Source organism: Leucoraja erinacea, chromosome 12 (genome assembly GCF_028641065.1).
Source record: "Leucoraja erinacea ecotype New England chromosome 12, Leri_hhj_1, whole genome shotgun sequence".
NCBI lineage: Eukaryota > Metazoa > Chordata > Chondrichthyes > Rajiformes > Rajidae > Leucoraja > Leucoraja erinaceus.
The window spans coordinates 19,559,298-19,847,655 of record NC_073388.1 but is presented as its reverse complement, the minus strand read 5'-3'; the positions used below and the strand labels follow the sequence as shown (position 1 = coordinate 19,847,655).

At 41.5% G+C, this 288,358-nt stretch overlaps 1 protein-coding gene across 4 annotated transcripts; it reads right to left on the bottom strand.

Moving 5' to 3' along the window:
* Positions 1 to 93,314: 93,314 nt before the first annotated feature.
* LOC129702126 (probable E3 ubiquitin-protein ligase MID2) lies at positions 93,315 to 281,767 on the bottom strand. Of its 4 annotated transcripts, none has more exons than XM_055643718.1 (10): positions 281,503 to 281,767; positions 186,885 to 187,486; positions 132,248 to 132,343; positions 124,681 to 124,788; positions 122,550 to 122,698; positions 118,733 to 118,860; positions 116,698 to 116,841; positions 109,663 to 109,824; positions 94,484 to 94,691; positions 93,315 to 93,814 (listed from the first exon to the last, which is right to left on the bottom strand). In XM_055643718.1, the coding sequence occupies exons 2-10, from the start codon at positions 187,428 to 187,430 to the stop codon at positions 93,409 to 93,411; spliced, it is 1,947 nt and encodes a 648-aa protein (XP_055499693.1). In that variant the 5' UTR covers positions 187,431 to 187,486; positions 281,503 to 281,767; the 3' UTR covers positions 93,315 to 93,408. The 4 variants fall into 4 exon arrangements, with proteins under 4 accessions (XP_055499693.1, XP_055499690.1, XP_055499691.1 ...); XM_055643715.1 differs by having other exon boundaries at positions 186,771 to 187,486; positions 281,503 to 281,761; XM_055643716.1 differs by lacking the exon at positions 281,503 to 281,767 and adding an exon at positions 209,817 to 210,111 and having other exon boundaries at positions 186,771 to 187,486.
* Between the last annotated feature and the right edge of the window lie 6,591 nt (positions 281,768 to 288,358).

Below are 288,358 nucleotides of genomic sequence, written 5' to 3'. Positions count from 1 at the left end.
TCAACCATCTCTACAGCAACTCATTTGATGAGGACAGGGTTGCATTTAGCCCTCTGTTACCTAAGGTTGAACAACCAACTCTTTTGTCTTGCTGAGATTAAGGGCTAGATTACTGCCTAAACAATGTGACACAAGGTTCTTGATCTCTTTCGTATATTCTTCTTAGGCCCCCTTCGGTCATGGCTGACCATGGGTGTCTCCAGGGTTGGAGGATGCCTGTGCATGACATTGTTTTACATGGGGAGACTGGTGCACAGACAACCACCACACAATCCTTGACAGTTCTCGATCAAGATCCAGTGGCATGGAGTCCAAGACGACCGGAGACCTTTTCTGCTGCAGCCTTCACCCGCCTTCCCAGCCGTTGTGACGCTCCACTAAGGTCAGCCATCATCCTCCGCCTGTTCCACCGTTGGGGCCTTGGTTGGATTGCTCTTTGTCAGAGTCCTCCCCCTCGACCTTACCACCATGGGTGGCCCTACCAGGAGCATAGTTCCAGGCGATATCGCTCTCAGGATCTCAGGACCACACAAGCTTCTCCACCACGACAAGGTGACAATCCACAGGGTACTTCATCTCATTTCGTATACTTCATCTCATAATTGTTGAAGATCTGGCTAACAGCAGTGGTAACATAAGCAAACTTAACGATCGAGTTGACAGTGTACTTGGCCACACAATCATGGGTGCACTGGGAATAGAGCAGGAAGCAGATGTGTGGATGGATGGCCTTGTGGAATCATCATTATGTTGAGTGCATCTAGACGGCACTGCTCCTCTTGCCTTGCCTGAATAAATTTCACCTTCTCTCCCTTTATTCACCTTTTGAAAGAAGGTTTTGCATTCTCCAGCTTGTGTCCACGGATTGTGCAGAGGGAAACACATCATCACCGTCCCTGGTAGATGTGCCCTGAGGGTTGTCTTCAGGGCTGTGGAGAAATCTGATATTCTTCTTCGGCATACCGATTGTCCACACGGTGACATATCACGTTGCAGTGCACCTGGTTTGTTGGGTTTCTATGGAAGCAATTAAATATGTGTAAGGGATTATCCTTCATCTCCAAGGTGCCAGTTGGTAATTTTGGTTTGAAGGCATTGAGGTCATGGAGGATGAAGTGATGCAAGAAATGTCTGTGGAATCTCTTGCACACTGGTAGAGTCGCTGTCTTACGACGCCAGTGACCCAGGTTCGATCCTGACCGCGTATGGCGTCCATGTGGAGTTTGTACATTCTCCCTACGACTGCATGGGTTTCCGCTGGGTGCTCCGGTTACCTCCCAAAAAGGTGTGGGTTTGTAGGTTAATTGGACTCTGTAAAATTGCCCCTAGTGTGTAGGGAGTGAATGCGAAATTGGAAAACAAAATTAGTGTGAACGGGCGATCGATGGTCAGCATGAAATTGATGGGTCTAAAGTCCTTTCCAAGCTGTATCTCTAAACTAAACTCCAAACTTGCCTGTAGGTTGTTTTGTGTTTGCCCACCAACTGCACGATGAGAGACGTCAATGACCATTTTCTCACCCAGTGAAGCTGTGTTGCTCTGCTTCCTTCTCTGGTGATAGTCATCACTGCTGCACAGCACGCTATCATAACACCAGACTTCTGTGCTTGTGTATGCTGCAGGACACCTCCAGCTTTGCCAAAACACCTGAAGCACTTTATCACCATTCAAATAGCTGTCTCGATTATTCATACGGTGTAAGCTGGTGGTGTGTAGTTTCATAGCTTTGTTCCTGCATCACTACTCAGTATTCCTCATGGATATCATCAGTCATGGCTTAAGAGATCATCTCTCGTTTGCCAGCAGCTAGCAGGTAGTTTTGCTTCTGTGCTAATACATCAGGCAATGTGCAATGCTGTTGATGATGGCATTGTGGCTCTGATCAGAGAATCTGCATGGATATTTGTCCTGACGCACACCAGCTGATTATTTAGAAAGTGGAAGTGTTTGTGCTTTACAAACACCCTGAGGCCATCTGAGTGTCTTGATTTATGCATCCATGCCATCAACATTTCCTTCTACTCGCAAGAAGCCAGTCAGAGCTGGAAACCCAAGTGCCCATTCATCTGACTGACTAAGTTGATCTTTGGCACAAATGATAAGATTATTTTTCCTGGCCAACAACTCATTAAATTACCACCTTAAGATAGTTGCCCAGAAAATTGCAGATTTTGGAATCTTGAACCAAACACAAAGTGTTTTGTTTTGTTTAGTTTAGAGATACAGCACAGACACAGGCCCTGTGACCCACTGAGCAATCCCCGCAAATTAACGCTATGCTGCACACACTGGGGACAATTTACAACTATACCAAGCCAATTAAACTACATCTTTGGAGTGTGAGAGGAAACAGGAGATCCCAGAGGAAATATACACAAGTCACGGGGAGAATGTACAAACTCCGTACAGACAGCACCCGTAGTCAGGATTGAACCCGGGTCTCCAGCACTGCGCTGCAACTCTACTGCTGCGCCACCATGCCACCCTCTGGATGAACTCAGTGGGTCAGGCAGTATCTGGGGAACGAATAGACAGGCAACGTTTTCGGTCGGGAGCCTTCTGCAGGCAATTGTGTGCCAAGGTTAATTCAACACTTTTTGCAATGGAGTTCCATTGATGCTATTTTAATAAGGATTCAGGGAGAGAAGCCTTCATTTGCGTTGATAAAATTAATCCTTTCACCTCTGAAATCAATATAATTGCACTTGATTTAGCAGTATGACAACTGAACCCATCCATCAATCAATGCTATCCTGGATTCGGACCTTAAACAATGCCATTGTAAAAGTGCTTCAACTTGCACATTTAAAAATCATTTCATTTTACATCCTTCAGTTTCAGACAAATGGGTAAGTTTAAGAGTTATGATGTCTGTGAGAAATAGGTAGAGACAAATGATTGACAGATAAAAGTAAAATATAAAAAGCTGAAACAGCAAGCAATTAAATCAGTGGGAGCACAGTCACTTGGATAAATTACATCAATATAACACCAGATTAAAATGAAGAAAATGTAACTTAATGGTGGCAGAAATATTTCTGGCCAATTGTGCAGACTTGAATACATGGCTTCCCATTAAACTCTGCCAACAAGGAGATTATTACTGAGAGGAGCTATGAATCTGGAGCTTGAGTTTAAGTCTCTGCATCAAAAACTAGCTTTGATGTCAAGATCAGCTTGACATTTTATTCATATTACTGGCGAGGAATCATTAATGCACGATCAAGCATCTGAGGCATGTTCATAAATGTATGTCAGAAATTAAACAGATTGATTCATTCCAGGGTACAATGATTACTTGATTAAACAGCCATCTGTAGAGCTTTGCATGTAATCTTCTTAAAGTGACTGCACTAATTTTACCAAAAACATGGACCTCGGAATTCATTTCTGCCTTCAGTGCAGAAACAGGCCATTCAGCCCAAAATATTTATGCTCCATTTGAGCCTCCCTTTGTAATTTCTCATCTAAATCTCGCAGCATAACTCTCCATTCCCTTTTCCCTCCTGTACTTGCCTAAAAACAGAACATGATGGAAGTGATAAAATATTTCCATGCCCTGGATGCAGAGAGAACATTTTCAGCTGAGCAAGAGTGTAACCATGTCGTATCAATATTGATGGTCACCAAGATATCCAACAGGAATTTAAAAAATATAGTTACCCCAAAATTGGTGCTCATCACTCACCACAGTGAGTGATGAAGCAAATGATATAAATGCACTAGAGATCAGGTCACTTGGCAGATCAGGCAGCATCACAGTGGAACACTGTAGAGTTTTTGCCTAGCAGCATCAGAGATCCGGATTTGATCCTGACTACAGGTGCTGTCCGTAAGGAGTTTGTACGTTCTCCCTGTGACTGCGTAGTGATCTCTGGGTGCTCCGGTTTCCTCTCAACGTCTAAAGATGTACAGGTTTGAACGTTAATTGGCTTTGGTAAAACATGTAAATTGTCCCTAGTCTGCAGGATGAAGCTAGTGTACTGGGATCGCTGGTCGGCGTGGACTTGGTGGGCCGAAGGACCTGTTTCCGCCCTGTATCTCTAAAATAAAGTAAAGTGAACGTTTCAGGTCTGCAACCCACTGACAGTGTCGTTTTTATTTCAGATTCCTGCATTTACAGGCTTATTGATTTTTATTTGATCCTTATATGCTCGTTGAGTCTGATCTCCAGTGCATTTATATAATTTGCTTCACTACTCTCAGTGGTGGCATTTTCCACAGTCTCACCATTCTTTGGGTAATGATGTATCTTTTGAATTCCCTGTTGGATTTCTTGGTGACTATTGATATTGATGCAACTTGGTTATGCTTTTGCTCAGCTGAAAATATTCTCTCTGCATCTAGGACATGAAAATATTTTATCACTTTACAGACTTGCTTGGGTGAAACCCCAGCTGTCTTTCCTCAAGTGTGTGGGATGACACAACCATTACAATACTGGGCTTGATGCTGCAAAACGTTGAGGCCCAAGGCTTTTGGGGCTACTATATATACTTTGCGCAGCTTCCTTCGTGTGTTATGGTGAGTCCAGGACTGGTTCCGCAGTTTGAGAGAGGGCTTTTGGTCAGTTGGGACTTTGTGTGACTGGTGAGATGGCAGATGGCTAGAGATAATGCCATCTTGTGGCACATTTCAAGTTTGGGCCTTGAGGAGTGGGGAAGGGAGATGTTTGTGCAAGATCCTGACCAGGAAGGATTATCAGGAGGTCATCGCATGCGGATAGACATAGTGCGGGCTGAATGAGGTGGTATTCCAATCGCTTGCTTGGGGCCTTCTTCAGGAAGTCCTGTTTAAGTAGTGCTGGCACCAGAGTGGAAACATTGGCATCCAGTGATGGGTGATCCTCAAAACAATATGACATAATTTCCTGGATGATGTGGGAAACAACGTCAAGAGGTGTGCAGCTGAAACAGAAATCGTTCAATATGAGCAAAAGTGTAGTTATGACTGCATTTTGCTTTGGAATTGAATGATTTTGAGACATATAACACTGACAAAAACAGCACTGCATGCCTGAATCAGTCATCAACATGTTTTGCATGATTAACCAAAGGTTCTGCGTGATTTTGTTTTTCTAAAATGGACCACTTCTCCCTCCATTTTGCTGAGCATTAGAGTGCCAATTCCTCCTTATTTCAATAGCATGGAGCTCCAAAACCAAACTTCAACTCATTTACATTTAATAATGAGAACTGGTGTGACTAAACCTCCTGTCACTGCAGCAGTGCAATGGGAATACACGTCCCTTCCTTTCTATTATTCAGATTTCGCAATCCTGATTTCAAAGACAAATGCTAATCCAGGAATATCCCTTCGTGAATTGCGTTTAAATGCTTAGTGCACAAATGTAGTTAGTCCATTATTATATTTAACTTAAAAGGGATTATGTTTGAAAACCACTCACTTTGATGTGAAATCTTTTTTTTCTTCAGGATTTTTGTTTTGCATTTTCTGCACTACCCAATGATTGAATAAATGAATCAAAGACATTCAAGGTGCCATTTGTATCTAGGCTTCAGAGGCAAAACAATTTAACCATGCTGTTGTCCAAACAGAAAAAGTATTGTTCTAATGGTTTCACTGTCATGATAATTCAACTGTGCCACAAGGGATGTTACAACAGAAGCAAAAGATAAACAAGATTAATCATCCCAAAGGGCAATGCGAGAATGTGGCAGTTTGGATTTCTACTCAAAAGTAGGGCAATCAATTTCACTGCAGTCAATTCTGCTGCAGCTTAGTATCTTATTCACTGAAATTATTCCCTTTGAGATTCTTATGAAACGTTAGACAATGTTCTTCCTATCAGATGTGAATAACGTCTTCAATGCCTATAATGTACTGTAGCTGCTTTGAAGTCCTCTTGCATCTTGGTAAGAAGTGTAAGGAGTTAAAGTGATGATTGCCAAATGTTTTCCCACATAAAGTTACGCTGGATATTTTGCCTGTAGCCATCTGTGTGTTCTTACATGTTTCATGGGCGGGAGAAGGGGAGAGATAGCTAGACCATGTGGGAATGCTGAGGGATGAGTTAGGTGCATGGAATGAGATATTATGTCTATAAACAATGCATTTTATTGAGAAGTGATATCTTCGAATTGTTCTCGATCTCTTATCCGGTTCCAGCAGTAAACAGTTATTTTTTTTATTGGCAATGATAGCTTTTGTTCAAAAATATTTCAGGGCATCTGGACACAATGACGTTAGTACCAGGATGACATACACATGAATGATTTGCATCTTAATCTATATTCTAGTCAACAAAGCAATTAGTAAATTTATTTTAATTTGTTTACTAATTTATCTTCTTATCTTCCAACTGAACCTATTCATGCAACCAAACCTAACTCAATATATATAACTCAATTGTTGATTTCTCAATGTTGGCTACAGGGCCTGCCCCACTTGGGCATCATTGCACGCATGTCATGCATTACGCGCGCATGGTGCATGGTGGCGTAGGTAGTGACATGCCGGTGCCACCCCAGTATTTTGGGATTCACAAAATCTTTGCGCGCCACCAAAAATAGGACATAGCGCAACAAGATCGACACAAGGAGCATGTTCATGAATATATGTTTACGTGCTCCATGTAAATGGAAGTTTTTACTATTCATTTTCACTTTAATAATTAATTATCATCACAGAGAAACAAAGAAAGATTACAAAAGGTTGTGAGATTTCAGAAACATGAATACAATGCACCCTTGCATTATGGCAGCTTGAGTAATGGAAATTCATCCTCACAAAATTCACAAATCACTGCCATAGAATTTGAGATGAGCCATAAAAAAAATCACTCTTATGGAACATGAGAAAAATATAAATAAATAACACAAATTGTGTACAGAGAACTGAACTGGTTTACCAAGAAGGCCACAGGGTTTGGGCGGGAAACTGAAAAGGCAATCTCTTCTTTTGATATTTGTGCAATGATACTTTGCCAAACAATGTTACACCATTTCAAGTTAAAACAATAACACTTTCTCTCATGCACACTATATCATCAGGATTCCCTTGATTAAAACCAGACCAAGTGCTGGAGTGACTCAACGGGTCAGACAGCATCTCTGGAGACCATGAATAGGTGACATTTTGGGTCAGAATCCTTCTTCAACTTTTTGGTGGTGGTGGGGGGGAGAGAAAGCTGGAAGAGAGAAGGAGCAGGGCAAGACTTGGCAAGTGACAGGTGGGTGCAGGTGAGGGGTGGGTGGTTGATAGGCAGATGGTTGGACAAAGGCCAGAGATGGAAAGACAAATGATAAGGATAGAAGAGTTGTGAATTGTGCAGCCAGAGGAAGGAATGTATAGGAAAGAACTGCAGATGGTGGTTTAAATCGAAGGTAGATACAAAATGCTGGAGTTACTCAGCGGGACAGGCAGCATCTCTGGAGGGAAGGAATGGGTGACGTTTTGGGTCGAGACTCTTCTTCAGACTGATGTCAGGGGAGTGGCCGGGACAGAGATGGAATGTAGTCGGAGACAGTAAGACTGGTGCGAGAACTGGGAAGAGGGAGGGGTAGAGAGAGAGGGAAAGCAAGGGCTATTTGAAGTTGGAGAAGTCAATGTTCATACCGCTGGGGGTAAGCTATCCAAGCGGAATATGAGGGGCTGTTCCTCCAATTTGCACTGGGCCTCACTGACAATGAAGGAGGCCCAGGACAGGAAGGTCATATTGGGAATGGGAGGGGGAGTTAGAGTGCTGAGCAACTGGGAGATCAGGTAGGTTAAGGCGGATTGTGCGGCGGTGTTCAGCGGAACGATCGCCGAGCCTGCATTTGGTCTCTTCAATGTACAGATATACAGAAGGAATGTAGGTGGAAGGGAAGGCAGAGGGAAAGGCAACACTTTCTGAATCAGCCTGAAGAAGGATCTTGACCCAAAATGTCACCTGACCATTTTCTCCTGAGATGCAGCCTGACCTGCTGAGCTACTCCAGCACTGTGTTTTTTCCAGCACTGTGTCTTTTTTGTAAATCGGCATCTGCAGTTCTTTGTTTCCGCACAGGACTCTGGAATAGTCGGGATTATGAAAATGAAATAATAACAAGTAACTGGGCAACATTTAATAATAATAATAATAAAAATAGTATATTTTATTGTCATTGCACATCAGTGCAACGAGATTTGGTATGCAGCTTCCAACCGATGTCAAAAAAATAAATAAATAAACTGTTCGACATGACCATTCGAGGGAGACAGTCCAGGGGGGTGGGGGGGGGGGGCACTCATCAGGGCCGGTTCAGAGCCGCTATAGCTCTGGGAATGAAGCTGTTTCTGAGTCTGGAGGTTCGGGCGTAGAAGGCCTTGTAACGTCTGCTGGAGGGAAGTAGTTCGAACAGTCCATTACAAGGGTGTGAGGAGTCTTTATGGATGCTGACGGCCTTCCTGAGGCACCATGTGTGGTAGATGCCCTCCAAGGCTGGTAGCTCTGTCCCAATGATCCTCTGCGCTTTGTGGACGACGCGCTGAAGAGCTCTCCTCTCCGCCTCCGTGCAGCTGAGATACCACACAGAGATGCCATACGTTAATATGCTCTCTGTGGTGCAGCGGTAGAAGGTTGTCAGCAGCTGTTGGGGCAGACCAGTCTTTTTTAATGTCCTCAGGAAGAACAGTCATTGCTGTGCCTTCTTGACCAGCGCAGCGGTGTTGGTGGACCATGTGAGGTCCTCTGAAATGTGAGTGCCCAGAAACTTAAAGCTGGACACTCTCTCCACACTTTCCCCGTAGATGGAGATTGGGGCGTATTCTCCATTATGGGACCTCCTGAAGTCAATAATCAGCTCCTTGGTCTTGGAGGTGTTTAGTGACAAGTTGTTACGTGCGCACCAGTCCGCCAGGTTCTGCACCTCCGCTCTGTATTTTGTTTCATCACCGTTGGTGATCAGCCCAATCACTGTTGTGTCGTCTGCAAACTTCACGATGGTGTTGGTGTCGAATGCAGGAACACAGTCGTGTGTGAAGAGGGAGTAGAGCATGGGGCTTAGTACACAGCCCTGTGGTGTGCCAGTACTCAGGGTGATAGTGGAGGACAGGTGCGGGCCCAGTCTCACTGCCTGCGGTCTCTCCGTCAGATAGTTCAGGATCCAATCGCATATCGGCGAGCTGAGGCCTAGCTGGTGGAGTTTGGTGGTGAGCTTGGTGGGGATGACCGTATTGAATGCGGAGCTATAGTCAATGAAGATCATCCTCATTGAAGAGCATTTAATAACAAAGCTGCAAGAATAAATAGTAATATTTACAAGTTTTACTAAATTCAATTATCTAAAGTCTCAGTAACTGCTTTGAGCTATGTTTCCCATGTTAACATTAACTGGTTAATTCAATTGTTTTGAACTTTGAGGCCCAGTAATTCCTACGTCATTTTCCTCCAGTGGTTTCATTAATCCTACAATTGTGACAATGTCCAAAATATCAAGAGTAGATGACAGAACAAAGCAGGGAAATATGCAAAAGTAAATCTGCATTGATTTTGATACTGGATTCATTAGTGGCCCTTCCATTAAATTATTTTACCACTGGTGATAAATGTAACATTAGTCAGTAGCCTGATTTTAATCCTCAACAATGAGGATATTCATTAACTAATATACCTATTCTAGATAAAGAAAATTAAAGATCTTAAGAACCCAAGGTGCCTTTTTACTGCTCTTAATCATTATTGCATGACACATTATGGAAGGTGTATCTGTATCAGTGAATGATTACAGCTTTATGTTTAATTAAATGTCCTCAGCAATCAAATGGATAAATGGATGAAATATTCCTATCCCCTTAAAGGGGAAACAGTTCTGACCAATTACTAAAATAATATTTGCTTGCACCGTCTCACGATATTTCCAGTTTAATATTGTGCTCAACATAAATAGAAAATGGTGCAATATTTGTGCAACAGTCAGGATGCAAACTAAAGCAGTCTTTGCAGATTGTCAGTGGGAATATGAGTGGATGGAAGGATGAAGATGGATCCTCAGAATTATGACATCAGTGTAAAGCTTATCTAATAACCGGTGACAGCAAACAAGAGTGTCAGGATTGAAGATGTCTATTCACACTAATAAAAGATGGGGTGCTGCACTGAGATGAGCGTTGGGACAAATGATACTCATAATTTGTATTGATGATCCATGACTTGGAGAAGGAAATCAGAAGACAGAATTTGAGACAACACCACGTTTTGAAAGTGTAGTTAGTTTAAAAAAGGTAAAGGGAAATGGATTTCAAAATAACTCAGTATTAGCTGGACTGCTTTGATGGAATGAATAAGGAGGTCTGGTGCAGTTGTGCTAATGATATCCTGATATTAATTCTGTGGCACACAGTGAGCAGGGTTCCCATTTGTACACAAGGGACCCAGAAGGAAGTGCAGCAGATTTGGCAGTTTTTCAAACTGAGCAGCCTCATTAAAACTTCACTTTAGGGGTTTCCACACAATAATTAGCATCAACGTGGAGTTAAATAAATGAATCTCAACTGCAGCCTTGAAAAGTGCACTCCAAAATGTGAATTTTAATGAGTGGGGGGGGGGGGGGGGGGGGGGGGGGGGGGGTGAAGGATAAGAGTCGAAGCTTTGTTCCTTTCTGTAAAGTCTGTTGGGGACTGTGCAGTGTGGAAGGAAATGCTGTTCCTCAGCAAAGAGCAGAGGGCTTGCAGTAGGGCTGCTGCAGGCAACGGGGAAAGTCTTTAGACTTTAGATCTTAGAGATACAGCGTGAAAACAAGTCCATCGGCCCACCGAGCCTGCGCTGATCAGCAATCACCCCATGCACTGGCATTATCCTACACACAATTTTGCCAAGCCAGTTAACCTTCAATCCTGTACGTCTTTGGAGTGTGGGAGGGAACCGGAGAAAACCCACAAAGTCACAGGAAGAACGTACAAACTCCATATAGACAGCACCGGTAGTCAGGATTGAACCTGGGACTCTGGCACTGTAGGATAGCAAATTTACCCGTGCACCAGCAGCAGCAAGGGTGAAGTGCTCCTGGAGTCATTGCAGGGGTGATGTCCTGGTGTCCTGGTGAATGATTCCTGGTGTCACCCTCAATCAGTCTGATCAAGCCTACGTCATCTTATCAGATGTTCCAACCATATAACTTTACAGGCACTTTCACCCTGACACAATGGCCTAACGATTACCCTCACCAAACGTACTCTATCCATGAAAAAAAACATGAAAAATCCGTGGCGCTGTGTTAACTGAAAGCTGTGTGTCGTTGTTGCTCCATTTGTGCTACAAGCATTGACAAGTTAACATCCTCACTCTCCCGAGGTGGGCAATGTGTAGCCAGCAGGATACGTCCAGCTTGGGAGACCAGGGTGGTAACCTCCACACCCACAACCTACTCCCAAACCACATCATTTTTCCATATGAATATTCAATCCCAAAAATCTGAATGGATTAAGGAGCGTACAAGTCCACAGATCACAATAATTAGTCATCCTGTAGGTTTAAGGAATAATAAGGAACAGAATTAAATCCTGGAAAAACAGAACAGGGAAGCTGAGATGTTTATGAACTGAATCAAGCTAGCTCTGCCATAGGTCTAAGATGAGCAGGAAGAATAATTTGGTATAACATCACTCTGCCTCGACTGACATAGGAACGACATTTGAATGAGAATTCTCCACCTAGTGTTCAGGAAGCAGAAAATTCAGTTATTAATTTAACTAATTTTTCAAAATGTTTTGAATTATTTAACACAAATTCTAATTGCAATAATTTAATCATTTCAATTTAAAAAATAATTTCAATCAATTTTAATGATTTTTTTTCAGAGATTTAAAAACTCCAGTAAATCCACACAAATTTGGATTTCAAGGCGAATTCCGCAACAAGCTGAGCTTCTTATCGAAGATTATTGAGGCTTCAGTAGGTAGGGTCTCAGCAAGGCATTAACTGAAGTGTTATTACTGATCACCTTCCTGTTCCTCACCTTCCTGTTCCTCACCATCTTATTTCAGAGTGTGAAGCCCAGGATTATTGGACCATACAAATGCAGTGGTTAGTACTGGGGTCAGGTAATTGTGGGTAAAATGAGCACACCATGCTTTGTTCAGGCCTTTTTCACCCAGAGTTGTGAATCTGTGGAATTCTCTGCCAATTCACTGGATGTATTCAAGAGAGAGCTAGATTTAGCTCTTAGGGCTAACGGAATCAAGGGATGTGGGGAAAAAGCAGGAACAGGGTACCGATTCTAGATAATCAGCCATGATCATATTGAATGACGGGGCTAGCTCGAAGGGCCGAATGGCTTACTCCTGCACCTACATTCTATGTTTGACTATTATCATTATTATTCCACTATTATTGTTTTTTGTTAGTATGCATATGTGTATGTATATACTCAATGCATACTCAAAAAAACCCCCAATAATAGTGCAATACAGGTGCACAACCTTTTATCCGAAAGCCTTGGGACCAGACACTTTTCGTAATTCAGAATTTGTCGGTCTTCGGAATGGACATTTTTTAGCGTAGATTTTAATGGCTGGCTAAATGGTAGCGTGCTCGGCTCATATCCGCAAGGTCGCGAGTTTGCGCCTTGATCCCGGCAGTTACTCGGTCGCGAGTTTGAGTCTTCAATGTAGTTTTTTTCTTGCAGAATAAATGTTTGTATGAAATGCAGTGTAGGAGAGGTGTACTGACTGTGTGGGCAGAACTTTGGAAGTGATTGCCCACCAGTCTAAAAAACCGCTGTGTCTCCCTGTCCCTGGGATAGTAGGGGGCGATCAAACAGCACAATACCCCCCTCCCCCTCCAACTCCAGAGGAATCCTCTCCGCGATGGGCCGCTACGGCGACAAGTGGCAGTTTGCCCACAGCCCGAGCTGCGCCACCCCAAGAACACCTTGCACACCATCAGCTTCTGCCCCTACGTGTTCCCCTGGAGTTGGAGCGGGGCTGGGCTGGAGTTGCTGCTGGCTGTGGGTCTCTGGGATCTCCATGCTTGCAGTGGGCCTGGGGGTCGCTGTCCCGTTGGTCCTGACGTCTCCGGCCACCCCCCTGGACTGGAGCTGAGACTGGGAACTGTACTGCCCTTGCCCCCTCCCTCTGCAACTGCAAACAACCCCACTCTCCTGCAAGGGCGGTACAGTTCCCGGAGGATAGCAGGTGGCCGGAGACGTCAGGACCAACAGGAACCCGCTCCCCGATGGGCCCCTACGACGCCCCGAGCTGCGCCCCGTCATCCGCAACCCAGGTTCCTCTGTAGTTGGAGCGGGGCTGGGCTGGGCTGCTGTTGGCTGTGGGTCTCTGGGTTCTCCGTGCTTGCGGTGTGCCTGGTGGTCAACATCCAATTGGTCCCGACGTCTCTGGTGACTGTACTGTATGCTGCCATCGCCGACGTGAAGACAGTTCAAAGCCCCCGCGCCGGTGCATTGAGCGGGGAGCTGGAGAGGGGAGGGAAGGGGTCACACACATGGCCGGGAAGCAGAGGGGTGTAGGTGGGGTGAAATTGAAGGGAGCGACAATCTGCTGCTGCCTGCACGCTGAGTTGGGAAGTTCCCACGCAAGACTCATGATACACTGTGTATCGTGAGTCTACCGTGGGAACGTTTTAACTCAGCTGGCAGGTAGCAGCATATTGTCAATTATTAACCCTCCCGCGCAATATACCCTCACCTTCTCTTTTATGAATGGGGATTTAGTTCCCCTTTCTTCGAGGACCGACCGGAGGTTCCGCTGTCACCTCTGCGGGCCGCCCTCGGTGAACGTTTTCAAGGACCTTTCTTCAAGGACCGAAAAAATGTCGCTATTCGGAGGTTTTCGTTATTTGGATCTTCGGATAAAAGGTTGTGCACCTGTAATAATAATGTCAAACATAGAAAAAACCCATTAATAGTGCAATAATAATATATATAAATATGTATGAGTATGTGTATATATATACACACACTGAACTTTTTTCTCTCTCTCTCGTTTATCATATTATTTCCAGTGTACTATGTTTATATGTTCTGTTGTGCTGCAGCAAGTAAGATTTTCATTGTTCCCTCTGAGAAACATGACTAGAGCCAGGATTTTGCCATAAATGCCATGTGCCTTTTCATGCCTTTTTTTTTGATGATTTCACCAAGATAATGCCTTTTTCACGATTGAGTGCCTAAATCAGCCTTTTTTTGCTGTTTTGTTTAAAGGTGGTGCTATTTTCTCTAGTTGTACCGTGATTACAATGACATTTTCTATGTTAACACGTTAATATTAATGTTATTATTAACTGTGTTAACATAATATAAGTTACAAGAAAATCTCCACTTCCGGGGCAAAACCGGTTCATTCGTTGCTGCCGCTGGACGCTGGTTCAGCCTTCTCCAAGATCTATTTATTGCTTCCAATTTTGCAAACTTCCCACAAGCTACCACTTCCCTTGAGGAACGTGGCAAAACATTAGTGAACAACTTGCAGGTTTTTCTACAAAGTAACTGACGATATTCGTAAAGTTACTGGCGATGTAGGTAAAGACATACAAGGAAAATGTGAGAGGGTGATTTTAGTTAACAAAGATCTTGAAGAAATACAAAACATAGATAAAGTTCTCAAAGGTAGTTGTGATGCACAAGATATCAACATGAATATAGAGCATGTAGCTTGTTTCGGGTATGCACCAGTGACCTCAGCTGAGGGAGAAAGATGTTTTTCACAACTGAACCATATTCTGTCTAATAGACAGCATAGTTTAACACCAGATAATTTGAAAAAAATGCTAGTAATTATGTGCAACCAGGCAACTTTGGTCATTTAATGTAGTATACCTTTATATTATAATTTTTAACCATATTTTGGTGGTGGAAATGCATGCCTTTTTATTGTCAATAAATGCCGTTTTCGTGCCTTTTTTGTAATTTTATTATGCCTTTTTGCTGCCTATTTCAGAGTTTTTTAGTGCCTAAACATCCTGGCTCTACATATGACAATAAAACACTCTTGACTCTTATATCATGAAACAAAGAACTGTGGAATCTAGAATATAGCAAAGATAGACACAATGTCTATAACATCAGGCCTGGCTGGAATAAGTATGTAGCTGAGTATAGAAACATAGAAACATAGAAATTAGGTGCAGGAGTAGGCCATTCGGCCCTTCGAGCCTGCACCGCCATTCAATATGATCATGGCTGATCATCCAACTCAGTATCCCGTACCTGCCTTCTCTCCATACCCCCTGATCCCCTTAGCCACAAGGGCCACATCTAACTCCCTCTTAAATATAGCCAATGAACTGGCCTCAACTACCCTCTGTGGCAGAGAGTTCCAGAGATTCACCACTCTCTGTGTGAAAAAAGTTCTTCTCATCTCGGTTTTAAAGGATTTCCCCTTTATCCTTAAGCTGTGACCCCTTGTCCTGGACTTCCCTAACATCGGGAACAATCTTCCTGCATCTAGCCTGTCCAACCCCTTAAGAATTTTGTAAGTTTCTATAAGACTGAAGCCCATGAAGCCACCAAATCATGGGCTATGGCAGGTAGACCCAGACAGGGGCCTGTGTTTGAGCACAAGAAGCTCACTAATGTAAGGTATAAGTATGCTGTTGGCTTCATCTGTAGAAATGAGCAAGCTATGAGGGCTGATTCCATGGCTAAGAAGCTGCTAAGTAACAATGCTACAGATTTTTGGAAGAAAGTGAGAGCTCTTAGCAGTTGCAAAACATCTCTACCATGCACTGTAGATGGAATCTCCGGAACAGCTAATATCGCGGAGTTATGGCGACAACATTATAGCACTTTATTCAACTGTGTCCAAGGTGACTTGTATAGGGTGGACAATATTGAGAGTAATGACTCGATGGCGATTATGTCACATGAGGTGTATCATGCCATGAACAAGCTGTCCAACAACAAAGCAAGTGGCTTGGATCATGTCTCTGCTGAACATCTTAAGTATGCGAGTATGAGGATAGCTATTTGTTTTACTGGCTTTATGATTCATGGCTTGTTACCAGACTCAATGTTGTCTGGCCTGTTAGTGCCAGTCAGTAAGGACAAAGCTGGTAAAGTAGGCAGCCTAAATAATTACAGGCCCATAGCTTTAGCCAGCATATTGTCAAAAGTTTTAGAAAGAGTTCTGCTGGATACAATAAATGTGTTTGTTAACTCCACAGATAACCAGTTTGGCTTTAAAGCTAAACATGGCACTGACTTATGCATATATGCCCTAAAGGAGATTGTAAACAAATATAGAGGCAAAAACTCTTCAATCCTTATGCGTTTTATTGATGCTTCCAAAGCCTTTGACCGTGTTAAGCACAGAAAGCTGTTTGGTAAAATGAGTCAAAGAGGGGTGCCTAAATACATTGTTAGAATTCTGGCCTACTGGTATGCCCACCAGACTATGCAAATAAAATGGGGCAAAAGGGTCTCAGCCCCATTTGGGGTTAGCAATGGTGTTAGACAAGGGGGAATTTTGTCCCCAGTCCTTTTTAATCTATATATTGATGATCTGTCTAAACAATTGAAAGCCTGTAACACTGGGTGCGTGATTGGTAATATTTTAGTGAACCATATTATGTATGCAGATGATCTTGTGGTCTTTAGTCCATCTAGCGCTGGTCTCCAGCAGCTCCTTACTATATGTTCTGTGTATGGTGTGGAACATGACATTAAATATAATGCTAGTAAGAGTGCTGTTATGGTCTGTAGAACCAAAGAGGATAAATGTCTAAATGATCCTGATTTTAAATTGTCTGACAACAATCTTAGTGTCTGTAATAAGGTAAAATATCTAGGGCATATTATTACAGAACAAATGACAGATGATGAGGATATTTATAGGCATCGACGCATGCTGTATGTACAGGCGAATATTCTCTTGCGTAAATTTGGTGCGTGTGCAGATGTGGTGAAGATGTCGCTATTTAGAGCATATTGCACACCACTCTACACTGCGCACCTGTGGTCGAACTATGGAAAGACAAGTATGCCGAGACTAAAGGTGGCATATAACGATGCCATGAGAACACTGCTAAGGCAACCTAGATGGTGTAGTGCCAGTAATATGTTTGTGGCTGCAGGAGTCAGTACTTTAGAAGCTATCCTGACACCACATGTATAAATTCATTTGCAGGATAAATGACTAAAAATGTGCTTATTGTGGCCTTGACAAACATAAGGGTTAGCACTACACGCTACGAATCCCAGTTGTGGAGACACTGGTATCGTTGTCTCGTTGAAGGACATTGATCATCTTTTAACCTGGATTTTTAACTTATGTATTGTGTTTTAAAAAAATAAATAAATTATGATGTTTTTATGTGATATACCAAGATTTTATGTGTTTTATGATATTTGATATGCAATGCATTTTTAATGTAATGTTGCCCCTTGTCTGGACCTTGAGTCCGTAATAAAGTTTATTATTATTATTAATGCGCTGGACTAACTCAGCGGTCAGGCGGCATCTCTGGAAAGAAAGGATAGGTGACATTTCAGTTTGGTTTCCTGACCTGAAAATTTGCCTACCCTTTCTGTCCAGAGATGCTTCTTGACCCACTGAGTAATTCCAGCACTTTGTGTCTAACTTTGCTTAAATCATACCTGGGGAGTACATAGCTTTGCATGGACCTCTAGATGGTAGGTGAATGTTGAGGAAATAGTGAATATACAAAGACATCTAAAAAAATCCTGAGATTCTGCCTGACCTGTTGAGTTACTCCAGCAATATGTGTCTCCTAAAGTATTGCTGTTCACTAAAGTGCATGCAAAGGAAGTTCTCCCTGAATGCTCCTGGTAGATGGTCTTCACCCTCCCTTTGTTCCCTTGTTTGAAAGATTGCCTTGCTCTACACACCATCTAACTCTTTTCATCTACTCTACCAGTGGAATTGTCACCAGCGCACCTAGGTTCATGAGCAACAATATTCCCTTTCACGTTGAAAGTAAGACAACTCAATTCCATCATCACAACTGCTCCGTGTGAGTAACAAAACTCATGTAATCATTTATTGTCTTACTGCTGACTTAAAAGCACGCAACAAAAGCTTTTCACTTTACCTCGCTACACGTGACAATAAACTAAACTGAACTGAAACTGCCATATGGTGTCAAAACCTGTAACCTACTCGATATAATACTTCCTCTATCAATCCTTAACAAATGTGTACATAGTTGATCCTCTTAAAAGTGTAGATGGGAATGCACCATGTTTTTATGTAAATAAAGCTGTATGTGTGGAGTTTGTACATTGTTCCTGCGACCTGAGTGAACTTTCTCCGGGATCTCCAGTTTCCTCCACACTCCAAAGACGTACAGGTTTGTAGGTTAATTGGCTTGGTATAATTGAACATTGTCTCTAGTGTGTGTTAGATAGTGTACAGGGAACGCTGGTTGGTGCGGACTCAGTGGGCCATGTATCTCTAAACTAAACTAAAAAAAGGCACGTAACAAATCGTTGTTGAATTCCAACAATTACTGTAGTTACCTTATCTTCAGACTTCCAGAAGGTCCATGTCTCACATGCTATGCCCAGTCACAATATGATCTGAATCGCATTATTAACTTGGCATCCATGGTGCACAACCAATTGGTGTTTTGAAACTGAATTTTTACACCTATCATGTTAAGAATTCAGTTGGACGATCTGTGCAGTTTGTTGCAAATTCTGTTTCCAGCAAAGCTGTAAAGAGTTCTTCTGGAATATTTAAAAAAATTTTGCTTGAATTGTGGAAGAGAAAACCTTAATTTCCTATGTGGTCAAAATTCCACAAATAATCTGCCAGACTACTGCATTAACATTGTCGGGAGCTGCCAGAACTGAGTGTAAACTCAGCTGGGTCCCAGATACACTGAGACTCAGCTGTCGGATATGACTTCCTGAGTGCTTTTGTGGGTACACAGCTTTCTGTATTAACATTTCTGAGTTGATAATTCCCATATCACATATGCATGACAATCATCACTGACAATTATGGATAGGATGCGTTCTTGCTTCATTAAAAAAATAACTGAATAATATTTTGGTAAATAGAATTTTGAATTATTTCAAAAGCTATTTTAATCTGTTATGGACAATAATTTATGTTTTTCAATTTCAGTGATATTTTCGAGCTGTTATGATGATTTTCTTTGATCTACAAACTCTGATTAAATTCTAGTATCAACACAGCAAGTAAGGTAAGCTTTAGAGAATATCTATTGTATAACCCTTGGAGTACATAAGCAAACAAAAAATACAGTTTCCTTAACATAGTTAGTTCTAGATTTCCATATATACTTGGCATTAACTACAGCCTGCCCTCCATTGGATGTGCTGAGGGAAATCATTCTTTAATCAGTCATGTATTTACAAATACATCTACTAAATGAAAGACTGAATATGTTGTACGTTAAAAAATCAGGAAATGCTGAACAGGTCAGGTGAGGCCCGTGGAGGAAAGCCCGAGTTAACATTTCAGGTCAATAAGCTGAAGGAAAGTCCAAGTACAGTGGATGCACAAACCCATGTAAAATTCAAACTCACTTGTTCATTTGTCACTTCTGCAAGGTCAGGCAACCTATAATTTATTGGAATAAAAAGGGAAACGGCTGGAAAAGACTCAGCAGATGTGGTAGCATCTGTGGAAGGAGAGACATTTAACAATTCAGGTGTGGGACCCTGCAATCTTAACTGTTTCACCTTCCACAAAACTGAGAAAGCGAGAAACAGGATGGCTGAGGCCGCAATGAAGGTGCCCAAGTATTAGTTGTGATGGGTGGAACAAAGGGAATTTTTCTGAGAGGGAATTGCAGAGGCAGTTCATATAAGATCTGTATAATGTTTAAGAAGGAACTACAGATGCTGGAAAATCAAAGGTACACAAAAATGCTGGAGAAACTCAGCGGGTGCAGCAGCATCTATGGAGCGAAGGAGATAGGCAACGTTTTGGGCCGAAACCCTTCTTCGGCCCAAAACTGGATGGCGAGCAAACATGTCCAGTTCCTATATAACCAGAAATAAAGAGCGAGTTATCCAAAGTTGAAGAATTCAATATTGGGTCTTTCAGGCTGCAATGTGTGCAGACAGAAGATGAGATGTTGTTCCTTGAGCTTGCATCAGGCCTCATTATAATAGTGCAGGCCACAAATGAAGAGGTCAGAGTGGGAGAGGGATGGGGAATTTAGGTGGCAAGCAAACAAACACTCAAGGGTTACTCTTACGGATTAAGCACAGATGCTCCATAATTTACGAAGCAATTTTAGTACATGTAAATGTATGCATTGTGTAGTAAGGGATGGCATAGTGGGTCAGTAATAGAGTTGCTGCCTTACAAGAGACACAGATTTAAACCTGACTACGGGTGCTGGCTCTACGGAGTTTATATGTTCTCCCTGTGACGTGTGGGTTCCCGGTGCTCTGGTGGCATGTGATTACAAGGCAACAAAATAAAGGAGCAGCATGCAAGCCAAGGCATTCAATGAAAATAATACCAAAAAAATAGAAAAAATAGAATTTATCTTCACAGAATATGTTCACAGTGCACAAATCCATATTGTTGAAGCCAGTGAGAAAAAATGAGTTTTGACTTTCATAGCACTCACCCTGCCTGCAGCAATGACAGAAAGCCAACAGGCTGATTCCATTCCTTTTATCTATATTTCTAAATTCAGACTAAGTATTGATGAAATACTTAGCGCATTACAGTTGTCAATAAATAGAATAACCAGTGGTTAGAACTGATTATACTAATTGTGAAGAAATATATACTAGTGAAGAAAGCTAATGGCATATTGGCCTTCATAACAAGAGGAGTTAATTATAGGAGCAAATAGGTCTTTCTGCAGTTGTACAGGGCCCTAGTGAAACCACGCCTGGAGTATTGCATGCAGTTTTGGTCTCCAAATTTGAGGAAGGACATTCTTGCTATTGAGGGAGTTCAGCGTAGGTTCACGAGTTTAATTCCCGGGATGACAGGATGTTGATAGAATGGAGCAGATGAGCTTGTATACTCAGGAATTTAGAAGGATGAGGGGGGTTCTTATTGAAACATATAAGATCATTATGGGATTGGACACGCTAGAGGCAGGAAACATGTTCCCGATGTTGGGAGGGTGAGGGAGGGAGGGGGGGCCGAGAACCAGGGCCGCAGTTTAAGAATAAGGGGTAGACCATTGGAGATGAGGAAAAACTTTTTCACCCAGAGAGTTGTGAATCTGTGGCACTCTCTGCCTCAGAAGGCCGTGGAGGCCAATTCTCTGGATGCTTTCAAGAGAGAGTTAGATAGAGCTCTTAAAGATAGCGGAATCAGAGGATATAGTGAGCATGAATGGGGTACTGAATGTGGATGATCAGCCATAATCACTGTGAATGGCAGCGCTGGCTTGAAGGGCTGGATGGCCTACTCCTGCACCTATTGTGATTGTCTATTGTCTATTGATCAGTGTCAATCAGTAATGATGGACTTGATGGACTTGAAAAGATGGTGCTTTAAGATTGTGCTGAGCCAAACCATTGGAAAAATATTCCAATATATTCTAGGAAATATGTGAATATTAACAATCACAACACCCAATCCTTGACAAGCCATATGCTGTAAGCCTTGACCTGCCTCATATGTCTACAGAAAAAGCTTTGAACTGACATATTAAATTAGGCAAATATCCCAAATGAGATGAAATTATGCTTTTCAGGCATCAATAATAAAACAATGTGTTAAATGGCAATGCAGAACTGTGATACCATGTATGTTGAGATGCCAATTTGTTGAAAAACTTTAATTAAAATTCTAGTATTGTGAGCGTAGAGGCACTGGCCAGAAGTTCTGTGCATTGATCTAGATTAGATAAAGATCTTGGAGGGCAGGTGATGATGATTCTTTATTGTCACATGTACCTAGCTAGGCACAGTCAAATTCTTTGTTTTTGGGCACAAAGTACACAAAAAGAGTTGCCACAAATCTGCCAACAAAGTTACAAAAAGTAACTAATGTTGGTCCCTTCTTTGTCTCCCTTTGTTCTTGGCAGTTCCCCCATGACGGGTCCCCCTTTGTCCTTGGTCAAGTGTACCATGTGTCAACATTGTTAAGCCAAACCAGCAAAGACACCTATAAACATTTGGAAATCGCTAACGTCCTTTCCAAATAATTTATATTGATAGTACTTAAAGAACAGTCGGCAGTGGATCGAGGTGAAATTTTTTGTGCTACTAAAGTTAAAGCTACTCTTGTGAGGACAGTTGCATTCCAACTAGGACCCGGACCTGGTTCAACAACGACAAGCCCTGGTTTACTGCAGAACTCTGACAGTCTAAACAGGAGCGGGGATGCAGACCTCTACAGGCAGGCAATGTACAAGCTGAGAAGAGGAATCAGAGCTGCCAAGGAAAGGTACTCGGAGAAGTTGAGGATCAAGTTCTCAGCTAGTGACTCTTCTTCAGTTTGGAAGGGCTTGCAAGAACTCATCAGCTACAAGAGGAAAGCCTCCCACTCTTTGGACAATCGTCAGCTGACCATCGACCTGAATGGGTTCTACTGTAGGTTTGACAAGCAGAAATGTAACCCCTCCCCAACCAACACAGACAGATCCCAGTCTGCAAAGACTGGACCCTTCTACACCCATTCCTCCTCAATCACCACTTCATAATAACTTAAAGCCTTAAAGCAAGACTTAAGCACTTAAAGCACTCCTCTCCACTCACAGTATAGATGAAATGACTGAACTTAATATTACCTCCACTAACCACTCCCATCTCCAATCACTACTTAATATCGCTCTCTAGCCTGACTGACCACAAAAGAGAGCTGCGCCACAGTATCTTGTCACACTAACACCCCCCCCATGCTGCACAACTGTTCTCACTTCTTCATCATCAACAATGGACCCGTTGGCTGAAAACCGCTTTGATGACGAGCTGGGCAAGCTGCCCTACAACCGCAACGTCGAGCCAGTGGTCAAGACAGAAAAGCTGGAAATCTCCAGGACCGAACAATGTTTCCTCCTCTACTCCCAAGCTCTGTGCCGAACAACTGGCACCGGTCTACACAGACATTTTCAACCAGTCCCTACAAAGTCTCCACTATTGTCCCTGTACCCAAAAAGCCAAGGATTACTGGTCTTTATGACTACAGTAATATGACCTGTCGCACTGACCTCTGTAGTCATGAAGACCCTTGAAAGGCTTGTGCTGGCCAAGCTGAAAAATATCACAATCCCCTTGCTGGACCCTCTGCGGTTTGCATACCGGGCCAATAGATCTGTGGATGACACAGTTAACTTGGGCCTGCACTTCATCCTCCAGCACCTAGACCGCCAGGAGACATATGCAAGGATTTTGTTTGTTGATTTTAGCTCTGCATTCCACACCATTGTGCCAGAGCTACTACACTCCAAACGTTCCAAGTTGACTGTGCCTGAACCCCTCTGTCGGTGGATCACCAGCTTCCTGACAGACAGGAAGCAGCATGTGAGGTTGGGAAAGCACATCTCGGTCTCGCAGACCTTCAGCATAGGAGCACCGCAAGGCTGCGTGCTCAACTCTCTCCTCTACTCTCTCTACAACAATGACTGCACCTGTTAAGATTTCAGATGACACAACCTGGATTGGACTGATCCAGGATGGGGAGGAATCTGCCTACGGGCAGGAAGTGACACCGCTGGCGTCCCTCTGCAGAGTCCCTGTTCTCTCTACATTATCTGCCCCTCCAGCTACCTTTGTATCATCTGTAAAGTTCAGATGCGTTCACATTGATCTTAATTTTTACGAGTTATTGCCATGTCAGGGCAGTTGGGGGGTTATGGGTGAGTGGTGGAATATTGCATTGGGGGACCAGGCCTCCCATGTGACAGGGATCCAACGGGTCCCATGGTCTAGTTATAGATAAAGGACTCCCATAATGCACAGGGAGAGTGAGCAGCATTGTGTCATTGTTGTTACGATATAAGGTAACTTTAAATGAAGCATGAGGAAGATTAACAGCAGTGTATCTCAATGTCTAGCAAATCTTTTTACATTCTTGCCAAGAAATGGAAAGAGAACTGTCGTATAAAATATTCCACCTGTGTTACTTTCTCAGTTTTAAGTCCTTAGACATATTGGATCAGCCCTGGAATTAGTTCACAAATGAATAAGTGACTAGATGAATATCATTAAGGAGAAGTGAAAAGGCATAGAATAGAACTGGAAGGGTAAAATCAAAATGGAATGAAACCAAATTGAAAAGCATGTATTCATAAGGTCACAGACTGGTTCTAAATAAGACTTGGTGATTTATAATGGACAAATGTGAATATCCAGATCTTTTCATGGGATTCTTCACCTTTAGTGCATTGGGTCCCTAATCGTAAAACTGGCATTCGTGTAAGTGAACAATTGCAGAACAAATTGCAAGTACAGAAAACTTTTCATCAAAATGAAGGAATAATAATGAATCAATCGTATCTTCTTGCCTTGTGAGTCTTTTTCGCTGCTCGTAACGTTTCCTGACATAAAGGGAATAGCAATTCATTACCGCACAATGTTGAGGGCAGAATGGGATAAGTTTTCACACTCATCTCCCACCAAATGCGTGTCACAAAACATAAACATCACCAAGATTGCAGTCTTCATCAAGATTACTCACAGCTTTCCGAGATTAACTCTCATACCCATGCCACAAGAATAAATTAAAGACTTAAGATGCATTTTTACAATTGGTTTAACTCCTACATTAATTAACTCCAAATCTTTTGTTTTATTGATACGTTTAATGCATATTTTGCCTTTTAACTAACTAGAAATATAGAGCAGAATTAAAATGATTGGCTAGGTGCGGGAATCAACTTAAATTTGTGTGGCACTTCATAATTATTAATCAAGGCTCACCTTTGTGCTGAATGTGAAGGTTACTAATCACAACAGATGTCTCAGTTTTGCAGTCCATCTGTGTTTCTACTTTTATGTTAAATGTGAAAAACTTGACTGAAGTTAAAACAGTGTTCATTCAATTATTCCAATGGCAATCTTCCAAGGTCAGTTTCACATCTCTGGAATATAAATAAATGGCAATAAGCGTCTTTATTTGGTTGGTCAAACTCTCCAATATATGAAATTGATAATTTATGACATTAATTTCAGGACAGGAAATATAACTGGCTGACTACTCTTGTGATTTTTCATAGATAAAAAAAAACAAAGTAAGAATTGCATTTCTGTATACTTGTGGTCAGTTGCAATAGGGCTTGCAAATCATCTTCAAGATGACTCCCCACTATAACGGAATGATCGCTATGGCAAGGAATGCAATTGCAAAACAGATCTTTTCTGGTGTCAGGCCAAAAGAACATGGGATTCCACAGCTGGAATGCCATTGTGTAATATTCCAAACACACAACATCTCTGTGGAGCTCCGTGTTCGGGACAAATGAATTATGTCTGGTTTCTTGGATTGTGAAAGGACATGCATCAGGTTAATATAACAACAACCAGAAAATGCTGGAAATACTCAATGTTTGTGGAGAGAAACAGAGTTAATATTTCATGTCAACGAGTCAAGTAAGAACATAATCATGATTATTCTCCGCAAATATTCAACAAAAAGATATTTTGAATGGATATTTGAAGAATGGTCTTCTGAAGAAGGGTCTTGACCCGAAACGTTGCCTATTCCTTCTCTCCATAGATGCTGCCTCACCCGCCGAGTTTCTCCAGCATTTTTTGTCTACCAACCAAAAGATAATATCTATTTCAACTAGAATTTAGATTTAACTGTTAAATGGAAGTCACAAACTAATCAAATATTACAAAGTAAATAAGTAAGGAACAAAATGTGTCAATATAAGGCTTAAAAATCATATGGCTCATAAAATTGGTGTAAATGTAAACTATAAAATAGTTCTGAATGTTGTGCAATGTTCCTTCAACATTATTGACGTCAGGGATTTTGTGGGTGACTTTACAAAGGGCAGAAGCTCCATGTATCCTTTACGTGCAACCACACTGATGGACAGCCCAGGGATGTTGTTGGGTGTAAATATTGCTGCATGTTCCTTGGTTCAATCGGAATTTACCAGGAAGTCACACTGCTGAGTGAGAAGATTCATACTGATCTTGATATAGGTATAAAATGATTTCAATAGGCATGGCCGTGAAAAATTGGGAAATGGATACCTAAAAAAAAGTCGATTGAATTGATTGAAAGACAGAGCATGGAAACGGGCCCTCAGCCAACTGAGTCTACGCCGACCAGCGATCAGCGATCAGCTGTTCACACTGTTCACACTGGTTCTATGTTAGCCCACTTTCACATCCACTTCCTTCACACTGGGGACAATTTGCAGAGGCCAACTTATCTACCAAGCCATACACCCTTGGTTTGTGGGAGGAAACAGGAGCACCCGAAGGAAACCGACATAGACTGTACCTGAGGTCAGGATCGAACCAGGGTCCCTGGCACAGTAAAGCAGCATCTCTAACTGTTGCTCCACTGTGCCACTCCATGTTCTTCCCTTTCTTCTTTCTTGTGCTCATTATTGGCGCGAGGTGCATTAATCGTGACAGCAGGACTAAACTGGAGTGCAATGCTGGTTTTGATGCATGAACTTGCTCAGATGTGAATTGGAATGAGATTCTGCTTTTCATTCCAGCCACTGTCAAGTCAGGGTGTGCTTCTGAATTAAGGTGGCATTTGCTCCAAATTCAAAGGCACATGTCCTACTATTTCAAAATTTTCCATCAAAGAAAATGGCATATCCAGTACAAAAGAGAGTGGCAAACATTATTCAGTAATGCAAAATAGATAGAAATCTCACTATCACTTGTAGGTTTCCATGCAACGTCAATGGCCCTTTTATAGAGTGCTTTAATAATTGGAATTAAATGAATAGAACCAAATCTAATGCATATTTCAAAACATTACTTTCAGTGAGTTAAATTGATGAAGCTTGTGATTAACGGCAGATGATCATTCCATCCTTTCCTCCTTTGTCCAGGCTCAGCATATCTAGTCCTTATAAATCCTTAGTACTGGTAATTGTATGACTTGTTTGCAAGCAGCAGTTAAAAACGATGTATGGAGAAGATGTATAACTTTTCATTTTCACCTCGACATACACTGTGATAAAGTTGCTTGCAAGCAGATGACCTAGGGCTGTTGAGCGTGACTGCTATCTGACCTATTTGCCTTTGTGCTTTACACTTAATGTTATTACATTTAGTAAATCAATAAAATCAATAGCTCCGAATTTAATTTGGCTGGAAGAGGTTCAGCTCTTAGCTACATTTACATTGCTGCTTCTGTACGTATTACACAGTGGTCACTAGCTCTGGCTTACAACAGAAAAAGCAATGATTTGCCCTTTGATTTGCTGGTGCTTTGACTTTCTACTGCAATAGGTTGTTTAATAATAAAATACTGTTTTTTTTTTACACAATGCCTCTTTTATTCTGCCAATTACTTACCATAGAGAGAATTTCAGATTTCAGTTCATTTGTCTTAGGAACGTTGTAAGCAGTAAATAGGGCGAACTTAGGAAAGGTGAAGCGGAGCCTATACTTACAGTGTGTATCCAGCTGATAACATTGTTGGCCTGCACAGCCGTTTGCCCAGGGGTGGGCCATCATGGGATGGACGCAGGAGAGAGAAAAATCAATTGAACAGCTTGCTTAAATAGTTGGGGGCTGGGTGGTGCGAACTCATTCAACCTTTACATCAGAAAAATACTTTTTACATTGATTTGGAGAATGAATAATTAATTAGCCTATGAGACAACGATCAGAAGTTGACTATTTTTAGTCAAAGTTTTTAGAAAACCCTGTTGTAAGCATAATCCTGATTTAGTGATATGAGTGCATTAGACATTTGGTTGTTGGGATTCAAAACTAGATCCAGTTAAGATTTATTGCTTGCATTACCACTTAATAAGGTATTGATGGAAATTCAACCACTCTTGCCTTGTTTGAAGAAGCATAAAGTTAATGCTTTTTCAAACAAGGCAATCTCTGGAAATTACAGTGAACAATGTCATTATATATCAAATTTCTCTGTTACTTTAATAAACCTATTTCAAAATGATGCTGGCTTCTATTAACCTCAACATAGAAATAAAATACAGTTGCTATTAATGTTCTGTGTATTTATATGAAAACATATCCGTTTTTATTTCTGCTATTAACATCCAGATATTAAATCCAATTTACATCCATTACATCACTTAAAGGTATTGCATGACCATTAATTGAGGAGTGTTTACTAGTTTTCGTGGTGTAATGACTTTCATCTGGGATGGGGAACTGATCCTTCCAATTAATATTTAGCTGTGACACAGTGCATAATGCAATCAGTAAATTTAACACCATTTTCAAGATTGTGTCGTGAAAGAAAATCCCTAAAGATTTTATGTACATAAAGAGGAAAAACCAGAGAGAGGGTGGGACCTCTCAGGAATCAAAGCGGCCAAGTCCGCATTGAGCCACAAGAGATGGGCAAGTCCTCAATGAGTATTTCTCCTCTGTATTTACCTTGGCGAAATACAGGAGGACCAAGAAACTTTGGGCAGTCAATGGAAGTGTCTTGAGAGAAGTCAGTATTATGGTTGAAGAGGTGCTGAAGGTCTTGATGCATATGAAGGTAGACAAATCTCCTGGTCCGAATCAGATATATCTGAGGACACTGTGGGAAACTAGGGAGGAAAGTGTGCGAGCCCAGAATGAAATTAAATCGGCATTAAATGCCTGGGTCGGCATTAAACACAGGTGAGGTATCGGAAGACTGGAGGGTGGCAAATGTTGTACCTCTATTTAGGAAGGGCTGCAGGAAAAGAGCTGGAAACTACAGGCCAGTGAACTTAACATCTGTAGTTGGAAAGGTAGGTGAATTGCAGTGGGTCTAGGTCATTACTAAAGGGGCTGTCCCACTGTACGAGCTAATCCAAGAGTTCTCCCGAGTTTCCTCTGATTTGAACTTGGAGAATTACGGTAATAACCGCTCATAGGTACTCGGGGCTCTCGTGGGCATTTATCAACGTTGAAAAATCTTCACGAGCTTACCGCCTTTCCCGAGTACCATCCGTAAACGTTACGAGCCGCTAAGAGACGTCCCGAGCTCTGACGTACCCGCTACATACATTCTACATGCTTACCACGAGTTTGATTTTTTTTTAAAACTCGGGAGAACTCTTGAATTAGCTCGTACTGTGGGAGGCTTTGACTAATATGTGTCCTAACCAACCACACAAAGCACTTCATCACCATGGGCATTAATGCCACCGGTTGCTAGTCATTGAGGCATGTAATCTCATACTTCTTGGGCACCAGCAACCAGATGTCTATTATGAACCATGCTCATAATCGATTACCATCTAATACTCATCTGAGAATGACACATAGTGATGAAGTAACTGAGCAGTTCAGGCAGCACCTCTGGAGAACATGGATAGGTGACGTTTTGGGTCAAGACCCTTCTTCAGGCTCATTTCTGAAGAACATGGATAGGTGACATTTCGAGTCAAGATCCTTCTTCAGACTCATTTCTGAAGAAGGGTTTCGACCCAAAGCATCACCTATCCATGTTCTCCAGAGACGCTACCTGACATGCTGGGCTACTCCAGCACTTTGTGTCCTTTTGCGTATTAAGCAGCTTCTTCATGTTTCTACAATACTCATCAGAGTCTATACCTAGTAAACTACAAGATATAAGTAGTGATGATGGATGTAAGTAGTGATCTCCACTATAGTAAATTCTTGGGTAATACACAGAGATGGAGAACCAAAACAGAGATCTCTAACTTGCTTTCCTAGTCTCTTGAAGTAACAGAAGGAAGAAAAGAATATCCCCAAAGCTCTCAGAAGCAACCACATGATAATGGTCGTGTGCCTGGGATTTAATAGAGAATTTGTGTTTGTAAAACATACGGTCATAAGTGATAGGAGAAGAATTAGGCCATTCGGCCCATCAAGTCTATTCTGCCATTCAATCATGGCTGATCTACCTATCCCTTCTAACTCCATACTCGTGCCTTCTCCCCATAACCCCTGACACCCATATTATCTCTGCCTTAAAATTATCCATTGATGCCCTCCTGTGGATGGCCTTCTGTGGCAAAGAATTCCACAGGTTCACCACCCTCAACTTAATAAATGCATTCTCATCGCCCTCCTAAAGGAATGTCTTTTAATTCTGAGGCTATGACCTCTAGTCCCAGACTCTCACCCTAGTGGAAACATCCACTTCCTTATCTATACACCGCCCACTCCCCTGACATCAGTCTGAAGAAGGGTCTTGACCTGAAACGTCATCCATTCCTTATCTCCAGATGTGTTGCCAGACCCGCTGAGTTACTCCAGCATTTTGTGTCTCTCCACATCCACATTTAGCCTTTCACTAATCTGTAAGTTTCAATGAGGCACCCCCTCATCCTTGTAAATTCCAGCGAGTACAAGCCCAGTGCCATCAAATGCTCATCATATGTTAATCCACTCATTCCTGGGATCGTTCTTGTAAACAACCTCTGGCCCTCTCCACAACCAGCACATCCATCCTCAGATATGGTGCCCAAAATTGCTCACAATATTGCAAATGCAGCCTGACTAGTGCCTTATGGAACCATCAGACACAGAATGAAAGGGAAAGTTACAGTCTTCAAGTGCTGTGGGTACCTGTCATAACTTCAGGTACTATATTGCACTGACTGTGCAAATACATGTCAAAATTTCATGTGACTTACTCAAATTCTTTTATTATTTATGCAGCTGTAAATGATATTTCTGAAAGAATGATTAGCGAGCAAAGTCTATGAATAAAAAAAGCAGTAGCTAAGTTACTCAATACCTCAAAAACTTTCAAATCATTTAAGCATCTTTTCTGTAATGATGGAAAGTGATGAATCACTATCATAATAAAGCAGAAACTAAAGCAATCAAATCATTCAAAATGGTTTTCCTAAAGCCTAGGCCACCTTTTAGATTTTCATATATTCAAATATTCATGGTATGTCCATTCCTCAAATTAAGTAAGATTGTCAAAGTAAGAAAATTTGAGAAAATTATGGCATATAAATTTAATGGTGCATAAGAGTGTGAGATAGAATGGTGTTGTGCAGGAACCTGGATCATCTCGTTATGGAGCCATTAATATGTGATTGTTGTGCATATCGCTCATGTGAGGACCTGGACACTTAGAAGATGGCGATTGCAATGATTAGTGTCTGCATGTAATTGTAATTGTAATTGTAATTGATTTTTATTAGCCAAGTGTGAAAACAAAACAAGTATGTACAGTAAATCATACGAGGAATTTGATTTGCCATACATTCATACCAAAAAAGCAAGAAAACACGCAACCACATAAAAATTTAACATAAACGTCCATCACAGCAGCTCCTCACATTCCTCACTGTGATGGAAGGCAATAAAGTCTTAGCTTCTCTCCACCTTTTTCTCCCGCGGTTGGGGGAGTCGAACTATCCCCCATCGGGGAGATCGAAACTCCCGCAGCCGACGATCGATGGTCCCGTGATCGCGGCGGTCGAAACTGCAACTTTTATTTTATATTTGTGTACCAATTCTTATTTAGAAATTACATAGAGATGGGGAAAAATAAAAAGAATAAAATAAAAACATTTTTTTGTATCCATTTTTTCCTTCAACGGGAAAACTGAAATATAGTCCTATTTCATATAAACAGGATATGCAACAGCCTACCAGTTCTCTAATTTCACTGTACCTTAATTGGTACATGTGACAATTAAATTGAATCTTGAATCTTCTAAACAATTAACATGTGCAAAAACTAAGATATTAATGTAAGTTCTTATGGGCCTGTCCCACTTAGGCGATTTTTCAGGCGACTGTCGGCAACTGTGAAGTTGCCAGCAGACGTCTGAAAAACAGGCAACTGGAACGGCGACTGTCAGTGATACACACACACATCGCTTCCTTCACCAGTCCGTTTTGCAGGCGGAGGACAGGGCAAGCAGGAGGAGCGCTGTCTGAGTGAAATTCACACGGTGCAAAGCCAAGGTGATACAGACACACCGCGATGAACAGGAAGGTTGGCGCTGTAATTAAAACGGCTAAATCACAGTGTATGGTAAGTCCTTTAAAGGAGGGAGAAGGAGGGAGAAGGAGGGAAAAGTAGTGGAGACAACTTTTAAGAAGCCAAGCAACTTTTAAGAAGCCAGAGGTACACAGCTGTGAAGCTCGGCGGACATTAACATTAACATCGGTTATCCTTCGTTCTGAAAACTACTGCTTATGTTTTTTTTTCCCAATGAGACAATGAAATTCACCGATCAACACCGGCTACAACCCACCAGAACCTATGAGAACCTTCGACCTCCTGGCGACCCAACTACGGCACGAGAATTCTTGTTACTCTCCATGGCGGCTTCATTCTAGTCGCCGTTAATTTTTCAACATCACGACCATGAAGGCGACTCCCTGGCAACCACCCGCGAACATGTGGCAACCATGTGGCGACTGCACAGTCTCTTGCAGTTGCCTAAAAAGTCGCCTAAGTGGGACAGGCCCATTACTCATTTTGGGTAAATGACCTTTAGTTTAGTTTTGTTTCGTTTAGGCTAGGTACGGGGCGGGAACAGGCCCTTCGGCCCACCGGGTCGGCATCAACCAGCGATCACCGCACACTAACACTATCCTACACACACTAGTGACAATTTACATTTATACCAAGCCAATTAACCTACAAACCTGGATGTCTCTGGAGTGTGGGAGCAAACCGAAGATCTCGGTGAAAACCCATGCAGGTCACTCCGTACAGACAAGTACTCGTAGTCTGGATCAAACCTGGGTCTCCCGCTCTGTAAGGCAGCAACTCTACCGCTACCCTACCGCTGCGCCCTTCTGTGCACCAAGTTCATTGTATTGTATTTATTGGGGAAAACCCGGCCATAAAAAATCCTATTAATTTCCAAACCCTCGTGTTTCCTTCATCCAGAGTTGATCTAATCTTTACCTTGTGTTTATTTCTCTTCCCCAGGAGATTAAATGAGTTAGATAGGGTATAAATCTTGAATGTAACCAAGATTTAAAACATATCAGCACATTACTTCTTCTACCAGGCAGAGCATTAAATTCTATATTCTGTCTTCAAAATCCATACAATCCATAATTCATTTCAACTTTCACCTTGGAGGTTTATTTAAAACAAAACTTTGGCTTGCACATTGACAGGTCAAGACTTCTTTATATATTGTATTCATAGATTGCCCCAGCCCTAAATACATCTATTACAGTATACACTTTATATTTTGGTGTCAAAAAATGAATTATAATTCCATGCTGTGTCTATCCAGATTATTTTTTTACACCTGTGTCCCAGTGGGAATACAAACAGAAACCTTCGCAGTGATGGAAATAAATAATGATAACTTCAGAGTGAATGAATTAGCAGAACCTGCGAAAGCAAGTAGCAAATAAATCCATCTGCAGTTTGTTTCTCACAGTGCGGAGAAGGCCATAATAAGAATGCAATGCGTTAAATTGGAAGAAATACATGTAAGTCACAGCTTCACCTGGATGGGATGTTCGGGTACCTGGACAACAGGAATGGTGAAGATAAGAGGGTAGGGTTTGTATTCCCTGTCAGTGTATGGGGAGGACTAGTAAGAAGGGAACTTTGGACGGTGAAGATGGTGGAGATGATTAGAGAAATCAATATTCATATCGCTGGGTTGTAAGCTGCCCAAGCGAAATATGAGATACTGTTCCTCCAATATGCGTGTCACTCTGACAGTGGAGGAGGCCTCACTCTGACAGTGGAGGAGGCCTCACTCTGAGAGAGGGGGTGCCATCGAGTATAGCTTCCTTGCCTGCAGCTGTTCGTCCTTTCACCCTTTTAAAACATTTTTTGTGTGGTAACAGTTTTGTCTTGGAGGTCTTCTGGTCTTTTTATTTGGGGGATGGGGGGGAGGGGGGGAACTTTTTCTCAGTCCCTACCTGTTGGAGATGCGTCTTTCCTCCGAGCCGCATCTTCGCTCTCTCCTCGTGGCCTACCAACTGGATTGGAGTGGCGTTTCCTGCCGGGACCGGCCAGAACTTCAGCTTCGGCAGCGGCGTAGAGCTGAAGCACCATCGCGGAGCGGGCAATGCCTTACTCGGGTCGCCGTGTGGCAAGCTCTGGAATGCTGAAACCGCCGACTCCAATATCGCGGAGCTGTGGTCGCGGAGCGTCCATCTGTGGGCGGCGCTGACTTTAAACACCACGTGGCCTGGGATCTTTCGCTGAGATCACCAGCATTGGAGCTCGACCAGCGCAGCCTGTGGACTTCGGGAGCCGCGGTCTCTGGCAGCAAGCGGCCGATCCAGACACTCCAGGCCGTTGAGAGTGTTCTTCCGACGCCGGAGCTCCATCAACCGGCGAGAGGGCCTGAAACATCGGGCCACCGTCTCGGTGACTGCGGAGGCCTCAAATAGGCCCCTACCATGGGTGAACATAGAGGAAGAGGACTGGACTTTGCTGCCTTCCCTCACAGTGGGAACCATTGTGGGGGGATGATTTTATGCCTAATGTTAAATTCTCTAATGTTGTGTTTTATTTTTATTGGTGTGCCGCAATGGCAACTCAAATTTCACTACACCAATTGGTGTATGTGGCAATAAATGTCCTTTGTCCTTTGTCCTTTGCCAAGGACAGAACGGAAAACAATATGATACAATACAATAGAACTTTATTTATCCCAGGAAGGAAATAGATCTGCCAACAATCATAAAACAAAATACATGAAACATGAAATTAAAGTGACGAGTGGAAATGATTGGGGATGTGCAAAGATTGGGGAGGGGGGAGGAGAGTCAGTCTACCCAACAACAGAAGGGGGAGGAGTTGTACAGTTTGGGAGTCAAACTATTCGGCAAAAGAGAATGAAAACAATATGCAGAATTGACTGTTACAGCTGCAGTGGAAGTCATGTAGCGTGGAAGCACGTCCTTTGGCCCAACTTTCCCATCTAGCCCAACATTGCCCCATCTAAACTAGTCCCACCTGCCTGCTTTTGGCCATTATCCCTCTAAATCAACCCTATTAATGTACCTGTCAAAATGTTTCTTAAATATTGTCTTAGTACCAGCCTCAACTACCTCCTCCAGCAGCTTGTTCCATACACCCACCACCCTTTGTGTGAAAAAGTTACCTCTCTGTTTCCCATTAAATCTTTGCCCCCTCACTTTAAACCTAAGTCCTCAGGTTCTCGATTCCCCTACTCTGGGCAAAAGACTGTGCGTTTACCCGATCTATTCATCTCATGTGAAAGTGTGTATAGAAAAAATGCAAGGCTGTAACAAAGTAAATTGGAACCCCGGGTATCCATTCTTAGCAAATGAAAGATCCATTCTAAAGTCTGATAATATCAAGGAAGAACCTTAAATCTGTTTGTAGAAGATACAAAATTAAGCTTTTGCATCTTCTGTCCAATGGGAGAAGTGAGAAGAGAGAATGCTCTCATGTTGAGTGGACCTTGATCATGTTGGCTTCTTCTCCGAGGTAGCGTGAGGTGTAGATGGAGTCGATGGGGGGGGGGGGGGGGGGGGGGGGGGGGGGGGGGGGGGGGGTGGGGGCAGGGGAAACTGTTTTTTGTGATGGTCTGTGCTGCAGCCACAACACTCTGCAGTCTCTTATGATCTACCGATGAGCAATTGGCAAACCATGCTGTGATGCTTCCCAGTAGGATGGTTTCTATGGAGCATCTGTAGAAATTGGTAAGAATCATTGGGGACATACCCAATTTCCTTAGTCTTCTGGGGACATAGAGGTGTTGGCGTGCTTTCTTGGCTATACCTGGTTGGACCAGGTCAAATTGTTGGTGATACTTACACTTAAGAGCTTGAAGCTCCTGACCTGCTCCACTTCAGCACCATTGCTGCAGAATGGAGTAAGTAAACCGCCAAGCTTCCTGAAGTTGATGAGCAGCTTATTTATTTTGCTGACACTGATGGAAACGTTGTAGTCTTGACGTCATGCTACTAAGCTCGCTATCTCCTTCCTGTATTCCGTCTTGTCATTGTTTGAGATCTGGGTCATTATGGTGGTATCACTTGCAAACTTATAAACGGTGTAAGTTCATAATTTGGCCACATGGTCGTGAGTATAAAGGGACTATAGGAAGGGGGTGGGAATGCAGCTAGGTGAAGCACTGAAGTTGAGAATTATCTTGGAGCATGTTTTTGTCCCCTATCCTTACTGATTACTGACTTTGGTCAGGAAATGACAGATCCAATTGTAGAGGGGAATGGTGAATCCTAGGTCGAGGAGTTTGGAGATGAGTTCAGTTGTAATTATGCTGTTAACGGCAGAGCAATAGTCGATAAATAATAGACTCATTAAGCACAAATTGCATTCCTAGAAAAGATGCCATGTATAAGATTCAAGATTCAAGATTCAATTTAATTGTCACGTGTACCAATTAAGGTACAGTGAAATTTGAGTAACCATACAGCCATACTAAGTAAAAAGCAAGTAAAATAAACACACTGTGGGGCGTAGGTCCCGAAATGAAAGCGAGAAGCCAGGAATTTCGGGAGGTACCTTTTAATATGTCCTTCCAGGTAGCAGGAAAGTCCACGAGAGAGAGATGGCACCCAAACCCTTGCCTTTAATCCCTCTGGTTAAGGGCCGCCTCTGGACTGAACCATTCCCATGCCGAGGGGTTTGACAATTGGGATGGCCCGACCCCTGGGAGCAGCCACAACTGGTGTCAGAAACAGGCCCTTTGGCCCACTGAGTCCACACTGACCCTAGTGACACCTGTGCTATCTTATGCACGAGGGACAATTTACAATTTTACCAAAGCTAATTAACCTACAAACCTGTACATTTTTGGAGTCTGGGAGGAAGCTGGAGCACCCGGAGAAAACCCACGCAGTCACAGAAAGAGCATACAAACTTTGTACAGACAGCACCCGTAGTCAAGATCAAACCCGGGTTTCTGGCGCTGCAAGGCAGCAACTCTACCACTGTGCCACTGTGCCGCTCCAGTGCTGATGCAGGCTTCAATGCTTCAATGAGGTCATACTTCAGTGTGGGAGTAAGGTGTCGTTTGAAGGTCGTGAATGAGCAGTAGAATTTAGCTCAAGAGGTACCAAAGTGCCTGTTGCACGCAGTTTCATGGCACTGTGCACTCCAGCATATTCCATACATGTGCTTCTCGTGCATTTGGAGAACCCAGAAGAAATTTCTGAGAGTGTGTGGCAAACATACAAAATGTTCCATTAAATTTTGTAGTTTGCATTTTCATGAAGTTAAGTTTCACGGCACATACATACATCATGCGAAGTGACAAAAATGCTTTTCGACAGGAGATTTAACATGATGAGAAGACACATCTAAATAAATCGATTGTGACCTGCAACAGACATGGATCATGATGAAACTTTGTAATTCCCCAGCTCATCTTCAATGATTAGTAAAGTTAAGCAATATTATTTGGGCTTGTTACATGGCAAATGATCCTGATTAGAACCTGAGGTTACCCACTCAGGGGATGGTGGAACATTATGCTTGGCTGGAGTAGATAATCAAACTGAATGCTGTTTCCAATCAGTTCCAGGATTTTAAAAGATTTGACTTGTAAAATTATAAACACAAGTATCTGCAAATGCTGGCTTACAAAAAACACACAAAACATTGGAGAAACTCGACAGGTTAGGGAGGATATGGACAGGCGATGCTTCTGGATGCAAAAAATATGAAATCTGCAGTGTCTCGACCCGAAACGTCACCCATTCCTTCGTTCCAGAGATGCTGCCTATCCTGCTGAGTTCCTCCAGCATTTTGTGTCTATCTTTGATTTAAACCAGTGTTTGCAGTTCAAGAGTCGAGAGTGTTTTATTGTCATATGTCCCAGATAGAACAATGAAATTCTTACTTGCTGCAGCACAACAGAGTATGTCATCATAATAAATAATATGATTTTGATGATTTTTTTGTCGCCGCAGGCAGGCGCCTTATGTTCTTTCCTACATTTGAAGTCTTGAAGCTGGTCGCTCTTCAAACATTTCTTCATATCAGACTAGCATATACTAGGTCAAAAGCAGAAGCTACAAAACGAAGTCTGTCATCTCATTCCACATTAGCCACTTGTTCAAAACAAGATTTCAGATCTCTTGCATACCATGCTGCAGCAGAGTACAATGAAAGACTTGTCACACATCATTTTCTCCATGAAATGTTTCCCAATGCGGATTCATCTGTTAATGTTGAAAGATTAAAAAACGCTATGTGATTGAGTGTGAGGGTGTGTCTGCTCTTTTAAACTGAATTCTTCTCATGCTGATTGTGTGGAGTAATGGCAGGGGAAAGGGTCATATCCTCCAGGAGCAGACAAGATTAGATACAAAATCTTTCTCATCTCAAGAGAATGCTGATGCAATATTTCTCATGGAGTGGCTCCTTGATGTTTTTCTAGCTATCACTAATTGACCAGGTCCAAATGAAAACATGTATTTGAAATAGTAGATGAAGCTGGCCTCTCTCTGCACTGCAAAATAAGCTTATTACAAATCAGTCAGCCCTACGCACTGTATCCAATTTTCTTTTCAATTGATCTCAATGGCATCAAATGACTTTAAATCCCGAATAAAGAACGACCTTTCTGAAAAATATTTTTTCTTTAATGAGGATTACACTGTAATATTATTACATTTGCTCTCGTGTCTGCAGCCCGTTCTGCAATGATGTTTCTGCCATGTTAATCATCCTGAATTTCATTATGCATCTTTAAGCATTTTCCCAATGTAACCATCTAACATTGAAAAATACAGAAATCAAGAGAAACAGAGAAGTATAAAATGTTGGCATGAATCCTGTCAAATCCCCCTTCCCTCTTCTTGTTTTTGTGTGATGCAGATGACATATCAATAATTGTGTAATTGTAGAATAATCCAGATAAAGGTCTCATTGCCAAAGGCAATTTATTTTTAATCCCAGTATACAGCAGATTTATTACAGACGTGTATGCTTTTTTCCTTTAAGGCTTGCAATGCCAACTTTATTTACTGAGCCACATTTCACACAGTAGTTAATCTAATAGGCCTCCAAGGGCCGATTTTTTTGTTGTTGCTCATCTATGGCTAAGCCAGAATCACAATGCAAGTATCCAGTTTATTAACCGTATCGGCCTGCCTTGGTTCTCTTGTCTCTGCTGATTCTGTCTAAAGCTTGGGTGAGGGTTATTCTTTTTGATATCCCTTGAAACTGGCATCTAAGGAAAACAAACAGCCTTGATCTAAAGTTATGTAGAGATTTCTGGTTCAAAGAATTTGATGGGCTGTTTTAAAATGTACATCCAATAGCATCTCCCAAGGAAGCAAACATTAATCTGTGTAAAATGAAGCTCGATGCAGCCTGATTCCCACAGCAGAAACATTTTTAACAGTGCAAAAAGGTTCATCAGTCCATGTGAGTGTAAAGGACACGGAGGCTTCACCTGGTGAGCTTTTTAGAGTGCTTCTCTAGAGGAAGTGAATGTCTTGTAGTGTTTAGCACCATTCATAGATTTCTTTCTAAGTACTCTCGGGGCAAGGCTCTTTAGTTAAAAATAAATAGAAGTTCCTCTGTGGGTTTTTTTTTGCAAATGTCTGGCATTCAATTTGAATGCAGGTGCACCAGATTCCCAGTGCTCTGTCTTTTTCCAAGAAAGAAAATTTCCAATGGGACTGTCATTGATCCACCCTTGCCTTGGCAGAGAGAGAGATATGGACTTGGCTGGTTGTGATTAAATACCCAACTATTATAGCCAGGTGACTAAAAATCAAGAATTGATCAAATCAAGAAATCAAGATTTGTTCAACCTAAGAATGCAAAACACAATCAATTGGAAATATAATGTATTTACTGCACAATAAGTACTTCAAGGTATTTTCTACTTTCCTTAGAGCGTAACAATTTATGGTTTAATAAAATTGAGATGGAAATGACAGAAATCGGTGCTCCAAATTGGTGCTCCATGAAACCTACAATTTAGTACCACATCAAGTAGAGAATCAGTGCTTCAGCAATCCACCTCATTATTTTCTGAATACCACAAATTGGGCGATGGCCAAGGTGAAATTCTGTGGGAAGCATAGGTTTGTAGAAGATTTTTTGATATTTGTGGTTTCATATAATATTCTGCTTTATGTTGCAATTCATGCATGAGTACTTGAAATGCGGATGATGAAGTATGACTATAGCAAGCTATTTGTCCGCAGTAATTAAATTGAATTGAAAGATAGGGATTATAAATAGGCCCTTCAGCCCACTGAGTCCATGCCAACCATCGATCATCCGTTCACATTAGTTATTAGTTCCCACTTTTTCATCCCCCCCCTACACCCTGGGGCAAATTAACCTACAAACCCGCACATCTTCAGGATGTGCAATGAAACCGGAGCACCCGGAGGAACACCAGGGAGAACGTGCATACTTTACACAGACAGCACTCAAGGTTCAGGATCGAACCAGGTCTTTGGTGCTGTGAGGCATCAGCTCCACCAACTGGGCCTCTGCGTCACCCCTTATATGGAAAGTTATAGCTGATTGCCCAACTCGTTGAGGATGGCACAGTGGTGCAGCGATAGAGTTGCAGCCTTACAGCACCAGACACCCAGGTTTGATTCTGACTATGGGTACTGTTTGTACAGCGTTTGTACGTTCTCCCTGTGACTGCGTGGGTTTCTCCTGGGTGCTCTGGTTTTCCCCCACACTCCAAAGACGAACAGGTTTGTAGGTTAATTGGCTTCTGTAAAATTGTAAAGTGTCCCTAGTGTGTGTAGGATGGTGGTAGTGTAGGCGGTGATCGCTGGACGGCGCAGACTCGGTGGACCGAAGGACTTGTTTCCTTCCATGCTGTATCTCTAAAGGCTAAACTACTGGGACCAGAAATGGCAGTGTCCGCATGTGTAAAATATGCAAAACAAAATTCACTGTGAAGTCGCATGAGAGAAGAGAGAGAGAGAGAGAGAGAGAGAGAGAGAGAGAGATAATACTTTTTCTCACAGAGAGTCGTGAGTCTGTAAAATTCTCTGCCTCAGAGGGCGGTGGAGGCAGGTTCTCTAGATGCTTTCAAGAGAGAACTAGATAGGGCTCTTAAAAATAGCGGAGTCAGGGGATATGGGGAGAAGGCAGGAACGGGGTGCTGATTGGGGATGATCAGCCATGATCACATTGAATGGTGGTGCTGGCTCGAAGGGCCAAATGGCCTGCTCCTGCACCTATTGTCTATTGTCTATTGTCTATTGTCTATTGAATGTGTGACAAATAAAGCATTATTGACTATTGACTACAGTGAAAAAAATGTATGAAGATAAAAAAAGATTGTCCTTTAAATAGCATAACATCCTGTCCTATTTCATTTTTTATTGCATGGAGTAGGGGTGATATATTGAAAACCATGTACTGTCAACATCTTAGGACTGGCAGTATTGTTGTCCTGTGATGCTTGGTCATGAGATAACCAGCAGAGCGAGATGTTCGTTGGCCCGCTGCAGACTGGCCCGCTGCAGACTGGCCCACTGCAGACTGGCCCGCTGCAGACTGGCCCACTGCAGACTGGCCCCACTGCAGACTGGCCCCACTGCAGACTGGCCCCACTGCAGACTGGCCCCACTGCAGACTGGCCCGCTGCAGACTGGCCCGCTGCAGACTGGCCCGCTGCAGACTGGCCCGCTGCAGATTGGCCCGCTGCAGACTGGACAGGTGCAGACTGGCCCCGCTGCAGAGTGGCCCGCTGCAGACTGGCCCAGTGCAGACTGGCCCGCTGCAGAATGGCCCACTGCAGACTGGCCCGCTGCAGACTGGCCCGCTGCAGACTGGCCCGCTGCAGACTGGCCCACTGCAGACTGGCCCCGCTGCAGACTGGCCCACTGCAGACTGGCCCCACTGCAGACTGGCCTGCTGCAGACTGGCCCACTGCAGACTGGCCCGCTGCAGACTGGCCCCACTGCAGACTGGCCCGCTGCAGACTGGCCCCGCTGCAGACTGGCCCCGCTGCAGACTGGCCCACTGCAGACTGGCCCCACTGCAGACTGGCCCACTGCAGACTGGCCCCACTGCAGACTGGCCCCACTGCAGACTGGCCCGCTGCAGACTGGCCCGCTGCAGATTGGCCCGCTGCAGACTGGACAGGTGCAGACTGGCCCGCTGCAGATTGGCCCCGCTGCAGACTGGACAGGTGCAGAGTGGCCCGCTGCAGACTGGCCCAGTGCAGACTGGCCCACTGCAGACTGGCCCGCTGCAGACTGGCCCCACTGCAGCCCACTGCAGACCCCACTGCAGACTGGCCCACTGCAGACTGCAGGAGTACGTGCTGAGGGACGCGCTAAAGCTTCTTCTTTTTTAAATCAAAAATATTTATTCAAATATTAAAATAATATATACAGTGCAGTAAAAAACAAAACAGAACCCACCTCCATAATACACAACAAACGATAAATTATTGTACAACTATCTTTCACTCCTTGTCAAGGAAGCATTTAACCCCCCGCGGTGCCCAGTGGTCCCGGAAATCCCCCAGGGCACCCGTGGACAGCGTGTAGTCCCTCTCTAACACCACTCGGGCACGGATGTGACACCAGAAAAGGGACAGGCAACGGCTTGGATGCAGCCTTCTTCCGCCTGGCGCCGTGACACGGAGATGGCCAGCTTGGCCAGGACCAGGAGCAACCCAACCAGGATATCCTCGGCCCTACCCTCTCCCCTACACACAGGGTGTCCGAAGATGAGGATGGTCGATGAAGATGAGAAGTGCAGCCAGAAGGCAAGGAGTAGCCCCTTTAGATAATGGAACAGGGGCTGCAACCTCACACACTCCATATACACGTTGTACACAGATTCTTCCAGCCCGCAGAAGTGGCAGGCGGCTGGCGAGTCTGTGAACTGCGAGAGAAACAGGTTGCAAGGGACTCCTCGGTGCAGTACCCTCCACCCCTGGTCCCCAATGTAGAGGGGGAGAACCCCTGCACAGAGGTACCCCACCGGGGGGCCCCCTCACGACCGGAAGGCAACACCGACTGCGTCCGGACGTGGACCAGGGCGAGGAAGTGCAGGGTGTGGAGGAGGAGCCTGTACAGGACACGCCTCACTGCGTCTTGGAGCGAGATGAAGGGTGTTGAGGGAAGGTGGCTCAAGTTGTGTGGCACCGGCTCCCGGGAAGGATTACGGCACCTGGGTCCGACGAATACTTCCAGCTGAGCGGAGGTTTGCTCAACCGCAAGTACTCCATACGTTTGAGAACCCCCCGACACCCGGTGGGGAGGGACAAAGGCCGGCTGCTCTCACGCCCGGTCCGTCACCCTCCACTGGCGGGGGAGGGGGGGGAGGGGGGGCGGTCGACAGCAACCAGGTTCCAGTCTCTCAACCAGACCCGGTAGAAGCCGGGCATCATTAGCAGGATGGCACAGCTGACGCCCACCATTGGGATGCACGTACTGCCTTGAAGGCCGCGGCCCCGTTGTAAAAAGTGCGTCGCCAGCACGTGCCATCTGGGAAGACGCCCTGAGTACAGGTATCTCTGCAGGATCCTGAGGCGGAGAGCCGCCAACTGGATGTGAATCCACACCAGCGACTGACCGCCCTCCTCGATCGGGAGACTCAGGACCGCTGCAGAGACCCAGTGCTTTCCATTGCCCCACAAGAAGTCCACCATCTTCTTTTGGATGACCCCAACAAAGGTTGCTGATGGGACCAATGTGAACAATCTCTACTAGAGCAGGGAGACCAGGAGTTGGTTAATGACCAACACCCTGCCCCGGTAGGAAAGCACTCTGCGCATCCTCTGCTGGTCGACGGGCTCGGTGACCTTGGGGATCACGTCATCGGCACGTGTCCGAGAGGACCACCATGCACAGTCTAGGGTCCTTCCGCTGCTGGACATGGGGGGCAGGGTGTGGTGGAGACCCCCTCAAAATAAGGGAACGATTTCACGCCAGTTCGGGTAAAATGTATTGAATGTACGTACAACCTCCGAGAATGTCGGATGGAGTTTTTTATACGATACATGTATTTTTTTTATTTATTACCTGAATAAAGTCTATTTTGAATTTTTTTTAAAGCTGTAGACTTTCTATGTCCTGATAACAACATGAAAGGGCCCAGACATTGGATATTATAAAATAATCTACTCTCATCTTGGTGCCATCCTGTTGTGAAGCTAAAGGTGATGAATTGTCTCTCTCTCTCTCCCCTTGGGCTGTCAGAGTTCTGTCAAGTCTATGTCTGAATTAGTCTGTGACTGATGCTGTAGAAATTTCCTGTGGTCGCTGAAATTATCCTTGTTTATTTAAGCTGAATATGGTTGTCACTGGGAGAGATATGTAGCCTGATGAAAATGACTTGAGGTCCTTGTGCAGAAAGTTACACGACTGTACAAGTGTGTATTTGCTGGCATGCAATTTATAACTGCATAGCTCCTAAGATAAATCCACCTGGGCCTGTATTTCCTGTGTATGCCCTGAGACAAACACATCCTCCCTGATTGATATTTGCCTCCCTTATTCCTTCCTGTGTTACATTTCCTCTGTGATAACGGCACTCCGTTTGTACGGCTATTGGAAATAGCAGTGCCATTCCCGAGAAGCTGTGACTGTGGGGGAGAAGGTTTTAAAGACCGCTGATGTTCTGATAATCTCAGCAGAAAATATAAGCATTCATGGTCAGAAACCGAGCAGAAAGCTTCCAAACGTGGTGCTGGGATGTAGAATTAATTCTTTAAATTTTCCAGATGCTGTTAGCTCTCCAGCCTCTGCATTGATCCTCTGATCCTGACAGCTGTTGTACCTCTTCTAACCCTGACTAATGTAGCCGGGGTGCTTCAGTGGTGTGAACTTAGGAAAGTCGCAGCTGCCGTGCCACTGTCTCCCACGCTGACATATGGAAATACGGCCAGTGGGGACGTGGCAGGCAGATTGCGGGGTGAGAAGAAGACCGTATGCAACTCAGAGGAAGTCGTAATTCCACAAAACACCCAGAAGTGATTTATTTTAGACTAAATATGTACCAGTGTTCCTTGGTAACTCCCAGTGGGCTGAAATCAATAAGCCCTTTACCCCAATTCGCCACACTCCTTAATGTTGTAAACAGTCGGGACTAAGAACAATTAGGTTATACATCATAATACTGCAACTAGAAATCTAGCTGCTGGCAGCAGAATATACCATACTGCCACTTTGCATCATCTTTCTTCTATTTTTAAGCATTGGCTCATTAGAGGTATTCAGGCATAAATAGATCTTTTTTTTTCCACATTCAAAAGTCCAGACTTCAATATGCCAAAGAGATAGCTTGTTATTAGCAGATATCCTGATCTTCCACGATGTTACCAATGAAGAGTCAATAATGAGTATAGTTTTACAATGCAATGGGGTCGGAGGGCAGGGAACATTTGGATCACAACATACAGATGTGGTTTAGTTCTGCTTTGGAGACTGTATGATCTGCCCATGTTGTGTCATTTCTTCTCCCACATATAAGGACCATCAATGCTAGTTTGAACTTCTATCTTTGGATAAATGGCAAATGGCATCCCACTAAACTCCCAATTCAATGAATTTGTTTCCATCCCATCTCTATACCATGGCTCTTATATTCTGTAGCTCTACGTCGGCCATTCCATCCCACATTCCATATAGGCTGCTGCCTCAGGCCCAATGGTGTCAGTGCCTCATTCCCCCATGGAATTCTATCACTTTTTTATCCATTAAGACCATTGAAGAGTTTCATAAAACTTATTCAGCTAAACATAGGGGTGGGAGATTGCAACCTTCACGTGGTCCATCCTGCTTCGATGAATGCAATCAACCTAGCGTGCACAAACAGAAGATCAAACAGAACAAGCTGTCTTACAACTTTAGGCTGTGCGCTGCTGACGCCTACGATGGCGGCCATGGTGTACTGCTCCTTAGCACCAAGGCAAATTCCTTGTATGTGAATACTTGGCCAATAAACTTAAACTTACTTAACTTAAATGTACTTACTTAATTGTGGAGTAAGCACAAAAGTAGGAATTATGAACTAATAGGTGCCAAGTTCATGCTGGCATTACAGGGCACTTACCGTACTGATTATTTACTGTACTCATGTTGAGCCACATATATTTTATCATTGGCGATGGACACAGCTGACTGGTAAAATAGCAGCATTGATTTTTTCTGGAGGCTACTGGACTAAAAATGAATTCTTCCAATGAAGGCAGGAGACAAGTATCCCAGCATGACAATCTCATGCTTCAAATATGCTTAATGCAGACAATTATTGCAAGTCACCATGGCCTGATAAAAATAAAACCAGAAAAATCTTTTGCACATTTTTGCATGTATAATATGCATATTCTGCAATGCCCATTATGTAATGAACTAAGTGCTACATTGTCCATCTCGTGCCCCCACCACAAATTCCTGAACAGGCATTTCTAATAATCTTGCAAAACTCCAATAAATGATGGGCTCAACAGTCATGTAAGGTGCAGGGAGACTGCTACTTTTAATTTGTCATCTCAATGTTTATTTTAACGTGCATTGTCCTGAGACAGACCTCCCTTTACACAGCTGAGAGAACATGTTGCATATTTACAAGGAATCAATACAGACAGAAGATAGGGCTCCAAATATGTTTTGTGATTATTTGATTCACCATTTTAAAGCATTCACATCGATTTTCCTTTGCCAGAAACATAGTGTTTTGCATTGATTCCAGCACGTCATGGAAATTGGTTTTACTAAACATGATCTTAGAAAACAAAATCAGCATTCAGTTAGGCTTACAAACAAACTGTCGGAGGAACTCTGTGTGTCTGGCAGCATCTATGGAAGGCTTCAGGTTGGAAACCTACATCCAGTCTGAAGAAGAGTCCAGACCAACCTATCAGACTGAAGAAGAGTCTCGACACAAAACGTCACCCATTCCTTTTCTCCAGAGATGCTCCCTGTCCTGCTGAGTTACTCCAGCATTTTGTGTCTATCTTCTGAAATGTCTTTTGTTCATTTACCTCTACAGATGCTGCCTGACCCATTAAATTCCACCAGCATTTGGGTTTGTGCTCAAGATTCCAACATCTGCAGTCTCTTGTGTCTTTATGCTTTAGTTTAGTTTAGTTTATTGTCATTTGCACATTAAAAGCTTTTGTTGCGTGCTAACCACAGTGGAAAGACTGTACATGATTATGATGGACACAACCACAGTGTACAGATACATGATCAAGGAATAACATTTAGGGCAAGATTAAGTCCAGTAAAAACCAATTAAATATAGTCCAAGCATCTCCAATCAGGTAGATAGTAGTTCAGGACTCTCAGGTTGTTGATTCTTCTTCCCACCTGATGACAATTGTGAAGAAACTATCCCTGGATCTGCTGTATGCATTGTCACACTTCTGCACCTCTTGCCTTATGGGAAAGAAGTGAAGAGGATGTGTGCAGGGTGAGGCTCATCCTTGAACATGTTAGTGACCTTGCCAAGGCAGCATGAAGTGTAAATAGAGTCAATGGAATGGAGGTTGGTTTATGTGATGGTCTGGGCTGCGTCCACAATTCACTGCAATTTCTTGCGGTCTTGGATGGAGCTGTTTCCAAACCAATCATGTTTTCGATTCCTCTTAAATCTCCATTTATTGTTTGGACTATCCTCAGCGAATTTACTCACCCTCAATGCCACTGGCATTCTGCCAATTATTGTGTAGTGGTCAAGCACTGAAAAAATACGTTATTCTACAAATGCTGTACTCATCAGCTTTCAGCCTGCATGGTCCATGAATCATTTTGTTCACTATTCCTGTGGGCATTCCCTTCCTTGAATGCTAAACATGTCTTGTGTTGGCATTAATGCCAAGAATTCCCAGCAAGATTTTGTGAAATTGCACAAAAGTATGTTTAAAGGCAGAACATTGGTGATGTAAACACAGAATCGTATGCTTAAATAGAACCTCTATGGTTCTATGGGAGGCTGAAAGAAATGCTCCCCACTGTCTCCATCAATACCTTGCTGTTTGATGGGAAGCAGGCAGATAATGAAGTACTTATTCCACGGCAGCCACAGAATTACTACGTTAAAACTGCCATGGAGGTAAGAATGGGATTCGGTTATCTCCTGACTGTAGAGGGAGTACAGAGAAAGTTCACCAGACTGATTCCTGGGATGTCAGCACATTCATATGAAGAAAGACTGGATAGACTTGGCTTGTACTCGCTAGAATTTAGGAGATTGAGGGGGGATCTTATAGAAACTTACAAAATTCTTAAGGGGTTGGACAGGCTAGATGCAGGAAGATTGTTCCCGATGTTGGGGAAGTCCAGAACAAGGGGTCACAGTTTGAAGATAGAGGGGAAATCCTTTAGGACCGAGATGAGAAAAACATTTTTCACACAGAGAGTGGTGAATCTCTGGAACTCTCTGCCACAGAAGGTAGTTGAGGCCAGTTCATTGGCTATATTTAAGAGGGAGTTAGATGTGGCCCTTGTGGCTAAAGGGATCAGGGGGTATGGAGAGAAGGCAGGTACAGGATACAGAGTTGGATGATCAGCCATGATCATATTGAATGGCGGTGCAGGCTCGAAGGGCTGAATGGCCAACTCCTGCACCTATTTTTCTATGTTTCTATGACTGACTGGGCACATACCTCTCACTATGGTCTACTTCGATCCACTCATATAGAACATTCTGTCCCATGTCTCAGTCTGCGCCTGGATTCAAGGAACCAATGGCTCCGCCAATGGATCAGTGTGATATGGAGGCAAAAAGGCTGTGAGTCTTGAATGAGCAACCATCGCTTATCTTCATTATCCTGATCATTAGGAACTGAGGCTGGCAGAAATATCTAAGCAAGGCATTGGCACTGCATTGCAAATCCCTTGCCATCTCAATGCAGACCCGTGAGCAACCATCCGCAAAGTTTTATGTGAGTATTGAGCAAAGATCTTAGGTTGCACCTCAAGGATTCAATCTAAGTAGTGGGGAAAACATCGGTGGGGTGGTGGTGAAAGGCCACCGAGAATGATGGTGGGAACTGGCAGCTGAGAAGGAAGGGGGACCCGGCAGGGGGCCGCCGACAACGTAGTGGGCCACACCGGCCACATGCGGCAGCGGGCCAGAAATGTGACAACTTGTGTACTGCCTTGGTGAGGTTCTGCTGTATGAATTTACTGGGTTGTATGCAAAACAAAGCGTTTTACTGTACCTAGGTACATCTGACAATACTGTATCATTGAAACATTGAATAAAGTATCATTGAATCATTGAATTATTGATGCCAAGGAAATGTCAGACATGCATAAGAGGATCATGCACAGAGTGACCAGGTCAACTCCCAACGGCTTTGAGATCATCTGGAACTGATCTCTCACTGAATGTACCTCATGTAAAACTACTTTTGTGCGTGATCCATGGAATAAAGTGCAAATGGATGCAATTTTCTGGTGATTGCGTCAATTTTATAGGATGGAGCCAGCAGATGGTAACATTACAAAAGGTAAATAAAAAATCAGAAAACCTTTAACAAATGCACAGCAACTGAACTCATGAATATTTTTTGGCAAAGCTGAATGAACACAGGGCTAAGAAATGTCAGATTAAATTGAAGGGAAAGGGAATCTTGCCTGCAAGGACACGCAAAGGAACAGCCCAGCACCTAGCTCCTGGTTCCGTTTAGTTTATTGTCATGTGTACTGATGGTTTGATGGTTGCTGAGATCATGATGGTCTGCGTGAGATGTCTGTGAGGAAAGTTGACTTCATGCCACAATATGGTCCAATGGAATAGCAATGCAGTGCATCTGCCATAAATAACAGTTCTGTTTCATGCCAAGCAGGCAATTACTCACTTGAATGCACCATCCCACTGTTACACAGGTACCTGTAGGTTTCTTCCAAGCACATGTGATGGCTATTTATCTCACTCTTGGTCCAAAGATGAAAAAACCTACAGGACATTCCTCCGTGGTTTTATCCCATTCTGGAATATTTTAGATTTTGTTTACCCTCTCAAGATTAAATTATATTCGAGCTATATAATACCCTCTCTCTCTCTCTGTCTCTCTTTCTATATTTCTTGCTTTGCTTACCTTTTTTTCTCCTATTAAATTAAAAATAAGAAGTTGTACATGAAATGTAATATCTTATTTACATAGAAACATAGAAACATAGAAATTAGGTGCAGGAGTAGGCCATTCGGCCCTTCGAGCCTGCACCGCCATTCAATATGATCATGGTTGATCATCCAACTCAGTATCCCGTACCTGCCCTCTCTATACCCCCTGATCCCCTTAGCCACAAGGGCCACATCTAACTCCCTCTTAAATATAGCCAATGAACTGGCCTCAACTACCCTCTGTGGCAGAGAGTTCCAGAGACTCACCACTCTCTGTGTGAAAAAAGTTCTTCTAATCTCGGTTTTAAAGGATTTCCCCCTTATCCTTAAGCTGTGACCCCTTGTCCTGGACTTCTCCAACATTGGGAACAATCTTCCTGCATCTAGCCTGTCCAACCCCTTAAGAATTTTGTAAGTTTCTATAAGATCCCCTCTCAATCTCCTAAATAATTTTCTATAAGAAAAGTTTCTATAAGATCCCCTCTCAATCTCCTAATAATTACGTCATATATTATTGTACATCACTTCTAATAAAAATATATATTTTAAAAAAGATTAAATTATATTTAAGTGTGCGCCACGGTGGCACAGAGGTAGAGTTGCTGCCTTTCCACGGCAGACCCGATTCAATCCTGACTTTGGGTGGCGTCTGTACCAACTTTGTAAGTTCTGCCTGTGACCTGCGCAGGTTTTCTCCAGGAGCTCCGGTTTCCTCACACACTCTAAAGACATACTGGTTTGTGGGCCAATTGGCTTGGTAAAATACTAAAGAATTGCCTCTGGTGTGTGTGGGATAGTGTTAATGTGCGGAGATTGCTGGTCGGTGTAGACTCGGTAGGCCAAAGGGCCTGTTTCCGCACTGTATCCCTAAAGTAAACTATACTAAAAAACCTAAAAAAATGTAATATACTGCTACAAAAATGTTAAATTTGTCCTGCAACCAGATGGGCCAATTAATGAGATAACAAAACATAAAGTCAACACAAAACTGGACAGATTGCTTTATATTTCTCTTGACAGCAGCAGGAGATGATTTCTTTAAACCCATCCCACAGGGACGTGGGAAGGGTGCGAACATAACAGGTGCAATTTGCCAATTAGAAATCTTATAGGTGCTAAAACTGCACCGTGGGTCACCCTAATGCTATTTGTGAGAGTTGGGTAAAGTTTAAAATCTTCATTTGTAAAGATTACAGAACAAGCTGGCCAGGATTCAATGGCCTGTGTGATGCGTAGGAAGGAGTGTCTCGACCCGAAACGTCACCCATTCCTTCTCTCCGGAGATGCTTCCTGTCCCGCTGAGTTACTCCAGCTTTTTGTGTCTATCTTCCATGTGTGATGCCTGTGTTGAAATTTAAAGCATCAGTTTCACTGTTACATTCTCTCTTGATTTGTTGCAAGTTCTTGAGCAGCTGGCATTCAACCTTGCATTTGCGGTGTCCATAGCTAAATTCTAAATAGACCATAGACAATATGTGCAGGAGTAGGCCATTCGGCCCTTCGAGCCAGCACCGCCATTCAATGTGATCATGGCTGATTATCCACAATCAGTACATCGTTCACAAATGGAACATATCATTAAAAAAACTATACTTTGCTATCTACAGGGGAGTGTTGCTTTGGAATGAAATTAAAGAGAAGTGGGTGCTCACAAAGAGGATAGAAAGACTTAGACAAACTGGTAAAGAACAAGTAAGTGAAATAAGAAAAGGAGTGTTGTCTATGAGTGCTTCATTCAGAAATAGTTGGGGAAAGCTACAAAATAGGTAAGTGCCTACTATGTTCTGTGTGCTGAAACAAAGCAAGAATTTGATTGTCCTATCAGAGACACATGACAATAAACTGACTTGAACTTGAACTTGAACTTGAAATGCCCATGTGTAGAAAGGAACTGCAGATGCTGGTTTACACCAAAGATAGATACTAAATGCTGGAGTAACTCAGCGGGTCAGGCAGCATCTCTGGAGAAAAGGAATAGGTGACGTTTCAGGTCGAGACCCTTCTTCAGACTGACAGTCAAGGGAGAGGGAAACTAGAGGTATGAAAAGCTTCAGAACAAAGCAGAACAAATCAGTGCCAGTTCTGATTTGTTCTCAACCTTTTCATACCTCTGGTTTCCCTCTCCTCTGACTTAGTCTGAAGAAAGGTCTTGACTTGAAACGTCACCAGATCCTTTTCTCCAAGTACGTGCCCATGGCTGGTCTCCTTGCTCTAGTGAGCTGAAGGAAAAGCAGATGAAGTCCTCTCACTCAACTTAAGGTCTGGAATTGATGACCTCCTAATCAGAAGTGAGCAGCAGGCTGTATGATGACGCAGAGCTTAGCAGCAGCAGCTTGGAATGATTCTGAAGCTCAGAAACGTAAGTGTAATTGTGACCCAGACTTCTGGTTGCTAAGTGATTCATGCACTCAGCTGAGGATATATTGGAGGTAACAGAGAGTCTTAGCTCAGAGTGTGGACTTTAGAAAGAATCTAATTTGAATTTTGTCCATTAAGTGCCATAGTTTCAGTGGGAACTGAGGGAGTGACATTGGTTGTTCCCTGAAGAAATAAGAACTGTTCTTTTTCAGAATAGTGACATTGTAATCTGACGAGAAATGAATTTGGCATGTTGCCCTGCTGTTGACATCATTTGGGAGAGTATAATGCTGGAAGTAAGAAGCTAGGGCAAGTAAAACTCCTGCCAATAAGTCATTAATTAAATTTCCTGATGGTTGCTGAAACAGAAATGTGTGCAAAATCGGTATTAAGGGATTGGTTAAGCCAATTTTCAACTGCACAGCAATAGTTGTGGGAAGTAATTTCTGAGCCTGAGTTATTCAGTTTCAGAGTCACTCGGATTGCACGTTTTTTTTTCAGCATTTTATGAGTAGTTAAAAGATTCAAACTACTTGCTGTAAACTGTCCACTGCTTAAAAGAATACACCTGTTCTGCACTGGTGTTGGAGTGTAACAAGGGGGAAAAAAGTGATGAAACGTATAGAATAAGAGATGGTCAATGGGGTGGGTGGTGGGGAAGTGAACTGAAACCAGAAGCAAAACTATTGAGGAGTTATGATAAACCGCAGTCTCAATTATATTGTTGTCTATTACTTTCGGTTCTTTAATATAGATAGACGCAGATTGAAAATATTGAAAACTGTTAAAATATTAATTTTGCTCTGTGAAAGTGTGAACACCATATCAACAAAGGTGCAAGAATTCACTAGTGTTCCAACGTTCAATCCGTGATAACTGAATTTTGCTGTTCCATTCAAATGTAAATTAGATGCAATTACTGAAGCAAAGATGTACAATGCAATGCATTACATTCACCAACGAACAATTGAATGAAGTGCATGTTTCATTTCAGTGGAAAGGAAAATCAATGTGACGGTTACTCTGCAACACAATGCCAAAACCTTCTGAAAGTTTTTGACCTTGGATACTACTTGCCAAACAGATAAACTTAAGCAGGAATTCTAAAGGAGCTTTGTCTAATCTGAAAAAAAATGTAATAAAATTATTTTAAGAATTAAAGGCGTTTTTTGGCGAGACAGGCAGGTTGAGTAAAACGGTCTTTATCTGCAAACAACAAACAAATGGAATGCTCGAAAACCTTGTGCTGGGTCAGCCAAATATATAATAGCTCCTGCTACTCTGGAGGAGCACTGTCGACTGAGAAGAAAAGCCCACGAAAACCAAAGATCCTAGAGGAGCAAGATAGATCACTCCTCCGAAATCCAATAGGCTGACGTGTAGTACGTGATGGAATGTCACGGCCACCATTTGTTTATGCCTCCCGCTGTGCACTACGCTCTATCGTCTGGTGTCATCAGTGTTGTAGGTAACAGTGCTTCTCTATAATCTTTGACGAAAACTCACCTGCGATCACGTGATGGCGCCAGCCAATAATGATGGTTCGCACTTCCACAAGCCACCACTAGGTGCCGCTACAGGACCCCCCCCCCCCCCCCCCCCCTAGAACCCGAGGTAAGGAACTAAGTGGGAGGCCGAATGAGGCGCCCGGACTGAGTGGAAACGAAAGGAACAGGCACAACCGACGGTACAGGTGAAACTAGTGGAACAGAGCTAGCAGTCGGCAAAGTCACAGGGAAAACGGGCACAACGGGTGCAACCAGAACAGCCAGCGGCAGACCTCTATGCCGGGGTTGAGCCACCACCACCAGGCTATCGATATCCAGGTGGGCGGGCTTGAGGCGAGCCACCAAAATGATTTCCTCCCAACCACCGACATCCAAGAGAAAAGTCGCGAGGCCGGGGCGCAACACCCGGAAAGGACCTTCATAAATCCGCTGCAGCGGAGTCCGGTGCAAGTCCCTGCGGATAAACACAAACAAACAGTCCTTAAGCTCTGGCAGCACATATAAAGGAGCAACCCCATGCCGAGAGGTTGGAATGGGAGCCAGGCCACCCACTTTCTCCCGGAGGTTCGCCAACACAGATGAAGTGGGCTCCTGTAACCCCTGAGCCGCAGGAAGGAAATCCCCAGGCACCTGCAGCGGGGAGCAGTACACGAGCTCAGTGGACGATGTGTCCGTGCCGATCCTCAGCAACATCCAAGGCAACTGGTCCACCCAGTCTGTGCCTTCAGCGCCAATTAAAATGTCGATGGAAGCGCTCCACAAACCCATGGGCCTGAGGGTGATAGACGGTGGTGTGATGCAGCTGCGCCACAAACAGCTGTGCCAAAGCCGACCACAAAGCCGAGGTTTTCTGAGCCCCCCGGTCAGTGGAGATGTCCGCAAGCACACCAAAACGAGCAATCCAGCGTGCCACGGGAGCCTGAAAACAAGACGCGGTGGAGGTGTCAGCGAGTGGAACTGCCTCTGGCCACCTTGTGAAGCGATCCACGATGGTAAGCAGGTGGGTGGCACCGCGAGACGTCGGCAGCGGACCCACCAAATCGACATGGATATGCTGGAAATGGCAGGGGGAACCACGAAATCCTGAAGTGGCGCGCGCACATGCCGCTGGACTTTTGACGTCTGACAGGGAATACAGGCCTTGGCCCAGGACACAACCTGTTTACGGAGGCCCAGCCAGGCAAACTTGTCCGCCACCAACGCAGAAGTCGCCCGGATGAAAGGATGGGCCAGACCGTGGACAGCGTCGGAAACACGCAGCTGCTAACACACGGGGACGATAGGGTGGGTCTTCCGGTGGACACGTCGGAGTGGAACCGACACACCTGCCGGACCGAACGGGACATTAGCCAATATTAACCCCGAGGTGTAAATAAGCTCTTTCTCTGCTTCCTCCCAGTCTAGTTTGGTCAATAAACCACTGATTCAAGCACTGGAACAATTAAACCTTATTTTTAGAAAGCACAACAAATCACCCTCTACAATACCTAAACCATTGCAGGTTCGATCCTTGTATCTGACTGGCCAAGCCCATTAGCCTCACGCAAGCAGAAACACTCCAAAAGGTCACGCAGTCCAAAGGGCTCTTCCAGAAGATCGACCACGGACCACGTGGTGGCTGCCGTTTATAGGACCCCGAACCTTGAGGGGCCGGACTACAGAGCGGTGTTATATTTACAATCCAATCAAGTATAACAAATTACAATAATACATTACTGACAGGTACACAGGTCAATTACAGAATCTTCTTATATTGTTGCAGGTGAAGCTTCTGGAAGGGGCTAACAGAACCTTGAATATGCAACATTTACCCTGGGATTCAGACAAACCCGACAGGGTTTAACATTTCAACCAATCAACACTTAACAGGGTAACTGTCTCGCAACATTATTTACAATATATACAAGGCTTTTGCAGAGAACCAATTAACCTCATGCATTTTACATTTCCTATGATGTTCTTTGCAGAAATCCCATCCAAGTGTCAACTGACAATGCGACATTGATCTGGGCCACAGACTTGCTGGCACCATCAGAAGCTTGTCTCATTTCTACAGAGAACACCAGACTTGACCAAAATGGTCTAGCAATACATAAGACCTTATTAAAGTGTGAGTACTATGGCTGCTTGATTTCAGCCAGGATTAACATTCCTCTGTTTTATCAAAGATGATAACCATCATTTATGATAACCAAAGATACATTGGTTACTGGTACATTTTCAAACAACTCAACAACAAAATGATGGTGTTTCTTCTCAGAATCTCATCAAACTTCCTGAGTTTTTGTGGGTGTGGCTTCTTGATTCCTGTCTGATGAATCTTCACCTCCCGAGTTTTCATGGGCGCGAAACTCTTCCCTCTGTATTGTCATTCCCTCTGTACTTGATCCATGGTTGAACCTATAATTCCTAAGAGAACTTGGGATGAAGTAAGTTACACTCCATACTTTCACTGATGCTTTCCCATCCATTCCTATCATTCACTATTAACCAAAAGCTATTTTCTTTATACTATTCCTACACTATGATATAATCTTTCCCATACTATGATCAACACTAACAAGTAATCGGTTATCTCGGCAGTCACATGGTGGTTTCCAATGTACCTCTAATGAAGGTTTCTCATATGAATTTCAGCTGGGTTCAGTCCAGATTTCCCTACAAGCATGACTTATTCAAACCAACCATGGGGAATGTTTCAATTCAGCCATATTCACTCAGCCTTTAATTTACTGGTTTGAATTTCAGAGTCTTCCTTACCCTTTTTCTAATCCACAGCATGCGGTCGATAACACAATTCAATCCAATTTCTGTGGAATTCCCAACTGTTTAATTTCATCAATTAATTTCCAGATCCACCGATCAAATACATCGGCTCTGACAACAAGTACCCACTCCCCTGGTACTTCTAATTCAATGCCACTGCTATCTTCTCCAGTAACTCTTCTCTAGGCGGTTAGCCTTGACTCCTTGAAGGGAAGCTTTGTCCTTGCACTTCCTCATTCCCTATTATTTTTACATCATCTCTTACGTTCTCTGAAATGTCATCTAATTCATATTCTATAATACCGGATCTTTGCCAATATCTGTTCTTTCCTCCATACTGTTATCAATCCTTCCCATCTGTGGCTGTCTGTCTGAGGGTGAGATGATCAAAAGTTAATTTCAAAATTTCAAAATACTCCTAAGCCATATCCCATAACCCATTTCCAAATCTCAAACTTCAAAGTCCTTCCAATACATCACCACACAATTTAGAGATCTAATTCAGAATTTTGTCAATTCACTCCTAACAGCTAAATTTAGGTGCAAAGTAGGTGGCCCCAAACCACAGAGGAATATTCATTCCCAGGTTTTCTTCTTTTAATTTTTGAGTTGGAGCTTGCCTCAATGATCTTTAGAGGCTGTATAATTCTTGAATTCTCGAGACTTGTTCTTCCTTTTCACTGGTGTCAATTATTATGTTATGTTAGTACAGTTTGGCACTAGGGTATGTGTGAGATCATCATCTAAATTTGTAGGGATAGGAATACCGAGGAGCAGCCTTCTTTATCTGTTGGCCTTTCTAGATGGTAGATGTTAAAGGGACGGGGCAGGATCACTTCTTTCTTTCTGTTTGTTTCTGTCTCCGGGGAGCTGCCTGGATAGAATGATGATTACACATCCTACCTGAGCTGTGCCTTCTACCCGTTCTAATGCCCCTGTCCCACTTAGGAAACCTGAACAGAAACCTCTGGAGACTTTGCGCCCCACCCAAGGTTTCTGTGCGGTTCCCGGAGGTTCCCGGAGGCTTTTGCCAGTCTCCCTACCTGCTTCCACTACCTGCAACCTCCAGCAACCACCTGCAACCTCTGGGAACCGCACGGAAACCTTGGGTGGGGCGCAAAGTCTCCAGAGGTTTCCGTTCAGGTTTCCTAAGTGGGACAGGGGCATTAAGGGTCCACATACTCTTTTTACCTCACTCCCCAGATAACGGCATTTTGTAGGTAATACTGTCCTGTAGACATAACAACTTGACAAAAATTATTAAATGATTTCACAATTAATCCTACTCCTTACTCCTACACTTCCTGTGCAATATATTCTTTTTTTCCCTTCACTAGCGCCAATTTATGTTTCTTTGCGTTATCTTCTGACACCTGCTACTTTGACTCCTCTTTTCGTTTCCTTATTAATTTTGCTCCTTTTTATCAATTGGCTGTTCTCGATCCTGATTCAATACAGAATTGCTACCTTCTCTGTTCAAGAAGGAACTGCAGATGCTGGAAAATCGAAGGTACACAAAAATGCTGGAGAAACTCAGCGGATGCAGCAGCATCTATGAAGGGAAGGAAATAGGTAACGTTTCTGGCCAAAACCCTTCTACAGACTTCAGGGTCTGAAGAAGGGTTTCGGCCCGAAATGTTACCTATTTCCTTCGCTCCATAGATGCTGCTGCACCCGCTGAGTTTCTCCAGCATTTTTGTGTACCTTTGCTACCTTCTCTCCTTTTTTTACGCCCCTCCAGGTATTGGCAAAGGTTTCTTTTCATTCCAATTCTGATTCTTACTATTTTCTCTTGGACCATCCCAGTGTTATGAGGAGGGTATTTTATCTTCTCAGAATCATTTCTGTTTTTCTGAGGCAGGGGTCAGGTTACTCCATTTGCACTCTGGACTACTGGCAGATCAGGATTATAAAAATGGATTCGGGTGCGAGAAGGGTGCATGACCTCCCACCACATGATCCTCTGGCCAGCGTCCTCTCCTTCAATCTTCAAGGTCCCAGGTATCCCTATATCCCCTAGGTATCCACCGACTTCTGGGACCTTGTGTCCCTTTTTTTTTACCCCTTCCTCCTCTCTGATCTCTTATGGGGCAAGCTCTGCTCCAATGCCCCCTCTCTCCGCAGACATAACACTGGTCTGGCCCAACAGTCCTGCAACCTTTCCCGTAAAATTGGGGATGATTTGGCTCTCGAATAGGCATGTCCCTAGGGAAGTCTGGAGGGATCCAAGCCTCATCTTTTTTGGATCTGATTTCAAGTCTTTGTATTAAGTTTATGGGTTCCTGGAAGGATCTAATAAGTGTGGCAAAGATGTTTTTTTCCCTATCCCATTCTTTCGTTACCCCCTCCATTAAGGCTTTAGGAGTAGGGTATCCCAATATTGACAGAAATGTACTATATTCCTGTGGGGTAATAAGTCTCTGCACTGCCTCCCATAAACCTCACTTCCTAGCTCTTTTTCATCCTTAACATCTCAAGTCTCAGAGGAAATTTGTCACACATTAATTTAATCGGGCTTTCAGAAGATATTGTTTGGTCCGTCTTGAGATTATTTCCCATGATCCCCTTTACAATAAAACAATACAGCTACAGAGAATTCTCTAACTCACCAACACAATATAGTTCCTGACTCACTCCTAACAATTCACACCTATTCAATAGTTTGCTCCTCCCTTTCCGTCTCCAAGGCTATCTCGATCTCTCTTAGACAATAGCTAACATCTCCCAAATGGCAGTTGGATATCCTTGCGAGACTGCTGGTGCGAGGGCGCAACCCACAGTTCGTCGGCCCGTTCAGCGAGCTTCAGGGGGTCGGTGAAATCTGACCCAGCGAGGAGCAGGCGGATGTCGTTGGGCATCTGCTCGAGGAAGGCCTGTGCAAACAGCAGACAGGGCTGATGACCATCCATCAGTGCGAGCATCTCGCTCACCAACGCAGATGGTTTACGACTGCCGAGGCCTTCCATATGCAAAAGGCGGGCCGTGCGATCACTGCGACTGAGCCCGAAAGTGCGGAACAGCAGCGCCTTGAGGCCCTCGTACTTGCCGAACGTGGGTGGATTCTGCAGGGAAGGCAGAATCAAGTGGCAGTCTCTTGACTGAGCGCCCCGACCATGTAAAAGTATCATGTGGCGTCCACGACGATATTGCAGAGCTTGAATTGGGCCTCAATGTGGGTGAACCACACGTGAGGCTGTACCTCCCAAAAAACGGGCAGTTTCAGCTGGGCGGGCTGGCGTCGTGGTTTTCGGCGGCGTTCATGATGCGGATCCGAAATACGATTGGAGCGGCGCAGTCACCACTTTGGCGAGACAGGCAGGTTGAGTAAAACGATTTAAATTTGGAAACAACAAACAAATAGAATACTCGAAAACCGCGTGCTGGGTCAACCATATATATAATAGTTCCTGCTACTCGGGAGGAGCTCTGTCGACTGAGGAGAAAAGCCCTCGAAAACACACCCGTGATCACGTGATGGCGCCAGCCAATAACGAGGGTTCACACTTCCCCAAGCCACCACTAGGTGCCGCTACAGGTTCATGAAAATCAAATATGTGGCGTCACAGTGTGTGGAGGATTGGTTTGAAAGGACGATGTCCATTTTCCTACTATGCATTCTGACTCCTACTCATTCATTCAGGTTTCTAAACAGTTGTGACTGCTGTCATTTACTTTCTTTCAGGCCACCCCTGAGCCACTCTCATTGTGTTCAACAGCTCTGAGGAATCCACTAGCCTCGTCTACCATGCACCTGCCCACTCATCCAACTTATCTAAATCATATTGGTATCCTCCTCACTGGTCACATTCCCTCAGCTATGTGTCATCTGCATGGTGGGGCATAGATGGAGGGAGGGACTGCGATGGATGAGTTTTTCTAGGCAACAGCTTTGAGGTTATAACTGAGACCAGGGAGCTGCAAGTTCAATGTTCCAGTCCCATTGACAGCTCAGCTCTCATCCAGCACCTCAACACGAATTTAATGGCCCAGCAAATAATCCTTTCTTTTTTTCCATAATTAAAACAAAACCATGAGCAAAAGGAAATATATTAACATGACCAATTATTAATAAGGAAGGAACCGGCCAAGGAATTCAGGAAGTGGGGTGTTGTACATACCCTAGTTTACATCATCGGTGCTGAAGTAATGATCAAGAGCTTCATGTAGCAATGTTACAAAATTTTGAGATTTAAAAAATCAAGTCTGCAATTTATCCCATCAGATAAAGCATAACAATAAGTTTAATTTGACACCTAATTCACTTTCATATCTCAAGTAATAAAAAAGTTATGGCCATTTTCATACTCGGAAATTAGCATTTTGTTCCCTATTGATTTTCTATGTACATAACAAAAAAGCTGTGATCGAGGACAGTCAAAAGCCCATAACCTTCTTAAAAATTAAGAGAACTGAATGAAATTTTCAGTTATCATAGATTGAACCATTCTGAAACAAATGTAAAATAATCTTACTTGGATGACCTGAAATTAAAGCATATAATTAGTTAGTTACCCAATTGTAGCTAATTTCAAACTTCAATTACTAGATCTAAACATCTATCAATTTCTTAAAAAATGATTAACATTTTTAAATAGCCTAAGTGTCCAAATAATATTCACAAATAATTCACAATAAAACATGATTTTTAAATCTCATTTACATCAATTTATAGGCCAAATGGAAGGAATTTAGTGTTCAATTGCTGTAAATTAAAGTCAATTTAAATCGGCTTTCTAGTGGGTTCCTGGGAACGTGCTGCTTTAGAACATTCACATTGTGCTGGATTTGTGCCCCCAAATGCCCAGAAAAATACTGCGGGATATAAAGAGCCCAAAATGAACTATTCGCTATAGAAAACTTTATATACAGGGTTCTTAAGAAGCCCCTTTTAATGTAAAAATAAGGTACATACCTTTAATTGTTTGCTTTATAAAACCCGGGGGCTGCGAGAGGTTGCGGGCTGAGAGAGTGATTTTTAAACTACTATAACTATTATACAAGGCCATAAAAACTAATAATACCATTTGCGACGGGGTCTTCCAGCGATTTTCCGTTAATGATTTACTAGGCTGAACATTTTCGATTGCAACAGCCTAGTAAAAATCGTGTTTTAAACCCGCCCCCTCTAAACAGCGCCAGAATCGCGCACACGGGGTGGGGCAGATACTCAGACACGATTCAGGTAGGTTTTGTAACATACCTACTTCATGTTCCTTGGTGTAAATATCACCACTAATTTGTCCTTGTCCAGCTACATTGCTGCTACATCCTGGCGAGCACACCAACGTCTCTGTTTTCTCAGAAGACAAAGAATTGTTGGCATATCTCCAATGACATAATAATTTGTAGAAATATATTATAAAAGCCTCGTGTTGGGATGCATCACTGCTTGGTTCGGCAACTGCTCTGCCCAAGACCGCAAGAAATTTGAGTTGTGGACGCAGCCCAGTCCACCTTGCAAACCAGCCTTCTGCCTGCTCTCCCCACCCATCAGTTCCATCTACACTCCACGCTGCCATGTGAAAGCAGCCTAGATAATCAAGGACAATTCATTCCCCCTTCACCCCTCTCCCTGTGGGCAGTAGATACAAAATCATGAATCCGTGTACCACCAGATTCACGACCAGCTTCTTCCCCGCGGTTATCAGACTCTTGAGTGGACCTTTGATATGCTTGGTATGTATTCCTGATCTTACAATCTGCCCCATTGTGGCCCTTGGACATTGTAAAATCTGCACTCTCTCTGTATTCTGCATTATATTTCCTAAAGGGCCTGTCCCACATGGCCGTTATTTGCGCCTCATTTACCCATCATATGTACGTGGGGTATGCTTGGGTGACGCATGCATTGCACATTGTGAGGCGTGGAATCGCATGCGGTGGCGTGCGGTATCGCGCGCCGTCCAGGATTTCGTAGTGTAACAAAATCCTCGCTCGCCACCTGCGTGATGTATCATGTACGCACGCTGACCCATTGGCTACGCACGATGACGCATTGGCGTCGCGCACTTGCGCCCCGACATCTCACGTGTATCGCGCGCCGCAGGTATTCTAATGACGTCACGAGCACCAGACGGCTCTGCTGACGCGTGATTTGCGAGCGATGTCGCGCTCCACGACGTGTCGACCTATTTTACATATGACACGTAAATGAGGCGCAAATTATGGCCAAGTGGGATTATGGCCCTTCACTCTTTTTGCACCACCTTGTTGTTCTCATTATGCAAAACAAAGCTTCTCGCTCTCTCAGCACACATGACAATGAAAAGCAAATCTCAATACCAATACCAATATTAGAAATGTTCGCTAATATCCCTCTTTTGAGAATTACAGGTTGGTTAGTAAAAAGGCAGGCCTAATCTTTAAGGGTGGTTAACATTGCAAAGACAACACTAATGTAGTCCACAAAAAATATTTTTGCTGTGCAAATGCCAGAGTGCATCCCAAATCCTTATTTCTCTGGCCTCTGTCTCAAACGCTTTATTTAACCTCGCCATTCATTTGCATGCATGTTATTTGCTTGACATCGTGACTGAGCTTCTTTACTATGCTGACATCCTACATTAACTTGTTATTTAATTTACTTGTTCTGCCATTATGTGCCAGAACAGCACTTATCTATAATCAACCACAAATTGGTTCAAGCATTCATCTTATGTGTAATCTTCAATTATCTCCAAGATTTATTAGAGCGTAAGATTAAACTAACTTCACAATTTTAGTGCTATGTTTGGCATTTATTTTAGTCTAAATATTGAAGCTTTCAAATTCTTCTTTATACCAAGCTTTTCTTTCTGATTAATTACAAACCACATTTTTGTGATAGTCTGTGGGATACTGCAATGTGCTAAATGACAACTGTTGCCCTTCAAATCATTAATTATGTTTGAAGTGGATGAGATGTTTTTGCGATGTGAAGCATTAATGGAATGCAGGTCTCTTTTCCACTTTCAGCTGTAAGTGAAATAGTGGACACAGCGAGCAGAAAGGATTTCCTTAAATTGCTTTCAGATAAAATGCTTTGAAACCAAAGTATTCAACTTCCAAACAGTGGAAACATAGAAACAAAGAAAAAGAAGATGCAGGAATAGGCCATTCGGCCCTTCGAACCAGCGCCACCATTCAGTATGATCATGGCTAATCATCCAAAATCAATCGAATCAATCAGGCTGAATGGCCTCCTCCTGCACCTATTTTCTATGTTTCTATGTTTCAATCACAGCCAAATTATCTTAAGATATGGATGAATTTAATACTGTCCTAATTCATATAATGCTTTGATATTGCATTTTAGAAAAAAAAAACAATCCATCAATAAATGCTGCCTGAGACCCGAATTTAATCCTGATCTTGGGTGCTGTTAGTGTGGAGTTTGCGTGTTCTTCCTGTGGCCGCATGGGTTTCCTCCCACATCCCAAAGACGTGTGGGTTTGTACATTAATTGGTTTCTGTAAATTGTTCAAATTGAATAGTTTATCGCCACGATGAATGACAATAGAATTGAATTTATTTTTTTGTTATCAGCTGTTAAACCAAATGTTACCTCAACGGGAGATTGACCAATACATGATTGGTAAGGGTGTCAAGGATTATGAGGAGAAAGCATGAGAATGGGATTGAGAGGGAAAGACAGATCCACCATGATTGAATGGAGTAGACTCGATGGCTACTGTAAATGGCCTACTCTCCCTCCTTTGACATAAACTAATGGAAATGTGGGCTCATGGCTTTGCTTAACTAGTCAATGTCATAACTGTCAATAGAGTATATGCACTGAAAACAATACCTGTTCACATTTTGTGTGCAATCAGCATCTTTTAGAGGTTTGGATGGGTAATTACAAGTAATAAATCAACAATATTTTATATCTAAACATGATCCCATTTTCATTAGGTGCTATTTATTTCTATCCTTCTACTCTATCAAATGAAGGATTCCAGTGGTCACTTCAGATCTTCATTTCACTTGGCACTGTCCACTTTTTCTACTGTGTCTCGCTGTCTCACTCACTTCATCCTCCATCTTCCATCCTCTCAGTAGAAATCAGGTTCCTCTCACTGGGATGGGAATACATGTTCAAGGAGTGTACAGAAGGGCAATTGTTACCAGTCTGCTTTCTTTAAGTTTTAATAATCCAGCACAGCCTATTTATTGTGATGCATTTTATTTATTGAAGGAAGCAAGTGAATGTTTGTGTGATGAAGTGCTCGTTCTGCCACCAGATTCTCAGCTGAATGATCCTTCTCCATATTTAAGTGTCACAAGCCACAGATTCCCAAGGATCCATGGGGATAAAACATTTCTTCAAGGAGGCTTTGAACACATCCTTGAATCCTTTCCTTTTTATATGTGCCAATCTCTTCTCATGACAGAACACAGAAGAACTCAGGTCTGAAGAAGGGTCACAACCCAAAATGTCACCTATTCCTTTTCTCTAGAGATGCTCCCTGAGTTACTCCAGCTTTTTGTGTCTCTTCTGAACAGAATGCCTGTTTTGGAGCTGAAGTTGAACATGTAAAAAGTGCAGCCACCTGAGTAGAACCTGGGTCTCAGTAGAGTGCATGTAGGTCAGGAAGAGGGGGGTGACATTAGTTTGTTTGTTCTTTCAGTAAACCTGAAGGATATTGTAGAGGTGATGGTGCTATTTTTCAGTGGCTTGAGAAACAGATACATGATTAATGTTAAACTCCAGCCTGTTGAATGAATTAAAGAAAGTTCATCTATACGAATATGAACCAAAAATACTGACAATTAAATAGACCAACTAATTTATCTGATTAATCATGTGCAGCATTTCTCCCTCTCCCTTTCTCCTTCCCTCTCCCTTTCTCCCTTTCCCTCTCTCTTTCTCCCTCCCCTGCCTTTAAAGTTACCATGAGTTCTTGGCACCATCAGCAAATATCTCTAAATAGCTTATTTTATCTTAGAACATGCAAGGATGAGTTTATTTTAATTGGAACAAAAATCTCAACAGGTTCCAGCTTTCATGTCTTTCCTGATTCTCATTAAGCAGGTCATAGGATTGGGATGTTGATTTTCAATTATATTCTCAGTAAAGAATTCATATCAAATTAAATAAGTGTAACATTTTGATTGATTTTATTCCCCTCCAATACTGCCCTGAAAGAATCATTCGGGTAAAATGGTTTCTGATGCTAAAAGAATAAGTGTAAGCAGTAAGCTGTTTGTGGTTGCCAGAGCTCATTCATAACTTATATAGTAAAGTACAAAAGAGTAAGCAGTCTGAATCAATTAAGGCATCAATGTCGTAATCCTTGGCTATGGTAATTTCGGTTCCTAAAGGGCCTGTCCCACGAGCATGTGACTGCATGCGGCAAGTGCGAGCAAGCCGGAGGCGGGGGCCGCGCGGAGGTCGAGTGATCCCCGTACAGGGCCGGTCCCACCAGCCTGCGGCAAGCGTGACCAAACCGGAAGCGGGGGCTGCGCGGAGGTCGAGTGATCCTGTACGCATTGACGTGAAGTTCGAGCGAAGTCCACGCTTGGCGTACGCTGTTAAGATGCTGCGTACGGCGTCGAGACGGTACATACGGCGTCAAGACGGTGCGTATGCCCGCCGAGGCGGTGCGTACGGCCTCAACGTGGCTGCGGAATTTTTGAACAATGTCAGTTTTTCGGTGCCCCGCGCGATGTCGGGACCAGCTCCGTACAACTCCATACGGCTCCGGCGATCGAAGTGGGACCGGCCCCGCGAGGCTGTACGGCTCAAGCGACCATGTTAGGTCGCGCTTGCCGCATGTAGTCGCAGGCTCGTGGGACAGGCCCTTTAAACTATGAAATGAGGAGCCCCATCTCACACTGCACTGTGGGGTGAATGTCTAGACCAAGTATACATTTTACATGAACCCTTGTGGGTAGAGCCAGAACACCAATATAAATATCCAATTTATCTCCTTTTCATAATGGTTAATACTATCTTTGTCTCTTCTGAGAACATATTTAGTTTAGCGCCACAGCATGGAAGCAGGAACTTTGGCCCAACAAGTCCACACCAGCCATCGATCACCCACTCACACCAGTTCTAAGTTATTCCATATTCACATAGAATAGAATAGAATAGCCTTTTATTTGTCATTCAGACTGAAGTCTGAACGAAATTTAAGCAGTCATACATACAATAAAAAACAACAATAAACACATATTAACATCCACCACAGTGAGACCACCCAACATCTCCTCACTGTGATGGAGGCAAAAGTCTTTGGTCTGCAGTCTCTTCCCTCCTCTTCTCCCTCTGCGCTGAGGCGATACCCCCCAGTCGCTACACATCAGGGACAATCTACAGAGGCCAATTAACCTACAGACCCGCACATCTTTGGGGTGAGGAAGGAAACCAATGTGCTCACAGAGAGAATGTGCAATCTCCACACAGACAGTACCCGAGGTCAGGGTTGAACCCTCGTCTCTGGCGCTGTGAGGCAGCAACTAATTCTGTGTAGCACCTACCTGTTATTGTTCACTTTGACTAAAGGCTATAAGGCGAGTTTGTGCTTTTCATTGAATATTTATGTTAATATAACCTGTTACTTGCTCGTCACAACTAAATGCTCTATATTTAGCATGTGCTTTGCTATATAAGTTATGAATGAGCTCTGGCAACCACAAACAGCTTCCTGTGTATTAAGTATGATGCCAGGAGTTGGAAAACTTTGGAAGGACATTTCAAAGACATCAGCTTGGTGTTTTTTTAGATGACAATACTTGCACGCTCACTTTAAATCTCACTCACAAAGAGGTTCTCATACATTTTGTTGTACTTGCTCAAAATGCACATTACACAGTGGCACAGTCGGTAGAGTCGCTTCCTCACAGTGCCAGAGACCCGGGCTCGAAACTAACTTTGGGTGTTGTCTGTGTGGAGTTTTCACGTTCTCCCGTGACCATGTGGGTTTCTTCAAGAGGCTCCAGTTTCCTCCCATACCCAAAAGATGTGCTGGTTTTTAGGTTAATTTGCCTCTTTAAAATTGCCCTCAGTGTGTAGGGTGTTAATGAGAAAGTGGGACAACATAGAACTAGTGGGAATGAGTGATCGATAGTCGGCGTGGACTCGATGGGCCGAAGGGCCTGTTTCCGTGCTGTATCTCTAAATTTCATTGCACGCTTTTTATCCTGTTTGGCTAACAGAATTTATTTTTCTCCTTTATCCATTTGCCTGCTCCCATCTTGCATGTTTCATCTCTGATCCCAGCGTGAGAAGTTAAGGTGTTCATTATTTAACACTCTGGCATTGATTAACATTTAGTCACTACAGCAGAGATATGGGGATCAGGGGGCACCATGTGTCCGCGGATGTGAACCTGGATCCCACTATTCCATGGCACACTGAGTTTGTTTCAATAAAGTGAAAACTAACAATGCAATCTTAATGAAAAATGGAAGCCTGCTGTCTTTCTTTCCGCTGCAACAAATTCAAATTGCCAAATGTAAATTATCTGGAAGGCACAAATTATTCTCTTTAAACACTCACATACAGACTTTAAATAATGGAGGTCCACACACACAAAGGCATCCATTATTTAAAGCCTGCATCTTACACACACATTGGATGTTTCTGTTTCATCTGAAATAATTTTACAATCTGCCAATAATTTTTATTTCATCCATCACTCATATCTCAAGTAATTCTTTATTTACATCTTAATTGATAGTGACTGGAAAAAATTGTCAAACCAAAATGTTGGCCCATATTTTGGAACAAAAATGATCATCAATGTTTCTGTTACATATTGATCACATATATTGTCTGCTTTTGGAAATATAGTTATGTCAGCTGTGAATAAAGAGCCATAACTAGAGTGGTTTTAGTAGATGAATTGAGGAACGATGAGAAGGGTAATTTCCTGTCCAAATCAACAAATATTAGTGAATAATTATTATAATAGTAACTTTTAAACTGGCACTAGTTGAAATGCATCATCCCTACTTACAGCCCCAGCACACCATGGGTCTCTACTCCAGGATGTTGTTTGAGCTGTGTCTGGTTACACAGTCATAGGTATAGAAAGAGTAGAGCAGTCAACTGAGAACACAGCCCTAAGGCACTACTGTGTTGATGGTTTATCGATGAAGAAGTGTTGCCAATTTGCACATATTATGGTCTGTTGGTGAGAAAGTCATGTATTCACTTCCATTGGGCTGAGTAGAGACTCAGCTCACTAAGTTTAGAGGGGATGTTGAACGCTGAGCTATAGTTGATAATCAACGGCCTAACATACATGTTCTTATTGTCCAAGTAATCCAATCCAGAGTGGAGAGCCAATGAGATCATATCTCCTGTTGATATATTGTGGAAGTAGACAAATTGTCGCGGTCTAGCTCCTTTCTAAAGCTGGAGTTGATACGCATTATAATTACCCTGTCAAAACACTTCATTACCATGGACTTTAGTGCCACCAGTCGGTAGGCAATAAGGACGTCACTGTACTCTTATTGTTGTTGATTGTTCCCGATGTTGGGGACGTCCAGAACAAGGGGTCACAGTTTAAGGATAAAGGGGAAATCTTTTAGGACTGAGATGAGAAAAACATTTTTTACACAGAGAGTGGTGAATCTCTGGAATTCTCTGCCACAGAATGTAGTTGAGGCCAGTTCATTGGCTATATTTAAGAGGGAGTTAGATGTGTCCCTTGTGGCTAAAAGGATCAGGGGGCATGGAGAGAAAGCAGGTACAGGATATTGAGTTGGATGATTAGCCATGATCATATTGGATGGCGGTGCAGGCTCGAAGGGCCAAATCGCCTACTCCTGCACCGATTTTCTATGTTTCTATGTCTTTATAAAGCAGCTGGGAATGTCAGGACTTGGTAATAAATAAATCTTCTCAGGGCACCTCAGAAGATGTCCACAAAACCTCCAGTTAATCAGTGTAGGTTTTAAGAATGTGCCAGCTACACCATTGGGGCTGGATGCTTCCCGAAGGTTCATCCTTATAAATTATCTTTTGGCAACGACCTCGCTGACTGAGATTACAGCATCGCCGGAGCCGTTGGGGTCCGAGAATGTACATCAATGTTTTCCCCCTTTGAAGCGAGCATAGAAAGCCTTGAGTTCATCCAGTAGTGATGCCTGGCCGTTGCTTTAGCTGCCACTTGATTTAGCTTTATTGGAAGTGATGATGTGCAAGCTCTGCTACAGCTGCTGAAAGTCCATCTCATCCTCCAGTTCAGAACAAAAGTGTATTTTTACTTTTCTGATTGCCTTATCAGGATCTTTCTGCAAATAGCTCGTTCTAAGCTTCCCTACAGTCTAGTTTCAGTTAAAAATCACTGAGTCAAGCACTTGCGCATCTAAACTTTATATTGACAAAACACAATTACAGTTCCCACTACTGTACCTAACCACCGCGGGTTCGATCCTCGCATCTGCCTGATCAAGCCCTCTTGGCCTCGCTCAAACAGAGACACTCCAGTGGGTCACGCAGTCCTAAGCGCTCTCCCAGAAGATTGACACAGGACCTCGTGGTCGCCGACTTTTATAGGTCCCCAGACCTCGCAGGGCTGAACCACATGGGCGTGGTCTCTTTACAATCCAATAACAAATATCGATTAACCCCATACATGACAGACATTTCCCCAACCGAATAATACAGTAACCAATACAATGTATTTGAAAGAAAGTTCTAGGAAGAAGCAAACAAGAATAAACATTGAAACATGTGCCCTGAGATTCAAACAGTTTCTCCAAGGCTCGGCAGTTCGACCAATCATCGATTAACAGGATGACCGTCTTGCAACATTATTTACAACTATTTACAATGCTTTTGCAGCGATCCAATCGAAATGATGCATTTAAGGTTTGTTTGCAAAACTGCTATACATGATATCAATTTAAGAAAAATAAGGAGAACATCTGGACCCCTCACCATCCTGCATACCAGTGTGAGCCTAGACTGACTGGCACTATCCAAAACCTGTAAAGTTCAGCTGACAAGGGTTAAGCAATACTGACAAGTGCAGGGATCCTCCATTTTATGGTGTCTGTAATTTGGCCAATATTAACAGTACCTAGACTTGTAATATGAATTTGTATCGCCAAAGATGAATGCTCAATATCTGGTCATCAGTAGATTATGGTTCTCTTCTGGATAGGTAATATACTCCAATGATCCTGGTTGGAACCACTCCTCCATAAATGTCCCTATAAAGTTGATAACAATCTTGGCGTATTGTTCAAGTCCCTTGACAAGTCCTTGAATATGCTCAGTCTACCGATACCAAGCAGTGGCAGAGTCTTTCCTCTGACTGCCCTGATTAGCTCTGTACAATCCTCACTGCTAGAGCTGTGCTCTTCATTGCCATCTACACACAAGAAGAAGGAACACAGCTAGGTGGTCCAATTTTCCTAAATGTGGATGAGGGATGGAGTGATAGGCAACTTTGTTGATGGAGTAGCAATGATTGAGAGTGTTTGATCCTCATGTTGCAGGAGTTGTGGACATTTGGCAGTGACTTCTTCAAATTAGCCCTGTTGAAGTCCTTGGCTATGATGGAGAAGATACTGAGGCACACCATCTGCTGTTTGTTAACCGTAGCCTGTAGCTCCTCCAGTGCTCGCCGAACACCTGCCTGGGGTGGGATATAGACCACAGACACAGATGGAGCTGAATTCCCTTGGAAGGTAAAAGGAACAGAACTGCATTGTTTGAAGTTTGAGGTGCAGGAAGCAAAGTTGGACAAGACCACTACACCTGAGACTATGACCTCTGCGAAGCAGAGTACACAACAATCCCTCAAGTCCCTGGTGGTAAAGCAGTCTTGCCCTTCAGTCCTCAATCTGATTTTCTGGGGACTTTACATTGGCCAAGAGGGTACTTGGGACAGGACGTTCATAGTCTCTGGTGCTTCATTCCAGCGACCACATTCAAATCCACTAAAAACATACTTGTGTTAATTTAGCTCAGATTGATATTCTCACCTATGTAGTTATACAATGGATGCTAATAGTTAATATGCTTTAGAAAGTATTGATTTTGCATTTTTAACAGGCAAGTGAATAAAAATACTTAACAGTATGGCGACATTTCATCTACCTTATAGGGCTGAAGTTAAGAACCTACAAGAGATGCAATTCTAAAATAGAATAGAACATAGCTCTTAGAGCTAACCTAATCAAGGGAAAAAGCAGGAACAGGGTACTGGTTGTGGATGATCAGCAATGGCAGTGCTGGCTCGAAGGGCTGGATGGCCTACTCCTGCACCTACTGCCTATATTTCTAAGCTATGGCATTGAACTTCTGTTCTATTTTATATAACTATGACAAACCTTATCTTGAATCATGAAGTATATTAAAGAAAGCTGAAAAAAATACTTCCATAGTTTTTATTGAATTTAAAGTCAACGGAATCCATCTAATTTTCCTTTCAAAATCAGTGTTGGACTGTGAAGGTTAAATTTATAACATTTTTTGATCATAGCATGCATCATTGCTGAACTAAATACACGTGCAGCTAAATGGTAATTGGCAGCACGCAAATTAGCTGTTTTTCTCTTGTTTTTTTACCCTTAAGACACTCAAGCCAATTATAGCTCACGCATCATTGCCCCAACTGAGATCGGCAGCCTTGAATTAATTCTGTTTTTAAATTAAATAGCCTAGATTCTGACTTGTATTAATAGGATTATTAGGCAATGTCAATTTAATTTGTTGTGTGAGGTTTGCAGCAAAGACCAATTTGGCAAATTAGCAGCCTTGATGATGCCATCACATCACACTAGCTAATTGCATATACATGCTTGCCTTGTTAACAGTGTGATCAATGCTAATAAAACATTGCTATTGGAATCAATTCAGACAAATGTTGTGTGATATCTTCAGGGATGATATCAGCTCTTAATTATTTTAGATTCTTTTTGTTAAAAATACTTATTTTGCTCCTTTGAACTATTGTTGTTGCTGTAAATTAGTCTTGGGTCTTGCATTGTGAGCTTTCATGATGGATTAAGAAAGTTCTGACTAATCAGAAACCCATAGAGAAACTGGTTGTATTTGCGTCAAAGCTGAAATCCTGGAGGGAATGAGAAGAAACAAAATGTATTTGCAGTTTAGGAGCACAATCTGGTAATGTATTGACAATAGTAATAAAATAATTCCCAATTAGCATTTTGTTTAGTTTAGTTTAGAGATACAGCATGGAAACAGGCCCTTTGGCCCACCACGTCCATACTGACCACCGATTCCCGTAATCTAACACTATCCTACACACTAGGGACAATTTACAATCTTACCAAAGCCAATTAACCTACAAACCTGTACATCTTTTGAGTGTAGGGAGAAACTGGGAACGCCCAGAGAAAACCCACGCAGTCAAGTCAAGAGAGTTTATTGTCATGTGTCCCAGATAGGACAATGAAATTGCTGCCACATGCTTGCTGCAGCACAACAGAATATTGTAAGCATAAATACAGAACAGTTCAGTGTGTCTATATAGCATAGACCATATCAATACACATAAATAAACAAATAAAGTGCAATAGGCTGTTATAGTTCAGAGTTTGTTTGATGGCGAGTTTAATAGTCTGATGATGTGTGGAAGAAGCTGTTCCTGAACTTGGATGTACCAGATTTCAGGCTCCTGTACCTTCTACCTGATGGCAGCAGAGAGATGAGTGCGTGGCCAGGATGGTGTGGGTCCTTGATGATGCTGGCAGCCTTTTTGATGGAGTAGTTACAAACACCATTCGGACAGCACCTTTAATTGGGATTGAACCCAGGTCTCTGGTCCTGTATGGAAGCAACTCTACCGCTGCGCCACTGTGCTGCCATATGGGTATTGTTACATACCTTAAATGGCGAGTGAATGTGGGCCAATAACACAGAGTGTGTGCTTAAACCATGTCATCCATAAATTAAGACAGAGACACAATGAACTGCAGAGAGTATAAGCCACAAACAAAATGCAAGAGGAACTGATTGTGTCAGACAGCATGTGGGTCAGTTGTACTTTGTAGGTGGTGTTCCTGAGGTGATAACATCCTAGTGCATTGGTTCTTCCTTCTGCCTTGGTGCATTTCTGTTCCTTCCCTGCATGAATGCAGCCCTAAATTTATTAAAATATGAATCAACCTAGATATCTTGCTGCAGTCAAGTCGGTATTGTTTCAGATACCCTTGAGACTATTAAGGGCTGTGCCTGGAATTTTGTGAACATAGCTTGTAAGGACGTGTGTTTCAGCTGGGTGGTAAAACCTATTTTTAGAGATGTTGGAGGTATGTTTCTTTTTAAAAGAAGCTGAATATTTACCCTGAGGATTTTACATTCCTTTTCTAGCAGATTCTTTTCACATTTAGCTGGTTAACAGCGATTTCTCAGTAGGAAATTACCTGCTGTGTTTATTGCATGATTTATAAAAATGTTGCATCTTCAGTTTTCTGTTTGGAACAATTGAAATCATGTCTTCTATTTATTTGCAAAGTTTATATTGCAAGTTACTTGTATGACTTTATCACTGATCATTCATTTGTAAATGTGCTCCTCAATCAGTTTCTTAATTTTTGATTCAGTGGGTTGGTCTGATTAGTTTAATTTAGTTCAGAGATACAGCACGGAAACAGGCCCTCGGCCAACCGGGTCCACACCGACCAGCGATCTCTGCACATCAACACTATCCAACACACACTAGGGACAATTTTACATTTATACTAGGCAATTAACCTAGTTAATGGAAGATTTTGAGGAGGCCAAATGTGAGTCACTTACTGTAGAATATCCAGCTTTGACCTGGTTCATGATATTGCAGTAGCTAGCTGGCTGGTCCAGTCGATGTTAACCCCTGAATATTTGTGATTGTGAGATTGTGGTGTTGCTGATTGACTAGGGGAAGTTGCTGGAGTGTAGCACTGTAGAACCACTGCCTCTCAGTGCCTGAGACCCAGGTTCAATCCTGACCTCAGGTGCTGACCCCAGGAGCTTGCCTTCTCACATTCTCCCTGTGTCTGCATTAGTTTCCTTCATGTGTTCCGGTTTCCCCCCACAATTTGAAGGTGCGGGTCAGTAGGCGAACTGGCTTCTGAATCTTAGATAAGGAAGTAGAAAAGGAAATGGCCTGAGGATGAAAATTGGAAACCTTTAAGTGCTGGAAATACTGGAGGAGGCAGTTCTGGAGAAGGGTCTTTGACCTGATACCGTAATTATCCTTCCTTCCAAACATGTTGCCTAACAGAACATTTCCTGATACACTTTAAGGAGTTTAGCTCTGCATTTTAAGCACTTGAATGTCCATCTGCCAAGAAGAGATGATTGATTAAAAGGCTAAATGCGGAAACAAGCCCTTCGGCCCACCAAGTCCGTGCCGACCAGCGGTTGCCTTGTACACTATGGTATGTTGTGGTACTTTATTTGTCACGTGTACCAAGATACAATGAAATTCAATTTTGTATACAGTTCAGTACAAGTATCACTATACATACGCAAACACAAAATGCTGGAGTAACTCAGCAGGTCAGGCAGAATATCTGAAGAGAAGGAATGGGTGACGTTTCGGGTTGAGACCCTTCTTCAGATTGCTACTATACATAGGCACTTAGATACATATTAGATTAGCATCTCAGATGTAGTCCAAGTGTATATAGTCGTACACTGAGACAGTATACAGACTAACACCATCCTACACACCAGGGACAATTGATAATTTTATCAAAGCCAACTAACCTATAAACCAGTATGTCTTTAGAGTGTAGGTGGGAACCGGAGCACCCAGAGAAAACCCCCATGGTCATAGGGGGACATACAAACTCCATGCAAACAGCACCCGTTGTCAGGATTGAACCCGGGTCTCTGGCACTTTAAGGCAGCAGCTCTACCACTGCGCCACTGTGCCGTCCTAGCATTTCAGGAAAGTAGGTCTCCAAAACTATTAGGCTGGAAACCTTTGTCTGGGTAGTGCGTTGAGATAAAAGTGAGATTTTAAAATATAGATGCAAATATTAAAGGCATAACTGACCCCTGCCTAACCAATGTAGGTCAACGTGACCTAACCACCGTAATGGGAAGAACAGGAACACAACAGGAAATACCAATTTAATAACAAGAATGCAGGAGATCTAATCATAGATTCATTGTTATTAGGTCAGACCAATTTATTTTTGTTGCTATATGGTCTAATTATAAATACATTGTTAGGGACATTTTTGTCAACAAGAACAAACCTTTGCTTCCCATCATGATTGCATCATGGAAAATAGTTTTTTTTTGTTTTTCTTGCAGAAAATGTAACTGAAATAACCACTTTAAGCTAATGATTGTGAAATAATGTACAATTCATGCCTGAATTTCAAAACAAGTGCAACTTCCATATATAATCCTCTACATTCCCACATGTTCTCTCTTCTTTCTAAGGTTGTTTACTCCACAGTGACTGTTCGTGTGTTTATAATGTGTGCACCAACCGGCCAGGAGAGAACTCTGGCAAAATATATTTGCAAAATTGCATTAATAAAGTTTTACCTAAGTGCTTTGTATGTGTCTCTTTGATTCAACTAAAGTGAGCCAATGCTTTTTTTTCCTGCCTTTTGACAGTGCCACACTTTGTCGCAGCTGCTGGAGCTAGAGTTATTCAATAATTGGTATGGATTTGGAAAACAACAAACGGCAGAATTTACATCTCTATTGGAATTCTGCCACTAGACTCCTATAATCCCCCCTGCCAACTTTCAGAAATTGGCCATGGAAAGGGACTTGGATGTAGAATTCCCAAAATATTAATTTGCAGGTTGAGTCACTAGTAAGGAAGGCAAATTCCATGTTAACATTCGTTTCTAGAATATACTGTAAAAGCATGGATGTACTGCTGAGGCTTTACAAGTTGCTGTTCATTTGGAATATTGTGAGCAGATATATAAAGGATACCCTATATCTAAAGGATGTACTGGCCTTGGAGAGGGCCCAGAGGAGGGTTATATAGAAACATAGAAAATAGGTGCAGGAGTAGGCAATTCGGCCCTTCGAGCCAGCACCGCCATTCAATATGATCCTGGCTCATCATCTAGAATCAGTACTCCGTTCCTGCTTTCTCCCCATATCCCTTGATGCTGTTGGCCATAAGAGCTATATCTTACACTCTCTTGAAGACATCCAGTGAACTGGCCCCCACTGCCTTTTGTGGCAGAGAATTCCATAGATTCACAACTCTCTGGGTAAGATGATTTTTTCCCCTCATCTAAGTCCAAAATAGTCCTCTTATTCTTAAACAGTGACCCCTGGTACTGGACTCTCCCAACATCGGGAACATTTTTCCTGTATTTAGCCTGCCCAATCCCTTAAGAATGTTATATGTTTCTATAAGATCCCGTCTCATCCTTCTAAACTCCAGTGAATATAAGCCCAGTCAATCCATTCTTTCATCATATGTCAGTCCTGCCATCCCGGGAATTAACCTGGTGAACCTACGCTGCAATCCCTCAATAGCAAGAATGTCCTTCCTCAAATTAGGGGACCAAAACTGCACACAATACTCCAGTTGTGGTCTCACCAGGGCCCTGTACAACTGCAGTAGGACCTCCTTGCTCCTTTACTCAAATTGGAGTATAATTAGGATTAATTCAAATAGGATTAGGAGTATAATCTTTGGGATGATTAGGTTAATGTATGAGGGGCATTTTAGAGTTTAGAGGGATGAGGGGGAGATTACATTGAAACCTACTGAATAATGAAAGGCCTGGAGAGAGTGAATGTGGGGAGGATGTTTCCAGTAGTGGGGGAGACTAGAACCAGAGAACACAGCCTCTCAATAAAAGGACATACCTTTTAGAATGAAGATAAGGATACATTTATTTAGCCTGAATGTGATGAATCTGTGGAACTCATTGCCACAGATGGCTGTGAAAGCAAAGACAATGGGTATTTTTAAAGCAGAGATTGATGGGTTCTTGATCAGAAATGGCGTCAAAGGCTACAGGGAGAAGGCAGGAGAATGGGGTTGGGAGGGAAAATAGACCATCCATGATCGAATGGTGGAGCAGACTCAATGGGCTGAATGGCCTAATGTACTCTCCTGTCTTATAATCCAGGAATTAACCTCGTGAACCTATGTTGCTTTCCCTCAATAGCACGAATGTCCTTCTTCAAATTACGAGGTCAAAACTGCACACAATACTCCAGGTGTGGTTTCATCAGGGCCCTGTACAACTGTTAAAAGATCTCTTTGCTCCTATTCTCAACTCCTCTCGTTATGAAGGCCAACATACCATTAGCTTTCTTCACTGCCTGTTGTACTGTATACTTACTTTCAGTGACTGATGTGCTGGACACCCAGGTCTCATTGTACTTCCCCTTTTCTTAACCTGACACCATTCAGATAATAATCTGCCTTCCCGTTCTTGCCTCCAAAGTGGATAACCTCACATTCACCCACATTACACTGCATCTGCCATGCATATGCCCACTCACCCAACCTGTCCAAGTCACTCTGCATCCTCATAGTATCATCTTCACAGTCCATACTGCCACCCAGTTTTGTGTCATCTGCAAATTTGCTAATGTAACTTTTAATTCCTTCATCTAAATCATGAATGTATATTGTAAATAGCTGTGGTCCCAGCACCGAGCCTTACGGTACCCCACTAGTCACTGCCTGCATTCTGAAAGTGACCCATTAATCCCTACTCTTTGTTTCCTGTCTGCCAACCAATTTTCTATCCATGTCAATACCCTACCCCCGATACCATGAGGTCTGATTTTGCCCACTAATATCCTGTGTGGGACCTTATCAAAGGCTTTCCGAAAGTCCAGGTACACTACACTACACTACACCCACTGGCTCTACCTTGTCCATTTTACTTGTTACATCCTCAAAAAAGATTTGTCAAGCCAGATTTCGCCTCCCCGAATTCCCTGGGATGCATACCGTCAGGTCCTGGGGATTTATCAGCCTTCAGTCTCATCAGTCTACCCAAAACCATTTCCTTAACAATGTGAATTGACTTCAGTTCCTCTGTCTCCTAGTACATCTGGGAGACTGTTTGTGTCCTCCTTAGTGTATAGGAGCAGAGAGGTTCTACTGCAGTTGTACAGGGTCTTGGTGAGACCACACCTGGTGTATTGCGTACAGTTTTGGTCTCCAGAACCACCAAGTACCTGTCCAACTCTTCTGGACAGGCTATTTTCCTTGTCGCGCAGCTTAAGGATAAAGGGGAATAAAACCGAGATAAACTTTTTTCACCTGTTTCTGACTTCAAGGGGGACCAGGGGGTATGGAGAGAAGGCAGGTACGGGATACTGATTTGTCTAATTTTATGTTTCTATGTTTCTAATTGTTTCTTCTGCTATTTCCTTGTTCCCCATAATAAATTCACCTGTTTCTGACTTCAAGGGACCCACATTTGTCTTAACTAATTGTTTTCTCCACATACCTAAAGAAGCTTTTACTATTCTCCTTTATATTGTTGGCTAGCTTACTTCATCTTTTCTCCCCGTATCTCTCCGCCTTTTTATTTAATTTCTATTGATCTTTAAAAGTTGCCCAATCCTCTGGCTTCCTGCTCATCTCTGGTATGTTATACGACTTCTCTTTTTATTTTTATACTGTCCTTGAGTTCCCCTGTCAGCCACGATCGCCTCTTACTCCCTTTAGAATCTTTCTTCCTCTTTGGAATTAAATGACCCTGCATCTTCTGGTTTATTTCCCAGAATTGCCTTCTCCTTGGTAGGCTCCAGTACAAGCTGCTCTAAGAATCCCTTGGAGGCACTCCACAAACTCCTTTTCTTGGGGTCCAGTATTAACCTGATTTTCCCAGTCCACCTGCATGTTGTCATCCCTGCATTTTCTAGGTTCTCTTTCGAGTGCAACTGTTTGGGGACTTGCAGATAACTCCCAGGATCTTACCCTTACAATTTCTCCTCCTGCCATCTTCCTAGTCTTACTCTACTTGCTGTCCACTAATTGTCCACAATTGGCCTGCTCTGCACATGAGAGACCATACCCAGGTTCTACAGAAGTGGTTGCTCTTTCTGCTCGCTCTGTAACTATGACCCTAAGCTTCAGTTGCCACTTTGACCTTTGGTCACCAACACTTTTACCGCAGGTCTCAAAGAATGTACCATATTTCCAGCCAGACCCATTGCATCTTTCTGGGTACTACAATGAGTTCGGCAAGTTCAGATAAAGTGTCTATCGAATTATTTATTAAATTAAAAAGTTTCTAATGTTTCTATATTTGTTTGATTTCAGGTAATTATTCTGCCTTTTTCCAGGCTTGTGTAACTGTGGCACTGTGATGCAGCAGTACAGCACCAGAGACCCACGTTTAATCCTGACTATGGGTGCTTGTCTGTACAGAGTTTGTATGTTCTCCCCCCTGACCTGCGTAGGTTTTCTCCGAGATCTTCGGTTTCCTCCCACACTCCAACGACGTACAGGTTTGTTGGTTGATTGGCTTGGTGTAAATATAAGTTTGTGTAGGATAGTGTTTTGTGCGGTGATCGCTGGTCGGTGCGGACACGGTGGGCCAAAGGGCCCATTTCTGCGCTGCATCTCTAAACTAACTACACTAAAAGAAACTTTGCACTCTCCCACCTTTCATCATTTAATTTCTCCTTCCTTCCATTTTGGCTGAGAAAAATTACCTCCTCCCCCTGCTCCTCGACCCACGACAATTGTTTTCACGTAAAAAATAAATTTCTCTGACCAGATACAGTGCAAATGAAAGGCCATGAACGGCTCATTTTTCTTTCGATGTTGCTTGACCTAAGTATTTCCAGCACTTGTAATTTTTGTGTAATATCTTCACTATCCTTAACATTTTTATAGAAATATTATCACCGATTTATTTTTCTTGATTGATATTCTTGTGACTGTGACTCTGTTTCACCAACCCTTCAGGCCGTGTATTCCAGATGATCACAGTCCACTGTATATTTGCCTGTTGCCGCTGGTTCTTTGCAATCCATTTAAATCTGAATCAACCAACATGACCTTCTGTGGTCCAGCATCTGCAGTTCCCTCTTTAACATGACCTTCTGTTTTTTTTTTAAAATTCACTCATGTATCAAATCAACTTAAACTTCTCTATCCTTGAAAATGACTACTGTTCTTCCAGTCTACTCACTTAAAAGAAGCACATGACCCTACACTCTCTTTCGTTACTTTTCAGATGTTCACCTGAATCTTGGAACGAGAGATGGAGGGCAAACAAGAAAAATGCCATTTTATGCATATTTTATTTGATGTTTCTGTTAAGAGTTGATGCCAGATAGATAACCGATACGCGAAATATAAGTTCTTTGGCTCCTTTACCTGTTCTACTCACCTTGCCTGACTGTGGTAAGATGTGTAGGAAGGAACTGCAGATGCTGGTTTAAACCGAAGATAGACACAAAAAGTTGGAGTAACTCAACGGGATGGGCAGCATCTCTGGAGAGAAGGAATGGGTGACGTTTCGAGTCGAGACTCTTCTTCAGACTGACTACAGTCTGAGTCTGAAGAAGGGTCTCGACCCGAAATATCACCCATTCCTTCTCTCCAGAGTTACTCCAGCTTTTTGTGTCTATTTTGTGGTAAGAATAATTGAAATTCCAACATTTGACTGCTGTTACCTTCCCTGCATAATTAGAGTATTCTGTCGAAAGTGTCATTCCCCAAAATCAAATGGTGATAGTACTTAGTTTCATTTAGTTTAGTTTAGTTTAGAGATATAATGTGGAAACAGGCCCTTTGGCCCACTGAGTCTGCACTGACCAGCGATCCACGAACATTAACACTTTCCTACACTAGGGACAATAATTTTTTTTTATACCAAGCCAATTAACCTACAAACCTGTACATTGTTGGAGTGTGAGAGGAAACCGAAGTTCTTGGAGAAAATCCATGCAGGTCACGGGAAGAATGCACAAACTCCATACAGCCAACCATCCATAGCCAGGATCGAACCCAGGTCTCTGGTGCTGTAAGGGAGCAACTCTACCATTGCGCCACCGTGCTGCGCAGTTTTGTACTTCGTTCCAGTGACAAGCCTTTGGTAGTGAAAATGACTTAAGACAGTCACACACACAATCAGCACAGTATCCTTGTAATATCTTGCATTGATTAAGAAATATTGAGTACAAAACTAGAGCAGTCAATGACACTGCCTATTTAAATGCTATCTGCTCAACGTTAAGAGTAATATCCAGCATAAGAAAGTTTGGTACTCTAAACATAGTCAGATCTCTAACAGTATTTGAAAGCACAGTCAGAGAGATTCAAGAATACTCTGTATAGTCCAGGAAAAAATGAGTGTACTTTATTCATTCAAATTTTCTCCACTATATAATTAAAACATTAACAAACATAACATTCATTAATGTGTCTATTAAAGGTAAGAACTTCAATATTTTTCTGGGACGTCTGCTCATTATAATTTTGTGATATAGAACCAAAGCTGGTTTTTAATTGTATCCAAAGTGCAGCAGTAATCATTAGTGTGTAAAAGCATCTCTTATCAGTAGTCCACTCACCAGTGTCATTCTTTAAAGGATATAATTGTTTTTTAAAGCATTACCAGTCAGAATACAGTGGTTAAACCAAAAGTTAATGTATTTTTTTAACCATCCACTTAATTAAGAATTGTACTCCAATTTCCAGATTCTGTATGGCATGCTCTGTAAACAGCTGGAAGCCTTTAATCACATTGTCAATTAGAAATGCTATTCCAATTACAAAACTGCATTCATGCTGATAAAACACAACAGGACAATTCACTTACTGTCAGTTTGTGCAATTTGTTGTCTGTTTAATCACTGGACCCACATGGCCTAGCAATCTTTTTTTCCCCCCAGGGTTGTATTTACCTAAGACTACCACCTTTTGACAGATACCAGCACAGGGAATAGATAGGGAGTGGATTAGTGGAGTAGCTGTTCTTGAAATGGATTCTAATCGTATATAACCTCCTGGTGATAACTTGGTGAAAAGGGTAATAGTTGGTATCAAATTATATGACCCAGAAACAGTGTTTTATTTTAAAGACAAAAAGATCCCGATAAGACCTCTGGACATGTGGCCAGAGAATTAAATAATGCTGTTTAACTTTAGTCGTTAAATCGTAATGATGTTTAGTATGTGACGGTCACAAATTAAAAGCAACATTTACATTTTAAAAATCTGCTGAAGGCATTCAGTAGAGTTAAGCCTCAATTACTACAGGTTTTCATCCTTACACAATTTAATGGAGATAAAATAATTGACACTGCACCCATGATTATCTGATACAAGACTTCCTAACTAGTGACTGCCTGGGAAACTGCCTCTTACGTTTGAGTGGGTGGAAACTTAAAACAAAAGAACACAAATGCCTTGGCATAGACCGTGTGAGTCATCTATGAATTGTTCTCCTACTTTCCTATCAATGTTTCCAAGCCTGCATTTTTGAATTTGTTTGTGGGGTGTGGATTCTGCTGGCAAGCCTGAATCTGATGGCCTGATTGAGAAGGGGATGGTGAACTGCTGACTGAAATCTGTGTGGTAAATCTTGGTGCTTGCACAGTGTTGATGTTTGGTAGGAAGTTCTATGATTGTGAGCCAATGGATATAGAACAATGACAATCTACTTTGAAGTCAGGATGATCCAGGGGGAGCTTGCAAGTAGTACTGTTGCCACATGCCTGCTATCTCTTGCCCTTCTGCTTTGGATAAGTGATGTTAGAGTCGTAACACGTTGCTATAGTACGTCTGGTTGAATGAACAAACAGCAGCAGCAGTAGTTCCAATGGTGAGGAATGCCTGGTCTGCTTGGTTTGGATGGGGTGGAGGTCCACTGATGTTGGAGACATCTCTTTCAGAAACTTGTTGTCCTGTCATTGTTGTGGAGTTTCTTTTGAACTATTGCTACCTGAATCTATGAAGATGTTTATTTGAAATATACTTTGAATTAAAGATTTCAAATACTTGCGTAGAAAATATTTTTGATGAGAGACGGGATGCAAACATTTTTCTTTTTCAGTATTGTGGTTTTTTTTTTGGAAGATTTGTTTAGACTGGAGTAAATCACATTTGCAACTGTTTTCCAGTTTGTCATTGGGACTTAACCAGGTGCTTCCTTTTGTGGGTAGGAATTGCAACCCTGACACTATTCCTGTCTGGGAAGCCCATTGCTCTCATTCCTTGTGATTTTTTTTAAAGCATTGATGGGAAATTTGGAGCATGTCGCTTGTCTCAGCCAGGACAATATAGTCCTAATCCTGCAACACTGGCCCTCAAGACCTACAAGTAAATGAAAGAAATATGCCCAAGTCCTTGTGTCAACACCACCCCACATTTCCTCTTTGTCAACCCCCACCACTGCCTTCCACCTCTCTCTTGATACCAAACTCACCAACCTCCGTTTCTTCCAACTTCCTTACCCTCCAAAAAAAACAGAAAAATGCAAGTGCGGATAATGCCAGTAAGTTTTGAGCTTAGCCTCTGGAGTGGAAGATGAAGCAGCACATTAGTTTTTGGTATGAAATCATGTTTTGCCTGATCTTTTGCAACTGAGACCTTGGCATGTTTAAAATCTTCAAAAGAAATGAAGACTGAAAAAGGTGAATTTATTGTGGGGAACAAGGAAATGGCAGATGAGTTGAACAGGTACTTTGGATCCATCTTCACTAAGGAGGACACAAACAATCTTTCTGATATAGTAGTGGCCAGAGGATCTGGATGACAGAGGAACTGAAGGAAATCCACATTAGGCAGGAAATGGTTTTGGGTAGACTGATGGGACCGAAGGCTGATAAAATCCCAGGGCCTGATGGTCTGCATTCCAGGGTACTTAAGGAAGTGGCACTAGAAATCGTGGATGCATTGGTGATAATTTTCCAATGTTCTATAGACTCAGGATCAGTTCCTGTGGATTGGAGGGTAGCTAATGTTATCCCACTTTTTAAGAAAGGCGGGAGAGAGAAAACAGGGAATTATAGACCAATTGGTGGTGGGGAAGATACTGGAGTCAATTATAAAAGATGAAATAGGGGCACATTTGGATAGCAGTAAAGGATCGGTCTGAGTCGGCATGGATTTACGAAGGGGAAATGATGCTTGACTAATCTTCAGGAATTTTTTGAGGATGTAACTAAGAAAATGGACAAGGGAGAGCCAGTGGATGTAGTGTACCTGGACTTTCAGAAAGCATTTGATAAGGTCCCACATAGGAGATTAGTGGGTAAAATTAGGGCACATGGTATTGGGGGTGGAGTGCTGACATGGATAGAAAATTGGTTAACAGACAGGAAACAAAGGGTAGGGATTAACGGATCCCTTTCAGAATGGCAGGCAGTAACTAGTGGGGTACTGCAAGGCTCGGTGCTGGGACCACAGCTATTTACAATATACATCAATGATTTGGATGAAGGGATTCAAAGTAACATTAGCAAATTTGCAGATGACACAAAGCTGGGTGGCAGTGTGAACTGTGAGGAGGATGCCGTGAGAATGCAGGGTGACTTGGACAGGTTGAGGTAGTGGGCAGATGCATGGAAGATGAAGTATATTGTGGATAAATGTGAGGTTATCCACTTTGGTAGCAACAACAGGAAGGCAGATTACTAACTAAATGTCGTTTAGTTGGGAAAAGGGGAAGTACAACGGGATCTGGGGTCCTTGTTTATCTGTCTATGAAAGTAAGCTTGCAGGTACAGTGGCAGTGAAGAAATCGAATGGCATGTTGGCCTTTATAACAAGAGAAGTCGAGTATCGGAGCAAAGAGGTCCTTCTGCAGTTGTACAGATCCCTAGTGAGACCACACCTGGAGTACTGTGTGCAGTTTTCATCCCCTAATTTGAGGAAGAACATTCTTGCTATTGATGGAGTGCAGCGTAGGTTTAGAAACATAGAAACATAGAAAATAGGTGCACGAGTAGGCCACTCGGCCCTTCGAGCCTGCACCGCCATTCGATATGATCATTGCTGATCATCCAACTCAGTATCCCATCCCTGCCTTCTCTCCATACCCCCTAATCCCTTTAGCCACAAGGGCCACATCTAACTCCCTTTTAAATATAGCCAATGAAGTGGCTCAACTACCTTCTGTGGCAGAGAATTCCACAGATTCACCACTCTCTGTGTAAAAAATGATTTTCTCATCTCAGTCCTAAAAGACTTCCCTTTTATCCTTAAACTGTGACCCCTAGTTCTGGACTTCCCCAACATCAACTTCCCCAATCTTCCTGCATCTAGCCTGTCCAACCCCTTAAGAATGTTGTAAGTTTATATAAGATCCCCCCTCAATCTTCTGAATTCTAGCGTGTACAAGCCGAGTCTATCCAGTCTTTCTTCATATGAAAGTCCTGCCATCCCAGGTTTACAAGGTTAATTCCCGGGATGGAGGGACTGTCATATGCTGAGAGATTGGAGCGGCTGGGCTTGTACACTCTAGAGTTTAGAAGGATGAGAGGATATCTTATTGAAACATATAAGATTGTTAAGTGTTTGGACACGCTAGAGGCAGAAAAGATGTTGGGGAGTCCAGAACCAGGGGCCACAGTTTAAGAATGAATCTGAATCTGAATTAAAAAAAAAATAATAAGGAGTAAGCCATTTAGAACAGAGGTGAGGAAACACTTTTTCTCACTGAGAGTTGTGAGTCTGTAGAATTCTCTGCCTCAGAGGGTGGTGGAGGCTGGTTCTCTGGATACGTTTAAGAGAGAGCTAGATAGGGCTCTTAAAGATAGCAGTCTGGGGATATGGGGAGAAGGCAGGAACGGGATACTGATTGGGGATGATCAGCCATGATTATATTGAATGGCGGTGCTGGCTCAAAGGGCCGAATGGCATCTATTGTCTATTGTGTTAGATTTTACTGACAAAAGTTTGCACATGTATGTCACACTCTTCATCGAATTACTGAGCTGTGATACAAATATTATCCATCCAAGGATGGAAATAAGTTGTTTTTAACTGCCGATAGTGTTACTTCAATATCCCTAAAATTATGTCACCTTATGATGTTGATAATTGCAATTTCTGTCCCACATTTGCAAATCGCACAAAATAGTGGTTGAGGAGATTTGCTTTGTATAATTGTGTCATCCTTGCTTTTTGTTTTGCAAATGTAATTGAGAATTGCTTGAAGTCCAAATTTCCCAGTTTGCTGGGCTTTTGGAGGGAAGCCTTCAGTGCACTTCAGGACACACGATGCCACTGAGAAATGATTTTATTTCTGCACAGGATAGGGTGACCTGTGAGAAAATGGGACGATTTACAAGACGTACTGTGGGAAGTTGTGCAATCTTATGCTGTGCAAATATACTATAACCAATTTTTAAAAGAAGGGGAAAACAAATGCAGATGGTGGAAGTTTGAAATAGAAAATGGTGGACGGTAATCAGCATTTCAAGTAAGATCTCTGGAGAATATGGCAAGTATTTTGTGTTGTTGACCGTTTTGCCTATTTCCAGTGTTTTCTATTTGCACTTGTTGGAATTCACTAATGAAGTCCTTTTTAAAAATACATTTATTGTACTTTGTCATTTCCAATTGCTGGCCCACTGATTGTTGCATTTGCAATTTCAGTGATTTGTTGCCTTGTTTATCATTCCTGATTGACTCTGTTATGAACAGCTCTTTTGCAATATGTAATTAAGCAGCACAAATTTGAAATTCATGAGCTCCCATGCTTTTTATTTCCCAATTTATTACTAAATGCAATGGCTTCCTCTAGAATTTCACTGTTCTCTGTATGAAAGTCTGATTTAATGAAGTTTCATGAAATGTGTACGCTCAAGAAATAATTATCAAACAACGATCTGTGACCGAATTTGGGTTTGATATATTAAGGGTATTTTTGTTCCATTTTCAATAGCTCAGGGGCATTTAGAAGCAACATTTAATCCCCTCATTGGTTCTAAACCATTGTCACAAAGTCAGAAATTGGTTAGTATACTTACTGGTCCATTTATGAACATGGTTAAATATATGGTAGCTCTCCTCTTCATTGTTCATCTACTGCTATAATCTGGCAACTAGATTATAAACATTTGCCTGCCCGTGTTCTCCAGAGGTGCTGTCTGACCCACTGAGCTACTCCAGCATTTTGTGTCCTTCTGCTTACCTTTAAGATGGTTCTTGCTGTCTTAAACAATTAAAACATCAAACAATTAAGCAATGCTTTCTTTACATAGCAACAGCACTCATGCAATTTAGTCATTAATCTCATTGTCAGATTTAATTGTCGTAGAAATTGTTATAAATTTGCTGACTTAATTAATGTATCAAGTGCTTGGAAAGTTTAGTTATTCCAAGAGATGGTGATAGTTTTTGTCTGTGGCTTTAGACTGAATATCGGTTCGTAGGCTTGTAGGCGATGCCGCCTTTTGGGTAGGTGGCGTTTTGGCAGAGCGGCCATTCAGTGAGTTTGCTTTTAGGCGACGCAGCCTTTCGGTTAGTTTGCGTTTAGGCTTCCCACCCTTTCGGTTAGTTGGCGTTTCGGCCTAGTTTCCATTCGATTATTTGGCTTCCACTCCTTTGCTTCGGCTTCTCGTCCGTCGGCGCCACATCGGGTACCATTCCAGTAGTCCCTCCAAATTCTACAGCCAGCATTGAGATGAGCAGAGCAGCATAATGTCCCGCAAATGTCTGTTAGTTAAATATTGACTTGACATAGGCACACCAGTATTTTAATACATCTGGGTCTAACTCCTGTTATTTCCCACTGCAGCAAATAAGTGCTTCTTTGTCAGGGCAGGTGAGTGCAGCATTATGCAGTAATGCAATATTATTCATTTAAATCCTTTCCTGTTTCAAGAAAGTGAGAATAACCATCTCTGGACCATTTCCTGTCACTCTAGAAATCTGATTATTTTCTGGTGTTAGTTGTAATTGGGCATTGATACAGTGTCCAGGTCACCATTTCCTGTGCAATGCACTATAAAGGAAATAGGATCAAGTTGGCCCAGAAGTGGCTAACATAGAATAGTGTTAGACTTGCTCCCTCAGGAAGGTAACTCTCATTCTGGCATATCATCCTCTTTGAATTATCTGACAACAGACCTTTACTTCTCCCCGCCACTCTCTATCAGTCTGAAGAAGGGTTTTGGCCCGAAACATTACCTATTTCCTTCGCTCCATAGATGCTGCTGCACCCGCTGACTTTCTCCAGCATTTTTGTGTACCCCAGACCTTTACTTCTCTTCTTTTTCTCCCCAACTCCCATCCCAATTCAGATTCAGATTCAATTTTAATTGTCATTGTACAGTACAGAGACAACGAAATGCATTGTCTCTCATAGAGACAATGCATTTCTCTATGCATTCCAAACCCACTACTTATCATGTGGGTGATATACTTACTGACCCAACTTGATCCAAGGCCAGATCCATGTCTACTATACCTCTTTTTTTGTTTTGTTGCCTATCCCACTCCTCTACATTGTTCTGGTCATTGTCTTCACGACTGAAATGGTCTTCAATGTGCCATTTCATAATTATTCTTGGACATTGCCTCAAACTAACACACTTATTTCCCCAACTCCAAAAACAACTATCTTGCAGCATTGACAGATTGCTGACCAGAATAACTCCCATTACCCAATTCTTCAATCCCTGAATTATTTGCCTGGCATTGCACTGCATTGCTGCATATTTGAATAATTGTGTCTCTGGATCAAAGGCATTGCATTCTGAATTGGCTACACAATAGCGAAGGGATTTAAGGTTAGGGGGTGGATAATGCCATTCATTTTGTGGCAACTTTGGGAGCTCTTGGCAGCGAAGGATGTTTAAAAAGTTGAAAAAATGCCACACTGAGAGAAACATAGAAATTAGGTGCAGGAGTAGGCCATTCGGCCCTTCGAGCCTGCACCGCCATTCAATATGATCATGGCTGATCATCCAACTCAGTATCCCGTACCTGCCTTCTCTCCATACCCTCTGATCCCCACAAGGGCCACATCTAACTCCCTCTTAAATATAGCCAATGAACTGGCCTCGACTACCCTCTGCGGCAGAGAGTTCCAGAGATTCACCACTCTCTGTGTGAAAAAAGTTCTTCTCATCTCGGTTTGAAAGGATTTCCCCCTTATCCTTAAGCTGTGACCCCTTGTCCTGGACTTCCCCAACATCGGGAGCAATCTTCCTGCATCTAGCCTGTCCAACCCCTGGTTGGAAGATGCACAATGAAGTAAAAGACAGATCTCCCAGCTGATCACCATTTTAACTCCCCTTCCCATCCCGTACTGACTTTTCTGTCCTGTTCTTCCACCATTGCCAGAGGAAGCCACACAAACTGGAGGAAGACACCTCGTATTCTGCTTGGATGGCTTGCAACCCGATGGAATGAACATTGAAATCTCCAATTTTAGGTAACCTCTAATAACCCCACCCCCCCTTTTACCTCCACGCTCCCCCTTTTCTCTCCCCATTTCTTGTGACTTACCTGGACCCATTTCTCCCCTCATCCTACATTGCTCTCACATTTCACAACTCTTCAATCCTTGTGTCTCATCCTTTTTTTTTGTTTTTCTTTATCCCTGGCCTTTGTCCATCTATCTGCCTCCTATAAAAATTTCCCTCCCCTGCAGTCAATTATTGCCTGCCATGCTTTATCCTGCCTTTCCTTTCTTCCAGCATTCTTTCTTCCACTTACAATAATTCTGAAGGAATCCGACCCGAAACATCACCTATCCATGTACCCCAGAGATGCTGCCTGATCTGATGAGTTACTCCAGCACTTTGTGGCTTTTCTTTTTGAAGTAAAATGTGGTTTTGATAAAAACTTGCATTCTGATGAACTGTGAACTTCTAGATAAACTGTACTTAATCAAAGATTGTTTCTCTCAGCCTCGGCACCCAAGAAGCAATTCTGATTATTGAACTTGTGAAGTAAGGACTCTATGAGTGAAGTATGAGTTCAGTGAAGTAAGGACTTTCCATTCTATCATAACCCTGCCATGACTTGACTAGCGCTTCTGATTATTTTTGTATGCTGTCTTTTGTGCAAAATCAGTTCTGTTCAAAATGTTGAATTCCTCGGAACTAAGACTTAATTCTTGGAACTAAGATCCAAACTTAATCCTCAATGTGGGAAAAATAAATTGCAATGAGGGAGAACATTCATCTGAAGAGCATAACTTGATTTAATTTGGACCCCACTTACCCTTCCATGTTAAACAATTGTCTAATGAAGTATGTCACTTTAGTTTAGTTTAGAGATACAGAGTGGAAACAGGCCCTTCGGCCCACCGAGTCCTCGCCAACCAGCAATCCCCGCTCATTAACACTATCCTACACACACTAAAGGCAATTTTACACATACACCAAGCCAATTAACCTACATACCTGTACATCTTTGGAGTGTGGGAGGAAACCGAAGAACTCGGAGAAAACCCAGTCACGGGGAGAACATACAACCTCCGTACAGACAGCATCCCTAGTCGGGATCGAACCTGGGTCTCCGGCGCTGCAAGCGCTGTAAAGCAGCAGCTCTACCACTGCGCCACCTTGGCATCTTGGGCTTCATTTTTACAAGTTTGCTATTCATCTTTTGTATCATGACTACTCTGCACGATTATACCCTGCCTTGGGTCACTTTGGAACTGGAAGGCCACTTGCTAATTTTCATGAAGTAAAAACATAATAACCAGCAGAACACATTTTCTCCCAACATTACGGTAATATTTTATCCTTCCTTGCATCTATGGCATGGGAAGGGGATGTGGGAGCTTGCACATTACGAGGTGTGAGACTCCCAGGATTGTTGTTTCTGATTAGACGGGGGCTGCAAAAGCTGTGTCTCTGTGAAGTAGAGTGGTGTCAGCTAGCTGCACAGTAATTTAACCCCTGCGGCTTTCATCCTGGATTGCTGTATTCAAAGGACATCAATAACCCCATATAGATAAGGAAACTTGTTTTTCAACAGTGTATGCTGTGTCTGTTCTATAAAGGTATTAGCTGAGTGTCTTTTGTCTCTCGCCATATTCAATCTTCAGTCCTTTAGTCACAGTCCCAGTTTCTTTGTTCTGTTAGTTATGATATTAAGCTCTGCTGATGTTTTAATGCTTTGCTCTGATGCCGTATAGTCGTTGTGCTTGAATAAAAGTTTTAAAATACAACTTCTGGACTTGGCAAATAATTGAAAATTCAGTGTTCCTACCGAACTTTTTGTCTGTACTTCCATGGCTATTTAATGTATGTATGAAGAAACTACAAATGCTGGTTTAAACCGAAGATAGACACAAATAGCTCGAGTAACTCAGTGGGCCAGGCAGCATCTCTGGAAACAAGGAATAGGTGAAATTTCGGGTCGAGACACAAGGACTGAAGAAGGGTCTTGACCCAAAACGTAATATTTTGCCCAGAGCATCTTGACCAGAGCATCAGAATGGCAGGCAGTGACTAGTGGGGTACCGCAAGGCTCGGTGCTGGGACCGCAGCTATTTACAATATACATCCATGATTTGGATGAAGGGATTCAAAGTAACATTAGCAAATTTGCAGTTGACACAAAGCTGGGTGGCAGTGTGAACTGTGAGGAGGATGCTATGAGAATGCAGGGTGACTTGGACAGGTTGGGGGAGTGGGCAGATGCATGGCAGATGAAGTTTAATGCGGATAAATGTGAGGTTATCCACTTTGGTATAAAAAAACAGGAAGGCAGATTACTGTCCAAATGGTGTCAAGTTGGGAAAAGGGGTACAAAAGGATCTGGGGGTCCTTGTTCATCAGTCTATGAAAGTAAGCATGCAGGTACAGCAGGCAGTGAAGAAAGCGAATGGCATGTTGGCCTTTATAACAAGAGGAGTTGAGTATAGCAGCAAAGAAGTCCTTCTGCAGTTGTATAGGGCCCTAGTGAAGCCACACCTGGAGTATTGTGTGCAGTTTTTGTCCCCTAATTTAAGGAAGGACATTCTTGTTATTGAGGGAGTGCAGCATAGGTTTACAAGGTTAATTTCCGGGATGGCGGGACTGTCGTATGCTGAGAGAATGGAGCGGCTGGGCTTGTATACTCTGGAGTTTAGAAGGATGAGAGGAGAGCTGGGTATGCTGATTAGTTGTGAGTTATCTGCATTTGCAATCAATCAACATGTATCTTCAAGTGCTTCACTTTAGATACACTTATTTCCACGTACCTCAGCGTATTTCTTCATTTTCAAATTATCGCAAACTTGGAAAACGATCCCTCGTTTCAAATGGGTGAAATCAGCCAGGTTTTCTTTAAATATTTATAACATTTATACATATACAGTTTAAAATTCCATAGCACGAGTGTGGCTCCTGTACAAATCCTTGAACTGCTTCTCTTCAATCACAAACAATACAAAGACGACAAGATAATGAATTTACGAAGTACATCAAGATGACTTGATGGCAATGGGTTCTGCTCCCAGGCACTCTCTGAAAATGCCTCTTCTGGAAACATTATCCGTCATCTTGCAGCAACTTCTGATGGTCTCTTCATGGTAGCTCTATTGCTGCGACATATTAAAGTTGGCATCCTTCTCTTTGCTCTCAGAAGCTTCACTCCATGGTGCGCGTGATTCTCTCAGCAAACAAGAACAATTTGTGCCTGACTCTGTAAAGCCCGATGGATCTATTGTACAATGCAAGAAGGTCTTGAAATGGAGGAAACCACATCTTCAGAACTACTTAATATATCTTCCATCTTTGACTTAAAACAGCTTTTCATAATTTTTTTAAGCATGTCTTGAAAGTGCATTTGGAATACAATATCTCTCCAATGATAATCTGCAAACATATTCAACATAAATAATTTATAAATCAATACAATAGTAGTCACTATGTGTAAGGCGGCTCCTGTACTATAATGAGAGGGCACAATGCATAGTCCAGCCCTGTCTGCAATAGCTGCTATTTTTTTTTTTGGACGAATTTGGAATCATGGAGGGGTGGGTCCCTATTTCAGTCTGGCCTTTTATTGAGTGCCTTTTAAACCTGTCATGTACGGAGATTCCTGGGGTCTACAAATGCACTCCTGCTGCTGTTCTAAGCAGTCCAAAGGGTCTGGTACAGGAAGCCCCGTCAAGATCATTAGCGATTTGTTCCAGATCGTGAATGTGGGGCACACAGGCAGAACAAAGGAGATGTCGAAAGTATGCAGGTGATGCGTGTTCATGGCATCATAGAATGACAGCGTGTTCCCATCATAGTCCAGTAGGATGCCAAGCCTGCGCAGCTGATGGCTGGCATCCACTGACATCTCTTTGCCACTGTGTCTGACTGCAAAATTGTTATTGCATCGGTAGAATACCCACGACGAAGAATTCTTTCCATTCCATTCGTTTTTCGGGGCTGACTTGTATGAAATGCCAATAGAATACCTGGAGGAAGAGAAATGGTGTAAAGTTGTGTAACCACTTTAACATTTGATCTCCAGCTTGCAATAGTTTCATCCTTTTCAATGAACAAGCTGTAAAAAGAATGTTAGAAATTCAATTGTGATCTTGTAATGGAATATAAAGTTAATTGTCTTTAATCTTATTTTTGATATAGGTTGAAATTACACTGATATTAGCAACGGATTATTGCTTTTAATGTAAGTCCCTTGAACTACATTAATAAAATTACTTATCATATTAAGAATGGAAGGGGCATCACTTGGGTAACTTTTCAGATGGTGGCACAAATGCTATAGCAGGCATACTTTGCCTGCAACCATGGTTAATTCTGGAGCACACGGAAATATATTGATCAGTCATCAGGTCCTGACACAACTGGTTAATATTTTGGATTGATTATGTGTGGTGACAGTCAGTCGATATGACTTTTGTAACTTTGTCGCCGCCAAAACGTGGCAACAATTGTGTACTGCCTAGGTGTTAAGCAAAACAAAGCATTTCACATGTGACAATAAAGCATCACACATTCATTCATTTTGCAAAATACTCATGATGAGCATTATTTTTTTTGGGGGGAGAGTCTAAATTGATCTTAAAAAGTCAAGTCTTTTTCTCTCTGTCGGTAGTGTCTGAACTTTCAATATCCCATACCATGTGCATCCTCCAAGTAGAACCTCCCAGTAATGGCAACCGCTGTCTATGAAGACATTCCCCATTGCACCATAACTGCCCTGGCTGCTGAATCTTTCAGGGGTGTGACTCTTCTTCATGGAATTTTCATCCCGTTCCATGGCAAGGCCATCATTGGACAGCTTTAGTTTCTTGTGAGCAGTTTTGGGGTCCAATTTGAAGGGTTGACCTGAATAACACAGTAAAATTAGAAAATCTCCATTAATCTTATTCTCTTCCATTGAACATTCAATTTTGAGGCTTGAGAATTATTATTTTTTAAATAAAGACCTGGATTTTGAGTTGTGAAGCAACAATAAAACGTCTGATTTCAATGCCACCGACAAACAGAGCAACTGAAGAAACATCCCGTCCCAAAACGTTGTATATCCATTCCCTCCACAGATGCTCCTGACCCATTGAGTTACTTCAGCATTTTGTGTTTTGAACAAGATTTTTTCAATAGAATACATTTTGGAAATTCTTCAGAAAATGGCTAATTTCCTTGATGCTGCTTCTTATTTTAACTAACTGTCTCCTCCTTAAGGAATTGTTAATGATACACGGCCAACCTTTCCATGAATACCAAGAAAAACTGCAAAAATACTTGGGTATTTATTTGTTACATATTTTCTGTCTCATTTACACTGACGACAAATCAGTGATAGATTCTAAAGTTGGTTTATCACATTTTACGTCCGAGTAGCACTTCTGTTCCAGTGCCAAGTCGGGTCCACCAAAAGCCATAAGGAAAGCATACCATGAACATATTGCTTGGGTAGATCAGATTATTAAACAATGGCTCAGACTGTATTGAGCTTTGGCTGATAGTTCTGTCAAACTAATGCTATTACACAGGTTAGCGTCTGCATGTGCACATGCGCGTAGTAAAAAGATGTATAGGAAGGAATTGCAGATGCTGGTTTTAACTGAAGATAGACACAAAAAGCTTGAGTAACTCAGCAGGACAGCAGCATCTCTGGAGAAAACAAATGGGTGATGTCCCTTGTACTGCTGCACTGTTGAATAGTATCATGGGTTTCCATGGATAGAGATCAGACTTTCACCCAATATTCCAGATGCAATCTCTCCAGGGATGTATATAGACATCTGTTATCTTGCATTGGGTCCAGAGCTGAGCTAAGTCGAAGGGTGGATTTGTTTCATATCTGGTCATTTAGCTTTGTCAGCCATTTCTGACTAGTGTAACAAAGACCTGATTCAATTGAAAGGGGTTGTTGACCTGAATTGAGTAGGTAAATGAAAGTAAGTAATTTATTTTTCTTTGCTTTTGATTTAAACGTCAATAACACCTAAATGTGTTGGCTGAGCTGTCAAAAGAAAATCATGATAACTCTGGATCACTGCTTGATGTCTAGTAGATGGTCACAGGGCACTCTGCTTCATTGGACATCGGTTGGATCATTGGACTATGCAGTTGCAGCATGGGACCCATACACAAATAAAAATATTTCTTCCATCGAAATGTGTCCAAAGACAGGCAGCTCAATTTGTTACTAACACCTATGAGAGAGAAGTGAGCGTTACCAAACTTCTGAATTCACTGGGGTGGAACCCTCTCAAAGACAGACGTGAAGCTCACCGTTTGACCTGTTTTTACAAAATGTTAAATGGTCAGCTCGACATAGATTACAAGACCTACACCAAACCCAAACCAATTAGGAGCAGATGAGGGCATTCGATCCAATTTGAGATTCCAGCTACCAAGACAGATGTGTACAGCAATTCGTTCTTCCCCCGCACAATTAAAGCATGGAATAATCTTCACCCTACCATAGTTACCCAACCAGATGCAACTAAATTTAAGGTAGTTCTTTCTTCCCAAAAACCCTTTCTGGCTTAAGTCCTTCCTCCACAACCTCCAGTTTAAATTCCAGTTGGAATATTTTGGAGGACCAAGAAACCAAGAACCAAGGTGGCAGCAAGGTATGGACATTTCTATTCAAGGCCATAGGCACTGCAAGCGTAAGGAATGGGTCAGGTTGATCTAGCTGAGAGTATAACAACCCAACCTATTGCTTACTAACCTTGGTGATAAAAGTAAATCTATTAACTCCAATATTAAGTGTGATAATTTCTTCATTGGTAAACCCATAGATTATCTTGCATGATATTCTAGTTTAATTTGTTATCTAGGTGAGATTAACACTAACAATGTAGTCGTGCCTAGTTCCCTGAGAGAGGTTGCAGAAACCATCAGCCCAATGAGCTACACTTATCACAGGATAAACTGTGATATTACTGATTATTGCCCAATAATTCATTAGTCTGAGCCTTGAATATATTAGGATCATCCATTTGAAAGACAGGAAATCTACTCAAAAGTACTTTGTTTGTTAATTGTTTAACTTTGCATAAACTCTGGGTTTCTGATGACAACTGAAAAAGAAATGTAAAAACCTGCAGCCTTGTTGTGTTCCCTTTAACTGTCAGACTGGGACCTACCACACTCTGCTGCACTGGTGCACTCGACAATCAATATAATTGAATGTGAAAAGTAGTTGTTACTTTACAGCCACTGAATTGACTAAGTGCTCTCTTTACTGCAACAATATTTTTAGACCGTTCTATAGGCAGTCTGTGACGAGGCCTTGAATAAACAACACACATTTACCACTCCTTATGCCCGGGATTATGACTCAGTAGTCTTCAGTGGTGCTTATATGGTAAGTCCTCGCTGAACACGCATATTACACATTCCTCTATTGAATTCAATGGTGCAATGAAAACCTCATGTATTTTCCCCTTCCTTAGGCTAGAAATATACTAGGTTGATTTGTGGCTAATACAATTACCCCATTAATATACTTGGGAAGAATAATAATACTAATAGTAATAGTAATACTAATCACTAATAGTAATACTAATTAAGAATAAGGGACGGGCCATTTAGGACTGAGATGAGGAAAAACTTTTTCATCCAGAGAGTTGTGAATCTATGGAATTCTCTGCCAACGAAGGCAGTGGAGGCCAATTCACTGGATGTTTTCAAGAGATAGAGCTTTCAGGGCTAAGGGGATCAAGGGATATGGGGCGAAAGCAGGAACGGCCGCTGATTTTGGATGATCAGCCATGATCATATCGAATGACGGTGCTGGCTCGAAGGGCCGAATTCCTACTCCTGCACCTATTTTCTATGTTCCTATGTTTAATAGATCTAGATTTAATTTAGCTAAATTGCCTTACTGGCTCCCAGGACCTTTCTGGAAGAGCCGCCATGTATTTGTACTTGGAGGCTGTGTGATGTGTTTTGCTGGTCTGCTGGCCCAAAGGAAGGCAGCAGTCAGGGCATGCTATTGGAGCTATTGGGGGTTGATGCTGGCACATGCAACTGGGTCCTGAACTTTCTGTCGCAACGGCAGCAGACAGTCAGGGTGGGCAGTAGGACATCAAAAACCATAGCCGTGAGCACTGGCTCACCCCAAGGCTGTGTCCTAAGCCCCCTGCTGTTTAGTCTGCTGACACACGACTGTACTGCTAGACTCAACAACAACTTCATCAACAAGTTCGCTGATGACACAACAGTGGTGGGTCTCATCAGTGACAATGATGAATCGGCGTACAGGATGGAGGTGGAGCTGCTCACAGGTTGGTGCAAATCCCACAACATAGAAACATAGAAATAGAAACATAGAAATTAGGTGCAGGAGTAGGCCATTCGGCCCTTCGAGCCTGCACCGCCATTCAATATGATCATGGCTGATCATCCAACTCAGTATCCCGTACCTGCCTTCTCTCCATACCCCCTGATCCCCTTAGCCACAAGGGCCACATCCAACTCCCTCTTAAATATAGCCAATGAACTGGCCTCAACTACCCTCTGTGGCAGAGAGTTCCAGAGATTCACTACTCTCTGCGTGAAAAAAGTTCTTCTCATCTCGGTTTTAAAGGATTTCCCCTTTATCCTTAAGCTGTGACCCCTTGTCCTGGACTTCCCTAACATCGGGAACAATCTTCCTGCATCTAGCCTGTCCAACCCCTTAAAAATTTTGTAAGTTTCTATAAGATCCCCTCTCAATCTTCTAAATTCTAGAGAGTATAAACCAAGTCTATCCAGTCTTTCTTCATAAGACAGTCCTGACATCCCAGGAATCAGTCTGGTGAACCGTCTCTGCACTCCCTCTATGGCAATAATGTCCTTCCTCAGATTTGGAGACCAAAACTGTACGCAATACTCCAGGTGTGGTCTCACCAAGACCCTGTACAACTGCAGTAGAACCTCTCTGCTCCTATACTCAAATCCTTTTGCAATGAAAGCTAACATACCATTCGCTTTCTTTACTGCCTGCTGCACTTGCATGCCTACCTTCAATGACTGGTGTACCATGACACCCAGGTCTCGCTGCATCTCCCCCTTTCCCAATCGGCCACCATTTAGATAATAGTCTGCTTTCCTGTTTTTGCCACCAAAATGGATAACCTCACATTTATCCACATTATACTGCATCTGCCAAACATTTGCCCACTCACCCAGCCTATCCAAGTCACCCTGCAGTCTCCTAGCATCCTCCTCACAGCTAACACTGCCCCCCAGCTTAGTGTCATCCGCAAACTTGGAGATATTGCCTTCAATTCCCTCATCCAGATCATTAATATATATTGTAAATAGCTGGGGTCCCAGTACTGAGCCTTGGGGTACCCCACTAGTCACTGCCTGCCATTGTGAAAAGGACCCGTTTACTCCTACTCTTTGCTTCCTGTTTGCCAGCCATTTCTCTATCCACATCAATACTGAACCCCCAATGTCTTGTGCTTTAAGTTTGTATACTAATTTCTTATGTGGGACCTTGTCGAAAGCCTTCTGGAAGTCCAGATACACCACATCCACTGGTTCTCCCCAATCCACGCTACTAGTTACATCCTCGAAAAATTCTATAAGATTCGTCAGACATGATTTACCTTTCGTAAATCCATGCTGACTTTGTCCAATGATTTCACCACTTTCCAAATGTGCTGCTATCCCATCTTTAATAACTGACTCTAGCAGTTTCCCCACTACCGATGTTAGACTAACTGGTCTGTAATTCCCCATTTTCTCTCTCCCTCCCTTCTTAAAAAGTGGGGTTACGTTTGCTACCCGCCAATCTTCAGGAACTACTCCAGAATCTAAAGAGTTTTGAAAGATTATTACTAATGCATCCACTATTTCTGGAGCTACTTCCTTAAGTACTCTGGGATGCAGCCTATCTGGCCCTGGGGATTTATCGGCCTTTAATCCATTCAATTTACCCAACACCACTTCCCGGCTAACCTGGATTTCACTCAATTCTTCCAACTCCTTTGACCCGCGGTCCCCTGCTATTTCCGGCAAATTATTTATGTCTTCCTTAGTGAAGACGGAACCAAAGTAGTTATTCAATTGGTCCGCCATATCCTTGTTCCCCATGATCAACTCCCCTGTTTCTGACTGCAAGGGACCTACATTTGTTTTAACTAATCTCTTTCTTTTCACATATCTATAAAAACTTTTGCAGTCAGTTTTTATGTTCCCTGCCAGTTTTCTTTCATAATCTATTTTTCCTTTCCTAATTAAGCCCTTTGTCCTCCTCTGCTGGTCTTTGAATTTCTCCCAGTCCTCCGGTATGCTGCTTTTTCTGGCTAATTTGTACGCATCATCCTTCGCTTTGATACTATCCCTGATTTCCCTTGTTATCCATGGATGTACTACCTTCCCTGATTTATTCTTTTGCCAAACTGGGATGAACAATTTTTGTAGTTCATCCATGCAGTCTTTAAATGTCTTCCATTGCATATCCACCGTCAACCCTTTTAGAATTAATTGCCAGTCAATCTTGGCCAATTCACGTCTCATACCCTCAAAGTTACCTTTCTTTAAGTTCAGAACCATTGTTTCTGAATTAACAATGTCACTCTCCATCCTAATGAAGAACTCAACCATATTATGGTCACTCTTGCCCAAGGGGGCACGTACAACAAGATTGCTAACTAACCCTTCCTCATTACTCAATACCCAGTCTAAAATAGCCTGCTCTCTCGTTGGTTCCTCTACATGTTGATTTAGATAACTATCCCGCATACATTCCAAGAAATCCTCTTCCTCAGCACCCCTGCCAATTTGATTCACCCAATCTATATGTAGATTGAAGTCACCCATTATAACCGTTTTGCCTTTGTCGCACGCATTTCTAATTTCCTGTTTGATACCATCTCCAACTTCACTACTACTGTTAGGTGGCCTGTACACAACACCCACCAGCGTTTTCTGCCCCTTAGTGTTGTGCAGCTCTACCCATACCGATTCCACATCCTCCAAACTAATGTCCTTCCTTTCCATTGCATTAATCCCCTCTCTAATCAGTAACGCTACCCCACCTCCTTTTCCTTTCTGTCTATCCCTCCTGAATATTGAATATCCCTGGATGTTCAGCTCCCAGCCTTGGTCACCCTGGAGCCATGTCTCCGTGATCCCAACTATATCATAGTCATTAATAGCTATCTGCACATTCAACTCATCCACCTTATTACGAATGCTCCTTGCATTGAGACACAAAGCCTTCAGGCTTGTTTTTACAACACTCTTACCCCTTACACAATTATGTTGAAAAGTGGCCCTTTTTGATTTTTGCCCTGGTTTTGTCTGCCTGCCACTTTTACTTTTCACCTTGCTACCTATTTCTTCTACCCTCATTTTACACCCTTCGGTCTCTACGCTCACACATTTAAGAAACCCTTTCCCTTTAACTCCATCCTCCACTGTCCCATTCAACACCCCACCCCCCTTATTCAGTTTAAACCTCATTCTTAACGTTGGAAAAACTAAGGAGATGGTGGTTGACTTCAGGAGGGCGGGGAAACAACACCATACACCTCTGCACATCGATGGAGCTGATGTGGAAAGGGTCAGCAGCGTGAAGTTCCTAGGACTACATCTGTCTGATGACCTGACGTCCACGGCCAACACCACAGCACTGGTCAAGAGAGCCCAGCAGCGACTACACCCTCTCCGAAGACTACGTAAAGCAGGTCTCCCCACTACACACCTACAGACTTTTTGTAGGGGGACAATCGAGAGCACATTGACCTACGGCATCACTTCCTGGTTCGGGAGCTGCAAGGCGTACGAACGGCACCAACTAGACAGGAATGTGAAGACCGCCAGCAGGATTATTGGTGCTCCACTCCCTTTCCTGCTGGACATATACAGGAAGAGATGTATCAGCAGAGCCATCTCCATCATCAAAGACCCCTACCACCCATCGCATGACATTTTCTCCATCCTGCCATCTGGGAAGAGGTACAGGAGCATTAGCTGCAAAACCAGCAGGATGCTCCTCAGCTTCTTCCCACAGGCTATAAGACTGCTAAATGGACTATGCTCCCTGCCAAAGTATCGCGCACCAACCACCAACCTGGACACACTGCAGCAGAGCCACTGTCGTGCCGCTGCCGATCGGAACGCCTGTTGAATGTTTAGTAGAGTGATAAATTTGTTCATGATACATGTATTTTTATTTCTATTTATTTTTAATGCACACTGAATGGACACTGGTTGAGCAACGTTTTTTTGTTTCCTCTGGGTATGTGAATACTCAGGAAATGACAATAAAGATATACAATACAATACAATGCTGAGAGAAACCACATGGTCCAAAGGGCCAACTTCCCAGTCAGCAGGTTTGACCCAACATAAAAACAGAATGTGCTGACTCAAGAATTGTGCTTATTGCTGATTTTCTATGAAGGAATCAGCAGCAATCAGTCCTCAACAGCATTTTATTTTAGTCATTAATTTCACTTCTGGTTCTTCCTAAATTAGTAAAATGTTTATTATATACAGTGGCCTCCATAATATTTGGGACAAAGATCCATTATATTTATTTGCCTCTGTGCTTCACAATTTGACATTTGTAATAGGAAAAAAATCACATGGGGTTAAAGTGTACATTGTCTGATTTTAATAAAGGCCATTTTTATACATTTTGGTTTCACCATGTAGAAATGGACACATTTGATGGAAGAAATCCCCCCATTTCAGGGCACCGTAATGTTTGACAGCAATGTCATGTAAATTAAAGTAGTCATGTTTAGTATTTTGTTGCAAATCATTTGCATGCAATGACTGCTTGAAGTCTGTGATTCATGGACATCACCAGTTGCTGGGTATCTTTTCCGGTGATGCTCTGCCAGGCCTGTATTGCAGCCATCTTCAGCTTATGCCTGTTTTGGGGGCTGGTCCCCTTCAGATTTCTTTTCAGCATATAAAAGGCATGCTCAATTGGGTTCAGATCAGGTGATTGACTTGGCCACTCAAGAATTGACCATTTTTTAGCTTTGGAAAAACTCCTTTGTTGTTTCAGCAGTATGTTTGGGATCATTATCTTGCTGTAAAATGAACTGCCAGCCAATGAGTTTCGAGGTATTTGTTTGAACTTGAGCAGATAGGATGTGTCTATACACTTCAGAATTCATGATGCTACTACCATCAGCAGTTGTATCATCAATGACGATAAGTGAGCCAGTACCTTCAGCAGCCATATATGCCCAGGCCATAACACCCCCACCACCATGTCTCACAGATGAGGTGGTATGCTTTGGATCTTGGGCAGTTCCTTCTCTCCTCCATACTTTGCTTTTGCCATCACTCTGATATATGTTAATCTTCCATCTCATCTGTCCACAAGACCTTTTTCCAGAACTGTGGTTGCCCTTTTAAGTACTTCTTGGCAAACTGTAACCTGGTTATCCTATTTATCGGGCTAACCAGTGGTTTGCATCTTGCAGTGTAGCCTCTGTATTTCTGTTCATGAAGTATTCTGCAGACAGTGATCATTGATAAATCCACACCTGACTTCTGAAGAATGTTTCTGATCTGTCGGTCAGGTGTTTGGGGATTTTTCTTTATGAAAGAGAGAATTCTTCTGTCATCAGCTGTGGAGATCTTCCTTGGCCTGCCAGCACCAGTGTTCTCTTTTTTCTTAATGATGTTCCAAACAGTTGATTTTGGTAAGCCTACGTTTTATTCTTGTTTCTCTGTCTCATAATGGCTTCTTTGACTTTCATTGGCACAACTTTGGTCCTCGTGTTGATAAACAGCAATAAAAGTTTTCCAAGGTGATGGAAAGACTGGAGGAGAGACTAGGTGCTGAGAGCTCTCTTATACCTGCATTAGGGAGGCATTTAAACACACCTGAGCAATTACAAACACCTGTGAAGCCATGTGTCCCAAACATTATGGTGCCCTGAAATGGGGGGGACTATGTATAAACACAGCTGTAATTTCTACATGGTGAAACCAAATTGTCAAAAAATGCCCTTTAATAAAATCTGACAATGTGCACTTTAACCACACGTGATTTTATTTCTATTACAAATCTCACATTGTGGAGTACAGAGGCAAATAAATAAATGATGGGTTTTGTCCCAAACATTATGGAGGGCACTGTAGTTCTCTTACATATTCTTATTATTAGTTTAGGTAAAATCATATTTTAATAAACCCGCACTTCACAATTTGGCGTTTAACATTGGCATTATTATTTCTGTTCCAAAAGTTTTTCTTAAAAACCTCTATCATTTTCAGTAGATAATCTTTTTCTCTACTACATTTTAGCTGCCTTTGTCAGCCTTGCTCTCAAAATTAATATTATGTTTCATTATTTAAAAATGCTGAGATGATAGAAAGGTTCAGTAAGAGGAATTAGGTAACATGATACGAACAACTATCGGTGGCAGTGTTATGATAAAACTTTTTAAATATGCCATAATCTCTCATTTAGATTTAAAAAAGGCATAATCTCACAATTATGTGGTAGTTGAAAGATATTATTTGATCCCAGACTTAGTGGCAATACCAGTCCATTTAGTCTCCCACGTATGTGTCTACCGTTGTATGCTGTTAATCCCAGACTATAGGCCCAGTCTTTTAGTTGATATAGGAGTTCCATCTGGTATTTCTTTTATACAGTATTGACAACGGCAGAAACATAGAACCTAATACAGACAGACCTTGGGTTACATAACGATTTCACTCCTGAGAACGTCTGTTTTCTATAGTAACCCATATCGTGTTGCTACCACATATACTTCTTTGAATTATTTTATTTTATTGAAAAAATCACCCCAACACCACCCATAATTAATTGTACTGTATACATTCATTGTTGAATATCATGAAACATTGTATTACTATTATTACTACTAGCTTGAAAAAATGCTTGAAAAATGTATGGGAGGATTTATATAAAGATGGATTTCCACAAATTGGGTCATTTGGAACCTGAGGAGCCCATTTTACACCAACAAAATGACTGAGTTCACCATTATATATACACAGTTCTAATTTTTTTGTTGCCACTTTTGCAATCAAAAGTAAGATCGACAATCTTTGCGGCATGCCAGCTCAAAGTGGGTAGAGCACGTATAGCCTTCAAAGGACCAGCAATGTTATTTGGCATTGGTTTAGTATTGCCACGTGTGCAGGGACACGGTGAAAAGCTTCTTGCATTACATTACTGACAGGTCACAGGGGAGTTGGGCGTGATGGGGTAGGTGAAGTCAGCAGCCAGCAGGTTGTTATGATTGTCATTTTAAAGATGCGTATTATTTTTGACTAGGCATAAAGGTCTCTCCTGAGAATGGTGCTGCCAAATCCATCTTGTGATTTAAAGAAGACAATGTGGAACACAGACAGACTCTCCATATGAAGAAGCCAATCAATTAACATCAATCGTCCCTCAATATGAACGAGCTTCAGCAATATTATCAACTTTAACATGAGGATGACTAAGAAGTGATTGAATGCCTCTGATCCCGTCTGCCTATGATGACTTCTCAGATACACAACAAAGATCTTGTCAACTACTTTAATCATTGGTATTCTTCATGACATTAACCTGCCAAGATCGTTGATCTTTTGATGTCTGGCTTGATATTTTGTCATAATGCCAACTCTAGATGGGTGTGTTGTTTTGTTTCAAAGCAGCAGACTGATTCGAGCATTTCATTTTAACAGACTAGATCTGCACATTTTCACTTGACGTGCTGAATTTCTAACTGCTATGTGGAGAGACGGAAAAGATCAGTTCAAATAAGTTATGCCACTTGCATAAAAATGCAATGATACTACTATATTTTGGAGGTGAAGACAAAATTGATGCTGTGTAACTTTTCCCCAAATGTAATTGCTTTAAAAAGGATAATGCTTTTTACAATGCAGTTAAGCTGCCCATGGCAGGGTCTTGTCGAAAGCAGTGAGATGCAGGATAGGTACTACTTATAGGAGTACTCCCACTCCTAAAAGTTCATCCAAGGAACTTGTAAATAAATTCCTCCAAGAACTCCAAGCCGTTCTGCTAAAGGTTGACTCCACAACTTGTGTGAAAGTAAAAACTCTGGCAGCTTCACCTTCTATGCTGACTACACCATGTGGCAAAGTTTCAAATTAGATCACCATAATTATGCTGGTCATCTTAAAGGTAGAGGATTAGTGGAGGGAGATTACACTGAGAAGTTATTTTTCTTTGGAGAAAATAAATACCTATTCCTTTTCTCAAGAGATGCTGCCTGATCCACTGAATTACTCCAGCAGTGTGTCTATCTTTGGCATAAACCAGCATCTGCCGTTCCTTCCTATGCATTTTTTCTTTTGACTGGCGTCTTTGTGTTGCAAATTCTCTTGGTTGCAATGATGTATCAGCAAGAGATCTTTTCCACCAAGCTATGAGGAAGGTCATGATCTTTTCTGCTTTCTGAGAAGAAAGATGTCCTTCTGCCAGCAAAGAGTTATCTCCACGCTGTTGAGCACAGGCATCAGTAGTATTCAAAAACTTCCAGGGCCAGTAACTCTTCCTCATTTTCTGTCTTCAGTTGGTTTGAAGATAAACTTTAGAGTTTAAACAGTTCAACAAATTTTGAGGTTAAACCAATTGAAGATTAATCAGAAATGGGAATCCACTGCACTCCATTTTAAATATTCTCATCTGTGTGATTGCTGCCTCCCACTATGTTTGAGTCCTGATGCAGGGTCTTGACTTGAAACATCATCTTTCACCTTTTGCCTCCATATGTGCAGTTTGACCTAGTGAGTTCTTCCAGCATTCTGCTTTCTCTTTTTGTTCCACATCACAACATCTGCAGGTTTTTGGTTTTTTTTGCTTCTCACTATAGAGTCTTGATTGAGGTCATTTAACTCAGCACAGATCTGGTATCGAAACTGGAAGCTTGCTAAAATTCACAGATTTTTTTAAAATGCGACTTTCTAAAGAAATGTTTAAACAGTGGTTGAATTTATTCGGAGGTTGAATAGATTGCTATAAAACAAAACTGCCCACTGTTACACGCACACTATTGGAGGTACAAATCAACATGTTTGCTATCTGTTGAATTATCTGTGTTGAATTATTTCGTCATCTTGAGTCAACTATCCAGTCCAACTACCCTCTAAAGCTTCAATGGTTCTTTATTGTCACTTATGCACTCCACAGTGAAATTCTTTTGCCTAACCCACAAATGCACTGTCACCTTATTTTGGTGCCAATTACAAAGAAAGAAGCTAAGAAAGAGAGTGGCACTAATACATGGACATCGGATAAGTACAGAGCTGGTCTCTCCTAATGAAATCTAGGAGGTTGAATAGACACAAGCAACTCTCCAATTTAAATGAACAGGTCGCTGCCAACTGAGATGCATGGCATTGCCTTCCTTATTCAGTGCAACTTTATGAAAATCAACACTTCTAGGAGTATAATGTTCACATTTATTTCCAAGTGGATTGCACTACTCTGGAAATTCTATTTTCTGTGTTAGATGCTACGTATGTGTGGTCAGGAGAAATTGGGTTATATTGATCCAAAACATATACATTATGCTTGGGTCCTGCATAATCTAAACAGAATTTCAAAGGACTGATTTTTTTTTTCAAGATGGACTAATTTCCATCGAGGTGGTTCTGAAGTACTTCAGTGGCGTGTCATTTCAACCGAGCACATGAAAACCCCAATTCCTTGCAATGTCCAGGATGAGTCACTTCTCCATTTTTTGTGTCCTGTTGTTTAAATCGCATCTCACTCCAGATAGATAAAAATTGTAAAGTTGCAATTGCAACTTGGAAGCTATTGTACACATGAAAGCTTATAAATTAGTTGTTGCTCCTCAACCTGCTGCAAAATCTCCAGGTGGCCTTCTGTGCTATTTAATTCTAGGGTGCTAGGAACTGCACTATAAACATTGGGATAGATTCTGAATACAGACATTCCCCAATTTACGCAGTAGTTGACTTGCCTAAACTCGCACTTGTGTAAACAATTCTATACGCAGTCCTTGGTGCAATCAAAGCAGTTTGTAATCAACAATCAACAACAATCAGTTTTATTCGTCACGTTGCACATAAAGTGCAAGTGAAATGAATTTGTCCACAATTTGTCCACAATAATGTCCACAACACTGCACGAACACTTGAGTTTACATCAGACACAAGTTGTGGTGTGGTGTTTACTGAGAAGGCCGTGTGCCGCAGAAAGTGCCCTAATGGCCAGGTGGAACTCAAGCCGACAACGGTGGCGGCGTTTACCCAGAAGGCCGCGCAGCGCAGAAGCAGCTGGACCCCACTGAGACAGTTAAAACTCTCAGTGAGCTATTTTGGGCAGGGAGTGGGAATGGTGATTTTGACGAATAAAAACTGATTTCACAAATTCATAAGTGATAGTAGTAGAATTAGGCCATTTGGCCCATCGAGTCCACTCCGCCATTCAATTGTTGCTGATCTCTGCCTCCTAAACCCACTTTCCTGCCTTCTCCCCATAACCCTTGACACCCATTCGAATCAAGAATTTGTCTATCTCTGCCATAAAAATATCCACTGACTTGGCCCCCACAGCTCTCTGTGGTAATGAGTTCCACAGATCAACTACCCTCTGACTAAAGAAGTTCCTGAAGAGCATCTTTTAATTCTGAGGCTATGACCTCTGGTCCTAGACTCTCCAACCAGTCGAAACATCCTTTTCTATCTCACACTATCTATTCCTTTCATTATTATGTAAGTTTCAATAAGGTAAGGTTTTGAGTAAGGGTTCACGGAATGTAACCCTTGCGTAAGTCGGGGAGCGCCTGTAAACAGGTTCTCCCTGGGATATGGCTGGGTTCCATTACTGAGCATTGTTCGTAACTTGAACAATTTGCAAGTTGGTTGCAAATGCCCCTGTGAATCGAAATCCCACATGGCAGAAGATATCTGCATAGGTGGGCAGTCCCATGGGAAAAGAATATTACTTATTTTGGGCAAATAATGATCCTCTAAAAAAATGTCATAACAAGGTTTTTTGAATGCTATTGATGGTTTAAAAATGACACTGCTGCTGGTCTGGCCATCAACTTGTGAACTAGAATGCTTTCTTCCTGGGTTCAATGTGGCAAAATTCCAGATAGTGTCAAGAACATTTGACCTGTAACCCTGCAGGAACTAGCAAAATCATCCTACTAGTCTCCCAAATCTTTTTACATGGATACATTGGGTTTGTAAGATGGGGGCAACCAGTATATCAAGCCTTTAAGAATTGGACAAAGTTTGCATCTATAAACTCTCTTAAATGGAATCTTAGTGGGAACATTTGGACAGGTTTAATTTCTCCCAGTTGGACGATGGTTAGTACAGAGCACCCTTTATGTGCATTTGAAATAAATTTGTTAATTATATTTGAACAGTACACACATGACTATAACTGAATCATGATAACCAATGCCCTCCTGGAGGAAACTAAATCTTTTACTACACTGCACTTATTCCATGCAGAACATTTATGTCCCATACTGACGATGCAGAAACCTTTACAACAAGTAATGTCAGTCAGGCCCTGGAGTCATTTCCCACACTCATTGCTATCATGGTTATCGTAAATAGAGACACTATGCGGCAGAGACAACTTAATTGCCAACAGGAGGAGAAGGCATAACTACCTTTTTTTGGAAGGCACATTTAGTGAATTTTAGTATTCACTGCAGGCTGAGCTGATATAAACGTATTAAGTTGAGTCAATAACTACCTCAGTTTTACTACATACCCAACTATTGCTCCAGAACTAGAAGGAAAACGCAACATCCCATTGCTGGCTGAGGATGGCAGAGGGTTAAGGTTTTAACCATTTTAACTCATAAAAAGTTGTCAATAAATCATAGGCAATACTTACTATTGGTTTTCAGTCGAGCGGGTTCACTGATGCGACTGCCTGCCTGGTTGATTGCCTTCACCACAAAGATATATCTGGTTCCGGTCTGAAGTCCATGCACTGTGTAATGGTTTTGCTTGATATTAGGAACAATCATCCAGCTATCAACAGAATTGTATAAACCTGCAATGGGAAGGGTTGTGACTGAATAAGATGATGAACATAAACTGAATTCTTAGCATTGCTTATTTAACAGCGAAACAAAGCATTTTGCCTACTGTCTTTAGTAGCTGCAGTTGACTGAACATGCGATGTACTGCTTATATGATGATGAATTGGACAATAAAGATGCTTGTGCTTTAACCTGTGTGAGATTAAAGTATTCACATGGTGTCAGAAGTGGGATTCAAACCCACGCCTCCAATCGGAGCTGGAGTAAAGTTTTATGAGCACTCCCAGTGCCTTGCCTGGGCATTTGTTAGTTTCTTTCCATTAGTGACAAGTGTTCATAAGTTTATAACTTGTTGGAGCAGAATTAGGCCATTCAGCCCATCAAGTCTAATTCGCCATTCAATCTTTCCCTCTCATAGAAATATAGAAACATAGAAATTAGGTGCAGGAGTAGGCCATTCGGCCCTTCGAGCCTGCACCGCCATTCAATATGATCATGGCTGATCATCCAACTCAGTATCCCGTACCTGCCTTCTCTCCATACCCTCTGATCCCCTTGGCCACAAGGGCCACATCTAACTCCCTCTTAAATATAGCCAATGAACTGGTCTCAACTACCCTCTGTGGCAGAGAGTTCCAGAGATTCACCACTCTCTGTGTGAAAAAAAGTTCTCCTCTCAACCCCATTCTCCTGTCTTCTCCCCATAATCCATGACACCCATACTAATCAAGAATTTGTCAATCTCTGTCTTAAAAATATCCATTGGCTTGGCCTCCACAGCCGTCTGCGGCAATGAATTCCACAGATTCACCACTGAAGAAATTCCTCCTAATCCTTCTATAGTAACGTCCCTTTGTTTTGAAGCTGTGGCCCCTGGTCCTAGACTCACCCATGAGTGGAAACATCCCCTCCACATTTGTGTTGGTTTGTTATTCTGCCAATTAAGTCATCACCACTGTCCTACTTCTGCATTCCAGATGTGCGCAGTAGGGTGTTGCTGGATAGCGAATGAGTGCCAACCGGATCTTACAGACCCAACTTCCTTAAAGATCTCACGAACAACTGCACCTTTCCAAGTGTTGACCCAAGTTAATAGTTGATTCAAAAGAGTGCAAATCAAACCTGGAACCCCACAGCATTTGCATAGCTGTGCTGCAAATCAGCCACTGGGGGATTCCTGGCAGGAGGTTTTTAGTCAGTTAGTTCAAACAGAAATGAATTATGCTTGGTTCACAGAGGGAGTGATTAATTGCCTTATTATTCAGTTCGATTAGTAAATGACTGGTAATCAATTGAGTCCGCTGGGAACCAAACAGGTGAATAGCGGAGGTAGTGCTTAAATTTAAATATCTTCTCAGGCAGCTCCTGAAAAAGGTCTGATATGTTTGCTGATGATTTGAATAATTTAATTCAGGAATTATGGGAATGAATCACATTATTGAAGGTAATAATTTGCTTCAATCATCATTTTAGAAGAGAAAAGCAGGGATATAATGCTGAGGCTTTATAGGGCACTGGCCTGACTGCATTTGGAGTATTGTGAGCAGTTTTAGGAATTTCTGGAGGGATCAGCTGGCATTGGAAGGGGTCCAGATCAGGTTGACAAGAATGATACAGGCGATGATTATGTTAGCATTTGATGAGCGTTTGACATCTCTGGGCTTGTTAGAAGGATGAGGATGGGAGATCATTGAAATGTACCAAATAATGAATGGACTGGATGAAGTGAATGTGGAGAGGATATTTCCTAGTGGGGAAGTCTTGGACCATTGGGCACAGCCTCAGAATAAAAGACTATACCTTTAGAATAGAGATGTGGAGGGATTTCTTTAGCCAGATGGTGGTGAATCTGTGGAATTCATTGTCACAGATGGCGGTGGAGACCAAGTCTTTGGATATTTTTAAAGTGGAGATTGATAGGTTCTTGATTCGTAAGGGTGCTAAAGGTAAGAGGTAAAAGAATGGGTCTGAGAGGGAAAGATGGTTCAGTTATAGGAAAGAAATGCAGATGCTGCTTTAAACCGAAGGTAGACACAAAATGCTGGAGTAACCCAGCGGGACAGGCAGCATTTCTGGAGAGAAGGAATAGGTGACATTTTGGGTTCAGACATGTTCAGATAGTTCAATCATGATTGATTACTCAATGGGCCAAATGGCCTAATTCTGTTCTTGTGTCTTATGAACATGATAATATTAAGAACAAGACAATGTATTGACCTTAAGATATTTAAGTTTAGTAGTTATTTGCAAAATATTTATTTAGAAATAAGATAGACAAGAAATTGTCCGATTATTTTGATCCATAATTGTTAGAATATTTCTAGATTTGTTACTTATATTGAATGAGAGTCCACTATCTACGGTCTTCATAATCTTCTTGTGTGATCTCTACTTTGAGTCTCCCGGCAGCTCCTGAGCTATAGGTCCTCACCTTCCAGAACATTTTCCTTCCAAACGTAGAATAGTAAATCCACCTCAATAGATTCAAGCACCCTAACAATCTGATGTTGCTCTATTCTAATACTTTACCCGTGGATAAGCAAGTAGGAATTTGTATGCTTTGGAGACATTAGTTTAGTTTAGTTTAGAGATACAGTGCAGAAACCGGCCCTTCGACCCACTGAGTCTGCCGCAACCAGATTCCTCGCACACTACCACTATTCCGCACACACCCAGGACAATTTACAATTTTACCCAGCCAATCAACCTACAAATCTGCACTCTTTTGGAGAATGGGAGGAAACCAGAGCTCCCGGGGAAATGCAGGTCAAGGGGAGAACATACAAACTCCATACAGACAGCACCGGTGGTCAGGATCAAACCCTGGTCTCTGGCTGTATGGCAGCAACTCTACCGCTGCAGTCAATTGAAGATGATCTGGTTGATCTCAAAGATCCATAAAATGCAATATATTCTATGTTGTATATTAGCTAATCATCATCATCATCTCCCTCCTACATTTATTTGAAGATCATATAATATTGTTTCACAAGAATTAAAACTAGAGTTTCCATTGAAATTTAGCAGGTCATGGCCTGTTCTTCACCAATATTTGTACTGGTTTATAAACAGGCCTTTTTTTAAATCAAGTTTTAAACATAATTTTTGATCATGATTTTGTTTTTTGTTCATCCCAATAACATTCAATGAATATATGGTGGAAAAGAAATTGACCAGGTTAAGGCTTGGGGTGAAGATATTTCCCTATCAAGACTGGATAGACCGGTTGGGTCAGTATGCTTAGAAGAATGAAGGTGATGTTACTGAAACATATGATTCTAAGGGACCCCAGCTATTTACAATATATATTAATGATTTGGACGAGGGAATTGAATGCAACATCTACAAGTTTGCGGATGACACGAAGCTGGGGGGCAGTGTTAGCTGTGAGGAGGATGCTAGGAGGCTGCAAGATGACTTGGATAGGCTGGGTGAGTGGACAAATGCATGGCAGATGCAGTATAATGTGTATAAATGTGAGGTTATCCACTTTGGTGGCAAAAACAGGAAAGTAGACTATTATCTGAATGGTGGCCGATTAGGAAAAGGGGAGATGCAATGAGACCTGGGTGCCATGGTACACCAGTCATTGAAACTAGGCATGCAGGTGGAGCAGGCAGTGAAGAAAGTGACTGGTATATTAGCATTCATAGCAAAAGGATTTGAGTATAGGAGCAGGGAGGTTCTACTGCAGTTGTACAGGGTCTTGGTGAGACCACACCTGGAGTATTACGTACAGTTTTGGTCTCCTAATCTGAGGAAGGACATTCTTGCCATAGAAGGGAGTACAGAGAAAGTTCACCAGATTGATTCCTGGGATGTCAGGACTTTCATATGAAGAAAGACTGGATAGACTTGGCTTGTACTCGCTAGAATTTAGAAGATTGAGGGGGGATCTTATAGAAACTTACAAAATTCTTAAGGGGTTGGACAGGCTAGATGCAGGAAGATTGTTCCCGATGTTGGGGAAGTCCAGAACAAGGGGTCACAGTTTAAGGATAAAGGGGAAATCTTTTAGGACACTGAGTTGGATGATCAGCGATGATCATATTGAATGGCGGTGCAGGCTCGAAGGGTCGAATGGCCTACGCCTGCACCTATGTTTCTATGTTTCTATAACCTTGACAGAATCAATGTTGAGATGGTTTCACCACTGGGAGAATCTTGAAAGAAGGACATAGTTTCAAGAGAAGGGGATGGTCATTTCAAATCAAGATATGTAGAAATTCCTTCTCACAAATTTGTGCATCCCTGGAATTCTGTGTTGCAGATCACAGTTGTGGCTAGCGCATTCAGTGGTTTAAGTGGAAATTGATGTTTTTGAAAGACAGGATTGTTAAAGTTAGTGTGGACTTGAGGAATCGAGGCCAAGAGTTGATCAGCCACGATCATATTGAATGACGATGCAGGCCTGAGGGTCCAGATGGCTCATATATTCTTGTGTTATTGTGTTTTCTTTCAGTTTTAGTCCATACTTTAGTTATGCAAGGCAATTTACAGACTTGCATAACTCGGTTGTGATCAACAAAATGACAGGCTTTCACCTCAGCATAGGCTGGCATCCTAAAATAAGGTATAGATGACAAGTACTTGCATGACAAGGAGAGGAGGATAGTTTTAAGCTGACAGCATTTTGGCCCATGGGACAGCTTGTTACTGTTTCACAAGAACTTCAGCATTTTTCTACTGGAAGTGGAAATGTCACTATCTATCAGGTCAGCTGGAAGACAGAGCTGAACAGGAACCTGTCAGAATTAATCCATCTAACATTACCTTCCCTTGCTGGTTATACATTAACTTGATGCTGAAGAATTTCTGAAAGAGCTGATGAATCTGAAACTTACATACCATGTTTACTTTTTATCTATGAACCCTGAAGTTTTGAAAGATCTGTCCTTGTTCTATTTACATGTTGCTCTGATGCCATTGCCAACATATTTGGGGATCAACATTCACGCATGAAGGGACAGCACCACCGTGACAAACCCTTTTTAAATGCTGACAGGATTCAATAGTAGAATGGATGTTTCCTATGACTTATGCAGAGAGCGGTTTTGAATCGGGGATCAAAATCGCATGAGGTTTAGTTTAGTACAGCATGGAAACAGGCCTTTCGTCTCACCAAGTCCTTGCCGACCTACGATCATCCATACACTAGTTCTACAATGATCACCAATGCACCAACATCTGCAGTTCCTTCTTACACCCTTCCACCTCGACCTGTCCATCAGGGAATGTAATGCAAGTGTTTTCATTTGACAAGTGTGGCAATGGACTCCAGTTTAATACTAATGTGAGCAATGGACAGGCTCTGCCACAGGAACACTCTGAAGATACCAAGAAGAACCCAGAAGCAAAGGTCAAAGCTGTGAACATGCTGTAATGGCAGCAACGGTAGGAAGTTTCTTACTGTTATCTACGAGGCAAAATAATCATGGCAAGTCATAATGCATGACAATGTGTCAGAATTCCAGGTATGATCTTGTCTAAAATATTTTTGACAGAATAAGCATTCCAGCTTTGTGTAGCTGCAGCTCTATCCTCATTTAACCACAATGTAAAATGCAAGACTTGAAGAAAAATACAAATTGACAGAAATCTCTTAACACTTCACAACAGCCCACGCTCACTATGATTCTTTGAATTTGTCCATGGAGTTAAAAAAAAAAACAGGAACATGTCTTGAAACAAAACATCTTCTGAGAGATCACTTAAAAAAATCAAAAAAAATGGCTGGCTCCTGAATTGCACTGTACATAGTTTGTGTGTGATCAGAAACAATAAAATAGAGCTCAGGTGAAAATAACAAAATTGTAAATAACATATTGCTTATAATTTTCCCTGTAGTGACCTCTCAAGATATCTCAAATCTCCATGCAAAATTCAACATAATAACAACTCTCCAGTGATTAAAATAATGTTCGCTTCATAAAATTACTAAGTACAGCTCTCCAGTATTTTACAACTGTTAAGTATTCAGGAAACTATAATTGTAATCCAGCACAGGACATCAAAGATGTACAAGACCAGGCACTAAACAGTAATTTCACAACAAGAGTGATTTATGCTTAGAACTGATGTGTAAGAATTGCATTAACTTGGGTTTTAACAATGATATTGTGAAATACGTTAGCTTATATATTCTTGTTTGATAAAGAGGTTTTATGGAAAATACTGTATATATATGACAGGTAATATTGACTGCATTATGAACCAGAGTTTGCAGGAAAATGCTATCATTTTCACATGGAAAATATTTCCTTGCACAAATGCTACCAAGTTCATTATACCCAGGTGAATCTGAAGACCTGGCTGAAGTAGCTGGCTGATTTTCACTTGGGATTTCTCAGTTGTGCTTCGACATTGGAGTTGGCAACACAAGATGAAGTTGTGATGGTTCCCCAGCATCAATACCAGAGAACCTACAGCAAGGCAGGCCATCCATTTGAATGGAGAGGAGTGGTATTGCAGGAACAGTTTCAGTTTAGTTTATTGTTACGTGCACCGAGGTACAGTGAAAAGCTTTTTTGTTGCGTGCTAACCAGTCAGCAGAAAGACAATCCACGATGCATTGTAATCATTTGATAAATGTGCTTAATTAAATGTTAATAATTGTGTGATTTTCAGATGTTTGCTTCTAAATGGGAGGTGTGTGGTTCACACTGCATTAGATTTATCTGTTGCTTCATGCAATGCCTTGCCTGACTACCAACAATCCAACGCTTATAAACACACACCTCCTCCTTTGATGTTAGTTATCTATGTGCAAGGCCCTGTCCTCACATTAGCCTTCACCATTGTAGATTGGATTGGCACTGCAGATTCTCTGGTGTCAATATAAAAGTGTTTGTTTACTATGCTTGTTTCATTTTTTGTAAACTCACTGATAAAGTTTGCTTGTCCTGTGAAGATTGTATACTGAAGCTCATAAGAGACGATGTTGAATTCATCTTCAGAAGTCCAATGAACAGTAATAGTATCGTGTGATGCTGTGCAAAGCTCTTCACGAATGCCTGGAGGATTTGGGGCTGCAATGAAAAAATGGGAGCGACAGTTTCAATGGAAAACTCTCAACAAAGCAAAAAATTAAACACACTTGATATTATGCATTGTAGACTGCAAAGGTGCAGCGGGGAGGAAAACATAGTGGTCAACAATACTGAAGGGCTTAAAAGCCTAAGCAGGCCAAAAGAGAAAGGAAATTGCCCTGGAGCCATTGTCTCATTCAAAATATGCTGGTTGATTGAGGGTGGTGTTTCTTCGAACAATGCAGCACAAGAACAGGCCTTTGGCCCTTAATGTCTGTGCCCAACATGATGCCAAGACCAACTCTGATCTGCATTCACATAACCCATATCCCTCCATTCCCTGCATAACCAAATGCCTATCTAAAAATCTATTGTGTCTGCTATCATGTCTGCTTCCACCACCCTATGAACCATAGGAACTTACCACCCTATGTGTAAAATAACCCTGCCCCACACATCTCCTTTAAACTTTGCGTCTCGCATTTTAAAGCTATGCCCACTAATATTTGATTTTTCCCATTCTGGGAAAAAGGTTCTGACTGTCCATCCTATCCATGCCTTTCATAATATTTAATCTTTTGACAATGATATGCTTTATGACAGATCGGTTCAGACTGATTTATGTCTCCTCTCAAACAAGACCTCCTGTGTAAATTTGTACTGCTGTGATCATATCATCCGTCGCTGTATATTTGTGTCGCTTAATTATTCACATTGAACTAGTTATTTTCACATTTAGTTTTATACCCCACAAAATTGATGAAGCCAATTACCGTACTTTTCTCCCCCCTTCAGTGTCCAAAAAAAATGATGGAAGGGTAATGCATATTTATCACCATAAAGGGTTCTTCTCCATTAATCCTTTGTCACATTCCTATCAGCCTCCTGGAGAAACAGCTGAAGTCACCCATTGCGCATTTGTACAAGTGATTAAGGCTGCAGTGTAAACTTCTGAACACTTTGCTAGCATCCACTGTAGAAATATGAATCTGTCACCTCTCCCTTGAAGCAGAATTTCAGCAGGCTTAGCGAATGATTGGTATTTAAAAGGGGACCCTGTTTACACTAGTTCTTAGCCCTGGAGCGAAAATAAACCATGTACATCCCACTTCACCTGGAGGCTCAGAGGGAATTATAATTGTATAGGAATGCATTAATGACAGAGTGATGTTATGCCTTAGATGGTATCAGTTTGTTAGCAGCAACATTTAACATAACATCAAGGCTCGTTGACATTAATGCTTCAGATTGAGTCCTGCATATCATTTCTGCAATGACTTCCTACCAGGCCAAAGCAAGCTGTAGACAATACAAGATTCATTATACAATTGCAACTCAGCTCACAGTCTTCACTCTGGTGATGCCTGTTCTCTTGTATCAAACTTGAGCATCTTTTACATTACTAAGTCTTGTGCAATGACTATACTGATGAAGGATTTGATCCATCCGTAAAGTCATCCAATGGCTTAGGAGAGCTGGATTTGCAAGAACAGAGGTTTTACGCAGGATTTCAGGAATTTTAAGAGTGAATGCCTAAAGGAAAGAGCATAGTGACCAAGCCTGACAAATAAGTTTGGAGAACAAGCAGACATCCACCACGACAAGAGACGTGGTTGCATATATCCAAGCTGATTTATGTTATTTGGATGTGATTGAATGGGACCATGCAATTATTTGTAAAAGATGATGAAAGATACTGAAGTGTAGTATATGGAGCATGTTGTACATGACAAAGACAACTCTCATTGATGTACAATGCTACTGCGTCATTCTCTTTCAATCAGGTGGAGTCAGTGGAAGATGGATATTTTCAATATGTTAGTAATATACTACTTGGTAATAGACCACAAAGTAAAGTATTGTCAAGGTTTTGTTCTTTTAATAACATTACCTGTCAGATAGTCAAGACTTTCGAGTATTTTTTTCTCTCTCGCAAAATCCAGGGTAAAATGTTCAAAGGCTTCATTCAAATTAATATCTGGGATTAGAACTTGAGACGATGCTGTAGCCATGGCAACCCTACAAAATAACACACAAAATATGATGAAGAATTACAGTATATAATATTAAAAGCACCACTTGCAAATCAAGTTTTTTTTTTTAGATATACGAAAGATTGCAGAGATCTGGATCTGAAGCAAGTCTGAAGAATAGTCCCGACCTGAAATATTGTCCGTCCATTTCTCTCCGCAGATGTTGTTTGACTTGCTGAGTTCCTCTTGCACTTTGATTTTTGAACAGCATAACATTGTTCCTCCAGCGGTATGAACATTGACTTCTCTAACTTCAAATAGCCCTTGCGTTCCCTCTCTATCCCCTCCCCCTTCCCAGTTCTCCCTAGTCTTACTGTCTCCAACTACATTCTATCTTTGTCCCGCCCACTCCCTTGACATCAGTAAATTCCTTCTCTCCAGAGATGCTGCCTGTCCCGCTGAGTTACTCCAGCATTTTGTATCTGCCTTCGATTTAAACCAGCATCTGCAGTTCTTTCCTACACATAACATTTTTTGGGCCTGGTCTTTTTTGTCCTTCTCGCAATAATGAGAAAACTAACCAACAGCAATGAACTTTGAACTGGTGACATTTTTATTTGCTATTTTTCCATCTCTCGTGGACATTGATTATTTTGGAAAACAGCAATATAGAACGTACCACCTACAAGACCTATGTGGAAATGAACTAGCACAGCAAGACACTGTCTCTGTGAATCTGAAATATTGGCAGACACCATTTTCAATGGAACATCTTATTACGGAGCACCAGCACTTGTATTCCTCTGTGGAAGTCATAATGTTCACATTGAGGTTTATAAAATATTTATAATCCCATACATAATAATCCCAAATATTCTTGTTTATCCCACGTTAAACCAGAAACTAGAAGCAAAGTAGAAATCAACACTAGTAAAATATAAATTAAAATGGGTATGATTAAAAGCTACTTTATTGTAACTGTTTTGAATAAATCCACAGGCAAAAGGCAAAATAACTCATTTACGCACTTGATACTGTAATTGGTGCATTGCATACTGGAGGTATTAAATTCAATCATTTGAAGTCCTACCCTTGCACTAGACCACTTTTTTTGTTACAGAATATGGCATAAAATCATCAGCTGAGGTATAATTCCCTCCAATAAGGAATTTAATCGGCATTGACTGCTGAGAATGCAAGAATATTTGCAGATCTTTGAGGTCAATTCTCCAGAGCTGCTCGCATGCATAAGCAATAGAAAGATCCAGTTTACTCTGTGTTCAGTGAAGCTCTGTGCTGTAGGCATTGCCACTGCTGCAGCACAGTGGTACAACCCCTAAGTTATTGAGCTGCTGTCTGCTTAATTTAGTCAAATATGAACTGTTCAACTTTCTCGAGAAGTTGCCACAAAAAACAAAGATTCACATTTTTAAATGGGCATTTCGACTGCTGATTCTATTAAGGATATCTTCAACTTGGAACGGTCCACTATAAACATTCTTTATTGCAGTTGGTATTGATATTGCAGTACACTTGATGTGGAGTGCCCTGTAATGCACTAAATTTCTATAACCATTTTAACTTGCAGTTTAATGTGTGGGTTTTTTTGATGACTCGATGCAGAAACCTGCTTACATTGTACAAGTGGGTTCTGTGTTTTTCACCAAAGTAATCCAACTCACAATGAAAGGACTCACTATTTCTATGGGCTGAGCCACTGGCATTAAAAATTAAGACTAATGCTAGTGATACCTCTCCTGAAATTGCTGAACTTTGCTTTATTTAGTGATACAGCATAGATATAGGCCCTTCCGTCCACTGAGTCCCCACCGACCACGATCACCTGTACACTAGGTCTATCCTGCACATTGGGGACAATTTATAGAAGCCAATTAACCTGCAAACCTGGATGTCTTTGGGATGTGAGAGAAAAATAGAGAACCCGGAGAAAAACCCACATGGTCACAGGAAGAGCATACAAACCCCGTACACAGAGCACACATTGTCATGATCGAACCTCGGTCTCTGGCACTGTAAGTCAGGTACTCTACCGCTGTACCACCTTGCCTGGCTTTGTGGTAAGGATCATTGAAATTCCAATATTGAACCTCTGTTACTTTCCCTGTGTAATTAGAGTATTCGGAGATAGTCGGAAGTGTCACTCCCTGAAACTAATTGTGAACTTTAAATGGTGATAAGACTCAGTGGTAAATTTCATTGGCAAGGCTAAGGTAATTAAATAGATTACGTGTATGATCATGCCACTCCGCCACCTCTAATTCTTGATCTGAATATTGTGGTCTTGACAATGTTCAGAAAAGGCAAACTTTATTCAAACAAGACAACATCTTGGGTTGCATGCACTCTCCGAGTTTTTCAAAAGAGAAGAATCAGCTGAAGAATGATATTATTGGCCTGCGGACACTTGTGAAATAAAATCTCAACCAGTGGGAAGGAATGAACAAAAAATAAAGGGATCATTGATAAACTTGTTATAATAGCAGGGCATTTACTTTTGCTGTCGAAGAATTAAAGTTGATTATGTTGCTTTTCATGTTCTCTCATCAGTTAAATGCTTATCTTTCCTAATATAATAAATCTATCAGTTGATTATTATAGTCCCAAAAAAGTTACTTCATATTCTGAATTTCATTTTGTAACCTTCTGCAGATAATCATGAGGTAGTTTATATTGTCATTAATTGAGTCCTTCAAGATCAATCTTGTTTGGAGGCAGGTTCATTCCCATCATTTAAAAATAAATGGGCTATGGATGAAGGGAATGCTAAGTCGGGATCTGAGGAAAAATGTAGTCACTGCTTGTAGGGGGATCGTGATGTAATCTTTGACCTGAGCAGAATAATATTCTGAATTTCATTTTTTGGGATCGGAATATAAATGTTGTGATAATTGAGTCCTTCAAGATCAATCCGACACTCTTCAGCTGAGGTAGGTCGGGATCTGTTCTGAGCAAGGGTTTCTAATTTGGGTAATCTGATTATATTCAGTTGAGTTTTGGGGAAAGTTGATTTGGTGGAAGTTGGTGCAATGTTAGTTTCTATGCTAATGCACCCCAAGGAGAATTCAGCCAACTGTTAATCTCTATTTATGCTGATACTTAAGTGGATATGGGAAAACTAGTAAGATAAGGGTAGTAGAGGCCAGTTCATTGGCTATATTTAAGAGGTAGTTAGATGTGGCCCTTGTGGCCAAGGGGATCAGAGGGTATGGAGAGAAGGCAGGTACGGGATACTGAGCTCAAAGGGCCGAATGGCCTACTCCTGCACCTAATTTCTATGTTTCTATAACTTATCCTTTGTAATAACTATGGGGAGTTGCTTTTTTTTGTTTAATATTTTCACGCCATCTTATATCGGTGAAGGGCAGCACAGTGGCGCAGAGGTAGAGTTGCTGCCTTACAGCGCCAGAAACCCGGGTTTGATCCTGCCTACGGGTGCTGTCTGTACGGAATTTGTACATTCCCCCCTTGACCACCTGGGTTTTCTTCGGGTGCTCCTGTTTCCTCCCACACTCCAAAAACGTACAGGTTTGTGGGTTAATTGACCGGTGAAAAAAGTTGTAAATTGTCCCTAGTGTGTAGGATTTTGCTCGTGTACGGGTATCGCTGGTCGGAGCGGACTCAGTGGGCCGAAGGGCCTGTTTCCACGCTGTATCTCTAGACAAAACTAAACTAAACATGATCTACATCCAATGTTTCCAGTAAAGTTCGGCTCACCTTTCTGTCACATTTTTTGCTGTTTGCAAGAAACGCGCATGATCGTTTTCCTTGAGGCTTTGTTCTGCTTGACTGATGAGAGACCCTGACCGCTCCAAGCACTGTCGGCAGTTTGCTATTTGCTGTGCTAGTTTCCTCAACTTCATAACCTTGAAGGGGATCAGATAAATACAAGATTAGAAGACAAACAGACAGAGTCATTCATCAAGACATATAACCTGCTTCTGAAGAAACCACACAGTGCTCTATTCACATTCTGATTGCTGATGTTGAAAGTCCATTTGTTATAAAACCACAGGAGCATGAATTCAAATTCTGCATGTTCAAATTTTATAGTCATTAAAATGTTTGAATTGGAAATCAATGGGTCATTGAAAGTTCTGTCCGTTGATTGTAAATGGGAAATATAAATTCATGGGTTCTGCAATAGATCAAATTATATGTTAGGTTAAAAGTCAGTACAATTAGTCGATATTTCTACACTCGGAAGAGGTGTTTTAAAGGAATTTTGGCATAATTGACATTTCTGTGTAAACAGTGTATATTATGCCCCCCTACTTGTATCAATCAATTTGTTAGAAATCTCTTAGGTCTTTCATATGAAAACAAAAGGTTTGGAAGTTAAGCAATTCTAGCAATGAGTGAGCAATTTTGGAGAGGAAGAAAATAATCTGGTGGATTATCCTCGAATAATTTTACTAATAATCAGTAGGATTATTTTCCTACAATAAAGAATTGCAATTAAAAAGGACTAAACAGCTGACCTAGCCACAAAATGACACTGACAGCTGAACAAACCCATGGAAAGATAAGATCTTATTGTCTGAGTTCACTGCAGTGACAAACTTCAAATCAAATAGTTCTTAAATTATTGTCTTTTTGTGGTACACTAGCAGTGGTTATTGTTCTTCAATGATTGATTCTTGGGCTCAGGGGAATGCTTCAGCAAGTCAAAGATTATTTTTAAACACTATTGTTAAAGCAATTGCTTCTTTATTGCATTAACCAACCCCTTCATTATGGGATAACTATTGATTATTGTAGAAATGAAAACTCCAGTGCAGCATGTTAAATCCCTGCTGGTAGTTTGGAATCTGTACAGTGAAGACTGGAATGAACCAAGATCACATGTTACAATACAGTTAGTTCAGTAGAAAGATGCCAATTAGGTTTTGTGTTTGGGAACAGAAAATTATATCCTTATATTTCAGATACACAGTGGGCACAATGTTAGCTAGAAGAGTGGCTGCTGAAAATCTCCAGTGACCCAATTCAGTTCTGCCTGAGTGGAGTTTGCACGTGGTGATCCGGTTTAGTTCCATGATCCACAGATGTGCACGGGTAGATTAATTGGCCATGCAAATTGCTGCTCATGTGTCGGTGAGCAAGACAATCTGGGGCAATGGATGAGGGAATGTGTGAGAATAATATGGGATTGCTGTAGGATCAGTGTAAATGGATGCTTGAGGTTTGGCGTGGACTCTATGGGTTAAAGGAACTGTTTCTATGCTGTTTGACCTCTGTGACTTCCGATTAAAGAGATGCTGCCAAGCCCAGGATGATGCTGGAATTGTAAGTCACTGCTCACTTCCTTAAAAATAATGATGCCCACCCCATCTCTATCAGTAGGGATAGGGAAGCAAAAAACTCTCCTTAATGTGTGGATGCAATAACAGTGCCAGATTTGATCCCTGCTCCATGCTAAATTAACCGTGGATCCATAGCCAAAATATTTAATGATTGCTTAAAACTCTGAAGATTAGTTCGGTCAGGAAATTTGGTTTAATGGATATAACTTTTGAGTAAGAACTAACAATTGGTTACATATAAATAGTGGAATAGATACTGTATGTGACGAGGCCATACTTTTGACGTGCAGATTTCTTGATATTCAGCCTGCCATTCAACAGTTCTGCTTAAAGTTTGGAGAAAAGAACAAAGCCAAAAATGCTACGCATACTTCAGACGATCGCTCAAATTTATCCCGAGTAGATTTTGCTCCACTTACTACACTGCAACCGTGTGCTGATTTGAAGCATGTCATTTTCAACCGCAGAAATAAATAGCCTGGATACTAACTGTTTGATCTTTGGCACATTTATTTGGGCTATTTACACAGACAAAAGCTTACCTTTCCTTCTTTTATTTTCACTGCAATGATCTGCTTCCTTTGTCTGATAATGTCCATCAGCTCGTCGCATTCCTCTTTCAGTTTGTTCTCTTGTATTGCAGTGGTTACCTGTCAACAGATATCAATCAATAAAACGCTTATCTTCCATTCTTACACAAATTATTGACTTGCAGTCTGATATTTCCAGCCTTGGTTCAAGCTTAGAGGTAACATGGAAGTAGATCAATAACCACTGCTATATCTATTACTCAGCACTTATGTTATTCTTTACATATTGTCTGTGTATTGTTCCTTTAAGTATGATGAAACATCAGCACTTTGTTGTATGTGATTCAGCTCCATACTACTTGGAGCACAGTACCCACTTACAATCCACCAAGATCACTGGTTTAAATATCTGTTTCTGTACAATGATTATGAAACTTTGCTACCATTTTTTTGGCAACATCTCTCAAGCCTGTGGCTGCCACCACATGGAAGATCAAGGGCAGAAACTGTAACAGAACATAATTTTTCTCCTTTAAGTCAAAATTAAAAAGGTTGCTTGAACACTGAGCCAAAATCTGGGAAGCTCCTGACAAACTCCGCTGCAAATTTAGCTTTCACCACACACCATGAAGTAGTGGTGCAAGATGACTCATTACAACCTTGTTAGTGACCATCAGTAATAGGAATAAATGAAGCCTGGATAAATGAATGGAAAAAAACAGCTAGGGCTAGGTAGCATTCGTACTGAACAGCTCTGTGCAGAAAGCATAACATTGAGCGAGAAACAAAAGGCTGGAACATTCAATGGGTCAGGCAGCATCCGTGGAGGGAATGGACAGATGATATTTCAGAAAGCGAGGTAGGGGTGGGAAATGTATGGCAGGTGATAGGTAGATGTAGATGAGAAGGCAATTGGCAGAAGGGTCACAGAGGCCAGAAGTGAAGGAGATGGGTGTTTAAGATGGCCGGAGAAATACATGCGCACTGGGGAGGATGTGGGAGCAAGGGAAAGAGGGAGGTGGGGGGTGGAGGGTATTATCTGAAATTGGATAATTCAATGTTCCGAACATTGGGTTGCGAGCAGAATATGAGGTGCTGTTGCTCCACTTTGCATGTTGCCTCACTCAGGCAATGGAGGTCAAACACTGAATTCTCAACATTTCAAGTAATAGAAACATAGAAAATAGGTGCAAGAGGAGGCCATTCGGCCCTTCAAGCCAGCACCGCCATTCATTGTGATCATGGCTGATCGTCCCCAATCAATAACCCGATAGAAACATAGAAAATAGGTGCAGGAGGCCATTCGGCCTCCCCATCCCCACTCTTTCCCCTGCTATCCTAACAAGCCCAACTTTCTCCTCTTCCATATATTAATTTCCCATCTCCGTCCCATTTTCCCCTTAATCCCCCCTATCCCCCTCTCCCTCAGCCTCTCTCCCCTAATCATCCCCTTCCATCCATATTCCTTCCTCTGGCTTTACATTTCACACCTCATCTTCTTTTCTTGTCTGATTGTCTGAATAGTTTCTCCCCTCAATAGTGTCCATCTCTTACTTGCCAGGCTTTGCCCCCACTCAAATCTCTCTTTTGCTAGCTTTCCTGCCCCAACTCCGTCAGTCTGGAAAACGGTCCCAGCCCAAAACATCTTCGGACATTCCCTCTACAGACGCTGCCCGACCCGTTGAGTTCCTTCAGCCTTTGTTTTTTTGCTCAAGCTTCCAGCATCGACAGTTCCTTGTGTCTGCATAAAATTCCTTGACATGTTCCTTACTTCTTCTGGTGAAGTATTGAGTTCAGTTGTAGCATACAGTAAATAAAAATGTGCCAAGTGATATCTTTTTCCTGTATCATATAACAATATATAATCATATAACAATTACAGCACGGAAACAGGCCATCTCGGTCCCACAAGTCCATGCCGAACACTTATTTTCCCCTAGTCCTATCTACCTGCACTCAGACCATAACCCTCCATTCCTTTCCCATCTATATACCTATCCAATTTATTTTTAAATGATAAAATCAAACCTGCTTCCACCACTTCCACTGGAAGCTCATTCCACACAGCTACCACTCTCTGAGTAAAGAAGTTCCCCCTCATGTTACCCCTAAACCTCTGTCCCTTCATTCTGAAGTCATGTCCTCTTGTTTGAATCTTCCCAACTATCAATGGGAAAAGCTTATCCACGTCAACTCTGTCTATCCCTCTCATCATTTTAAAGACCAGTGCAAGAGATTGTGGCAGCAAACTCATGCTTTACAAGTGACTTTGGACTATCACCTATTTTATGTACAATACTCATCCACAGGTCAGGGTTCCTGATTATAATACGTGTTCCACTTTGAAATAATGCTACTCTCTGGTTATCTGAACAGCACTGATTGAACACACATTTTCATGTAATGAAGCATTTCAAGGACTCAACATGTATATATTTTCACCCAGGCCATAATCTATTATTTTTTGGATTATTGGAAAAAAATTGGCTACAAATCAGTCCATGTTCCATGCCACAAATGGAAATCTAATGAAGGACCATTGTGATCCCTCCTCAAAATAAATATTCCCTCCAAACTCAGTGCAAAGTCAATGCATGAAGAATAATTACCTGGCACATGGAAAATTATTTTAGCTTTGGATTTTGCTTTTTGAAAGGATGTAGAGTGATATGGAGATAACAAAATACCTGGAGGTACAAAAAAATGCTGGAGAAACTCTGCGGGTGCAGCAGCATCTATGGAGCGAAGGAGATAGGCAACATTTCGGGCCGAAACCCTTCTTCAGACTTAAACACTAAGAATACCTGTAGTATTATTTGGTATATATTTTGAGATGTGCCATAGAGTGACACAGTGAGGAGACAATCCCTTTGGCCCAACTTGTCTGTAAAGCCCAAGATGCTCCATCCAAGCTCTGGCCCATATTCCTCTAAACAGTTTCTATCCAAGTACCTGTCCAAATGTCTTTTAAGTGTCAACAGTGGCGCAGCGGTAGAGTTTCTGCCTTACAACGCTTGCAGCGCCGAAAACCCGGGTACGATCCCGACTATGGGTGCTCTCTGTACTGAGTTTATACGTTCTCCCCATGGCCTGCGTGTGTTTTCTCGTGTCGGTTTCCTCCAACACTCCAAAGCCATACAGTTATGTGGGTTAATTGGCTTGGCATATGTGCAAATTGTCCTTGGTGTGTGTAGGAGAGTGTTAATGTGCGGGAATCACAGGTCGGCACGGACTCGGTGGGCCGAAGGGCCTGTTTCAGTGCAACTACTCGAAACTAAACCAAAAAATAGCAACTCCTCAAACAAATATTCTTGCATAGAGGCAGTTCACATCCCATAATAGTTAATTCAAGAAGAACGCTATTCTTTAATCCATTAAAGTATGAATCTTTATATTAACCAATGGGAGTTGTTTTCTTTTTGCAGCAATATCAGCATGTTCAAGTAACACATGTTGCTGTGGAAATTACATTATAATTTCTCATGGTTAAAAACTGAGAGAACCTAAGTGTCATCCACTTTCTCCTGAAGGCTTTGCTCTTTGTAAAAAGCTGTCAGAGGGTTGTTAGTTTATTAGCCTCAGTAGGCGTTACACATGCCCTCGCCGAGATAGGAAAGGAAAAATACTAAGGCAGGCTGGCACAGGTGGACAGGCCTTAGCTGGACGCCAGATGTTCTAACTTTGACAAGGGAGGGGGGATGCAAGGAAAATAGCCCCAGGCAGAAAAGAGCAAGTGCCTGGAAGAGGTATAGCAGAAAACAATGTTGGTATTTAACTAAATAATTGTTTGCATGTACACAACCAAAACTGGAAAAGTAATGTTCCCCTTTCACAAAATTAATATAAATAGAGTGGGTTTGGGGGTTGAGAAGATAAGTCACAATAAAAAGATTATTTTATTAAAATTAAAAGCCCAGACATTTCTCAGCAATAGAGTCAACCACAACAGTTAGCTATAAACCTCAGCAGACCAATTTATTTTGTGAACTCTGCTGTCAGAAATATTTATGACAGTTACAGTGAAATGGAAGTAGTCTCATTTATCCATTCTGCAAGCTCTGAGCTGCGTGACTTTTCAATTTCTTTCCCAGATTTGGTTTGCAGTTTCTCGGTTAAATTCAGATTTCTTTTTTCAATTGCACACTTTATTCAATATTTTTGTTCTGGGAAGAAGAATCAGTCTTCATGTATTCATAATGTTATTACAAATCTGTGCCATGATTGAATTACCCTGATGTCTTTTTTAATATTGCACAGAAAATCAAAGAGGGGACTTTATAAACATTTTTGGCAAAGAAAATGATTTAGAGGTAATAGGTCCAAGATATAACATAGTTTATGAAATGGTCTTGACACTAGAATTACGTTAAAATCATTTTGGTTCAAGATGCATCGTTAAAATCGTTGCGTGAAATATTTTTATTTAACAATTTTTACAAATGTATTCTAAACTCACGCATAGCGTGCATTAGATAAAGGATGCTGCTTCCTTGAGTTTTTTTTCGATCCTGGGGAGCATGGTATAAAAATAAAGCACCCTTTGCACTGCCCCATCATACATTCTCAATCAGCAGAGGGAGACGGCATTCTCATCCCTCAGCCTGTTTGGACTAAATCCAATTCCAAGATTCCAGATGTGCTTTTATCAATTGCACCGTTACTTCTGAATGAGCATGTCGGAAATAAAGAGATCAGGGGTTACCCTTTTATAAATACCACGATGATGGTGTCTATTCGGACTACTACATTCCTAAGGGTCTTACTGTCTGTTTGTCCCACAGCCAAACCACTGTCAACAATATTGTGACAAATTGTTCCCAGCCTTGCTGTAAGCTTCCGGAGACTACAAAAGTACCAATTAGAATTACTTTATTTTCGATGGAAATTAAGCAGCTCAGAAATTTGACAGAACCTCTCGGGCACGAAACTATTAATGGGAAGAACAGGACAAATGTTGTGTGGACAGGTGGAGTAGGCTACAAAAAGAAGACATGGGTTGCTGGTGCTGCTATTGTTTGTTTACTCTAGAATAAAAATAAATAATGGTCAATTTATTTAGAATTTGAGAATGTACTGGCAGGTTTGCTGAATTTATCTGTCATTTCTGAATGTTTTACTGGCACTGTTAACCAAAGATCCTATAGCAAGCAAGATAGATCACTCCTTCTAAATGCAATTGGCTGACGTGTAGTATGCTACGGAGTGGAACGTGGGCCTTTTTTTCATCCATTTCAATAACCCGACCCGATCCGACTCGCAGTGTGATCAACGTTGTAGGGGAACAGTTTGTGTTAATAAATTATAATTCTGAAAATGAGGAGAAGATTTTTCCCAAATAACTTTTATTTTACGAGGATTTTTCCATAACCGGCTTCTGCACTAGTGATCCGCTATGGGATCTTTGGTGCGGAGACGGAAGCCGGTTACGGAAATGGGGCCGAAAATTAACCATAAATCAGCCCATGACCATACGTCTTTTTCGTCGAGTGATCTATCTTGCTTGCTATAGGATCTTTGCTGTTAACGTAAGAAACTGGAAGTGATGCCCACAAATATTAAGTGGATTCACCTCCATTATGCTAAATTATATAAACTAAGGTGAGCATTAACGGGCCAAGGACTAACAACAGGAAGGAGTAGCAGTTAATTTAAAAAGTTGCCTCTCGGTGTGTCACGTCAGATGAAGTAATGAAAGAGAAAGTGCATTTTTATTGGACTGCCTTGCATTACAAATATCTAAAGTAATTTATACACAGTACATTTATTATATGTGTACTGAGCTGCAATTTTAAAAAAAAAGTAAATATGGTCACTATTTTCCATACAGAAAGATTCTGCAAACAAAAATGAAACAATAGACATTTCATCATTTTTGAATGTGAGAAAAGTATTATTTGGAGCATTAGCATAAATCCATAGGTGGTTGAAGATGCTTAGTAAATACCTGAACTAAATCGAGCAGATGGGCTGCTGGTTTAATAGCTCATGCAAGGGAAAACACCTTATTCACCTTCATCGGTGTTGTGTTATAGTCAATGTTTGAAATTTTGTCCTAGAGTCAGGTTTAGAATGCACAGACTGACTCAGTGATTATAGTAGTGAGAAATGAAGCCTGGTTGAAATCTCAGCCTTTAAATATACCAATGCAGGAGTTGAAGATGATAAAAAGATAGTTGTAATTAGTTGGAGCTTTTCATAGCTTCCTGCAGTGTTTTATAAATTCATTTGGGTTCCATGTTCACTGTAAAGTAAAACGTTAACAACTTCTTCAAATTGTGTTTACAGGCTGCTAAGAACACTATGGGGAGATTTCAACCCTTATATTTTATACTGGAGGTTGCATTAGTATTTAATAGATGATTTAGGTGATCTAACATTACATTATGTAATGAAAATAAAATTCAATTAGGATTTGTTCTGTTGTTATAGATTGTGGAGGAAAGAGGGCTTGTGTGGGATTCTGGCCATAGTCATGCAGCACAGTAACAGGCTCTTCAGCCCAGCCCCCACGTGGCAAATAATCTGGTACCATTTGCCCACAGTTGACCCATATTCCTCTAAACCTTTTCTATCTATGTATCTGTCCAAGTGTCTTTTAAATGCTGTTATAATACCTCCTCCAACTACCTCCTCTGAAAGTTTGTTCCATTTATCTACCATTCTCAACTGAAAAAGTTGCCCTTTGGTTCCTATGAAATCTTTCTCCTCCTACCTTAAACGTATGTCCTCTGGTTCTCGATTCCTCTACCCTAGGTAAAAGACTGTGCATTCACTCTATCTATTCCCCTCATGGTTTTATACACCTCAGTAACATCTCCCTTCAGCCTCCTGTGCTCCAAGCCTGCCCAACCTTTCCCTATGACTCAGTCCCTCAAATCCTGGTGGAGTAACATAGCAATTTGGAAAAAATGAATTCTCCAGAAACCATTGAAATTTTTGCCTCGCCCAATGAACCCATTTGTCAAATGGCAAGTGTGCGCGTACTGGTTTTTGACACTCTCCCAAGTATATCGTATTGTTTTTACGTTATGTTATTGTGATCATTTTCTTACCATGAAGCAATCATAAACATAACATATTATATCAAATAGATAATATGTTGAAGGGATCCAGCGAGCTGCTTGTTATTCGACACATGTGTGATGCAAAAGTTTCAACGTTTTTCTGGAGAATTCTTTTATTACAATTGCTAATTTAAAAAACTTTTACCCACTCAAACACTGCCCTTGAATAATCAGAGGAAACATATGGCCTCTGAATCTTTCTCTGAAATCAGTAAACTCACTTGGTGAATGAACATTTGCTATTTAGTAGTTCATTCAATCTTCTGAAAACTTCTTTAATTTGTAAAGAAAATTCTCATTTGTGAGTAGATCCATGGACCTCCAATTAACTCCAAATGACTGAAGCCGGGTATCATCCCGTAAACTGATGAGAAAACAAATCTCATCCATGACCAGTGTGTTAGTTCTGTTTATAAGCTGTCTAGCTTGTGCCAATAAGATTCAATTCCCCTTTGTTAGCATTAGTTTATTCTTCAGTGAGGTTATCCAAACAACTTGCTAGTATGAGAACTCACCTCCACTTGTTGGCAGATCTGAATAAGTCTGCCCATCTGTGACTCCAGCTCAGAGTTCCTCTTCACAAGATTCGTAAGGTTAGCCTCCAATGTTTGCTGTGGTGAGACAAGAATTAGTCATGAGTGTTTTTGACTGTGTCCTTTATCAGCTTTTTACATGCCCTGCAATGTGAGTTTTCATACAATCTCAGTTTCCCAAATCAAACAAAATAGTCACCAGAAGAGTAATTCTACTGTACCCCAAATAATGCATGAATATTAGCCCTATTTCTGCAGAACAGGTTTTTCCACCTAAAGCATCTTTAAGTTCCACATAATCTATTGTTAATGTGATTCTTTGGAGGTTTTTTGGATTATTGCTCGCCGGCATCTGGGCTTAAATTATACATTAGATATTTTATTCATGTGACACGGCATCTCTAGCAAGGAACGGTGGTGCAGTAGTGGTTAGTGCTGCTGACTCGGAGCTCTAGGGACATATGAATCCTGCCTTCACCTTTCCTGTCCCCACCCCTTTCTGCAGGGACCATTCTCTCCACAGCTCTCGTTCTCTGATCCCTTGCCACCCATTCACCCCAGACACTTTCCCCTGTCCCTACACCTCCTCTCTCACGTCCATTTTGCGGCTCTAACAGGCCTTCCATGTGAGGCAAAGGACAAAGGACATTTATTGTCACATACACCATTTCTGATAGGAGTGAAATTTGAGTTGCCATTTGCAGCACACCAATAAAAGTAAGGTACCACATTAAAAAAGAATTGAACGTAAAACATAAAAACATCTCCCCACAATGGATCCCACTGTGAGGGAAGGTACAAAGTCCAGTCCTCTTCCCCTTGTTCACCCATGGCCAGGCCTACAGAGGTTCAGGTGCACCTCTTCCAAACTTGTCTATTGCTTTTGGTGCTCCAGAACCATTGGCCTCCTTTACTTTGGCAAGACCAAGTGTAGACTGGGTGACCATTTCACCAAACCCTTGCACTTTGCCCACCAAGGCCTGCTGGAACTCCCAGGCACTAACCATTTTACCTCCCCTTCCCATTCCCATACCAACCTTTCTGTCCTTGGATTCCTCCATTACCAGTTAGACCACAGAGAGAATTGGAACTGGAAGGACAGCACCTCATGTTCCTCTTGATGGTAGCCTATAACCCATTGGTGAAAATATTGAATTCCGACCTGAAATGTCATCTGTCCATTCCGCCCACAGGAGTTGCCTGACCCGCTGAGTTCCTCCAGCAGTTTGTTTTTTTACCTTAAATCCTGACCTCAGTTTGATCCTGATCTTGAATACTGGCTGTTTGAATTTTGCAAATTCTCTCTGTAACCACCTCGGTTTACTCCATGCACTTTGGTTTCCAACCACATCCCAAAGACATGCTGGTAGGTTATTTGGTTTCCATAAAATGGATTAGGTAAATAGCAAGAGAATAAAAAGAAAGATGATGGGCATGTAAAAGAAAACACTTTACAGCATTAGAGGGAAATAATAGACAGAATGGGACTGATATGAATGCAAAGTGTTTGGGAAGGAACTGCAGGTGCTGGTTTATACTGAAGATAGTCACCAAATGATGCGTCCTCAGCCTCCTATTGTACTCCCTGTACACACATGACTGTGTGGCTAGGTTCAGCACCAATTCAATAATTAAGTTTGCTGATGACACTGTGGTGGTGGGTCTGATCTCAGACAATGATGAGAGGGCCTACCGGGAGGAGGTGGCTGATCTAGCACTCTGGTGCCAGGATAACAGCCTCCTCTTGAACATCAAAAAAACGAAGGAGCTGATCATGGACTTTAGGAGGGCACATCATCCGAGGACGTACACTCCATTGAGTATAAATGGTGATCCTGTGGATAGGGTGAACTGTTTTAAATATCTGGGAGTCCACATCTCTGAGGATATGACATGGTCATCACACGCCTCAGCACTGGTGAGTAAGGCAAGGCAGCGCCTTTACCACCTCAGGCAATTGCGGAAATTCAGAGTGTCTATGAGGATCCTCCAGTGCTTCTGCGCAGCAGCGGTGGAAAGCATCTTGTCCGGGAACATCACCATCTGGTTCGGGAATTGCTCTGCCAAGGACAAGAAGGCTCTGCAGAGAGTAGTGCGTTCGGCCGAACGCACTATGGGAACTTCACTCACCCCCCTGCAGGAACTATACAACAGGAGGTGCAACTCCAGAGCAAACAAAATCATGAGAGACCTCTTCCACCCCTGCAACAGACTGTTCCAGCCGCTGCGGTCAGGCAAACGCCTCCGTTGCCATGCAGTGAGAACGGAGAGGCTGAGAAGGAGTTTCTTCCCAGAGGCAATTCGGACTGTAAATGCCTTTCTCACCAGGGACTAACTGTACAGAACGTTTTTCCTTCTATTATTTATTACGTAAAATAATATATGTGTTATGATTGTGTTTATAATTTGTTTGGTTGTTTTGTTGTTCCGCGAGCATTGCCACTTTCATTTCACTGCACATCTCGTATGTGTATGTGACAAATAAACTTGACTTGACTTGACTTGAAAAATGCTGGAGTAACTCAGTGGGTCAGGAAGCATCTGTGGCGAGAAGGATAGGTGACATTTCAGGTTGGAACCCTTCTTCAGACCCCAGTCTTCAAATTCCAGACTTCAGCCTGAAGAAGGATTCCAACACAAAACATCACCTGTTCCTTTCCTCCAGAGATGCTGCCTGACCCACTGAGTTACACCAGCATTTTGTGTCTATCTTTGATATTAATATAATCTTAGGAGCTGGGATGGACCTGATGAGGCTAATGGTCTCCCTTTTCTAAGTAAACAAGGCAGTTTATTTCAAATTCCCTAATTCAATTCAAAATTGATTAGACTTTTCTGATGTAAGTTAAAAATTGTCAAAAACAGATCTAGAATGATGTGCAGGCCAGACCAAGTTAGGCACATATTTGCTTCCCTGCATGGTCAAACAAGCTTATTTGAGTATCTGGGAGTTCCATTGTCAAACTTATATTACAGATATATTTAGTAAAATGAAATTAAATTCCTCAACTCCCCACGGTCTCATGTCCATGCCTCTGGTTATCTACATTTACTACGGTGCACTGCATACTAGTCCAATAAAATATGATCAACGTTATCATACCTCTGATAATCCAAATCTCTTTCTGCCTTTATAATGAAAAATCATTATCATAGTACAGAGGAGAAAGTCTGATCTGTTCAATGTGGGTTAGATTCAACATAAATTCCAGAGGTGAAAAGATTCATTTATATAACAGATTACACATTGTGCTCCACTATGTTGATTTATTTAAAACATCTTCTCAAAAGAAGGTGAATATTGAAAGGCGAATATTATATATGTTCTGCCGTTGTGGTTTTATTTGCCATGAGCATGCAACTGGAACGAAATATTTGAAATCTTCACAAAATTATTTAAAACAAAACTACTACCCAAAGCAGAATGGATCATTTTTGGAATATCGGAAGGTAACCCAGAATTAAATATGTTTCAAAAGAACTTACTTAATTATGGGCTAATAATGGGAAAAAAGCTTATACTCAAATTTTGGAAAAATGCTCCACTACCAACAATAAAAATGTGGATTTCAAACATGTTCGAAACACTACATTTGGAAGAGATGAGACTCCTCCTAGCAGGCAAAGCAGATCACTTCCAAAAGACGTGGTCTGCATTTATGGAACTATTACAAGCATAAGGTGCAATAATAAGTTAAAACATAAAGGCTACCAGGATCTGGTAACAGGGGGTATAAAATAAACTTTTAATAAAAACACGGTTGGTATATCCTTTTTTGCGGAGTTTGTGTTACATTAGAGCGATTGATTTTCCTTTCTTCTTTTTTTTTCTTTTCTTTCTAGGGTCTTATTTCTTTTCTTTAATTCCTTCTCTAATTCCTTCCCTAAGGGGTTCTCTTCTCCCAACACTTTCCTGCACTTTCTCGACTCTTGCTTATTTTCCTTACTCTTTTATTTCTATCTTTTTTAAAGCTCAAAAAATGAAGTGGTACAACATAATGTAATAAGATATATGCGATGTATTAATGTAATTTACTTTACTGCTAATAAAAATAAAAATAAAAAATTAAAAAAGAGCATGCAACTTGAGAAAATATACCCTTTCAGCTGCATTATTGACCATCATCTCACTTTTACTTAATTAGTTTATGTAGAAGGATGTGCAGTGAAGGCATTCACAGATGGATGTGCATCTCAGGATCAGAGCGTGACACATTTATCTAGGCTGGCATAAGTTCTATTTCATTCACTGCATGTCGTGGTAAATTATAGCTATACACCACTGAAAAGACAGTAATAAAGAATGCATCTGACAGAAGTGTAAAATATCAGCCACATGATAAAATTACAAAGAGATTTTGAGCAACTACTTAAAGCATTTGCATGCCATTACCATTCTAATGGGTCAAACTGCTCGTATTAACTCCAACAATGTAGCAGTGCGTTTATTATATTCAGTATTCTAGTTTATGATATCCATATATTAACTTCTTACACTGAGGACTGTCTACAAGCTGACTTTACAGCTCTTTTTTATCTTCATAAAAGTATGAATTTCCACTCATCTGCAAAGGTTTCATTTCATTTTCGAGTCCGATTAAGAAATTCACATTATGCATGTAATCCACAAACACAATGTAATTATTTGAAAATTGATTGCGATTCCTGTATACATTTTGGGAATGCTAGCAATCCTGATATTCTATTAATTTTGAAAATAGTCTTAAAAAGCTTGTCATGAAACCCAAACCAACCGAATAGTCACTCAACAAAATAAATTGTCATTCTCTCCTCATTTCAGCAAAAAATGATTGAAATGAATATGATTCCATTATCAATACAAAGCATTTGAAATAAAATATATTCCTGGTATCATTTCACCTTTAAGAATTCAATAGCATTTGGCATTTATCCTAACCTGCAGTCAATATTATTCAATTTCTTTTGACTCTGGTTAATCATCATTGACCATCAAGATATTGGCCGGTTGATATACTACTACAGATAACACAAGATCATTGTATAGGAATCTGTATTTATAATATGCTTTAATATTGAGGATACGAGGAACTGCACATGCTGGTTTACATAAAAAGACCCAAAGTGCTGAAGTAACTCAGTGGGGTCAGGCAGCATATCTGGAGAACATGGACAGGTGAGGTTTTGGATCAGGACCTTTCTTCAATCTGAAGCCCTGAAATGTCACCTATCCATGCTCTCCATACACGCTACATGATTTTGCGAAGTTACTCCAGCTCATTATGCCTTGCTTTAATACTGGGTTACATAGAAACATATTATTTCACCACCACTCATCGACCTGCATCCATGACTAGATAATTGTACTGCTCGATTATTTTTCTCCAAACACAGACAAAATCTTACGATGACATTGTAGAATGAATTTTCAAGATCCTTGCACTATTAAATACTTTGTGTATCTTGAGTGAGGAATTAAAATAGCTACCCATGAAATATTGACACCTTTTAATAAGTTCACTTGCTTTATTGAAGTTTTAATGATGTTGCTATGGAACCATACTGCGTGCTGTACAGTTGGGACTTGTGTTATTGGGATACCACACCACGAACAGCTCTGGTTCTACCAACTTATACATGATCCCCGTCTAGTGCTGATGAAACCTAATGGAAAAACAGAAGGGAGCTTGTTACTTTGTGTCCTCATCAACATGGCTCCCCTGGTCAGCCAAATGAAGGTGAAGGCCTTTTACAGTGCCATTGACATCAGGCCCAGTGCATGGTGAGATGATCTAGGAGTTACCACTTCCTTGTTTGGATAAATGTACTGAGTGATAGCAGAAAACTAGCAGAAAAGTAGTTTGTTGGCATATATAAGGGTTAAGTATTTATTTTAGTGTAAACAGTGGATTGTTTTAGTGTAAACTCTGGAGCAGTGTCCCTGCACATTGGATAGAGGGGTGGAGGGAAGCCACAATGGAGACTGAGGGAGGCCTCGGGAATTCTGCAACATGGAAGGTAGATGCTCCCTGTACTCTAGAGTTAAACCGATGCATGCAAATCATATCCATTGATTCCACAAACTTCAGATCAAATCCTGACTTTGAAGCCAATATCAACGCGTTAACTGAAATAATGTTACCTATTTTCAACCCAGAATTTCACAAACTGTATTGAAGGACAGTGCTGTCAGGAAAAGTTATTTTTACTGCAGAATCAATATATCATCTAATGTTCTTATTGTGGGAAAGCAGCATGAAGCTTTGGATAGGCAACGTTATGGGATGGGTTGAAGGGTCCCGACCAGAAACGCTGCCTATCTAGGTTCTCCTGAGATGCTGCCTGATCTGCTGAGGTACTCCAGCACATTGTATCTTTTTTTTTGTTAATCAGCATATGCAGTGTCAACATGAAGCTTTCCTCTTTGACCATCTTAAACAGGATTAGTAAATGATGCACATGATTCATCTCAATCCATGGCTTTCTTTCAAGGAGATAATCCTGGTCATGTCCTCTGGTTAATTCATTGTGGCCAAAGCTTATTATGCAAGGTATGTTCCGCATGTTATCAGGCTAATTCAGAATTTCTTACATCGAAGAGGATTTGATGGAAGTGCAGGTCAGAGATAAAGGTAATTCATCAATATGTGCTCCTTTGACTCTGGCACAATATGGTCACATGGGATTATTCCCGAATCATGCTGTGAAAAATCTCTTTGAAAAACAAATTGCTTAAAATAAGCAGATCTCATAAATCTCCAATCTGCTCGGTGACTGCTCCCACATGGCAAAGACTCCATCTGATATTCAGTTTACAGCAGTCAAAATTCCTCATGCATGTTGGTTGGAATTATGTGATGAAATCTCATTTCAAACCTTAAGCTAAGGGTATATTTAACACAGGCTTGTGCTGAGCAACTGAATTGTGATTGAAAATTGTTTAAATGTTACATATTAGTTAACATATACAATATTTTCCACTGTGATTTGGAGTTAAAATGTCTTCTGAGTTTTAAACTTGGAATATATATATGCAATTGAAAAAAAAGATGTTGGGAAGGTCTGAGATGATAGATGGCCATGAGATCATTTTGAAGCTGTTTTCTGAAACACTAAAGATAAACAATTCAATAGATTGCCTCAGGAACTAAAAACTCACCTTGGACCTATTGTAGTGGGAACTTGCTTAGAATGAATGGAACGAAGTGTTACACTAAAACATGATAGAATTGTTATATTAAAATGTACTCATGCCAAGAGAAATTGGATATGACAAAATAATAGTTAAGCTGGTTGAGTAGTTATGATATCAGTTCAAAAAATGGTTGTACTAATAATCTAGGGATCTACTGTTTGAATCACTGCGTAGCAGTTTGAAAACTTAAAAATAAAATGAAATGATGATACCAATAAAAATTGGCCATGAAACAATCAAATTATCCAAAGAACCCAAATTAGTTTAGTTTATAGATACAACATGGAAATAGGCCCTTCAGCTCACAGAGTTTGCACTGACTAGCCATCACCCCATACACTAGTTCTATCCTACGCACTTAGCACAATGTACAGAATCCAAGTAACCTAAGAACTTGCATGTCTATGGAATGTGGGGGGAAACCGGAGCACCCGGAGAACACCACGCGGTCACAGAATGAATGTACAAATTCCATACAGACAGCACCTGTAATCAGGATTAAATCCATGTCTCTGGCACTGTAAGGTAGGAACTCTACTGCTGCACCACTGCGGCATTCACAAATGAATCAGAAAGATCTTATAGTCATAGAGCACAGATGCAAGCCCTTCAGCCTAACACGTCCATGTCCAGGTTTTATAAATGAGCTAGTCCCATTTGCCTGTGTTTGGCCAATATCCCTCTCAACTTTTCTTATTCATGTACCTGCCTAAATGCAGAAAGTTGGAGGGAAATAAACCTGTTGCCCTTGCATAAGAATGAGCTCACTATCACAATAAAAAGTGTGCTCGATTCTTAATTACCCATTGCAGTGATTCAGCTTGTCTTTCATTTTCGGGAATGATGGAATAAATGGTCACCAAAAAGCTGGGAAATGACTTTTTTCAACTTTTAATAATAATTTTAATATTCTGTTGTCATTTTGATGATTTTTAAATGAAGACAGATTACATTTTTCATTTGACATGCTGAGTATATTACACTAGACTGATCAATAGTCTGATCCAGACTAATTTTTATCATATTACATTTATCATATTTGGCTACAAATTACATTTAACTGCTGCATCAATGTGACATTTTCATTCTCCAAATCTGTCACCCCTGTGGCTTGAATAATACAGTCAATCTACTCGTTACTCAATGGTGAATTATGGCCGGCTTTGTGACAAGGAATGGCCAGGTGGTCATTATTAGAAACAAGTACCGCAGGTTTGACTATCAAAGGGTTTCAGCCAAGCAACTGCATTGTTGGGCTGAATTCAACATGTGTTTAGTTATAGGCAGGAAAATTGCTCCTTGACATTACTGTCCATGGGAAAACTCAACTTTACATCTTAAAGTTTGAATTAGTAATTTGCAATTCTCCACACTAAGGCAAAATGATTGAAACCGTTGTAGGAAAGGGGTGTCAGGGGTTATGGGGAGAAGGCAGGAGAATGGGGTTAGGAGGGAGAGATAGATCAGCCATGACTGAATGGCAGAGTAGACTTGATGGGCCGAATGGCCTAATTCTTCTCCTATCACTTATGGCCTTATGAAAGATCCAATCAGCTGACTATGATCAAAGATTGTTAGCGTTTTGTTTGGGATATTTCCCATTCTGCCGTCATAACTTTGGAGAGTAATTATTTACACATGTGTTGAACCCCCCCCCCCCCCCAGAATCGAGGCATTGAGGGTCTGAGGATAAGCTGGACACACTTGAGACCTTTGCCTTTGAAAGAGTGGCATCTTAGTGACAACATTCCCAGCTAACAATCAATAAAAAACCTGTCTATATAAAATTTTAAATGTAAATTTGATATCTAATTAAGACTATCTTATAAATATCTACTTTAACAAAATTTACTAATACCCATACTTCTATCCATACTTAATGGTAATTTGAATGTAATCCTGAACTATTTTTACAAAACAAGCTGTTATATGAAAATGTATATTACTCTTCATGATTTCAGGGTAACCTAAGGCACTTCACAAATAAATACTAAGTATTTTTGAATTACTGTAATTGCTGTGTTACAGAGAAGCATGGTGGGAATTTATGCATAGCTAGATTCCACACATAGGAAAGATTCAAATGTAACCGTGAGATATTTTATGTCCATCTGAGAAGGTCGACAATGAAATAGTTGACTGGAAATTATTATCTGGCTATAGAGATGCCCTAGAGTATTGAAGCAGACAGCCAATGCCCGTTCTGGTTGTGGGTCTGCTGCTAAAATATGTTGGTATTTGTGCTTTTAAAGGAGCATTGTTTAGTTTAGATATAGCGCAGAAACATGCCCTTCGGCCCACCAAGTCCGCACCGACCAGTAATCCCCAGACACTAACACTATCCTAAATGCAAGGGACAATTTATAATGATACCAAGCCAATTAGCCTACAAACCTGTATGTCTTTGGAGTGCAGGAGGAAACCGGAGATCCCGGAGAAAGCCCGAGCAAGTCATGAAGAGAACGTACAAACTCCGTTCAGATAAGCACCCGTAGCCAGGATCAAACCCGGGTGTCCGGCGCTGCAAGGCAGCACCTCTGTCGCTGCACCACCGTGCTACAATATTGAATTCTTTTTTAAAATTTGTTGTAAAAAAATTAATCATCACAATGGCACAGCTGTTGCCTCAGTGACAGGTACTAGGTTGCAGGATCTGGGGGCAGTTGAATGAAAATACGTGCAGAAAATAAAATAAATGGGATTGATGAAGAACTATTGTAAATGAGCGATTGAAAATCGCCACTGATTTGGTGAGCTGATGGGCCTGCTTCCATGCTGTGTGGCTCTATAAACTTGCAATTATTGGGATTTATGTGACTTAGTGCCATGAATCATTGTGCAGTAGCTGTTTGTCAGCAAGTGGATACCATTTGAACCAGCAAGGGTATAGAATTTGATAACCTCTGCAAATATTCCCACCAAATGGAACTTAATTAAATGCTTAGGATTTCAAATTGCTATTCTGCAGCTTTGGTCGGTAAGCCCAATATATCAGAAGAGGCAGGAGAAATAACTGAAGCAGTCCAGTCATGTGATACGAAGATAACGCGCTATGTTGTAAAGATTTAATAAAAAATAACATTTAGGCCATGTACAGTTTATCATTCGGAGGTCCATTGATTGATTGAGAACTGGTCCTTGTATTGTTAAATTGGTAAGCAGCAAAGGAGCAAAGCAATGCAGCTCACCTTCACTTGCTGCCTCAAAAGGAAATTAAAGCTTGCAGGCTGAGCTTCCTTTGGTAAGAACTGGAACCAAAATTGAAATGACCTTACATGGCACAAACATTTGAACTAAATACTAAAATCTTAGTCATATCCTTTTCATGTTGTAGTACATGTATAATATTTATGATGCACACACAAATGCACAATGCAGTTAAAGTGCCGCGCATATTCTAGCAGTTCTTTATGAATCTTTGTGTTTTTCCATACCCTCTGCATTGCTCAGGTTTGGAATAAAGAACAAGCGCATGTACACACCCGCACACAGATCATGTGTGACTTGATTAGTATTGGTATCAGGGGTTATGGGGTGAAGGCAGGAGAATGGGGTTAGGAGGGATAGATAGATCAGACATGATTGAATGGTGGAGTAGGCTTGATGGGCCGAATGGCCTAATTCTGCTCCTATCACTTACGACCTTATGAATGAACCAAAATATCAGGTGCATGGCACTTTTAAATTAAATTGTAATTTAAAAATGCAATTTTTAAAATTATCATTCAACAGCTTTTTATCCAAAACTTGTATGAGAACCTTTTAACAATTTAGAATTTGACAAATGTGAAAATGTGTCCCAATGAAACAATGTACAAGAAAACTAATGGAGATTAGTTCTGACACTACATTAGTAACCTTTTAATGCCATGGAATGCAAAAGATATTTTGTTTAATGGATAGTACAATAATTACAGATTCATTTTAACGATAAACTGTCAGAAATGCTGGTGACCTACGATTTTGGAACTAGGAATTATATGTCAAGGAAACTTGACTCAGGTCCTCCTTAGAAAGCGATCATCACGCCTAAGATGGGGCACACCAGGAGTATTAACGTCATCCATTGCAAGGTGCAAATTTAACTGAAGTGTTGCCAAATACCAGGAGTGAAGTGTACAGAGAATTATTGAAAACTTTTGTCCAGATCAAATGTTTAATGGATCACGACAATCAGCAAGTGGAACTCCCAAAATTGTACCTAAATTGTAGGTGGGTGGGGGCGCTGCGAGACTGCTGCCCTGCCAGCAGCGTGCTAGTCATTTCTACTTTTTTGTTTTTTTTAGTCTGTCCAAATGTGTGTTTTAATGTCTCTCGGTGTGTCTAGTGTGGGGGGTGGTGAAGGAGGAAACCGCTTTCCATGTCGCCTCCCTCATGGCCTAACACCAAGGATTGGTGCGGCCTTTCCCGAAGTCGGGCCCGGAGCTTCAGCAGCAGGCGCAGCGTGAACCTTTTCTGATCGCTGGCCCATGACTGTTCAGCCGCGGGCGCCACGTCCGGAGACTGGGATCCCTTGTTGGGGACCCCCCAAGAAGAAGTGCTCCGACCCGCCGGCCCGCGGCCTACAACACCTTGAAGCCACGGACAGTGGAGCTTCTAGCCGCGGGTGCGGCATCCGGAGCCTGGGATCCCTCGTTGGGGACCCCCGGAGAAGAGCCTTCAACATCTTGAAGCTGCGGTCTGCGGAGCTTCTAGCCACGGGCGCGGCATGGACTTACCCTCCGGAGTGGGATCCCTCGCCTGGAATCCCTTGATAAGAGCTACGACTGCCAGCCAGCGGCCTACATCATCCTGAAGCCACAGTCTCCGGTAGGGAAGCACCGATTTGGGACTTACCTTCCAGGCGAGAGGGCCTGTCATCTGGCCACCCGCAGCGGCGACTGCAGAGGTTATGGCCCCGACCACGGGGGAAAATGGAGGAGGACTGACTATACTTTGTGCCTTCCACCACAGTGAAGAATGCTGTGGATGTTTGTGTTAATTTTTTTTGTGTATTGTGTGTTCTTTTTTATTGTACTGCTGCTGGCAAGTTCATTTCACTGCACTTTATTGTGTATGTGATGAATAAATCTGATTGATTGATTGATTGATTGTACCTGATTATACTTAATCAACCAATTTCGAAGGACCCAGAAAATTGAAATTAGACTACAGAGAGGAGTTCAGTATAGATGCTTCAAAATCGCATTTAGAAAATGTGCAGGTATTAATATCTGCATTATGCCAGAAGCAAAACTAATCAAGTCTAAACCATAACCATTAGACAATTCAGTGGAGGAATTAACTTAGAATGGAAATAAGCACTCATGAACAGGTCAGTGACGAGGCAACATCAGGTAATTTAGTGCCTACATTTAAGATATAGAAGCAGGAATAGGCCTTTTGGACCCTCATGCCCACTTTGTAGTGTATATTTATTGTACATGTACATAGGCACAGTGTTGTGAGAGCAGCTGACTGTGACTCTTTATGTTTCACTCAATACATTGCAATACACTAGTATTGTTCAGGTTGAAATTAGGAACAAGTGCATACAGTTGAGATTATGTGCATCATACTACATTTTCATATTAATTTTGTGTCTCGACCAACCTGGATCGTCTTTCGTTGCTAATAGACCGGAATCCAATGAGAATACCCATGTACTGGACTACCCATGTACCTCATTGGAGACCCTTGGTCTATCTTTAATCAGATCTTTCTGGACTTTATGTTGCACTAAACATTATTCCCTTTATCCTGTATCTGTACACAGTGGACAGCTCGATAGTAATCATATATAGTTTTTCCGCTGACTGGATAGCATGTCACAAAAAGCTTTTCACTTTACCTGTGGCAATAAACTAAACTAAACCTCTCTGTCTCTTGCTCCTTCTTTACGATGCTTACTACAATCTCTATTTGCTTTTGTGTGATATTTTCTCAAATGGCTCAGTGCCAAACTTTGTTTGCTAATGCCTCTATGAGGTGCCGAGGGACTTCCTTTGTACATAAATATTAGTTGTTGATCAATCTGGATTTGCAGATAATGCTTCCAATGATTTGGTGTAAATAAATGACCAGAGGATCGAGAGTTCTCATTATTCAAAGCCAGTACCAAATCTACATAGTGTTTAAGAAGGAACTGCAGATGCTGGAGAATCAAAGGTACACAAAACATTTTGTGTACCAAATCTACATATCCCAGGTTAAAAGTTAAATAAATTAATTTATGCACACAATTACACTTGACTCTCTTTCAAGTGTAACTGTGATCCTTCTTCTCCAACCAGATCATGTCCTGATCTCCAATCAGTTTCCATGATCTTCCACCTCATAATCTTTCACTCCCCTACCCTCCCTATTGGTCATGATTCAGCTTAAAGTCTCTCTGACTAGGGCTTTTAGAGCCAAACAAACATGCAACATTACTACTGAAGCAACTGAGAATATAATTTTACCTGGGAATGTTGATTATTTTTGTTTGACGGGCATTGATGATGTAACAGAAATGGAAAACATTCGGCAGAGCATAAAGTGAAAGTAATGCCTGTGCTCCTTGTCAGTACATTTATAACATGTACTCGGTTTTGTTCACATTGAATTCCACTTTGTGTTCATTCTCATGTCCGTAATGGAATACATTTATTCTAGATTTACCAAAGTTGCAGAGTTGAGGACAGAATATTAGATGTGAAAACAATTGTCAATTCCTTGACCTATCTACGTTGATAACTTGACCAGTCTAAATTGTCAAACATTTATTAAATTAGGTAACATCTTTGTAGATAATAGAATTATTATAATTTTAAACTTGTTTCCTAGCAACTTTTAAGACTTGGGCTGCAGATGTAGTCTTGAATGTTTTACATTATTTCTTCTTTTGGTAGCATGTTGCCATTTCATAAATGAAATCTTTATATAAAGAATTGTGGATAACTTTAGCATTCTTTTGATTGTGAACAAAATAATTTAATACCACTGGTGTTAAATTATAATGTTCAAAATGAAAAAAAACTAAAGTTATCCAGAATTCTATATATAAAGGTTCAATAGGGGTAGCCTCTGGAGAGAAATTATCCTTTGTTATTGGGACTTTATGGTGTGAGAAATGGTATGATTCTGGGTATTCCTACACTTCAATGAACATGACACATTGAATAGTCTGTTCAAATATATGCTGTCTTCTTCAGCATCCTTCTGAATGAAAGTTAGATTGTCTTAATCAGCATTAGGTTAATATAATCTCAATTTCCATTTCCTTCATTGAAACACTTGAATGAAGAGCCGAACAAACATGTACAATAGATATTCATGGAAAAATAATTTATTTTGGTTCGGTGTAGGAAAGAACTGCAAATGCTGGTTTAAATCGAAAGTAGACACAAAATGCTGGAGTCACTCAGCGGGACTGGCAGCATCTCTGGAGAAAATAAATGGGTGACATTCAGGTCGAGACCCTTCTTCAGACTCAATTTTGGTTCTGGTTTGTTTACTTAAAGATATTATCATCCATTGGCCATGATTATGTCACTAAGTCCAGTAAGCAAATCTGAACCGAAATTAATTATTTTTCTATTAAATCTACTGTATGTACTTATTAAAAGGATTCAAGAGTGTTTTATTGCCATCCTAGATAGAACAATGAAATTCTTACCAGGTGAAATTCATCTCTCTCTTCCAGTGGTTTACAATTCACTAGATTACAAATTGTTTGACATGGCTAAATCTGCTAAAAACGTAGACTTCTGGGAATGAGAGAATGGAGTCCCAGAGACAAAGATACAATGATTTGGAGAGAAAGAAAGAAAAGCAGCCCGAACGGTGCAGAGGCAGGATGCTAATGTCCATTTCCATTCCCAGCCAGCAAGTTACAATTTGATGTAGTTACAATTTGTTACAAAGTTACAAAGTTACAATTTGATGTAGTTACGGTTTGGATAAATCAATGAGCTACACCGTTTTCTTGAAACCTCTTGGACTTATATTGAATGAAGGATCCCTTGCTACATTTACTCGTGGAATATATATTTGAGCATCTTCTACCAAAAGCAAACTGCAAAACTAGCTATTTTACTGCAAGAAACAACATGACTGAATGTTATAAATAGCTCAAAAGGTACAAATAAATTAATTTTTATTTGAATTATCAATGACATATTGGCAGGTCAAAGTTCAAAGTGACTCACAATACATTTTCCTGGGCCAATTCAGTTAAATACAGTAGCACCTCAAGACAGTAAGAGAAGCATCCAAACAAATAAACGCCATCTTGAATACTCTTAAAAGTTAATTCCTCCGTCCCTCGAGTCTTACAAAACCTTTTGGCTGTGTGAAAATCCCTCACGACAGAGATAGAACAACTGAACTGGACATTGTTCCGCGCCCCCACTATTTGCCACGTTATTTTGGGGTGCGATTGGGTTTCCAGGCTTCAGTTCATCAAACATTCCCCATTTAAATATATGACAAAGTGCCTGCTGAACATGAGGCACAAATAGGAATTTTAATGAAACTCCAGAGAAAATACCAGTTTCTATCAGGATTTTCACAGATGCTTTGAAATAACAGTTTGGGGTGGCATGGTGGCATAGCAATAGAGTTGCTGCCTTACAGCACCAGAGACCCGAGTTCAATCCTGACCACAGCTGCTGTCTGTACAGAGTTTGCACATTCTCCCAGTAACTGCACAAGTTTTCTCCGGGTGCTCCGGTTTCCTCCCACACTCCAAAGACACGCAGGTTTGTAAGTCTATTGGCTCAGACACGGGGAGTGGGGGGGAGGGTCTTTTTTCATGCTGTATGTCTAAATTAAACAGTGGCAATAATCTTAGCTTGCCTAGAGGAAGTAAAAGCTAGGTCAGATTTGGGAATGCAAATTGTTATCAACTTCAAAGCGATCTTGAAGAAATCACTCCTGCTTCAGGCGGAGAGGAAATTGAACAACTCCAGTGGCTGAGGAGCCTATCAATGTTCAAAGCGGAGCAATTTCCTTTTGACATCCTGTACTCATCTAAATTTATAGCACAGGCAGAACTGAACTAGAAGGAGTTATATTAAATTTGCTGAGTATAACTCAGGAAATGGCTTTAGGAGGGAGCTCAAAACCTTTGCTGGTTTCTAATATGTCAATATTGAAATCAACTAGCTATATTGAGACAATTCCATCAATTTTTCAGAGCTGTTTGTACCACAAGATAAAAAGGCCACGTAATATTATTCTTCTATTGACAGCGTAGTGCTGGTAAACTCATATTAAACTGAAATATGTCGCAGCCTGCATTTTAATCAAGGGTTGTGAGTGGTTTGTCTACAAAATATACGACGAATCCTATTGCTGGATGTACTTTCTATCAGCTGCAATGCCACCACCAGTACAACAATGACAATACAACATTAATGTTTCATGTGCTGAAAGGAACTGCAGATGCTGGTTCATACAAAAGATGCTGCCTGATCCATTGCGTTACTCCAGCACTTTGTGTCTATCTATGAACATTTCATGCTTAGTTTTCATAATAAATGTAGCCATATGAATTTACAATTGGAATATAAGATGTGATGTTATGTGTTGTTCTGTAACCTCACTACAACTGATCAGTTGGTCAACTGTTCCCATGTTTTTAAACCAATTTCCTCATGCTGGAGTTAACTTGAATTCATAGGGACAATCCAATGAGGTTCCCACCACCAAATGCAGCCTGACAAAGCTCAGCTGCATTATCTTGTTGGTGTTGCAAGATCAATGACCATTTATTTAAAGGGGGAGAGTTACAGGAAAGATCAGCAGGTCGACTCCTTGCAGCTTGCAGTAAGGAGATTGGTCCCCAATACCAGAAGGCAATGGCCGATATGAAGGTTATGAAGGGAGTTGATGTGATTATAAAATCTTGTCCATGTGAAATATTGGAGCAATGACTGCTGCTTCCTGGAGTGTAGTCCTACTTTCCTTTGGAAGTGAAGGTGAGTAGATCTAATGAAAGGAAAGCCTAAGCATCCTCGCCTCAAATTCCCTTTCCCAAGAAATTGTTGAAGCAGAAACTAAAGTAAAAAATAGATCCAAAGGTAGACACAAAATGCTGGAGTAGCTCAGCTGGTCAAGCAGCATCTCTGAAGAAAAAGGAATAGATGATATTTCAGCAGAGACCTGTCTTCAGACATACCGGACTCTCAGTATGAAGAAGGGTCCCAACCTAAAATGCCACCTATTCCTTTTCAGCAGAGATGTGCCTGACCCGCTGAATTCCTCCAGCATTTTGTGTCTATTTTTGGTGTAAATCAGCATTTGCAGTTCTTTCCTACACATAAAAGAAAAGATCCATATATAGTTCTAAATGTAAGGGAAGAGACCCAGTTAATGTGATTACATTCAGGTTTCTGTGGCAGAGAGGTGTGCAGATGGACAAAAGTTTTTTTTTACTGACTTGACTATGTACAACATATGTACAAGTGTTAACTTCTCACTTGGAGGAACTCTGCTAACTGGAGCTATTGTGAAGTATAGATTACTCCTGTCAGAAAAACAGGAAGGATTTGTTTAGCTAAGAACTGTAGCAAATCAGTCAAACCAGTGATGTGAGCTATTGTGAATGTGCCTCCACTGAGACTGAGCGCATGGGATCGGAAAGTACATTAAAATTCAAGAAAGGAACATAGCGCCGTTACAGAATATATTAACACTTCTGCTACGGGGGCAATGATACCTCTTTCTGGATTCTGCGAGCAGACATTGACCATTCTCACATCACAACGTGACGGTGTATCTGGTTCAATGAAACTGAGAAGGTGAAACAATTCCAGTTGGCCTCCTCAAATACTTTAACTTTCAAATACTTTCACCACTTTTGCTTTATTACTTGGGTTCTAAATATTAATTTCATCTTTGGGCCACTATATTATTCTGCAGTACAAGTAGCTTGATGGGCAATAAACTGGCAGTCCAATGAGTCCCAACTCTAAACATTTAATTTAGTTTAGTTTAGAGATGCAGCATGGAAACAGGCTCTTTGGTCCACTGATGGTCCATGCCAACTATCGATCACCCATTCACACCTAGTTCTACATTATCCCACTTTCTCATCCACTCCCTACAGATTAGAGACAATTTGTAGAGGCCAATTAACCTACAAGCCTGCACATTTTGGTATGTGGGAGTAAACCGGAGCACCCTAAGGAAACCCACGCAGTCACAGGGAGAACGTGCAAACTCCACACAGACAGCACCTGAGGTCAGGATCGATCCCGGGTTTATGGGGCTATAAGGCAGCTGTGCCATCTTTATGCCACTGTGCTGCCATAAACATGTGAAATGAACATTAGAAATTAGATGTGCAGGAAGGAACTGCGGATGCTCGTTTAAACCGACGATAGACACAAAATACTGGAGTAACTCAGTGGGGCAGGCAGCATCTCTGGAGAGAAGGAATGGGTGACGTTTCGGGTAGAGACCCTTTTCCAGACTGAGAAAGTAGATCTCTTACCCACTTTTGGCTTTACTCTAGTCATGCTTAATTATAAAAAAACTAATGGGAGAATAATTGGAAATATTTTTAAAGGCTACACAATTTTAATTGTTTGTATATAAATAACTTGAAAGCAAGTTTTCAGATGAGATCAAATAAAATCCCCACAGCTGTTTAATAATTTAATTAGGCTTACTTCAAAGAGGTCAATGACTATACCATCCTACATTCTTAATACAAGTAACTGTGTGGATAAGTATCAATGCTTTGTTTTTCCTTGCCTCAGGAACTACAGATACACCGACTGTAAAACTGCTGGACGTAGACCAGAATAAGGGACAGTCACCTGGTTTTTATTTAACAAATACATTGATTTGGAAATATACATTCAGATCCTTATGTGACAAGTGGGGAATATAAATTGAATTAATTAAATATACTTGCAATTAAAAACTGTTAATAGTTCTGACACAGAAAAGGTGTAAAGCCGTCTTCTTTACTCCTTATACACCTATGTCTGTGCAGCCCAACTCAATTTACAAATACGACACCATTGTAGTATCAAATAATGATGCGATGAAGTACAGGAAAGAGACTGAGAACTTTGTAACCTTGTGCCAAGACAACAACCTTTCCCTCAATGTCAGCAAGACAAAGGAGATTGTGATCAACTTCAGGAAGCAAAGAGGTACACATATCCCGGCATACATTGACAGCAAAATTCATTTCACAGCATGTAATGTGCATGTGACGAATAAAATTGACTTTGACTTTGACAGCGCCAAAGTGTAGATGGAGTAAATATCACCTGCAACTTGTCCTGGAACAGTCATATCGAAGCAGTCGCCAAGAAATCAACCCAACACCTCTCCTTCCTTAGAAGGCTTAGGAAGTTTGCATGCCCCCAGCAACTCCCACCAACTTCTACTGATGAGTCATAGAAAGCATTTTATCGGGATGCGACACAGCATGGTTTGAGAACAACTGCATCCAAGACCGCAGGAAATTGCAGAGAATTGTGGACCCAGCCCAGGTCACCACGCACACCAACCTCCCAACCATTGAGTCCAACTACACTTCACGCTGCCTTGGCAAGGCCACCAGCATAATTAAGGCTGAGTCACACATACCCTCCAGATTCAGGGACAGTTTTTTCCCAGGTGTCATCAGGCAACTGAACCATCCCATCACCAACTAGAGAGTGGTTCTGACCTACCTTTTAGCTCATTGAGACCCTTGGACTTTATTTAATTGGACTTTACTGGGCTTTATTTTTCATACCAAACATTATACCCTTTATCCTGCATCTGTACACTGTGGCTTGTAATCCTCAAAACTCTTTCCGCTGAATGGACGGCACACAACAAAAACACTTTTCACTGCACCTCAGTAAACATGATAATATACTAAACTAAAGGCTGGAAAAGCTTAATACTCCCATGGAGAGAGAAGCTGTATCAGCATTGAGAGGGCATTGACTATTTCAACGTTTATAGATTCTGCTGGCCAGCTTCAGAATTCCAGCATTTTGTGTTCTATTTTAAATATGCAACCACTGCAATGTTCTACCTTTGATATCAGGAATAACAATCATTAAATTACTCATCAGTCATGAAAAACAAATGGTTTATTAATGTCCTTTAGGGAAGGAAATCTGCTGTCTTTATCATTATGTTTTTATTGCAGCCAATAATGTGCTCAACCCCTAACTGTTTTCGAATGTTGGAACAGGCCTGCCTGTTCAGGAACAATTACTGATGGATAATAAATGTTGACCCAGTCAGTGAAACACCTCCCTTGTACCTATCACCTACCTCATTGGACACCCTCTGATTATCTTTAATCACACTTTATTGGACCTTATCTTACACTAAACATTATTCCCTTTATCCCGTAAGTGTAAGTACACTGTGTACAGCTTGATTATCATGTGTTTTCTGTCCGCTGACTGGATAGCACGCAACAAAAAAGCTTTTCACTGTACCATGGTACACACTTGATGAGCGTTTGATGGCACTGGGCCTGTACTCGCTGGAGTTTAGAAGGATGAGGGGGTACATCATTGAAACTTACCGAATAGTGAAAGGCTTGGATAGAGTGGATGTGCAGAGGATGCTTCCATCAGTGAGAGGGTCTAGGACGAGACGCCGTAGCCTCAGAATTAAAGGGCGTTCCTTTGGGAAGGTGATGTGGAGGAATTTCTTTAGCCAGTCATGTGTGGTGAGTCTGTGGAGTTCTTTGCCACAGAAGGCTGTGGAGGCCAAGTCAATAGATATTTTTAAGGCAGAGATAGATAGATTCTTAATTAATATGGGTGTCAGGGGTTATGGAAAGAAGGCAGGAGAATAGGGTTAGGAGGGAGAGATAGATCAGCCATGAATAAATGGAGGAGTAGACTTAATGGGCTGAATGGCCTGATTCTGCTCCTATCACTTATGACCTTATGTTGTGACAATAAACTAAACTAAATGAATAATACTAAAAGGAGGAATTGATGTACGTGAAAAGTATAAAATATTTTTTAGAAAATCTAATGGCCTTTATAATTACATTTTATTTTCTGTTCCATTGTTACCACTGGAAAAGGTGTAAAGTGGGCTGCTCGTCCACAAATGTATTTTGGGCTAGTTTTGGTTGATTTCATGTTCACTCTCAAGAATCCATACCAAGTGTTATTGTGGAAAAACAGTGGAATTGCCACTTTGTAGCACAGCTGATCATTTCTCTTGCAAAGCAGAGGTTTGGCTGTGATACTCCCTCCTTCTCGGACTGCAGGAATTAGGCAACTGACTGGTAACAAATGGAACCATATTCCAGTTTTCTCCAAGAAGTGAACTCTTCTGTTAAAAGGGCTACACAATATATTAGGACACAAAGTGCTGGAGTAACTTAGTGAGTCAGGCAGCATTTCTGGAGAACATATCACAATGTTACACCAGAGATAGAAACAAAATGCTGGAGGAACTCAGCGGGACAGGCAATATCTCAGGATAGAAAGAATGGGTGATGTTTCGCGTTGAGACCCTTCTTCAGACACCATATTTGAAGGCAGGGCAGAATAGACAATCCAATACTCTTCTGAAGGCCACGCATAAAAACAAGGTAAAGGTTCATATTTCCCAAATGTCATGCTGAACCATATTGTCAGGAGGCAGTGTGGGTGTGTAGGTAAAATACCTTTATTTTGTGGACATTGATGCCAATATATAACCATATAGACTAGTGTCTATATGATGTCTATACGGTTTTTTTTTTAAAGGCTGAGAGAACTAACTGCCCTCTATCACCATATGAAGGGATTAATTGGAGGGCAATTTATCTTTCACAAATATAAACACTAAATGTTGGAGTAACTCAATGGGTCAGGCAGCATCTGGATAGAAAATGGATAAGTGACGTTTCGGGTCCGATGCTTCGTCAGACTGATTGTAGTCAGGATTATGGGGGGAAAAACGGAGGTGAAGTAAAAACAGAACAAATTGGGGCCGGCAACAGTTGAACTCGGGCAGGGACGTTCTCAGAAAAGCTGACCGTTGGCTCCTGACGGGTGTGAACCCAGGAGGGATACATAGTTGTGAAATGTGGAACTAGTTAATTGACTTGTGATGGAGGAAGGGGGGAAGAAGGGGGGAGGGGAAGGGAGGTGCTTGTGGAAATTATCTTTGGTATAAACCTGCATCCGCAATTCCTTTTTATTACATATTATCTTTGGCAAATCCTGTAATCATTGCGGATTAATTGAGCTTGAACAGAAACAAAAATGCTGCTACACCAGTGGCCCAAGATGCCGACTCGTTGCCCAATACAAGTTAGATAGAACTCTTAAAGATAGCGGAGTCAAGGGATATGGGGAGAAGGCAGGAACGAGGTACTGATTGTGGGTGATCGGCAATGCTGGCTCAAAGGGCCGAATGGCCTACCCCTGCACCTATTGCCTATAAGAGAAGATTATAGTTTTGTTCACCAGCATGATTATGTACAGCTAAAGACGGGTCAGGCTGTAGCTATCCCATGCCAGCTATGCTTAAAAACTCCAGGCATCCTAATCAGTTAAAATAGAATGACTCCATTCAATATGCAGCCTTTTAGAAATATTGGTGAAAGGTTCGACACAGAAGGTGCCTCTACTTGAGCCTGAACTATTCATTAGTAAAGCTGGTGCAGTATGAACGGAATGGGTCTCCATCTCATTGCAACTTCATCTTTGGTTCAAATTTAGAAGTTTATTAGGAAGTAATTGTTTAACACATGTAGAGGTGCAAATAGGTGGGCAAATGTTTTTCAGATAACTTGGTGCACTATCACAGAGGAAGAATGTGGGGAGGTTTACAAACTGGTGATCTTTGCAGATCCTGAGGCGTCCATTTTCTTTCATGTTACCATATCACAGTGCTGCTCTTGTGAGCCGTTGAATGGGCTCACTATCAAATGGCAAGTATTGTCCCAGCGCAACATTTCTTAACAGTTGCGTTTTCACAGGATTACAAAATGGAACGGTTGTACTAGTCTGTGAGAACTTGTTTGCTCTTGCAAACCTCTTTCATCTGCGATTTACAGAACAATGCTGCACATATCAAAGTCAAAGGGAGCAGATGATACATCTGAAAATGTAATTTCTGTTCTTTAACTTTAGTTAAGTAGCTGGACAAAGAATTACTTGTACTCGCAAACAAGAAGAGACTTATATTTACGATTTAGGGACGTCTTAAAGTGCTTCACGGCAAATGAAGCATTTTCTGAAATGTATCAATTGCAGGAATGGAGGAAACCTGCAGGCACCTTATGCACAGGAAGCTCCCATTAACAGTAGTGTGGCAGTGCTTCAAGAAGCTTTTTAGTAATTTTGGCAGAATTTTAATTGCTCAGGGTACCACAAATAATACAGCTCCTCTTTTATTGTCAGAGGGTGGTGAATCAGTGGAATTCTTTGCCGCAGAAGGCTGTGGAGGAGAAGGGTTGACCCAAAACATCACCGATTCCATCTCTCCATAGATGCTGCCTGTCCCGCTGAGTTACAACAGCATTTTGTGTTTATCTTCAGTTTAAACCAGCATCTGCAGTTCCTTGCTACACAAGTTAATGGATATTTTTAAGGCAGAGATGGATAGATTCTGTGTTTAAGAAGGAACTGCAGATGCTGGAAAATCGAAGGTACACAAAAGTGCTGGAGAAACTCAGCGGGTGCAGAGGGGGAAGCATTAGTATGGGTGTCAGGGGTTATGGAGAGAAGGCAGGAGGGGTTAGGAGGGAGAGATAGATCAGCCATGAATGAATGGGGGAGTTGACTTGATGGGCCGAATGGCCCAATTCTGCTCCTATCACTTATGACAAGTTTTAAACTCAGGTTTAGCAATTTTCCCCCAAAATGTTCTGACTGAAAACATAGCCTCCACTTCAAGAGGTCAATGCAAGGCTGCAGATTTATTTATTAGGGAACTCAGAGCCACTCCTGACATTTGGGTTTCTGATAATTCTGTTCTTTGAGCCAAATATAATTTGTCTTTAAAAGACCAAAGTATTTTGATATTACAATATTGACTGGATTTCAAGGAGTCAAAATAACTGGATTAACAACATCCATTGACACAATAGGTAGAGGATTGTCAAATAAGCATTTTAAATGTTTGTAAGTTGCTATAGGCAACAGAAATTCCCAACCAATGGTGCCCTTTTGAACCTGCAAAAAAAGTTTATTTTCTTCTTGAGGGGAAATAAATCATTACAGATTGTGGTCTAAAATACATTTATTCGCAATGATATGCTTTCCATGATCAAAGAAAGCGTGAACGATGCTGTTATGGTTCCTCAGATCTTCTCCAGAACCTATAAATACAGATATGTGCCTGTAGCAATGGAGTGTTAATAACTTTGACTCAACTGAAGAGAACAAGCTTCTTCAGCAGTTCTTGTTTAATACAGATGCTCAGCTCGTTGGGCCTTTTTGTGTCTCTTTATCACCACGAGAGGGTGGAAGACTGCATATTGCAAAACTCTTTGAGCACTTTGTGTGCGTGCAATTAGGATCTTATTATGGCTTGCTATGTATCAGCTACCATGTAAACTACACATTTCCTGTACTCACCTTAAACCATGCAAACTACAAGAGGTTTGGTCCAAAGATCCTATAGCTCCGCTTTCTTAAAGAAAACAAATGGGCAAGTGTGGCGGTTCTCAATTATTGATGAGAACAATTTCACGAGCAAATTCCAATTCAGCAATCATGATTTCAATCCAAAGAACATATCAGATTGGCATGGCTCTTTTAGAATGGATGTTGATAAAACTAGCTGCTCAAGAAACATGAAAAGAAATCCAGAAATTTTCCAATTAATAGCTGCAAGCCTTGAAATACTAAAAAGTGGTTTGAGGCAGCTAATTGTCCAAATTAATCTAAAATTGGCAGCCTCATGCTTTTGTAGACGGTTTTTGGACTAATTTAATTACCTTGTGTGGAAAAAGTCCAGGAAACATGCAAATTGACACGTATGGAATTCAGAACATAGTTGACAGGCAGGACGGATGGATCATGACTCGAGGGCTCAGATTCAAGATAATTACCAAGAAATTCCTAGCAGAAATTGAACTTTAAAAAAAAAAAAAAAATTGTTTTTAATTAATTGGAAGGATAGTGGAAGTGGATTCATTAATACTTTCCATAAGGAAATTGAATATAAATGTATAAGGGAAACATTGTAGAGCTATGCGACAAGGACAGTGTGTGGGACTAATTGCATATTTCCTTCAAAGATCTGGCACAAATTCAATGAGCCAATCAGCCCTGTTATTTAAGAGAACAGTTCTGCAGATAAGAAGGCAATTTATTTTGAATGTAGGATTCTATTTGCCACAATGAGTTTTCAACAATGTTTGTCAATGCTGGAATGTTGATTGGAATCGGAGTAAGCTCCCTTTAATTAAGATCAAGAGATTTCTTATGTCCATTTAATCTACTGAAACAGGATGACAGTAGGTATGAATTTAACATGTTATCTGACAGACATCACCATTAACAATGCAGAGCTCCTCGTGATTTCATGCATTTTTAACAATCTAGGAAATAGATAGCAGAAGCATGATCACACATGTCCAAAAATAAGAAAATGCTGTCCCAAGAAGATTAGCAGATAAGTACCGTTATGCCTGTACTTAGGGATATCAGAAATGTTCAGGGAGCTGACGTTCAATACACATTAAACATTTGCATTAGGAAATTCAATTAAATCCTGACCAACATAGAAACAAGAAGAAAAATCTTGAAATTGAAGTTTTGTTTGGATTTCTGCCCAGCCTCATTGCATCTTTGGTTGGAATAGACTGGAGTAATCCAGGAAAAATAGTTCATCTTTTGAAAAGCTTGCAATAAATGTCAGATACCAGATTAATGAACTTTGCAATAGCATAAGGAGCTCAAGGAAGTGTAACAGAATACATAGCTGGCCACGAGGTATAAATAAGACAGAAATCATATTCAGAGAGAGAGAAGTTAAGAGTGGGGCCCAGAATTGTCAGCATCAGGGTCATGGTTGTTCAAGAGTCAAGGCTCAAGAGATTCAAGTGTGTTCAATTGTCATATGTCTGGCATTTAAAATCTTACTCACTACAGCTTTACAGGTCCATCAATGTAATAACACTCAATATACCATAAGCAAAAATAAAATTAATTAATAATCAGTAATAGTGCAATCAAAAGTAATAAAAAGGAACTGCAGATGCTGCTTTAAACCATGTATAGACACAAAATGATAGAGTATCTCAGTAGCATTTGGATAGTAGTAACGGGATCTGTCTATTCAGCATGGATTTACGAAGGGGAAATCATGCTTGACTAATCTTCTGGAATTTTTTTGAGGATGTAACTAGGAAAATGGACAAGGGAGAGCCAGTGGATATAGCGTACCTGGACTTTCAGGAAGTATTTGATAAGGTCCCACATAGGAGATTAGTGGGCAAAATTAGGGTTCATGGTATTAGGGGTAGAGCGCTGCTGACATGGATAGAGAAATGGTTGGCAGATAGGAAACAAAGAGTAGCGATTAACGGGTCCCTTTCAGAATGGCAGGCAGTGACTAGTTGGGGGTACCGCAAGGCTCGGTGCTGGAACCGCAGCTATTTACAATATCCATCAATGATTTGGATGTAGGGATTCAAAGTAACATTAGCAAATTTGCAGATGACACAAAGCTGGGTGGCTGTGTGAACTGTGAGGAGGATGCTATGAGAATGCAGGGTGACGGACAGGTTGGGTGAATGGGCAGATGCAAGCCCAATGCAGTTTAATGTGGATAAATGTGAGGTTATCCATTTTGGTACCAAAAGCAGGAAGGCAGATTATTATCTAAATGGTGCCAAGTTAGGAAAAGGGGAAGTACAACGGGATCTGGGGGTCCTTGTACATCAGTCAATGAAAGTAAGCATGCAGGTACAGCAGGCAGTAAAGAAAGCGAATGGCATGTTGGCCTTTATAACAAGAGGAGTTGAGTATAGGAGCAAATAGGTCCTTCTGCAGTTGCACAGGGCCCCAGTATTGTGTGCAGTTTTGGTCCCCTAATTTGAGGAAGGACATTCTTGCTATTGAGTGAGTGCAGCTTAGGTTTACAAGGTTAATTTCAGGGATGGCGGGACTGTCATATGCTGAGAGAATGGAGTGGCTGGACTTGTATACACTGGAGTTTAGAAGGATGAGAGGTTATCTTATTGAAACTTATGATTATTAAGGGTTTGGACACGCTCGAGGCAGGAAACAAGTTCCCGATGTTGGGGGAGTCCAGATCCAGGGGCCATAGTTTAAGAATAGAGGTAAGCCATTTAGAACGGAGATGAGGAAGCACTTTTTCACACAGAGAGTTGTGAGACTGTGGAATTCTCTGCCTCAGAGGGCGGTGGAGGCCGGTTTTCTGGATACTTTCAAGAGAGAGCTCGATAGGGCTCTTAAAGATAGCAGAGTCAGGGGATATGGGGAGAAGGTTGCGGTACTGATTGGGGATGATCAACCATGATCACATCGAATGGCGGTGCTGGCTCGAAGGGCCGAATGGCCTACTCCTGCATCTATTATCTATTGGATCTGTACACTGTAAATGGCTCGATAGTAATCATGCATTGTCTTTCCAATGACAGGTTAGTATGCGACAAAATGTTTTCACTGTACCTCGGTACACATGACAATAAAGTAAATTAAACTAAACTAGAGGTGAGAGGTTGAACATGCCTGCAAAACCTGCAGCCAGTGTTGCTACTTAAGTTTTAAGTGGCCAGATATACTGTCTAGATTTCCAAAGGTTCACCCTCATGAAGGATCTTCTGAAATTAGTCTTGGAGACTGAGAATGCAGTGTTGCTGGGAACTGCGGAGCCCAAGAAGGCGCATCAATGTTCTCCCTTTTGAAGTGAATATAGAAAGCATTGAGCTCGTCCGGGAGCGATGCATCACTATTACCTGAGCTACTACATGGTGTCACCTTATGGGAAGTAATGGAATGCAAGCCCAGCCACAAGCCGTCGAATGTCCATCTGTTCCTCCAGTTGAAACCAAAAGTGTCCCTTCGCTTTCCCAATGGCCTTACAAGTTGTACATGGACTTCTTATATGACCCAGACTTGAATGTCCAAGTAGGCATACCTTGATGTCCTCGTACCTTGATATCATGTCCTCGTTCTTCAGGGAACGGGGATTCCCCTCGCCACCATAGATGAGGCTCGCACCAGGGTCTCATCCATACCCCGCAACACTGCTCTCTCTCCCCATCCCTGCAACTTGCAACAAGGGCAGAGTCCCCCTGGTCTTCACCTTTCACCCCACCAGCCGGCAAATACAACACATAATCCTCCGCCATTTCCGCCACCTCCAACGTGACCCCACCACTCGCCACATCTTCCCATCTCCCCCTATGTCTGCCTTCCGCAAAGACCGCTCCCTCCGCAACTCCCTTGTCAATTCTTCCCTTCCCTCCCGTACCACCCCCTCCCTGGGCACTTTCCGTTGCAACCGCAAGAAATGCAACACCTGTCCCTTCACCTCCCCCCTCGACTCCATTCAAGGTCCCAAGCAGTCGTTCCAGGTGCGACAAAGGTTCACCTGTATCTCCTCCAACTTCATCTACTGCATCCGCTGCTATAGATGTCAGCTGATTTACATCGGGGAGACTAAGCGGAGGTTGGGCGATCGTTTCGCCGAACACCTCCGCTCAGTCCGCAATAACCTACCTGAACTCCCGGTGGCTCAGCACTTCAACTCCCCCTCCCATTCTCAATCCGACCTCTCTGTCCTGGGTCTCCTCCATTGCCAGAGTGAGCAACACCAGAAATTGGAGGAACAGCACCTCATATTCCGCCTGGGCAGCTTGCGTCCTGATGGCATGAAAGTTGAATTCTCCCAATTTTGCTAGCCCTTGCTGTCTCCTCCCCTTCCTTAACCCTCGAGCTGTCTCCTCCCATCCCCCCGCCCTCGGGCTCGTCCTCCTCCCTTTTTCCTTCCTTCTCCCCCCCCACCCCCCATCAGTCTGAAGAATGGTTTCAGCCTGAAACATCGCCTATTTCTTTCGCTCCATAGATGCTGCTGCACCCGCTGAGTTTCTCCAGCAATTTTGTGTACCTTGAATGTCCAAGGTCTGGTCCTCAGTGGATTGTGGATCTCATCCAAGGCTCCTTGTATAACTTGTATTAAATAATGTTTAAAAAAATCCAGTGTTAGTAATTTACAATTAATTTCAAACCTATGCCCGTAGTCCTGTGACCTGATTTAGAAATACTAACCGAGGATCTATGGAGATATATTTGGTAAGACTTAACACAACATAGTAAAAGTGTGGACCATATGGATCTCCAATGACCTTGCCCTTATGAAGGTGGTTCCTGGGTCGGTATCATTTATTTCAGAGGTGTCATTAAAAAATACCTTTAGCTTCATAACGCAACAATGAAATGGTATCTTCGAGCCACACAGATTTTACTGGCTATATCTAATCCTTTTGCAATCTGATTCCACGTGGTTTTCTGAGAAGCTACACTCATTTCCTCATTTTAGATTAAATATATGTGCAAGAAAACATAACTAAAAAGCCAAGTAAATAAGGATCTGCTATCTCAATCTGCATCACACTAGAATTGTATGATTGGATGCCAGTAATTACAACGGAATCCTGGAAATCCGATTGACCATAGATATGCTGATGTCAACTGCAATCTGCAGTCCGGCGAGTTTGACCTTCTTTGCCCGTCAATATTTTAGTCTTTAACAGGGGGAGGTGAATTTATGTCCGACAGTGCCAAAGGAAGACAACTTTCTGTGTGTTGTCAGGAAATCTGTACGACCTAGATTGGATAGCTCAGGAAACAGAAGGTTTGTTTTTCCTAAGGAGAAAGCACCCATCGGAAGTCAACTCAAAGCAAAACGTTCCCCTCGATACCTCAGGAAATTCCAATAGGAATTTATACATGTGTCAATTTGCATGTACGTAGAACATAGACAAATTTCCAGTTCATTTTAGACCACACAATCGGCATTTCCTGACGGAGTTGGGGAAGTTTGGATTGTAAATGCCACAATAAAAATGATGATTTTCTTTTCTTCAGAAAAATGTTTGTTTTACTCGGTTCCCCCCAAGCATTTATATCTTCGCACGCTCCAGAAAGTTAATTGTCTAGATGGAGTGAGCACTAATTAGTGAGCTAATCAATGGGAAGAGCTTTGATTTCAATTGAATTCAACCCTTTGCTTCTATTTGAATCTGTGACACCTTGGTCCTCTAGACATTGAAGCCAAGTTATCCAGCAATCGTCTGCAAAGCAGTTGTTTGATGTGCTACGTTTTAAAGTATGATGATTTGCATACCTGTTATATGCATATTACATTTTTGCTTATGGATTCCTTTGTTTGAAATGGAACAGGAAACTGCGTTAATTAAAACATCACAGTTGCTGGCTCCCTGGGCAGGCTAAAAAAAAACCCCTAGGTACACAAAAAGGCTGGAGAAACTCAGCGGGTGCAGCAGCATCTATGGAGCGAAGGAAATAGGTAACGTTTTGGGCCGAAACCCTTCAGTCTGAAGAAGGGTTTCGGCCCAAAACGTTACCTATTTCCTTCGCTCCATAGATGCTTCTGCACCCGCTGAGTTTCTCCAGCTTTTTTGTGTACTTTCGATTTTCCAGCATCTGCAGTTCCTTCTTGAATACTAAAAAACCCTGTTGTTTATGAGTAATAAATATTTTGACATTGGACACTGTAATGAAGTGCTTTGAGAGGTTGGTTATGGCATCAATCAACATCTGCTTCAGGAATGACCCACATCCTAACGCCACGACAAGTCAACAGCAGATGCTAAAGGGCCTGTCCCACCAGCATGCGACTGCATGTGGCAAGCACGACCTAACGTGGTCGCTTGAGCCGTACCGTCTCGCGGGGCCGGTCCCACTTCGATCGCCGGAGGCGTATGGAGTTGTGCGGAGCTGGTCCCGACATCGCGCGGGGCTCCGAAAAACTGAGTGTTCAAAAATTCAGCGCGGCAACGGCCTGCCGGCCCGCAGCCGCATTGAGGCCGTACGCACTGCCTCGACGGACATGCGCAGCGTCTCCACGGTGTACACACCGCCTCGACGGCCGTACGCAGCATCTTGACGGCGTAAGCCTAGTGCAAACCTCCCGCGGACTTCGCTCGAACTTCACGTCAACTCGTACAGGATCACTCGACCTCCGCACGGCCCCCACTTCCGGTTTGGTCACGCTCGCCGCATGCAGTCGCATGCTGGTGGGACAGGCCCTGCACGGGGATCACTCGACCTCCGCGCGGCCCCCGCTTCTGGTCTGGTTGCGCTTGCCGCATGCAGTCGCGTGCTCGTGGGACGGGCCCTTATCTCACTGGCTCTCCATACTGCCCTGGACAATCTGGATAAATGGACACATATGTCTGTCTGCTATTCGTTAACCATAGGTTGCAGGGCTCAAAATTAACGGTTGCCCGGGTGCCAATGACCACTCAAAGTGCCGCCGGGCAACATAAACGGCGAGTCATTTTGCCCGGCTTGGCAACTTGGTTTATACCGAAGATAGACACAATCCAGCTGTCATAGATGGAACCCTCACCTGCGTCTCCTTTTTGTCCCGTAGTTCTACTCTCACTCCTCCTCCTCCCAGATGCACCAAGGATACATTTTGTCTGTCCTCACTAGTCACTTGCCGGCCCCAATACATCATCTTCTAACATTTCCGGCACCTCTAACCTGATCCCAGCACTAGTCGCATCTTTCCATCTCCACCCCTTTCCACCTGCAGAGATCGCTCCCTCTGCAATTCCTTGGTTCACTCATCCCTGCATGTATGGACTTGATTTTTTTCTCTCTAAATATATTCCTGCACTCATGTTTTTGTTTTTATTGCAGTCTTCTTTCTTTTAGAATTTTATGTATCATTTATGTATAATTTGTCTTTGTGTGTTTGTGTGGGTCTGTGAGCCGGTGATGCTGCTGCAAACTTGGGACTTGGCATAAAAACTTTTTTTTTCTGAATAATAAATATTCTAAAATGAAACTGGTACAATATAGGGTGTGCAAAATTGGAGATCTTGTTCTTCCTATAAATTAACAAGGGCAGATTGTTGGTATGCGTTCTAGTTTCTGGTGGACAGGTTCCATCCAGGGCCAGCCAGATGAGGGTGTTATATGTGTGAAATCATGGCAGGAGTTTTACTGTTTGCGAGTTGTTGACTAAAATTCATCAAAAGCTAAGGCATTTAAGTAAACGGGACACACCAGCCCACTCAAAACCAAGAGGAAGGCAGCTGTAATTATGTTATAAGCCATGTTTAATGCCCATTTGTTAGTTTTCTGCTGTCTGGACAGTGTTAGGAGTTCTTTATGATCATATGACTGATTTATATTATAAATTGTTAATGAGCCCACTCAAACACTAGACCGTCTGTTTCAAACCAGACGAATGGCAATCCTGCTTCAGCATGGGACTTCTCACCTTGGCAGGTTTCTCAGACTTCCCTTATGTGAGGGGAGGTGTGAACAATTATTTTTTTTTGGAGCAGGAAGACACCTCAGCTGCTTTCCACAGGTATAGTGGCGGAATGCTTTATTATAACTTTGTACACTGGTCAGCAGCTGGTCAGAACAGGTACGAATGAGCGGGAGACGCAAGGAAATGCAGATGTTGGAATCTTGAGCAAAACAAAATGCTGGAGGAGCTCAACTTGTCAGACGGCATCTTAGGACAGAAACTTTGTACGGGACCCTTCTCCAGGGTCTAGCAGAGGGATCAGAGATTGGCAAGTGATAGGTACGAACGATTGGCAAATGAATGGGGGTAAAGACGCAAGTAAAAAAATGCAGATGTGTTGTTGCCAACACTCTGAACTTAAGGTGCTGTCCCATCTTTTTAATCGCTACTGGCGAGTTTTTTACTCGTAGGTTTAGTCGAAGTAGGTTGTAGTAGGTTGGCATGTTATTCGTAGGTAATTGAGGGTAGTCGCTACTTTTTTAAGGTAGTCAAAGCTAGTCTTCTACATAGTCGAAGGAGGTCTTCAACATGACATTTTTTCTAACTCTCCTAAACTCGCCAATTAGGTCGCCGCAGTGGGACAGCCCCTTTAGGGGGATGAGGAGGTGGTGGGTGTCATGTCTGAATATCTACTGATTTAAGTAGGTGAATGTCTGTCCTGATTCCATTCCATTTTTCTTTGATGATGTGATTACCTCAGCGGTAGTATCTCTTGATGACAGATAAATGGTCGATCCTTGTGCAGCCCAATAAATGTTAGCCGGAAGACCAGAGCTAAAAGATTTACAGAGGGTGGGGGAGAGCTACAATCTGACAGTTGGAGTTTTCCTAAATTCCGAGCAGATGAGCTGTTTGTGTTTAGAAAGCAGTAGACAGCAATCCATTTCTTCCCCTTCTCCTTGTTCCTTGCACTTTCACTGGCTATGAATGCCTGGATATGACCTTGATCCTGGCCTTCTGTAAACAATACCATTTACTTTTAGTTCAGATGTCAGGAAATTCTTCCGCAATTAGAAGTTTTTAAGGTAAACATCCTTGAATCGTTTAAGAAACATTTGGATGTCTCAATGCGGGGAATGAGCACTGGGATCTTGCTGAATGGAAAATCATACGTGTTGTTTGAGCTCTGATATCTTGTAATCTTCTGAAATATTTTATATCTTGGATGTTGAAAATTTTACCAAAGCCAATTAACCTCCAAACCTGTATGTCTTTGGAATGATGGAAGGATGTCTATGGAATGAGGGAGGAAAACAGAGCACCCGGAGAAATCCCGCAGTCACAGGGAGAACGTACAAACTCTGTATAGACAGCATCCGTAGTCAGGTTCGAACCCGGGTATCTGGTACTGTAAGGCAGCAACTCTACCGCTGTGCCACAGTGCTATCCCAACTGATGTGATGAAAGAAACAGACACAACGTTCAAATTGTGCCTAACCTTTTTGTTCAACCTACATAAAGCTTCATGCCAGTGGATTATACACACTGATTCTTTCCCGCATTGACCTGTTATAAACACTGTCTCAACCAAGCTCCTCTCAGCAACCTGACATTCACAATCAATCAACACTATTAAGTCGATGCAATTATGTAAAACATATAATCAAATCTAACTCCCTGGCCAAAGGATTCAAATATAATGCCAGGGAATATATAATACTGAATGCAATAACAAATAATTCAGGTTTATGGAAAGTATCATCTGGAATTATTGTTCGAATAAGCAGCATCCAACTCGAGTTTAATTTCCATTGTAAGTACACCGTGTAGCATTTATTTGCATGGCATTTGAATGTATTCAATAAAACTGAAAAATTGCACAGCAATATGTGAATCAATCACTGGTCCATTACTAGAGGAAAACAAAACTATAAACTCTCATTTTGCCCTGGAGAAAACTCCTCTACATTGCAACAACTTTTGCCTTTCAAAAGTATCTTTAAACTTCCTTCAGCATCAAGCCAATGTCACTCAGGATCATGCCACCCTTGGTTTTGGGCAGTTCCTGTTAAACTAAGCCTGTGTGCATCGGCTCCCTGCTTCAAATGCACCACATAATGCAGTTTTCACCAGTAAAGCATAGAATTCTATCCTCATGGCAATATGAGTCAGTCAGCCTTTCGATCATCCAACTAACTAGTTTGGAAGTCTCATACCCATCTTATACACGTTGAATTGAGTCTGATCGTGCTTCATGAAAAGCCAGTTTTACGATACAAGGAATCAAGTCTCTCAGAATTAAATAATCTCAGAATGTGGTGGCTGAGGGTTGGGAAAGCAGGTTCCTCAACCAAAAACATGATGAAAATTCTAAGTCTCTAATTGGTCTCTAAAGCACATTTTAAAGTTTAAGTCAACCACTGGTTCAGAATCTATGTTAGCAGAAGTTATTGCAACAACTTTCTCTCCCTGGTGTTGGGTGACATTTGCTTGCAGCTCCCACTATCTATGGAAAGTATGCACATGGGCCTCCTTCTTTCTCACCCTTTACCGTAGCAAATGACAAAAAACTTCTCTCCCGGTAATATAACTTGAGATTTAAAAAAAGATTTATAATGCTTATAAAATACTATTCTGGATGTTAAATGTTGAGCAGGATTACTCCACCTGCTCTTTTAGTTGGCCCCTTTCCATCATCCAGGGAACCATACTGTGCTTCTAACTAAAGCAGCAGTTTACCTGCATTTTTTCCATTTTAGTATATAGTTTAGTTTAGTTTAGAGTTACAGCACTGATACAGCCATTCGGCCAACTGAGTCCACACCAACCAGAGATCCCCGTACACTAGCACTACACTGCACACTCGGGACAATTTACAATTTTTACCGAAGCCAATTAGCCTACAAACCTGTACGTCTTTGGAGTGTGGGAGGAAGCAGGAGCACCCGAGGAAAACCCATGCAGTCACGGGGAGAACGTACAAACTTCGTAAAGACAACACCCGTCGTCAGGATCGAACCTGGGTCTCTGGCACTGAATGGCAGCAACTCTAACACTATGCTGCCACAATGTGCACATACTGCTCACAACGTGGTCTCCTCTACATCAGAGAAACCAAAAATACAAACATAAAATAGTGGAAATACTTACTGTCTCCACCTACATTCTATCTTTGTCCCGACCCTTCCCCTGACATCAGTCTGAAGAAGGGTCTCGACCTGAAATGTCGACCATTCCTTCTCTCCATAGATGCTGCCTCACCCGTTGTGTTACTCCAGCATTTTGTGTCTACCTATGATTTTAACAGCATCTGCAGTTCTTTCTTACACATTCTTTGTTATGATAATAGCATCTATTTTGCTTTTCTACAAGATGAGAGGATCAGCCTATGACCACTGCCTTTAGAAATTAAACATAGGAGCACATGAACAGAACCATGTCACTTGATCAACCAAGACATGGGTGAAGCTTTGTTCAACCAAGTACATTGGTTTGATCAATTTACTTATCATATTGGAATCATATATTGAGTATTTCTGCCTTCCAACAGACCCTTCAGCCCACCTTCTATGCCAACTCATACTGTGCTAGTCAGATTTGCTTCATTTAGCCCATTGTCCCACTAAACCCTTTCTATCTGTATATTTATCCAAATGTCTTTTAAAAGTCTCTACTGTATCTGCTTCTATGGAGGTGGGATTGAAGGGGAGAAGAAATGGATGCACATGGTCGAGTGCAAGGAAAATCACCACTGTATCCCTGATGGTATTTACAGAGGCATTGATGGAGCACCATGGCCCTTTGTCTCACCGATGGGAAAGGAAAGACACGCAGCTTAAAGGCTATGGTTTTAACCTGTACAAAAATCCATCTGATTGAAATTACATTGCTATTAATGTTTAGCGATGTCTCGTACATAATTTATTGTGAGCACATATTCTCTGTGTCAGCGGATACCGCATTCTGCATTTCTTATGTGCTGGTAGATTCTGTGAATGCAGTAACTGTACTGACATCAGCCTCCAGTAATAAATCCAATAGACCTTTTTAGGAAAGGAAGACAGTAATCTTGCTAAGGATTACGGGCTGAGACAGATGTATAACAGTGCACTGGCCAGACTATCATGGGGTCTGACTTTCTTCCCTAATTTATTTCTTTTTTTTTATCTTTTGAAAGTGCGATCTCATTACGACGCATCTTTACCATTTTATCATCACACGTGATCTAAATCATTAATTCCAATTGATTTTTTAATGTTTCCCATTTTCCTAGCTAGGCGAGGAACTGAAGCAAATTGTGCCAGATTAGATATCCCAGATCAAGTATTGATCGTCCTGGCACCAGTCCTGTTTGAATGGATAGTTTCAGAATGTTAATTTTGGCAATGACTCATTTGGGGGGAGTATTTTATTTACGGCATCCAACAATCTTCTTCTCGTTTTCACCCAACATACAGCTAACAATGGCCTATTTCCTTTACGATTGTTACTTTTTTGCATATCTTTCATTAATTGGTCTTTAATCTCTCTACATCATTGTCCATATCTCTCGTTTCCCTTTCCCCGACCAGTCCAAAGAAGGGTCTCAACCCAAAATGTCATCCATGCCTTCCCTCCAGAGATGCTGCTTGTCCCGCTGAGTTACTCCTGCTTTTTGTGTCTATCTTCGGTTTAAGCCAGCATCTGCAGTTCCTTCCTACACATTCATTTTATTATCTTGATGGTGCTAGTAACCAAACCTACTTTAACATATGGTAAGCAAAGAGGTTCAGAAAATCTCTGAGTCATGTTACCACAATGGTATGACATACAGTTGTACAGAACACCACATAAAAATAACCCTGTGTGTGTGTGTGGGGGGGGCGAGGTGATTCTGGTCATTCTCTCTAGGTGATTAGAAATTAGTGTCCTCATCTGTGGTGGAAATCTAGAATAAAATGCCAGTGTTATTAAAATGTTTCCCCCATTTCTTTCAAAGACGTTAACAGCATCACCTGGCTAGGCTAACCCTTGGGGCAAGTTATTGGGTATTTTTAAAGTTGAGATTGACAAATTCTTGATTAGTTTTAGCTTTAGTTTTAGATACAGAGCGGAAACAGGCCCTTCAGCCCACCGAATCCGCACCGACCATTGATCCCTGCACACTAACACTACCCTAGGGCCAATTTACACATCACCAAGTCAATTAACCTATATAACTGTACGTCTTTGGAGTGTGGGAGGAAACCGAAAATCTCGGTGAAAACCCATGCGGTCACGGGAAGAACGTACAAACTCCGTACAGGCAGCACCCTTAGTTGGGATCGAACCGGGGACTTTGGTGCTACAAACGCTGTAAGTCAGCAACCTTACTGCTGCGCTACCATGCTGTAAGGTCGTCAAATGTTTATGGGGAGAGCCAGGTGAATGGGGTTGAGAGGGAAAGACAGATCAGCCGTGATTTATCGGCGCAGTAGAGTTGATCGCCCAAATTGCCTAATTCTGTTCCTACCTGCTGCCAAGACAAAGGGCCTTAAAGGCCAAGATAAGACTGGATATTTTTAAGAAGTTGAAACTTGAAGGGCACAAGATGGCATCGGAAATGTGGCAAATCTGTGTACGGCCTCAATTAAGTTTACTATTCTTCCACTACTATCGTCATGTGGAAATAATAGTAGTTACTGCTCATCCCAGATAGACTGGTGTGGGAAGGAAAGGTTTCTTTTCATGGGAGAATGCCATCAGTGCGGGGAGAGGAAATGGCTGTACTACTGGAAAAGGCTCTGCTTAATTTGAATTGGGATCAGTCTCCTGGTGGAAAGATAAACAAGGTTGTGTGGAACATTAAATTAGTAAAAAACAAAGAGAAGACCTTTGTTTGGAAAAATATCAGGGCTTGAAGGTAAATGAAATAGTCATCAATATTAAAGATCAGAACACACTAAAGTATAAGGGTAGCAAATGGTTAAGAAACAAACACAGCAATTGATACAAATCCAAGTTGATTAAAAACTGTAGGTAAAGACAGCAATGGACAAAATAAACCAAACAGTCCAAGTAATAACGTGCATTGCATCTGAACTAAAACTGAGGGACTGCAGCAATAATTTGTAGTGAGGCAACAGAACCAGTCAGGATAATTAAAACTCAGTTGCATAAAGAATCAGTAAAATATTGCAAGATAAAATCTATTCCACAAGAATAATAAAACAAAGGGGTGGTTGAAGTCACATTGCTAGTTAGAAACCATTAATGGAAATAGACCAAAGATAACTAACATCAATGCAGGAACACAATCTCAAAGGATTGGTTATGCTTATGGGAAATTCTACAGACCATATAATAGCAGAATGGGGGTGGAGGAGGAAATGCGTAGATACATCTATGGAATTAATTAATCAAAAACAAGCTATGATTAAGGAGATTTTAATCACCCTTGAATATAAACTAACAAGCCAACACATGAAAATAAAAAAAGTACATAGCTTTTACATGGTACTTGAAACTCCCATTAATGTAAAACACCAGAATTCCAAAAGAAAGGAATCGATGGGGATATAAAGGGAGTTGGGATGAATGGGAGGAAGGTGGGAGATTGTGTGCAATACTGAGATAACAATGCACAGAATATAATAAAGTATAAAACTTAAAGGCAGGCAAAGTCCAAAGTAATACATTGCGGGAACAGGTCACCGTGATTGGATGGGAATGGAACCTGTGGAAGTAAACTGGTAAATCCACCTGACAAGGAATCTCAATTTCAAATGTTTAAAATGGAGATCAATAATACCCAGCATAAAAAACATTCTGAAAAAAAACCAGCATTGAAAAATCATGGACAAATAGGGAAGTATAGATAAACTAGGAAACAATTTTCAAAGTGAGCCTTATGTCAGTGGTTGGGATTCTTTAGAAGGATTTACTTTTATTTGGAAGAGAATGGGAGGTTGAGAGGTGCAGCTAATGAAAGGAAAGAAATCAAACGCAAGAGGAATAGGAAAATAGATGTTCAGTGCAGCTAACTGTGAAGTGGAGGAAATGGAATCTGGAAAATGTCACTAGAACCAATAAACCAAACCTTGGCTTGGCTCACTGGCAGGGGCGGAAAACCCGGGGGGGGGGGGGGCAGAGGGGACACGTCCCCCCCATGTTTTGATAGCGAGTTCCGCTCTTGCTCACTGGGACAAACCCAGCAGTGAAGTGGATTTCAATAAGGTTAAGAATTGAAAAGCAGATAAACTATATTAACATTTTGTGGAAACTTTGATAATCTTAACTTGGAGGACCGCTCAGTATAGTTTTGACCTGGATCACCTGGAAAGAGTGCAGAGAAGATTTTCAAGGATGTCGCCAGAACTTGAGGGGCTGAGCTATAGAGAGAGGTTGAGCAGGCTAGTACTTATTCCTTGGAGTGTGGGATTGCTGAGGGGTGATCTTATAGAAGTGTATAAAATCAAAAGGGGATAGATAGGGTGAATGCACAGAGTTATTTGCCTAGTGTGGGAGAATTAAAAACTGGAGAAGATGTTACAGATACAGAGAAAATGAAGCTTTAAAAAACGCAAGGCCCCTGTACCTGTAACATTATATTCTGCACCCTGTTATCTTTCTCTTTATGCATTACCTTTTACATGCATGTGTGGGTATGATAGGAATCACACGTGGTATGTTTTGCCTGGATAACATGCAAAATAAAAATTTTACTGTCAAATTTTTACTAATTTTACTTTTAATTTTACTAAAAACACATGACAATAATAAACCAATACCAAATAATACCAACTCATTTGCAACTTATTTTCCAACCTAATTTGTGTAATTTGCAACTTTAGCAACCACTCCTTTAGTGCCTTCATCTAAATCATTGTAAAATGTTGAGACTACAGCACTGATCCCTCTGGAACACCATTCATTACATCTTGTAATAAATACCTGCTCATGCCTGGCCCCTTTTCTATTGGCCAGCCAATCTTCTAGCCAGGCCAATATGTTATCTCTGACACCATCAGCTTTTACTTTCTGCAATAACCTTTGATGTGACACCATACCAAATGCCGCCTGTGTATAAATATAGAACTTGCTATCACAAGGAACTGTTGAACCACATACCATAAATGCTTTTAAGAGAAAGGTAGATAGATATGGAGGAGAGAAATTAACAGAATGGAAGGAAGACAGGAAGAGAGATGCAAGCAATAACCATAGACATAATCCAGCAGGGCCAAATGACATGTGCTGTAAACACAACTAATACAGTGAACACTAGATTTTCCATTCATCGGCCTCAAATGTAAACATAGTAAATTTCATGCGATACTGCATTTCCTAGCGACAATGATATGATGGCAAATAACACTATATTGCTGAAATAACCCAGTAACTCATGAAGATACTGTTCGTAACTTCATCTGGTAAATCACGTTTTCTTCTGGAGAGGTGTCTTAGCAAACTTGCTTTCTGAATCACTTCTTCCATCGCATACCTTTAAACTGGAGCATATTTTATAAAATTCAAACTGAAAAGTGTAAATGCTCTCATTAAGTTTGTGCTCCTGTATAAATGGCATCAATGACCAACGACAGACCAAAATCTCCCTACTATGACTGACAGTTCTGATGTGAGCCAAAAGCATTCACCCATTCAAATGTAAGTAAGTTCTTTACAAATGGCTGCCGTAAATCCAAGGCTTATTGAATAACAGATGGTTCCACATCTGTCGCCGCAGTTTGTCGCTGGACTACAGTCCAGAGGCAGATGCCAGTCAGCATCGCGCTGGGGAAATCACCCCTTTGATCCTTCTCCCCGTCAGATCTGGTGGCACTGGAGATCCCACACATAACAATAGGTATATTTAGCTAACGGATTAACAAGCTAAGCGTAAGGGGAGTCGTTTTATTTTAAGGCTATCCTCTTGTAGTTTTGTGTTGTAACAGAAGGCTGGGGAATGCTTTCAGCTCAGCCTTCTGTCAACGCCTGTCAGGGCACTAGAAGGCTGAGCCTCCGCACTCGTCTGTCTGAACCCAGTCACTACTGGGGCCTCCCACTTGACACCAGGTGCAGAACTCAGTGATATTAGCTCTGTATCTGGTCCTGATCTGTCTGGGCAGATAGTTACTCTGGGTGGCAGGCTGGGCGCAGTTGTTTGGGTCAGGCAGCATCTTTGGAGAACATGGGTTGGTGACGTTTCGGATGAGGACCCTTCTTCAAACTGAAGAAGGGTACCGACCCAAAACGTCACCTAACCATATTCTGCAGATATGCTGCCTGACCCATTGAGTTGCTCCTGGGTGTCTATTTTTGTAAACCAACATCAACTTTTCCTTAGATGCTGGAGTAACTCAGTGGGACAGGCAGCATCTCTGGAGAGAAGGAATAGGTGACGTTTTGGGTCGAGACCCTTCTTCAGAAACGTTTCCCTGGTTCATCTTCTCTCTGCTGCTTGTTTCTTTTGTCAAAGTTGGTTCCTCCTCTGTTCCAATAATACATTCCTGTTCCTCACACTTACCTTTAAAAATAAACTTCACAACATGGCTTTAAATTTAAAATTTAATTTTAATAGTGAACCAAATAATTTTGACAGGTAATCTCTGGCCCTCCACGGGTATTCACTCATAGCAAAAGGATTTGAGTATCGGAGCAGGGAGGTTCTACTGCAGTTGTACAGGGTCTTGGTGAGACCACACCTGGAGTATTGCGTACAGTTTTGGTCTCCAAATCTGAGGAAGGACATTATTGCCATAGAGGGAGTGCAGAGAAGGTTCACTAGACTGATTCCTGGGATGTCAGGACTGTCTTATGAAGAAAGACTGGATAGACTTGGTTTATACTCTCTAGAATTTAGGAGATTGAGAGGGAATTCTTAAGGGGTTGGACAGGCTAGATGCAGGAAGATTGTTCCCGATGTTGGGGAAGTCCAGGACAAGGGGTCACAGCTTAAGGATAAGGGGGAAATCCTTTTAAAACCGAGATGAGGAGAACTTTTTTCACACAGAGAGTGGTGAATCTCTGGAACTCTCTGCCACAGAGGGTAGTTGAGGCCAGTTCATTGGCTATATTTAAGAGGGAGTTAGATGTGGCCCTTGTGGCTAAAGGGATCAGGGGGTATGGAGAGAAGGCAGGTACGGGATACTGAGTTGGATGATCAGCCATGATCATATTGAATGGCGGTGCAGGCTCGAAGGGCCGAATGGCCTACTCCTGCACCTATTTTTCTATGTTTCTATGTTTCTATGACTGACTGGGCACATACCTCTCACTATGGTCTACTTCGATCCACTCATATAGAAGGGCCGAATGGCCTACTCCTGCACCTAATTTCTATGTTTCTATGTTTCACATCTTTAAAATGACTTGCCCCTAACTCAAATAGTTGTGGAATAAACAATGGACTTACAATATGCAATTACAAAAAACATATATTATTTGGAAAGTTCTCTCCTTCCGATTCAGCATACAATATGCATTGTGTTGGTTGATACCCAAATTACCGCTATTGCACAAAAACATTGCACTGTACCTTATGCGGTTTAGTTCATTAAAACTACAGGAGGGAAATGTTATCCGCTCGATACAATCAATAGCACAAAGAAGCGATTTGACTAAGTACTGCTGGAAGCAAACATCAAATGAGTTTCATGGGCCCTAACCAAAAGTGTCTCCTGTCCATTCCCTCGACCAAATTGTTATATGGTTATATGGTTAGATGCTGCCTGACCTGCTGAATTCCTCCAGCACTTTGTGTTTTGTTCAGGATTCCAGCATCTGCAGTTCTTTGTGACTTCATCAAAAGAGTCCTCACGTCAATCATATTCACCTGAACAATGAAGCTGAAACGTTGCCTTCACTAAGATGAACAGTGGTCCCTATGGATTGACAGAGCGGCACAGGTGGTAGTCTCTCAGTGTCAGAGACCCTGGTTCGATCCTGACTACGGGTGCCGTCTTCATGGAGTTTGCACGTTCTCCCTATGATTTGTGCGATTTCTCTGGATGCTCTAGTTTCCTCCCACATCGCAAAAACATACCAGTGTGTAGAATAATTGGCCTCTGTAAGAATTGTTCCCAGTGTGCAGGGAGTGAATGAGCAAGTGGTATAACATAATGTAAATGCGTGATCGATGGCCGGCATCGACTTGTTGAGCCAAAGGATCTATTTCCATATCGTGACTCTAAACTAAAATAACTATTGTCAAAATTACAAAAAGCTGAGCAATAAATGATTCATTAGTCCATGCCACAGATCAAATAGGTGGCATGCAACGTTGTCATGTCAAGCTGAGTGCCATATGCATGTTATTGTCTGAGTGGTGAATCTCTGGAACTCTCTGCCACAGAGGGTAGTTGAGGCCAGTTCATTGGCTATATTTAAGAGGGAGTTAGATGTGGCCCTTGTGGCCAAGGGGATCAGAGGGTATCGAGAGAAGGCAGGTACGGGATACTGAGTTGAATGATCAGCCATGATCATATTAAATGGCGGTGCAGGCTCGAAGGGCCGAATGGCCTACTCCTGCACCTAATTTCTATGTTTCTATGTTTCTATATGCACAAACACCTTGAGGTACAAGTACAGTGAAAATCTTGCTTGCAGCAGCACCGCAGGCACATACAGTCAGACAAACACATAGAAGCACTTCAATATAATAAAGTTAAACTTAAAGGACCCGAGTTATCACAGATAAAAATTTGGGTGCCGGACAGGGTAATACGAAATGGAGATTTCCAGAAATGGAGAAACAGAGATGGAGTATAAAAGACTACGGATGTGGGGGTGAGCAAAAATCAAACTGCCCCACACATCCATTAACAACTGCCCTCTCACTCTGCTCCTTCTCAATGCACTCCATCTGCCCATCGCCCTCCTCTCCTCCATTGGATATCCCCACCCCCGTACACTGTTCCCATCTGCCCACCCCACCTCTCTTATTTTATTCCAATACTCCACCTTCTTTTCCCATAACATTCCATCATCTGCAGCACCTGGTTAATTCCACCTCTGTCCCAGCCTCTTTTGATTTCTCCGCCCTTCTCTCTCCCAACTGACTCCATCCACCAATCCCCAAATGAATCCACCCAATGCTTGTCATCTCTAACACCACCTCCTCAATTGTTTGTACTGGATATCTCCTGCCCACTCTTTCAGTCCTGAAATAGGGTTTTAACCCGAAAGTACATTTCCCTCCGCAGGAGCTGCCCGACCTGCTGAGTTCCATCAGCAGTTTGTTTTTATGTCAGCAGAGATTTTTTCCTCTTTTATCACTTTGACATTGTGGTCTTGTGACATATGATAAGTAGTTTTTTTGATACAGAGATCCCACACAGATAGATACATATAATGAACAGGAAACAGTTCTGCCTGAGGCACTAATTTTGTTTTTGGAACTTCCACAGAAGTAAAAAGATCACAAGCAAGTATGGTCATGAAGATCTTTAAGTCAATGCCAATAATAATGCATGTTTACATAAAATGATTTCCCCACAAACGCAAAGTTTCTCAACAGCTATTCATTAAATAAAGTGATTGTGGATCTTTGATGATGGATTACGTTACTGGAGTACATAGACTTCAACAGTGCTTCTTTGGTTATAAAGTGCTTTGGGGGCTTCTAGCTTCTAAAAGCTGCTACACAAATGCAAGATCCTTTTGCTTAAATATTTATCCTTTTAATGTTATTGTAACCTCGGGTTACTTTTCCAGCCTGTTAATGCTATAACAAATTGAAATGTCACAGCCCATCAGAAACTATTTCTGGTATCGAATGGGTCAATCAATTAAAACAGTGCCCTTTCATCTCTGTGATATGGTTTCAGTTCAGACCAGAATAATGGGATGAAAGTCTTTGACCTCTGTGTGGCTACTTAGATTCCAAATGTAACACATCTGGACAGTCTAGACACAGATTCTAATCAGCATGAAGCTCTCAACATAAAAGTCCTTACTATGCGGTATAAATGGAGATGGCGTGGCAAATGAAACTGTCACACAGTGGCAGCAATGGGCACTCTTCTGATGCAGAAGTGAAAACATATTACTCAAACAGCTCAACTGGCGATTTAGCTCCATAATGAATGCAACTGATTGTGATTTGATGATATTTCCACACGGTAAGAGGAACAGGTTAAAATAATTCTTAGAGATTATGGTCTCCCACTCCTTGATTTATAACTGGTAAAGAATTATATTCTGTGCCTCTGAAAATTCTTGAAGAGCTGAACCTCATAACTTTTATTTAGGAGATTAGTTTCAGTAAATAAGGAGGATAGCATGCAGTACATACAAGATCAAACATTTTTAATTCATTGTTCATCTCATGTAGTTTGCAACTTTCTTACTTTAACATTGGTTAAATGGGCTAAATAGAAGTAGTTCTGAATCCGACAATACTACTGATAAATGACCACATCCTAAGCTTATCCAGTCACCAAAAAAACTTCAAATCTGGAAATCTAATAAAAGCAGAAATACTTCACGTCGAGCAGTATTGTAGAGATGACTGTCAACATTTTATCAGGTGAAAAGTCATTGTTTTGAAGGTTTTACTCAGTTTCTCTCATCATTTCCCTGAATTTCCCATGCATTTCTCTAGTTTTTAATTCAGATTTCAATGAGTGATGCTTTCTTTAAATGTCATCTTTATATTCACTTACTTTGTGTTGTGCGGTAATTGAGAACGCCAGTGCGTGAAAATGGCAATATTTTCCATTTTTCACACCTTGCTTTGTTTTCAAGCAGCCACAGGATAAAATTACAGTAAACTATGAAAACAATATCCCCAATTTGGGAATAAAACATCTCTTCCTGCGGCAGAGTGGCATTTTCCATTTCACATGTCAGCCATTCCCGTGAATGTTGAGTGAGACTGACACTCTGGTGATGGTTTGTTGATATTGCGGGCAGTTGAGAGATTAGGAAAAGCGCGGAAACTACCCCAAGCTAATTTAACACATCAGTTTACACCCGGCAGATGAAAAAAAATCTTCCTCCTATCAATTTGGATAAGATTCAAATGCATGTCTGAATAGATAACTGTTTCTAACATAGTATATACCACAGTAACTACCAGTAATTCGGCGTCCTGGCCAAGCAAATAGTTTCCCAGTCCCGGGTATCGAGATTTCAGTGACAATTTTCATTCTTTGATTATACATTGTTTTACTCTTCCGCAACTCTTCTGCAATTGAACAGCCTTCAAGTAAAACTATTTGTGCCTCTGGATTTCTGCAGCACCATTTGTGTACACATATATATTTTAGGATCAGGAAATGTGGCATAATCCAAAATGCAATCATGATGGACTCTCAATTTCCTGTTTGGCATTATTCCTACCTGCACGGAGAAGGTTAATTTTTTACTCTTAAATGAATAAAAAGGTCCCATCCCCTACCTCCGCCCCACTGAATGAGAGGCTGAACCGTGGGACAAAGGTCAAATTAGTTGGATACCCACCATCTCTTAGTATCTTGTTATTTCACATCCATACATTTGGTCTATGGTATTTGTAAAATGATTTTGTGTTCTAAATGCAAAACCATTTTCAAGGTTAATTTTTCTTATTTCATCGTTCATTGCAGAATTATAAAGTGTGTGTAATTTTTGGTTTCTCTGCTCCAAGTAGGTTACGTTTCAGTTCCAAGCTGAACAAATCTTTAAACGCTCAGCTTTCCCACTCCCTCATCTGCAAAACATCCTGTGGAGAGATCTTATCATTTTAATCCCAATCAAATCCTAAATCCCTCTAAATCCAACTCCATAGTAAACATCTTAATTTGTGAATTGGCTTGATTTGCAACTCCTGCTTAATATGTTGATATCTTTCCAACATATCAAGGAACATTTTAACCCATTCATAAATCTTGCATTACATCGAATGTCTAACTATCGTGATTCAATCTATAACTCGGATGTGTCTCTTAACATTTGAATGAATGTTGGTTGTATAACCTCCAGCACACCAGAGGAAGGTATAGGCAAAATGTAGCTTGAACAATTACATTTATTTTATTAAACATTGTGTTTTTGTTGTACCTACATATTATATAAATTCATATTTAAAGTTGGAGTAGCAAAATGAATCAAATGTAACTGGTTGCATTGTGGATTGTTCCCAAACGAAACATAACTAAGTCCAAGACAAAAACAAAAAAATCACCTCCATTCATCCCCATTTTAAAATATGTCCTCACTAATTTTCTCCCTTTGCCTCTCAAAGTGCTGAACTGCTGCAAAATGGGTCTGTAAAGCCCACTGTTTTGCTATAATTTGGCCAGAAACCATTCTGTGTAAATGAGCTTAAAGAGAAAAGTTAACAATTCCTTAGCTCCAAAATCCCTGGTCCAAATTTCAGAGGGTTTTCCAAGTGGAAGAAGGAGAAGCAGGCATCACAGGTTAGTGCAAATTGGACGTCAGTTCACTGGACGATCCAAACGTCCAAGGTAGGCGATGGCTTGTGGCCCTGCAGCAGCCTGGGGTTTGCCTGGATCAGAGCCGCTGATAAGACCTAAAGCATGGACTAGACTTACACTAGACATGCGGTCTTAGTGGACTATTTCTGTACACTTTGTTAATTGGGGTTTGGGCTTAGGTATGGAAATACTTTACTAAACTGCATGCAAAAAAAATAATTTAATTGTGCGTTTGCATATGTGACAATGAAGCACCATTGACACACCTCCAGTCATCTCAGGGACTGTTCTGTAAACGATGATGCAGGACTTCACCTCTCCACTGTTTATTTCTTCACTTTCTCCCCATTCTTAGCACCAACAAATTTTATTTTTTCCTAAAACTTTAATTTAAAAAAACTGCTAATTTGACAGAATTGTTCTCCAGACCTGGCTAAATTCCAACTTAACAAATTTGAATCTCTTTCTCTTTACCCACAACATATTGAGGTGTAGGGTACTGTTCTGTCCGACACACTATTGGAAGGTTACGGCTGTGCTGGAGAGAGGGCAAAGGTGATTCACCATGAAGAAGTTTAGTTATGGGGAGAGATCAGAAAGGTTGGGATTGTTCTCACTGGAATGAAGGGGGCTGAGGTGTGACCAGATTAAAGTACATCAGGAATGGGATTAGTATAGATGGGCAAAAAGGTCAGTAATTCCATGATGGATCGAATGGCCTACATCTGTGCTATACAACCGTGACTATTTAACATCAGCCCTTGGAGCCAACAGCAGAAAATACATATTTATTTTGTCTGATCAATTTGAATAGAAGAAAGCATTTCCACTGTGACACCAATCTATTGAACTCTAGCTTTAAACAAAGTTCATTCGATTTATTTTTCTGTGGAAATAATAGAATTGAATTTCACTATTTTTTATCCCAGAATGTATTATTGGCAATGGATTAAAAATCGATACATTCCCTATTCCTTTATCCAACTCTGTATTTAATCCCCTGTGTTTTCAGTAATTCCAGGTGTCCTTGGTCCATGTAAGAAGTTTCCCAATCAGCCCCCATTTTAAACATTCTGGCCATTGTCTCCTTCACTAGGTTTTATCCAATGGTTTACAACAGTACTTTATTTGTCACATGTACCGAGGTACAGTACAAGTATCACTATACGTAAGCACACTTCAGATACATCTCAGATACAACACAACTGTAGCACATTGAGATAGTATACAGAGTTCTGAAGGAAGTAACTGCAGATGCTGGTTTAAACCGAAGGTAGACACAGAAGTTGGAGCAACTCAGCAGGTCAGACAGCCTTTCTGGAGAAAAGGAATAGGTGACGTTTCAGGTCGAGATACTTCTTCAGACTCAGTCTTCAGTCTGAAGAAGTGTCTCGACCCGAAACATTCCCTATTCCTTTACTCCAGAGATGCTGGCTGACCTGCTGAGTTACTCCAGCTTTTTACATCTATCTTTAGCATACAGAGTCGTTCGTCAGTTTGGGCCTCATTTTCAAGTCCCAGTTTGAAAGTGCAGGGTTCTTGACCTGATCATGAAGGCCCAATGTCCTGTCCTGCCACAGGCAGCATTAGCCTTTAGGATGCCTCGCCTACTGCTTGTTGTTTATGTCTCATCTCCAAATAGAAAAAGCCTTCAAATTACAACTGCAGGAGATGTAGCTGAATCTGATTCTGCCCTTTGCTGGCAAACAAGATGCACTATCCCAATGCAGACTGCTGCAAGACAAAGTAACATTGACTGAACCTTAAGGGCCTGTCCCATTTGGCCGTCATTTGCGCCTCATTTTCGCTTCTTATGTAAAATAGGTCGACGCGCCTTTACACGCGTCGTCGCACGCAAATCACGCATCATCATGCCGTCTGGTGTGCGTGACGTCATTAGAATACCCTGCGGCGCGCAGCGACGTAACCATGCGTCACCACGCGATACACGTGAGACGTCGGGACGCCAGTGTGCGACGCCAATACGTCAGCGTACGAAATGCTGGAGTGCTGCGCGATACCACGCGCAACTCAACACACCTCCATGCACCCGTCCCGTGCTACCCACTCGCTACCTATGTCACAACGCGATGACCACATTTTTGGAGGTCGCGTAAATGGCACGCAAATGACGGCCAAGTGGGACAGGCCCTTTAGTACAGTGAAGGAAATTTTAACACCAACACATTGTAGCATACATTAGGAATTGTAAAAATTGTGCTACAGATATCTATTTTCCAGATTATATTATTACTCAGACCCTCTGACAGCAGACCATCCATCTTTTGTTTCCCATTACTTCTTGTCTGTTGCTAGTAGTTGCTATGATTCATCCCCCACATGATAGAAGTTTTCTCCCATCCTTGTTCCTCTCAGTTTTGCATGCCTCCTGCACTTGTTATACCCTTGGTTGACCTTTACCAAAATAGTATTCACTCTTTTCTTGTGCAGCACAAAACTTTCTCTTTTTTTGGAAGAAAGATATCAGTTGTTGCTCTTCTATAAAATCTGAAAGTTGGCTGCGACCAGTTTTCAGGCAAGTGCAACTGAAGACCATGTCAGGAGGTGCAAGCCCATCCAAACTTAGGACACAGCTCTCATCATCTTCACTGGAGCACAATGGCCCATCCACATTAGATCAACATTACGGCATATACAGTCTTAAGGCAAGAGCTAGAAGTGGGTAGAATAGGCTGAGAGATATGGGGACATGTGCATATTCTGTTGTGCTATTTTTCCTGGCTCCCTATAGTTTTTTCTTTGAAATTCTCTGTTAAGTTGATTGAAGTTATAACTTAAAAAAATAATAATTGCAAGCTTCACTAATGGCCTCTAAAACAGGTGTTAGCTTCCTCATAATTCACTGCAAATCTCTTGAGGAATAAAACATATGGTGGGAAAAATCAGTCCAATCACCACTAAGAAGGGAAGTTAAAGATATTAAAAGGAAGGGAACAGTGAATACCTAGATATATATTGGTTGTACACAAAGATATGAGAGAGTCAACATAGATTTATGAAAGGAAAAGGGTATCTGATTAAGTTTCCGGAATTTAGAGGTCATTACTATTTATAGATAAGGGAGAACCAGTACATACAGAGTATTTTGATTTGAAAAGGTATTCAAGAAATGTGCCACATGACATATGTCGGATTTAGTTTTAGTTTAGAGATAGCGCATGGAAACGGGCCTTCGGCCCACCAAGTCCATGCCGATCATTGATCACCCATTTACACTACTAATGAAATTCAATAGTTTGATGTTTTGCACATGCACTTTATTTTCCAATCACCATTCCGATCCAAGAGTTCCCACTTATTCATACACTATCTACATTCTAGGGGCAATTTACAGAATCCAATTAACCTACACACGTCATTGGGATGTGGCAGAGAAACCAGGCTTTCAATGGGAGAATTTGCAAACTCCACACAGACATACCCGAGGTCAGGATTGACCTCAGATCTCTGGTGCTGTAAGACAACACTACCAACTGCACCACTGGATTAGGGCTAAAATGATGTGTAATTTATGATTTGGTAAGGGATATGATGGATAATTTGGGGAAATTAAGTATGAAAATAAACCGCAAGGAGGTTTCAAAGTGATAAAAACATGAAAATGAATGGCAATAATGTCTTAGATGATAAATAATGCAGCAGAATGTAATGTTATCTGTGGAGGTGAGGAAATTGGAGAAATAGATTTTTTTTGTTGGAATGTGTAGGAGATTGTGGAAGTTAGTAAATCAGGGCATGCTAGATGTAATTGTACATTGATGACAAAGGTTAACAGTTTTGCAGATTAGGCAATCGATTAGAAAGGGTGACCTTCATCCACAGGAATGTGTGAATAATACTGAAGTTTCACTTCAATTATAAGGGACCTTGATGCAACCATACATGGAGTGTTGTGCACAAGTTTGATCTCCTTAGCAAATGAAGGATGTACTGGCATTAATTGGAATGCAGTAAAGGCTCACTAGGTTAATTACTGAAGTTCACTAATTGCCCTATTGCGAGAGCAATGACATTGAACTGACCTTTCAACTGACCTGGAATAGAAGAAGGGGGAGCTGCAGTGTGCAGCAGCCTGTCAGCAGCGCGTTAGTTTTTTCAACTTTTTTTATTTTTTTAGTATGTTTTAAAGTATGTTTTTTAATGTTTCTCGGTGTGTTTTGTGTGGGGGGGGTGGTGTGGGGGGGTAAGGGGGAAACCGCTTTGGTCGCCTCCTCCACGGAGAGGCGACTTTTTCCAGGTCGCCTCCCCTGTGGCCCAACAGCAAGGATCGGCGCGGCCTTCCCGGAGACGCGCCCGGGGCTTCAGCGGCGGGCGCAGCGTGGACTCTCGGCGCGGAGCGGGTGAGCCCTCGCTGGAGGGGAGCGCTCCGTTTCGCTGGCCCGGGGCTGCCGGCAGCCTGAAGCCGCGGTCTGCAGAACTCCAGCTGGTGCGGCGTCTACAGCCCGGGATCCATCGTGGGGGACCCGGGGGGAAGAAGAATGCCACTTCTACCGCGGGGCCGGCATGGACTTACCATCACCCCTGGACTAGCTTCGACCATCGGCCCTAATTGCGGTGCTGAAGTTCACTAATTAAATCTTCGACCGCCGGCCTGCCTAATGAAGAGCGGTCTCTGGTGGGGCAGCCGATCCTGGACTTACCTTGACTTTGACTTTGAACTGACCGGAGGTGGAGGTCCCGACCACGGGGTATTAGGAGGTCTGACCAAGTTCTGTGCCTTTAGGAGTGATTTATTTGAAATATATAAAATGTTGAAAGGTTTGTTAGGACCAATATTCAGAGTGAAGTCTAGAAACAGGCAGAATAGACTTAAGAATTGTGGGGTTTATTTATTATAGGACTGAGGTGAAGAAAAATGACTTCAATTGTTTTTTTTTGGAATTCGCCATATTATTGGGATTAAGATTACTGGGATAAAGCAGAATTGAGGTAAATGATCGTCTTGAATGATATGGCAAGCTTGAAAACTAACAGAGACACAAATGATTGCAGATGCCGAAATCTGGAGCAAAAAAAAACTGCTGGAGAAACCTGGCAGGTGAGGCAGCATCTGTGGAAGGAAATGGATGTTTTGTGTCCGGATACTTCAAGACTGGAGTAGCAGGAAGTTAGAGGGGGATCTCCCCTCTACTGCAGTTTTGACGAAGGAGCCTGACCCAAAACATAGTCTGTCCATTTCCCTCCACAGATGCCAACTACATACCTCCAGCAGTTTGTTTTTGGAAAACTGATAGCTATTCCTTACTCTTATTTCTTATTACATACACCAGGGCCCAACAATTTAGGCAATTAGACACATTGGACTAAATGCCTTTCAAGTAGCCTCAGAATATGTGATGTTTATTTCAAATGCTAAATCCCATTGTAATCATTAAAAGAGCAAAAGTTTGATTAATTTCTATTTCAAAAACTTCTGATCTCTTGGGAAATATGATTGGCCATTGAACAAAATCTTCTGGTTTCATAAATCCTGTTTTCTCTCTCAAGCATCATAATGGGACAAACTGTGGTTAATTCACACACTAAATGTGGTCAATGACCACTCAACAGTACTAATGACAGCTGGGCACCATTACCGTTTACAAAAGCATAGAAAAATATGTACAATTCTCAGCATAGCAATCTGCAAAAAACATGAACTTCCTGATCTTAGTTAAAATTCAAGTAAATTATACCAAGTACTCAGTGCTGTAGTTTCCGATTGAGCTGAAACTATTGCACATGTTTTCTTCCCTCATGAGTGCCATGTTACTTAGATCAACACCCATGTTCTCCCACCCTGTTCCTTCAAAGCCTTTGGCGCTGATGAAATACAATAAATAAATGTTTATTAGTGTTTGAGATTCTTGGAGTTGGTTAAAGAAATTGAGTTGTGGGTGAAGAATGAGAAATCGTGCCTAATTCATCCATTAAAGATATTTTTCAAGAATAATATAGCAATTGATATGTGTAAATAAAAAAAATAGTCTGTAATCTGGAACAGACATGATTGCGTTTTTCAATTTTACTTACTAACTTTCTGAAATATCTCAGAAGATTTGATTTCAAATCACGCAGTAATCCTCATTTAAACTATGAAAAGAAATCATTAAATTGGGCGATTCTCAACTTCGAAAACAGACTTTCCATCTGTATCATACAATCCAATTTAATCATGGGCCAAGATATATATATTTTTGCAGTTTTAATAAACCTTGGCAAATGTTTTATTTTTCCGTAAAATCTCAAGAGTCGGACTATTATTAAACTTCCATTAATATTCATCAACAGAAATAAATTTCTCGCTAGCAATCCTATTGAAAGAGCATTTGAATTAAGAGACAGTTATCCCAGTGCCAGTATTTGCTATGTTAACAAAGCTAAAACTGCAATGCAGTAACATAAAGTCCCGCATTGTTGGAATATCCATCCTTTGACATTGGATACGTAATCAAGTTCCTGTCTACTTGTTTAGGAGGCCAATAAAAGATGAAATGGGAAGATTAAAATTCTGCATAAAGGACAAGATTAAATAGACCAAATGGCCTGGTCATTCACAGTGAAGCTCCATATACTGTACCTTAAGCTTGTCATATCTATCACTCAGTGAGGAAACCTGATGCTCCCGATGACGTCCTACAAGTTTGCATAAGGCACAGATCAGCTGATCGTCCGTGACACAGTACATATTCACCTTTTCATCTTCATGCTCCATACACATTAGGCCACGCAGGTGAGAGTCCGGAGTTGGCTCAATCAGCCGGTGGCCGGTGAATGGTTTTTTGTTAGGGTGGGTGGCCCTGAGGCACCGGTCACAGTAGGAGACCTCGCAAGTCACGCACGTCTTGACCGCATCCCTCGGTGGCTCTTGCTCACAGAATTGGCACTGGACCCTCTCGGAGGACATGGTGACGGGATCCTTGTAGGGCCGTTCACGGCGGCATTCACTGGGGGAGTTGGGCCCACTCAGCGAAGCTTTCTGAAAGCGATCGATAATGTTCTGCAGAGTTATATTCCGCTTCAACCCTTCCAAGCCGCGGTGGTTCAGAGATATAACATAACGGCAAGTTGGACACTGGAAGGCAGCAATTGATTTGATGGTCTCGTTGGTGGTGCAATGAGAGACGAGGATTCGGTGGGCGCAGTTGAAGCATAGACTGTGGGCACAGGGCAACAGCAGAGGATCTTCAAATAACTCCAGACAGATTGGGCAGGTTAATTCCGATTCAAGTGTTTCCATCTTCAGGCAAAGCAAACTTGCATTATCAGTGTTACCCAGGGAAGCTGGTCAGCTACCTGCGAGAGAGTTGAAAAACAGTGTGAGACGATTGTACGCTCTTTAAAGCATGCCAGACATGTTTCCCTTGAATCCAACCTTAACATTACATAAAGAGGAAGATCAATGTTACAGACAAATTAACTATAATCTTCTCAGTCAAATTTACACTACACAGGCCATTAGCCCACTGGCTTACTGCCTTAAAGTGGGAGTACTTACAGATATATAGTCATATATAGCATGTAAACAGGCTTTTCGGCCCAATGCCCATATTGGCCAAGAAGCCATATCAACACTAATCCCACCTGCCCGTGCTTGGCTCGTATCCCTCTAAACTTTCCCTATCCAATCTTGGTCCTTGGCCAGGTTGGTTTCAAATGTTTTTGTAATGTTGGTTTCTAATGTCACCTTCCTGCTCTTTTTTTAATTGTTCAAGCCTTAGAATAGATGAACTCCAAATGATTTCTAGGACGCCTTTAATGCATGGTCTGCTATTATTGTGGATGTGGGGATTCAATTCAAGATCATCTATTGCTCTGTACTTGTCAGTATCCTACTATTTATCAATTATTGTCTTCCCTTGTTTGCTATCCCATTGTTTGACTATACATGGTCCACGCACTTAATCCAAATCATTTATACATACACAAAAGGCCAGGATTTAATAGCCCTTCTGTACTCTACTTTATGTTGTCCTGCAGTCACAAAAACATGACCATCCCCGAACAATACCGCTCTGATTATCCTTGATTGTGCCACACTAAATGTTGTTTGTCAAAAAATACAAAGTACTGGAGTAACGGTGGGTCAGGCAGCATCTCTGGGGAACATGAATAGGTTTTGTTTGAGTTACTCCAGCATTTTGTGTCTATCTTCAGTGCATCTGAAGTTTCTTCCGACAGGTTTTGTTTAGGGTTGGGATCCTTCTTCAAAATATTTTTCTAATCATATTTGCATACCATTAATGTTAGACTGATTTGTCTGATGTTATTCCAACTATCAAACTCCTGCTGGATAACGCAAGGTTACTGTGATTTGAAAAGGACACCAGATTGGGTTACAACACAATCCATGGCCTCCTAATTGTTACAGCTACTTGTCCAACAATCACTATAGAATATTTCCAACATTTATAAATGAGGAAGAGGAACTGTTGAACATCTAACAAAATGTATGTATTAACCCGGTTCTCTGTTTTTATGAGATTTTAATTTGTATAGTACCTTTTACTTTCTCACCAAAGTATTTTTCTGTCAAAGAAGACCAGTACCAAGGAGACTTGTTGTCAGATTGACCAGAGCCTGCTCCGATAAGGATTGGATAATTAATTTTTCATAATGTTAATGTTAAAGAGTGCGGGACTAGGTTTTCTGTGTAAAAACTTAATCTATTGTGTAAGATACCAACTAATATAGGAATGACCTAGAGATATTAATGCAATCTACAGATTCCAGCTTAACTAAAAGCATAATTTTTTTTTCATGAGCAAATATTGATTATACAAAATAAGCACAAATGTTCAGTTTCACCACTAGTCTGAAGGGCTTTCAAAATATTACATCATTCTTTCTTACGCTAGGGCTTTCAAACATCTCTTTTCCATTTTATCTCAATTAGTTTTGTGCTTACAACACCAGTCATGGAGTGACCTATTCCAATGTTTACATCTCTTTTGGAAGACCATCTCTGATCATTTGTGCAGCAACCAATCTATCACAATCAGAAAGTTTAGTGATGTGTAGCACCAATGTCTATCTAGCAAGGACACAAGAAATGACTGAGGAAACAGCTTTCAGAATCCACCCTGTCAACTCTGCTCAATATCTAGTATATCTCAATATCACTTTCATTAAGCTCCTATGAACTTTCTTACCTTTTAGAACTATAGCTCTGCAACAAACGTATACCATTTACGTTCGTAATTGTCTACATTATATCAGCATTTGTTCTAGACATCATATTTTATCAGTTGTACACTGCTTATTTTTTTCTATTCTTCCTACTACAAATTTCCCAACATTATTTTCCATCTGCATTTTCTTGCTCTCTATATAAGCCTTTACAAACCATTTGAGTACTGATCCTTGCTCACTTTCCCACCTAGCTTTGCGACAACAGCAAACAAACTTGTTGATAGTCTACATGTTAGTCTGCATTATTAATATAAATAGTGAAGAGTTGGGGGTGCAGGGTTATTCCCAGTGATTTTCCATTAGTGAAGACCTAAAAATCAGAAAAAATGCCCCTCAATTCCTGCTCTGTTTTGACATTTAACACGTCCCCCATCCATGTAAAATGTACTCCAACTCCAGAAGCCTTGTTTAATGTAATAGATTTTTATATTGGACTTCTTCAAATACCTTTTGAAGATTCAGAAGGAATATTCTGAATCCACTGAACGTTCTTTGCTAATTATATCCCTAAAAATCTGTTTTAGGTTTGTTAAATACAACTTTACTTTCATGAAACTTTGCTGACGTTTCCTAATCATTAAATCCCTAATCTATGTTTCTCAGTTTTTCATAGATTCTACCTTAACTGGTCTATAGTTCTTTATTTCAAGTCTTCTTCCTTGTGCGTTTGTGTTATATTTCCTATCTTCAAATCTGCAAAAATAGTTTGAAAAGGTAAGGACATTTGGAAAGACAAATTTACTTTCTCTCATTTTAGCAAATGTCCCTTCCTTTAATCAGTACATCCTAATAGATTGGTGCAGCAAGCCGCACATAGCAATATGGTACATGACAATTAAACACTCTTGACTTGCATGGATCTGCATTTCAGTTCTTATTGTGCGCATCCTATATCTCAATTCACCATCAAGATCAAATTTCAGACAGCAAACCTTACAGCGTTAAGTGGTAACTGAGATCACTATAAAACTGTTTGGTCTCCACAATATCATTGGAAAAATATGAAGAGGGGATTGCAATTTGTTCCTGGTGGCTCGTGATTCACAAAACATACATTCAATTATTGCTTTGCTTCTTAAGTGTTTCCAGTGTTTATATTTTACCAATACCCATTACAATAGTAAATTCGTTTTATATGATGATAACATTTTGTGAAAAGAGTCTCCTAAATCTGGCCTTCATCAACTTGAACTTGTGAATCTTTTGCTTTGGATTTGGCTGAAACAATCAGATATTCTTCCAGATCTGCTCTCTTGATCGTATTCAATCTTCATCCATTTCAATGATTTACCTCCAGCTCATTTCCTTTGAATGAAAAATATACAGTCACAGATTTTCCTTATAACCTCGACCTCTGTCTCTTGGGATTAACTCGGTCATCTACGGTTTGAAATTCTATATTTTGTTAGTATTCTAAACTGGGCACTTACATAATTAAGACACCTGATGAAGAGTTATTAATCTGAAATGGTAGCTTTGGATCTCTCTCCATAGATGCTGCCTGACCTGTTGATTATTTCAAGTACTTCTTTAAAATCTTCATTTGGATGTCGAACACTTGACATTTTTTGATTGAAAAATTGAGATGTGGTCTCATCAGGCAAATGGGTGGGATTATCAGAGAAATTATAAATTTGTAGCTGACTGATTTAAGAAGAGTTTAGGCCCTGTCCCACTTGTGCGACCTCCACCGCGACCTCTGGCGAGTTTGCCTGCGACCCATAGTCGAGGCAAGGTCGCCACAAGGTCGTAGGAGGTCTTCATCACTCTCCTTCATGGTCGAGAGCGGTCTCCACGTAGTCGAGGCTTCAGCTAGGTCGCGCCGTATTTTTTAAAATGTTAAAAATTGACCGCGACTAAAAATAGGTCGCCGTGGGAAAAATCAATATTTTTTTAGTCGTAGGTCTAGTCGAAGCCGGTCGCAGTAGGTCATGATGTTAGTCGTAGGTAGTCGAAGGTGGTTGAAGGTAGTCAAAGCTAATAGCTCCGGGGTGAAAAAAAGGTCAGTAGAATAGAAAGGTAATTTAAACAGCAGAACGTCACCTCTGTCACTCCAAGGCATGTTCATTCATAGTTGGAGAGATTTTTGGAGGAGACTTGTGTTTTAGAGATGGCACCAAAAAGGCAGCAGCGCAGGGGAGGGCACAACCCTAAAAAAAAAACTGCCATGCAGGTGTTGCCCACCCAGGAGGAGGAGTGGCAGGAGGTGATGCCACAGGAGGTGATAGTGCAGGAGGAGATAGCCCTGCATGAGAGACCCCTGGAGGAGGAGACCAGGGCGGTAGTATATGTCCCCACCACCACCCCATCCTTCGCTGCCTCATTTGAAGGCAGCAAAGCAGCCCTTTCTCCTGTGTCTGACACAGCATCAGAGGTAGATGCCCCATTGGTGGTGAGGGAGGGCTGGAGGAAGGTTATGCCCTACACCTTCACCAGGCAGCAGGAAGGGGACCTTGAGGAATGGTTCCAGCAGAATGCCATCCTGTATGAAAAGGAAAATGAGGGGTACAGGGACAGGGACAAGAACGGCATGCTTGCCATCCACTGCCCCACATGTGTAAAAGTTCCACATGTGCAAAGCCCGGTGCCACAGTCACCTGGTGTACTGGGACAGTCCATCACATCTTCTCCATTCACCCATTGAGACGTCTTCTTGTCTTTCCTCTTCATCCTTGCTCTTCCCCTTCTGCCTTTCTTAAAAGGCTGCTGAAGCAAAAGGGCTCCTGCAAATAGCAGTAGTTGTATTTTTCCTAACATCCTCCAAACTAGTTCCTTCCTTGCATGGTTCAGAATGATTTAAGAAAAAAAAAACCTGGGAGGCATTCTTTAGTGAGAAAAAAAATGCAGACATGACATCATTTAATCAGGTGATCATTTGAGCTGTAGTCACTCGCCTCTGGTCGTTGTTGGCTTTCGGTGTGGTCCTCTGAGGTGGAAGGGGGTCGTGCTCATTCACGGACCAATTTGCCAGAGACCATCCTCGAGTAAAACATACATGGTTGAAGCCAGTCTTCAACAAAGTCGAAGGAGGTCTTCTTCATAGTTGAGGGAGGCCTTCAACATAGTTGTAGGAGGTCGTACACATAGTTGTGGAAGGTCGTAGGTCACCGCGACCTGGATTTAAAAAAAAAGTCACTTAAGGTCGCCAGAGGTCGCGGTGGAGGTCGCCCAAGTGGGGCGGGGGATTTAAGCAATTGATTTGCTCGGTTAAAGACAGCTCCATATTGACTGGACTTTCCAGATGCAAAATGATTATAATTATTATTTCTTCCTTCTTTTCTTATGCATTCCCTTGAGATGCTTGGGTGCTGAGGCAACCCATGAGGCCAATATGGACCTTTTCCACAGTTAGGGACAGGACGTAACTGATGTGGTAGCTGGATGAATAGGATGCAAGGCAGAGTATTTCTTATGCTGCTTACATAGAGCTTCTGTGTGCAATTAATACGCAGATTTAAATACTCATCAAATACTCGTTTTTCATTTTGAATTATCAAAATGCCCGAGACCAATCATTATATTCCAAAATCGAATAATCCAGGCTACCATGTCTAAGTGAAGTATTAAACTAAAATTGTGAATCTGCTTACAGCAGCAAATGGCTTTCACTTACTTATTCGATCAGGTGCAGAATAATATAATCAGGTGCAGAATAAAATTATCAAGAACAGTTCTGATGAAAGGTCACTGACCTAATAAATGTTGTTCCTCTCTCCACAGATGTTGCCCAACCCAAATATCTGGTGCACTTCTCATTACAACCATGTGGGAGTTTTTTTTTGTTGCTTTTCCAGTGCATATGGTTTGTGTTTCAGTAAGGATGATGACAGATGCTCAAAGGCTATCCAATATCCTTTTAGTTACAAACTGGAAACTACTGAACCACTCTTTAGCAATCACTACCAGAAGAGCATCTGAACTAATGATAGGTCACAGCAAAATAAGGCGCCTGATTCTTTTACTTCCTTGCTAAAATAACCTGTCAGCACTGAGTGTCAGGCAGGAATAGCCTCTGGAGAAAAGAACAAAGCCACCCAGTGCTGCAGTACAGTACTCCAACAAGGAGGAAGAGCCTTGTGGAGGACAGGCAATTTAAAAGTACAAAATTAGAAGGCAGCACAAGCAATTTATTCAATTTAGCTGATGGAGGGTTGAGTATCCATGTTGACAAGTTCTCATTAATTCCATTCAACTCATCAAAAATTCCCTAATGAAAAAACACAATATACTAGAAAGATAAAGTGGAACTAGGAATGGGGGAGCATTTACAGAAAACCAAAGAAGCATAACAAAGGTATCACAGGAATAGACAACATAGTCAGAAAATAATGTTGTAACCTTCAGATACCATATTTCATAAGGCACAAATAGACACTGCAATAAGGATGGACCCAAAAAAACTAACACCCACGTCGAAAATGAGCACTAGTAAAGAACTCAATGTTACAGCCAGCGTAAGCCAAAAGACCCTTGAAGTTTGTTTCAAATGTAGCAGGTTGATAGTTATCTTGTGTTTGAATGCCTCTGGCAATGGGTCAGAATTACAGGTCTAGAACCAAGGACATTTCTTGGTGATTACAAAAAATAATGGCAACCAGATGGTTTAGTGAATAAATACCACTCTTCTTTCATCTTCAAAGCTTTGTTCCAATTCAGGAGCAGAGGCTTGAAAAGCTACTTTGCTGACAGCTGCACAAGTTACATGCATTAGATCCATTATTAAGTCAGGTCACCATATATAGCTGCCAGTAATTCAACGGCATTTTCAAAGCATTGCCAATATTATCATTCAAATCTTGAGAAATACTAATGTAGAAAATATCATTGTGTATTATACAAGACACCATTCCGAGAGTAGGATTAAGGCGTGTTTGAATCTGATGTAGATACATCTAATTTGCAAAACTATAGAGCCTGTGGAATATTACTCTGCATTTAACGCACACTGTGCTGTGCTGTCATGGGAATGTTTGACAAGGCTATGTGCGAGGGAGCATTCAATCAAATTGATACCCGATAGTGCAGTGCTTAGAAATGTGGGTCGCTGAATCCACCATCAAGTTATGGTGATGATAGATTTAGAGACATGGCTAAAACCAGAATATCTCCCATACATTTCAAAGGTTAAATCTAATTTCACATTTAGCTGGTCAACCTGAGGAATACCTTCAGCAACAGACTGGTTCCACCAAGATGCAGTACAGAATGCCACAGGAAATCCTTCTTCCCTGTGGCTATCAAACTGTACAACTCATTCCATTTCTGTCATGGGTTCGAAGACTCCCTCCCCCCCCCACCCCCGTCTTTGCACACCCCCAATCCTTTCCACTCGTCACTTTAATTTCATGTTTCATATATCTTGTGTTTTATGACTGTTGGCAGATCAATTTCTCTCCTGGGATAAATAAAGTTCTATCGTATTGTATCAGAATGAACAGCACAATGTTGACCAGAGCCTCTCAAACAAGCAGGACAAGTGGTGTGCTTGCAGGCTCTCCGCAGACTTAGCCAATTACATTAAAGAATGAAGTTGGCAGGGAAAATCTCACATCCCCTGCACTTTACTAAAATAAAATTGACTTAAATTCAATCTGGTGGCAAGCTGGTCCACACTATGAGATAATCTGCTGTATTCTTTGGAGACATGGTTTATGAAGAGAAAAGAAAACTGCCATATAAATTCAAGGTCCTGGTGGAAACTCCTGGGAAAAACTCCTGTGAGGTTTCATACATCAAATTCTACTTAGCATCAAAACAGATTTGAAGATTGATAAAGATTAAAACAGAAAAGTTTCCAGCAGCCAACCATGAGGATGATGACTTTATTTCTCCTCATGGGTATGACACATAAAGTTGAAGATCAGCCAACTCATGTGTGAAATGCTCCTCTGTGCCAACTAGATCTCATCAGCAATCAGACCTAGCCACAAATGGGATCAGAAATTATCTCACGCCAATTGCACACAGTTGCCTGCGTTTTGCGGAGAAAGGAAAAAATGACATCCAATCCATGACAGCAACACAAGAACTCAAGAAGTGAAATCTACATTTCGGTTTAATAAATTGATTTTTGATGCTAAGTAGAATTTCATGGATTCAATTTAATTTTGTTTCACCTTTACGCACCAGAATCAAATGTAGATCGGACTTATGTGAAAACATTTCCATTTGCTTCATATGGTGAGGTGAATGAGCAAATTATAGCAATAACTGTCATATATAAACAATCATAACCTTATTAATTGATATAAAACTAGAAAATACTAGAAACATTCTGCATGTTATGCAGCATCTAGGCAAAGAGAAACAGTTAAGATTCACCTGTGAGATCCATCATCCTAGTTAATCAATAGTTCTGTTCATTTGTCACTAAACTTAGGGTACATCATTGATGGTGTCCCCATTCCTTCATCAAGGAATGGGGACCTATCCAGGGACATTTACAGGATATGGTGTGGAAGAAGCTTAACGTCACAATAGTTATATGTAACATATAAACTAGTCACTAGCAACAATGGGTAGTAAAATGCTAACCCGTTTCATTCCCCAGGATAGAAGGCTTTCCTTTTAAAACCATCTTTCTTTTCAAGACCACATTGTGTATTCTATGGCAATATCGTGCAAAACTGCAGTCATACCTATTACTTCAAAAACAGCATGAAATCAGAAACCCATTTCCAGGTTAGCGGGAAAGCAGCCAACCATGAAATCGGGAACGCAACAGAAACATCTTTACTCAAAGTGATAAGAATGCAGACCTCTTCCCTGCGGAGTAGTGCTGGTGAAAAGTAGAGATACATTGAAGGGGAGGATGAATAAGTGTTGCATGGGAAAAAGGAATGGAGAGTTATGCTGATAGAGATGAAGATACTTGAGTAAAGCATTCATGCCTATTTGGACTCCAGGCACGTGCCGTCAGGGGAGGCAAGGTAGGCACTGCCTACCCTGAATAAAATTATGAAATGGTAATTATTAAATATGAATAGTAAAGGCATGGGAGAATTATGCCCATCTAAGAGATCGATCTCTTAGGTAGCCATAATTCTCCGTGCCTTTCAACTGCAGCACTTGCAACACGCGAAGGTCTGTGCAGCCCACATGCTGTCAGCGCTGCTTCAAGCTGTCAATGACAAGCGGGGCTGAAGGCAGCTGCAATTCTGCCTTTGCAGTACTGCACATGTGCAGCGCAAGTTTCTTGGCGGGTTTTTCAAATATGGATTGTCATTATTTTAAGAGTATCTTAGGAAACAAAGAGAGAAGAATAGAGTTTGTGCACCAATAACGTGGCAAGTGCATTTCTTGGTGCTTTATGTTTTTAAAAACCGTATTTCCCGGGGTGGGGGGAGAGCTCCTTTCACAGCGCTCGAGGAGTATGGCACGGGGTAAAGTTGTGGGGAGGGTAGTAGCGTTGTGAAGGAGGGGATCGAGGCCAGCAACCCACTTGTGACGCTCCGGGCACGGAGCCACCGCATTGTGGCCAGGGAGTGAATTAGCTCGGGTGGCTGCAAGTGGCCGTCAGGACCGGACAGCCCCTTCGGCTAGTCCCGACACACCTCTGACAGTGCTCTCCGTCTGAAAAATCTCACTCCTGTCGCTCGCCGGCCTCACTCATGTCAGCCGCTTCCCACAAATCCTTAAATTCTGACAGCGCGATCAAGGGACCAATTGAGGTTACTCGGCTGTCGGAATATAAGGATTTGCGGGAAGTGGCTGACATGAGCGAAGCCAGCGAGCGGCAGGTGAGAGATGTTCAGTCGGAGAGCACTGCCAGAGGTAAGCGGGCCAGCAGAAGGCACTGAAGTGGCAGTCGGTTCTGCTGTCGCAGTCACCCGAGCTGCTTCCGTCCCGGTAGTGGCGGCCAGTTCTGCTGTCCATGCCCGGAGAGCTGCGGCAGCGGTGAGTGAGTCTCACATGATCTCTGACACCCTCCTTCTCAACACTCCTGCCCTCCCCGCATCTTTAACCCCTGGCACAGACTTCCCACACGCTGTGAAAGGAACTCTCCCTCCAATTGGTCCCTTGAATTAGTATTGTCATTCAATAAGATGACATCTGATTCAAATTGTCTCGGTGTGCTCCCGTTTTCCCCACCATCTCTCCACCTGCCTTCATCTTCCATCCCCCACCCATTCAGTAATTAAAAAATGAAGGAGATTTGGAAGCCTTGGACAAATTGAATTGTTACTTATTTTTAATTATTATTTTTACGGCGAGAACAATCTGCGCCTGCGAGGTTTAGGATTTTTTTTTTTAAGCCGACTGACTGCCTACCTTGAGTAATTACTCACGGCATGTGCCTGTTGGACTCGTTCCATCAAATTAATTGTGTGTATTGAATGTACTCATATACTGCTGCTTTCATTCTGAAAAGAACATCAAACTAATAAACGTCCCAAAAAAAGTGCTGTAGGAACTCAGCAGGAAAGGCAGCATCTGTGGAGGGAATAGACAAATAACATTATGCATTGGGACATGGACCCAATGACCTAATCCGCGAGTTCTGGCGAGTTTGCCCTCGACTCATACTAGCAGTATGGTCGACACAAGGTCGTAGGAGGTCTAGGTAACTCTCCTTCATGCTCGAGAGTGGTCTCCGAGTACTCAAGGCCTCAGCTAGGTCACGGCATTTTTTTCAATATGTTAAAAAATGCCCGCAAATAAAAAAAGGTCGCCATGGAAAAAAAATTGATGATTTTTTTTAACTCGTAGGTTTAGTCGTAGTAGGTCGGCATGTTAGTCGTAGGTAATCGAGGGTAGTCGTAGATAGTCTTCGTCATGGTCGTAGGAGATCGAAGGTAGTCTTCACTCTCCACTATTCGGTGACCAATTTTCCAGAAGTTAGTCGTAGTTAGTCGAAGCTGGTCTTCAACATAGTCGAAGGAGGTCGAAGGCGGTCTTCTACATAGTCGAAGGAGGTCTTCAACATGTCATTTTTTCAAACTCTTCTAAACTCGACAATTAGGTCGCCCAAGTGGGACAGCCCCTTAACAAAGCACATCAACTTCTCTACTTCCTTAGAAGACTGAGGAAGTTCAGCGTATCCCCAACACCATTCACCAACTTCTACAGATGCGGCGTCGAAAGCATTTTATCGGGATGCATCACAGTATGGTTTGGGAACAGCTTCATCTAAAACCGCAAGAAATTGCAGAGAATTGTGGACGTAGCCCAGACAATCACGCAAACCAACCTCCCTTCCATTAACTCCATCTACACCACGCTGCCTCGGCAAGGCCACCAGCATAATCAAGTATGAGTCTTACCCCAGTCACTCCCTCTTTTCCCCTCTCCCAATAGGTAAGAGGTACAGAAATGTGAAAACACACACCTCCAGATTCAGGGACAGTTTCTTCCCAGCCGTTATCGGCCAACTGAACCATCCTATCACTAACTAGAAAGTGATCCTGACCTATCATCTACCACCTCATTGGAGACCTGTGGACTATCATTAATTGGGCTTCACTGGATTTTATTTTGCACTAAACATTATTCCCTTTATCTTTAGTCTTTTCACTGACTGGATATCATGCAACAAAAATGCCCCCATCCATGTTTTTCAGGGATGCAGCCTGACCCGCTATGTTACTCCAGCATTTTGTGTCTATTTGTAACCCAGTATCTGCATTTCCTTGTTTCAACATATGCACTGTGTCTAAACCAGATTTTTTTTTAAACACTGCCAATGTGTTGTCTCTTTGACTAAGCATCAACATTATTGAAAAACTATAAAATGATGTCAAATGAATTTAATAGGCATGTAAATATGAGTCGACAGACAATGCCAAAATGGTAGAGTAATTTGCAAATGTTTACTCAAAAATATCTGGAGAGATGAAGATACTTATCTGCTAACTCAATGTGCTTTCATGTGGGATTTAGTTCCTAAAAAAGATGCAGCTGAATAAATCAAATTATTAACTATGAGAATCCTTCATAACCCAGTTCAATTCTTTGATGTTGTTCCCTAATTCTACAACAATTAACACAGTGTTGTCTGTTTCAAGCACTATGTTCTCCATCTACCACAGAGGCTTAAAGGATTACCTCGGGAAGGAAAATGGAAATGTCACTTACAAGATTGGAAATATCAACTATTTCTGATTCATGACCTGCAGACAATAAGACTATGAATGGGTCAGCAGAGCAGAAAGAGGAACAATTAATGCAATTTGATCACCTCCATGGCTCAAGTTTTGATCACCTCCATGGCTCAGGAACTCATATCCATATTTAGGATTGGTGCGTTAGAATCTCCCTGTATGACTAAAATCTTTACACTTAGGATTGACCTATTTGTTAACAGCTTTTTTTGTTGTCCTACCATTTTCTGGCATTAAGAGCACTACACATTTTCATCTTGCTTGTCAATTTTCTGCATCTAACAGCACCAAAATATTTTTAGCAATTTATTTGGTAAATCATATCAGGGAAACATGGGGACTGGCATTTTTCATTAATCCCTGAAGTATCTGCTCAGGAATATAGCCTTGCATGTTCAGAAACTTGAGACTGTTTATTCCCATTTAAACCCTTAACTTGTACATAGTCTTTCTGTATCATTTATTTAAAAGCGCATTGGAACACCGGGACACTTCTAGTTTTTCATTGTTCCCTGTTAGTCATTCATTTTTTATGCTTCACTTGTCATGTTTTATTCTGGTCCTTTATCTTTCTGTATTCCATGACTACCCTCACTGCCTGACAGCATTTTTTTCTGATGGTCTTGTCACTCTCACCTCAGGCTCTCATTTTTCCTAATATGTTTTATTTACTTTTTCTGCTTCCTTCCTACACATTTGCTTTCCCTTTATCTGTTCTTATCTCTGTATTCCGTGCTTCCTACAATCTGTAAAGTTACCTCCATGAATATCTCTTGGCATATAGATTCACACATTCTGCTCTTTATTTTGTCTTCTCAGCCTTTTTTCAACATTGCTACTCTCATCTCATTTTCCCTCCAATTTTGCCACAGATTCCATTTTTTTTTTTTTAAACATCAACTTCTGTTGGTCTCAATAGGACAAAAAAGAAATGTTTGGGGTGAGGATGATGGCATAGCAGTGGAATTGGTTGAATGGTTGGCATTGCCTTTACTGAGGTCTCTGGAGGAAGTGAGAGAGTTCGCAGAAAGGGTTAACAGTGCCACTAGGGGGTGCCGCATGATGGCAGCCTCTGCCTACAGTCTGTCTGTTTCCATCTTTTTTTAATTTTTAGTCTGTTTAAAAAGTATGTTTTGGAGGTTTTTTTTGTATATTTATGTGGGGAGATGGGTAGGGTAAGGGGGAAAACTGTTTCCCAGTCACTTCCTGGCGAGGATGCGACTATTCTCCGAGTTGCGTCCTCGCCCCCCTTACCCCCCTTCGAGGCCTACCAACTGGATTGGCGCGGCCTATCCTGCTGGAGATGGAGACCGGCCAGAGCTTCAGCAGCGCCACAGCACTGATTTACCATCGTGGAGCGGGCGATGCCTAACCGGGGATCACCGTTTGAAGCTCCAGAGTGTTAGGCCTGCTGCTCCAACATCTGTGGTTTGTGGAGCCCAGCCGCGGAGTTCTGGGATTCCTTTGCCGAGGGCCGCCAGTGTGAATCTCCGCCCAACTTGGCCTGTGGTCTTTGGGAGCCGCGGTCTCTGGTAAGAAGTGGCCGATTCGGAAGTCCAAGCGGCTGAGAATGTTCTTCCGTTCCGACGTCGGAGTTCCTACATACCGGCGAGAGGGCCTGAACATCGGGCTGCCCGTAGCGGCGACTGCGGGGGTTCGGGAGGCCTTGACCACGGGTGAACAACAAAGAGGAGGATGAATGAACTTTGGTGCCTTCCCTCACAGTGGGAAACTTTGATTCCGCTATGTGGGGATGTTTATGTTAAAGACTATTGTGTGTTGTGTTGTGTTCTGTTTTATTCGTGTGGCTGTATGGTGACCACACATTACACTGTACCAATTGGTGCATGTGAAGATAAATGTCTCTTGAATCTTGAGAGTTAAAGTGACAGAAGCTCTGCATCAATGAAGGAACAATGGAGTTGTTTGATAAAGAATGCTTGCATAGCTGGCCACTTGAGAAGTAGGGAGGATCAAAGTTATGAGCAAATAGCAAACTGCTGGAGGAACTCAATGGGTCAGGCGGCATCCATGGAGGGAAGAGACTGGTGAGATTTTGGATCAGGACCCTTCATCAGAATTGAGAAGCCAACATTTGTAGATTCTTGTGTCCCTGTCAAAGCTACAAACAGGTCTGGTCTGTGGATGACAACGAGAAAACTTGAATTCTCCATCTTGTTACTGGAGGTTGCCAAGGAAACTGGTCTCAGCAAGGGTTAGATGGCGGATGTAGGATTCTGGAGCTAACTGCAGTTTAAGGAAGGTGCATCTCGGGAGTCTAACAGTAGCATTCAACTAATTTTGGCGTGGATGGGGTTTCATGTGGGATTTTACCACAACAGCAAAGATGGACAACTGATAAAGATGCAAGCAGTGCGTGTTTATATTGTCTCACATTAGGAGTTTGTGGCTCAGTGTCTGGTTCCGTTTGAATGAAGTGGGGGAGACATTTGGAATCAGGAGCCAGACTGTCAATGTTTGGAAAGAAATGAATACGTTGAAGAAGACTGTTGTTCGGTAAGCACATAGACAATACAGAGATGGTTTACAAATCAATGAGAGTGGCAGAGGAATAGATCCGTGTGTTGTCAGCATCAATATGAAATCTGACCCATGTCAAATCAGAATGTGCAGAAAGGGCAAAGTTGGCAACTTTGGATGGGGCCTTTGTTTAGTATTTAGAAATTATTTCCTCTGAAATACAAGAGTTCCCATTAATGCCACCACATTTTTTATTACTTTATAATTGTTGGACTTTTGTTTTCTATAGCGCTAACAACCCACTCAAAACAGCACAGCATTTAACTAGACAATGGGAACAGTTAGTATGCAGTGCATGATCAGAATAAAAGATAACAGAATTAAATGCACATTCTTAAACCATGCCATTGTACAAAGCTAACCATGACAATTAAATAAGATTATGAGATCAAAAACAATGCAATATTTCTGTCTTAATTTAAATTAATTATCTGCCAACTTGTATCCCGACTGAAGTCTAACCAATGTCTTGATAAATGAAAGGAGACATGACAAAGCCAGTCAGTCTGTGGTGCTTGGAAAGTGTCAAAGGTGCAGTGGGGGTTTAAAGGGATGATTTTCCCTTTAATCGGCAGACCTTCCTGGTTGCATTTTCCCAGCTGGACGCTGCAGAACGCTCACCACAAACCTCCCCCTGGACCCCAACTTCCATTCTCTCTAATATATGCAAGAATGCAATGCAGAGGCTCCTATGTAGCAGTGAACCTACGCCTAGTGTGCATCTTGCATTAAAAGAGATTTTTTCTTTGAAACAAATTGTCAGAATGAATGATCATCTCTCTTTACTGTGCTTTCTGAAGCATGGGTGTACGAACACTATTGCAACATTTTGTGTTTGGTCAAAATGGTGCTACCAATTTGGTCAGCATCTGCATATCCTTGTTTCGACATTTGTCCAGTTAGCTAAATAAATAGTTTATTGTTGGCTGATTTCTGCTTTAGAGAAATAGAGATACAAATCAGCAATTGCGGTCCAGCAGATTATCGATCATAAATTGAGTGGCATCACCATATTGGCTACAGAATGCAAGCCTCAGAGAAGTCGATGTGAAAGGACATAGATACCCAACAGAATGTCTGGAGGTGGGAGGTGACAAAGGTATCATGCTTCAGACTTTAGAGCTACAGCAAGGAAAAAGGTCCACCAAATCCGCACCGACCAGCGATCACCCTACACACTAGGGCCAATTTACAATTTTACAGGAGCCAACTAACTCACGGAGCTGTATGTCTTTGGAGTGTGGGAGAGAAAATTGGAGCACCCGGAGAAAACCAATGCGGTCACAGGGAGAATGTACAAACTCTATACAGACAGTCCCGGGTCTCTGGCGCTGTAAGGCAGCAACTCTACTGCTGCACCATTGTGTTGCTTGAGGATAGGATTGTAGAGATGGCTGCGGTAGGAAAATAACCAGACTGGAGATCTCATACAAGTTTGGAATTCCTGGATAACTTGCAGGACGGTGCTTAAAAAGAAATAACGTTTCAAACAGTGGATATGGATTGAACTCATCACCAAAACTAATCACACTTACAGATTATTGTTTATTCCACATCAATTCTCAAATATGCACGTACTTCACAAGTACCCATTAAACTGTGCAACGGCCCAAAGGCATAAAATATTCAAAACATATGTTTCTTACAAAAAGTTAACTTCAGCAGCAAATATTTTGAGGAACAACATAGAAGGGGACAAATGGCACTATGTGGATGATGTTTAAGCAGAAGGACTGCCTAGTTGCAAAATGCATATTTAAAGACACGCATTCAAAGGCAAGTTCCTAATCATCTTTACATGCCCTTAATGGGCTCCAATTAATAATTAACGAATCTTATTTCAGCATCTATTTATCCCGTTTGACTCCTGAAGTTATGTTCAGAGCATTGGCTAAAATGTATTCATGTTCCATTAATGATACCTCACTAATTTTCCAGCAATTTGAATACACAGAGGAGCTTCTTCCTAGTGTGATTTTTTTTACAGAGATATTCACTTTCTCCGTGGGTCAATAAAATCTTCTGCTGTAAAGTTGAAACACTGTTCTTCTATCTGTCGGTTGATGGAATCACCTGACAGATGTAATAGTGCTACTAAAATAAATGAGGGAGTGGAAATTTTGCTCTGGCCTTATACATGATTCATAAAAACTATGCAATCTACAAGCTCTTTGGTTAGAGTATGTTTCAGCATCTTATCTATGTTACGAAATTGTATGTTGATTTTCCTTGTCATTTGACTCGAATAAAACATTCATCATTTATCATGTAATACAATCTTTCCCCTCAATTTCAACCTTAACTAAAATTACATTCAAGCAACACGGTCTCCCCATTCCCATTTTTTACCAGAGAAATTGATGTGCTGACAATTCCCATCTAAACACAGAGATATTTTTATTCATATTCATCCAAACAATCTCATCCTGATCCCATTGTCTCCTCAGGCAGATGTATAATAACAAGAGGAATTTGTTTTAAATGATTGTCTTAAACAATGCCAGAAATGATAAATAACCTTGTGCAGTTCTCAAAACTGCCTGATATTATATCTCAATCCGTGTGATGGTATTTGAGCTCCTTCATCACAATTTGTCATAACAACATTTTGGCCAAACTAAATTAGCATATAGACAATAGGTGCAGGAGTAGGCCATTCAGCCCTTCGAGCCAGCACCGCCATTCAATGTGATCATGCCTGATCATCCCCCAATCAGTACCCCATTCCTGCCTTTTCCCCATATCCCCCGACTCCGCTATTTTTAAGAGCCCTATCTAGGTCTCTCTTGAAAGCATCCAGAGAACCTGCCTCCACCAGGCAGAGAATTCCACAAACTCACCACTCTCTGTGAGAAAAAGTGTTTCCTCGTCTCCATTCTAAATGGCTTACTCCTTATTCGTAAACTGTGGCCCCTGGTTCTGGACTCCAACATCGGGAACATGTTTCCTGCCTAGCGTGTCCAAGCCCTCAACAATCTTATATGTTTCAATGAGATCCAATATAGTTCCAAACATTTCATTGGCTTCAGTATCAATCATCAAATGTGAGATTTGGCACATTTGAATTCTTCTTCCAATCTCTCAGTCAATTGCAGAGGCATTAAGTTGGTATCATACAGCACTGAAACACATACTATTGTACAAACCTATACCAAACCCATTTACAGACATTAAATTCGTAGCTTCTATGCCTCGTCAATTCAAGTGGTCATCTAGTTACTTCATAAATATATTGAGAGTACTTGCCTCCATCACCTCCTCAGGCAAAGCATTCTAGATTCAAATCCCAGCATGAAAAAAAAACTCTTACTCTCAGACCTCCTCTAAACATCAACCTCTCACCTTGAAATTACAGTTGTTCCAGCTGGGGGTGCCTTGCGCAGCAGAGATAAGGATTTGTACCTGGGCGCTGCTAGCCCACATGAATGAGAAGCATCTGGAACCAAGACACGACCAAAGTTCCCAGTCAATCATTTAATACTCTCCTACGAGCTATTTATATGCTCTAAAGGCACATTTGGCTGCTGACGTCTCTGTCATCCATCCACATTGGATGTCTCAATAGTGATTTAAGTAAGTAAGTTTATTGGCCAAGTATTCACATACAAGGAATTTGCCTTGGTGCTCCGCCCACAAGTAACAACATGACATACAGTGACAGCTACGAATGACTTTGAAAACACTAAACATTAATAATAATAAAACATTTATGGTAAAACACCATTGATCAAGCATGTGAACCAACAAAATACCAGATCAAAGGGAGGCCACAGATTTTTGGCTGTTGAGTAGAGCAACTACTCATGGATAAAAACTGTTTTTATGTCAGGCTGTGGCAGTTTTGACAGTCCGGAGTCGCCTTCCAGAGGGAAGTGATTCAAAGAGTTTGTGCCCAGGGTGAGAGGGGTCAGAGATGATCTTGCCCGCTCACTTCCTGGCCCTTGCAGTGTACAGTTCATCAATGGAGGGAAGGTTGCAGCCAATAACCTTCTCTGCTGTTTGGACGATTCGCTGCAGCCTCCAGGTGTCGTGCTTGGTGGTGAGCCAAACCAGACCATGATGGAGAAGGTGAGAACAGACTCTACGATGGCCGTGTAGAATTGGACCATCATTGCCTGTGGCATATTGTGCTTCCTCAGCTGCCACAGAAAGTACATCCTCTGTTGTGCCTTTTTGACTGTGGAGTCGGTGGTGGCCCCCACTTAAGGTCCTTGAAGATGATGGTTCCCAGGAATGTAAAAGACTCCACAGATGTGACTGCGTTGTTGTTGATGGTGAGTGGGAGCTCTCCTAAAGTCTACAATCAATTCCACTGTCTTAAGAGCATTGAGCTCTAGGTTGCTGCAATGGCACCAGGATGCCAGCTGTGACACTTCCTGTCTGTAGGCAGTTTCCTCACCATCGTGGAACAGTCCAATCAGGGTTGTGTCATCCGCAAACTTGAGAAGCTTGACAGAGATGTCTGTGGAGGTGCAGTCATTGGTGTAGAGAGAGTAGAGGAGATGGGAGAGTACGCAGCCTTGCGGTGCTCCTCTGCTGAGGGTTTGCGGGTCCGAGATGTGCTTGCCCAGCATCACATGCTGCTTCCTGTCTGTCAGGAAGCTGGTGATCCACTGACAGAGGGGTTCAGGCACAGTCAACTCGGAAGTGATTGGCACAGTTCTTATTACACTGTAATTGCTGTGACGCTTAATCTATGCCTCCAATATCTACTTTGGCCATCCATGCAGCCAATATTAAATGTGCATCATTTGGAGTCATAGTCATACAGCATGAAAACAGGCACATTGGCTCAAGTCATCCATGTCAAACAAGATGCCCATCTAAGCTAGTCCCATTTGCCCACTTTTGGCTCATATCCCTCTAAACCTTTCTTACCTGTCCAAGTGCCTTTTAAATGTTGTTGTAGGACTTGCCTCGATTATAGAGCATAGAAAAGTACAGCACAGGAACAGGCCCTTTGGCCCACAATGTTTGTTCTGAATACCATGATTTACTGCCTGCTGCTGCACCTGCTGCCTACCTCAATTGACACCCAGGTCTCGCTGTATCTCCCTTTCCCAATCGGCCACCATTTAGATAATAATCTGCTTTCCCGTTTTTTGCCTCAAAATGGATAACCTCTGCATTATACTGCATCTGACATTTTCCCACTCACCCATCCATATCCCTCGCAAACTCGGAGATATTGCCTTTAATTCCCTCATCTCTGCACTTGCGGTACCCCCTAGTCACTGCCTGCCTAAAAGCTTCCTCTTTGCCAATGCCTCTATCCACATTAATACTCATATCTGCCCCCACCACTTTTGGCTCATATCCTGGCAATGCGTTCCAGGCACCCATCGCTTTCTGTGTACTTGCCCTACACATCTCCATTAAACTTTCCCCCTCTCACCTTATAGTTATGCTCACTAGTGTTGGACATTTCCACCCTGGGGGAAAAGAAGATTCTGACTGTCTACCTTATCTATCCCTCTCATAACTTTATATACTTCTATGAAGTCTCCCCTCGACCTCAAGCGTTCCAGAGGAAAAAAATCCAACTGCTCTCTGCAGCCAAAACCCTCTAATCCAGGCAGTATTCTGGTAAACCTCCTCTGCCCCCTCCTCAAAGTCTGCACATGCTTCCTGTAATGGTGAGACCAGAACTGTACACAGTACTCCAAATGTGGCCCAACTAATATCCCATAATTATCTCTGGTAACTTTGTCCTATTTACCCATTATACCCTGAGATAAAAAGTTGCCCCTCAGGTTACTCTCACCTTAAACCCCTGTCCTCCGGTTCCCGATACCCCTACTCTGGGTTAGAGACTCTGTACATTGACCATCTCCATTCCCCTCGTGACTTTATACACCTCTATAACATCTTTGCCCTCACCTTGGCTTGGGTTGAATGAACCATTTGTAACATCAGCAGCAAGCGGGCAAAGAGTAAACCATAATGGATCAGGTTGTCGACCTCATCGGTAGTCAGGGACACCCAGCGTGGCTGTCAGTGAAGATCGGGTGGACTGGGGCAATAATTTATGGGTTGCGTTGGTCTGTTGCAACCCTTATACAAGTCTTACATGAATTAAAGGCCGGGGATACTCAGTAGGTCGGACAGCATCCGTGGAGAGAAATAGCGCTAACGCTTCAAATCAGTGGCTTCATGGTAATTAATACACCAGGAATTTGTTTAAACCTCCATAACTTCCGTCCAGATTCATTCCTACATTAACGTTTTTTTTTTTTTGCCGTGCCTTGTGACACTTTAGAGAAACAAGGGACTGTAGCTGCTGGACGCAAAATGCTGGAGTAACTCGGGCACCATCTCTGGAGAACATGGATCGGTGAGGGAGCCCAGTCAGATCCTTCCTGCACCGTCGGTTTCGAGTTGAGACCCGCTCAGTTGCTCCAGCACTCTGTGTCCTTCCTTGCGACACTTTGCTGATCTGCGTGTGTTCTGCATTTAACCCACATAAACAATGTAATGCATTTCCTGCCACGAACGCCTATAGTGCTCCAGTGAGAATACAAAACCGGCCTCGGGGTTGAAATGGTGAGAAAAGTTGAATTGAGTTGATAGACTATTGCTGTAACATTCCACACGAGTACGGTAAACGAAACAATAATATCAGTTACCTTGAACACGATAGCCGGAATAATGCCAAGCACTTCGCATGACTTTGAAAAGAGGGCGAGGCAAATATCTCTGGCTGTTATCAGCACAGGGAATTGGAGGAGGGAGGGGGTGGTTAGATGAGTTTAAAATATTTTTTAAATGGCCTATCTCCAGATGTTTTCAGAAGAAGTATTATGTTTTTGCAAAGTAAACCGCAGACACATTTTGATCAGCGCACACATTCTGCAGTGAGTCATTACACTGTTAAAGCCAGATGCAGCCGGCGACCCTTAGCCTGGCTGGTGCAAGACATGTCTGAGACACGTTTAACCCTATAAAAAAATCGTTCAAAATCCCATTATATCCCATTTTTTTCTCCTCCAAAGCACGCACTTTCTTATAACGATTCCATGTGGCTACCTCTCTTCACCCCGCGTCCAACATATACACACTAATTTGCACCGCGGCCCGTGTCTAGAAACATTGATATTATACCAGTGCACGGAGCTCGCTGCAATCTCAGCAAGACCTGGACCTTGTCAACGAGCCACTGGTTCCCAACGTTGCAGCTACTCACAATTAGCCAAGCAGAATAGTGTCTATAATTAACTGACTGCAGTCATATGTTTCCATTGAGCTTCATTGTGCGTGGCTTAAGCAACTATTGAAGAATGGATAAGAATAGGGGACGGGTGGGGATGACGCCGAACTTCAAGGAGCCATAAGTGATATTCCAACCGGCATACCAATCTCATGAGAGTACTGACTAAATAAGTATGGCACAGAACCGTAAGTTTCTAAAGTAGAAGTAGGATCAAATATATGGTTTATTTACCCTTGCTGGCGTCTCTCCCTCCCTCCCTCTTTCTCTTCGGTTCAGTTTATACCTGCACACTGAGCCAGCAAATCGTTTACTTAAATAATCTATCGACTATAATTGCAAATATAAACCGACAATGAAAGCAAGGAGCCGTGTGAATCACGTCTGGAGATCAAGGTACCATCTGCGAGGCTGCACTTGTTTTACACTGAGCTCAAGTAACAATTTCTGATCCTTTATCGGCCTCTCACCCCACACGCAACCAACGTGTTTCTCTCACCCCTCGCGAAAAAATAAAGAAGCTGATTCACACACTAGAAGGATAACCTGGTACTCAAGCCGACCCCCGGTGGGAGGGGTTACTCACCAGCTGACTCAGGTATGCAGCCGACTGCCCTGTCATCTTGGAGAAGTGGCAGCAATAATACCGAAAGTCAGAAATGAACAGCAGAAGAATGCGTTAAAGAAGCTGGGAGCAGCAAGGCGGCCGCTCCGAGTCCTTACAGCGGCACACTGAGAGCTGGAATCGGAATATCCAACTTGTGAAACGACACAATTACAGGAAGGCAGCTCCTCCCACTTTATCTCGCTGGCACAAAGGCAGCTCAGCGAGCTGCGAGATTCGGCGGCGCACTGGAACCCTGCTGATAAGGGCTATTTCCTTTATCCTCGCGCATTTAGTGGGGGAAAGCCACAATAAACCACTTGTTAGTTGCTCTAGACCACCGCCTCACTCACTCAATAGAATGTATCCATTGACTACCAAGCTGGCAATGCTGAACCAACCCCGCGTTTGTAATCCCCATGATTTCCAAAGCCAGCAACGATTTCTGACACTAGTTCACTCTAGCAGTGCTGTTTACATATTGCAGCGGGATGAATCAGTAAGGGGAGGGTGAGATAAGGAGTATTCGATGGCTAAGCTAGTAGCTTTGGAATAGGTTAGCGTTTAATTCGTGGTTAATTTGGAATTTCCTGGTCTCCAGTGGAATATTATTATTTATTTACAAATGTCCAGTGGCATATGAGTGGCAAAAACGCTTCCAACTATTGAAGAGTTAGTTAAAACGCAAACTCTTTGCGGAGTTTAAAAAGCAAGTTTACTAGAATGGCTAATAACTATACTCAGAAAAAACGTAGGAAGGGTTCCAATCTGAAATGTCACCCATCCATGTTCTCCAGAGATGTTGCTTGACCTGCTAAGACCAGCAGGTCAAGCAACATCTCTGGAGAACATGCCAGCCGCTGCGGTCAGGCAAACGCCTCCGTTGCCATGCAGTGAGAACGGAGAGGCTGAGAAGGAGTTTCTTCCCAGAGGCAATTCGGACTGTAAACGCCTTTCTCACCAGGGACTAAGTGTACAGAACGTTTTTCCTTCTATTATTTATTACGTAAAAATAATATGTGTGTTAGATGGTGTTCAATCCGCGAGCAACTTTCATTTCACTGCACATCTCGTATGTGTATGTGACAAAAAACTTGTTCTGACTGAGACTTGACTTTGTGCCATATTTTGGTAAACCAGCATCTGCAATTCCTTGCGTCCTCTCAACTGTGCTCAGATGGTCTCAATCCGAAATGTCACATATTAATGTTCTCTAGAGATGGTGCTTGAGCTGCTGAGTTACTCCAGCACTGTGGCTTTTTTTGTGGTAAACCAGCATCTGCAGTTCCATGTGCCTCCACGACTGTACTTGGATAAGTTTGCTTCTTCGGGGGAATCTCACTGGCTCTCCACTCTACTTTGACCATCTGGATAACAGGAATGCATATGTCAGGTTGTTCATCAACTGCAGCTTGGCCTTCAGCACAATTATACCCTGCAAATCATCACCAAACTTCAAGAACTGGGCTTCTGCACCTCTGTGGATCTTCAACTTCCTCATCAGCAAACCTCATTTAGTGGTTAGGATTGGTAACAAGATTGTTTCTTCACTAATCATCAACACATGCACTTCAAAGCTACATGCTTAACCCTCTACTATACTCTTTTTACACCAATGACTGCGGCTAAGCAAAGCTCCAATGCCATCTACAAATTCACCGACAACGCCACTGCTGTTGGCCGAATCACTGTTGGTGATGAGTAAACCTACAAGAGAGAGAGAGATAGAATACCTGGTTGCGTGCTGCTGCAACAACCAGCTCTCCTTCAATGTAACCAAGCAACTCATTATTGACTTCTGAAAAGGGAGGTTGGAGACCATGTGCCAGTTTTCACTGGTGGGTCGGCAATAGAGAGTGCTAGCAGCATTACATTCTTGGGCTTACCATCTTGGATGATCTGTCCTGGGCCTGGCACATAGATATAATCATGAAGAAGGGGTGCAAACAACTCTGCTTTCTTGGAAGTTTGAAATGATTTCGCATTTCACCGACTACTGCTACAAATCTCTACAGTTGAACTGTAGAAAGTATCCTGGTCAGTTGCATCATGAGCTGGTAACATACAGGAATACAAGAGGCTACAGAAAGTGGTGGACTCAGCCATCGGATGCCTGAAGTTCCACACCACCAGGTTCCGGAACAGGTACTTTCCCACCACCATCAGGTTCTTGAACTGACCACTTGCACCACCATGGACTTGAACTCTAGTTGTGTTCTATACTAATTCATGTTGTTTTGTTGTATTTCTCTTTTCACTGATTTGTAGAATGTCTGTGCGATTTATGTATAATTTATGTTTTTATGTGTTGTTTGAGTTTATATGTCTATGTTGCAGCTGCAAGCAAGATTTTCATTGTATCTATACCTCACCTTACTTGTGCATCTGGCTATAAACTCGACTTGATGATTTCACTTGAGAAAATTGATGAATTAAAGTTAAATACAGGAAGTCATGAGTTTCACACCATAAGATAAAACAAGCAATTGTAGAATATGTACCAGGATTGAATCTGCTAAGAATGGAGACCCTGCAAAATATTTCTGCAGTCAATAAATTCCTGTGCAATATTATCATACAGACTGTTATCTAGAAATTGAACCCATTTGCATTTGGGTTTTACGGTTTGTGCATAAAAACAATTTTGTACATTTTTTATAACTGCAGCGATCACTTCCATGTTGATGAGTAACCATAGGAAATTGGTCAGGGTGCAATTCGTGCAGGGTGCATATACAATTTGCCAGAATGCATCTGAATTTGCCTTCTGTCATATGCGTGCCTAATCATATTATCCCGGTGCATAGCAATCATTTCTACATTTCCCAACAGAAATTGGCTGTTGAACGTGTGACCTATAGTAGAAAAAAAATGAGAACACATTTCATAGCAGACAGGAAAAGAGCAGGATTTAAAGGGTCAATGTATTGCTACTGTTCTGTGAATATATTATTCTCTGCCTCTGTCAGCCTCAGCTTTAATTTCTCAGTCAGCATTGTGGGGTGCCCCATTACCTCCTGCAGCTTTTAATTTGCAGCAGAGACACAAGCTTAAATCTCCAGCGGTGTGATGAACCCATAGCTTTTGCGGTACTTGAGGCAGAACATTTGAACAGTAAATACACACCAAAGATATGTGTCCTCACCTTCACTGTGTTTTTGCTCAACTCCACTGCAAACTTGCTGAAACGACTCCACAACTTCCCTGAAGAGAGGTTCTTTATGGCACTGACTTAACCTTTATGTTTGATGGCAACAGTCACCAACTTCCTGATATTTTTCAAGGCACCTGACCGGGTGCTTACAGTAAATGCAGCATCCCTTTAATGGACTAAAAACATGACCAAGCCCCAATTTCCCGACATGTGTGAACAGCTTTGTATGCAGCATGGTCCTATAAACAGCAGAATAGGAAGTGGTGTATCTGCATCTTCCCCAATGTTGGTTGTGAGACAACTGCTGGTTAAAACATGAGAAAACACCCTGTTGTTCTGTGAATCGAGCCATGGGATCATTTGGAAGATATTACGTTTGGTGACGTGTTCAAGTGAGTGTGGTACTGCATCAATGCTAAACCAGTGTCAGTATATAATGGATGGCCAGGGCTTGACACAACATCTAGGGAAAACCTACTGACATCTTTTATGTCTGTCACCATTTTACAGTGAATTGAAAAAGAGAGCATCATGAGCATATTTGAGCTGCATTTCTGGTGATTAATAGATAAATGATGGTAGTCAAAAATGCTGGAGAAACTCAGCGGGTGAAGCAGCATCTATGGAGCAAAGGAATAGGTGACCAATAGATAAGTGATGATCTTGGCTGCAATTCTATTCCATAATGATCAACCATAACAGCCCTGCTGAGAGCAGGAACCTGGACATTAATTTTGAGCTGCATTCTTTTAATTTAGTGGCTATAATATTGTAAATAAAATTTTATGCTATTTTTTTGTGCTCAAATTATGTGCTTCATCCTTAAAAGCCTACAGTCTTTCAATATCCAGCATTACACTGCTTGATTTTGTTTTATTAAGGTTACTCTTAATGGAATTTAAGGAAGTAGCCATAGGGAAGCATGTGATGAGATTTTCAAAGGGATCAATTGAGTTACATTAAGTATAGCCCACAGTCTGTGGATATTTCATCTGGCCAAGCACTTGGACTGTAGCTGTTATACGCAGGATAACATAAATATTGTGTAGAAAGGAACTACAGATGCTGGTTTAAACTGAAGATAGACACAAAAAGCTGGAGTAACTCAGCGGGTCAGACAGCATCTCTGGAGAAAAGGAATAGGTGATGTTTCGGGTCGAGACCCTTCTTCAGAACACAAATATTGGTGTTTCATGCAGTATCGTAAACGGATCACAGGAATTGTGCACAGGAAAATGAGAAGAGTTCAAAGCATTACACCACAGATAAAACATAGCTAACAATGGTTTAGACAGAGTAGGATACTAATTAGGCTGTGTTACACATAAGACAACTATTATCTGCATTCCAAAATGTTTTGTTATGCATGAAGATGGCAATGTATTTGTAATTCTGTGCACATGAAGCTCTAAGCTACAATCTGAAATGGGTTACTTTTCTTACAAGACTTGGTTTAAACCCATCCCATGATCATTCTGGTTCTCAGATTTAATGGTCATTCAATTACACATCACACCTTCATCACAGAGTTCTCTCCCAGTTGGTAAAAAGGAACTGACACATTTATATACAGAGTCTCGTGACCTCAGAACATTTCAACATGATTTTCAATTAATGAAGTCAAAAGGCGAGTGTGTTTAATTGTGATATCTACTGAAACCGAACAATGAAATACTTACTTGCAGCAGCATAACAGGTCTGCAGACACAATACTCAATAGAGAACATAATAAAGTAAACAAAGTTTTCAAATAATTAAAAATACCTCAACCCTCCCTCCCAAAAAAATGTATTATTATAGAATGTGTAAGATTTCATAGATAAAATAAAATACATTTTATTTATAATATTATGACCACTAAATTAAAAATGTTTTCACTTTAGACTTTACTTTAGACTTTAGCGATATACTGCATGGAAACAGGCCCTTCGGCCCACCGAGTCCGTGCTGACCAGTGATCATCACTTACATTAGCACTATTCTACACACTAGGGACAATTTACAATTTTACCAAAGCCAATTGACCTACAAACCTCTATGTCTTTGGGGTGTGGGAGGAAACTGGAACACCCGGAGATAACCCATGTGATTATAGGGAGAATGTACAAACTCCGTACAGACAGCACCAGTAGTCAGGATTGAACCCGAGCCTCTGGCGCTGTAAGGCAGCAATTCATTCGCTGTGCTACTGTGCTGCACTATTTCACTGCTTTGTGGCTTAACAGAGGGCAGTCTTGCCACAGAGTCAGTAGATTCAGATCTCAGGAGAGTCATTAGCATAAACAACCCAGGTGACTCCCCAACATAATAAATAGGGAAAGATTATTGCATTGTCAAGAATCAATAATCATGAATCAATGGGTCAAGAGTCATTGAGAGTGACTCTCAATGGTTCACAATTATTACAGAACTATTCCCATTGTCCTGATCAATATTTACCCTATGATTGAGGTTAGAACAGAATATTTGGACAATATCATACTATTATTTATGTTATCTTAGCACATACTACAATGTATACACCATGATTAAACTCCTGAATAGCAACAGTTCAAAATTACTTTATTAAGTCTCAGCTTTGTTGGTGCTGGTGAATGTAGATCTCATCTTCTAAAGGTAGAAAAGATGGCAGACGTTTTCCTCCCATCTGAACACTATTGTGGGCATGGGCCAATTGATGGCAATTAACGCACAAGTGTCAAGCAACCAACTATGCCCCACAAGAATTAGCCTAACTGCATACCCTTTATATTTGATAGCTGTGTCTGCCAACATCAACAAACAGAGGGTGACCATTGACCAGAATGTAATATGAATATGATGTTGTGTCTACTAGAGCAGATTACCCCCAAACCCTTTCCATATCAGAATAGCAGAAATAAGGAGTGAATTGTATACTGCCTGGCAGTGGTGGACTGGGTCTAAAAATATTGGTTGCCAGGAGACAAAGGGGGCCCCACTTCATCAGGGGCCCACTTGCCATCGGGCAAGATGACACCCTGGCCAGTTCACCACTGCTGCCTGGATGAATGCCATTCCCAAGACACAAAACCTGAGCACCATCCAAGACAAAGTCCCCTAATTATTCATTCCCTCACCTCTGCTAAACTGCAGTATGTATCATTTACAAAATGCAATGCTGCAACTCAACATATTTTGACAGCCAATTTCCAACAGTCGAAATGTGAGTGACCGGATGATTTGGTTTCCGAATATGGATTGAGAAATACATATTAACCAGCACATCAAAAGTAACTCCACTGTCCCTTTTTGTATTACTTCCCTTGAAGTAATACCAAGAGACCTTTTATGTCCTCCTCAAGGAACAGTGATAACCTTAGTTTAATGTCTCGTTGAAAGACAACACTTCTAACAGCTCAGCCTTTCCTAGGTACCGCACAGCCTGGAACTTACTGCTGAATCTTGCAAGTGGATTTTGTTCCCACAATCATCTGATGCAGAAGTAAATACATTACCAATTAATTGTGTGTATCTGTTGTTCTATCCTTTTCCATCAATCTACTTTAATTAGACGCTAAAGGGTTTGAAGCACATTTCCAGAAAAACACTAGTTGCTTAAATATCCCAGTTAGCTGTGTCCCAATGGGTTCAATGGCACCATTTATATTTTTGAGAATGGACATTAGACTGCCTACAGTTCTTGATACGTGTCCAAGTTTTATGGTGTGGTTCTGTGTTCCGATTATCGCAACCACATCAGCATGGCTATGGTGTAGAATGTATCTGGGATGCTAACATATTATTACATGATCTGATGACGTTGTTCCTTCTTCAACCTGATTTCAGTTCAATCACTAAATGGAGGAAAGGTTTCTTTATATTGGAGAAATGAAGACTTGTCTGTTAATACATGCTCCTTGCAGTGTTTGCAAAGTCCAAGTATTTACAGTCAGGTTACCTCCCAGCAGACAAGGAGTCCCACATGATGGAAGAGGTGAATCTAAGACAATGTACCAAAATTAATATTATTCCAAATGTATTGATATATATTTTTTAATTTTAGTTAGCGATGTAATTACCAGAAGTATTGGGACAAGTGTACAAAATCATGAAATGAAAAGATTGGGTAAACACATAGTCTTTTGTCCAGAATAAGGGAATCGAGAACCAGAGGACATAGGTTTAAGGTGGGTGGCGGGGGGGAAAGATTTAACAGGAAACCAGAGGATTAACGTTTTTACACAAAGGGTGGTTGGTGTATGGAACAAGCTGCCTGCGGAGGGCGTTGAGGCAGGTACTATTGCAACGTTTAAGAAACGCTTCGACAGGTAGGTTTAGAGGGATATGGGCCAAAAGAAAGACTGGATAGATTCGGCTTGTACTCGCTAGAATTTAGAACATTGAGGGGGGATCTTATAGAAACTTACACAATTCTTAAGGGGTTGGACAGGCTAGATGCAAGAAGATTGTTCCCGATGTTGGGGAAGTCCAGAACAAGGGGTCACAGTTTAAGGATAAAGGGGAAATCTTTTAGGACCGAGATGAGGAAAACATTTTTCACACAGAGAGTGGCGAATCTCTGGAATTCGCTGCCACAGAAGGTAGTTGAGGCCAGTTCATTGGCTATATTTAAGAGGGAGTTAGATGTGGCCCTTGTGGCTAAAGGGATCAGGGGGTATGGAAAGAAGGCAGGTACAGGATACTGAGTTGGATGATCAGCCATGATCATATTGAATGACGGTGCAGGCTCGAAGGGCTGAATGGCCTACTCCTGCACCTATGTTCTATGTTTCTATGTTTCTAAAAGCAGGCTGGTGGGACTAGTTTAGAGGGGGCATGTTGGTTGGCATGGGCAACTTGGGCCAAAGGGCCTGTTTCCACGCTGTATGACTCTAGGACTAAGGTGTTTAAGGTCTTTTCAAAAAAATGTGTTCCCTACTCTGCACAACTTGACACCAGAGATCAGTTTTGGAGCTTGTGGCCATATCTGGAATAGTAGATGCACTACTCCTGATAGGAGGAAATTGCTTCCACTAGTTTCTGCTGTCTGTAATGAAACAGCTTATCTCCATCTGACCTCTCCCATTTTTAAACAAGGTTTAATTACACTGCTAGTAACATGGACCTGTTTAGAATACCACCATGTGTCTTATCAGGGGCATAGTAAGCAGGATCATTATTTCGGAGCCCATCTTTTCTGCAGATGGAAATGAATTGAAAATCTAATCATCATAAAGCATATTAAATGGACAGATCTATCTTAGCAAATCAGCAGGCACATTTGTTCAGTTTGTATTTACAATTTCTAAGTAGCAATATCATAAATATAGCTACACAAGGTAATACATCTTACTTTGTCATTGTGTGGTGAAATGGAGTAAGCTAAAACATTTACTTGTGTACTGCTTTGCATTTATGAACACCAGATTTTCAAACACTGTATCTCAACTCACAAAATCTTCCTGCTTCTTATATTTCTTCTTACGAAATATAAAGCGATCAAATGAGAAATCAATGCCATTGGATCAGCAACCAACTTCCCAAAGATAATAAGAACTATGAAAATCCTTCTTTGAAGGGGGGGGGGGGGGGGGGGGGGGGGGGGGGGGGGGGGGGGGGTGGGAGGGGGGAAGTTATCTTTTGCTAAGAACAGGATGAGCTCAAATTATTTTTTTAGACAGAAGACCACCCAGACTCTGCCGGTGTCTATTGTTAAGTGTACACTGCTACATAATGTGAAACGGGAATTTCTATTTGGAAAATGCTTCGACTTGTTGAATTAGATTCAAATTAAACCGAACACCTGCAGTGACAAGGGAGATAGTGCCAGAAGCAAGTTTCGATTTGGTCTGAATTCTATGTATATATTTCCGATTTCATCAAAATTCTGCTCCCCTTATAGTAGTTTTGTTCATATTCCTATATATAAAACATGCCTTCCTGTTTCTATTTCAGTTTGAGATCCCTCATGTGCTTAGCTGATTACAACTTAATGAAACCGATATGAAATTGGTAATTCGTCCATTAGAAAATGGTGAGCATGGGTTTAATGAATTCTGATTAGTTGGGTTTGCAGTTCACATTTTTACAATTCAATTTAGGCCTCTGTGTATATACAATCCACAACTTGATATCATGGCTTTAATGGGCCATGTTATTTTTTGTGAATGTAATGAGTTAGACTCTCCCATCCAAGGCAAGTGTGGTGATGGCATCTTGACAGACACGGTAACCTGAACCAAGATTTCCACTGTTGGAATCTACCAACAGCCTGTGCCTGGATTTACATGGTGTGCAACTGAGTGGAAGATCCTGGTTCATTCAGTTAGTACTTGCACAGACATACAAAATTGACAGGCAAGAGAAAAAGCCAGATGATTTTTTTGTGCAACTGCCTTCCTGGATTAATTAGTATTCAGAATTAGTACTTGCACAGACATTACAAAATTGACAGGCTAAAGAACTCTGCTCTTTCTGTGAAGGTCCAACCCTTGGATTTAAAATTATTTGGATGCCTCTTTTTTGGTGCAACTGCCAACAGCACTTGCCTGGATTATTACATGGTATCAGCAGAGAAGACGATTAGTTCATTACAGCATTCGGAAGATAGTACTTGCACTCCATCTGAAAAATTTGACATAACGAAAGGCAAGAGGAATCATTCCTGCTGAATCCATTCCTCACATTATTTGGATTCTGTCTTCGTTGAGAGCCACAAAAAAACTAAAATATCAAAACAAATTCTGCTTGTGCACATCCTATCCATCATCTCAGTCTGTATTATTCAATCTTAAATGGGCAGGAAAGGAGTGTAGTAATAGGTTTCATTGGCCTGGGATAATATGGAGAAATCAGCAATACTTTTCACTCCTGTTCATTGTATGAAGTCTGTTTATTAGAGTGTAAGCTAAAGACAGGTTTTCTGTGCAGGTGATTACCAAAATACATCACGCATTGAAGAAATCAAATGCAGATTGGGTGATCGCTTTATGGGGTATCAGTCTTCTGTCCACAAGAATAATCCTGATCACCAACTTAATTCTCCACCCTACTCCCACTCTATTCCCCGTCTGTGGCATTCTGCACTTACCACAAATCTCAATGCCATCTTGAGGAATATTACTTCATCTTCCATTAGGAACGGTTACAGCCTTCTGGACTTAGTATCAAGCACTCCATCTTAAGGTAACTCATTCTTTCTTTCTAATTGTACCAGAACTGACATTTCTGCCAGTCTTCTGTCTGTGTCTTCAGCTCAGTGTTTCTCTCTACATTTGTTTAATCTAGTCTGCTGGGCATGTCCCACAGCCCTGCTATTCTCAACACATCATCTGCTTCTAACTGCCATAATAATCCAATTAGATTAACCCTATCAGGGACATTTTCTTTGTTGTAACCATCCTTCCCCTGCTATCTCTGCAGCTGAAATATCTCATTCCCAGAGATTAGTTAAGTATCTCAGAACTGAAACTTTTACCGAAACCTGGAGTAACTCAGCGGGACGGGCAGCGTCTCTAGAGAGAAGGAATGAATGACGTTTCGGGCCAAGAACCCTCTCCACAGATGTGGCCTGACCTGCTGAGTATTTCCATCATTTTTAAAATTTTTTTTTTAATTTTAATTAAAATTTTCTTTCCAATTAGACTGCTTGGAAGAGAAAGCAAAAATATTTTCAATAAAACATTTAACATAAAGAATTTACATAAATATATACCCTTTGTCACTTCATACTATCAAAGTCATTTTTAGGAAATGCAATGGTCAGTTGTGCATTGCTGGGACCCTCAGATGAGATAACAACCAAATGATCTGTTCCAATTTAACATATTTTTTGATTTGCTTTTTTTTTTGTAATTTTATTCTACCTTAAATATTGAGAGTTGACGGCAGAAGTGGCTGGAAGGATCAACCAAACTCTTCCAAAGACCTGAATTGTCCGAAGTGATACATTCAGCCAAGGCAAAGACTTAAGCCCTCTTCACGTGAATCCACCTACTTTACTAAGTGTGTGGCGGGTGGTGTGGGGTGGGGGGGGGGGGGAGGAGGGATGTGGAAGGGGTATGTGTGTGTGTGGGTGTGTGTGAGGAATGTGTGTGTGGGGGGGAGGGTGCGTGTGTGTGTGGGGGGGTGTGTGTGGAGAGGGTGTGTGTGCAGGGGTGTGTGTGTGTGTTGCGGGGGTTGTGAGGGGAGAGGGGTGTGCAGGCGGAGGGGTTGTGGGGGGGAAGGGTGTGAGCGGGGGGAGCGGTGGTGGGGGCGGAGGCCTTGTATGGGGGTAGAGGGGCGTGTGGACAGGTGGGGTGTCTGGGCAGTGGGATGTGTGGTGGCGGGGGTGTGTGTGTGTGGGGGAGAGGGGGGGTTGTGGAGGCGGTGGGGTTTGTGGGGGCTGAGGGTTTGTGGGGGCTGGGGGATTGCTGGGGTGGGGGGGCTGTGGGGGCAGGGGGGTGCAGTGGGGGCGGGGGGTGTGTGGGGGGGTGTATGTGGGAGGTTGTGTGTTGGCGGGGGGGTGTGTGTGGGCAGGGGGGCTTGTGGGGGAGAGGAGGGTGGAGGAGGAGAGGAGGGGGAGGGGGGGGAGGGGGGGGGGAGAGAGAGTGAGAGTGAGAGGGTGGACGACGAACTCTGCGAGCGGGCAGGGGCCGATTGCGAGCGGGCGGCGGGCCTCAGGAGCGCTCGTGACCTCGCGGGAACTTGGGGAACCTCGGAAGCCCAACCAAATTACTGTGTGTTCAGCAGCTTCAATCCAGAGCCGGGGGGGGGGGGGGGGGGGGGGGGGGGGGGGGGGGGGGGGGGGGGGGGGGGGGGGGAGGGCGGCGGGCTGCGGGCAGGGGTGCTGCAGACGGCCGGCCGAGTGAGAATCGACTGCGAGCGGGCGGCGACCAAATGACTGCGAGTGACGTAACTCGCAATGTGTGGAAAACAGTGTGCGCAGCGGGCCGCGAGGAGCAGGACCATTGTGACGTCATCAGCTTGTTAACTTTTAAAAAATTTCAGATTTGTGAACAATTTTAATAAATAACTCAGGAAATAATGCATCAAATTTTCAGATGAGGCGGTTTGTTGACGTCATGGCGTAAATCTCTGTCGGAATATGTAAAGATTTCACTGTTAGCGCGTCCTGTTTTCGAGGAGATGTGAATCACACAAACACACACACATAAATACACATCCAAGATCAGAGTTTTATAAGTATAAAGATAGATAACATTTACAGATGAAGTATTTTCTTTCTTTTCTGTTATAATAAAAATTCTGATTGCTTAATGGTTTAAAAGGGATTGGTAGTGACATAAATGACATTGAGAAGAAGAATTTGAAAAATCTATGTTGCTATAATTTACAAACAAATAATAGTGACAAAAGCTTGATGTCCATTCAATGATGCCAAGGGGGAAATGGCAATTTTGCAAGCCCTGAGATATCAAACACATTTTCATAAAGATAGCTTTCCTCCAAAGATATTTGATGCAGTAATTCAATCTGGTTAAGCTTGTAAATCCTTATGTTCAACTCCTGCTCTACACCAATTATCCTGCTTTACCCCCCACCACTTTACGAAGACTTAAAATAAGAGCTCATAATTTGAATCTTAAAGGCCAAAGTTCAGCAAAATTAAACCTCGATTACAATGCCATCAGGCTTATTTAGAGTTCTGCTACCATTATAAATGGCAGCATTCATTAATGAAGTATTCTCTTTCTTTTCCTGTTTCTGGAGCAAATAAGGACATGCAGTCTAAACCTCAAATTATGTAGGATATTTGAGGCACCGACCAGCATCTACCAATAATTTGTTTGATGCCTCTGCTCTGAATAGTTCTATTTTGAGTTTTAACCTTTGTTTTGTCTAAGACATGCCAAGCCAGTCTGGTGGGAGACGGACTAGACTGAATCAATTACTAGTTCACAGCTCACCCAACGTTACTTTCCACTCTGCATGTTGCAGAGTTAAAGTAAAGTTGTCCTCACAATTTTCCAACATATGGTTCAATTGGCAACATCTTTCTTTTTCTGCATCCGAAGGTCTGAAATTCCAGATAGAGCTAGTTGAGTTTATAATAGACTGACAATGTAATGAAGCCCTGAGGTAGGTCTGCATTGTCAGATGTGCTAAATTTTGGATGAGCTCTCTCAGGTGGATGTGAAAGATTCCATAAAAAGACCAGGGCCATTTTCCTTATATCCTGAGCATCAATTACTTCAAAACCTGTTATTTAGTCATGTCTCCTGGTTACATGTGTGTCCCTGCTCCGTCTCAGTTTGCTGTCAATCTAACCACAAAGGCAGTGTCAAGTTGTTAGAATGAAATGCTTCTGATTACTTGGAGATTGTGAACGCTGCCGTCTAAATGCAAGATGTGCTTTAATTGATGGCCTTTTAGATGTTTGTGCTGCATCAAAGAAAGCTCATTAGCCATACTTAATAAGCCAAACTTACACAAAGATAATCATATGCATGGAATTGGCTTAACATTAACTTCTAACCTCTGAATACTTGCTGATGTTTGTGTTTGTCCCAAATCCATAACACAGTATAAATTGCAAGAAGATAAAACTAAGGGATCAAGAATAGACAACAGATCATATTCATGCCAATGTGAAGCTAGTCAAGATTCAGCAAGGATTTAGAAAAAGTTTGCATCCCTTCTCCATTTGGCATTTAAGGGAGGGGAATTAGCCTGCGAGTGCACTGAAAGAAAAGCTTGTCACATCTCATGCAGAAGCAGTGCCCAGTTTTCTATCAAAAACAGGAAAAAGTTCTTCAGAGAATCAATTTTTTCAACATTCAAAGCTTAGTGTGAGCATTGCAGCTGATTTTCTCACACAGAATTCCTGACTTTCCTCCAGGACATTGTTAATTCTGACACTTTATTTGGAACATTTTCAGGCACTTGATTCTTCTGACTTTTTCCAGAAAATAATTATCTCCTTGGACGTAAAGTAAAAACCATTGCACAAGCAATTATAAAAAGAGCGGCTGGAAATATGCCGAAAGACAAACATGAAATCCCTTGATACAGATATGGATGTTGGATCTTGTGCTCTTAGATGGACTTTGCTGACTGCTTTCAGTGTGAGGCGTATAACACATGGCATTCATCACACAGTCTCCTGATACCACCACAGTTCAAAAACAAAACCTTCGATTAGACAGTTGTACGATTGTCCCCAGCGATAATGAATAAAAAAACAAAAACACACCCATGATGTTCCTATTCAAATTAACATCTCCATTTTCAATTTCAGAAGAGGAGCCCCAGAAAAGAGAATTCTTGCATGCCAACAATAATTTAATTCAGAGGCACTGTGCTTAACAAAATTCCATCTCAAAATAGTCCTGTCCCCTTTCCAATTGTTTTCTATGGTTCCAAAGAGACACCAATAAACCTATAGATTTTGTTGTGAGCTAAGTGACATTTTCTGAAGTTGCAGAGAAGACAGGCCTGATTTCAATTGCTGCCGAGCGGAGACAGTTAGAAAATCCACAAGTAAAAATTAGAATATAAAATGGTCGCAATATAATGGTGGCATATTATGTGGTCCAAACTTCACCTGAGGTTCAAATACACCACCGGTTTCAATTTAGATAGTTACCAGGGTGTTCGTGGCCAGGGGAATAGAAGTTGTGATGAAGGCAGTTTCTATGGTCTTCCTTCATAATATTTAGTTGGAGAAAAGATGTCGGGTCCCTCCGTACCACCACCACTGCAATCATCATTGAGCACATCATGAACATATAACTTGTGGGTGGATGTACAGAAGACACACCTATTTAAAAAAGTACCCTGACAAAGCAGTCACAGTCAAATTCCTGTGCACAAATGAGTTGGATGAAATGTATGGTGATTTTTTAATTTAGTTTAGAGATACAGAGTGGAAACGGGCTCTTCGGACCACCGAGTCCACACTGACCAGTGATCCCCACACATTAACACTACCCTACACACACTAGGGACAATTTTACCTTTTATACCAGACCAATTAACCTACAAACCAGTATCTTTTTGGAGTGTGGGGGGGGAACCAAAAATCTTGGAGAAAACTGACACAAGTCACGGGAAGACTGTACAACGTCCATACAGACAAGCACTCGGAGTTAGGATCGAACCCTGGTCTCTGGCACTGTAAGGCACTAGCTTCCTGCAAGATACTAGCTAGGGTACTGATTTTGGATGATCAGCTGTGATCATATTGAATGACGGTGCTGGCTCAAAGGGCTGAATGGCCTACTTCTGCACTTATTTTCTATGTTTCTAGCTCTACAACGACCACTACTATTATCAAATAAGCAGTTTGACAACATAGAGCTCATGGAGGAGTCAATGAAACATAGAAAATAGGTGCAGGAGTAGGCCATTCGGCCCTTCGAGCCTGCACCGCCATTCAATATGATCATGGCAACTCAAGCACAAATTCAACAAGCACATACAAAAATGACGTACAATGCACATGACGTACAACAAGCACATACAAAAAATCTCCATGGCTTTAGATGATGCTGTCAAGGAGCAACATACAGGCCCAAGAATAAATTGAAATGGAGCGAATCGTATTTGCCAAGACCTTGTTATCCATGCCTACACTTTGTTTCATTGAAGCCCCTGTTGAGTCTAAGAGTTGTAGGTTGTGCTTCTGCACTTCTGTTACACTATAAATAATGACAAACATAAACAAAATTATTTATTTTGAAGAGTATGAATAAGGCACTCATAAATGGCCCAAGTATTGATGATTGCACAGTAGCAGCAGATAGAATTTAATCACTGTTTTAGATAACATTTTAGATAAACCACTGGAGTAAATCATAGGAGGCAGAGACCTGCCTGATGACTCAGCACCATAAAGAGGGCAATGCTGGATTTAATCTCTGGGCTTCGTTGAGTTTGATAAAATCAGACAGGCAAGAGGCACCAAAGCCTCTCATCCAGTAGCACTTTGGCTACTACCTCCTACGATTTTGTGAATGGATAATAGAATGAAGACAGGATCAGGCTTATTAAGTATGACCTGTCTGGTCATACAGCCCAGAAACACTGTTTTAAAAAAATGAATGATTGAGCAAATTATTGCAGCAACTGAGGGAAACTTCATCGGATTCTTTAATGCAATGTTCTAGAAGAATATCGTCTTATAGATGTGTGTCTTGGAATCCCTTTGTTGCTTTACAAGCATAGGATACAATGAAAATGCACGGCGTGAAAAGTTATGAAAATGTATGAAGAAGGGCCTTGACCCGCAACGTCACCCATTCCTTCTTTCCAGAGATGCTGCCTGAAAACGTACGAGTTTGTCTCATTTTAATATAACTGTGAATGAGGTGATGGACGGAATTCTCTCGTCAATTAAATGATTGTTGGCTAAACTAGAAAAACAGTGCCCCTTTAAATATATTTTACGCAGTGTTAGAAGAAAGGCTGTGAAGTGCTTGTATCTACCTGGCAAAGATCCTCCTGGTATTTCATTGTTTGACAGCTCAATATTTTCAGGATGACAGTAGACATACACTATCCATTTAATCAAGATACTGATGGATCACACTATTGAACTCAACCAACACGTTCACGTAAGGGGAGCATCTGTGATAGGAAATCAATCCTGCTAATGGCCCTGTCACCAGCTGCAGTCCGGCCATGCATGTAATCAGATCAAATTGTCTTACAGAGAGGAAGGCAAAATAGAAAGCTGCATCTTCGACTGGAAATGTTGACGCTAAAGTGATAATGGTCGCTGAAACTTGTTGTTAATGCCATCCCCAAATCACCTCAGTACCCACTTCTGGGGTGTGTGTGGGGGGGGGGTTTCTCCAAGAGAACTACCTCTAAACATAATGGACACGTGAGGTTAAAAGGTTAAAACTTAAGAATTCAATGCCTATGCCAGTTGAGTAGAAATACAAAGCCACAACTCCTTGCCTGCTCTTCATTGAGCTACAGTGCAAATCATTACATTTTATAGGATAATCACATTGTGCCTTGGTGCCTTGCAGTATAGCATCTTTCACAAAAGCACACACCTCTTTTCTATTTTCAATTGTCGCCTTTTTCGATCCCATGGTGTACAATTCTACAGGTAGGAGGCAGCTGTTGGCATGTTAATTAAATAGCAATTTTTTGGTGACTGTTAGCTCCTTTTCATTTGCATCAGGGAAAAAGTGGTTCTAAGCTGGGCCTCATCTTCAGTCAATCGTCATTTCTGTGAAATTTCCACCAAGGGGCACTAAATTGGGATCAGGAATCATGGGCGAGTTTTCCTTCTTTATTCAGCCAGTGGAGGCTTGGCTGGATCGCATCTAGTCATTAGAACTTGGAACTTCCTTGGGGACTTTGCTACTGCGTTGATGGATGAGTTTCAAGTGATTTCTGCCTGCTTTGTTAACCAGGAACCCACTTGTGGAGATGAGTGGAGGCTTTATTGCCAGATAACATGTCAGTGGATTATTCTCGTAATTTCACATTTGATGGATCATGCTGTCAGGCTTGTTTCACAACACCAAATTCAGGGTCAGATTAAAATAAATTGGCGGGCAGAGGGCAAACACCAGTCGAGACTGGGATATATTTAATGGTAACCCAAATCTACTGTATAATAATCATATCTGACATTTAGATCATAAAATGTTATGTTTAAGAAAATAAACTAATCATTGCCGACTAGTTCTGAAAGTCTAGAAATTGCGCTCACATGCATACACTTTTATATGCAAATAACATTAAAAAAACAATTCCCCCCCCCCCCCAATAAATTCAGGTTAGTGATAATTTCTGGATTGATTAGCGACCATCAGAGAATTGATTTGGGCACTTCCATTAGAATGCCTCATGTTTGTCCAGCATCAATACTCAAGCTAATATTGCTCTAGATTGTGTAGCGCACAATTCCTCCATGAATGGCAAATAGGTGATCTCAGGGCAATTCTGTGACTCAGGCCACATTGTGGAGGACTTTGGGAAGAGACGGACATTAAAGTGTCTGCACTGTAAAATCAATGCATTGTTCACTGCATCTCCCAGCCTCACTTTCCAATCACCAATATATTCCATGAACTAAGTCATTAGTGAATGTGTGGAGTATGTGCGGCGTGTCGTTCAATGAGCTCAGTCATTTAAAAAATCTATTGTCGGCTGGTTGCAGTAATTTTGAGTTGCTCAAGGCATGGGTGTTGACGGAGAAGCTTATCGCAGGGGATGAAGGTCTTGGACGTTATCCTTTTCTCCCCACTCCTCCACTTCAATTCCCTTCAACTCCTTGGGAGCATTTTCTGCCACCATGGTGAGACTTCTTTCAGCACCGACTCATTTCCCATGGCAATTGCATAGTAGTCCTGACGTCTATAGATGGGACCTGACAAAACTGCAGAGATCTATTCTGGTGCATAAATCAGTGCACAAAATGTCATGACATTACCTTCAGTATTTTTGCCCATCTCCAGGATTTTTTTTTATCGGGAGAATCAGAGTAGGTGTACGTTGCACATAATTTGAGTAAAAAAGAGAATTAACTTCTACCTCTTGGCAACGATGTTCCAGATGAGAAGTGGTGCAGTCAAGCAACTCAACCCTAATCCAGAGTCATGGTTCTGCATTTGATGTGGAATAAAAGAGCTTCAAAACTATAATGCACCAGTATAGATGTTCTACATGACATTCCGTGGCCTGCCAGCTGTTTAGAGATGCTGAAATCACAACAAAAGTGAAAGCTCAACTCATGCATGTCAGTCATATTTCTGGCAGGATGTGAAATGATGCAGAAATAGATGGCAATATATGATCATGCTTGTTTTCCTACTTCTCTGTGCTGTCCCGGTTCTACATTAATTATGTTTGCATAGTCATTCTTAACCTTCTCTGGTAACCTTGTTTACAGCATTTGCAGAATGCTGATGGCCATTTTATTGACTGTGGGAAAGCTTTCTGTACATGCAAAGCAAATCTCCTCATTACAAATAGGAATCTACATTCACAACAATATCCAGGGAAAAACCTGCCCTGACTGCTCTCATTTTAAGGATTTTCATCTGCAGCTATCGAACTATGAATTACGTGATGTCTGGATATTCAGGAGGGGATTAAACATTTGGGCATCATTGCCACAAATTGTCCTAAGCCACTAAGATATGAATTTTGCCAAAGGTACTGTAACTACTGACTTCAAAAGAATTAGCTTTCAAATCCAAAGCATGTTTGAATTCCAAAGATGGATATGTCCCTTCGCAGCATCAAATTTAGTGTTGCTCCATGTGTATAAAGCAATAACCTAATCTATTGACCATAAAGATTAGTATACAAACTATCATGGAAATAGCATTCAAAGAAGGTAGACACAACGTGTTGGAGTAACCCAGCTTGTTAGGCAGCATTTCCAGAGAATAAGGATGGGTGACATTTCAGGTTGGGAAGAAGGGTCTTGAAGAAAGATCCTGACCCGAAATATCACCCATCCTTTTTCTCCAGAGATGCTGCCTAACCCGTTGAGTTACCTGAGCACTTTGTGTCTATCTTTGGTATAAACCAGCATCTGCAATTCCTTTTTTCTACTATTAAATTACTTCTGCATTGTCACAGCTATGTTCATCAAGAGAAATATTAAACTTAGGTGGTGGTTAGAAACAAAACTTGATTGCTGAATCTACCTAGGAAAACATGGAGCAAAATCACATTCTGGTACATTAGCAATTCTACTGTGGGCTCAAGAATGTTTTTTTCAGGCTGCCCCTTGGGTCTGATTCGGTCCCTTATTAGGTTGCTTTGCCCATTACTGGTTTAGCCATTGAATTAATGTTGCAATATTGGGGCTTGATTTGGATTTGGGTAAAAGCACCGTGCTGGCTTTGGAAAGTTACACTGATCACCTCTGCATGCCGAGTGCAGTGAAGAAAGTCTCAGAAGGGTATCCCTATGGCTCAGTCACACAAGAGATTTTAACTGCTCAGCTACATATTTTTCACAAAACAAAAAGGATTAATATCACCCACAAATCTCACCAAAACCTATTATTTATGAGACAAATTAGGTAGCGTAATATAATTCATGAAAGTCAATATATGTGGGGGTCAACTTTTGACTTGTTTTTTTTTAAGCAAGGCATACTTGTGGCTTTATTTCTAAGGAGGCCATCAATGGCTAACAAAGCATATGAATTTATTAAGGTTTAGGAATATTTTTAATTGCCAGTGGTAGAAAAGTGAAGGGCCAGTCCCGCGAGCATGCGTCTCCATGCGGCAAGCTCGACCTAATGTGGTGGCTTGAGCCATATGGCCTCGAGGGGCTGGTCCCACTTCGATCGCTGGAGCCGTATGGAGTTGTGCGGAGTTGGTCCCGACATCGCGCGGGGCTCCGAAATACTGACCGTGTTTAAAAATTCCATGCGGCAACGGCTTGCCGGCCCGCAGCCGCCTCGACGCAGTGTCACTCACTCGACCTCCGCGTGGCTCCCGCTTCTGGTTTGGTCGCGCTTGCCGCATGCCTTGCGGCTCAAGCGCCACGTTAGGTCGCGCTTGCCGCATGCAGGCGCATGCTGGTGGGACCGGCCCTTAAAGGGGGATAACTTGATATAGCTTTCCAACTCTGCAATACGCAAAGTATATAATAACCCAGAATTTAGGTGTAGGAATATGCCAATTGACCCTTTTGGTCTTATCCACTTCAATAAAATCATTGATGACATGATTATAAATGTCCACATCTTCCTGCTTACCACCAATAATCTTTCACCCAGAACCTATCAAGAATCTATAAACCTCTGTATTAACGATACACATAGACAATGCTTTCACCAGTCTCCGAGAGAAAATCATTTGCTTCCTTTATTTTTATAACAGTAATCCAGAGTTCTAGATTTTCCAACAAGAAAAAAAGCAATGCCCCCCCCACTTTCACCCTGTCAAGATAGTAATGTGATGGTGTTAAAATAAATAATTATTTTTGAGAATGAGAAACCTATCTCAGTGCACTATTTTAGAGCAAAACTAAAAGTCTAGAAATGTGAAAGGGTTCCATGAAGCCTTTATCAATAAACATTGATCTAGAACAGTGCAGGGAAATTTGTCTATTAATATGTAATATTGTTCAAGATATTTAGTAAATACATTTTTTTTTTCAGATAGTTGGGTTGAAAGACACCTGGGAGACTAACATAATCTGTGCAAAGCGAATCTCTGAAAAATAAATGAAGGAAGGTAGCTCAGGCAAGAGTACAACAAAAATGTTTTCCCAAGCGAGAAGTAGGTGAAAAAAACCTGCAAAATATCTGACCAGTATCACATTAATATTTTAGAGAAACATACTAATGCACGGTGTGTGAAGTATAAAAGCATAAAACGTTCACAATGTTCTTCTATAATCTTTCTGCACTGGAAGGAAAAGCAATGCTACAGTGTTGACTTTTCGAAAGGATATTGTAATACAATGTCTCCTTATAATGTAATCATTGGTAAGTTATAGCAAAACAAAATAGAGGCAAACTCAAAAGGATTTAGACCAATTAAGAAGTTGGCATGAAGAATGAGATGTAGATTCCAATTTTGACAAAATATGAGATATTACACAAAGGTAAATTACAGCAACGTCAACTTGATTAAGTGCTCATGTTTTGCATGAGAGTTGCATTGCAAGGTTTGTTAATCACATGGTGAAGTACCCCCAGTGGGATATATCACCAACTATCCTTCATATCATTATAATTTCATGTTTGGGGGGTGGGGAAGAAAAAGTTTAAAAAATGGGAACAATAATAAGCAGGGAAAGTTGAAAGGATGGCAATTAGCAAATATTGAATGCAAAAGTGCTTGGATGTTATAGATGATGTTGAACATCCTCGTAAATCAAACAAAACAAGTGTAACATCTTAACTCATATATATATATTTTTTTCCTCGCTTTGGTTTTGTATTTCCCCAATATGAATGAAATCCTCTCTGTGCCGATGACCAAAATGGCACATGGTATTACAGTTTGAATAATGTGCTGGAAATGTTTTAGCAACATTAAAGGGCCTGTCCCACTGAGGCGACCTTTCAGCGACTGTCTTCGACCTTCAAGCTCGAGGGCACTCGCCTGAAAAACCTTGAGTTGGATCAACCGTTAGCGATGAAACCGTGAGCTGGATTGACCAACCGCGCGCGCACACACACGCGCACACACACACACACACACACACACACACGCACACACACACACACACGCACGCACACACACACACGCACGCACACACACACACACACACACACTCAGAGAGAGAGAGAGAGAGAGAGAGAGAGAGAATAGGCGCGGGCCAGGGAAAGCGGGGGAGCGTTGTCTGAAATTCATACTCTCGATGAACAGGAAGGTAAAAGACTGCTGCATAGTGTACAGTAAGTTCTATAGAGAGCGCGGGGGGGGGGGGGGGGGGGGGGGGGGGGGGGGGGGGGGGGGGGGGGGGGAGAGAGGAGGGGGGGGGGGGGGGAAGGAAGGAGAAGAGGGGGGGGGGGGGGGGAAGAGAAGGATTGGGGGTAGAGCTTATGTACGGATGGTCCAGTGGAGACACTTTTAAGAAGCCAGACGACATTTAATAAAGTTTAGCCGGCATTTAGCATTACCGGTCGGTTTTCCTTGGTCCTGAAAACTCGAATGAGCCAATTAAAATGCCCGGTCAGCGAAGGAGATTGCCTACGGCTGCCCTCGACTGCCTATAACTACATAGCGACCCCACTCCACTGCACTACAAGTTCAAAAGAACCATGACGACCAATTTTCACTTGCAGAAAAACTTTCAGCGCCCTCGATCAAACTGAGGCCGCGAGTATACGGGAATTTCCCTCGAGCTTGAAGGAGAGTTCCAGTGACCTGATAGGATCACCTGTCGGCCATGCTGCAAGTTTGAGTCGAGGCAAACTCTTCTAAACTCGCAGATTAGGTCGCCTGCAGTGGGACAGCCCCTTAAGAAGTCTCCAGTTTGGGGAATCCCATGTGGGCGGCACAGTGATGCAGCGGTAGAGTTGCTGCCATACAGTGCCAGAGACCTGGGTTCGATCCTGACCATAGGTGCTGTCTGTATGGAGTTTGCACGTTTACCCTGTGACCGCATGGGTTTCCACTGGATGCTCTAGTTTCCTCCCACATTCCAAAGCCATGCGGGTTTGTAGGTTAATTAGCTCCTGTGGAATTGTCCCTAGAGTGTAGGATAGAACTAATGAATGGGTGACTGCTTATCGACGTGGACTCAGTGGGCCGAAAGACCTGTTTCCGAGCTGTATCTCTAACCTATAAACTAAACTATCCCTTAGATGTTCGACTGAACACTTAAAATATGCATATTGTGCTATTCATCAAGATTCTCACAATTTTAAGATTTCTATGCAATGTATTTTGGTTTCAGAGTCATTAAATATCCTCATGTCATAGTCATTCCCTTCAACCCTATGTACTTCCAAATTATAACAAAGAACCTTTACTTTGTGTATCAGCATGAAATATCACATATACCACAATATGTATTCCCCTCTCTGGAAGATGGACAGAAGCACATTGAGATGAGATGACACTTCAAACTAACTGTTGAGTTATTTTACATGAGATGCATAAATGTACATTCCACAGCTTCCAACCATGTATCATAAATTTTCCACACTCTGCCACCCAAGATTGGAAACAAATTTTAAAGCTACCACTTAATACCTTATCAAGACATTGACTTATTTCTGACATTTGTTCTGATGAAAGGTCAGCAACTCAAAATGTTATCTGTTTCTCTCTCCACAGATGTTTCCCATCCTGATGAATATTCCCAGCATTTTCTCTTTGTTGTGGCCCACTGTCCCTGTGAACAATTTTCTTTGTTGTGCCTTCTTCGCCTTTCGTGTGGCGTGCACAGCCTAAAGTTATTGGCCAACTTGTTCTATTTGATCTTCTGTTTGTGCACGTCGAGTTGATTGCATTAGCCGAAACAGGGCGGACCACGTGAAGGCTGCAATCTTCCACCCCTTTGTTGTGCCTGTATATGATGTGTTTCTTTGGTTTTGTACTTTGAACAGATCGCTAACTTGTCCAATTGAATTGTGAGTTTTTAGTAAAGTATAGCATGAATTTAAAGTGTAGAATTTCTGATCAGTCATGGAAAGTATTTAGATACTTAAGCATGTTGCAACTCTCCAATCAAATTAACTTTCACAAATAGCATCTTCATTTGCAATATATACTTTTATTATACTTCATCATCACCATCCAACTTTGTAAAAAAAACGATGCCAGTTGGTTTATGTCCTCTTGCGTGTGGAACAGTACATGCAAATCATTTTTATTCACTCACATTTTCTCAGTCCTCAATTAATGAAGAATTTTCTTCTTCAAACTATTGTGATCCACAATCCAAAAGCTGTCTCAAATAGCATATTGATTTGAGGATTGTAATATAACTGCCTGGGTCGCAAGATCCAATCTGATGAGGGAATTATTTATCTGTGGGATTTTTCAGATGCCTGCAAGAATTACGTAGGAGGAATTAAAATCTAACACTCTCTCTCAGTTTCCTCCAAGGACTTTTGTCATACAGAACTAACCTTTCACCTTTCCTTTCATCGTTCATTCTAAGAGCCCTATTCACACTTGGCATTTAGAATAACCTTCACATTTTCATCACTGGTTTTGAAGAGATATTATTGACCAGTTCTACGTATTGCCATTTTCCACTTTGCAAAAAAAACCCTTTCTCTCATTTACTGCTTGGTAAATACTTACTATTCTAGGCGAGAGAAGGCAGTGCTGGAAAATGAAATGCTTTAGTAGTTTTAAAGCAACTGTATCATTCACTCTCCTGTCAGGTGTGACTCTATATGGATTTGAACTGCTTTTGATCCCTTCTTGGATTCAGTGACATTAGCAAGACTTATGTATATAGGAATTGACGTATGCTTGTGTAGCATAGAAACACTGGAATACGATTCCTTTCTTTGGTGCTCTGGACCATTTCCCTCCCATCTTTTTCTTGAATTTCTGCTGTGATGAATGAAGTTAACATATGGTGAGCTGCAGCTTGATATGTATCATTAAGTAGATTTACTTCACAGCAAGTAGAGTATAACATCTCGGTAAACCATGAGATTCAATCAGAATGACTTATCTTTATGTGCATTGCAAAACATAACAGCATCACCATTTCATCTTACTTGAGGTGAATAAGATATAATTTAACTTTACTGAGTTTCCTCCCTCTTTCGAAAGCCCTTCTTTTTGTTTCTGTGTCCCTTTCATTTCCTCCTTCACAGATAAAGAGCCCCAAAAATCTTTACAATACAATGCATGTGAAATGCTGTTTGATTACCAGACTTTCAAAGTTGTTTTTTTTACCAGATTCTGGTGGGAAACAGCAGTATGTTGTGTTTCCACATTTTTTAAAACGAGTCAGCCTAGAAAAATGCTCCAAGCCTTTTTTTTGGCATAAAACCTTGACGTGGGTCACTTTAATGCTCTTTGTGAGTCATATGAAGAGCAGGAATTTCAAATGTGGCATGCAGAACAGTGTTGTTGAGATTCCCAGTGTAATGCTGCACAGAAACGCTGTCAGTTTCAGCCTAATGTTCTCCGTTGATGTGTTATAAGCTCTCACCATTGCTATGCTTTAATGCAGCACGCTCAAACTTTCTAGGCAGCTCTTAAAATGACATAGCAAGATACAAGTAACACTCTTCCATCCTCAAGTAAGTGGATATTGTAGAGATTGGAGGTGTCTCTTGACGTCATAAAAATCTGGACAGGCCGGGTGAAGCCTGCCGCTATTTTGTTTGGTGAAATCATAGAGCCCCTCTTAGGCCAGAGCTAGATGCACCTGGGATGAAATTGGCGGCGGGGTCTCAGCACAAACACATACAGACCCTGAATGCGAATACTTCAGGGAATTCTACAAATGCAGGCAAGTGTAAACACGGCCCTGTTGGCTTCTCCAGAGTGTTGTTGACTTTCCAAATGCAGTAGAGAGAAGATTGTGTGATGTTGCACAGATCATCAGCAGTAGCCTTCAAAGATTCTAAGTCCAGGAAGCTGACCATGTATTAAGAGACTTTGAGTTACATTTGACGTCAGAGATCCCCGAGGAGAGATTTTGAGTTGACTTTTCGAACAATGCAATTTTATGGGAAATCAGGTCAATAAAACATGATTGTACTGTGTATAAAAGAAGAACTGTTACTTTTCAGACTAGTAACTGAAAATCATATGGAACTATTGTTCATTTGGGGGAATTTTGCAACAGAGAAAAAACGTGTTCAGGAGAATGAAAATCTTGCCAAATACGAGTAGATGTATTTTCCAACAGCCGCAAAGGTACACTGAAATGGATGTGGAATGAATTGCTATTGATTCATCTTTTGAGGGATATACTTTGCTAAAAAAAACCACCATTGTGAAATAATTTCTGTGGTCAAGCACTCTGAAAATCCTGAAATGTATGTGTCAAAAGTGAAGTAATAAACTCTTGAATTTGTTTTACCAATATGCCACAGTCCAAAACACTGAAAAATAAAAAACGTTTGGCTCTCTTATTTGACAAATTTCTATTTCCATCATTTACTCACTGTGAGCTTTGAATTAGGTTGCCAATTGATTCTGATTTAGGACTAATTGGTGTGGATCCACAGTTTGGGAACAAGTTGAGTGTGCCTGGAATTTAGAAATTTCTATCGGAAAAGTACAAATACTATTCCCAGGGCAGAATGCTGCTTTATTGATCTGCTAATACTGTACATCATATCATTTTGGATGATTGTTTTGGTCCGTAATGCAGACTTAATCCAGCCATCCATATCATCTAGTCAACAGCACGTCACATGCAATGTCAAATACTATTATTTTGAATTGAAATTACACAGTACCATAATTTAAAAAAACTAAAGAGAACTAGTTGAAGCTTTATTGTGGGTGTGTGTTCCAAGGGGAATACTAAACGTAGAAGTATGTAGGTAAATTGGCTTGATAAATGTTTTTAAAAAATGGTCCCTAGTGTGTGTACGATTGTGTTAAAATGCGGGAATCGCTGGTTGGCGCGGACCCGGTGGGCCGAAGGGCCTGTTTCCACGCTGTATCTCTAAACTAAACTATTCATGGAACACATGACCCCCCAACCCTAATGTTACCACATTACCCTGCAATTGATATTCTTTCATTACGTACAACAGTAGCTGGACTCCAGTAAAGGAGGGATAACAATTGATTTCAAAGACATGTAAGAGAAAATAGTATCTAATTACAAGTCACTGCAAAAAGTGGCAATGAAATCATTACCCCATCTGCTTTTTTGTGCAGTCCTGTGACCTACACAGTTGGGTAAGTAGACCCTGTGTTATGTTATCTCATTTCTGTAACATAACATGGCAAAACAGACATCTCCTGGGTGCTTGGAAGAACCTTCAGGTATTTAGGCTGATGTGTTTAGCTGATCTGGTAGTGGATGATAGATGGTTTACTGCCCCCAGTTGATTTCCTTGGATGATTCAAGCATGATCTTCCCAATAAATCTCAGCCATTTCAGACACATTTCCTATGTCATGACTTGATAGTCGACTCAATTGAAAGACAACCTCGTGTATGCATAATCCACATTAAAACAAAATCTAACTTTCACATGCCTTCTGACATGTCTCAGCAAATGTAAAATGCTTTTTCATGACTTCTAACAAGAGCTTAACATATTTCAATTGGATTTTGTCTCTGGGATTGGTTTCTTTAGCAAGAAGAATGCTAATTTCACTTTACATCACTCCTTGCTTACAATACTTAAAACAAAGATTCCTATATTGTTGATATAGGATTTATGTAAATATGTTTTATTAAGGAAATGCTTTACTAAGCAACTGTTGGCTTGTCTCTGAATGAGACTCTCCCATCTGTTTGTTCTGACGGAAACTGCAGCTGATTACTGTACATGCATTGCATAAAACATTGTGAATATACTGTGAAAGTGGTCTCAAGTGGCACAATGCCACATCTTGCAAGCTGTACTTGGCCTTACACCAAGTGTCAGTGCTGGGTGCGTTGGGTACGTTGGTAATGTCTCAACACTGGAATTGCCAAGAGATCCGTGGAAGAGAAATGATCAGTGTGATGAAAACGTAGACATTCACATAAGAAAGCAAGAAATGCTAAAGGGATATTCAATCTATCAACTCTCCTCCTCCTCCTCCACCTCCTTCTCTTCCTCCTGTAGATTTGATACAATGTATCTAAGCTATCAGAGCATTGACACTACCCATTTAATCACCCAAGGGAAAATTCTGATTAAAGACTCCCCGATTCCCAAAGGTAATTAGAGAAAGCTCCTGAAAATCAATATACTATTCACTTTCAGACAGCTGTCTTACAAAGAGTAACACCCTCTTCCCCATCAATACACTTTCCCCTGGTAGCAGCAGTTTTGATTGGAAACCTTATTAGTTTCTAGTGAGGACCACATCCAGAGCATTAAATTATCTGTGTATTTGTTACTGAAGTCATCATTTTGTTTTCCAAAACAACTGATTTGAAAATTGATCTTATTGTTTTTCTGAGGGAGTTAATTAGCAACCCATGAACTCTCTTTCGAATCATTTTCTAACCTCTCACAGCGATAATATAAAGTCATCTTCGATTGTGAAAATTCAATTTCACATAGTTGCTGTACAACAAGACATCATCACGACATTAGTCAGGCTTAAAACATGCTCATTTTAAACCGGTATTTTCCAGTTCTCTGCTCACAGTCTACGTAGCTGACTTCTATTTACATCATTGCCTTTCAGCATTTTGCATTTTTTTGCTCAAAGTTGTAGAAGTTTTTGCTTGTTGGGATTCTTTAAACAAGTGCATCACCAGAATGTCTTGAGATCCTTCACCTCAAATAACTAAATGTAAATCCACCTCCAATGAAAATAAATAATTCTGTTTCACACCCACATTTATCCCTCTGGGTCCAATGTACATTCCTGTCTTGGCTATATCCTTCCCTTGATACTTCAAAGTTCATTCACCCATACAATAATTCTCAAACTGCAACTGCATGACCTAGTTTCTATCATACATTTGCAAACAGCTATTCCAAGGATAGGCAAGCAATCAAATGTCAGCTTCAGGAATTGATCGCATGATTCCAGACTCCAGATTTCCCCAGACCATCACACCTAATTACTCCAAAACAGCTAAGTCTGCTGTTCTGCTTTGCAATACATTACCAGTCTGTTGTAAATATAATTATAGAATCGTACACTGGTATACTGTAGAAGGATGCTATTTGACCCGTATTCCTCCATTCCGATTACAATGATTCCACTGTTCTTCATCCAAAGCACCACAATTCCTTTGCTCTTGTAAATATTTATACAATTACCCTTTGAAACTAGGTCCACTGTTCTATAGCCCAGGGCACTCAATCCATAAAATTCTATGCCAAAAGAGTTCCATCATATTGCTTCTAGTTTTAACCGCTCACATTAAACCCGAGTCCCATGTTGTCGACTTTTCAGTTACTTTTCATTTCTAGTTTTGCTTATTTTCTGTGTTAAAACTGTTCTTGATTGAATATAGCTCATTCATATCTTTGAATAGCCTACCCAGCTGCAATGGCAAAGTTGACATCTTTTCTCTTAATTCAAATCCAACCTGCAATTTCCTTGCTCACATTTCTGGCTATTGTGTCACCTTTACCATTGTTGTTAATCAAATGCCTTTCGATTAACTGCTATTCTCATTTCCATATTTCCTTTCTTCTTGTCTTCATTCTTATTTTGGTGTAGGCAATCAAATCTAATTGTCTTAAATATATTGGATATACTGAGGTCTTTTATTCCAAAAAATGCTTGATATGATTGATGCATAGAGTCATAGAGGTGCACTGTATATAAATGGGGCCTTCAGCCCACCATGTCCATACTGACCTTTCTGCCCATCCACATTAATCCACTTTGTCTGAATTTAGAACGTTATTGTTCAATGCCTTTCCTATTTAAGTCCGTCTAAATGCCTCTTACAATACCAATTGTTGTTATGGGGAAAGTCTATGAATTACGAAAGGCACACATATCACTGAAGACGAGGATAGGGTAATATGGGACAAGTCAGAACCTTTGAATCAATAGAGGGACTCCTGATGTGAAGATAAGTCAATTTAGAATTACAAACTAACTTGAGTACAAATGAATTCAAAAATAAATCCACATGAAAAGTAATAATTACAATTAAACAATATTTTAAATTATAATTCTTACTGTTTTATCATTAGTTCAGATGTATTAAATACATTTGGCTGAGTTAATGCATAGTTTTATTCCTTGGTACTTACAGACTCTGTTAACAGATGCCAGGACTTAAAATGGGATTGTATAGGAATGACATTCCCACGGCCCCAAGTTCTAGGGGCCAATAGCATTTTTGTAGTCTTTGTTAGACGTTGGCAGTGCTGTCTCCAAGTATTTGAGGTATACTACCGGAACATGGTCATCTGCGAGAAACGGCTGTGTGTATCTTGTGCAATTCTCCAGGTAAGGGGTTGCTGCTAGTGCCAACTTCAAGCACAGTGGTAAGATTTGTTTTGCTTCCACTTCTCGATCCTATTATATGGGAACGGTGGGGGGTAAAGTAGAGGGGAGGATGGGCTGAACAAGCCCTGCTTACAAAAATACTAAAAACACAGCAGGTAAGCCAAGCTTGCAGTTTGCCTGGCTGGCAATGTTATTGAGTCATTATGAACATTTCTCAATGCAGAAACATACAAAAGCATTTCAAAAAGATAACAAAATTAATCAAACGATTAAGAAAATTTGAAACATTCAAAAAACTATTTTAAAGTTCAAATCAATTTAAAACACTTAAATAAACTAATTTAAAATAAACATCATTCTTTGCGGATCTGAGAAAGACTGTTTTCACCCAGAGAATGGTTGCAGTCTGGAACACACTGGCTGAGTAAGTGGAAGGGGGTCTCACTGCATTTAAGAAGGATGGATGAGCATTTGAGTCGCCAAGGCATAATAGGGTCCAGACCAAGTGCTAGTTAATGGGATTAGTATACTGTAGATAGGACTTGAGGTCGATGTGCACACAGGAGTTCAAAGAGCCCGGGTCTCTGCTGAATGGCTATAATTCCATGGCTTAAATCCCCTATAAGTGTTTTTCCTCTATTGAAATCAATGAAAGAAAATATTACGTAGTTAAACCGTAAGTACTGGCAAACATCTGATGCCACCACTGGACATCATAAGGATTCCATGTTCAGAATGAAAATAAAAGGAGGAAATTCCTGATCAATATTTGCTGGTATGTTCGAACTTTCTAAATGTGCGCATGTTTGATTGGTAATCCTAAGCATATTAATCTTAATGCTGAGAAATGCTGCATTTCCAAAGGTTCGCTGGACTGTCTTGATGACACTTATTTTATTTCTTTCAGATTTCTACCTACTATCCAAAATATTTCACATTTTCCCGAGATACAGCATGGAAATAGTCCTTTCAACCCACCGTGTCCGCGCCGACCAGGATCTCCCCGTACACTAGCACTAGTTCTATCCTACACAATTTACAGAAGCCAATTAACCTACAAACCTATTTGTCTGTGGACTGTGGGAGGAAACCTGAGCACCTGGAGAAAACCCACACAGTCAAAGGGAGAACGTACAAACTCTGTACAGACAACACCTGTAGTCAGGATCTAACCCGGGTCGATGGTGCTGTAAGGCAGCAACTCTACCCCTGTGCCACAGTGCCACCCACAAAGTGGCCCCCCTCTGTATGCTATTTAAATGTTTGAAAATTGAGCTCTTGCCTTCTTGGTTTACTATCTGTGAGGGTTCTTTAGTTCAAAGATGTCCTGGTCACTGGATCATAGCGATCACTGATCTGGACAGAATCTGATTTTGGTGAAAGAGTACTCCACACAATATAAATTGCAATATTCCATGGACATCTCCCTAGGTTTCGTGGTTTGGAAATTTGCCTCTCAATTGGCAACCAACCACAGGCCATGAATCGTAAGTTTGCTTCACTGTTGCACTGCATTAGATGGATAATTGAAATGAGCTGGTTTCAGGAGACAAGGATATCCTTTATACCAACAGTAATCCATGGGTTAGTGTTAATAATCTGTTGATTATTTTAGAGAAACTTAGAAGATTTGCAATTAATTAATCAGGTTGAATTTATTTTAAGAAACATGGAACTGCAGTTACTGGTTTACCAAAAAATATGCTAAGTGCTGGAGTAACTTGACAGGTCAGGCAGCATTTGTGAAGGACATGGATAGGGGATGAGGCAGGACCCTTCTTCAAACTGATTATTTGAGGGATGGGGGTGTAGAATTGTAGCATTGTAGGAAATAGTTGACCTGCCATGTTTGTCCTGCCGCCCCCCTCCCCCTCTCCCCAAACGCTCATTACCCCCACAATCAGTCTGAGGAAGGGTCCAGACCTAAATCGTCATCTATTCCTCCAGAAATGCTGCCCTAGTTACTCCGGCACTTTGTGTTAGAATTTTTTTTTAAATAACAAAATTAATATGTAAAATTTAAAGCTATTGGACAAAGACATCACTCTCCTAAGATAGGAATTAAAAACCCAAGTGCTCAACAGGACATCTTGCCAGACATTGCTGTGTCCAGTGTGGTTCCTAATATGGTAATATATATTAGCTCAAGATTAATGATGTTCCTTCCTGGAGCCTGCACCCAAACATAAAAGGAGATGGGATCTGAGTTTTGCATCACTAGTCCTGAGAGAGAACCTCAGTATAAAATAGGGCAAAGTATAAAAAAAAAAAATTAGAAAGGGCAAACAGAACGGCACACAGTTACTAAGCAGTATTGCCAAAGCTATAAATGTCTTACTCATCCAGGAGACTCCTGTGAGTCTACAGTCAGCTAAAGATCCTCACACATCCCTCATATTAGGATAATAGAATGAGACACAAGATGGTTACAGCTCTCCTGTTGCAGTGCCTTTCCTTCTCCGACAATTATTCATAATTAATCTGAGTGCCATCTGCATATGAATGTTCTAGTTCAACCATGGAATGTTCTTGTATTAATTACACTGGGATTTGGTTGAATGCCACAGTGGCCTTATCTATCGAGTGCTTGCTGGATGAGGCGTTGTAGGATGGAATGGCATTGATAGCTGCACTTCTGCAAATGTAACATGATTTCCTTTGGTGGCTTCGGGTCGCCGAATGAGACAACTTAATTGGATTCACTGAACCCTGGTAGATAGAAACAGGATGATTAAAGATGAGATGAGAAGCAGAGATTTCGGTTGTCGTGTGCACTGGCCGAGAGTCCACAGAATCCCAATTATTATCAGAGGCAAATGCATGCTCTCCGTAATCTGCAGTAATCACTGTGACCTAACATTGAAGGGAGTAAGTTACAGTGTCGACTAGGCAGAAATGATGAGTGATATCTAGCGCATTTGATTAACGCCAAATGACACTGGACCACAGTGGCTCAAAATGCTCATTCAGTGAACTGACAAACAATAAAGATCAGTATGATTCCAATATTGATCCTTGATCTGTTTTGAGTTAACTGATTTAATAGGAATCCGAGGGGTAATTTCTTCCACACAAAGGGTGGTGGATGTATGGAACAAGCTGCCAGAGGAGGTAGTTGAGGTAGGGACTATCCCAACGTTTAAGAAGCAGTTGGACAGGTACATGGATAGGACAGGTTTGGAGGGATATGGACAAAATGCTGGCAGGTGGGACTAGTGCAGTTGGGACATATTGGCCAGTGTGGGCATGTTGTGCCGAAGGGCCTGTTTCCACACAGTATCACTCTATGACTCTCTAACTGATTTGAAACAAGTTTGTAGTCTAGTTTGTAGGCTGTAGGCGCAGATTAGCAGCCACGCTTCCGTCAGTCTGCCCCAGGGCAGCTGTGGCTACAGAAGTAGCTCACCACCACCGTGTGTGACTGAGGAGTGAATGAATAATGCGATGTAAAGCGCCTTGAGTATCTAGAAAGGCGCTATATAAATCCCATCCATTATTATTATTATTATTATTATTATTAACCTTCCATGGATTCTGTGTGAGAAGGAAATATCAATAATGCTTCCCATTCTAATTATCTATAGAATCATTCTTATGTAAGTGTGCACACTTGTGCTTTGGATTAATGCGTCCGGTTTGCTTGCCATATTCATAGTGGTCAGTTGGCACACTAACATTTTTGTCATGTCCTAAATATAAATTCAGTTTAGAGACACAGAAAGGAAACAGACCCTTGACCCACCGAGTCCACGCTGACCATCAATCACCCATTCACACTAGTTCTATATTATGCCATTTTCTCATTCACTTCCTACACACAAGCAGCAATTTTACAATTAACCTACAAACCCACTTGTCTTTGGGATGTGGAAGAAAACCGGAGTACAGAGAGGAAACTAACGCAGTCACAGGGAGAATGTGCAAACTCCATACAGACAGCACCCATGGTCGGGAACAAACCCATGTCTCTGGCACTGTGAGGCAGTGGCTCTACCAGCTGACCCACTGTGTCACCACTAAACAAAATTACTGCCATTTGAAGGTAGTAAACCTTATTGAAAGAGATTTTTGAAAATATGCCCACTATTTATGCACGCAAACGCGTTTAAGGACAAGAGGATATATTGAAAAATGTATACACTATATTATGCATATATATGTGTGTGTGTGTGTATATGTGTGTGTGTGTATATATGTGTATATATATATATGTGTATATATATATATGTGTGTGTGTGTGTGTGTGTGTATATAAGCTGTTTAACTAGAAATCAGAACATTTTCACTGACTATGTTGCCCATAACAATTTCTTATACGCAGATGTAAATGGCAGGGTGTCAAACGTAAATTCTTGAGGAGATTTTCTTAACTTTAAGGTGGTTTAAGCATATTACCAAATAAAGAATGCAAAGATAATGCCATTGAAGCCACCTCTTGTAGATTTATAATCACAACTTGTCCTTGCAAGAATTCACTTTTGTTTTTCCAAATAATCTTTACTGGTTCTCTTTTTTGTTCATTTCTCACCTTCCTAACATAGTCAGGCCTCTCCCACAGAATCCCATTTTTATCATTTGTCACTGCAAAAACTCAATTTCTGACTATAAGTTCACCACTTTCTTTTTTTATGAGGCATTTGGACTTCAAGCTCATTTCTACCATGTTCCTGATGGGCTGAGTGTGAAAGGACAATATCTGCCCATTTCACAAGTTAGCCCGTAGAATAACCAAAACAAAACAAACTGCTGGAGGAACTCAGAGAAACTCACCAGCATCTGTGGGGGCAGAGAGGAAAGTTGACATTTCATTTGCGAACTGCCTCACTACAAATGCTAGTGTATAGGGTGAGCACTGATCGCTGCGGCCTCAGCAGGCCTGTTTCACGCAGTATCTCTAAAACCTAAAGATGGAAAGCCTAAAGGGAGCAGTAGTATAGTATAACATATTTAATCATGTTTTTATCGGTATGTCAGTAAATCAGACACACTCCGAAGGCTTTACATCTTATTATGGATTACTCTTGATACTGCATATACATACCATCAAAGCTTGTTGACACTGTATAGACTCACCATACACTGGGAACTTTATACTTTATTTGTAAGATCTTGTTTACGCCACATTCATTGCAGACCTACTTCCATCACTTACACTGATATTTTTTTTGTTTTCATTTCTTTGTGGAATGAATACAAATCTGAAGAATCTGATTTGAAATAGTCACATTTTCCAGAATGTAAACTAAAATATCAAAGCAAATTGAGTTCAACACAACACTCAGCTTTGGAATCTGAATTGTGGTGATCAATGTTTTATTCCATGTTTTACACTCTTAAGTTGTTGAATTCTCTTCTAAACATTTCCAGAAACATTCATTCTGGCTGCACCACAGTCTCCTTTGAGTCGACTCTGCTGCCACCTGCTGGTGATTGGAAAGTTCTAAAGGACCTTTGTAATGTGTGGGTGAGATCATCTGTTTATCATCTTGGCTGAATAACGGCTCAGGGAACAGATGGAAGGAATCTGAAGGGGAACATTTCTGTAGACAAAATAAATTAGAGGACAACTGGACTATAAATAGTTCTGTAACTATTTGTTTGTTGTTTGGATTCAGGCAACGGCATCAATACAAGGATCATACTCTTGGATAAGTAATGGGCTTTACAGCAAAATAATAATTTTGTTAAAATATTTGACATGATTTTGCATTGCTTACTGGTTGGTTGGTGGCCTATTAATTTGCCACTTAGTGCAGTTAAAACCAGACCAACAAATCCCTCTTTTTGTCTCAACTCACTGCCTCACTGTATTAAGAAGATGTCATTTGAACGAAACCCAACAAGTGCATCTTATGTGAAAGCCCACCAGTCCCCCAGTTGTGAAGAGTACATTGTACAGTGTTTAGCTGAACCTTGCACATCCAACAAGGTGACCTGTGCGCAGGAAAGAACTGCAGGTGCTGGTTTAAATTGAAGATCGACACAAAATGCTGGAGTGACTCGGGGCGAGACCTTTCTTCCGATGGTTCTTGACCCGAAACGTCACCAATTCCTTCTCTCCAGAGATGCTGCCTGTCCCGCTTAGTTACCCCAGTATTTTGTGTCTATCTTCAACAAGGTGACCTTTTTATATCCTGATTTAACTGATGCACGTTGCAGAGGCTGTAGGACCACTACACTCACCTCAGTACTTGGGATTAGACTGGAATACCATCAAAGCTTGTTGACACTGTATAGACTCGTAATGATAAGCTGAGCCACCATAGGCATGTGTTGGGTTTTAAGAAGCAAGAAACCAGAAAAACAAAATAAAAGGATGGAGCATGTAAAGGATCAACTTTGCTAAAAACGACTGAAGTTTCTTCACCATTATGAATCCAGGGGGAAAACAGAACGGGTTAGTAGGGAATAATTGTACCTCCGGGGTGGTATAGATTTGGATGACTGGAATTGCCACCGTTAACGGATTGGAGAGAGCAGTATCAATGTGCCAAATGGTGATAGGACCAGATAGGACTGCCTCTCCTCACAAAATTAAACTTGACATTGTCAATGCAATCGATGTTTTTCACAGGGTGAGCACTCATTAGGCATGGATTGTCATTCAATGCCAGTCAAAGATCAGAATACCACTAAAAATTTACAAAAAATAGAGGCCAGGAAACATACACCTCTAGGGGCGGCACAGTGGTGCAGCAGTAGAGCTGCTGCCTTACAGTGCCATAGGCCCAGGTTCCACTTTTACTATGGGTGCTGTGTATGTAGAGTTTGTATGCTCCACCTGTGCCACATGGGCTTTCTCCTGGTGCTCCAGTTTCCTCCCATATTTCAAAGATGTGTAAGTTTGTAGGTTGATTAGCTTCTGTAAATTGCCCGTAGTGTGTGGGATAGAACTAGTGTATGGGTGATCGTTGATCAACATGGACCCGGTGGGCCGAAAGGCATTACTTCCATGGTGTTTCCCTAAAATAATGGGGGTTGGGGAGGAGGAAAAAGAATACAATACAATACAACGTTTATTTGTCACATTGCACAAAAAGTGCAAGTGAAATGATACGTCAGCAGCGATACAATGATAAAGGGCACACACAAAAACACAATAAATTTTTTTAACATAAACATCCACCACAGCATTCATCACTGTGGTGGAAGGCACACAATTTGGCCAGTCCTCCTCCATTTCCCCCCGTGGTCGGGACCTCAACCCTCCGCAGCCGTTGCTGCGGGCGTCCAGATGGTAAAAGGACAAGGTACAAGTCCAGGTAAGTCCAGAGTCGGCTCCTCCCCACCGGAGACCGCGGCTTTTAGTTGGTGTAGGCCGCAGGCCGGCGGCCGAAGATTTAAAGTTCCCTCCACGTCGCAGCCATAAGCACCGCAGTCTGCAGGGCCGGCGGTCGAAGCTCCCCTCCAGGGGTGATGTTAAGTCCATACCGGACCCGCGGTAGAAGTTGGCCGCGGGCCGGCGGTGGAAGCTTCTTCTTCCCCCCGGGTCCCCCACGAGGGATCCCGGGCTGTAGACGCCGCGCCAGCTGGAGCTGTGTAGACCGCGGCTTCAGGCTGCCGTCTGCTGCAGGCCAACGAAACGGAGCGCTCCCCTCCAGCGAGCCCCAGCTCCGTGCTGACAGTCCACGCTGCACCCGCCGCCGGAGTCCCGAGCCCCGGGCGCGTCTCCGGGAAAGGCCGCGCCGATCCTCGCTGTTAGGCCACGGGGGAGGCGACCTGGAAAAAGTCGCCTCTCCATGGAGGAGGCGGCCAAAACGGTTTCCCCCTTACCCCCCCCACACCACCCCCCACACAAAACACACTAAGAAACACTAAAAACAGACTTTAAGACATACTAAAAAAAAAAAAAAAAGTTGAAAAGACTAACACGCTGCTGACAGGGCTGCTGCCAGTGCAGCGCCCCCACCGGTAGGCTTTGCAGTATCTGCACGACTCTCAAACCAGTTCTTTCAAATCAGAGATTCTAAAAAGTTTCTAAATGCGTCTCTGATGAGATCACTGCACATAGCTTTAGCTGAAAACAGTGCATGGAGCAGATTAATTTCCTGATGTAATTTGCTTGTGCAGTATGCTTCTTCTAACAGCCTGTATTGGCAAAGAGTTACATACAAACCAACTGCCAGGATGAACCCTAGCGTCCATAAATTTCACCAGCACAAAGGGAAAACATTCAGTCACTAAACGTAATTCGCTGCAGATATCATTGTCCAAGGTTTTCTGCCAAAGTACTAATCTAGCTTAACCAACAACTCCAATGATTTGTACAGTGTGCAATGAATAGCAGAACTCTTATTAATTTGCAGACACCGATTTATCTCATGAAATTCATTATCTTATGTGAGCACATCCATGCTTTGGGTTGGTTGCTATGTACACATCACTATAAAACTCTAGACGAGTGTTACCCTTTGGCGATGCAGTCGGTATTCATCTTCATCCCAGATTGAAATGTTCTGGAAACTAGTGACATGCAAAGTGATTCAGTTCCTAGATATGTAATGAAGAGGCGCTTGGTGTGCTTAATTTCTGGAGATTTAAGAATTCTGGGGCACGTCCTCACTAATGGGCCAATTGACCTTCCTCACAGCAGTTTGAGAGAGTTTGTGCAGCAACATGACCCAGCTGGCTTTAATACACTTTAACAGTGCCTGCAGCCCCGGGCAGCTCATTAAAACCTGAGCTTTTTCACTTTGTTTTACAGCACAACACTAAAAACAAACCATTCCGAATATTCTACCTATATAGGAATAATCAAAAGTCTAAATAACATCTATGGTGCTGAATTCAACTGCATCTCTTTGGAAGAAATCAAATGATATTGACCAATCTCAGCAGTCAATATCTCATTCACTGGCAAAGGCTTCCATGCACAACAAAGGCACTCACCTGCATCAGATGGAAGACGCATTAATTCATGCAAGGCTGGTGAATCTTGGAGAGTTATGGTTCTTTCACTTTCTGCTGGGCGGAACATTTATTATAGATGTTCCACTCAATAAAATCTCAAGGCTTGACAAACTAAGTGTTGAATTATTTTGGAGCTGTTTTCCAGGATTCACGGAGAACTTGTGAACTACTGCTTCTCTAGGATGGGTTGATCTCTGTTGTCAGTGTTCCTTGTTTAGTTTAGTTTAGAGATACAGTGTGGAAACAGGCCTTCAGCCCACTGAGTCTACACCGACCAACAATCACCCATACACCAGTTCTATCCTACACACCAGTGACAATTTACAGAAGCCAATTCACCCAAGAAACCTGCACATCATTGAGATGTGGGAGGAAACCGCAACACCCACATGGTTGCAGGGGGGACGTGCAACCTCCGTACAAAGAGCATCCACAGCACAGGATCGAACGCGGGTCTCTAGTGCTGTAAGAAAGACTGGATAGACTCGGCTTGTACTCGCTAGAATTTAGAAGATTGAGGGGGGATCTTATAGAAACTTACAAAATTCTTAATGGGTTGGACAGGCTAGATGGTTCCCGATGTTGGGGAAGTCCAGAACAAGGGATCACATTGTTCCCGATGTTGGGGAAGTCCAGAACAAGGGGTCACAGTTTAAGGATAAGAGGGAAGTCTTTTAGGACCGAAAGAAGAGAACAAACTTTTTCACCAGAGTGGTGACGGTGCAGATCTCTGGAATTCTCTGCCACAGAGGCTGGTGGTAGTTGAGGGCCAGTTCATGGCTATGATTTAAGAGTTCCACGCTTTAGATGTGGCCCTTGTGGTCTTTAAAGGGATCAGGGGGTATGGAGAGAAGGCAGGTACGGGATACAGAGTTGGATGATCAGCCATGATCATATCGAAGGGCTGAATGGCCTACTCCTGCACCTATTTTCTATGTTTCTATGCTTCTAAGATAGCAACTCTGCCCGTGTCCCTCAATGCCACCCACACTAGCTATGGATGCTGTTTTAATAAGCCTATCTGTGGATTGTAGGTCTTTGGAATATGGCGTGTAATCTAGATCAGAATTGGTCAAGAAACCTTGCACACACAAAATTTGGAAAAATTGGTTCTTTTAAGTTTCTGCCGTGATAAATAATAATATTCTCCACGCAGATTCTCGTCTATTGCACCCTCCTTCCCACTCTCTCTGCATTTTTTCTAACATTTCCCAGTTTCCCAATACCTTTGTTTCTCTCCTAACTGATGCAGCCTGACCTGTTGAGTATTAACAGAATCTTCTGCTTTTATTTCAGAATGCCTTCCATGTATTTTTCAGGACATTCTAAGCAATTAGATACTTTTGAAGTGTAGCCATTGTTATAACGTGGGAAACACAGCTGTCAATCTGCACACAGAACATTTCCCTAAACAGGAAAGTGCAATGTCTGGATAATCTGCTTTTTATAAATGTTGATCGAGAGACAAATGCTATCCTAGATACTGGGAATAACTCTATGCTTTCCTTTGACATGTGGGGCGTGGAAAGAAAATTAGAGTCTCAGTTAAATGACTGATTTGAATTAAAGGCACCTCAACAGAACAGCAGTCTCTCCGCACTTTGGAATGTAAAATGTAGTTGACAAGGCTTCATCTATTTAACACAATAAAATAAAGCCAAAGGTTGACACAAAAAGCTGGAGTAACTCAGCGGGACAGGCAACATCTCTGGAGAGAAAATATGGGTGACGTTTCGGGTCGAGACGTCTGAAGAAGGGTGTCGACCGGAAACGTCTTATACGATTTCTGCAAACAAACATACAAAATGAGGGGCACTTAGTCTGAGCTCTGAGGAATCCTGACATGTGCCATGATGTCCTATTGTATACAACTATCTATTTCCAGGCAGCTAAAAAACAAAACAAAAAAAAGTATATTTTCCTTCTGAATAGATTAGCTGACAGATAAGATGAGTAATAAACTGCATTCCCAGCTGTCCTTGTTTGTATTGGTGTTTTGATTCAGTAAAAATACCAACACAAAGCCCCAACATGACAGATAAGTATTGCTACATGCCTTTCATTGTACAGGTTGTGATAGGAAACAGGCTAAATAGTTCTTTCTCAGCCGAAAGACTTTCACTCGTCTGTTTTTCACTCAGATGCGATTGTTTTCCAGATCGTATCTCCGGTTGCTCTGCGGCCTAACCTCGTGGAGCTGGCTTGGGTCTGACTTTGAGCCCCACCACGGGGATTGGACTTACCATCGTAGCCGATCCCTTGCCTGGGATCGACACTGCGGATTTCACCAGCGAGGAGCTCACAGTCTCGGGTAGAGACCGATGTCGAGAAGCTCCAAACTACACAGAAGGTTTCGACCAGCCCCAACCCGGGGTCTGATCACCTGGCGCGGGGAAGCTGAGATTCTCCCTCCCCCCCCCCCCGTCAACGGAAGGCTCAAGGCCTCCGACCGCAGGAGAACAAAGAAGGGAAGAGATTGAACTTTTTTTCGCCTTCCATCACAGTGAGGAATGTGGAGGAGTCACTGTGGTGGATGTTCATGTTAAAATGTATTTTGTGTGTTCTGTTCCTTTTTATTGGTATGTTTGTGTGGCAAATGAAGTTCTTCGTATGTTGCAAAAAAATACTTAGCCAATAAAGTATTATTATGATTATGCTTACAATTATCTATCCCTCCCTCATAATCCCATTCTCCTGCCTTGTCCCCATTACCCCTGTCACCCACACTAATCAAGAATTGTGGAATCACTTTCCATTTCTTAATGTAGCTCTTAACATATCTTGAGCCACAAAAGGCTTTAGTTGGTTACCAGTTGAGCCACAATGTCAATTAATACACATCATAAGTATTGTGGTTCATTGTTGTTAGTCCCTTTCTTATTCTTCGCAAGGTTTATTTAAAAAAAAGTAAACAACCTAACCTCTTTAGTTACAAGGAACTGCAGATGATGGTTTACAAAAAAAAAAGACAAAGTGCTGGACTAACTCAGCAGGTCAAGCAACATCTCTGAAGAACATGGTTAGGCGATGATTCGATTCGGACATTTCTTCAGACTCTGGTAGGCGACGTTTTTGGTTGGGACCCTTCAACTGTTTCAAGGCATTATATTTCTAATAGGATGTTCTCTTTGATATTTCAGTTTCAATTGCTTTGTACCATGATTATTTATTTTTTAGGTCAATGCAAACATAAGTAACAAAGATAAAAATAATTGTGTCCTCCAGTAATTATATTTGATTTGTAAGGGTCAGCTTGTCCTTGGCTGTTGCTTCCCAGACTGAACTTACAAAATTTGAAAAGAAACTGATCTATTTTTAGTTTAAAATAGGCTAATTTAAGGAGGCTGTTTGAAACAGAAATTCCAGTTTTTCCAAAACCATCCCTGGGGACCTAATCCCAGGGTTGACTGGGCTTTTGCTCAGAGACAGAATGTTCTAAGCATCTGCATGCAATACAGAATGAGAATGTGTCTCAGCCTAGTTGGTCCAATTTAAAGCAAAACCACTGCTTTTGTTAAAGTGAAAATAATTTTAACGAATGACCAGTCTTGGCAATGTTCAGGAACTTAAAGTTCTGAAGCACCTATCTTGCCACCGGGTGGCGCCAGCAATGGCTGCCTTGCCAACAGTCTGTCTGTCCCTTCCTTCTGTTGTTTGTTTGTATGTGTTTTAGTGTTTATATGTTTTAGTGTTGTTTAGCTTGTTTTATGCCGGGGGGGTGGGGGTTGGGGGAAAAACTTTTTCTAATCCCTTACTTCAACGGAGATGCAATTTTTTTCCGCACCATATCTCCATCTGCACAGGGGCCTAACATCGAGTAGTTGACAGTCTTTGCTGGAGACCGATTTTGATAGCTCCACCGCGGGAGCCTGCAGACTTTAACATTGTGGAGCCCGTGGTCTCTGGTCAGAGACTGACTTCGGGAACTCCAAGCCCTGGGAGCTTCGATCCCCTGACGCAGAAACTTCGAATGCCGGCAGCGGGAGCTTCGATCGCCCCAATTGTGGATGGTTCGACTGCCCCGACTGCGGGAGAATAAGGAGGAAGAAAATTGGACTTTATTGCCTTCCATCACAGTGAGGAACGCGGGGAATCCACTGCGGTGGATATTTATGTTAACTTTTATGTAGTTGTGTGATCTGATTTATTTAGTATGGCTGTATGGCAATTCGAATTTCACTGCACCTTAATTGGTACATGTGATAATGAACTGACCTAGAAACCTTGAAAATCATCTTACAAACATGGCCATGTATGAGTTTGGTGAACCGACTTTCAAATTAGCTTTATTTTTGAGAAAGAATAAGCCCATTACCATAGTAAATAGAAGGCTGTATCATCGCTGCTTGTAGCTCTGCACAGATTTTTCTGGGTTTTGTGCCTTCTTCCAAAACTCTATTGATGCCATTTTCATCTTGTGCATGAAATATCCAGTTAGCTGCGTTCAGCATGTACTTGTGGCACTGTTACGGTGGTAAATGATAGTGTAAATTCACATAAGTAACTCTACTTTAGTAGCAGTTTAACCAAACATTACAATTATGTAGCCAGAATTTGTACAGTTAAATCATTCAACTTTTTACCTCTCTGCACAAGGGTGGCACAGCGATAGAGTTGCTGCCTTCGAGCCAGAGACCAGAGTTTGATCATGACAATGGGTGCTGTCTGTCAGGAGTTTGTTTGTTTTCCCTGTGACCGCATGGGTTTTCTCCGGGTGCTCTGCTTTCCTTCCACATTCCAAAGATATGTAGGTTAATTGTCTTCTGTAAATTAACATTAATGTGTGGGATAGAACTAGTCCACGGGTGATTGTTGTTGGTGTGGACGTGGTGGGCCAAAGGGCCTGTTCCCACGCTGCATCTCTAAACCAATAATAATTTGCCAAATGAAACAAGGAATGGCAGTCTTCTCATGCATAAATTTCCCCAAATAGGGATTGTTCCATTGTTGACTACAACTCGGTATTCAACACCATCATCCCCTCCAAACTCAAGGTCAAACTCGGGGAACTGGGTTTTTGGTCCTCCCTGCGCACATGGATCTTCGACCTCCTTATCAACAGACCTCAATCAGTACAAAACTCCTCCTTGATGGCCATTGGCACAGAGACACCTCAAGGCTCTGTGCTCAGTCCCTTGATCCACTCACTCTTTCCCCATGAATATTGTTCGATGAGTAACAGGCAATGTGAGCCAGAGTACAGGAGGGAGATTGATATTCTGGATGACTGGTGCCAGAATGACAACCTTGCTGTCAATGTCAACAAGACCAAGAAGCTGATTGTTGACTTCAGGAAGGGAAAACTGAGGTTCCATACACCGGTCTTCATTGGCAGGATGGCAGTGGAGAGAATGAAAAGTTTCAAGTTTCTGGGCACATTCAACTCTGGCAATCTGTCCTGGGCACAGCACATTGATGCAATCACAAAGAAAGCTCACTAAAGCCTCTACTCCCTGAGAAGTTTGAATAGATTTGACATGTCACTGAATATATTGAACCTCTACAGATGTATGGTGGAGAGAATATTGGCTGGTTCGGTAATTCAAACAGTCAAGAAGGAAGATAGCCGCAGAAAGTGATGGACATTGCCTGGTCCATCATGGATATTGACCTCCCCAACATTGAAGAGACCTACAGGAGCCGCTAATGTTATCAAAGACCAACATCTCTCTAGCGATGCTCCCTTGTACTGCTGTAATTCAGAAGAAGTTGCAGGAGCCTGAAAACCATTACTTCCAAGTTCAAGCCTCTTTCCATCAGCCGTCATGTTTTTGAACCACTCTGCACAACCCTAACCTCAGGACCAAACCACTGAAGACTATGATGCACTATTACATTCTACATACTTTGGTTTTGTTCTACACACTTTTGTTGGTCTGGTTTACTTGGAATAACTGATAATTTGTTGCATAGCTATTGTTTTTGTTGTTGCATCTAATATTCTTGGAAAGTTGCAGTAAGTAAGAATTTCATTGTTCTGGTTCAAAGCCAGTGTATATGACAAACTCTCTCTCTTTCTTGACCACAATGTAAAGGTTTAAACTGTATTTGATTACAAGAAAAACATTGTAATATCCAACATATCTTGTGAGAGTAGACAGCCTGGTCAGCTCAAGCACCTGGGTATCTATTAAATCTCACCAACCCAATCTCTGCTGGGACCAGAACCTATTGGATGAATGTTAGACCCAAGTTTTGGGGATCTTCTATCCAAGGACATGTCTCTTCCCCTTATGGTGATCCTTTTCCAGCCATTCCTGTGTGCACCCTCTGTACTGAATTAGCCCGAATCCATGGTAATACTTAAATCAGAATGAGGGTATCAGGATCTAAAATGCACCTGTACATAATGATCAGCTGCTCTGCCCTTGGTGATTCTGACAGCTCCAACCTAGTTTCTGGTGGGTGGGCAATATCAAAATCAAATGCAATTAATTATGTATCCAGCAGAGGGTGCAAAGGCCTGGAGGCTAATGTATTGGGCTGGATCTTTCTGCCTGCATGTCTGGATCTTGTAGTCCCGCAAAAAGGTTCCATCTCATTGGCCTTCTGCAGCCTCAGGTTTGGGTGACATACTGCAGAGGCGTTTCCTTTGAAACAGCCCACAGGGCTCTCAATTTCCATAATGTTGGACAAAGGATGTTGTCGGCTGTGAGAGTTGCAAGTGATTTTAATCATTCTGGTCCCGTTAAAATATATTACTTTTAAATGATTGAACTAAAAATGAATTAAAAAAAATGTCTGTACAAAATAAGTAACATATTAATAATTATATAAATCAAACTCTAGTTTGATTTATATAATTCTACATAGCAATATAACTTATTGACACCTTTGCCTGCAAATTCACATATTTAGAAACACCCTTGAAGGTGTCTGTGGAATTCTCTGCCTCAGAGAACTGTGGAGGCAGGTTCTCTGGATGCTTTCAAGAGAGAGCTAGATAGGGCTCTTAAAAATAGCGGAGTCAGGGGATATGGGGAGAAGGCAGGAACAGGGTACTGATTGGGGATGATCAGCCATGATCACATTGAATGGCAGTGCTGGCTCGAAGGGCCAAATGGCCTACACCTGCACCTATTGTCTAAGGGGGGTCTGGTATTCCTTCACTAGTCTTGACCTGGTTCCTGAATAATAGATGAGATATGATTCTTCAAATAGAGTATCTTAATAAGACTGGGGTCCATTGCTGGATTCTCTGGCCAAGAAAGCACACCAATGTCTTTACTTCCGCAGAAGACTAATGGGACTGTCCCACTTAGGCGATTCTCGTAGTCACCCAAAAAATCGCCTGTGGGATAGGCCCAGAAGGGAATTTGGCATGTCTCTGACAGTTCTTACCAATTTCTACAGGTGCATTTCAGAAAGCATCCTATGGGAATGCATTTGTTTGGCTTGGCAACTGCTCTGCCCAAGATTACAAGAAATCACAGAGTTGTGGATGTAGCCCAGTCGATAGCACAAACTAGCCTCCCCCCACCTGCCCCTCCCCCACATCAACTCCATCTATATTTCACGCTGCCTTGGGAATTAGTCAACATAATGAAGGACCATTTAAACTCCAGTTATTCCCTCTTCTCCCCTCTTCCTCTGGACAGAAGATGCAAAAACTTAGAAGCATGTGGAAGTTCAGGAACAGTATCCTCCCCGTTATTATTGGACTACTGAATAGTCTTCCCATAAACTAAGGGTGTAGTCCTGATTTCCTAAGCTATTTAATTGTGGTCCTTGCACAATGCTCTATTTTTTGTTCTTTGTCGTACTTGTATTTGGATTGATTGTGCTCATGTATAATACGATTTGACTAGTTAGCACACCGAAGTTTTTCCACTGTACATCGATACATGTGATGATGATAAACCAATACCAATAGTGGCAGAAGTCATACTGCCTCTCATTCAGTTGGTCATGAATTTCAATACAATAATACTTTATTAGCCAAGTATGTTTTGCAACATACGAGGAATTTAATTTGCCCAGTCAGTCATACGAATAAAAAGCAACGAAACACACAAAAAACATTTTAACATAAACATCCACCACAGTGACTCCTCCACATTCCTCTGTGATGGAAGGCAAAAAAAAAGTTCAACCCTTCCATACTTAAAAGGACACAAAATGACAGCTGGGGCTATGGCTGGTCAGATAGTTGAGTGCTGACAGTTTCATTTGGGAACACTTGTAGAGCTCAACTAGATCTGGCCCATGGTTTATACAGTTTCTGGATGGGACACAATATAAACATACAAAGTCTATGTGATCAATCCAATGTCTACACACATCATTAAAATGAATGGTGGCAGTGACGATCTCATGTGGAGTGAACTTATCAGTTTAATTCATAGGATTCCAGAGATTTTGAATAGAATCAATCTGTCAGCTCAATCAATCAGTAAAGCTGTTTGGAACTGCAGATGCTGGTTTAAACCAAAGAGAGACACAAAATGCTGGAGTAAAAAGCTGCTTATTTCCCTAGTGGAATTCAAATCCCTTATGTTCGAATTGTTCCTACATCATTAATTCTAATGCCATAATTTTCTAGAAAAATATTACAACTCAGTATCTTTCCATTCTTGTCAACTTTGCAGTTATGTCGATTAGAACAGCATGTCAATTTATATCACTATAATATAATCGTTTCAAATTTGTTCACTTGAAATTCCACAGAGCATTATTCTACATGCATTTCATCTTCTTTCTCTTGTAATTAATGCTTTTTCCTTTTCCCTTGCTCATCAAAAGTCATTTAGGCAGATGAATGGATGGAAAGGGTTTAGAGGGGGATATGGAGCAAATGCAAACAAATGGGATGAGTCCAGAATGCCAACCTGGTTGGCATGGAAAAATTGGGTTGAAGGCCCATTTTCATGCTGATTGCTCTATGACTCAATGACTCTTAAATGATATGTCTGTACATTCTGTACAGGCTTTTCCCGATTGGTTTTACAACCAACTGCTCTTTTTCTCCCTAGTTTAAGTTACTCTAAATGTCCCCATTTATCTGCTTAGCCACCACATTATATATCTTCTCATTCATCCTTGTGGAAGTGTTCCCACTGTCATCAGAACTGTTTTACAACAGAAAAAAAATCTCCTTTGCCCCCATCTTTTTAGATATTGTATTCTCTCAATTTGCATGCCTTTCCCTCTTTATATTGGGATATTAGTCTCCAGCAGTATTAGAGATAAACCAACTCTTAATCACCAAAAAAATTGTAGTTTTTCAGGCCAAAACATAAGACATAATAAATCACCAGGATTTATCTACGAACAGAAATAGATAATATTTAAGCCACTTGTCATGGCATTCTCAACCTGCATTGCTACTCTCCTCTTCCTTGATCTATTATAGTTCCTTTTCAGGATCTACCCAGCAGGAAGTTTGTACATCAGTCAAACATGCTGAATATGATAGATAATGTTCACGACATCTCCCTGTCCCCGACTTGTAAATGGTCATAACCCCCTTTCCTTTTCCACTGCCAGCTTCCAATACCTTAGTGAGGTGACCTCCTTTAAATCTGGCTCAGAATAGCCCTTTCTTGCCGATATGCCAGATCGGACCCAATTCTACCTCATTTTCTGCAAACCTGAGCTCAAGCACTTAATAAATGAAGCCTGCTGCTTTGTGTCCCTGTCCCACTTAGGAAAACTGAAAGGGAACCTCTGGAGACTTTGCGTCCCACCCAAGGTTTCTGTGCGGTTCCTGGAGGTTTTTGTCAGTCTCCCTATCTGCTTCCACTACCTGCAACCTCCGGCAACCACCTGCAACCGCCGGGAACCGCATGGAAACCTTGGGCGGGGCGCAAAGTCTCCAGAGGTTTCCGTTCAGGTTTCCTAAGTGGGACAGGGGCATAAAGTACCCACATTGTCCAAGAGACATTGGTATCATTACTATTTTATGTGTTTATATGGCACTTAAAGTAAAATTTACAGTTTAAATTAGTTTTAAATACTTCTCCCCTTTCCTCCCCCACAGTTCCATCTTCGTCACAATCCATCCGGTTACAAGTATTGGTTCCCAGCCCATTTTGTAGTATGCTTCCAGATACACCCCTCTTTAAACCAATCATTTCTCACCCAGTTTCAGCTCTTTCAGTAGAGTACTTCAAGTGAATCTGCAGCAGAGAACAATCCACTATTTGTTACAGGAGTTCATGCCAAATATTCTAACAGCCCACATCCTCAAAGATGGAATCAGTGTAAAACACTCCATTATGTGCACAGTAAACATGCATTTGTGTGTATCAGCTGAGGCCGTATTTTTGTCTCGGATGGTTCCACATTGTTGGTTGGGTTAGTCAACCCGGAGGCATCTTTATGCACCATCTTATACCGAGCTTGGGAGTACTTAGGACAGCAGAGTCAGTTACATTCTCCGTCACCCATGGCCTGGAGTAGTCATCTCCATTCCAGAACAAGTCCACGCCGACTTCTGTCAGAGTTGCAGTACACCGATGATGTTGGAAAATGCATATGCTTAGAATCATATCTCTAAGCCATCATCAGCATACGAGAGAATGGGCCTTATACTTAACATCTGCAAAACAGAACCTACACTGACCTGCAAAACACTCCTGCAATGAAATCATGCAAAATGCAGATCGCTCTCCGTCCCAGAAGCAACTTCTCAGTGACTTTAGACGAAGTTCATCTTTTCCTTCATTGTGCTATCACTTGCTTCATCCGCGTCTGGGGAGAGGGAACCGAGAGATGTTGAAAGGTAGGTAGACATAAAATGCTGGAGTAACTCAGTGGGACAAGCAGCATCTTTAGGGAGAAGGAATGGGTGACAATTGGGTCGAGACCCTTCTTCAGACCCATTCCTTCTTTCCAGAGATGCTGCCTATCCCACTTTGTGTCAACCTTCTATTTAAATCAGCATCTGCTGTTCTTTCCTACAGATGTTGCACGGTACATGGATCTCTCTTCCATCTAAAGAAGGGTCTCGACATAAGAAGTCACCAATTCCTTTTCTCCAGAGATACCGCCTGACCCTCTGAGTTACTCCAGCGTTTTGTGTCTACATGCAATTAATAAATGCTATCTTTTATGCTGTAGGCCAACCACATTTTGTTTTTTTAAATCCCAGACACAACATGAATGTGCATTATCTTCCCGAATGCATTCTGAATATTTTACTAGACCGCAAACATTGCTATTTGTGCAGTTTCAATGTGCCTTTCCTGCATGGTAATAAATAGAATGTTCTCACGGGTCTGCCATTATAGTTCTCTCATACTTTAGGGTACTCTCTGGTCCTTTAGCCATCTTAATCTCCCCGGTAGTCTCAAGGAATGTTACTTCTCCCAAGTTAAGCCATTATATCAAGTTTGGCTGGTTTTCCAGAGCTGGCCCCTATAATTCCATAGGGTTCAATTAGAGGAGACTTAATCTTCCCATTAAACCACCATGCAAATGAACAATTCCACTTTGTTCAGTTCCAGAATACGATTTCAGTTATACTGTTTGTATATTTTGTCTTGGTACATTTGAACAATATTGTTTTGCTTCACATTAAACAAATGACTTTCCCTGCTCTGAAATAAATAAACTTTGGTTAATGTAAAGAGACCACAAATTGTTTAATGTGGGCTGTTCAGAAAGGATTCATGGAATTCCAATCTGATTTTCAGAAGTCCAGGGAAATAAACAAACAACTGGAATACCCAGAAATAATAATGGGAGATTATTTAAAGCACAATTGTTTACTTTCGGTGGTCTTGTCGCAGGTTGTTATAATTGATGCGTACCCTTCATACATCATTTAAACATCTGTTTTTGGATGAGATCTTAATCCAAGATGTGGAAAGATAGATCAGCCACGATTGAATGGCGGAATAGACTTGATGGGCCAACTGGCCTAATTCTGCTCCTATCACTTATGAATTTAGGCACAGAAGAAACTGCAGATGCTGAAATTTTGACAAAACACAAAGTGCTGGAGGAACTCAATGGATCAGGCAGCTTCTGGGAGGGCACAGACAGGTGACATTTCATGTCGGAACCCTTCCCCAGACTGAGCATAGGACTCATAATTCATTGTAATATGGTTTTAAATTACCTGAACATAAAAGGCACAACCTGTTAACATATTAACATAAGGGAAAATGTCTGAAAAAGGGTCTTGACCTGAAACATCACCCATCCATTTTCTCCAGAGATGATGCCTGGCCCGCTGAGTTACTCGAGCACTTTGTGCCCATCTTTAACAGAAGGGAAACTTGTATTGCACTTCAACACATCCTGAAGTACTTTCACAGCCCATTGCACTTTGTTAGACACATAAACTAGCTACATTCCATAAACTACATGCTCAGACAATAATTTGATTATTTTAATGGAACCAGTGGCTTGTTCTTGAGCTGTTCAATGAATGTTTTTTTGTAGTCGTAAAACTTTATTTTAAAACCTCCTACATACTCCTACAATTCATTGTTTGCTCAGCAATGTATCAACTAGATCAATAACCAGGGATGCAGTATCCCGTGGGATGGAGGAGAGTTTTAAAATTCATCCTGTTTATTGATAGTGACATAATTCAGTTGGAAAGTTCATAAAGAAATAATAATATACTCACCATATTAAGTCACCCAGCCTTCTCCTGTCAATACTCAGTATATTCCGTGCTCCTTAAATGGAGTGACCCGTGACCACATCAAGCATTTATCAGGGGAGGAGGGAGCATAATTCATTAAGTATGAACAAGCGACTCTTTTTGATCAATAAAAGTGGGAACCAATGGTTTAGATAAGTGGCCAGCGCAGTTCACTAGGCGCCTACAATCAGAATCTGTGCATTGCAATGGAAGCTGAATTATTTATTGATGTCACCAGATTTGTTTATGACATTATGTTTTTTTTTTTTTAAATATTGCTTTGGGTCATCCAAATGTTATCTATAAAAGTCTAATAAAAATTCATATATTCAATTGAGGGGTTCACAGTGAACATCTTTGTTGTGTTTTTACAAGGCTGTGATCCAAGTATATTGTGATTGGAGTTACACTTCCCTATTTCTTCCTTGTCAATCATGTTTTCAAGAGGATTACATCCCTTCCCATTCTAATTTTGAAGTCAGCAAGGAGGCTCAGTTTGTCTCCCTTTGTTATGTGAACCAAGACTTGATTAGTACAGGTGTCAGGTTATGGGGTGAAGGCAGGAGAATGGAGTTCGGAGGGAGACATAGATCAGCCATGATTGAATGGCAGAGTGTACTTGATGGGCCAAATGGCCTAATTCTACTCCTGTTCCTTATGACGTTAAGACATTTAAGGTAAAAGTCGTCCATGTCTTCATCTGAAGCTTTAAGGATTGGGGTATATTCAGTGATGACCGTAATGTGTTGATTCCTTGATAGACACAAAATGCAAGAATAACTCAGTGGGTCAGGCAGCATCTATGGAGAAAAGGAAGAGACAACATTTTGGGTCAACACCCTTCTTCAGTCTCGACCCGAAACGTTGTCTATTCCTTATCTCCAGGGATGCCTTCTGACCTGCTGAGTTAATCCAGCATTTTGTGTGTATCTTGTGAAACCAGCATCTGCAGTTCCAGCCTACACACATGTTGATTCATTGCTGGGAATGAGTTGAAGGATCATGAGGCATTAATGAATTCTGCAGAGAGTCATTGAGATACTGGATTAGTTTATTCTGTGTAGCAAAAATCCTTATTCCTCTTCTGGACGTCACCACCTAATGAGCTTCACTCAGTGCAGTAATATGGATGCCAACATGCCAGTATGCCCCAAACTAGAAGAACCAGGACAGCTAAAATGACTGTAAAAATAACGATAAGAGGATATACATACATAAATATAATAGACATCACCACAATATCAAAGACATCTTGACATCATTTCATTCCAGTTCTTGGGGAAAAGATACAATAGGAGGTGATATTGTCAGAGAATAATCAGCATCAGTAAAGCACTGCACACACTGAAGACTCTTCAATCCTACGTGGGATAGAAAAACACTCTTCCGATATCTTTGAAGGTTGGCGTTAATTACTTACCAGTTCTATTGTTGACTTAATGATTAAATGCATTTCACATTCGCTGCCAACAAATTATAGAATTTACATGAGCGGGCTCGCTTCTGAAGTGTAAAAAAGTGTTTGCTGAGATTAATGCATCTGCCATCTGATTTATGATTGTTAAAATTCTGCAGCTTTTTTTGCTTGGTGCAGGGTAGAAGATAGATTGTCAGTGAACTTTCTCTGAATCATTTATATTTTTAATTATCGCTCATTTGCAAGATTAATTTGCCAGCATTTGGCATATAGATTCCATATAGTTTTCACTTGCATGTGACCATGTCTATGCAGCAAGAACAAAATATTTCCTTTCCTGCCACCCTATTCATCATGCCCTTTCCAAAATGCCAGTTTTATTAACAGTTTATATTCTCTTTTCACACAAGATTTTTTATAGAACACCTACCAGCATTTTACACAAATAGAACTATTAGTCATTTACCAATTACATTTTTCTTCAAGGTAATTTAGTCAACATAAATGAGAACCTATTATTTACACAATTGAAAGAGATAACTTAGGTACAAAAACATTATTAATTATTTTCTGTCAGATAATTGGCAGATACCAGCTTTTCTAGATACGCTGTTTACTCCCAACTTCACAAAGACATTCACTTGGTTCATTTTCTTCCACTTTAAAACACTTACAACTTTACTACTCGGTTAGCAGCGAAGCATCTCTCTCTGGCCAAGATGTTCCTTGTCATCCTCGTCTTGGATTTTGCAAATGTTGACATCTACGCCCGTTAGCACTTTCTCAGCACAACTCACAGCAACTTTGAGAAGTAAATGCAAGTACATAAATAAGCAAATTCGGTATTACAACTGTACATGGCCTGGTCATGGGTCATTCGGGATAAACATTCACGCCAGCTGAGTTACTGCGAGTACGGACGTGCGTATTCATTTCAATGAGATTTATAAATAAATGTATCCGTCAAATACGTCAGTAGTAGGCCACAGCGTACTGCAGGCTGCACAAATCCACAATTGTATCTATTTTAATGATTGACTCACACACCAGTCTTGAAAACGCACGAATGCCTGGAACAAACCTGTCAATTATAAACCCCTGGCATTAGCCCAAGTTTCAGCCATTCAAATTCGATATTGATTTACACGAATTACAAGTTGTGTGGTCAACCAATTTGAGACAATCCTTACATTCCTATCTAAACAACCTTCCTGGGTTGAAGGAAACAAGGAGAATATGCTGTGTTGGAAAGTTCAGATTGGATTCAAACAGGCTGGTTAAACTTTCGAGGTGGGTTGGCTTAAATAAAGATGCTATTGCTTTAACCTCTGGGGTTGGTTCCAGTCTGTCAGAGCACACAGTTGGGAGCCGGACCACGCGGTGATAACTATGAGAATTTGCAGCCATTTGAACCACAGCCAAAGTAGAGGCTTTGCTCAGGAGTGGGTCACAGCTCCTCTGATCTGACAGCCCTCTAGCTATCTCACTGCGTACCCGATCCTAACACAGAACCTCCACAAAACCTTTGGGCTTTGGGTAACACCTGCACGAAGAGCATCTGCTAACAAGGGCTGGTGAACTGCGCTGGTCAACATGAACAGGACGAGATGGCTGGGGGAAGCGCACTGCAACCACCGCAAACTTGGAACAGCACAGACCCTCCACTCAATCTATCCAATTCTAAAGGGCAGGCATTTGCAGTTAAATGTCTTGTATCAGATTGCCGGCTCCTTCACAGGGCCAACCCTGGATTCAGTTTTCCTCGGAGAGGAATCTTTGCCTTAACGGTACATTCACACCGCCTGCAGGTAAAGCATCAGCCCACATCACACTGATACAGTCGCTGCCTGCCTCCGATTAAATATATCTTTACACATAAATTATGAATAAAGATAAGAAAATATACAAGTAATATTTTCTTATTCCAGTAGCAAATACATTGAGGATTAAATGAAAATAATAAATTCTTTAACTTTTTGAATATCTCATAATAGCAGATTAATGAACTGAACTAGAATTGGGACTGTAAGTAGTATGAGAGCAGCAGAAGAAGATAGGAAACTATTGAGTTGACAGAATTCTAGATTAATTCTTTGGTCGAATAGTTAACAATTTATACACAGTTTATACAGCGCTGCATTCGTTTTTTTTTAAATCTCAAATGACGTTTGACAAATTCCATGATTCCTTGTGAATATCGAAATACCAAACTCGCTTATTCTAAAGTTGCTATATTTTACAAGGTCACATTCCGGCTTCTGACTTCTAGAGAATCCATTCAAAAAACCATGCTAAGGACATTTGCGGTAGTTTGCAAGGAACGTTTTCCTCTTCTTGTCATGCGTGCAGTGGTTAATTTTGTCTGCCAAGGTGGAGTTCAATGCTGGGCAGACACAAATGTATAAATGAGAGACATTTGGAAGGAAAAAAACATGCTGGAAAGAAAATATATGAATTAGTAATCAGAAAGAATTATTGAAATTTTATCTCGAAATTTGATATTCACTGTACCTTAGGACATGTGATAATAATAAACTAATATCAACTGTAGAAAACATCAAGTGCTTATGATTTCCTCAATGTCAGAGTAAAATGATAGGAGAAAGTTAGTTGGAATGGAATAGTTTATTGGCACATGTGACAAGGCACAGTGAAATTATTTGCTTACATTCCAAGGTATGCAAATAACGGCCACCTACGGCGCAGCAAAGTTACAAAGTACCCCTGCTGGCTCCGCCCCCTCACCTTCCCCATTGTTCCTCCCCTCTCCCCCTAATGGTGACCGATGGTCGACCCGCGAGGCTTCACCTCCGCCACGAGGCTTTACCGCCGTCGCCAAGGCCCAACCGCTGCCCTTCAAGGCTGATTGGCCATTCAATTAACTCTTAACTAATCCAGGTGGTAATTCCAGTTGATTTTCCCCACATCACTGCTACCTTTATGTTAACCGATTCGAAATGAGCACTTGATCCACTTGTTGGGGGGGGGGGGGGGGGGGGGGGGGGGGGGGGGGAGATAGGTGCACAATTCTGCGGCGCTATATACATATATACAGCTGGACAGTCCCGGGTGTTGGGCTGGAGAGTTGGGGGGGGGGGGGAGATGTGCGATCCAGATGGAAGTCCTTGCCTTGCTTAACTTCTGCATGATATGGCGCTCATGTTCTGAGTCCTAGGCTGCCCATATTGAGAAATGGCCAGCTTCTCTTCCCCTGTCACTACCCATGGTTTTCTATTCTACAAACTCCTCACTCTTCATGTAATCTGTTGCTAACAAAGCATTGTTCCCAACACTATCAGGTTTCATCCTTCTTCAAGATCTTGCCTACAGAGTTCTATGGGCAATTAGCTTCTGTTGAATTATTCTCAGCCTGCTTTCTTACATCAGATCCAATTCTGCTTCAATTATGCTTAATAGATTATTCATTGAACAAGTTCATTGGTGCAGAATTACATAATATTTGGACAGTGTAATCCTTGCAATTTATTTCACTAGCTATTTTCATGCTTAAAAATGATTTAATTTCCTCATTAAACCATTTATTGATGAGTGGCATGCCATTGGACTAATGCAAGGCATTCCATTTCTGTTGTTAATTATTACTCTGATGAAATTAGATTAAATTAGCTTCAGTTAATGCTTTGGAGACAGTGGCCAATCGCTTTAATAAAACTATAAAAATGTTTTCAGTCATTGAATACCTAGCGGTGCTGCAGCTAACGTGCTATGGGCTAAAATTGTAATTACTGGTCTACCTTGGGGTTTCTGTCCACAAGGTCATGTTCTCCAGGGAGAGGGCTGAAACTTTGCAAATCGTCTCACAGTAAGCATGAACAAATGTTTCCAAAGATTGATTCCGAGTCCTGAGGCAAATGTTTGGCGGTTCCGCCTGACCAGAATAGTTAGGTTCGCTCCAGTACTATTCACTTCACTACCATTCACTGGGCGGCACAGTGGCGTAGCAGTAGAGTTGTTGCCTTACAGCGCCAGAGACGAGTTTGTACCTTCTCCCTGTGATTGCGTTGCCTGTTCTCCCATACTTCAAAGACGCACAGCTTTGTACGTTAATTGGCTTTGGTAATGATAGTAAATTGTTCCTAGTGTACAAGAGGATCGCTGATCAGCACGGACTTGGTTGGCCGAAGGGCCTGTTGCCACACTGTATCTCAAAACTAAACTAAACTTCCTATAATTAATGCACATGATCCATATATGCATATGCTGTTAGGGACTGAACAATTGCTTTATCATCAGTTATGGAAGATTAATACTCAGTGTGCACAAGGGAGTACTGGTGCAGAAACATCTTTAAAAAGGAAATTAACAATCTTTGAAACTAACAAGTTTAACAATCTCTTTAAAAGAAGTCCTATCACATGCCTTTATTTCAGAAAATACATCTTTATGGATTAAAAATTAACCTGCTGCCACTGATGTTGATTGTATCCCATCTATTCTGGGTTAGTGTTTTCTAAGCAAAGTGTCTTGATATGCTTACTAGGGCTGAATGGCCGTGTGAAAGTTGCAAAAAGTGAGTAAGAGTTTTAGTGTCATAGCAAATGTGAAGGATATTAATGTTACAGTTGCTGTGATGTCAGATTGTAATGATGACATTATTACATGGAACAATTAGAGCATTTATTAGATGGGGTTTGATGATGATTCTGCTGACCATTTATCAGCTCATTAAACTTTCTGATATTCAGAGTACTTCACTCCCAGCATTGACTTCATTAGCCACCTCCTCTCACTGTGGCTTCCTTATTTAGTTTAGAGATACAGCGCAGAAGCATGTCCTTTGGCCCACCAATTCCGCACCGACCAGCAATCTTTTCAGATTAACACTACCCCACACGCACTAGGAACAATTTTCAGTTATACCAAGCCAATTAACCTACAAACTTGCACATAGAAAATGGGTGCAGGAGTAGGCCATTCAGACCTTTGAGCCAGCACCGCCATTCAATATGATCATGGCTGATCATCCTGAATCAGTATCCCATTCCTACTTTCTTCCCATATTCCTTGATTCCGTTAGCCCAAAGAGCTATATCCAACTCTTTCTTGAATACATCCAGTGAATTGGCTTACACTCCCATCTGTGGCAGAGTATTCCACAGATTCACAACTCACTGGGTGAAAAAGTTTTTCCTCATCTCATTCCTAAATGGCCTACCTCTTATTCTTAAACAGTGACCCCTGGTTCTGGACTTCCTCAACATCAGGATTTTTTTTTCTCCTGAATCTAGCATGTCCAATCCTTTAAGAATGTTATATGTTTCTATAAGTTCCCCTCTCATTCCAGTAAATATAAGCCCAGTTGATCCATTCTTTCATCATATGTCAGTCCCACTATCCCGGGAATTAAACTAGTGAACTTACGCTGCACTTTCTCAATAGCAATAATGTCCTTCCTCAAATTAGGAGAACAAAACTGAATACATTTAATTGAGTATAGAAGTTGGGAGGTCATGTTGCAGTTGTACACTGCAAGGGCCAGGGAGCGAGCGGGCAAGATAATCTCCGATTCACCCTGGCCACAAACTCTTTGAATCACTTCCCTCTGGAAGGAGACTCCGGACTGTCAAAGCTGTCACAGCCAGACATAAAAACAGTTTTTGTCCATGAGTAGTTGCTCAACTAAACAGCCAAAAATCTGTAGCCTCCCTTTGATCTGGTATTTTGTTGGTTCACATGCTTGATCAATGGTGTTTTATTATTATCAATGTTTAGTGTTTTCCCGTGTCATTTGTAACTGTCACTGTATGTCATGTTGTTACTTGTGGGTGGAGCACCAAGGCAAATTCCTTGTATGTGAATACTTGGCCAATAAACGTACTTACTTATAAAACATTGGTGAGACCGCATTTAGCGTATTGAGTTCAGTTCTGGGCATCGTGTTTATAGCAAAGATATTGTCAAGCTTGAAAGGGTTCAGAGAAGATTTATGAGGATGTTGCCAGGACTAGAGGGTGTGAGCTTTAGGGAGAGATTGAGTAGGCTGGGTATCTATTCCTTGGAGCACAGGAGGATGAGGGGTGTTCTTATACAGGTGTATAAGATCATGAGAGGAATCAATTAGTAGATGCACAAAGTCCCTTGCCCAGAATAGAGTAATCGAGGACCATAGGTTCAAGGTGAAAGATTTAATAGGAATCTGAAGGGTAACGTTTTCACACAAAGGGTGGTGGATGCATGGAAAAAGCTGCCAGAGGAGGTAGTTGAGGCACGGACTATCCCATTGTTTAAGAAACAGTTAGACAGGTACATGGGTAGGACAAGTTTGGAGAGATATGGACCGTGCAGGCAGGTGGGACTAGTGTAGCTGGGACATGTTGGCCAGTGTGGCCAAGTTGGGTCGAAGGGCCCGTTTCCACACGGTATCACTTAATGACAATACTCCAGGTGTGGCCTTACCAGGGCCCTGTACAAATGCAGTAGGACTTCCTTGCTCCTATACTCAAATCCTCTCGCTATGAAGGCTATCATGCCATTTGCTTTCTTCACTGCCTGCTGTCCCTGCTTGCTTACTTTCAGCGACTGATGTACAAGGAGTGTGGGAGGAAACCAAAGATCTCGGAGAAAGCCCACACAGGTCTCGGGGAGAACACACAAACTCCGCACAGACAGCACTCGAGGTCAGGATCGAACTCGGGTCTACGACGCTGCAAATGCTGTAAGGCAGCAACTCTACCGGTGGCTGCACCATCGTGTCGCCTTATTGATACTGATGGATTCCTTAGCTCGCATGCACTGAAGATGGCATTCTTCCACTCCAACTTCCCTATCAATGCTTCCAAAGCTGCAACTGAAATTCAGGATGCCTGCTTTCTGTTCTGTTCTGTTCTGGCACCCAGCCACCTTCTCAACCCTGTGGAATGACTTCCAGCAGTCTTGCCTCCAACTGACATTGTAGTTATCCACTGACAGATTGTACCTTTGGTAACAAACTAATTAATCTAATACTGTAAACAGGCGTCTCGATCCTACAATCAGATTAATGAGTTGTGAAAATTAATTTAGTGTACAAATTCCATCAGATCAAATAGGTGTTGCTTGGTTGTGCAACAGACTCCGGCACACATTTTCAGTACTATCTAATTTCTCTCCCATAATTTCTCATTTCCTACTTCAGATGTGTATAAAATCATAATGTAATAATGTCTGAAGGGGCCCGATCCGAATTGTCATTTATCCATTTTCTCCAGAGATGCTCCCTGACCCGCTGAGTTAACCAGCATTTTGTGTCTTTTTTTTGTGTTTAAGATAATTTTCTATACTACTTTCAATGGGGAAATCTACATTTCCACAGTTTACCTCAAATCTCATTTTTTTGCCTCCTATTTAATTTAATCTGTTGATTTTACCTATTTAGGACCCAGTAGAAAATTCATTTAATTTCAATTTAATTCCAGATAAGATACTGCCATCTATATGCATGGAATATATTAAACTCCATATTTAATTTAAATTTGATTTAAATTTCAAGCAGCTTTTAATTTAAATGAGGTGATATTCTTCTGGACATCTTCAAACGGAAACACAGTAAGATATAGTTAAGGTTTCAATAACAATTGGATTTAATTGTGATTTATTCCCTGTGGTTTGACAGTATAAATGACAGGCATAGAATCCCTTGGGTACAATTTTCTGCATCAAAATTTACCTCAAATTGCCTTTTGCAAAAGACAGGGAAAGAAATCAATTTGCACATAACCTTAGATGCACAGTAGGTATTTTTTCACACTGAATGCCTGACAGCAATGTTGTGAGCTAGACACATTTCTGGAGTTTGATTGTTTTTAAACAGAGTATTGATATTTGAAGATATGTTGGTGCCATATGGGGAAGGGCAAACTGAAGGAAGAATTTCATTTGAAAGCTGTTGAGCCTGGCAAATTTAATAAAATAACGGCAATGGTGATGAATCGATCTTTTTGGAAAACACCCAGTCCCAGATTTCTTTTGAAGTTACAACATCATCATTTTGTGGAAGTTCCCAGCATTGGGACTGGTCCTTCTCTGGTGCAGCAATGGTACCTGTGGCCTTTTTTTAAATTAAATTCAGTTAATACAAACAGATGTATTCTCTCAAATACCAGAGATTGAGGAGAAACCCGATAGAAGTATAGGGTGATTTCACGAAAGGTCACTGGATCATAGATCCTCACCCACGTGGACGCAAAATTTAACTGGGGTACAAACGTCACTTCCGGTACATGTTGTTGATCCTGGAAACGCGTACTTTCACACCCGTTAAAAACCGCGAAAACGGCCCGTTTTTGAGCTGTAAATAACTGTGCCAGTCGGGGTGACCGCGAGGCACAGTCATCTTACTTTAGAGTCCAGAAGATAAAGAAAAACGAAGGTAAAGACAAGAGGGAGCTGAAGGTGCAACAACAGCGGAAGTGGTTAGCAAACATTGGCCGTGGAGATATAAAGATAGAAAATATCGGGAATTATCGCGTTTGCTCACTGCATTTCATCAAAAGTAAGGCATTACATTTTATCTTTATTAATTTGTTATTTAAAAAGTTTTAAAAGTGAAAAATCCATCATTAAAATTGCAAAATCTTCCATGGTTCTCAGGTGGGTTTTAACATGCAAAAAGAAAATGCTTCTGAAGCTACACTTACCATTTAAATAATCGTAAACCATAAATGCGTTTTGAAATAAATTTTACTCAGATGCAAGCTAAGGAATGGGATAATTGTCAGCTGTTAATTGGACAAAATCAGGACATTTTATTATTATTATTATCCAATTAACTGCTGACAATTATCCCATTCCTTAGCTTGCATGTTAAAACCCACCTGAGAACCATGGAAGATTTTGCAATTTTAATGATGGATTTTTCACTTTTAAAACTTTTTATATAACAAATGCATTTCGTTGTCTCTGTACTGTACACTGACAATTAAAGTTGAATCTGAATCTTAATAAAGATAAACCATAATGCCTTACTTTTGAGGAAAAGCAGTGAGCAAACGCGATAATTCCCGACATTTTCTATCTTTATAACTCCATGGCCAATGTTTGCTAACCACTTCCGCTGTTGTTGCACCTTCAACTCCCTCTTGTCTTTACCTTCGTTTTTCTTTATCTTCTGGACTCTAAAGTAAGATGACTGTGCCTCACGATCACCCCGACTGGCACAGTTATTTACAGCTCAAAAACGGGCCGTTTTCGCGTTTTTTAAACGGGTGTGAAAGTACGCGTTTCCAGGATCAATAACATGTATCGGAAGTGACGTTTGTACCCCAGTTAAATTTTGCGTCCACGTGGGTGAGGATCTATGATCCAGTGACCTTTCGTGAAATCACCCTATATAAAATTATGAGGTACTAAACCAAGTGGGACCCATTGGGTCCTGTCCCCTCAAAGTGCGGTTGCAAGGGGAGGGTGCGGCCTGCAGCGTCACACAAACACTATCCACCCCCATTTATATTATATTAATTTTATTCATTCACACCTTTTACTCCTAGCCCCGCCCAATCCAATCAAGCATAGCCCCCAACTCGCAGGCGCGGCTAGAGAGGGAGGGTGATAGAGAGGGGCAGAGAGGCAGGGTAGCTTGCTGCCTTTTGGAGCTGTGGTTTCCGATTTGTGGCATCTTGCGATCGGGCATCCCTGCTGCTGCGAGCAGAGGGGACAGTCAAAAGCAGCGGAGGGCCGGCCGATTGTGGCTTCTGCGAGGGGAAGCTCACCCACCCGCGTGACGGATGATTGGGCGGGGGAGACGTAGAGGAGGTCATCTCCCGTGATGGCCAGAGATTGCCAGGTGGGATCAGGATCACCAGCGAGGAAAATTCCCCGAGGCTCTGCGATTGACGGAGAAATCGCAGGTCTCCATAGACCGCCTCCCCCAGAGGGAGTAATGGCCGTCATGGCCACCTTCCCACCGCGCTGCCCCGCACCCACATCCGCGCGATGATAAAGACTGCCGCCGCCATGTTCTAGAACTTCAAGGAGCCCAGCGCAGTGCGCAGCATGACCGCAGCAGTTTAAAAATGCTAAGTGACAAATTTAAATTTAAAGTAAAAGTTAAGAAGCCAAAAAGTACAGAAGACAGAACAGGGGTGACGTCACTCACAGCACGAGCAGAGGCAGGCAGGCAGGCAGATCCATTGTGACATCATCAGCGAACCATCATTTTGATTATATTATCTAAGTTATTTGAAATTTTTGAACATTTTCATAAATAACTTGAGAAATAATGCATGAATTTTTCAGATAAGGCAATTTTTGATTTCACGGGATAAATCTCTACCGGATTATGTAAAAATTTTACCGTTAGCGCGTCGTTTCTTCAAGTAGATGTGATTGAATGCAAACAAAAAAAAAACACACACACATCCAAGATCAGAGTTTTATAGCTACAAGGATAAGGATAGATAGTGCGGAAAGTTGGAACCTTTTTTTCCCCAGGATGGAAGTGTCTAAGATTAAAGGACATATCTTTTAGGTGAGAAGGGCAAAGTTTAAAGGAGATGGCCAGGGCAAGTTTTTTTTTTTTTTTTTGATTTTTTTTTTTTTTTTAAAAACAGAGTGGTGGGTCCCTGGAACATGCGTCCAGGGGTGGTGGTGGAGTCAGATACGAAAGTGGCATTTAAGAGGCTTTTAGATATGCACATGGATAAGCAGGGAATAGATCATGTGCAGACAGATGAGGTTAGTTAATCTTGGCTTTATGTTTAACACAGACAATGTAAGCCAAAGGGTCTGTTCCTTTGCTATATTTTTGTATGTCCTGTGTTCATTAATGAGGCTGAGTCTGAAGTGAAGAATGAAAGTTGGTAAGTGCAGAAGATTGTTGTTATTGATAATATATACAATAGAACATTTGACTACAGTATATTTTCTTTATACGATTCTCTGGGAAATCATATGTTGTTTATTCATATCATCTATTTCTCTGGTTGTAGCAACCTATTAACAGTCACTTAAATCAAAATTAATAGAATATTGATTTATTTTCCTGTTGGAAATGACGTCCACACCTACAGCTGAACATCGCAGAACTAAACGGAGGGATAAATGGTATTATATGGTATATATATGATATATGGTACAGAATGCAGCTGTTCGTCTCTTGACTGGCACACGAAAGCATGATCATGTTTCTCACCTTTTGGCCTCTCTCCACTGGCTGCCTATTCAGTATAGGATTCGTTTTAAAATTCTTTTATTTACTTTTAAATCCCTAAGTGGTCTTGCCCCGTCCTACCTATCTGAGCTTCTTCACCCTTATTCGCCCTCCCGCTCTCTCAGGTCAGATGATCAGCTGCTCCTGATTGAGCCAAAGACTAAGCGGAAGCTCAGAGGGGACCGTGCCTTTGCCGTGTCGGCTCCGAGATTGTGGAATGAATTGCCTCTGCACGTTAAACAGGCCCCTTCTCTAGCTGTTTTTAAATCACTCCTGAAGACATATCTATTCTCCATGGCCTTTGTAGACCAGTGAGGTGTTGAATTGTTTATTAACTTTATTTGCTTGGTTTTGCTGCGTTGTTCGTACTTGTGTTTTATGTTTTTTTAATTTATTGTTTGGATTTTTGTATGTAATTTATGCGCCTCGTGTTAGTTGTATGTTCTGTTGTTCTGCCTGTTTTATGATGTCTTGCTTGTTTTCTTTTTTCTGTACAGCACTTTGGTCAGCTTTGGTTGTTTTTAAGGTGCTTAACAAATAAAGTTATTATTATTATTATTATAAAGTACTGAAGTATATATATATATATTTTTAAAAAAAAGATATTCACATGTTAACATATTAATATATTAACATTAACTCCAAAATGTTGAGATGTCGCTTCCAGCAGAAACAAAGGGATTCCTTGTCAAAGGTTTGTCACATGAACTCACTGACAAAGCTCACCAGGAACGCAAGTCATCTTGAATCCACTGTAAATGTGCAAAACGACTTTACTCGAGGCAGCTTTGATTCCAGTAAACCACTTTCCCCATTTTGATCTCCCTCCCAGCAATGCTCTCCTTCTTAATCCTTGTAGAAAGTGTTCTCAATGCATAATTTATTTGCCTCCTGCCCAATAGAAAACAATAGTTTGTCTGACAGAACTTCTCAGATTGCATTTATATTTAGCAGCAGCCATACAGACTGCAAACCCATCGGGCAGATTCCTGTGGTTTGACAGCTCCCTGTGTTAAGACAGTTATATATGTTATTTCACCCAAATGACCATTGCCATTATCAGTGACCCATGGCAAGACAATTGCATGACAAGCAAAATACTGCTGTTGAATTAACCCTTGAACTCAACCTTTGTCAGGCGTGTAAATCCCCTGGAGTACATGTAGCTGATCTTTCTTTCTTTCCCTTCCATTAATCCTAGAAATGTTTGCTGCAATCTAATTCCGAGCACCATTGGTCTGGCTCAGCTGAAAACATGATGGACTATGGGTTAATTGTAAGATAATGCTAGTGTATGGGGATTACTTGTAGCCTGTATCACGGTGCGGACATAGTGGACCGAAGGGCTTGTTTCCGTGCTGTATCTCCAAACTAAACTAGATTATCTATCTAATCTTGTTTCAATCTGGTGTAACTCCACTCAGTACAACACCAGGGCTGACATTAGTGAATGCTCTATACATCGCAAAGCATGTTAATAACACTAAGGAAGCAAAATAAAAACAGGTGCATTCAAAAGCATAGTCTATTAAAGTACATGTTCCATAATTACATCCCAAATTCAACTCTAGCTAGTATATTTATAACTTAATTTATCAATATGAAAGAGTTATAGTTTTGCAGAGGGGTTAATCCAGAATAGCCAATATACCTTTGGCATGATGTTGTCAGTATGAGGACTGTTAAGTGAGATGCACAGTAGACCAGTTAAGGTACCTCTTGGCAAGGCAACTTGCTGTGAAAGAACAAATCTTAATGCACAGAAGTAGGCCTTTTGATCCGAATCCACAGCAATTATGAATCTCCTATTTGCACGGTCCTCCACTTATCCCATTTTATTTTATCCACATCTGCATCTCCTCTCACCAGATTCGACCACTCACTCGCATACTGGGAAATTTAGTCATGAATTAACATTTCAACTTACTTATCTTAGGGAGAATACTGGGGCACCCAGCGGAAACCTGCATAATCAAAAGGGACAATGTGAAAACTCCGCAGACAACACCAGAAGTGAGGATTGAATCCTGGTTGAAGGAGGAGTGAGGCTAGATGCACTTTGCACCACTGACATTGGGTCATTCAAGCTTGCAATTATTAGTATCATTGCACTGGAAACCAATTATGGTTAATGTTAATAGGTTTATTGTAGTGGGTTATACATGGGGTCGTAGTTAGGTTACCATAATTTCTAATAAAAACAATTCATCATTAAATATATGTATAATAATCTTTGGTTAGCAACTTAACATGACGTGAATCAACAACTATTGGTTGTTTTACTGTTTGGCAAAACACATTCAATGACAGGCTTCAATCATTGAAATATCAGGTTGATGGGCAAGCATGCATACTGCTAATGGAAAACGTATAAGCAACAAATTTCATAGTAAAGGTTTGCAACTTATACCGAGTCTTTTTTATTGAGGGGCAAAGTTTAATGGAGACTAGACCAAGTGGGACCCGTTGCGTCCCCGTCACAAGGGAGGCCTGGTCCCCCAACGCAACCCGTTCCCCCAACGCAATATTCTACCACTCACCCATAGCCCCCACAGGAGGCCTGGTCCCCAACGCAACCCATTCTCCAATGCAATATTCCACCACTCACCCAACGCAACCGTTTCCACCACTCACCTGTTCCCCAATGCAATATTTCACCACTCACCCATAGCCCCCCAACTGCACAGGCATGGCTCATTTCCCATCCCCCAGCACTCACTCCCCCCCTCCTCTATTCTTTTTCCTCTCCTCCCCTACTCCCTCCCACACCCCTCCCTGCCCTTTCCCCTACCCTCACAGTGGCTTGGTTATGACTTTGTGTGTTGTAACAAACTATACATTTCTCAACTACTGATCTATTTGTAGACTGGCTACTGGAATTTTGAATCAAAATTAAATTACAGTGTCATTGAAAATGTGCAGATCTAAAGGATAACAACATTGTTGATTATTAATATAATTTTATGGTACATTGCTCATCGTAAAGCATATGTTGCTTGATCTTGGTGACTGCAGCGCTACCGCTACCAGTGGAGTATCTGAGGCCCCAGATCTATAGATATAATAGTTAATGTAACAGATTTTTCTACATGGCGGCATCTAATAAATTCCCTTTGCACTTCTGCAAAAGCCACTTTTTTAAAATCAATTCAATGTGACAGCTAAAAACCCTTAAGCTCACATAGTGATAGATTGTACATCCCTGGATGACTTCAGGGGCAGCTTTTGTATTTGCCAAAGAAATGCGTGATCATCCAGTAATGTGCTTTATAAGTTTTGATATTGTCTAAAACAAAATCTTAGATGAAGGGAAAAAATAATTAATTCTCAGTTGATATGTGCACCATGCAGTCTACTAATGAAAATCAGCTGGATTTTGGATTTGATGCTTAAACTACATTAACAAGTATAACCGTTATTTCAATGGGAATGGAGGCAGTGGTGTTAAATCAGCCATTGTGGCCTTGGGCTAAAGAGGATAAAATCAGCTAAAACCTCCATCTCAAATATAACCAGGGAATTTTGTTGGAAATTGCTCATGTAGGTAGTGTGAAGATATCATTGCACTTAGGTAGGTAATCCAGAGTGTTCGCTATTCCATCAACATAGCAACTTAATATAGAAAAACAGATGCTAAGCCTGCAATGTCCAGAGGAATGATGGTTTAAAGAAACTATTCAGTGACCTAAGAGAATGCAAAGGGAGAGAGGGTCATACCGTTTGTGGAGCCTACTGAAAACACTTATCAATAATGGGGTAAAGCAGCGGTCGGTAACCTACGGCCCCCAGATGAATGCGGCCCATAACCCGAAATCATCCAGCCCACAGGCAGATTTTTTTCCCCGTAATCATCCGGTCTGCCGAGCGCCCGAGCTCTGGTTGTACCACATCCTGTGCAAAGCCACCAGCACGGCCACGCACCTCTGTGAACACGTTTAAGAAAGAACTGCAGATGCGGGAAAAATCAAAGGTAGACACAAATGCTGGAGAAACACAGCGGGTGAGACATGCAAGGATTGCATGAGGCTGCCTCACCCGCTGAGTTTTTCCAGTATTTTTGTCTACCTTCTGTGAACACGCGATTTGATGCCTGCCATCTGGGGCAGGATCCATGTGCACACATAATAGATGTGGCCCACCATCCACTCACAGATATGTGTCCCGGCCCCTATGCAGAACAAGGTTGCTGACCCCTGGGGTAAAGGAGGGGGCCAATGCACAAATTGTCCAAAGTATAGAACAACTACTTTAGGCAACAGTTTCAAAAAATTGTGTAGATAGAAGGAATTGAGATAATTGACAAAGATCTAGAGGGTCATTGTCTGTCTAGTATTAGCTTGTCTCCAATTCCTACCATTGCATATTGTAACGTGAGAGCTGAAGACGAGTTGAAGATCAAATGCTTGTACATCTGACCTCCTGCTCTGCTGCTGAACTTGTTAGTGAGTCCTGCAGTGGGGCACAAATGTACCGAACACCAGGCACCCGAGCTTTACTGAACTATTGGTTGATACAGGCAGAGCTCAATCATTAAATTGCATGAGGTTGTGTCCAGCTCTGATAAAATTAATTTAAGTTTATCCGTGTTTAGTCAATTGCAAAAGAATACTTTGACATCAAAGAACGATGGGTCAATAAATGTGAACGAGGAAGTAATTTTGTGTTGTCAAACACTCGCTGTACAATCTGTTATATTAAATAGGTTAGACAACAGCATGGACTCGCTCAGAATCAAAATGAGCATTTGTCCCAGTATATGTGCCAACACTGACTGTGTCCACAAGAGGATTGATTCTCCTGCTTTGCCTTCATCTGTAAACTTGCTGACACCAGTCCTAGTGCCCGTGGACGTCAGAATGGGAGGCGTGTATCTGACACACAGTAGCAGGAGATTCTTAGTCACAGTACTTATAGCTGGGAGGTGCTAGTTTGCAAAATAGAGTCATTCAGGCCTAGATGAAAGGTCATCAAAGTTTGCAAAGAAAATTAAGTAAACTAAGAAATGAAACATTCAAGCCATTCATGAGATTTTAATATACAAGTTTTATAGATTCTTTATAATGTGGTTCAAAACCTGTAACAGTCTGTATGTAGAAGGCAGTGAGGAAATTAAGGACTGAACTATCTCCTTCAAATGATTTCCCCCAGTGGCAGGATTAAGAAGGGCGGCTAGCTTTTGTTTGTTTAAAAGCATGGGTAAATTGTGAATTACAAATTACAGTCTTTCTCCTCATCTCACAAGTCTAAATTGCCACTAAATGTAGAAACAAGGATCTACAATTGCTGGATAACAAAGAAAAGACAAAGTGCTAGAGTAACTCAGCGGGACAGGCAGCCTCCCTGGAGAACATGGATAGGTGACATTTGAGGTTGGGATCCTTCCACTGACTGATACTCCAGTCAGTCTGAGGAAGGATCCCGACCCGAAACATCACCTATCCATGCTCTCCAGAGATGCTGCCTGACCCACTGAGTTACATCAGTACTTTCTGTCTTTTTTTTTAACTTTGCACTGAACCTTTTCCCCATGAATCATTTCACCCAAATCCCCCCAGCATATCCAATCATCCCAAATTAAAACTGTTCGGATCAAACTCAATCAATAAATATAACAACCTAATTAAATGTTTCCAAAATATTAACATAATTTTTCTCCTCGTGGTAAATATCTAATTGAATCTCTTTGTCTATGTATCCCTTTGCTGATTTAAAATGGGCCCCTGCTGAATTTCATTAGTCACCTCTACAAAAGTTTTTCCACTTTTCATTACGACATGACACAATTTCCTACTGCCTCTCAAGGTCTGAAGTGGAAATGTTTGTTTACAGGAAGCTTCGGCCTTTAATCTGTGGAATGGGTAATTGCAGGAGGTACAAACTGAGCACACAGACCCAGTCTCAATTCTCAACCAAAGTTAATCTCTCATTCATTCTGAAATCTGTTAGCCTGTCAACTTGCTGCAAAATGACATCCCCCAACTAAACTGCTACCCCCAGGAAGGAATAAGTGAATCAGCAAAATCCTTGCTCCAGGGTTTAGCAGGGCTTTTGTTAAATGATCTCACAACAACATCCTTTATAAGCAGAGTCCGCGTGGTTCAGCATGGTTCTATTCTGCTTTTATGAGAAATGCTTTTCCATCCCCACTAATAAACCCCCCCGCCCCGCAAATCTTTTTTTCCATTTTCCCTAATCCTTTCCTGGAGATGTGGCCTTTTATTGTCAGATAGTTCAACAGGTGTGACGATCTCCCACAACCTCACCCAATTCTCCCATGTTAAGCCACGATAGGACGCTGGCACACTATTTGGCTGTGGGTGCATCATACACTTGCCAGAAATCTGTCATTAAATGGATACATTCATCTTGCTACTAACTTTGGCAGCTTGGAGAAAGAGGGGGGGGGGGGGGGGGGGGGGGGATACGGTTGCTAAGGTACTACTGAGCATCAGGCTGCCATAGAGAAGACATTGTTAAATGTATATACATGTTGTATTTTGCCCTCAAAAGGATAGGATAAAATACAATTAAAAAACCCAGAATATTAGATATTATAAAGCACAGGTACTATAAAGATTATTATTGTCCTGTTTATAAAACGAGCACACGGTTTTCTATCAGCAGCTGAAACACCTTGTAGCAGCTTCACAGAAAGTCGGTCATCGTGCAGATCTGAAACTAGAGCCGCAGCAGGCAATTTAAATATGGAAATCAACCTGTCCTTCATACACCCCGCATCTCTTGACAGAAATCTTTACTGGTACCGAAAGACTAAACATTTTTGCAGCGCCTCAGTGTGAGGTCCCCAGTTTTCCATGCAAGAAATCTAAGCTGGAGAAATATAAGTGCGCTTTTATTAAACTTCATATCCAGGAAAATGTATTTCAGAATAAGTTATCATTAAAGTAATGTAGATTGACTCTGGGCAAGTCCACCAACTGCATGTTTAACGTGCCTTCTATGCAGTGCATTTCACGTGGGCAATTACAAAGCTTTCTCCATTATTTATGTCTTACCTTCCATCCATCAGTGTTCACGTTCCTTGTCAACAGTGCGTGTCCCCTTCCCTTCCGTTGCTTAGCTCACAGCAACGTGATTGAAGCCCAGTGCCGTTCCCCCTGTTCCAGCCTCTCTCTGTGCGAGAGCTTTTCAAACTCATTCACTCGACCGGAGTCACCCACACAACTCCCTCCCTTCAAACTCAGCAGCAAATGGCAAGGCGAGAGGAGAGATACACAGCCCAGCGCTCAGCGACGCTTCCCAGGGGATATATGACTCGAGCTGCCAGAATGACTTTCATCTCACAGGCAGATGGGATCAATTAGAAAGCCGCTTCGCAGCAGTTGGCTGGGTAGCTCGTATCCTCCCACCCTCCACTGATTGCCTTTTCCTAGTTCCTGTAGGAACTCTGTAGGAAGCACCAACATTCTTTGTGTTATTATCCAACTGTCTGGGTAGTGAGAAAACAAATGACATTTCCTTGCTGCTCGACAAGATCTCACATTATCTGCTTTAATAAGGGTAGAGAAATCATTTCTTAAACTGTCAGTTATCTAGATTTTAAAAGTGATGCAGCAATTAACTGAGGCAACACTGAAAAGAAAACATATTTTTTGATAAAATTTAATAGGTTGTTTTCTTTTGTTCTCTCAGTTTTTTTTGTGTTCTCTGGTTCCACTTGTTCTGGGAGGCACTCTTGCCTTGGAATAAAGAGGTCGTGAGTACACAGCCTTGGTTGAAACTTCTGTCCACTGTGAGAAATTGCTGTGCATCTTCCAAATTAGGTGTTAGGCAGGGAGTATTATCTATCCTCTGACTCGTTTAAAAGGTGCAGAACTATTTCGAAAAAGAGGAAAGCCCTTGCCAATTTCGCTAATAAAATATTTTCTGGCCATTATCAAGGTCTGGAGTTTTGTTATGTGAAAACTGTTTACCTCATATTATAAATTACAAATGTGACTGAGCACCAAACTGTTTCATTGCCCCTGCAGCACTTAGAACATCCAGTTATGAAAAGTACCACATAGGAACTAATATTGTGCTTTTGGTTCCTTGTCCTAAGCTTACCCACAACTTCCACAATTGAGCATTCTTTATCAGTGATTGGAGGTATTAGATTCAAACCTGAGTCTGGGTTCACCTGATCCCTGCACATTTATCTGCTGGTCAAGGAGGGAGTATTTATATTTGGAATAATAGGAGAAGATACCAATTTAAATAAAGATCAAAATGTTTTTTTTAATTATGGGTTAATAATTGGAAAGAAATTGATACTTAAATTTTGGAAAAATACAACCATACCAACTGTTAAAATGTGGATTAGGAATATGATGGACATAGCACGCCTTGAAGAAATGAAACTCCGACTAATAGATAAATATGACCAATTCTTAAGGAGTTGGTCTCCTTTCATCGACTTTTTGGAATCATGTGATGCAGCGGTACCGTAAAGATTGCTGATTTCAGTTCATGACGCGGATAGATCTACATCTCCGAATACAGATTTGAAAAATTCTCTTTTAAGGGGCCTTCTCTTCTATTTCTACTTTCCACTTTCTCTCTTTCTTTTTTATTTTTTATATACACACTTCACGTTTTTCTACTCTCTACCATCTATTTTTCCACTTTTTCCTCTTTCTATTGTTTTCTTTTTCTTGTCTTGCTTACTTCCTTCTCATAACATAAAAACTAGAGGTTGTACATAGAATGGATTACGGTATTACATAGTTGGCAACTAAAATTAGGTTCCACTGTACTGTTTTGTACTGTATTAACTTCTAATAAAATAAACAAAACAAAAAAAAAGGGAGGGAGTATTTCCCTTCCCAGAGTTACAGATAATATCAAGTTTAGTAACTTTACAAGACAGTCCATATTAATCTGAACTGCGCATTTATCAACTGGATGATTACAAGGAGAAGTGGAAATGGGATTGTAAGGCGTAGTGGGGGAATTAGTGGTTCCTGTGACAGTGCAAATGAAAAGGTTAAATGCTTTTAAATATATAAAAGATACATAGTGGAATACTTGACTAAATTGTAGCTTATATTTCATCTCAAGCAGTACAATCTCCAGTAGATTGATAAGAGAGAGAGACAAACCCGGGCTTGCCTCAGGTTGTGTGTATTGAGACAATGACCGGTGTTGTTGAAATGTGTCTACCAATTGATGAGAGAGACAAGCTCAGATTTGTCTCAGTGATGTATATTGAGACAATGACCGATGCCTTTGAAATGCCTTGTCTTGAAAGTACCAATTGATAAGATGCCTTTGAAATGTGTCTACTAATTGATAAGAGACAAGCTCAGACATGTCCTGTGGTAATGTGTATTGACTGTATCTTTGACCATGACTAACATCTTTGGAATGTGACTAAGTGACCCACACACAGTATAAAACATCATGCAACTCTTTGTTCATTGAAGTGGTGGCGTGGGGGAAGTCAAGTGTCTGTGTTGCTTACTTGACTGGTGTATCCCCGTCACTTCCTTGACGATGATCAGTAAAGCTTGAGTTGGTCTAACTAACGTTTTTGTGAGTTGTCTGTTTATTAAGAAGTGAACCTTATCACAAATATGATATGTTTGATTAAATGAAGATACCTAATAGGACTGATCCCATGAGTAATCATACATTTTGTACAGAAACAAGGAACTGCAGGTGCTGGTTTACCAAGAAAGGACGCAGAATACTGGAGTAACTCAATGGGTCCGGCCGTATTGAAACCAGACTGATTCCTGGGATGTCAGGACTGTCTTATGAAGAAAGACTGGATAGACTTGGTTTTATACTCTCTAGAATTTAGAAGATTGAGAGGGGATCTTATAGAAACTTACAAAATTCTTAAGGGGTTGGACAGGCTAGATGCAGGAAGATTGTTCCCGATGTTAGGGAAGTCCAGGACAGGGGTCACAGCTTAAGGATAAAGGGGAAATCCTTTAAAACCGAGATGAGAAGAAACTTTTTTTCACGCAGAGAGTGGTGAATCTCTGGAACTCTCTGCCACAGAGGGTAGTTGAGGCCAGTTCATTGGCTATATTTAAGAGGGAGTTAGATGTGGCCCTTGTGGCTAAGGGGACCAGAGGGTATGGAGAGAAGGCAGGTACGGGATACTGAGTTGGATGATCAGCCATGATCGTGTTGAATGGCGGTGCAGGCTCGAAGGGCCGAATGGCCTACTCCTGCACCTAATTTCTATGTTTCTATGTTTCTATGTATCTCTGGAGAACATGAATAGGTGCAGTTTCGGGTCGGGACCTTCTTCACACTGTTTGCAGTGGGGGGGAGAAAGCTAGAAGAGTGGAGGGACAGGACAAGGCATGATAGGTCTTAGGTAAACGTTTTATACATTTAGATGAACCAAAGCTTAAACACACCCAAATACAATTTACTAAATGACAGGCAAACACTATCTAATTAGGATAAATAGATAGCATTTGCAGCAATTTTGCACAAAACTGAACTGAGTTTGTTCCCCAAAAGCTGCTGGTTAAGTATAGAAATGAAAGATCAAGGCAACAGCTGGGTAACAGAGACCGTTTCAAGTTTCAATGAGGAGAAGCCAAGTGCTGATTCTTTAATTTTTCTCACCTGCTTGGAAGATGAATGCTATATATATTGCAGATGTTCCATATTCTTCACTAAAGCAATGAGAGACAGTATTCGCTGCTTCAAGCATTTCTCCTTGTGAGGAAAATAAATGGAACTCTTGGGACCTCAGGCTCTGCACAATTCAGCTACATCTTGCTATGGTGATGGTGTCATTGTGTAGCTTGTTCTGTCCTTTAACTCCAAAGATATTTGTCACAAGGTCACAGATTGTGGGGCGCAGCGGTAGAGTTGCTGCCTTACAGCTCCAGAGCTCAATCCTGACTATGGGTGCTAACTGTACGGAGCTTGTACAATATCCCCGCGACCTGCGTGGGTTTTCTCCAGCCACTGCAGTTTCCTCCCACATTCCAAAGACGTACAGGCTTGTAGGCTAATTTGCTTGATAAAAATTTGATAAATTATCCCTAGTGTGTAGGATACTGTTAGTGTACGTGCTTCTGTATCTCGAAAATGAAAAAGTAGAGCTTAAAGTGATGCAGTAGGAGAAACAGTCAATCTGGACTCCAGGAGAACAGGGAAAGGGTGAGAAGGAGGTGAATTAGATTGGAATTTATTACATAAATTCAACTGCATAATTTTGTCCTCAATTTGCAATTGAAAATTGATTTGATCTCAAATGATGTACAACAATAACCATCTCAAGGTCAGTACATTTTGCTGATACAGTTCTTGTGGGATCTCTGAATTACTGGTGCGATGTGCCTTTTGGGACATTGTAGAGCAAATGGAATCCAGGAGTTATCATTGCCTCGGGGCCTATCGTTGTGAGGCACTCATTGGGCAAGAGGTACGTGAAAACACCCCAGATTCAGAGACAATTTCTTTCCAGCTGTTATTAGGCAACTGAACCATCCGACCACCAATTAGAGAGCGTTCCTGAGCTACCATCCACCATCATTGGAGACCCTTGGACTATCTTTAATCGGACTTTTCTGGACTTTATATTGTACTAACTGATATTCCCCTTATCTTGTATCTGCACACTATTGGAGTCTTGATTGTAATCATGTATTGTCTTTTCACTGATTGGATAGCACATACCAAAAAGGCTTTTCACTGTACCTTGGCACACATGTCAGTAAACTAAACTAAACTGGGTCAGCCCCATATAGGATGCTTGCCAAGTAAGACACTTCATTTATCTCATTCCTCTCTCAAACCCCGATCTTGTTTTTGATCACCCATGTCCAAAGCTTGAATCGGCCACCCCATCAACCTCCAACTATTCTGCCTATTGCCAGGATTCAAGCAGCATGGTGCCTGCAGATGGCGGGACCCTGGTTTTCAACATGTACTCCGCAACCCCCACACACTCCTACCACCTCCCCAATTGTTTGTTGTTTCCCACCAACATGATATGCCCAATTGGCCTGGTAACCGGCAGAGATGCTAAGCTCAGTGTTTGAAAGGAGCCAGTGCCAAAGGCATACAATGTTCACGGTCTATTGAAGCTGGGGCAGGAGAGGGTGGATTACTGGTACCTTGTTTCTAGTTGCACAGTTCTGCTTATCTAACATCTTCCGTTAAGGCACATATAATTTATAGGTACACATGTCAAATAAAGCAAATGAGAATATGACTACATTTAGGGAACGAAGGGAAAAATAAAAATAACTACAATTTTAAATTTTACATTTTGCCAAGAAAGTAAAGATCTGAGACCATTGGACAATTTTTTAGCAGTATATTTTCAGTGTCAGAGAGCGGTTGATTATGAATCGTTAATATTGATTGCGTTACGACAAGACTTAATTATCTGTGGTGAGCTAAAGCATCATTAATGGACAATACGGATTCCAAAATAGATACTAATAGCAGAGACAAGTCTGAAATATTCAAATTTCATAGCGCATCTGTCTTTTGCCAAAGATTGTTCAATCCTGGTCTGATGAATAAAAATAAGTGCTTTGTTAGTATTTTGGCAGCAGATTTCAAACAACATTAAACATATGCTTAACTTGTTTGAAATGTTTTTTTTATAAATTGATAGCACTAGGAAGGTTAAGCACCCACGTAAAATAACTCTATAAGTAAATTAAGACTTTTAATTATTAATATATTGTTTTCAACTGCAAGTAAAATAGTACCAAGCGAATAGAGAGTTAATGCAATTACAAAAATACGAATGGTTTTATATATGTGATTTTATACTTAACACCTATACTTAGGTTCTTACTCAGAACTATTGTTCTAAATTATGATTTACAATAAAGATTATAGAATATTATAAATTGAACCATCTAGCTGGTCAGATCTAGACTGTTTCTCAATATGAATCTTGTTTATTTCTGCTTGCTTGCAATTTTTAATTAATCTACTTTTAAGTAAGGTCTGCTTTTTACTTAATGTACACACTCTGATTTAATAACACAATTTCATGCAGCATTTTTCAATGAGACCATATCTGTGTTAAAATATTTATTTTGCTACTGAGGAAAGACATTTAGATTCTGGTTGTTCATCGGTTTGTTCCACTTGAATCCAAAGTGGTTTGCATTTACATCAGGACCTGCACCTTATCACCTACTGGATTGTTAGGTCTATTTTGCAGTTTCCTAGTTCTGATCTATGAGCTCTCAGCACCTATAATGATTGTGTTTAATGGTATTGCTCTTTGATGACACCTGCACTTTTACACAGAGAGTGATGGGGGAATGTGTTGGCAGGGGTGGTGGTGGAGGCAGATGCAATACATTAACAAAAGGACAGCACGGTGGCGTAGTGGTAGCGTTGCTGCCTTTCAGCATCAGAGGCCCAGGTTTGATCTGACTACTGGTGCTGTCTGTACGGAGTTTGCACATTCTCCCAGTGACTGGGAGGGTTTTCCCCAGATGCTCCAGTTTCCTCCTACACTCCAAAGATGTACAGGCTAATAGATTAATTGGCTTTGACAAAGATTGTACATTGTTCCTTGTGTGCAGGATAGTGCTAGTGTGCAGAGGGCTCGCTGACCAGTGTGGACTCGGTGGGCCGATGGGCCCGTTTCCGCACTGCATCTCTTATCTAAACTAAACTAAAATCAACTTCCTTTATATAAAATCTGTGCAGACTGTACTCTTTTTTCACTGTGCACTCCTTAAAGGGTAAATTCTGTTCAGTACAATAAACTTACATTCATTTAATTGGTTTTGAAAATACTATATTGTAGGAGAATGCATATTGTTAGGGCCCCTTCAGACAATCCCCCCCATCAAGAATTCACTGATGTTAATTATTGCAATATGAAATGTTATCATGTCAATAAGCAACTTGTTTCGCTTG

Coding starts and splice junctions, on each gene's coding strand:
- LOC129702126 (XM_055643715.1), bottom strand. CDS start 187,430: ATGGAAACACTTGAATCGGAATTAACCTGCCCAATCTGTCTGGAGTTA. Junction 118,861..122,549: donor GCAAAAAATGTGACAGAAAG/GTGAGCCGAACT, acceptor GTTATTTTGTAG/GGTTGCCATGGCTACAGCAT. Junction 94,692..109,662: donor CGCTCGACTGAAAACCAATA/GTAAGTATTGCC, acceptor TGTGTTATTCAG/GTCAACCCTTCAAATTGGAC.